The sequence below is a fragment of the Archocentrus centrarchus genome, chromosome 13, assembly GCF_007364275.1.
Source record: "Archocentrus centrarchus isolate MPI-CPG fArcCen1 chromosome 13, fArcCen1, whole genome shotgun sequence".
Lineage (NCBI taxonomy): Eukaryota > Metazoa > Chordata > Actinopteri > Cichliformes > Cichlidae > Archocentrus > Archocentrus centrarchus.
Genome location: NC_044358.1, coordinates 4815007 through 5058799, shown reverse-complemented (window position 1 = coordinate 5058799; position 243793 = coordinate 4815007). Strand labels below are relative to the sequence as shown.

Genomic DNA, 243793 nt, shown 5'->3' with positions numbered 1-243793 from the left:
GGGAGGGAGCCAACAAAACTCATTCTCAATTTGCTGCTGTGACACTGGAAAGATGGAAAAGACATAAACACACAGAGCGACAGAGTGACAACAGAAGTATTTTCCACTTGGCCAAGCTTACAGCCAGTGTCACGTCTGTTCATCTCTCTCATTATAGTGAGGAGATCTGTCACTGATGTCATAGTAGTTTCAGGTCAATGCAAGCTTGAGATCAGGAGTGACATTTTTTCAGTATACAAAGAGTGGTTATGATAATGAATATTTACAGGCCAATCTGAGGGGGTGTTTTCAGGTATTTTCAAGACAGGTGTGTGTACCCTAAGCTTAGAGTATGTGTTTTGCTGAAAATTCAAGACTACTGTATGAGTGTACTGGGCTAAGTATGCATAAAAGACATTAACAATGATATGTGACATGTAAGATACAGTCGCTCACCTCCTTTTGGTGTTCTTTAATGTGTTAGTTCAAGGAAGCCATGTTTGTCTTAAAAATTAAAGCAGCTGTATTTAATGAGACGGGTGTATGCTCTAATGCAACAGGTGAGCCATTCCTTAAAAGTTTAAGTCTACAATCATCAGGACAAACTCCAAGGGGACAACCTCACTAAGAGTTAGATACCTGGACTCTCCATCCATTATTTTAGAACTGAAGAAGGTTCTTTGATGAGAGGGCTTCACAAATGTCTTCACAAACTTAAAAGAAGTCCAATTGTCTTCTTATATTTTATTACACAGGTTAGAGCATGCCATAGGTATTAAAAGTATTGCACTGCTGTGGTTCGAATCATAATCATCTAATAGACTCCAATTTGTTCGTGCAAATGGGGAGTCTTCTTCACACCATCCGTCCATCCATCCATTCTCTTCCGCTTATCCGGGGCCGGGTCGCGGGGGCAGGAGCCTAAGCAGAGAAGCCCAGGCTTCCCTCTCCCCAGCCACCTCCTCCAGCTCATCCGGGGGGACCCCAAGGCGTTCCCAGGCCAGCCGAGAGATATAATCTCTCCAGCGTGTCCTGGATCTACCACGGGGCCTCCTCCCGTTGGGACATGCCCGGAACACCTCACCCAAGAGGCGGCCAGGAGGCATCCTAATTAGATGCCCGAGCCACCTCAACTGGCTCCTTTTGATGTGGAGGAGCAGCAGTTCTACTCTGAGCCCCTCCCAGATGACCGCACTCCTCACCTTATCTCTAAGGGACAGGCCAGCCACCCTTCGAAGGAAACTCATTTTTGCCGCTTGTATTCGCAATCTTATTCTTTCGGTCACTACCCAAAGCTCGTGACCATAGGTGAGGGTAGATCGACCGGTAAATCGAGAGCCTCGCTTTTACACTAAGCTCTCTCTTCACCACGACAGACTGGTGCAGCATCCGCATCACTGCAGAAGCAGCCCCGATCCGTCTGTCGATTTCCCGCTCCCTTCTCCCATCACTCGTGAACAAGACCCTGAGATACTTGAACTCCTCCACTTGGGGCAAGAACTCGTTCCTGAGCCGGAGAGGGCACTCCACCCTTTTCCGGCTGAGGACCATGGTCTTAGAATTAGAGGTGCTGATTCTCATGCTAGCCACTTCTCACTCGGCTGCGAACCATTCCACTGCGAGCTGGAGGCCACCCCCTGATGAAGCCAGCAGGACCGCATCATCTGCAAAGAGCAGAGATGAGACTCTGAGGCCACCAAGGAAGAAGCTTTCCGCCACCTGGCTACACCTAGAAATTCTGTCCATAAAAATTATGAACAGAATCGGTGACAAAGGGCAGCCCTGACGGAGTCCAACACCCACAGGAAACAAATCCGACTTATTACCGGCTATACGGACCAAGCTCTCACTGCGGTTGTACAGAGATTGAATGGCCAGGCCAGACACCCCATACTCCCGCAGGACCTCCCAAAGGATACCCCGAGGGACACAGTCGAATGCCTTCTCCAAGTCCACGAGGCACATGTAGACTGGTTGGGCAAACTCACACTAGTGTTGTAGTACTTGAGATCGGTCTTGGTCTCGAGACCGCTTTTTGATGGTCTCAGTCTTGTCATGGACTCAACCGCATTTGGTCTCGGTCTTGTCATGAACTCGGACCTTGCGGACTCGAGATTTTATTTCAAGACCAGTCAAGACCACAGCTCTGGAAATATTACTAAATTGCCAGAATACTGTCCAATTTATTTGTTAACACCTTTGCTTTTATTGGATGCAAAACGTACTGATTCAAATCCAACAAAGATTGCGCTCCTCTACCTCTCAAAGGAGCGCACCTTGCAGACTCCGCCCCGGCTAGGTTGCTGCTATTATCGCTGCTTACGCCTGTATCATTTCGCCGCAGTTTAAAATTTACCACAGAGCACGGACAGTTTCATTCATACTGTGCACGTTTGATCTCACTATGGTCATGTGTGTGCTGCATAAATCGAAATAACAACTGGCATGAACACGAAGATAAGTAAGAGGGAAAATGAAGATCAAAGGAAAATTTCAGGCTTCCGATTCAACAAAAAAATCCCAGCATGAAAGGTAAATACCAACCTTCATGTATTTTGATACACAAACTAAAAATTTAATGCAAGTTTTAGGGCTGCAACGATTCTTGGAATAACGCAATTCGATTATTAAAAATCCTCAACACAAATTTGTTGCTTTGATGTTTCGTTTCAACTCTGCAGCTCAGGTGTCTCCGTGTAAGTGGAGCATTTCCTCCACATTAGTTCTCCATCGTTGTAACAGATTTCTGTCATTTGGAAAAAAACCAAAAACGACCCTTTAACACGAGTGGATCGCTGAGATGTTTTTCCACGCCCCCATTATTTCTTATCCAATTACTTGATTAATTGACGGAGTAATCAATTGAATACTTGATTACTAAAATAATTGATAGTTGCAGCCCTACTTGTATTCAGAAAGCCATAGTCAAACATCCTGCAGCTTTAATCTGTATAAGATTAAAGGCTTTAGTTCTTACTGTCGATGATTGTTTGCCATTTTTTCAGTTTTACACATTTAGCTATGTGGTTTTGAAAAAGCACCCATTTTTACAAAGATTGTTGGTTTAAAAACAACACAACTTTATGCATTGTTTATGAAAGTCAGAGAAAAGTTAAGACTATTGTGATGAACTATGAATAATTGTTTTACATTCTGTGATAAATGATGGAAGTCACCCAGGAGTATTAAATAAAGATGGTTATATTTATTTGAGCTGTGAGTGTTTAATATCAGGATGATTTTATGGGAATGTGGATCTTTCAGATCAATTTGAGAAGTGATTTTGATCATGTTTCACATTTTATTGGGTCATGTAGCGTCAGGCACTGGTCTTGGTCTTGTCTCGGTCTCGCCCTCCCTCTGTCTTGGCCTCGACTGGTCTTGGGCCCTAAAAGTCTTGGTCTTGTCTCGGTCTCGATACACTCTGGTCTTGGTCTTGTCTCGGTCTCGGGTTAGGTGGTCTTGACTACAACACTAACTCCCACTCACACTCGAATATCCTTGAGAGGATAAAGAGCTGGTCCAGCGTTCCGCGACCAGGACGAAAACCACATTGTTCCTCCTGAATCCAAGGTTCGACTAACAGACGGACCCTCCTTTCCAGCACCCTGGCATAGACCTTACCAGGGAGGCTGAGGAGTGTGAACCACGAAAGTTGGAGCACACCCTCCGGCCTCCCTTCTTAAAGATGGGGACCACCACCCCGGTCTGCGAATCCAATGGCACTGCCCCAGATCTCCATGCGATGTTGCAGAGGCGTGTCAACCAAGACAGCCCTACAACATCCAGAGCCTTCAGGAACTCAGGGCAAATCTCATCCACCCCAGGGGCCCTGCCACCAAGGAGTTGTTTAACTACCTCAGTGACCTCACCCCCAGTGATGTTCAAGTCATCTCCCTCGTCCCAGACTCTGCTTCCACTAAGGTTAATTATGGAGTGCTGCAGGGTTCTGTGCTAGGTCCAATTTTATTTACACATGCTTCCCTTAGGCAGTATTATTAGAAAGCATTGCATATACACTGCCTGGCCCAAAAAAAAGTCGCCACCTGGATTTAACTAAGCAAATAGGTACGAGCCTCCTATTGGATAATTACTGCATGGGCAATTATCTTTCAGCTGGCAACAAGTTATTTAACCCCAACTGGTGCAATGAGTTGCTTCTCATTTCTTAAACAACCATGTCGAAAGGCACATCGCGTGGTCCTGAAAAAGATGTCAGTCTGTTTGAGAAGGGTCAAATCATTGGCATGCATTAAGCAGAGAAAACATCTAAGGAGATTGCAGAAACTACTAAAATTGAGTTAAGAACTGTCCAACGCATTATTAAAAACTGGAAGGATAGTGGGGACCCATCGTCTTCGAGGAAGAAATGTGGCCGGAAAAAAATCCTGAATGATCGTGATCGGCAATCACTTAAACATTTGGTGAAATCAAATAGAAGAAAAACAACAGTAGCACTCAGGGCTATGTTTAATAGTGAAAGTAAGAGAATTTCCACAAGCACAACGCGAAGGGAACTCAAGGGATTGGACTGAACAGCTGTGTAGCCTTAAGAAAACCACTAATCAGTGAGGCTAACCGGAAAAAAAGGCTTCAATTTGCTAGGGAGCATAAAGATTGGACTCTGGAGCAATGGAAGAAGGTCATGTGGTCTAATGAGTTCAGATTTACCCTGTTCCAGAGTGATGGGCGCATCAATGTAAGAAGAGAGGCAGGTGAAGTGATGCACCCATCATGCCTAGTGCCTACTGTACAACCCTGTGGGGGCAGTACTATGATCTGGGGTTGCTGCAGTTGGTCAGGTCTAGGTTCAGCAACATTATGTGCTCAAAGAATGAGGTCAGCTGACTACCTGAATATACTGAATGACCAGATTATTCCAGCAATGGATTTTTTTCTTCTCTGATGGCACGGGCATATTCCAAGATGACAATGCCAGGATTCATCGGGCTCGAATTGTGAAAGAGTGGTTCTGGGAGCATTAGACACCATTTCCACACATGGATTGGCCACCACAGAGTCCAGACCTCAACCCCATTGAGAATCTTTGGGATGTGTTGGAGAAGGCAGTCCAATGAAATATTAGTGTGTGACCTTTAAATTCAATTCTGGATTTAACAGGGAGCCAATGATGAGAAGCCAATATGGGAGAAAAATGCTCTTTCTTTCTAGTCACTGTCAGTACTCTAGTTGCAGCATTTTGGATCAGTTGAAGGGTGCTCCATCCAGTGACTCCATCGTCCAACTGGGAGACTTCAAAGCTCACGTGGGCAATGACAGTGAGACCTGGAGGGGCATGATTGCGAAGAATGGCCTGCCTGATCTGAACCCAGAAGGTATTTTATGTTATTGGACTTCAGTGCAAAGTATCCCCCATCACTGGGGGTGAGGTTTCTGAGGCAGTTAAACAACTCCATGGTAGCAGGGTCCCTGGGGTAGACGAGATTTGCCCTGAGTTCCTGACGGCTCAGGATTTTTTAGGGCTGTCTTGGTTGACACGCATTGCGTGGAGATGTGGGGCAGTGCCACTGGATTGGCAGACTGGGGGGACCGGAGGGTGTGCTCCATCTATCGGGGGATCACACTCCTCAGCCTCCCCGGTTAGGGTTATACTAGAGTGCTGGAAAGAAGGGTCCATCCGTAAGACAAACCACAGATTCAAGAGGAATAATGTAGATTTTGCCTTGTTCACCAAACGTTGGACCAGCTCTCTATCCTCTCGAGGATATTCGAGTGTGTGTGGGAGTTTGCCCATCCAGTCTGCATGTGTTCTGTGGACTTGGAGAATATATATATATCTATATAGATATAGATAGATATATATAGATATAGATATAGATAGATATAAATTTGAAAGAATGAGTGTTATAAAGAGCTCACTGAATTCTAACATTGTACTGTAACATTATGTCACTGTTGCAACAAGTCAGTTTGTGAAATTTCTTCTCTCCTGTCAGTGGTATTAATGCAAAATAGAAGTGTTTAGGAATTGCAGCAACTCAAGTCACGAAGTGGCAGACCATGTAATGTTGCAGAGCATGTTTGCAAAGTGCTGAGGCACATAGTGTGTAAAACTCTCCAGCACTCTGCTGACTCAGTAACTGCAGAGTTCCAAACCTCCTCTGGCATGAAAATTACCACAAAATGTGCACCAGGAGCTTCATGGAATGCGTTGTCAACAGTGCACACACTAAGAACACTGTCATGTAGTTTTTATCCCCTCCGACTAATTAGAAAATGAACTTGGCTGGTCTGTGAGACAAATGGTTGATAGAGATCCCTACTACTTCTAAAGTACTTCCTGTGTGAACAGGACTTTAGCAGTTTAATAACCTTGGGCTATGATTTAACCCACATTAAACCCTGTTCGGTTTTGACACAGTAATCAGGTTTAGTTGAGCATGCAGCTTGATTTTAAACTTGCAAACCCGAGCTACAGCTAAACTAGCTAGATGCTCACAGAGCAATACCACCACTGACAAGCACCCAGTCATCAACTACTACATGTTCTCATTTTCAGTTCTGTAGGTGAACATTTCCAAATACTGATTACATGAACAGCAGAATTTGTTTGTTTAAACTAACAACTACTCCATCTCAACAATCATTTCTGACATATGTTTCAGCTGTCTAAAATGACTACAGACATAGCTCTTATAGGTTTCTAAAGTATCACTTCAGAAATGTCCCATGTAAAAATTTCTGCAAAGATGTGATAAGCTGGAGGTTGGGTAGTTATACCACGTTATAACACTTTTGACCAGGAGTCTGAGCTTCAAGTCTTGAGTGGAAACATTAAGCTAATTTTCACCAGTGTTGAGACTGTTGCTCAAAAACCTAATGTATTACACATTACTGGTTACTTTTTTAAGTAATGCATTACATTACTTCTTGGAGAAAGTAATTCATCACAGTATTCTTTATAATACTTTTCAGTACTCTATAGCATGGCCTTAGATGCAGTTTGCATAATATTTAACAATATACAATACCAGTGAAAAGTGCACAAACTTTTGAATGGTACTGTAAGTCCATACACAAGATCTCTCTTTAGTGTACAGAGGTCACTTAAAATTTGAATGTTACTGTGTATTGTAATAAACTGGCTGCACAAATTACTTATAGAGTCTTTGTTTTTTGTTTATTTTGTTTGGTTTTTTTTTTTTTTTTTTGAAGTGCCATTTTGTTCATAGATTATGAAAAGTATCATCAGAGTTATCTATAAATGTTATAAATGAGTTACTGAGCCAAAAAACATGCTTGGGTTCTACCATCATGTTACTAACAATGTAAATCTTGTCTTCATCTTTAGTAACATGACGAGGTTAGACAAGAAGACAAGAAAATATGAGGCGGGAGAGTCACTGACAGAATCATTCTTAAAGGTCTTTACTGACAGTTCCAGAGATCCAGAGACTGAAAGACTGCTTTGTGTGTGTGTGTGTGTGTGTGTGTGTGTGTGTGTGTGTGTGTGTGTGTGTGTGTGTGTGTGTGTGTGTGTGTGTGTGTGTGTGTGTGTGTGTGTGTGTGTGTGTGTGTGTCATAAACAGAAATGGAAATGCATTGTTATGTTAACAATGGTGCCTCTGTTTTTACAAATGAATTGTTACTGTAGGCTTTGCAGTAGACAGAGGATGTAAGTCCAAATAAGGTAGTGGTTTGTTGGTTTGTTCCAGCTCTGCTGCAGATTTCATGATTTTAAGAAAAGGAGATCTGTATTTGTAATTTGTTAATGAGACTTCACTTAGAGTTGGAAGGCTGTGTTGTGAAGTCCAACAATGCTGGATTGTGGGCACTCTAGGGTTAAAGATAATAAAACTGCTGACAGAATTAAAATTTAGGTCTTTTTCAAAAACTCCTAAACGACCCCAGAGATGAGGCTTGACATGAGGTCAGCCTTCACCAGCCCTCCAGGCTCTGCTTCACCTGTCAACAACCACCACCACTATGCATTACAGAGCTCTGTATGCACGCTGCTGTTACTGAGTCATAGCTGACTGGACCTCTGAACAACAGAGCTCCGGCTGTGCACCAGAGACAATAACTGAATACAGCAGTCCACAGGTGAGCAAACAAAAAACACTTAAGAGTGAAGCCATAGCCATGGAGTCAACATGGGGGCCAAATCTAGGCCTCAAGGGTCCTTGTTTCACTCTTTAAAACTTTTAGTGCGTTTAAAAATCACAGAATATCAAGTAGAGGGTTACAAACTTTAATACTAAGCCACAGCAGTCAAATGGCTGGAATATGAGAACAGCACAGAGCTACAGCAGACTGAAATACTGGACCCTCCAAAGAAGGTCTGAAATCTGACCAGAACTGGTTTAGTTCCACAGATCCTTTTAAATCCTGTGTGTTGTTGTATATCTGTGGGTATGTGGTTGTTAATGAATATTTTGTTCAAAACCTTAACCAAGACTGAAGAGCAGATTTGGATCATCTGGACACTCAGGATTTACTGAACAGAGCTAATGCAGGAGTCTCTCAGCCCCTTTGGGGTCTTAAAGTCACAGTTCACCCACATTTAGACATATTTCTACTACTAATGCTAGAACAGTTCAACTGCTCTGATTAAGTTTGCATTCTATGATTTGTGGGGTTTTTTTATAATATGGATGACCTTTAAAATCAACAAGTGATCCAACTTGTATCATGTTAGTGCCTTAATTAGTACATTAAGTGTATATATATATGCGTACAGGCTCTGAAATGTACTTAAAGTGAGGAAGTAAAAGTAGTAGGTTGTATAAATGTTGAATTCAGGGAATGAATCTCAGCATCAACAGCTTCAAACTCATCTCTACCAGTATGAAGGCCAACTCTACCAGAGACCTTAAGCAAAGAAAATATACACAAGCAGCTCAGAAGCTTCAATAAACAGCATCAGCATATTTTCTTTCTGAATGGCAACCAGATCATTAAAACTATGACAATCACATATGGAAACCACTGAAAGGAAGAAATGAAAATATATAGTAGATAAAAGTCTTATCAGAATTGGATCCCTATGTACATTTGGTAAATGGACTAGTTCTTGGATAGCGCTTTTCTACTCTAATTGAGCACTCAAAGCACCCTTTACAACAGGTTTGCATTCACCCATTCATACAAGCACTTCCATATGTAACTAAGTTAAGTGCTTATTGTCTAACATTCACACTCCAACGCTTGTTCTTAGTGGTGAAGAAGCAGTCTTGTCTTGTAGGAGGAAGTAAGGATTTGCAAATTAACTTAGTCAGCAGATTTGAAACCATGAAGTCATGGTAAAGTTAGTTTGTAATTTAACCTCCTGTGCTCTTATTTGGGATGCATGCATTTTTTCCTCTGGTGATGGAGGATACTCCAGTAGGATTGTCTCTTATGTGCTATTGTTCCTCCGTTTGATGTCTGACGGCGCAATGACCGAAAATAAAAACTCGCAGACACGTTAAACCTAAAGTAACGAGTCTGTTTTGAAAATATAAGGAGTAGAATGTACAGATATTTGTGTAAAAGTAAAAAGTAGTCAGAAAAATAAATACTCAAGTAAAGTACAGATATTCGAAAAATCTACTTAAGTACAGTAACGAAGTATTTGTACTTTGTTACTTCCCACCTTTGATTAAGAACCAGGTGGATGATCGATAACAAATAAAACCAATTTTGGAATTTTCTGATTAGGGTTAACAAGGCAAAAATATATTTTAAAAGCCTAATTAAAAGGCTTAAGCAGTGTGTGACATGGTTAACTGTCAATATCTACATGAGAAATTAAAAACATTAATGGAAAATTAAGGTGGTGTGCTGGCACAACAGCTGGTTAAACTCGACCGTGATACTGAACAAGTTGCATATGTTCAACTGCCTTTGGTTTATTAAACTGCGTTTGAAGTCTCCTGCATGCTCAAACAACCACAAAAGGCTGCTGGTCTCTCAGCCTGATGAGCTCCACCCACTGTTAACGGGAGAAGCACACACCCGTGAAATGGAGACACACTACAGTTTCCAGTGGGATCCACAGCAGGTGTGCTTCCAGAGACAATAGTGTTGGGAATTTTTTATTACTCTGATACTGGTATTCAGAGTTATCATTTCTATATCCTTTATTGACAATTAGAGCGGTCACATATACTGGACTAATGAACACTGTATACTTTAAATTAGTAGGATAGAACTGAGGTCTCACTCTCATTTCTGTTTAGGGCATCAGGCTCATCTGGAAACTTTTTAGTTCATATGTATCACCTTTGCTATATTTTTAGATTATTTTATGAGTGTGGGCCCCCTGAAAATTGAGTTGTGCAGACCCACCTGTGTTTGTGAAATATGAATTAGTTTGGGTATAAACTTTAGCTAAGTGGGAACTGTCCAAAGGTATTTTTATAGCAGAGGTTTTAGTTGGAAGAAGGTTCATCATTATGACATCTGTCAGAGGTGTTGTAAACCACTGGGTACTCTGGTGATGAGAAACTTTATGACAGAACCCTGTTTGAGATGAAAAGAAAGAGATCACTTTAACTTTAGTAAGTTTTTGTAGGTTTTTGGGTAAATTATTAGATTGGACAAGACAAACACAGCTTGTCTTGCTTGTCCTGGTGGGACTCCACTAGTCTATAATGAAAAAAAAAAAGGATGGCTCCTATTCAATTCAATTCAGTTTTATTTCCATAGAGCCAAATCACAACAAACAATTGCCTCAAGGTGTCCTAGTGAACAAAAAATTTCTGACTGCTCAGATACCCCTGATGGTGCATCTGGAACGGCATCAGTCTCAGCAGTTCTTAAATGATCATTTATCATTGAGTGATTCCAAAAAGATTTACAATACTAAGACTGTGTTATCTAAAACCTGATTTTTTCAAAGATGATGATGATGATGATGATGCAATGCTTTAAGAAGTTATAGGCAGACTGTCTACAAAGGTTTTGCTGTAAAGGGGAACTTTGAAACTGGTTTGTAATTGTTTGATGGATTGAGGCCAAGGTTCCAGTTGCTGACTGGCTGCACACAAACTGTCTTCAAGTATTCTGATATACAGAAAGAAGACAAGGAGCTGCTGATTACTGAAAGTTGGACATTTCAGTTGCACCACAGTGCTATCGAGCTGTGGCAAGCCTTCTCCATATTTTTCTTCATTAGTTTTACCTGTCCAAAGGCAGCTTTTATTAAAAAGGTCTGACTTTTTTTTTTTTTTTTTAGAGTTTTTTTTGAATTCATGATTAAGTTTAATCTGCCTGATCACTGGTTTGGACTTTGTGGTGAACGCTCTGTACCAGTTCTATGTAAAAAAGAAAAAGATCTTTATGGTCAACTTGGATAATTTCTTTCAAAAAGTATCAAAAATGTATTTGGCCTGTCTTGATGTTCCTCATACCTCTATGAAGAATTTGCATTTTTTTTCACTTTATTTGCACTCTAATTAACCTGTATATCCTTCCACTTACAAATGCCAAACGTGAAATCCCCCTCAAACCTTTAATAGTTTAGTTTATTAAGAAATGACAAAGGAATAGTCTGCATCTGTCCATTAAACAGCTTTTGACAAAATTGGCCAATTTTGAGCCACTGAAACTAGGAGACTGTAATGAGGGCTGTAATTCCTTGTCAGTTAATGCAATATTTTTCTTCAAACTCCTTAATTAAAGCTACGCATTAAATGGCATATTTATTTCAAATCTACTACAGTAATGCACAGAGGAAAACATTTTTTAAATGTGTATCTGTCTAACTGCACCTTTCTGTCCCATTGCCATTCAACATTTAATCTTTACTTCTGCTCTTTCTTCCTTATCTTTTTTTTTAATTAACATACCTAAATATTTGACATACACACACATCTCTGCAGTTTCTCTTCTCCTGTCATCCCCCAAAAACCCATCCCCATAGAGACTGTGTCTGCTGCCAGACTACCAAAAATCAAGCAAAACAATTTAAGCATCAAACTTAACAAAGAAAGAACACCATAGCATCCTCAACAACACTAAAGAGCAAAACTGTTAAATGTGGATTATTGAATATTAGGTCTCTCTTTTCTAAGTCCCTGTTAGTAAATTATTTAATAATTGATTAATATATACCTACTACTTTCTGCCTGATTTCTCTGGCTTTTTGGAAAATAAGAACAACCCCAGGTATCTTTTCAGCACTGGCAAAGAGTTGGAGCTCTGTTGAACTGAGTATTCCTTTAACTTTAAATAGTAATGACTTCATGAATTTCTTCACAAATAAAATTCTAACCATTAGAAATAAAATTATTCATAACCATCTCAAAGACATATCTTTGTGTTCAGCTACTTTCAATACTAGTGGTATTTAGACTCTTTGTCTTTGACTCCAATAGTTAACAAAGACTCTTTGTCTTTGTTAACTTCAATAGTTACTTCCTCCAAGCCATCAGTATATCTATTAGATCCTATTCCTACTAGACTGCCCAAAGAAGTCCTACCATTAATTAATGGTTCGGTCTTAAATATGATCCATCTGTCTTTATCAGTTGGCTATGTACCACAGGCTTTTGTGGTGGCAGTAATAAGACCATTACTTAAAAAGCCATCACTTGACCCAGCTGTCTTAGCTAATTACAGGCCAATCTCCAACCTTCCTTTTATCTAAAAAAAAAAAAAAAAAAAATCCTTGAAAGAGTAGTTAGTAGCTAATATTTGTGCATGTCTTGCTCAGTCTCAGTGCAGCTGTGATACGGTTGGCCATAACATTTTATTACACAGATTAGAGCATGCCATAGATATTAAGGGTACAGCATTGCAGTGGTTTGACTCATATTTATCTAATAGACTCCAGTTTGTTCATGTAAATGAGGACTCTTCTTCACACACTAAGATTACGGGGGTGGCTGTGGCTCGGTTGGTAGAGCAGGTCACCTACTAATCGGAAGGTTGGTGGTTCAATTCCCAGCTGCTCTGGGCTGCGTGCCAAAGTATCCTTGGGCAGGATACTGAACCCCACGTTGCTCTCCAACAAAAGAGTTGGAGTGTGAATGTTAGACAATAAGCACTTAGCTTAGTTACATATGGAAGTACTTGTATGAATGGGTGAATACAAACATGTTATATGAGCGCTCAATTAGAGTAGAAAAGCGCTATATAAGAACTAGTCCATTTACCATTTTAATTTTGGAGTTCCACAGGGTTTTGTGCTAGGACCAATTCTATTTAAATTATACATGCTTCCCTTAGGCAGTATTATTAGAAAGCATTGTATACGTTTTCATTGTTATGCAGATGATACCCAGCTTTATCCATTCATGAAGACGGATGACACACATCAAGTAGTTAAACTGCAGGAATGTCTTAAAGACATTAAGGCCTGGATGACATCGAATTTCCTGCTTCTAAATTCAGATGAAACTGAAATTCTTGCACTCGGCTCCACAAATCTTAGAAACATGGTGTCTAACCAGATACTTACTCTGGATGGCATTACTTTGGCCTCCAGTAACACTGTGAGAAATCTTGGAGTCATTTTTGACCAGGATATGTCCTTCAATGCACATATATGTAGGACCGCTTTTTTGCGTTTGCGCAGTATTTGTAAATTAGAAACATCCTTTCTCAGACTGATGCTGAAAAGCTAATTCATGCATTTATTACTTCTAGGCTGGATTGTTGTAAATTCAGTATTATCAGTTTGTCCTAAAAGCTCCCTAAAGCCTTCAGCTGATCCAAAATGCAAGACCAAGGCCTTGAATAATCAGGCCCCATCTTATCTTTAATACCTCATAGAAACCCCCATTACCCCAATAGAACACTTCACTCTCAGACTGCTGGCTTACTTGTGGTTCCTAGGAAACTTAAGAGTAGAATGGGAGGCAGAGCCTTCAGCTTTCAGGCCCCTCTTCTGTGGAACCAGCTCCCAGTTTGGATTCAGGAGACAGACACCCTCTCTATTTTTAAGATTAGACTTAAAACTTTCTTTTTCAATCATGTGTATAGTTACAGCTGGATCAGCTGAACCCTCCCTTAGTTATATTGCAATAGGCCTGGGTTGCTATGGGGTTCCCATGATGCACTGAGTGTTTCTTTTTTACCCACCTCTTTTCACTCTGCATCTAATCATTAGTTATTATTAATCTCTGGCTCTCTTCCTGTCTTTTGTCCTGTCTCCCTCCTCTCCCCCAACTGGTCATGGCAGATGACCCCCCCCCCCCCCCCTGAGCCTGGTTCTGCTGGAGGTTTCTTCCTGTTAAAAGGGAGTTTTTCCTTCCCACTGTCACCAAGTGCTGCTCATAGGGGCTCATGTTGATTGTTGTTGGGTTTTTTTTGTAATTATTGTAGCGTCTTTACCTTACAATATAAAGCACCTTGAGGTGACTGTATGTTGTGATTTGGTGCTATATAAATAAAATTGAATTGAACCTTTTCATATTTTTTAAGTTTGATCAGCCGTTACGCTGCCAGTACATTTATCCATGAATTCAGATAACTTAAAAAAAAAACCCTGGGTATGTTAAACTCACTTCATACTATAGAACCCAGGTTTGTCTTCTACACTATGTGTGATGTTACAAATCATGCTCAAACGACATTTTATCTGAATCAGATTTGTAAACACAAATGGAAATTTACAATACTGGTGATGAATTTCACATCTTTACACATTTCACATCTTGGGGTGGCTGTAGCTCAGGAGGCAGAACAGGTCACCTACTGATCGGAAGGTTGACGGTTCAATGCCAGTATATCGTTGGGCAAGATACTTAAACCCAAGTTGCTCTCTGATGCAAGTGTTGGAGTGTGAATGTTAGATAATAAAAGCACTTAGCTTAGTTAATCATGGAAGTGCTTGCATGAATGGGTGTGAATGGGGTAAATGTAAAAAAGTGTTGTATAAGCGCTTTGAGTGCTCAAACAGAGGGTTAGGGTTAGAGTAGAAAAGCGCTATATAAGAACTAGTCCATTTACATAATGAAGTTAAAACATTTCTCTGTGGGAAAACAGAAATCATGAATATGGACTTAAAAATAGGAAATATATCTTCTGGTATTTATATTTTACTATTTTATAAGATTTTGCAAACAATTTGTAGACAGTAATTAAAATTTGTTAAAACCATGGATGGCAGATTTAGACTACTGAAAAAGGGTTTTAGTCAAATGAACAATATGTGTATCAAGCAGGTTTCCTGCAAAGTGAACTTGGGCACCCAAATCAGACTGTTTTTCCATGGCCTTGTCCCCCTTACTTGAAAAAAAAGAAAAGAAAGAAAAACAAAACACACTATCAAGCATCACATCCTCCAGAGCAGATGACAGTTCAGAGGGGCTTCAGCTGTATGGTTGATACAAGGTCATAGGCAACGACTGCAAATCAGCCAGAAACAAGATGGACTGTCAGCCAAGGAGCCCAAGGGGAAAGACAGAAACGGCAGCCACATTTGGAAGGGTAATGAGCTTGGTGCAAGGCATCCAAGAGAAAACACTGAAAGTATTGTATGTTTTTACAACACCTTCTTGTCACTGTCTGTCTCTAGGGAAAAAGGTATGCTTGCCTTTCCAATATTGCTTCCTCTAATATCTCAGTTTGCTTGTCCTCAGCCCCCTCCCCCAAGCCAGCAGAGTTGTGCATCGGTGTCTGTTCCATCATTCAGCTCATGAATACTGAATGCCTTCAAGTACTTCTGATTAAGAAGGTACAAAAGTTGCAGACAGTAATCTGCAATCTTTAACCAGTTGGAGGGGGATTTCTAGGAAAACAATTCACAGGAAGAGGACGACTAAGATGGATTGGAATAATTTATGTTTCATTTTTACACTAATTCAAACAGAGAATGGCTGCAGCTGTTTAAAGGAGAAAAGTTTTCATTTCATTCCACACAGAAGTGAAATACAAGCTATTAAAACCTGAGAGAATTGCCTGAAATTGCTATTTCCTCATCCTGGAAGTGCTGATGCAGCACAGCAACTCTTGACATCCTAAGTTGCTGAGCTGATGCCTTATGAGAGGTGAAGCTGAACAGCTGCCTGCTTGCTGTTCAGGGATGTCCCCCTATAGAAAAGCCACAGTGAGGGAGAACTCACTATCACTTACCATCTCCACAGATGATCTAACTTTGCCTCCAGTTGCTTCCTGCTGGCTTTTGCTTGTCAATGGGACTATGCTGCAGGCGGGGAGCCACAGATGAAGAGCAAAATGTATTTGACCTGTGAAGAGGAAACTGCATGAAGCCACCCTCCTCCCAACCTCTACACATTCTCTCAAATATGAAATATTAGAAGAGAATTCCTCTAATATTGGCTTAATTAATTCCAAATGTCTATATATACTGCTCAAAAAAATTAAAAGAAGCCTTACTCAATAGGCTGGATATCTGTACTGATATGAACTGGGCAGGAACAAAAGGTGGCACATGGTTTGATGGAAATGAAAATGATCAGCCCGACAGAGGGCTGAATTCAAAGACACCCTGAAAATCTAAGTGAAAAAAAACAATGCAGCAGGCTGGTCCATTTTGTTGAAATTTCATTGCAGCAACTCAAAATGGCACTCTGTAGTTTGCATAACTCCCACGTGCTTGTATGCATGTCTGACAATATCGCGGCATGCTCCTAATGAGACGATGGATGGTGTCCTGGGGGAATCTCCTCTGCGGCAAATGTTTCCAGTTGGTGAAAGGTCTGGACTGCAGCAGGCCACTTCAACACCCAGACTCTTCCACTACAAAGCCATGTTAATGTTATAGATGCAGTATGCAGTTTTGCATTGTCTTATTGAAAGATGCAAGATCGTTCTTGAAAAAGACGTCATCTGGATGGGAGGATATGTTGCTCTGAAACCTGTATACACCTTGTCACACTGATGGCTGTAATGTCTTTATAGTAGACAGCATGCAGTTAGAATAAAGGCTGAATTGAGGGAATGAATCTAAGCATCATCACTTTAAATTCAAAATAATCTCTGCTACACTTAACGTACACTAACACTGAGCATAAACACCACAGCCATTATACACCAGTCTAACACAGAGCTTTACTGTAAATTCACGACAATACAGCAAGCTCTTTTTCCTGCCCTAAACTGCTCAGTTTTTTTTGCAGGACGTTAAGTTTAAGTTTGCCTGCAGCTGCGTCCTGCACTTGGGTCCAAACACAGCAGACGAAAGACATCGAGCTGGTATCACTTCAAAATGGAAGCTGTCCAGCAGCACCATCACTTTAAACCTGACAGAAACCAGTTTTAAAGGGCTTGTAGCCATACAGCTATTCTTCTAAAGCTTATCTAGGCACCAAAACATAAGAAATGTGTCTGGAGCAACAGTTCTGCTGAAGGTTCCTCAATTTCTGCAAACAGACTTTAGGTTTCACAGAATCCTCTATTTCATTTGTTTCAGAACAGCACAGTGTGAGTGTGGTGCGAGAACATAAGACTGAATCAGTCATCATTTGACTGATGCAAGAAGAAAAACGCCTGAAATATTCCGATGACAAATATTTAAACCCTTCCATGCTGCTGTTGTGGATGAGACATGGTGTTCAGATGGGTTCAGGTCTTGTTGCTATAAAGACCACAGCATGTTTTTCCAACATTTGCTTGTCAGTTCTTTGACTGACCCCACATAACCTTTTGCCCAGATTGTTCAATGCAATTTCTGGAGATGGGGAAGGGGGGGGTGGGGGGGTGGGGGGGGGGGGGGGTGTCTTTTATTTTATCTGGTTTTCTTAATTTTATTTTTTATTTGCACTTATTGTTCAGCTTTGTGTTTCACTTTGTGTTGGCAGAACAGAAATGTTTCACAGGATAAAGGATGAAGGCAGAACTACTTTAAATCAATAGATCCTTTGAATGAAGTGACCCTTCCCTCTGCAAAGACAAGTGGACCCAAACATTGCCAGCAATATGCCCGCCACACCCTAACAGAGTGGTTAAAGTTTCAGGTTATTCACTTTAATTTGTCACTCATCTAAATATCCAGTCTTGCTTATATTCTTGCCATGAATACATAAATGATTGTGATAAGAGTGAATGTTCTATCTGTAGTGGCAATATTGCAGTTACACAAGTACAATACTTTCATGACATACATATACCTAAAGTCATCACTTTCGTGGCTGCATCTTCCTATGCTTGACACAGAATTAGTTAACATGTGCGTATATGAATGGACAGATTCATTTAATCGCCATTATGAGTACAGACTGAATGTTATGTTTGCCCACGTCATCCTCAGAGGAGGACCATGATATAATTCCTTCATTATTATGCTCTTCAGTGCCATGTTCCAACACAGTGCAGAGCAGCTACCTAAACTCAGCTCCCACAGAGGCAAATTATCTTGTCAATACATTTACATGTTCACTTCACACAACTCTGGATACTGTGGCTGCTCTGACAAAGAAAGCTTCAAATCAGCTATGGCTATGTACCACAGGCTTTTAAGGTGGCAGTAATTAAACCATTGCTTAAAAAGCCATCACTTGACCCAGCTGTCTGAGCTAATTATAGGCCAACCTCCAACCTTCCATTTATCTCTAAAATCCTTGAAGTTGTAAAACAGCTGACTGATCATCTGCAGAGGAACGGTTTATTTAAAGTGTTTCAGTCAGGTTTCAGAATTCATCACAGTACAGAAACAGCATTAGTGAAGGTTACAAATGATCTTCTTACAGCCTCTGACAGTGGACTCATCTCTGTTCTTGTCCTGTTGGACCTCAGTGCAACATTTGATACTATTGACCATAATGTTTTTTTTTTTTCAGAGGTTAGAGGCAGTATAGTACTGTGGTTTGAATCATATTTATCTAATAGACTCAAATTTGTTCATGTAAATGGAGAGTTCAATTCAATTTGATCTATATAGCGCCAACAACAAACAGTCGCCTTAAGGTCCTTGTAGGGTCTTTACCTTACAATAATTACAGAAGAAATCCAACAGTCAAAACGACCCCCTATGAGCAGCACTTGGTGACAGTGGGAAGGAAAAACTCCCTTTAAACAGGAAGAAACCTCCAGCAGAACCAGGCTCAGGGAGGGGCAGTCATCTGCCATGACCGGTAGGGACCCGGACCAGTTCTTCATGCTCTAAGAATAATTATTATTAGATTATTAGAAAGCATTACATTTTCAATGCTATGCAGATGATACTCAGCTTTATCTATCCATGAAGCCAGATGACACACATCAATTAGTTAACCTGCAGGAATGTCTTAAAGACGTAAAGGCCCGGATGACCTCTAATTTCCTGCTTCTAAACTCATGGTGTCAAACCAGGTCCTCACCCTGGATGGCACCTTGGTCTCTATGAATACTGTGAGAAATCTTGGAGTCATTTTTGACCAGGATATGTCCTTCAATGCACATATTAACCAAATATGAAGGACTGCTTTTTTTTTGCATTTGCATTTGCACAATATCTATAATAATAAGCTAATTCATGCATTTATTACTTCTAGGCTGGACTATTGTCATTCATTATTATCAGGCTGTCCTAAAAGTCCCTGTCAGTACTCTAGCTGCAGCTAGAGTACTGACAGGGACTAGAAAGAGAGAGCAGATTTCTCCCATATTGGCTTCTCTTCATTGGTTCCCTGTTAAATCTAGAATAGAATTTAAAATTCTTCTTCTTACCTACAAGGTCTTGAATACCATATCACCCCAACAGCAGACTTTGCTCTCAGACTGCTGGCTTACTTGTGGTTCCTAGGATATTCAAAATTACAATGGGAGGCAGAGCCTTCAGCTTTCAGGTCCCACTTCTGAGGAACCAGCTCCCAGCTTGGATTCGGGAGACAGACACCCTCTCTATTTTTAAGATTAGGCTTAAAACTTTCCTTTTTGATCAAGCTTATAGTTAGGGCTGGATCAGATGACCCTCCCTTAGTTATGCTGCAATAGGTCTAGGCTGCTGGGGGGTTCCCATGATTTCTTTTTACTCAATTTTTTTCACTCTATGTTTATGCAGTACTCTGCATTAGTTAAAAGAAAGATTTTATATATATATATATATATATATATATATATATATATATATATATATATATATATATATATATATATATATATATATATATCACACACACACTATCTGAACTACTGCTTTGGGATTAAATATCTCACAACGTGACATTAATAATATTAAGGGTCAGAATATTTAATTGTTTTTTAAAATTTGTTTTTAAGTATGGGATTGCAATTTGAACCAATTCAGTAGAATGGCCTATATAAGACTATAAGAACAACTATATTCCATCTCTTGCTATATGCAAAACGAGTGGTCCCAACCTCCTAAATTAATTATTTACAGCAGGTTTCACATATCTGTACAGTGTAGCCCTATTTCATACTGCAATGTATTTGAATCTTTAGTGTTCTCAAGTATATTTGAAGTCATTCAGGATTACTGGTAATAATGTTTTTACATAAAATAACAAAATTGCTCTTATCAATCTACAATTTGGTGATTCTTTCAAGATGATACTGAATTGTTAGGCTGCATTTCCAGTTAAAGCTGTATAAATCAATGTGATAATCAGAATCATTTTATTTATATAATAAACATACATATTAGTAATAGCAATAGGAGTAATGCTATCTCAGTATTGGGATCTATGCAGGTAGTGTAAAATCATACAAAAATGATATGCTTTTATATATATATATACACACATACATACATACACACACTACCCCAGAAGTACTAAAGGATCATTACTGAGTTTCTTCATCATGTGACTCATCAGTACCATCCAGAGTTTCAGCATAACTAACATCTTCATCCTCATCTTGCTGATGTAGAAGGCCTGAGGACTGTTTCTGTAGCATGTCTAGCATTTCCGTGGGAAGTTGTTCACAATCATACCATTTTAGCCTGTAACGAGTCTCTTTTTCCCATCCACACTGCTCAGGATTCATTGTGCTAGCAGGGTGTTTTGTGTCAGCCTGCTTCCACATTCTTTCCACAATGGACATAACTTGCTCGCTTGATATTTTCTAGTACAGCTCTACATGGTGGTATCGAGGATGAATTAATGCGATCCAGAGGTGCAGCATTCATTGGGGCATAATGTCAGAGAAAGGATTCAAACTGTGCATTGTTGACAGATTTCTGCTTCTTGTGGATATAGTGTACAGACAAATTGTTCTAGCTTGCAATTGTGAAGTGTTCAACTTCTCCAGCTGACGCAGCTAGGACATCCACAAAGCTAGTTTGACAGCATTATATTGAAAAGCCTTAATTTCCCCTTGTTCATGAATGCAGCTGTATAATCACACCCTGTCAGAGCATGCAGACCTTAAAGAGCATCTAGAGCTGCCTTGTCCAGTCTGTTGACCAAGTGAGACATATTTATGTATATCTGTGTATTGTTGCTATCTAATCCTGCATCCATGTAGATCTTGTGGTTAGTGTCGGCCAAGGAGGCATGGTACAGAAAACCAAGAGGTCAATGCCACTGGCATGCACAGAAATCCCAGATGTGTGATTTTCTTGTCCATCCTGGGAAGTGAACTTCAGAACTTGGCTCTCAACTGCAACATAGATCTGATATCAGTTCTTTATACCATTGGTCTCTCCACTCTGGCAGCAAGAATCTGAAGAATGCAGTCTTGTAGGTTGATTGTAGAGCCCTTTGTAAGTCCTTTGGCCTGGTTTGATCTGGGCCAGCCATCTGGTATGCTGTCTCCATGGAGCCTCTTTTACTTCTTTCCAAGTCCTTGATATCACACACAAGGTTGTACTCTTTCAGGCATTGAGCAGAGATACTTCAGCAGTTGCCAAGCAATACCACCAAAGGTCAGCAGAATACTGAGCATATTAACATGAACATGGCATCCACCAGTGTAATACTGATTTCCTCTGGTGTAGGTTCCTCTAACATTTCCTTTAGTTTGTGCATCAGTTTAGTTCATGCTGCTGTTGTGTTGGTCCAAATACAGAGGAACCGGCATCTCTAACATATAGAAATGGAATCTGGTTTTGCAACTTTGTGGCCATATTTAAATATTTCCTTTCTTAATTAATGACTTAACTTTCTTCTATAAATAACAAACTGTTAATTGTACTTGACAACTTGGTCACAAACTTATGACACCTGTAAATAGGAGATAGTGTTATACTGTGAAGATACGTGAAAACTGCTCTAATCATTAATTCAGGTGGTAGGGGTCGCTCTTTTGCTTCTAACCACAGAAGAAATATAGTTGTTCCTAAAATCTTATTTATTCTGATTACTAGAGTGTCTGAGGAGGATTTTGGTGCAGTTTAGTGCCAGCTGGAGAAATATAGACTGATCAGTGGGTGGAAATGCATGAAGAATTTCAAACTGGGACCCTATTTTTAGACTTTTTGATGGTTTTCATGAATGCCAGCTGTAATTGACTACATCAGTTCAAACTTGGTGCCCTAGAATTAGTTCTAAACATTTTGGAACAAATAAAATTACATCTGAAGCCACATATATGGCCATTTTGTTCAGACCTGGCACAATAATAGTGGTACCTGGGATATTTATCATTGACCTTGAATTCTGAGTTTGTGTCTGAATGAAATGGGTTTTAGAAACCTGGAAGGGATGTTGATTGATGTAATAGTATCAAACCTTTTGGTACTTTTTATACAGACAAACGCGGTCTCTCTCTCGGACTATAAAGGAAACAACCAAAAGAAGAAGCAGCAGAAGAAATGGGCTCTGACTTTTCCTTCAATTACAGGAAGAAAACAAAAATAAAAACATCTGCCACTCTCAGCATCTGTGCTGCTGTTGACAATTCTCACAACAGTTGAATGGATCAGATAATGCCACGACGGCAAAACACTTCAAATCAGGCATTCTCGAAGCCATTCTAAAACAATCACCATCATTTATTTACAATATATTAAACTGTAATGCAAAATTTGTAACAAGTGGTCAATTTGTATAGTAATGAAAATAAACAGGGAATATTTTCAAAGCTAGCATGAATCATACACATATTTATATATAAATACTCTGTGTGTGTGCAGTCGGCATTAGGTCAATCTTTGTTCTTTGTGTGTGTTCAAGCCAGACACTTTATCAGGTCAACAGGTCAAATAACACATTTCCACACTTGTGCAGACTGCAAAGAGAAGAAAATTGAAGAGTTTATAAAAAGCACATGTAGTAGAACCACACCTGAATCCCCTCATGAAGAATATCCACCGATTCTTACAGCTTCTGCTGTGTCAAGCTTTTGTTGGACTTTAAACTGCTTCCAAACATTTCTAATGCCTCCCTGTAAATACAGACACACGACCAAAGGCTGTGAATTAACACTTCAGTTAACAGGTTCCTCCTTTTGTGCTGTTCAGGCATCAATGTGTTAAAAAAAAAAAAAAAAAAAACTGAAAACAAAGCAGGCTGCAAAGACACTGAATATGATTTCACAGTACTGGTTATGCAGTATGTAATGTTTCCAGTTAAAGACATTACAGTTAAAATGAGGCTTTAAAGAAAAACTAGTGATATTTTACATTCTCATAATTAAAACTCATGGAAAGACATGAAGCCAAATCCAGATTGATTTACCTCTGTGGAATTACTGCGCTGCATGAATTCATGCCATTTATGCTCATCCAATTAGCAAAACTGATAAATCTGTGGGAAATCAAAAAGGATGTTTACATGTTCACTGGTAATCAACTATTTGTCTTAATAAGACCACATTCCTAATTTGATAGGAGTCATAAAATGCAAAGTTCATTTGGATATTTTAACCTAGCCTTATTCAAATGAATATGTCCTATTCCAATTAAGAGATCCGGCATTAGTCAATATTCAGTTTGTAGTAGTATTAGGACTGTGCATTCAGAATATGTCCCTGAGGTTTTTACTGCAGTCTGTGAAACAGCCTCTTGCCTGTTTGTGGTCAGCTTTGTGTTAAACACAAACCAACAAAGACGGAGAACTACACCTACTTTTAAATATTATACAAAAAATGTGGATCTCAACGAGTGTTTGGATAGAAGCAAATGTCACACAGCTGACCTTTCAGGGAGGTGGCTAAAGAATAAAATAAAACTACAACAAAATTTGGCTCTAAAAGGAAAAAGATACATTTTAAAGCTTTTTTTTTTTTTTTTTTTAACATTTATGTTTTCAGTAGGAAGTTTCAGAGCTTTGATGCCACCCAACAGACTGTCTATAACGATTGTTATAATGTGTCAATGCTTCATCTCACTGTACAAGAATGAAGCCAAAATAAGTGTTTATACATATTCTACGGATCAGCCGCCATTCAAGCAAAAAAGAAGAGCCTTAAACTTAAGTGGACCTTTACACTTCTGTTGCTCCAAAGGTCAAGAACAAAAAAAAAGAAAACACATTGTCAGTTTTGATCTTTCCATGTGATTTGTTGATCAGAAAAAAGTCATAACACCAGCTTTTTTTTCTTTAACATGCTGGCTGAGGATCGTTTTTAGTGGTTTTTCTGAGAACCCAAATGTTGTCCAAAGTCTGTTTAGAAAAGGAAAACAAATCAAACTCAAAACAGAAACAAACAGCATGTGAGCACGACACACGGGGACGAAGCCACAGTGTCTGCTACTTTGTCAAATCAAATCAAAATCAAAATAACTCAAGGCATTTCACAGAGGTAAGGTGAAACTAAATGAATCTACTTGACAGTAATTCTCTGCAGAACATATCTGTTGTACATCAGAAACAAAAGAGTGAAACTGAGAAAAATGTTTGGCTTTCAAAGTAAAGCAGTTAAGTGACATAGTTCTCCTGGAAGGAAGAACTAATTTGCCAGCAAAAGGCAGAGGAAAAAAAAAATAAAAAAACTTTTCAGGCAAACAAAAAGCAAGCAGATGATAATGAGAGCGTCTTAAGTGTACCATGCAGCAGTTCATGAAGTGCCCCAGCTGCAGGAAGCCAGCTGTAGAGGAGCCCACTTAAATCAAATGGCACTTCTCCCGAACAGGAAGGAAGGAAAAAAGACTCAGAATTTACAATTAACTGGTAACAAGACAAGCAGTATGCACACATACTTGAAACAAAGGCTTTTTGGCAATACACTGTAGTATGGCAATATATATTACTATGGTGCATTAGATGTAAATCCGGAAGAAAGACAAAGAGAGTGAAAGGATCCATTATTATTGCAAGCTCAAGTTCTCCGGCTCAGCTGCAGCCATGATGAGTTTTATATCAGACGGCTGCTCAAGCCAAGCGACTGCTGCTTGCATGCAACCAGCACAGTCAAGACGTTAATAATGGAGCTGCTGTTTGTGCAATGAGGTCAGACTGTTAAGTACATTGTCAAAAAGACCATGCTGTCTGTTGAATTACGGTCAAATCCTGTGAGCGTCTGCCACAGGAAGCACTGACTTTAAGTGTCTGTGTTCAGGGGTGGGAGTGTTTGGGTGTGTGGTTGTGTCCATATCATCACAACTGTGCTCATCTTTGCATGCAAGACAAAATGTCACAGCTCAATGATGGTGTGAGTATGGAGGCTGCAGGGAGGACTATGACGCGGTCTCGTAAGGCTTGTCCTCGGCGTCCTGGTCTTTCATATGTGTGCTGTATCTGTGGTGAGGATGGTATGAGCCCAGGGATGCCCCGCCGCCTTCTTTGTCTTCTTCCTCCTCCTCTTCATCAGATCTATCGAAGAGGTAGCGTCTTTGGCTAGGGGGGCTGAAGCAAGGAAGAACAAATAGAATTATTTGTTATTAAGAAGCTGAACAGAGAATAGTACGATGGCTGAAAGATGAGAAATGTCCTGGAAGGTTACCCCGTCTATGATTATTTAATTAAATGATTTTCCCTTCAGTACTTCAAGGGAAATACTGAAGGGAAAATCATTTTCCTCAATAAACAGATGAGAAAGTATAACATAATTTCATTGTGTTAATTTGGTTCTCGGTCTACTTTTAGTACTTGAATGAAAATCTGATCAAATTTACGTTATATTTATGCAGAAATTACAAACTTTTTTGGAAGCTGTACAATTGTCCATAGCCCACTACCATATGCTGGTCTGACTGAGAAACACTAATAAACTGTAAAGGATACTTTATGCTTTTAATCTGTGGCACTGTTGCTGTTAATCTTTCAGCCACCACTTGCAACACTAAGCACACAGCAGTTGTGCAGTGCTCCAAGTGGTGAGCAAGGCAGAAATCCAGCATTTGCATCATCTATGACATTGAAGTTTTGAGTTTAAAGGATGATACATTTCATCGCCAGAGTAAAAATTCCCTCAAAGTGTTTTTAAGACCAGGAAAGTTAGCTTCCTGCTAAGAAAGATTCCTACCATCAAGTGTGTGTCTGTAGACCAGCAAATGCACAGATGCTTATACATCATATTGCCAAAAGTATTGGCTCGTTTGCCTTCACATGCATATGAACTTGAGATACATCCCATTCTTAGGTCGGTCCACCCTTTCCAGCTATAACAACTTCAATTGTTCTGGGAAGGATTTCCAAAAGGTTTAGGAGTGTTTATGGGAATTTATGACCATTCTGTGAGGTCAGACACTGATGTTGGATGAGAAGGCCTGGCTCGCAGTCTCTGTTCTAATTCATCCCAAAAGTGTTCTTTTGGGTTGAGGTCAGGACTCTGTGCAGGCCAGTCAAGTTCTTCCACACCAAACTGTCTCATCAATGTCTTTATGGAGCTGCTTTGTGTGCAGTCAGGAAGAGGCCATCCCCCAAATGTTCCCTTGGTATACTGAAGCATTAAGAGTTCCTTTCAAGGAAACTAAGGGGCCGATCCCAACTGCTGAAAAACAATTCCACACCATAACCCCCCCTCCACCAAACTTTAAAGTTGTGCTCCTGGCAACACCAAACCCAGACTGGTCCTTGTTGCACAGGTGGCATCCTATCAGGCTGGAACTCACTGAGCTCCTGAGAGTGACTCGTTCTTTCACAGATGTTTGTAGAAGCAGTCTGCATGCCTAGGTGCTTAATTATATGGCCATGGAAGTGATTGGAACACTTGAATTCAATGAACTGGATGGGTGAATCAATACTTTTGGCAATATAGTGTACACAAATGCACAGCTATATTAAAATCCAACAAAACTTTTGAGTGTACACTTGAAACATACCCAAGGAGGCAAAATTTGAATTTGGCAACTTGTTATTTGTTAAAAATGTTATATATTCAAGTGTTTATGCCATATTGTGGCAGTGGCGCAGTGGGTAGGCCCTCGCTTTGCAGCCGGAAGGTTGCAGGTTCGAGCTCCTGTCCCTGCGCTGCGTGGTGTCCTTGGGCAAGACACTTAAACCACATTGCCTAACGGTAGCAGCCAGTCTCTGGCTGCATGACCGCAGATGCTCGTCTCTGGATGAGTGATCTGGAACGATCATTTCGTTGTGTGCCTTGTGTGCACAATGTGTTGAATCTAACATTTATGCTCTGAGTGATTCTGATGTAGCTCTAATTTGACTCTTTTAGTAAGTAAATGTCTAATGCTACACGTGTTAGATGTATTCTAGCACATGTAGACATTTACTATCTACTACTAGCATTTCCAACTGTTTCAAGCATTCAAAAGAATCCTCTAAATGTCTTCTAGAGTTTCTGGAATTGCTGTGTGCCCATTTGGGAATGTTATTCTATTCATTCTTATATATTTCAGTGGCGTTTTGGATATCTACTGTCCATATAGTGACTAGGTTTTATTCATTAGCTGGTATTTTGTCTAGATCTGTGTCTATTCTTGTGTATGTTAAGCTCTTCTAACCAGGGAGTAGCAGTATTTTATCCATGTTTAGATATCAGTCATTGCTCTAGCATCACAGTGGGAACAAAAACTTGCAACCTCAGGCTATCATGCAACAGTACCATGTTAATGTTGTTAATAAAGTTAAGCTATCCAAAGTGACAGGTGTATTTCCAATCTCAAAATGTTACATGAATACTGGTTCATATTGGCCTGTGAGTGGTTTCAGAGTACATGCTGTATGATTTGAAAACCTTTTTCTTTGTGGAGAAAAATGCAGAAAAAGCAGAAGAGGATTCTGGGGTCATAATATAGTCTACCCAGCAAAGTGGCTCCACATTGTCTACACCACATGTAGCAATATGTTACACACTACCGTGTGAAGTCAAGTGGAATGTAGGTCACTATACAGAGATCAGAATTTTTACCCTTAAAGTAGCCTAAAACAAGAAAAAAATAAACTTACAAAAAATAAACAAATAAAAATTATAACATTTTTAATCATGTCAAATATTCCTCATGAACTCTGATGTTTAAAAAAAATAATCAAATCCTATTACTAGTTTACATAAATCCTAATCCAGCATTTTAACCTTATTTACCATTCAAACTTCTTAAATACTGTAAAGGGGGGGGGTGTTAATTACTGTCAAATGTGCATCACACATAAATTTGCTAAACGTTATACTGTAAATCAATACTTAAGGTCCAATTATACCTACGGCTTTGGCACTGGAAGGAAAAAATCTATTATGGCCTCTCCTAATTGACTTACATACTTTTTACCTTTTTGAAGCTATAAATCAAAGCGATATCTCGGGAGTAATGAGAAGCTGAGTTAATATCCACACAATGCACCTTCTCGACTGTTTCCTTTTGTGATAAAAATTCACAGCACCAGGAGGCTGCTCTGCTCTCCGAGTTCTCGATATAGGCAATCAAACCTGATGAAAAAAAGCGCCACACAGACTGTAGTCCTTGCTTGTCCTGAGTGTACAGCAGTAAATAGCAAAAATTTTGAGCATGCCTAATGTCACACATCATCACAAATGCAATCCCCTTATTAGAATTTTAAACTGTCATGTTTTATTTAAGTCAGACTGAGTGAGAAATATTTAATGTGCTGATTGATCAAAGTGGAAGGTCTCTGCTTGGTTAGGTCACAGCATGCTTCAAAACACACTCTTCAAGGTAAGTCTACCTACTGCCTGCATCAGTCACTGTCCGGCCGGTACAAATACTTCATCATCAGGCTGTCCACCTTCTTCTTCCTCTTCTTCTCATCCTTTTTGTTAGGGGGAGGGCTCTTGCTCTGAGCCCCAGTTTCTCCATCCACTTCTGGACTTGAAACCTTTCGAGCTGGAGCCCTTTTCACACTGCTGGAACTTCGATAGGAAATAGTGGAGGCATCAGAGCTGGACTCTGAATCTGAAGATGAAGAAGATGAGGAGGAAGACAAAGATTCATCCTTCCTTTTGGACTTTTTCTTGGACTTTTTGGATCTCCTTTTGGAACTGCTTCTGTGACGATGGCCATCTTCTGAGCTGTCAGACTCAGAGCTGTGGCTTCTCTTCTTTTTCTTACTCTTCCCTTTACTGCGACGATGGCTACTACTGCTACTGGCTGGTCTCATGCAGTCAGCAGCAGATGCAGAACGCCTCAGTCTGCTTGCAGGGTGAGTACCTTCTCCATTTTGGATCTCTTTTCTGTCAACTCCATTATTGCTTGATTTTTCTTCTTCACCCTGAGAGTCTTCCAAGCTCCTGCGCTTGAATTTGATAGGTTTAAAACTCAAAACTTCATTGATGGCTTTCTCCAGGTCAGGGTCAAGGTAGTTACGGTGGCTGACTGGTTTGATATCCAAGTTATCAACTGGGTCATTATCAGAGTTTGGTCTGGCTTGTGGTGGTGGCATGGAGACACTGCGTCCAGTGGATGAGTGAGGACTGTATGCGGACCTCTCAGTGAAGGCCACGCTTCTACTATCATCAATATCAACATCAAATTCACTGAGACGGCAGCTGTGAGCCAATGAACCAGGCCGACTAACACTTCCAGGACTAAAACCCCTATAACGTCTACTAAAGCAAGGGCTACTGGGACTGCTGCCATAGAGTGAACGGCTGCCTCTACCCTTGCCCAAGCTTGAAGTGCTTTGCTGGTATCCAAATGGGCTTGACACATCTAAGCTGATGGTAGACTTGGCTTCATTCTCTGGGTTTAATCCAAGACGTGTGGAGGCCCGAGTTGCCGCAGTGAATGAAATGGTTGATTCTTTGTCAAAGTTGCTCCAGCGGCTGTCCATGCCTTTCCTGGCTTGGCTGTTGGCATCTGAATAGGCTTGAGAGATGACTGACTCTCTGTCATTCATGTCATCCAATACCTGGGACTTCCTCCTTGAGCTGACTGAGTATACATCATCCTGAAAATCTGAGGTTTTGGGTTTCGGTTTATGAAAGGACAGAGTATCCTCTGACTCAGCGTTTTCCTTGAGGGCACTGAAGAGGGCATCTCCTTTGTTACCGACTGAATCAAGGTTGGATCGTTTTCTGTAGCTCAGAGAGCTCATCACTGAAACTGACCTGCTTGATTCTACCTCTCTGCCCTCTTTATTCACCTCTTTCCATTCCTTACCCTGTTTCCATTCTTTTCCTTCCTTTGCGTCTACATTTACAGCACATCTACAAAGAAACATTGGAAGAGACAAAGGAATGAAGACAGTGGGAGAGAAAATGACAAAGATGAGATATTGGGCAAAGCCGAGGTGAGTGAGGGAAGGGATAATAAATAAATGAATGAAACTTGAAAAATCATAAAAACAGAAATGAGACAAGAAATGGAAGTGCTGAAATTTAGCAAAATGAGAGGAAAGCAATGTAACACAATGCCACCCAAGGATCAAGGTTTGAGGTTTTTCCTTTAGTATATCAACCCATCTATACAGAAAAAGATAAAAATTTCTGACTTTTATGCCTTTTTTTATGAGCATAATGTTGAACCAAGATGATGTATTTTGAAATGGATCCTAGAAGTACTCCTGTGTGCATTACATAAACTTTAACTCACATTATTTGGGTAATGTCTCTAGCTCAAACACTCAACAGAGAAATGCACTTAGTAACAGCCTAATGAAACTCTTATCTAAATTATTCCTTTCTCCCTTTTTGTTGGTCCGTTCTTTGTTAAAATGAAGACCCTGACAGGAATTCCAATACACTTGTACATAATGTGACTGTGTAAATGGTAGTCACTGAACTTGAAAGCTGCTAGTACAAGGGGCAGTGGTTCAATCTTGAAGAATCAGTTAGTGTATGTCCATAGGGTGAAGCAGCTGAGAGACATTTAAAAACACCAAAAGTTGTTAAAGTTGGAAATGGCTCAGCTCAGGGAGGGGAGTTAAATCTTCTACTAAGGAGACAACTCTGGCACAAACAGAACTGTCAGCTTGCAGACACATTCATTAAACTCAGCAAGCAGCACAGGTAGACTATGCCAGCTGGCCAATGGACATATCCATAAAATCCAGCATGAAGGTGGTTTTGTTTTCGTAAAGGGGGAAATAAAGCCCCTCTTCACCCAATGGATGACAATGAAGAAAAAACAGTTTGAAAAATATATACCAATCAAACATAACATTATGACCACCTAATATTGTGTTGGTCCCCCTTTTGATGCCAAAACAGTCCTGACCCACTGACGCACTGACTCAACTAGACCCCTGGAGGTGTGCTGTGGTATGTGGCACCAATATAAACAGATCCTTTAAGTCCTGTCCAGCACATCCCACAGATGCTCAACTGGATTGAGATCTGGGGAATTTGGAGGCCAAGTCAACACCTCAAACTCATTGTTGTGCTCCTCAAACCATTCCTGAACCATTTGTGCTTTGTATCCTGCTGAAAGAGGCCGCAGCCATCATGGAATACCATTTTCATGAAAGGGCGTACGTGGTCTGCAACAATGCTTAGATTGGTCGTACAGTACGTGTCAAAGTACCATCCATATGGATGGCTGGCCCCAAGGTTTCCCAGCAGAGCACTGCCCAAAGCATCACACCGTCTCTTCCAGCTTGCCCTCTTCCCATAGCACATCCTGGTGCCAAGTGTTCCCCAGGTAACCGACACGCATGCACCTGTCCATCCGCATGATGCGAAAGAAAACATGATTCATCAGACCAGACCACCTTTTTAAATTGCTCCTTGGTCCAGTTCTGATGCTTGTGTACCCATTGTTGACACTTTCAGCAGGTGATAGGGTCAGCACGGGCACCCTGACTAATGCTGCAGTCAGGGAGATGCTCTGACCCAGTCGTCTAGCCATCACAATTTGGCCCTTGTTATATTGGCTCAAATCCTTACACTTGCCCCTTTTTCCTGCTTCTAACACATCAACTTTGGGGACAAAATGGTCAATTGTTCCCTGATATATCCCACCCAGGTACCATGATGAAGAGATAATCAGTGTTATCCACTTCACTGGTAAGTGGTCATAATGTTATACTTGATCTGTGTATTTAATAGCAGCCCCTTCACTTCAGTCAAATTCTCTGCTCTGATGGTTTTATTTCCTCTGGTCACATCATGTAAATATTTTTTATTCAGAGTCCAGAAAAAGTAAAATGTCTAGGCAGACTGCTTCCTAACTGCTGCTGAAGTGACAGTAATAGCTGTTGCCTTTGTACTGACCTGGAGCTTTTGAGGCTGCCGTCATCCGAGAGATTTTTGGTGGAGCCTTTGCTCTTGGACAACCATGACTTCACCCCATCCACGCGATCCTCCACCTCAGAATCTGTGTTTGAATCCTCTTGACTGGTGCCGGCCAGAGACAGGAAAACAGGTCAGCGGAAGCAAAGAGAGACAAGGTAGCAAAGAACAGAACAAAGAGCAAAGTCAAACATTGCAATTCAGTGAGGAGAATAAGGTGATGAAATGTGAGTGTGAAATGGTGGTCAGCACAGGCAGGAATGTTTCTGTGCTCTGTTAGTGTGACAGCAAATGGTGACGGTAACAGTTATTCTAGATAATAAATAACATGCATATGTCTGCCCAAAGAGCCCCTGTAAATGCGTACGCACATGCCCACAAGAGGCTGCACAGATGTGCATGGTTGCTGCAGTAAGCTGGCAAACATTAAACCTCTGCACTTCCAACACTACTTTAGTGACAAAAAAGCAACATGACAGGACAAAATGCAACACACAAGAGCTTTAATGTGTTCAGTTCAAGGAAATCATCAAAAGCTCAAAATTACTATAACATTCATGCCTATGATGAGTGGTCATAAACTGTCACAACTGTAATTGTGGCATTTGAGAAACTAGAGATCCAGTAGATTACTTTTATTTATTGCACCAATGTCCAGACAACAATTTGTGTTAACACATTTCAAACAAAGGCTGTATAAAACAAGTGAGCATCTCCATCATACATTTGTTCCGGAATGACTGGTTTGAAGGTTTGCATTTTTTGTACAAACATATTTGAAGGAGTTGAAACTAGTAAAGACTGACTGGAGAAATATTCCAGTAAATGAAACCTAATATCTATGCAATGATGGAATCATCTTCTGAAGGACCACCAGCACCTTGATCAGAAGGAGCGAGTTTAGTAGAAGAAATCGTAATGATTGAAGCAATTTTTAGTATGTCACAAGGCAAATCAATTATTCCCAATGAGAGTTTGCTGACACCACAAAGATATTGAAGCCTTCAGTGGTATTGCTTTTTACGGCACTTCTGCACTGGCTTCAGTTTTGGGAAATGTTTCATTGACTTGTATTTATACAGCACTCTTCTAGTCTTACTGACCACTCAAAAACATTTAACATGCAAGTAAGAGAAACAAGGGGTTGAACCACCAACTCTCCATTTAGCATATTACTTGCTCTAAAGTGCTAATGGAAAGATTACCATTAACTTGCCCTACATTATTTTGAAATAGTTTTCATATCTGGGTATTACATCCTCTTTTGTGCTATAGCACAAACTAAATTTATTCATTGTTCTCAGACTAATTCTAGTTCTGGATTGTTAAACTCCAGGATTTGTTACCGGTTTATGGCTCTTTGAGGGTTAGGCTCTACTCCAAAGACATCTATGTTGGATTAACTGGTGATTTAATTGGGCCTTGGATGTGAGATAGACATAAAGCACAAGCAATAAAGTGGCTCGTAGTCTTGTAGTTTTAAAAGAAAAAAGTGACTTGTAGTCCATACTCAAGGAAATCAGGTGTGCAATACGTAATCAATATTTATTTCCATCGTTTTCATGACAAAGGCAAGAAAGGCACAGTACTTGTGTAGCAGCAGCTCACTTAATTTAAAGACACAGACAATAAAGCAGTCTGTTCCACTGGAGCCTATCCCAGCTGCCATAGGGCGAGACGCAGGGTACACCCTGGACAATTTTGGTTCTTGGCAGAGTGATTTGGTAAACAGCTGGGCACTGCGGTGTTTTTCCTCTCAATTATCATTACACTTTTTCAAATCACTGTGAACCATTAAGTAAAATAAAGGGCTTGTCATAAACACAGATGAAATGAGTGCAGCACTCATTAAGTGCCGTCAAAGCCCAGTGCTTGCACGGTGCTGTGAAAGAAAGTTGTTACAGCCTAATAGTCCTACAGAGACATCTGAGGGTGGCTCAACATCTCTGCATCTGTTTCAGAAAGCCTCCCATCTTGTGGAGCACAGAAAGGCCCAGAATCACCTAAAATTAAAAATAATTACCAATCAGAAACAAAAACTGTGGCTTTCAAAGGGGATTTTTGAAAATATGCTTTGCCCTATGAGATCCAAATGCATATTCTGCTAGCTCTAACTGAATACAATAACCTTGGATAGTAATGCTGGGGCTGTATTGATACCAATAATGATGAAAATGGGACGGGTGGAAGGACAGAGGTGACAGACTGTTGTAATGAGCTTTGCAGAACATATCATTAGACAATCTGGGGGATTTGCTGCTACCTACTGTTATGATGACTTCAAGTGTCCTCATTGTTTCCACTGCAGTCTTGCCAGATAAGACTAAACATCACTCTTTTGCTTTGTTGTTATCTCTTATCTCTGTAAGGAATCTTCCAATTGATCTTTGCATGTCCATTTGTGTTTTTTCCATGTGTTGATTACTGTCTGTTACTGCTCTGTTCTAGCTGTTAGAACCAAAATGTATGCAGACAATGATATGACAATAATATTACCCAAATATTGTATTGTATTGAAGTAATGAGAAACTATGGATGTGGACTGGACTTCTGATGGTACTGGGAAAGCCAGAACACAGCTAGGACACAGTGGGAATGCAGCCGGGACACAGTGGGAATACTGACTGCTGCAACCTGTTTGTGAGTGGGTGCAAGGTTTACAGCAGTCCAGTTAACAGCAGGCTGGAGTGAGACTGTCAGAGTAACAATGTTAAGAAGGCACTCACAGCAGAGCATAAAGCACCTGGTGGTGTGGGATAGCCACGGGCTGCTAGAGTCCCTCTCACCATTTCTTCCCCTCTGATGACAGCTGCCTGTGAGGTAGCTGGAGTGTGCTGTTTTGTTACCTGAACCTCATTTGTCGATTGGTGTAACTAATCACCAAGATCAGTCAATATCAACGATCTGCCCGGTGAGTTCAGGTAAAACACACAGCTTTGCACCAGCTGACGATAACTATTAAAAGGGAAAGGTTCTATTGCTTCCCTTTTATGCTGCAACAAGTTATATCATTCGATAACTGTGAACTATGCAAGCCAACTGCTGGGTCCCTGCTCATCTTAAAGACCTTATAGTACCATCTCACCCCAATAGAGCACTTCGCTCTCAGACTGCTGGCTTCCTTGTGGTTCCTAGGATACTTAAGAGCAGAATGGGAGGCAGATCCTTCAGCTTTCAGGCCCCTCTTCTGTGAAACCAGCTCCCAGTTTGGATTCAGGAGACAGACACCCTCTCTATTTTTAAGATTAGGCTTAAAACCTTCCTTTTCAATCAAGCTTGTAGTTAGGGCTGGATCAAATGACCCTCAACCATCCCTTACTTAAGCTGCAATAGGCCTAGGCTGCTGGGGGGGTTCATATGATGCACTGAGTGTTTCTTTTTCACCCACCTCTTTTCACTCTCTGTGTTTTTATTTATACCCCACTCTGCATTTAATCATTAGTTATTATTAATCTCTGGCTCTGTCTGTTGTCCTGTCTCCCTCCTCTCACCCCCAACTGGTTGTGGCAGATGGCTGCTCCTCCCTGAGCCTGGTTCTGCCAGAGGTTTCTTCCTGTTAAAAGGGAGTTTTTCCTTCCCTCTGTTGCCAAGAGCATGAACATTAATTCAGGGGTCAACAATGTCCGCGCCTATCGTTCGCTGGGATGCAGGTGAAAAGTATGCTACTGGCAAGAGAGTCAATGAGTGTTGGCACATGGAATGTCCATACTGCAGCAGCAGCAAGAAGTAAACTGGAAGAAATGGCGCATGAGCTGAAACAATACTCATGGAATGTCCCTGGTTTGTCAGACGCCAGATTGGTGGGACAAGGTGAAATGTATACTGAAGAAGGACACGAAGTTGTCTTCAGTGGTCATGAGACAGCTCGCACAAATGGTGTAGCCATCATAGTTCACAAAGATACCTGTCCAGCAATCCAGGAATACCAGCCCATATCAGATAGGTTTATGTCATTGCACATTAATGCAAAGCCATTTAACCCCAAAGCATGATGTAGTCATGATTAATAGAGATTGGAATGCCAACATTCTCCCTGATGCCTATGAGAGCTGGAAAGGAGTTATAGGTAACCATGGGCTCGGCCTAACCAACAAGGGAGGACTGAAGCTTCTGGAATTTGCCAAGCTCCACACGATTGTGACAACCAACACATTCCAACCCCAAAAAGAAAACCCACATGGCACTCTCCAAGTGGAACCACTCACAATCTTATTAAGACAAGACAAGACAAGACAAGACAAGATAATGATTATGTCCTCATAGCCAAAAAGATTCTGGACAAGCATAAACCTAGCCCAGACAAGAACATACCCTGAGGCTGACATAGGCAGTGACAATGAGCTAGTTCTCACAACCTTGAAGCTAAGCCTTGAAGCTTTACCAAAGACCACTCTTGGAAGAATAAAATTCAATTTGTACAAGTTGAAAGACCCAGATATCCTGGACCCAGATGTTTGTGGTGGGTTTAATGCACTCTTGGGACAAAATCTCGATGCAGATGACCTGCAACAACAAGTTGCTGAAAACATGAGGAAGACAGCAATGGAAGTACTGGGCAAGCACAATGCTGGGTGACTGAGGGTCTCCTACAGAAATGTGACAAACGTACAGCCTTGAAAGGAACCTGCTTCTCCTCACAGAAGCTTACCACAAGGTGAATTGAGAAGTAAAAGCAGAAGTAAAACAAGTCCTGAGGATAGCATGAGAAGTATTGTTTCCAAAAATGCCTACCAAACAATAAAAGAACTCACAAAGATACCTCACCAAAAGTCTCTTGCATTGAGGACAAAGATGGCAATATTCTTACCAGACCAACAGACATCACAAGTCAATGGCAAGCTACTGTCATGAACTATACAACTACCAAATAAGAGCAGACCAAGAGATATTACAGCAGCTAAAAGCTCAAACACCAGACCAGCTGTGATGAAGATCCAGAAATAGGATAGAAAGAAGATGAGGTAGAAGTAGCCACTGGAAGCCTCAAAGCTGGAAAATCTCCAGGAACTGACATCCCGGCAGAGCTGTTACAAGCAGGAGGAGAACTCGTTACCAAGATTTATACCCACATTTGCAACCACATATTTAGAACAGGAGAATAACCTGAAGACTGGACATCAATGGTTATCCCATTACTGAAAAACGGAAACCACAGGAAATGCCAGTCTACCACACCTTTGTCGATTACAAAAAATGCTTTAACAGAGTTTGGTAAGAAGGTCTCTGGGCAATCATGAGAGGACTCAACATCAGCAGAGGCATAATCAATGCTGTAGAGACACTGTACAAGGCAGCAAAGAGGATGGTACTGGGTGGCAAGGACTTCACAAAGTGTTTCCTGACTACAGTTGGTGTGCACCAGGGTTTTCTTCTCTCTCCTACTTTGTGCATATTCAAACATATTCTTGAAACACATCATGTCTTAAGCACTGATAGAAAGCGTTTCCCCTGTTAAACTGGGAGGAAAAGAAATCGGCAATCTCTGCTTTGCAGATTCCCACTGTCGCCAAGTGCTTGCACATAGGGGGTTGTTTTGACTGTTGGGTTTTCTGTACTGTAGGGTCTTTATCTTACAATATAAAGCATCTTGAGGCAACTGTTTGTTGTGATTTGGTGCTATATAAATAAAATTGAATTGAATTGAGAAGTAGAATTGTCACATGAAATGTCACTAGCATTGGACAACATATTAGAGTGCAACTACTAATATATAAGCTGAAAAGTCAAAGAAACTACAAATCAGCTGTATTGATTTGTTTTCTGCTGATCAATATTCCAGTCACCTGTCATAAAATGGAAGCGATTAGAAATGACAGCAACTCAGCCACAAAGTGGTAGGCCATCTAAAATCACAGAGCGGGGTCAGCAGATGCTGAGGTCTATAGTAAACAGTGGTCACCAACCTTTTACAGAGTCAGTGACTACAGATCTTCAAACTTCTTGTAGCCTTAAGATTAGCTCAAGGACAGTGCGTGAAATGGGTTTCCACGGCCAAGCAGCTACATCCAAGCCATACATCACCAAGCGGAACGCAAACCGCCAGATGAAGCGGTGTAAAGCACGCTGCCACTAGACTCTAGAGCAGAAGAGACATGTTCTCTGGTACAGTATGGCAAATCATACTTCTCCGTCTGGCAATCTGATGGACAAGTCTGGGTTTGGCCTTAGTTACAGTGAAAGAAACTCAATGCTTCAGCATACCAGGACTTTGTGGGAACAATGTGGGGATGGCCCTTTCTTGTTCCAACATGTTCCAACCAGTGCATAAAGCAAGGTCCATAAAGACATGGATGAGCAAGTTTGCTGTGGAAGAACTTAACTGGCCTGCACAGAGTCCTGACTTCAACCTGATAGAACACCTTTGGGATGAATTAGAACAAAGATCGTGAGCCTGTGTCTGACCTCACAAATGGGCTTCTGGAAGAATGGTCAAGAGTTTAAGCTGTTCTAGCTACAAAGGGCAGGCCAACATCATATTAAACCCTATGGATTAAAATTGGGATGTCACTCAAGTTCATGTGTGTGTGAACTTGAGTGACATGGACACAGGTGTATAAAATTAAGCACCTAGGCATGCAAACTGCTTCTACAAGCATTTGAGAAAGAGTGGGTCGCTGTCGGATGAGCAAATACTTTTGGTAATATAGTGTATATACTGTATTTATTAACGTTGTTAACAGTAATAAGCGATCCTCTACCAGTTTTTGCAACAGTACAAAGCTAAGGCAAGATTAACAGATACAAAGAATTGTCCTTCTTGTGTTTAATTAGACATAAAACAGAAGAAGCTGCCTTAAAGAAGATCTCACCAACCAAGCCTAGAGTAACATTTATATATAATAAGTAAACATGGCATATGGAAGCTTCTTGCCTATAATATCAGCACTTTACAATATACACTGTCCCCTGGTGAGTAAAATAATAAAAAATAAATAAATAAATAACAAAAAAAACCTTTAAACCATGGCTAACAAAAAAGATAGTGCATGCATGGAAGTAAAAGAATCTGATGAATAAGAATTAAAAAAAAAAAAAAAACAATAAACGTTAAATGTATGTATTTATGTGTGTTTATAAAGGTTTATTTTTCTTTTCTCCTTTCTGGTGGAAAAAAGAGGTAGGTCTCAATAAGTGTTAATCTCCTGTTTGGGTGTAGTATGAACATAATATGCAATATGTAAAATTTTAGATTATTTGATATTGACTTTATCGCGAATGGAGTACAAGGATTTTCACTGATGTACTTTCATTGCTTTCATTAGATTTTGCTTTTGTTCTTGCTTTCTTAATATTAACACATCGTGCTATGTATACTATATGTGGAATAAACTTAACTATATAATACTATATAACTATATAATTATGACTCAGAGTATATATTACTCTCAACCTCCATCTGAAACACCCTGGACTGAATATCCTTATTCTCCCAGATATATATATTTTTTATCTGTTTAGAGTGCCATGATATATTCAAAACACATATAGAGACTTCGCAGATCAATAACTAAAATCAAACGATGGGCTATGTAACTGAGCTCTTCACACATGATGTGAACCACAATTTATGTCCTTGACCAACTTATCATTAGTTTAAGTCGTGCCAAAAGCCAAGGGGAAGAGAACAAACAGTGCTGAGGAGACATTAATTGTCTCTGACATTCTTCCACCACTGGTTGTACATCTCTGTTATACACTATTACATTCATCATTAGCTTCTATGGATCCTCTTGTCCTGCTCAGCTTTGCTCCACTGTGTCCCTGAGTCCACTATTTTTGCCTGCCATAATAAAATATTGGGCGAGTGAAGTCTATGTAGAGAAGTGGGCATGGGCACCATGGGCATGAATGTCATGGTAATTTCGGGCTTTTAAGGATGTTCTTTTAGGGTAGAATGATTGTACAGTATACATCTTTAATGACTTAAAAAAAAGTTTGAATTTTCTCTAATCAACACATACAATCAATACATAGATGCTTAGAAATATACCCCCAATAAGTGGTTAAATATCCCTGAGCAAGTTGCACCTGGATCAGAGGCTTTTGGTAGCCATCAATAAGCAGCTTAGAATGGGAAGAGTTTGCAAATGATGCAAGATGCTACAAACACCACAGTTGGTACAGTGTTCTTAGGTTTGAATACCTCATCTTTACTACTCTGAACATACCTCTTGTCATTGTGATCAAATAGCTCAATCACTGTCTCGTCTGACCATAAAACCTTTTCCAGAGGGTGTTTGGGTTGACAGCTGCAAATTTCAGCCGAGCTTGAAGGTGATTTGGGAGCAGGGGCTTCTTTCTTGTTTAGCACCCTCTCAGTACGTGGCAATGTAAAACTCCCTTCACTGTCCACAGTGACAGTGATGGGTCTTCTTCCAGACCTTGGCAAAGTGACACATCAGAATAACTTGTACTTACATACAATTGTTTGAACAGATGACCGAGGAATTTGCTGTTGTTTAGAAATGGCTCCAAGAAACCTTTCCAACTTGTCTAAATCTACAATGTTCCTTCTCAGATCTTCACTGAGTTCCTTGAACTTTCCCATAGTTCTGAGTACTGGTTAATCCAGTGAGTGCTGCCAAATAAATCTTATTTATGCTGGTAAAGAGAAATTCATCAGTTGTACTCAATCATGATGATTTGTGAGAAGTTAATAGGTCTTGGTCTTGCCAAGTTAAAAGACGTTATAGAACCTTCAGCACAATTTATATTTGAGTCTGTATGCATACTTTTGACCCTGTGTGGATGAGAGAAAATCAAAAATAAATACAACCTTGTACATATATCCAATTCTTGTTTTTTAAAGTCATTATAAGATGTATGCAGTACAATCATTCTACACTGGAAAAAGAACAGTTTTACAAATCATGCACTTGGCTTTTGTGGGTGTTTTTTTAAACTGAGATGATAAATTAAGTGTTAAAAATATTCCCCACAGTAGATGTCAGTTTTTTTCGTCTACAGTGAGTTTGAAATTACTTTGTTTCCCTCAAGTGGTTGAATTAGAACTTTTTTTTAAGTACTGTGCAAAAGTCATTGTTGTATTTTGCTTCTAAGGAGCCAGACTTTCTTTTAATTTTTTCTAAAATGGTCTTGAGCAATAACTCTGCAGGCTTTTGGGGGGAATTTGGACATTATTTGCTTTTTCACTTATTTTCAGTCCAGTCCTTGTACCTTGAACAGCATTTTAAAAGGAATGTTTTCCTTTTGTTTGTTAAGCAATTTAACACTGATCTATGAATTATTCAAGCTTTAAAAAAGGCACCTAACTCAAGGAACAAATGAGTATCTACACTTAATAAACAACCAAAGAGCCAATTCTAAATTGTATTTTTAGCAACTTTGTTACAAGCAACCTCTCCCAAAAATACAGAGTTTCAGAATTTGTTCCCAGTTTAGTTGAATCTGTGAAAAATGCCAAAGATAGAACAGTTTAACATTCATAAAATACAATTTTTTGCAAGGTGAGTCCCAAAGAGCTGAATTAGTTAAAAACTTGGCATATCTACTCATGGTGTGCAGCATGTCCTTAAAACTGATTAAACTGTTTTAAGGACAATAGGTGAATAGGTGTGGGTAGGGAAGTAAATTGGCTGGTAAATCCACAGGTTCACTTTTACGTGTCTCCATCACTGCAGCCAGAGCCCCAATCCATCTGTAAATCTCCCGCTCACCTACTCCCCTCGCTCATGAACAAGACCCCAAGAACAAGTCCGCTTATCGTGGTGGAGGGGTTTGTGTGTCCCAGTGATCCCAGGGGCTATGTTGTCTGGGGACTTTTGCCCCCTGGTAGGATCTACCAAGGAAAATTGGTCCTGGGTGAGGGGCAAGACAAAGAGTGATTCAGATGACCCTGCCTGGGATAGGATTACTGTGGCCCCACCCTGGAGCCAGGCCAGGGGAGGGTGCTCAAGGGAGAGTGCCTGGTGGTCGGGACTTCACCCATGGAGCCCAATCAGGCACAGACAGAAGAGGAGACATGGGCCTGCCCTCCTGTAGGCCCACTACCCCCAAGAGGCATCGTAGGGATCGAGGGCAATGTGTGTCAGGTGGCAATAAAAGGGCAGAGGGCCTGACGGACCAATCCCCGGCTATCAAGGCTGGCTATTGGGAACCATAAAATGTGTTTTCATTATTACTAAGCTGCTTGGTGCCTATTTTATTTATTGCTTTAGGGTCACATTTTATATGTAGTTATGGGCATGCATTCACACTTTTTTTTTTTTTGTACTGCAAATATCCTGCTGTGTGACTGTGAAAAGATGTTAGTAATAATAAACTTGAAAAGAAGATATCCAGATCTACCTGGGCATATGTGAAAAAGCAACTTCCCCCCTTGTTAAATCATAAACTAATTCCAATTAACCACATTTTCTGGAAAGCTCAAAAGTTTAATTTCACCAGCCTGACCCAGACCTGATTAATGCCAGACCTGCTGAGTAAAGAAATCACTTCAATAGAACCAAAACAAACACATCATTTCACAAAAAGATCATCATGCCAACAGTCAAGGTGTTCTCATGGGCGTGTCTGTATCCTGTTAAGAATGGCTTTAGCTTGGCTAGTACTTGCAGCTGGTTGTTTCCACATATGCAATGTGGCTAAACCTCGGATCTTTGACGGTAGATTAGCATACTAGACAACACTGACTCTTTTCTCATTGCTCTGAGATCAGTTTCCATCTGGGCTTTGCAAACAGAGTGAGCATTAGCAATTAAACAAGCACCATCATTTATCATCATAACAGAGGAGTTTTCTCTTGCTAACCAACTTGGCCAACATGTGTGACGTAAGAAAGTTTTAATAATTCATTTAATTTTTAATCCCACTCTAGATATTGTCAGTTAACCACATCACACAGTGTTCAAGCCTTTTAATTCAGCTCTGATGTTTTTATAAAATGGATGGTTAAATGGATGGATATTTAATATACTTTTATAAATCTGAGCTGATTAAAAGCTGCTGTGGTACTCACAGGACATTACTGAAAATTAAACGTGTAAAGCGTTTAAAATTAGATCAACACATCTTCAACAGTAATACTGATACATATAACACTGATGGGGAACATTTTTTCATTTTTCTGCAGAATAAATACTTTTCCTTTTGATACTTTATGTAGAATTTGACAATAATACAGTTTTATGTATAGTGAGGTGTTTTCATAGTATTTTATTGCTATTTGTGTTATAGTTCTAAATAAAACCCTCCCCCACTCATCACTGTCAGGTAATAGTAAATAGCAAGATAACTACGCTGGTAATAAAATTTTACAATTCTACAGCCAGTAAGAAATGCAGAGGGGTGGATACATCCAGGAAGAGTGCAGCAAAAGGCTGTCAGAGCAGTATGTTTTAATTTGGTCCAATCTGTCTTGTTAAAGTCTAAAGGAGGCTTCATTTTTACTTAATTTAATTTAATTTAATTTAATTTTGGATAGGGCAGGAGGGGTATAGTCTCTGCTTGCCTTTCTGTAAAAGTCACCGGACTCCACTGGTTCAGTGTGTTGTAATTTGGAACCAGCAAGTCAAAATCAAATCAATTATAGCCAGCTAGTTAATTAGATATCTACTCTGCAAATTGTCTCAGTTTCCCTGTGGTGGATGTTGGTAACAAATTCAACAACCCACTGTGTGCATGATGTGCATGTTATAGGTCTTTGCAATGGACTAATGACAGTAAAGTTCCTTACAACATTTAAAAAAATGTATCAGTCATCAGTCATACATGAAAGACAGAATTCTTAACTTTCCTGCTTTGATTAGTAATCTGAGCCAGAGGTTAACAGTTCGAGTGTTCTGCTTGCCAGATGAGCAACATTTGAGGTTTCTGCATCATTAAGCAAGTACTAGTCAAAGATTGATAAGGAACACACAATCCTTTTCTTCTGTCAGAAGGACAGTCACTGCTGAGCCACAGTCACATCCAGCCCTAAAAAAAGGGCAATAAAATGTTAAGAGAGCCCATGGAGTAAGAGGCTAAAGCATCACCAACTGCTGTTCAAATACAACACAGAAGTGCTGACACAGTGCCTGTAAACCAGAACATAAACACAGCAGGATTTACCTCTCCTTGACTAAAAGCAGAACTGTACAAATGATCTTCTCAAGAGGAATGACCAGAGAGATCCTTAGAGTTGTGATTTTGCAAAGTAGTCAACCATATTTTTGTTTTTTGGGATATGGTGACACAACTGGTGCTCGCAGTGAGCTCTTCTAGAAACTTAGAAATCTGCGTGGATGAACATACTGGTATGTGTGGTTTAAACTGTGTGATGAGTGAAGCTAAGTGTGTAAGTGCAAGACGCATCTACAATCGGCAGTGCTTATTGAACATCCGCAGCACAAAATGAAGCACTTCAGCCAATCGTTCTCCATCAACTGAACAAGCTAGGTCTGCTAAACCAACCAGACCCTGAGACCCTGTTGCCTATGACAACACCAGGCAGGAGGCATCGGAGGTGTTGCGAACGGACAGCTAACTCACACAAGCTGGCAGTTCCAACAGTCTTCCTGGCTAACGTCTGCTCACTAGAGAGCAAAATGGATTATATCAGGCTGTCTAGAGCCTCCCAACAAAGTATGAGGGATTGCTGTGTCTTCATCTTTTCTGAGACCTGGCTCAGCTGGAAATCGTGGACACTGCAGTGGAGCTAGAGGGCCACACATACCACATTTCCAGAGCCGACAGAGTGGCTGTGCGGCTTACACCTCGATGCCGAGGTGGTTTCAAAGATCTGCAAACCAGACATAGAGCTGCTGTAAGTAAGATGTCATCCCCTCTTCCTGCCACAAGAGTTTGCGGCGGTCATCATTGTGGGGGTGTATGTACCACCGAGGGCAACACAAAGGAGGCTATGGAGGAGCTGTGCAACAACATCACCGAGCAGCAGACAGCTCATCCAGACTACTTCATGGTAAGGGGGAGGATTTTAATCAGGCAAGTCTCAAATCTGTCCTGCCAAAATTCTATCAACATGTGGACATTGCAACAAGGAGGAGCAACACATTAAACCTGGTGTACATGAATATTAGAGACTTATACAAAGCAACCCCCTGTCCCCAACTCTGACCATCTAGCAGTCCTGTTCAGGCCCAGACCCAGGGTGAAACAACAATTCAGGTCAATTTTATTTATATAGCACCAAATTACAACAGTTGCTTCAAGGTGTTTTATATTGTAAGGTAAAGACCATACAATAATTAAGGAGAAACAAGACAACAGAGACCTGCCATTAGGAAAGTCAGTCTGTTCATAGGATGCTATTACCATACTTCAGGACTGTATTGAGACAACACAGTGGGAGGTGGCCACAAATGGCAGAGGACTTGACCTGGAGGAATACACTGAATCAGTCATCAGCCACACTGATAAAAAATATATTGACAACATGCCAACAGTCAAAACCTACAAGTGTCACAACAACGGCAAACCCTGGATGTGTGCCAAAGTGCGTACGCTGCTGAGTCAAAAACACAGCATTTATGTCAGGAGATGCAGTAGCACACAGACTGGCTAGAAGGAACCTGTCGCATGCATTAGGTAGGCAAAGACATGGTAGACACAGACTTCACAGCCACTTCTCTAACACGGTGGACACTTGGCGGCTGTGGCAAGGCGTCCACTCTCTGACTCACTACAAGCCTCGCCCCATACAGATATGCCTCAATGACCCCACCCTGACTGATGAACTCAGCTGTTTCTTTCTTTGTTTTGAGGCAAGCAACACCACCCAGGCATAGAGGCTCCCACCTTCAACCAGGAAATCAGATCCTTGCTAGCGTCAACCCATTGGAAAGCTGCAGGGCCCGACAACATCCCCGGACAGGTCCTGAAGTACTGTGCCAAGCAACTAAAAGATGTGGTCACAAACATCTTCAACGCCTCTCTCAGCCAGGCAGTGGTACCCGCATGCCTCAAAAGAGCTACCATTATCCCCGTCAACCCAGCCGATTTGAATGACTACCGCCCCGAGGCAGTAGGTCAGTGCTGATGAAGTGCTTCAAGTGGATAGTCATGCAGGACTTAAAATCCTGCCCCCCTGCAGTTTGCCTACAAGGTAAACCGTTCCACTGAGGATACCATCTCCATCACACTCCACCTCATGCTGTCCCACCTGGAGGATAAGGATACCTACGCCAGAGTACTTTTCATTGACTTCTGTTTGGTGTTTAATACTATAATTCCACAGCAACTGGTAGAGAAGCTGAGGTTACTGGACATGGACACTGGCATCTGTAACTGGGTCCTCAGCTTCCTGACGCAGCAGCAGACAGTCAGGGTAGGAGAAAGAACATCTAGCTCCATCATGGTGAACACAGGGTCCCCTCAGGTCTCCATCCTGAACCCCCTCCTGTTCAGCCTGCTTACCCATGACTGCACTGGCACCCATGTGACCAACCATATCATTAAGTATGCAGACAAAACAACTGCGGTGGGCCTCATTAATAAAAACGATGAGGCCGCATACAGGATGAAGGTGGAGGAGCTGACGTGTTGCAGGTCCCACAATCTATTATTTAACATTGGAAAAGCAAAGGAAATGGTGATGGATTTCAGAAAACCCAGCAGACAGGCCTACAGTCTTCTGACCATTGATGGGGCTGCTGTGCAGAGGGTCAGCAGTGTCAAGTTTCTTGGAGTCCACCTGGCAGAGGACTTGACCTTCACCACCAATACTACAGCCACAGTCAACAAAGTCCAACAGCAGCTCCACCCTCGTGGAAGACTCAGGAGGCCAGGTCTTCCCACGGGGGCACCATTGTAAGTATTTTGACCTACAGCCTCACCTCCTGGTTTGGCAGCTGTAAGAACTACGAGGAAATTCTTTGAACATTTGCACAATCTTAACCTCACAGTACAGCATATGTACTTCAACACTTACGCTGTATGCTCTCACTACTCAGTACGAATGCTGTTGGCTGCTGGCCTTACTGCTGTTTTTATATCTTAGTATATTTATATTGTAGTTAGATAGTTTTTTACATTATTTGCACTGCTTCTTTCCAGATGAAACACCATTTTGTTTCTGATGTAACTGCAGAAATGACAATAAAGAATCTTAGAATAAATTAAAGTTATGAAGGGATTAGTGTTGTTCTTTTTCAGTTGGTTTACACAGATCCTGGACCACAAAATCTACAAAAGGTAGGTGCACACATTCCAGACACAGACTTTTATGTTGTAGGCTACACAATGCTGATAATTTCTGAAAGCCAGATGAATTGTGTTGATGCCATCACTATGAAGTACCAATGTGAGTAATAAAAATTAAAATATCTTTTAGTCAGCAAGTACCTGGAATCATGAGCAATCAGATGCAAATTCTCAAAGTCAAAGAAGGCACCCTTAATGGCTTCATTTCTGGGAAGCAATGCTATCTAATCCCACCAAAGGACTGTTCCAGTGACTAGGATACTTTAAGATCCATGCTGTTCAGGTACATACGTAGGTTTTTTTAAAAAGTCCATTAGTCATTTCAAAGTAGTGGAAAACCTGGCCTAAAATCTTATGCATCAATCTAGTGGTATAAAGTAACAAGCAATAATCTGCACATACCTGGCTACAAAGCTCGTCACTTCAACTCAAAGCTAAAAGTCCAACTCAAATCTCTGCATCTTGTTTCTGTTTGATTTTATTTTGAAAAATCTCTCCTTAAGTGGTATTTAAATCCCTGCCAATTTTACACTTAGTAGCATGCTGGTCCACTTGGACCTTCTTTGTTGCAATGCTTTCTCCTATTTACCAAATAAGTTACACCTACAAGACGTGCAGTGCTTTCAGGGAGTGTTGTATTAATTGAGTCACAATCACAGTTTTTCTTAGGTCATGTGGAATACTCAAGTTTCAAAAAGTTTCTATTATTTAGTTATTTAAAGTAACAATCTTTACAATTCCTTTGAGAAGATCATCACATGACGACCTGCCCTGCTAGACTCAGAACTAAAGTCAGTTTGTAACATAGATCTAACACTGCAATATTTCCATATGTGGGGCTGACAGAAAACCACTGCAGACTTGACTTAAATCAAATGTGCAAAAATAGAAAACTTCCATGCTGGGGCTTCAGTAAGGTACTGTAAGTGGTATTCATGCATCTTCACATGTGAGGGCATGCGATATAAAGTGGAATAAACTTGGTTATGAGGGACTCTCTGAACACTGTTGATGATGCATTATCCCTGAGTCCTTTCAATATCACCTCTTTTTAACCTTTCCAAAACTGGCTAACTAGAGCTAAACTAATTCCAGAAATGGTTTTTCTCTCATGGCTATCAACTTAAAATTCTGTAGAATGCTGCATCATTTTCAGTGGTGAAAAACAAAACAAAACATATAAATATATATAGAACAGGTTCCTCACGTTCTGTTCTTTCGTTTCTGATACTTTGTCACCATGTCTTGCAAACTGGCCGTGGTGATGATGATGATGATGGTGGTGGTGATGATGTTGATAGAAGGAGGGGAAGACAGAAAAAAAAAAACACAAACATAAACACAAACATAAAGAAAAACATTAAGGCAAGAATCACGAAAAAATAATAGATAAAATGTGAATGGTATTCAAAGTATTTCAATAACTGATGTGATGACCCAGCAAACCAACTGTATCTGAATCTTTTTTAATTTTCTTTTGTTTGTTTTTTTTAAGGGGCAAAGAGCTGCAACTTTATTCTGAAGAAAAAGCCTTTTTATTCTTATTCCAATGACCGACAGTTGTAAACAGAAGAACGGTCACTTTGCATTGCTAAGAGCGTACAGATGTTTTTCAAGGGCCCTGAAAGAGGACAGAATTTGTAAATGGGTGTGAATAATATAAAACTATCTTTGGATTACTTTCAAAAGATATCATTATCCAAGAGATCATTTCAGTGCATCTAACTCACTGTTTTACACCCTCTGCCCATTAACTCTGTACAGAGTACAAATGGCTGCAGCTGGGATAACTACTGTCTTTACAACATGGGTGTAAGTTTGAGTATTCATAATGAAATGTTCAGTATGCACTGTCAAGTTTGGTTTGCCCACTTAGCCAAAGAATTACTCTCAGAAGCCCATTTATATGGACATATTTTCATAAACAAACAAACAAAAAACCCCACAAATTTCTAGAGCACCAGATACTGTTGATCAGCTATAGCATACTAGCAGGGTTAACCTTGAAAGATGGGAAGAGAATATTTTTAAATGTGTTAACTCACACTACACACAGTTTTGTTCACCAGAATCGGTGACTTCTCTGATCATATCGTACAGCTGAATTAACAAGCCACTAGGCTCACACTGACCATAAACACCAAACTCTTTGTTTTTGTTCTGTGACAATTCCAACAAAGTTTTAACAAGATGACTGTGTCCTCAGGGAGAGACAGAGAAATTTTAATGGCTAACTTTAGATCATTAACATGCTGCACATGTCTTAATGGACATTTGTTATTTAATTTATATTTGAGAGTAAACAGATATTTTTATTGACAGCATGCAGCACAGTTACAGTCACAATAATGCTACAGTGAGTCTTTTATATTTTGAAAATAAATATACAAAAATGTCTGTCTGCAGACATGTAAGTGAGTTTACTGTAACTGGTGATCCTAAAATGGCCGCGGATGTGAGGTAGCTAAAGTGCTTAAAGTGTGTTGAACAAAGCACAAATATATGGTTAAATGCAGCTTTAAGTGGTCAGTAAAACTAGAAAAGTGCTACACAAATGCTGATCCATTTCTCCTACAAACACATAACAAATTATTACACCTCTACAATAGAAGGTGTAGTGGACTGATTCTTATATGGCACTTCTGTACTCTACATAAGCACTCAAAGCACTTTATAACGCATGTCTCATTCACCAAAGCACTTTCTATGTCTAAGTGTTTCTAACATTCACACACAATCACATTCCGATGAACACATTGGAAGCAACTTGGGATTCATTTTCTTGGCCAAGCATACTGGGCAGACTGGAGCAGTCAGGGATCGAAGCACCAACCTTCCGATTAGTAGATGACCTGATCTACCTCCTGAGCCACAGCCACACCAAAAAGGACATTACAGTTCATTGTATGATATGCACTCAGTTTTTAGGTCATAGTTTGGCACATTTTTGTTACAGCAAAAAACAAAAGAAATGCCTTGTCTTTAAAGACAAGCATATCATATTCATGCTAATTTTATCGTAATGAAAACCTGCAGTGTGATTAGAGAACTGCAGAAAGTAAGATCGATTTTCACTCTGTCAAAACTAAAGATACAGCTTTTGTATCTTGTTTAATAACCTTCATTGGAATTGTCAGTGGATTACAGTGGAGTTGATGCTCAGTGGTCAGTGAAAGCTCCACATGGTAGCTGTCCTGGCTGATAGACAATGATTGATTCACTGTTGTCATTTTAAGGGTGGAACTTGCCTAGTAGAATTTATCTTCTTGGAGGGCAAGTATGTATACATAGTTAGATTGCTCTGACAGTAACTGTTTGGATAACAGCCTGTAACAATACGCTGATTTTACTCCCATACCAATAAGGTGGATTTTGTTGCTGTTGAGGAAGGGGACGAAAGATAAAGTACCAGGATATTATATGGATATGCAGGACTTTGGCTGGACAGTTTGAAATGTAAATGTCAGGTCAACTATTATAGTATCCTCAACTTCGATATCGGCTGTTTTCCAATGCAGTAACTAGTGGATCATTTTAGAACAGCTTACACCTTTATAAGACCTCCTCAGAGCTCTTTTTAAAGGAGGAAATAAGTCTTAACCTTGAAAAATTGCACGGCTTGCTTCTGATTGATTACACACAAAAAAAAACACGACAAAAAAAAAAAAAAATCTGAATTGCAAAAGTTCTTCTCACAGAACCCAGGGTTACACTGTGATCAACATGAGGCCAGTGGACACTACGCTCCAAAGAAAACAGAAATACAGAAAGGGCTGATTATGGGACCATTCCTGTGAATACATGTGTCTAGCTTATGTTCCTGCATTGAAAAAACATCTTACGCTGAGGCTCAAGGAACTCAGCTTGTCTGCTTCTTCTTCATTAAAGCTCCGTTCTACAAATGCCGCATTTCCATTAGTACCTACTCAGCATGCTATGGTTTTGTTTTGTTCCCATTACAATTGAGGACCACCTCAGTGTGGGTGGAGTTGATATAGCAACGTGGGCAGAAGTCTTGTGACGCAACTTGTATGCGACTCAAAGTTTGTTAGCTTTTGTCTACACTGCTGTGTTGTGCGATGGTACCCGTGAACAGCCATTAGCTTGGTGACCTAATGATAAACTTTCTCATTTCTTGTCTCATCTCCCACCAAGCACAGAAATGTTTGCACCTCCTCATTCAACCATGGTGTTGGTTTGTGTGCCTCCAGTTTCTTGCTGTCGGGTTTTAAAAATGGCGCGGTTGATTCTGGTGAAGGAGTCACTCTCATGACGCCGCTAGTGATGACACTCCCTAGCCAATGAGTGGCATGTTGTTCTTTGACTTCACATTTTCAGCTCGCCTTGGATCACTTGGAACCCTGGCTGAGTGGGTACTAAAAAAAGTACGTGGTACCTGGTACCAGGTACTAATGGAAATGCCTACAAACTGTGCCAAGTCAAGTCGAGCTACGCTGTGTAGGTACTAATGGAAACGCAGAAAAAGAGTCTTTTGAAACTCTGCTCTTAGAAAGACAATCAACCACTTTTCAGAAATTAGCTGACCCATACAACCACTTCACCCCAGAACGTCATTAGTGATGTAACTACATTTACAGTGATGTAGTTACAATGGATGCTAAAGTAAAATGATGACTCCAATGTGGTTACAGTCTACGACAACATTTAAAATCCAGTTTTTTGTGTATTTATAACTGCACTGTAATGTTTTTATTAAACTGGCAGTAATTGCCCAAGGTTTGCATTCATGGTTTTTGAGCTCGAGAAGTATCCTGTCTACTACAGACAACAGTTACCTTCAGGCTCTGCTTAACACTTGGTCACGCATACTGTACAAGTTGCACAATTTTTGTACCTGTTGATGAGGTCTTCGTTGTCATCACTCTCCATCTCATCCTCAATGGCTGCCTGGAGGTCACCAATCCTTTTAAAGGCCAACTTGAGGTCTGCCTGCAGGCTCTGATTTGCAGCCTCCAAGCTCTCAATGTCCATTTCCTATTCATGATTCGAAATAGAAAATTAACTTTTCAGCTAGTCTGGACAGGGTTGACCAGTTCTATGTTGATGATTTACTGCTTGCACATGGGTCTCCTAAAATATGACTGTACTGATTGGCTCATTGATATTGTTAGTAAGCTTTCTCATTGCTGCCTTTCACATCCTTACCAACTCGTGCTTCTTGCGGCTGGCCTCTGCTTCTTTTTTAGCCAGCTCAGCCATTTCTTCTTTGATGTCGCGGATCTGTCTCTGGAGACGTTTGTTCTGTTCCCTCTCTCGAATCTCACTGCTGCTGCGCTGATCTCGTTCCTCTGTCAGCTTCTCCAAATTCTCCTTAAGACGAGCTACAAGGCTCTGTGACAGCAACAAAGACAGATTGATACTATAAATATTTTGAATATGGTATGTAAAATTATGCACAATCCAGAAAAATATGATGCACAGTGGTGAAAGTTACATGATAGTAACTTTTAAGAAAAGCAGCTGTACCCAAACAAGTATCTGTCTGATGTGCACAAAGAAAAAAATGAACATCCATGGAGGCCCAACCTCTCAACTTCCAGCACCTGCCACTAAGGTCTTGATGCATGATACGATAGGATGCTTTCAGAGGTCTTGTAAAGTTTCTGCTTTGACAGGTCAGAGCTGTTTCAGTAGCATGAGGTGGACTTATACATTATTAGATGGATGTTTATTGTGTTGCTGACTGGTGGAAAATCTGTATCAAAGTTTATAGCAAACCATTGTTGAGGTTTCATTTTGGGCCAAAGTGATGTTCTGACTGACCAGCGTCCCTACAACCCTGCTGATGGCATAAGTCATAAATATTTATATACAGTATATTTCAAATCTGCATCAACCAACCCAAGTTCAAATTCCAGTACCTGCAGATGGGAATCAAAAACAAAGAGGAAAAAGCCATATTATATATATATATATATATATATATATATATATATATATATATATATATATATATATATATATATACTACAAAAAAAAACCCAATACATACATACATGTATGTATGTATATATGTATACATATGTATACAAACACACAAAATGTTTATGTTCAGCATGTACAGTAAGAGACATTCAAATCTACAATGAGTCTGTGTCTAGTCTGTGCACCAATGGCAGGAGCACAAGTTATCAGTGAGCTAGCTGCTGCATTACCCACTGGCCCTGACCATATTTCACATAGTGAGTGGGTGCTTTACTCTGTCTCCTCACATTTATATTGACTGCATTCTGCTATCTCCAGCTGTGATGAGTTATACAAATCAGCCAAACTAAAATATTTGCTCACTGCAATTTTCAGAGCTGGCAAGAAGTCTTAAGAAGCCCACCAAAATGCAGAATTTCCACCCTGCATATTTAACCACAAGCTAGAAATCTTTAAAAAAAAAAAAAAAGAAAACCAGGACATTTGATAAATAAATGCATTAGTTTTGACTTTGGAGAGGGGAGGTGCCCGGCTGTGGGGACAGTGCACAGCCAGTAATTACTACAGTGGACCTGCAAAACTGAGCACAGGGTCATTTTATCAGTGGGTGAGAAAAACTATTTCAATTTCTCCCTGGGAATGTGCAGATGGTAACCTTTATCCTTCACTTGTGCTTTTTGTCTCAGGCAATATCTGAGAATAATTTGAAAATCACAGTATAACAAACTGCATTGTCAAGTCAGATACTACAAGCCAGAGGATAAAGCAAAGCAGGGAGGGTTATATAGTCTGAAACTGTGTAGGTGTCTAGGTCTGTGAGTAGGTAGGTTCTTTATTAATCCCCACAGGGAAATTCATGTGTCCTGTAGCTGACACAGTCAAGACATTAAATACATTAAATAAATAAATATACGGTGCTTAAAAATTGTATTACACTACTACCCCAAGGTAATGTTTATGTGACAGCAGCCCTAAATTAATAATATTGGTAATTATCAAAATAATTTATATCTGTAATGGTTAATCCACCATGTATAAGCTCTTTAACTAAAATATATTTTTAATGCTAAAATATAATTATTGTTAGTATCTGTGAGTTTTCAAATGTATCGTTTTTCACAAAAAACCTGGAAAAACTTGTATTCCTGAACAGATAATGTAGTTGTAGTGGTTGAATGTTATGCTTAATTAATTTCTGGCCTCTCAGAGGAGTCCAGTGTGCCAGCTCAAATTTGGATATAAAGACATAAATGTTTTTTGTTTTTAAGACAGGAGGTCTAATAAAATTGCTAAACACTGTATATGAGAATGCATGTTCGTGTGCATATTAGGCGTGGGTGATATAGCCTCAAAATTACATTAAATTTGTTTCAAGAACATTTGCAATAACAATATTTCTCACAATACAGAAAAAAAAGAGATATTTTATTGATGGCTGCAGCTTGTAGGCTACACAAATGTTTTCATAAGGACCGCGAATCCTCATGCATGAAAATGAATAATAAAGTCCTTAAAATTTACCACGCAACAGTTTTGATTACTTGTGAATAAAGTACACACTATGTGGGCTGTTTTCTTTAATCTGCCGTGTCATTTAGCCTAATGCTGCCGTGTTCTCATGCATTTCAACTATTCTAGTCAAACAAAAATATATTTAAAAAATAAACAAAAAGCAAATGAGACATGTTATATGCAGCGCTGCTATACACACAGAGCCATGTAGGTTTGGATAGTGTTCTCCCTTAATAAATTAAATCATCATTTAAAAACTGTATTTTGTATTTGCCTAATATTAGAATCTGTCTGATGATCTGAAACATTTAAGTGTGGGAAATATGCAAAAAATTAAGAAATCAAGAAGTGGGCAAATACTTTTTCATAGTACTGAATGATTATGATGTAAAGTATGATAACGTGATTGTTCAAGTGTATTTTGACATTTTTTCTCTCAGAACTATAACTTGCCTTTATGTACTGAGCCAATGCTCAGATCTCACATCACTATCACTTTCTGACAGTCTTGGAGAAAAATATAGTACCAGCCGAAAGTTTGGACACAACTGCCCATTCAATGTTTTTATTTTTTTCACATTTCATCAAAGTTATAAATCGATTTGCATGTCATTGAGTGAAATAAGAATTCTGGCTGCCACAGATTGGCTGTGTTCCCATGTGGCACACAGATTACAATCAAATCAAATCAATCAATCAATGATACTCCTGATCTCGACTCATTATGTGTATAAAGCACACCTCTCCACAGAATCAGTTTCTTCCACTCTTACGGCTCCAGCACCATGGGCAAGACCAAAGAGATGTTGAAGGACGTTTTAGTTACACTGAACCTGCATGCCTTTCTCCTGTTGTTTGTGAGACTTTTACACCAGAGGCATCAATGGGAATAAAAAATAATAAATAAAAAGAAAACCTAATTTGTCATGAGAATTGTTAAGAAATAGGTCGACTGTAAATAAAGGATGTGCGTTTTCTTTTCTTTCTTTCTTTTTTTATAGAATAAATACTCCTGCTACGCAGTTTGCAGGCAATGGGGTAGCAGCGTTGGCATTAAGACGGGCCTCAGGGGGGTCCAGGCCTGCCCAGTATAGTCACTGTGCCTGGGGTACTTTGGGAAGTACCCCTCATGACTCTTTAAAACTAAAAAGAGGTCATTTGTGCAGCTAGTTTTAAAACTCGAAAACTGCAAATGAAAATGGAAATTCTCTCAATGGAGCTCACTCAGCAGTCTCCTTCTTTCTCTCCTTCTCACATATGCATGACAGTAATCATTTGAATGAGCCAAGATTTATTTTATTACACTTTAAGTGAAAGGATAGCCTATATTGGTCTTCACGATCCACAGCAAAAAATAATAATCAATTATACATGTGCGTGGGTCTGCTTGTAATAAATAGAAGCAGTAGTATCAAAAACATTCATTCAGAAATGGGCCCAGCCTAAATGACAGGTTCATTGAAAAAAGAAAAGAAAAAAAAGGGAATCAGCACGTCAAAACAAACCTAGAAACAGCAGGGGTGAAACGCACCACGTAGCCACGGTCACTTGGGAGCTTAGAAACATCTGCGATTTGCAGCACAACACAGGTCGTTGTCTGCATTTTCATAGCAATATTTCTTGTACGTACTTTTACCGTTTCAGCTTCTGTACTGTTTCCTAATTATTATTTTGCAGAGTTCATCAAATAACCATAACACAAGATGTTTAATGTTGCTAACTAAGCTATTCATGGCCTAATCTAAAGTCATGTGGAGCATGCTAATATTAGTAGGAAATATGAAGGTAAAGGTGTGTTTGAATAAAATAAAATAAAGAATAATAAAAAAATAAAAGGACTGTTAACATATCTTTGGTCCTGGGACAAGCATTACAAAAAGTTCAAGTAGTTTTTGGCATTAGCTTACAGCAGAATGACAGAGATAGCATTTTGTGAGAAAACTGCTAAAAAACTGCTAAATCTACTGTTATCTACTCTTCGTGTTGCTATTTTAACACACTGTTGATCCTGTCCTGTTCTTTACTTTGTGTGTTTGGCAGCCATCATGAAGCTGTACTGAAACTGCCCATCACTTCTATCAGTGTGAGAGCAGCAGCACATCTATCCATTTGTGTCTATGAATTCTGAGCCAAAAAAAAAACGCACTAGAGGGTACACTATTTGTATTATTAAAATTAATTTCTTGTCCCAATTTAATGGGAGTGATACGTCTTCGTTCAGCTGCTCCCTTTAGGGGTCGCCACCGCGAATCACCTGCCTCCATCTCACTCTATCCCCAGCACTTACTTCTGTCACACAAACCCTCAGCAATCCTCCTTCACTGCATCCATGAACCCTCTCTGTGCTCTTTCCTTCTCTCTCACTGCCTCCTAACATGCCTTCCCTCTCTCCTCTTTCTTTTCTTCAATGATATGTGCTCACAGTGCAGAGCAGCTACCTAACCTCTATTCCCACAGAGGTTGATTATCTCGTTGATAGTGTTACATCCTTACAGCATACGGCTCTGTATACTGTGGCTCCTCTGAAGAAGAAAGCTGCAAATCAGAAGTGCTCAACTCCCTGGTATAACTCCGAACATGCACCTTAAAGCAGATAATGCTGGAGGGGAAATGGTGTCTCATTAATTTAGAAGCTTTTCATTTGGCCTGGGAAAAAAGTTTCTTGTTCAATAAAAATAATGCCCTTTGTAAAGCTAGGACATCTTGCTATTCATCACTGATTGAACAAAATAAGAACACCAGGTTTCTTTTCAGCACTGTAGCCAGGCTGACAAAGAGTCAGAGCTCCATTGAGGCAGCTATTCCTTTAACAATAAAAATAGAATTTTATTAAAGTTTTATTTGTGCAGTGGTTTAATATACTCCAAATTGTTCATGTAAATAGGGAGTCTTCTTCACACACTTATGTTATTTATTCCACAGGGTTCTGTGCTAGGACTAATTCTATTTACATTATACATGCTTCTCTTAAGCAGTATTATTAAAAGTATTATTAAAAGGCATTGCATACATTTTCACTGCTATGCAGATGATACCCAGCTTTATCTATCCATGAAGCTAGATGACACACACCAATTAGTCAAACGGGCCAAAATTGAAGATACAGTCCGAGTCACGGGCCGAACAGGATTAAAAATAATAATTTTAATACAACATTTGCCTCAACACATTAAATGAAATATAAAATTATATTTTTCTTCAAAAATAACATCAGGAAAAATTAAAATATTTCAAGCTGATGAAAATTTGCTAATTTTTTCAGGTAAAAACTGTGACATGAATTTCTGCGCTTCACAGTGAGAAAAACGCTGCGTAAACTGTGCGGTGTGTCCAGTTTCTCAGCAAAAAGCGCAGCTGCTAACACAGCGGTGGAGACCTGCTCTGATTTTTATTTATTTTTTGGCAATCACACCCGTAATCACGCGGTTCTGTCCCTGAAGGACGTATGGATGCTTCTCACAGAGCCACCTTTCATCCCGGAGCCCTGCTGAGACTTTTTTTTTTTAACTTTTCATGAAGTTGACAGATTTCCTCAGGTAGCTCATGGCACCTGTGTATAAGGTGTGTCACCAAATTTCCTCCGAAACTGCCGGTGACTTAAACATTTGCCTCTTATTAAGTTCAATGTCTCTGTTACGGTGTTTATGACGCGTTCTGTCTTCAGAGGACTTTGCTGCGCAGCGTTTCCTGCTGTGTGACGCAGTGATGCACTGTCAGCTCACCTGTGCAGGTCTCCCTCTGCATCTTCTCCCGTATCTGTCCCACCAATCCGCTCTTTTTCCCGCACATAGCAGGCGGGGAAAAGAGACAGACTGTTTACCTCCTGTTGCGGTGCATTGTGGGATTTGTAGTATAAGTGGTGGAGTGCTATTTATCCGTGATCTATTAATAATAACTATATGAAATCATATAAAGTCTATAAAATTATATGGCAGGCCGGATGCTCCCTGCGGGCCTTGAGTTTGACACATGCTTTAATCCCTGATGGACCATGGCGGATGCTGGACGTTGCTCGAAGGGTCTCAGACACAAACCAAGAAAAGATCCATGGATTTATTTCCAATATAACACATTTGAAAGGAAAACTGAATGCATTGTCCAGGGAGACGGCAGTAACTGTGGATTAAAACTTGTCAGAAAAAACACCACAAATCTTAATTGGCACCTGAAGGCTCACCACCCTGATATTCTGCACTGGTTAAAGATATCATGGTGTTGTATGGTGTCTGTTTTTATATATAATATGCAACTTAATTGCCCTGGCAGACAAGGTCAGGTTAAGCATGTTTTCCTCATCCATATCTAATATTTTGGGCATATGTATGTTCATTGCAAATTCTGAGAAATAAAGCCCCAATTGTCAAAGTGAGAATGTTTTTTGTTTATTGCATTTTGGAGTAATTGATTCCACTATTACCACTAATTATTCAAATTAATTTGTAAAAACTATTACTTTCTTCTTTTTGTCCCACTAAAGCTGACTAAAACTTGACTAAAACGTTTTGAGTTTTTGTCGACTAAAACCGGATTAAAACTATCACAAAACTGACAAAAACTAAGAAGCATTTTCGTCCAAAAGGCTAAGACTAAAACTAAAACTAAAATGGTTGCCAAAAACAACAGTGGCTCACAGGGGGTCTTCTGACAGTTGGGAGTTTTCCCTGTATTCCTGTAGGGGCTTTACCTTAGAATATAAAGTGCTTTGAGGCAACGGTTGTTGCGAGTTGGCGCTATATAAATAAAATTGAGCTAAACTGAGCTGAACTGAATTGCGTTTGGCCAACAGCAGCACAGTTACCACCGGCACCCTGACCTCGATCCTACATAAACAACACCGGAGGCAGTCATTGCTAGCCCCGCCCCAACAGATACAGTGCGGAAATCACATTCTTGATGATCCACATGTTTGATTTCGCAAAGGTTTTATGATTTCTCGGTCGTATGTACAAAGAAAATTTTCACATCACTCTCACTGTAGCCAAAGTCTGGCTAAGTTATCTATTCATATGTTGAAGTCCTCATATGTCATCATATTATAATAAACAGAACTATCTTCTTATCCTCAGGCCATCAAGAGAATTACTAACTGCAAGACCTGGAACCAGTCAGCTGAAGGTCTTCATCAAAAGTCATGGTGACTTAAACAACAAAAGTAGCAGTATGTGTCAGAATAACTTTTAATATTTCCATTTATTTTACTCTCTGTTGGAAAACAGAAAATAATAGGAATTTATCACCGCAGATATTTTGACTTTTGACTCTGCAAAGATAATGCACGACATCCACAACTAGGCTGGAGCTCAGCTCACTTTTGGGTCACACATCATCAGCTATTAGTATCTCCTCCTTTGCAGCCTGGTACTCAGTGTGTTTTTGACTAAAGTCTTGAAACACGTTTGTTGTTTTGACCTTTAGTGGGACCAGGTTTCTTATATATGTTGCAAAGTACTATGCTTTGTTGGAGGTTGTTGAAGTACTTCCCTTTTTAGGTACTAAATAGTCATTGAAGGCTGACACACGGCTCTTGCTCTCAGATATGCCCAGCCTTGTCTCACTGTTGTATGCATTAGGGAACTTAAGTGGATGGCGTTGATACAGCAATGATATTGTGACATATTATTGCACAATATGATATGGCGCAGCACTGCTGATATGCCTTTGATATGCCTCTGACTTTACTAGGATATTTCATATGCCCACCAGCCTCTCCAACATGTCTACCACTGCCACCAGCACCCCACCCGTTTAGCTCTTACCTCCAGGCGTTTGACTTGGGTCTTCTCAAACTCCAGCTTGGTCTCCAACTCACGGTTCTTAGCTTCCTGCCGGCTGACGAGGGATTTATCCACCATGGACTGCTCCTGAAACTCCAGCTGGCTCTGGAGGGCTTGCATCTAAGACAAGAATATAGACATGTTTATGTTATATTTATTTATTGGTTACTCTGTTTTCCATCACAGTTCAATGCTTCACATCTAAAAATGTGAAAAAGCTATTTTTATCTTAGCTGTTGTAAAGAAAAATTTGAGCTATTATTATAAGCTTAGTGTCGGCGGCATTGGCTTCTTTTCAACAAAAATTTTAATGTTGGCCATAACTCAAGAATGATGTGACTTTGGCATTAAAAGTCTACAAAAATGATTTTTTTTACTGGACACTGTAGTAGCAGAAACGAACAGTTATGTCTATAACTTATGTTCCCCTTTCAGTCAATTGACACGGTACAACACATACAGTATGGAGCATATAGCACCAGTCAAAAGTTTGGACACACTCAGGTGAGTGTAAAAATTGGTAAAAATCTTATTGAGATTATAAAAAAATCTCCTTTTGGAGACTTTCAGATGCAAAGTGGTGTTATGGTATTATAACCAGCTTTATATAGATAGAATAGTGAGGTTTACTGCGTTCAAATGATGCATAGTTTGGGATGATTAAGATTCAACTTGAGCTTTTTCATACAGAAGAATGACTGGATTTCATTCTCCCCATCACTTACATGGAATAAGTATTATCAAGGGATACTTCTGTGGTCGAATGTTGTGAATTTTGAGGTAAACACAAGTTATGCTCTAGCCCTGCAAACAGATCCCCCTAACCTGCCCATATTAGACTTTTAACAACACCCTTATTCAAAATTTCAAAAATTTTATCATCAAATTTCTTTCTTCAACATTACAGCAGTTTTTTTGGTGGTAACACAAACAGATCATTCAAACTGAATAAAAGCATAAACCTAGCTTTACAATTAGTTTTTCAGTATCAGTCGTGAGTCCTATTTGTAATGATGCCAGGAATGAATTCCAGCTCACTTACTCTGTCCTGACATATGTTTTAAATATGAACTATTTCATACTATTACAGCACTCCTTTTCCATTTTCTGTGCTTTTAGATGGAGTAAAAAATGTACCTGGCTGTCTATGTCACTCATCCTTTTTATGCCAAGACCAGAAAAACAGAATCTACCTTCTCCTGAACCTCCTGCTTCTCCTTGAGGGCCTCCTCAAACTGGGCTTGAAGGTCACTGATCTGAGCCAGGTTCTGAGCAGACTGAAACCACAAAAAATATGGAAAAACAAGTTATGAAGCAGCTCTAGGACAGTTGATATAAATATAAAAAACCTTTTTTCAAAAATACATTTAGAAAATGTGACGTGATACAATATAGAGAGTAAACATATATCCAATCCTAAAAAAAAGAGAATCTTTCAAAAGCCAAAAACAACAACAACAAAAAAAAAAATGTATACTGTAATAAGTATGATGCCAACATAGTGGCATTAATTTAAAAAACAAATGTTGAAAGATTTTTTTTTCCCCCAGCAAAAGGACCTCAATCAATCACATTTCAATGTGACCTATGTGAGACGAGTGCTTTTCTTTACAGCAGATGAAGCATCTATTACAGAGAGCCCCTCTGAGAATTCAGGGGCTTCAATTTAGACAGGAAGGATTGATTCAGTTGGAGCCAATGGAGGCAGATCACTCATCATCCCATCAGCAGTGGAAAGGAGGCGCTTTTACTCTGTTTTCAATTCCATTTGCTGCTCATCTGGACATATAGTTACATAAATATTAATGAGGGCCACTCAGAGCTCAACAAAAACCACGGCTCTGCAGAAATAACTGTTGACAGGGACAGATGGTATTGTCAGGAAAAAAATTAAATAAACAATGTAAAGGATTTTGCATTATTCATATCCACTTTGGAATACTTTTTGAAAAAATATGGTGGTAGAAATTATATGGCATTGCAGCAATTAAAAGGCTTTGCAGCCAGTGTTAATTTTTGGAGGGGTACTTTATTAACATTGTCATTATATAGTATAAATCTAACGAAGCAATGTTGGCTCCATTATGTATAATACACCACAACACCGCTAACAGAATACACATTACAAGTAGGCATGTGGTAACATACCATGTATTCATGATATGTTACCACTGTAGCTAGTTCGTTAAAGATCTTGGCTGGCATGTTGACAAACAATGAGCCCATCCATTTCCCTTTTCACTATAACATTTCTTATTTAGAGAAAACAATCAGCTGATACATCCATTTAACTGCTTAAAAATCTGCATTAGCTTCAGGCCCAAATAAATGCTCTAGCATACGTCATACTTAACATGTTATTTGCCCATTTCCAGTTCATGTAAGTACAGTTTACTCAATATAAATACTCTCTTTTGGCTATCTACATCAATGAACAGAAAGTATTCCAAACCACAGTTCAGTACAAGCTCCCTTTAGGGCTCATCACAAGGGGATCATCTGCCTCCATCTCACACTATCCCTAGTATCCTCCTCTGTCACACCAACCCTCTCAATATCCTCCTTCACTACATCCATCAATCTTCTCTGTGGTCTTCAGTTTTTCCTCCTTCCTGGCAGCTCCATATTCAACATCCATTTTCCAGGGCATTCTATCCCGCCAGTGCCCATGTCCAAACCATCTCAACATCTCTCTGATCCTGTACCTCCAGGTCACTCCCAATGAAAACCTTAACATCTTCAGCTCTGCCACCTCTTTTTGTCATTTCCATACCATACATCATAGCAGCTCTCACAACTGGCTTGTAACCCTTCCCTTTCCCTCTTGCTGCTATCCTTCTGTAAGAAATCACACCTAAAAACCTGTCTCCACCCACTCCACACTGCCCACACTCTCTTCTACTGTCCTTTACTTTGAATGGTTGACCCCAGGTATTTAAACTTGGCCACCTTCACTACCTCTACTCCTTGCAGATTCACTGTTACATTGGTCTCCCTCTCATTCCCACATGTATTCTGTCTTTCCTCTACTGACGTTTATTCCTCTTTTCTCCACTGAGTCGTTCCATCTCAAACCACCAAATCTTTAGAATATTTTCTGCTCTACAATCTGAGATTTGGTTCAAAGTTTTAACATATATAATGACTGCTGTGAAATTTTAGCTTCATATATCAAACCTTTTGCAGAATCTCGCAAAAGTGCATTTTTAATTTTTTCTCCAATTTCCCTTGAGAGGCTCCACAACAGTTATGTCACAATAATGCAAAAAAACAAAAAACAAAAACAAAACAAAACAAAAAACAAATAAACAAAAACATGTAGAACACCTTTTAGCATGAAATGCTATTTTCATTCAACTTTTATAATGGATTGAGCAAATATGACACAAAAACAAAAATAGTAGATATCCATCCATTTTATCCTGTTCAGGGTCACGGAGGGTCAGGAGCCTATCCCAGCTGTCATAGGGTGAGAGTTAGGGTACACCCTGGACAGGTCGCCAGCCTGTCGCAGGGCTAAGGCAGAGAGACAGACAACCATTCACACCTATGGGCAATTTAGCCAATTAACCCAACCCCACTAACTGCATGTCTTTGGACTGTGGGAGGTAACTGGAGTACCCGGAGAAACCCCACTCAAACATAGAGAGAACATGCAAACTCCACACAGAAAGGTCCTGGCCAGATGGTGGATTTGAACCCAGACCTTCTTGCTGTGAGATATTACAAACAGGACAAGTTGCGAAAAAACGACGAAATTCCGAATCTTTCGACTGCAAACTTGTCGTGTAACCTGTATACACACCAAGTTTTTGCGAATAATTCGTCCTCATAAAATGCACTGTGAAAAAAATGAGGTCGACATCAAGCGATGATGTAATGAGGTCCTGATGTTTCTAAACAAGAGAAGGAAGAAACAGATTCCGGGTTCATCCATCACATGAGAAAGCAACAGCAAGGAGAATTTAAAGGTTTGATCCAGGAGCTGAAGCTCAATCACGGCTGGTTTCAGGACATCAGTGGGCAACGTGAGCGCTTGTTGGAAGTTGGGGCCGCATCTGAGGACAGAAATCATTTCAGTGACTTGATTGTCCCGGAGCAGCGTCTAGCTGTGTGTCCGAGGAAGAACTGTATTATTTTACTGTTCCCATATCACTGTATTGTGTCAGTGCACATTTTGAGCTATGAGCTTATATTGACAAATGCAGCACTCTGATTGGTCAGATCTGTTTATTCACTTGCGAAAGTCAGAAAAATCAAACTTGATCTGAAAAAAAAAAAAAATGCCACAAATTCATTCTGTGAAATAACGCGGTTGGTGCGAATGGCTGCATTAAGAACAGGCGAGTCCGAAAAATATTTTTAAGGCACGAAACATTTGCACGTATTTTACATGTCCGGTGTGTAAAGGCCTTGAGGCAGAAGTGCAAACCACCACTTTACAGAAAGGCATAAATTTATTTATTTTTTTCCATATTTTAAATAGCCAACACTCAGACATGTATCTGTCCCAAATTACAGATCCTGGTAACAAAGACCAGTGAAAATTTCAGGCTTTTTGTCTTGTGTGAAATAATGGTCTGAAAGTGGGTCAATGGACCATGTTTCAAAAAACATATCTTGAAAAGTATTTGATTTCACAGCAATTTTTGTATATGTCCAAACATTGTACCATAAAATCTTTATGCAAATCGGAGACAGTCAAGCAGAAGCCCCGTGTTGGTTTGAGATGAATGACCCCAGTGCATACCTCCACCTCTCCAGGTTTTCTTCCACCTGTTCCCTACTCTGTGAACGTCTGCGAACATCATATTCCACAGAGACTCCTGTCTGAGCTCATCTGTCAACCTGTCCATCAACACTGCAAACAAGTAGGGGCTCAGAGCAGACCCCTGATGTAATCATACCCCCACCTTAATCCAATCATTCACTCATTTGGCACAGCTCACCACTGTCCCGCTGTCCTCATGTCCTTCACCCTGACACACTTCTCTGTCACTTCTAACACAATATAACAATACCACTTCTCAACACCCTGTCATATGCTTTTCTAGATCCACAAAGACACGGAGCAACGCCTTCTGACCTTTCGTATACTTCATTAATATTCCCAAATCAAACATTGCATCTTTAGTGCTCTTTTTCGGCATGAAGCTGTACTGATCGCCCCCTCTTTTCTGAACCAAGCTTTAACAACTCTTCATGGTATGGCTCATCAGCTTTATCCCTCTGTAATTACTACAGTTCTAAACATCACCCTTGTTCTTGAAAATCATTACAGTATACTATTTCTCCATTCCTCGGGCACTCTCCAAACATTGTGTTAAACAATCTGCTTAAAAAGTTCACTGTCTGCTAAACATTTCCAGTACATCTTCAACTGTCAACAACTCTGATCACCCACTTTATAATATCGTTATGGAACAAAAAAAACCATCATTACTGGAAGACTCCTCGTACCCACAGCCATCAGGCTTTTCAGTTCTCACACAAGTATAGCAGATAAGCTATGTCAGACATACATGAATTTCCCTCTGGGATCAATAGTTATTCTTATATTTAACATATTTAACATCCCTAAAGTACACAGACACAGTTGCAGCTTCAGGCTTTAGACAAATAACCCCACCCCCACCCCAAATGCAGCGTTTTATTCTCAAGAGATTGCAAAATGCAAAGAAATGAGACTGAAAGCAACAGCAGAAGGACTACTAGCAAGCTAATACTTTACAGTTCATCAGTTTTACAATGTTCACTTCACATTTATATCCTCCCTGTGGTCCAGGCCCTGTTCTGAATACCAGCTCAAATCAGTTTTTTAGCATTTCCAGATTGTTGCCAGATTCAGTTTGAATGGGAAAACAATGTGAAATGTAACCACACGGTTAGCACACTGAGCTCTACGTTTCTGCACAGTGTACGGCTGATGAAGGAAGAAATGGTCAAAAATGTCTCCTCGGGTCAGAAAACATCTGATGGAGGCTATTACTGCTAAGTTCACTGCATCCATTTGTTTAGTCAGATTGAGTTTGCCTATAAATGTGACTTAGATGAAAATCAGACATTTTATATGAATTAATGGTCATTTGAAATGAATCACTAACTTTTTCTTATCAGTGTACATTAAACTGGACAGAACTCAGACCTGGGCAACAGCAGCCTTGTGTTTCTTCATCAGCTCATTGAGGTCCTCCTGGTCCTCCTCCATCCTTGACTGCAGGTCATTCTTCTCCCTCTGCAGACGACTCAGCTGCTCCTCCAGCTGAAATAAAGAACGATGATAATAAATAGATATATTAAACATCAAGAGAGAAGGAAGGCAAATGCTTCTCCAAAAATATTAACAGCCTTCACAAGATTCTAGATGAAATTGTATGTCATGTACACAGGCTTCTAGCCAACAGTTTATCGCCCGGTGCTGTGCTTAGCTGAGGGACTGTCACACCAGGCTGACAATTTCACCTGTTCACTAATTAGAAAGCAGTCGTCCAACAGCCAGCCCCCACACTGGGTCGTACAATATCACCGCCCCCTTCCTGATTTCTTAGTTTGTTCAATATTTCTCACATTTAAATGTTTCAGATCCTGAAACTAATTTTAATACTAGACAAAGATAACCCGACTACATACAAAATGCAGTTTTTAAATGTTAATTTCATCTATATAGGCAAAAAAAAAAAACCCTATCCAATCCCACCTGGCCCTGAGTGAAACAGTAACTGCCTGCCCGCGTGGACCTGGATGTCTTACTATAACTGATGGAAACCTGAATTCTGCTCTCTACCAGAAAATCCTGAAGAAGAATGTCCAGCTTTCAGTTCATGTCCTGAAGCTCAAGCACACTTGGGTTATGCAGCATGACAATGATCTGAAACTGGTTTTTGAAGGTTTTGGCGTGGCCTAATCAAAGTCTGGACTTAAATGAGATTGAAATGATTTGGAATGACCTTAAACAGGCCGTGCTCTAAAACCCTACAATGTGGCTGAATTAAAGCAGGACACATTGCCAGTTTCTGCAAACAGTTCTTGTAGCCAAGAGTGGCACCACCAATTATTATATTGAATTTTTCATGTTTGTCACATGCAAGTTGACAAAATGCAAAAAAAGAAGAAAAAAAAAAGGAAAAAACTTTTTGAAGGCCCTGTAGCTCCAATTATGAAAAGTAACATTTATCTATTATTATCAATTACTAAGTTGTAAGTCAAAACTACAGAAAGAGTACTTTAAGATGTTTAAGAGCTTGTAGAATATGCTTCAAAGTAAGATGAGTCAAAATATAAAAGAATCCCAGAAAAGCAGTGAGGATAATTTGGCCTAAAATGACTGCATTAGTCAGTGTGGCATATTGTATTATTGCATCATAGTTAATCCTATTAATAGGGATCTGGAACTGCATAAGTTGCATAAAATGGATAGATGGGCAGATGATCCACTGAATAATTTGTTAATTGTGGCTGTTCTTTCTGGCTACTGTAGACTGGTATAATTTTTTGAAAGACTAATATATAAAATTTAGTGCTTTTTAAACCTTTTGAAACCAGCAGGTAAACTTTTTTTTAAAGCATCTTTACCACAAAATGTACCATCTTTAACATAACATATATGTACACTGCTCAAAAAAATAAAGGGAACACTCAAATAACACATCCTAGATCTGAATGAATGAAATATTCTCATTGAATACTTTGTTCTGTACAAAGTTGAATGTGCTGACAACAAAATCACACAAAAATCATCAATGGAAATCAAATTTATTAACCAATGGAGGCTTGGATTTGGGGTCACACACAAAATTAAAGTGGAAAAACACTACAGGCTGATCCAACTTTGATTTAATGTCCTTAACACAAGTCAAAATGAGCCTCAGTATTGTGTGTGGCCTCCACGTGCCTGTATGACCTCCCTACAACACCTGGGCATGCTCCTGATGAGGTGGCGGATGGTCTCCTGAGGGATCTCCTCCCAGACCTGGACTAAAGCATCCGCCAACTCCTGGACAGTCTGTGGTGCAACGTTGGTGGATGGAGCGAGACATGATGTCCCAGATGTGCTCAATCGGATTCAGGTCTGGGGAACGGGCAGGCCAGTCCATAGCTTCAATGCCTTCATCTTGCAGGAACTGCTGACACACTCCAGCCACATGAGGTCTAGCATTGTCCTGCATTAGGAGGAACCCAGGGCCAACCGCACCAGCATATGGTCTCACAAGGGGTCTGAGGATCTCATCTCGGTACCTAATGGCAGTCATGCTACCTCTGGCGAGCACATGGAGGGCTGTGCGGCCCTCCAAAGAAATGCCACCCCACACCATTACTGACCCACTGCCAAACCGGTCATGCTGAAGGATGTTCCAGGCAGCAGATCGCTCTCCACGGCGTCTCCAGACTCTGTCACGTCTGTCACATGTGCTCAGTGTGAACCTGCTTTCATCTGTGAAGAGCACAGGGCGCCAGTGGCGAATTTGCAAATCCTGGTGTTCTCTGACAAATGGCAAGCGTACTGCACGGTGTTGGGCTGTGAGCACAACCCCCATCTGTGGACGTCGGGCCCTCATACCATCCTCATGGAGTCGTTTCTAACCGTTTCTGCAGACACATGCACATTTGTGGCCTGCTGGAGGTCATTTTGCAGGGCTCTGGCAGTGCTCCTCCTGTTCCTCCTTGCACAAAGGCGGAGGTAGCGGTCCTGCTGCTGGGTTGTTGCCCTCCTACAGCCTCCTCCACGTCTCCTGGTGTACTGGCCTCTCTCCTGGTAGCGCCTCCAGCCTCTGGACACTACACTGACAGACACAGAAAACCTTCTTGCCACAGCTCGCATTGATGTGCCATCCTGGATGAGCTGCACTACCTGAGCCACTTGTGTGGGTTGTAGAGTCTGTCTCTTGCTACCACGAGTGTGAAAGCACCACCTACATTCAAAAGTGACCAAAACATCAGCCAGAAAGCATAGGTACTGAGAAGTGGCCTGTGGTCCCCACCTGCAGAACCACTCCTTTATTGAGTGTGTCTTGCAAATTGCCAATAATTTCCACCTGTTGTCTATTCCATTTGTACAACAACATGTGAAACTGATTGTCAATCAGTTTTCCTAAGTGGACAGTTTGATTTCACAGAAGTTTGATTTACTTGGAGTTATATTGTGTTGCTTAAGTGTTCCCTGTGTTTTTTTGAGCAGTGTATATATGCATTACTAATACTGCAGCACTGGAAGCTGTTTTGGACTAAGGCATGTACAGTCAGCTACAAACAACGCAATTTAACTCACAAATAGTACAGCTCAGGAAAAATGAACACGCTGACAGATGACTCAGCACTTGCAGACTGTGAAGTCAAACCTAATATATGTGTTCATGTACCAGACTAAAAACAAAACTCAATAGCTCATTTTAAAACTTCACTTTTAAATACATATTCACATACTGCAGCTATAGATGTGAAAAAATAAAAAGGGCAGCTATCAAAAAGGATTCTCAGTAGGTTTTCTTCGCTCGCTAAAAATCAGTTCATTTAGGCTCTAATAATCAAAATCAAAAGCAGTAATCATCCTAACTGACAACATCATAATGATCACCACTGTGGTGCTACAGTAAACCCTACAAAGCCCTACAAAAAGAGCTTCAAGGAAACATGTTTATTGATATAACAAGAAGCAGTTTTAATAATATCTTTTTCCCACTGTTACAAGATATCAATGAATGTGAATGAGCAATCCTCTGACTGTGACCCAGGACCATTAACAAATCTTTACTGGAGGAGGATACGACTTGTTCTCTATCAGCTCTTACTGGATTTGCTTTTTCCAACATATATAAATAAGCTACTGTTAAATAAATGTTAGTAAATATTTGCAGCATGGAGCTTGTGGATGTGCCAGTCTGTACACAGTAGAGGTTTTTTTTTCTGAAGAGAGCCTTTATTAGCGCCTACACAGGCTGCTCTGATCGTGGGACTAACTGGGGCTTATTTAAGCTCCCAGACATAACCAAGATATCCAAAGAAAGGCTAAAAGCTGGCAGCCTTTAACCTTCAGCTGAGAGGAAGGACTGTGCTGAAATAATCCTATTTTTGTAATGAATGATATACAAATGACTGACACACAAAACAAGAGGAGAGGTTGTTGGTGCAGGGCAATGGATTAATAAATGACTAATGTGACTATGTGAAAAGGCTAACAAATCAATTTGCACACTGAGATGTGAAGAGCCAGCAAAAGAGAAACAGTCTGAATGGGATGAAGAATGATCCAAACATTCTGAATCAAAAACAGTTTCAATATATGGATTTAGATCATAGGGGTAAGATTTTTTTTTTTTTTTAAACCACCAAGTGCTCAGACTTACCAAGGTGTACTTGATGTACTAAAAATAACTATGTAGAATCTGGGGCAAATTCATTTACATATCACACTTTCCTTTTTTAAATCCACTGCTGAGTGCTTTTATCAGTGCTGAGTGCTGATAAAAGCACTGAATGCATCTCCAGCTCTGCAGCGTGTGGAAAACATTGTGACGGACACTCGAAAAAAAGTGCGAGTACCCAGCATCAAATTGTCATTTAACACATTTAACAATAGGCTGTCAGTGCGATCTCAACCCAATTACATGGCTGGGCTCTTTGTTTTTTACTCTTTTATTTTCCCTCTTAGATTGCCGCGGCTCTCTGTGGAAAAATAAAGCTGTTGAAAACATGTGCAGCAATTTTCTCAAAACACTGCAATTACAGTGGGAGAGCCATGCAAACAGCAGCCATCTAAAAGAAACATTATTTGAATGATTTTATCTCTATTGAACTGCAGTGTATCATATGGCTGGGGCTGCATCAAAAAGTCCTCCATTTATACAATTACCATTTCTGTCATTAGTTCTCACAGCCTTCTATTTTCCCAACTAACATAGGTCATTCTAAAAAATATCATTTCAAAACAAAAAGCAAGACAGTCGTCTTAATTCATTATCGTATCTTATATACCCCGTCTTCACTTTGTACTTAACAGATTACACATTCTATCAAAGTAATTAAGCTGTATTTATGACCCAAGATCAGTATTTTCTGCAGTACAACACTCTTCAAAGTTCTCCAAACAACCTGAAACAAACCAAACTGACAGCTGAGACTGAGTCATCCAGACTAGTGGGACTCAGTATATTTTAAAGCATACAGGGAGTAAGTCTGAAGTGGAAGAATAAAATCTATTAATTTACTAAAAATAAACGACTAAAGTATCCCATTTTTAATTTACAGCCTCTGCATCATGCATCTATCAGTGATCCTTGAGCTAATTCTACAAATTAAATTATGTCCATCCATCCATCCATCCATCCATCCATCCACTTATCTGCGGCTGGGTTGTGGGTTAAGAAACCTAAGCAGAGAAACCTACACCTTCCTCTTCCCAGCCACCTCCCCCAGCTTAACCGGGGGAACACTGAAGCGTTCCCAGGCCAGCCGAGAGATATAATCTCTTTGGCGTGTCCTGGGTCTGCCCTGGGCCTCATCCTGGTAGGACATGCCTGAAACACCTCACCCAAGAGGTGCCCAGGAGGCATCCCAGTCAGATGCCTGAACCATCTCAATTGGCTCCTTTCGATGTGGAGGAGTAGTGGCTCTACCTCTGCTGGATGGCTGCACTTCTCACCCTCTTTACCACAACCGACCAGTGCAGTGTCTGCATCACTGGAGATGCAGCCCCAGTCTGTCAATCTCACGCCCCCTTCTCCCTTCACTTGTGAATAAGATCCCGAGATACTTAAACTCCCACAGACCACAGAGCAGCTCCAAAGACCTCCAACATCATCTTGCTGCAGATTCAACTGCAGATTCAACTATTCAGCGCACTTTGCACAAGGAGAGGCTATATGGGAGAGTAATGCAGAGGAAGCCTTTTCTGCGCACACACCACAAACAGAGTCGCTGAGGTATGCTAACGCACATTTGGACAAGCCAGCTTCCTTTTGGAATAAGGTGCGGTGGACTGATCTTTTCTCTCCCTTTGGTCAGTCAACTGTTCATTTTTTTCTTTCCCCCAAACCACAGATTTTTCAAAGCATCCTATAGAGTGTGTAAATGTGAAAATGTCAGTTGTGTTTCAGTGTGCACAGGACAAACTGACCTTTTCCAAAACTGTGACCTGGGGTTGTGTGCCAACTGACTCAATAAGACAGCCCTTATTTTCATCCAAGTTTCACTGTGTTGGCTCGCACTAAATGCCCATGCAGCTGAATGCTCAGCAGAGCTCTTCATTAACCTGTATTCATGCTGACACTGTAATTAGAAATAATTAGTAACTAGTGAATTTTCAGTGGGCTCTATCATTTTGCCACTTTATACTCACTCATATTCTATACCATATGCTTTCTATTAGGACCAGTGAAATCTAAAATAGACATCAATCAAAACTACCAACTGAAAGCGAACTCACTCCTAACACTCTCAGTGTTCTGTCCAATAAAGGACCTCCTGTTGCCTCTTTGCAGCCATCCTGTAAATTACTGCCATCTGGTGGTTGCGGTTGGCTACTGTCTATGGAGCTAGCTGGACTAATAGCCACCAGAATCTAGTTTCTGCTATTTTCATGGGCACATCCATGTTCTGTTAACAGAGGCTGGAGCACAAAGGAACTGTTACAAAACAGTTGTTTGTGTACACACACACACACACACACACACACACACACTGCAGATAAACCAGAGCTCTCTGATGAGAGTCAACACTAGTTTGTGAAGCAAATGCCCCTGGATCTGCTTTCACTGCTCTGTGACAAGGTACAATCTGCCTACACATGCGCAGACACTTGTGGAAACAGCAAAAAAAAAAAAAAAATACTGTCAGCTGCCAGTGGTACCCTCAGCCTCCTGGCAGCTGACAGTATTTTTGGGTGGCACTCGTACTGCAAATACAAGTTCTAAAACACATAATTATAGGTTTCAGTAGATCTTATGGGGTGCATATGAGCCTCAGTGACTTTATTTACATATCTATTCACAAGCAAATGCTAAGTAAGAACCACAAATATGAAATGATAGTGGTAATGCATAGAAAATTTTGAATCTTTAATAGTTCCAATTTTTCTATGCATTACCACTGTTATAGAAGCTTACAGGCACTTTCACTGTTGTTAACTAATCTATATCTTTAAAGTTTTTTATGATAATGTGATTTTCTATTTGTTCTTTAACTTTATATTTATGTCTTTGATGTTGTATTTCATCTTGTACATCATTTATGAATATGTGCACGTTTGTATATTGGCATTTGTGATCATGATCAGATGTGTGTATGTATAGGGTGTGTCTTGTAATGCTGTCTATGAAGAAGTTGTGCCTGGGTTGTGTCTCCTTTTACAACATAATAAATAAACCCCTGAGAATACGTCACTCTCTGTGACTCCTATTATTATGGTAAGAACTAAGTCGTCTGAGATTTTTAGCAGATGCATCTAATGCACCAATTTGAATATCCCATATCATTCTCAAGTTATCGCATTCACAAGACTTTCAGAAAACATGACCTCTGACTTTTACCTTGAGGTCAAAGTCGCCAACATTCAAACTCGTCTGAGATTTAGTACATCTATGGCATGAATTTGAACATCCTAGGTCACATGGTTCTCAAATTATCACATTCACAAAGTTGAAAATTTAGGCTGAGGGTTAAAAAGTGTGTTAACTGATTGGCCGGCTGCTGACCTGTTCACCAAACCCAGTTATGAGTTCACCTGAGAACTAAAAACACTAAATCAATCATCCTCAAAACTGTTTTGCTGATATAGATGGTTATTATTATAAATAATATATTATTACAGTAATACATAAAAATAAAAAAGCAAAACCTTTTTTCCTAAAGCCAGTAAGCATACAAGGGGGCAGTACAGAAAAGTATAAAGTACAACATTTGCCCCCCACTGGCCTGGGGGACAAGAAATGGTACACTGGACACTGGAAGTAATAATTTATTACACCTCTTCAACCCATGCAGAGTTCAGCATAAATGAAAGAATAAAAGCCAGGCAGCACAAACCTGTGAAATCACACTTTGTTTTAATTTGGTCCAATTTGTCTTATTTGTATGTTAAACAGTGCTGGAAGATTTTTTTCTCTGCTTTATACTGGACTTTAGCTACATTAGAACCACTACTGACCACTCAGTGCTTTTTTACTGGCTTGACACTTGATACTGTAACTGGGTGTGCAGACAGTTTTCTATCACAGTGCCAATAATATAGATTTATATGAACTTTTTTCTTCTTTTTTTTTTGCTCGTGGTCTGTAAAGAGGAAGAATCGCTCTGTGGTGATTACAGGAAAATGCAGATCAACCCACCAGAAGCTCCAACTCTTCAAACCAGGTTTAGTGCAAACAAATGGCTGACCTTCCACCTCACTACATCTTTATGGCTTTAATACAGTCTGCGATGAAATCAATGAAACACTAGAATGATTATATTTGTCATTAAACAATAAATAGATTTTTGAATTCCACAAGAATTCATCTGTAAATCTTTTGACACACCTCAGACTCCACGATGCCATCCATCCATCCATGACTTGACTGTGGACATAACAGCAAAATACAGAGTCGATCTTTTTGAGGAGCCTTGTCTTATTTAAATTGGTTTTAGCAATATGTTAACAACCATTGTGTGACAGACAGTAGTTTCTCTTAGCAGGCAGGTGAGGAAGCAGAAGGAGATTAAGCTCCACTGATAGAGTGTAGGAGTGCGAGTAAATGAATGGCGAGAGAAACGTGGGAGAAAGAAAAGGCACTTTGACCGATGTGTGAAAACCAGATTACCATGGGAACGGGGCTTAAAATAAGATCAGTCGTTTCAAAAAGGACAAAATACATAAAGGTCAAAAAAGATTAGAAGAGTTTCCAAAAGGACAAAAAGAAAACTAAGGAGGCTTAGGGAGATTAAGAAGAGAGGTGTTTTGCAGAGACTAACAAAAATTATCTTCTTGAAAATTGGGAAATATTTAAAAAAAAAAATACAAGTGAAAACCAAAATGAGCAAGAGGACAGGACAAGCTCAGAGGAAACAGGTATGTCGTCAAACCCTCTGACTAATCTGTGGCTAAAAGCAGAGATTCAACATATGTACTGATGCCACACTTCCTCCACAGATGGTGCAGCCTTATGGAAACTTTAAGAACAATCCCTGCGAGACTGCTTTAACTTTTTCTTTCTTAGCACTTTATATGCTGATGTCACTGCTACACCACCTGGTCGACTGCTGTCTGTTTGTCGTCCATCTATTTTGGCTTGTTTCTACCTGCTCTTGTTTGAATAACTTAATAACTTTAACAACAAACACTTAACATGCCAGTTAGTCATTTTTTGCTTTGTGGACTTTGGCTGCTACATACACCGTAAATACAGACAGATTCCACCTCAGGGACCCACCACCATCAGCTATCACCAGTGCCACCACTCACTGTTCTGGCTGTTCTGGGTGGGTTCCACTCAGTCAGAAAATAGCCCACCTGGAAGGTCGGATTTCCAACCTACCCAATCCAGGAGAATTAACTACTGCTGGACTCCCTGGCTGCTGAGGCCTCCTGCAATCTCAGCAAGCACACGTCCAGAGTCAGGCATGTTTGCTGCCACCCACGATGAGTATCCATGGCCCAGGCTTGGAGCCAAACCCAAAGCACGGACCTGTTCCACACCGGCTCCTTCTGAGAGAGAAGAGACCAAGAAGAAACTCCTCCTGCACTCCACCACCAGTATCCATCACCCTGTCTAACAGGTTCAATGTGCTAGGGAGGATGCAACACCAGCAACTGTCCACTGTCAGTCTAACCACAGCCAACCCTGTACCAGAGTCAACCGCCCAGAGAGCCAGCCGAAGACCCAGGATGCTGCTGCATCCAGCAACCAGTGCAAGTCCCTGGTACTCCACCTCGAGGCCAACAAGCTCAGCACCAACGAGTGTTCACAGATGGCAAGTGACAACCCTTAATATTGGCAACTCAATAATCAGAAATGATAAAACAAGCTCAGCTATAACCCAATGTTTTCCAGGAGCCGATGTCAGAGACAGAGGAAAGAATTACAGAAGTTTTTGTGAAGCGGTCGGGCATAAGAAAAGTCGTTGTACAGGTAGGAGCCAACGACATCCGCAAAGAGCACTCCGAAGTAGTCAAAAAAGGCTTTGAATACTTATTTTGCTCACTAAAGAGACGTGTGGTATTTTCCACTCAGCCACTCCTGCAGCAGCAGGTGAAATCAATCTGACCAGTCCCAATACCGCTGATGTCATCTGGGTCCTAATGCCAGCCCTAATCGATCCCCATTTATTCCAACTGACTCTCTTGTGGAGACAGGACCCTGTGGAAACATTATGAATTCCCATATTGGGATCTCTTCATTTTATAACATAAATCCAAGTATGTTTGATCCTTCAGACTCCTCATGATCTACAATTACTAATACTTCACTTTATAACTTTCCCAAACCACTTTCTCATATTAAAGTAATCATTAACAGACGAGTCACCAACAGAAAGCCTGTAAGCAGACCTCAAAGACCCTCTACTCTTGTAAACGTTAAACCCACCCTGTCTCAATCCACTAATACCTTTTATATAAAAACATTTTTATCTTTGTCATTTGACAATTATCAAAGTTTTGAATAATTCAGTAATTAGTTGTCTCTCTCCTGCTGTCTGAGACAAGGCTTCCTGAAAGAAATTGGTGACCTTTTTTCCCACGATTACAACAAAATTTATCCGTGTTATCATCTCAGGTGATTTCAATATTCACACTGACAACAGCAACAACTCTGACACCAAACACTTCATCAGTTTATTAGACTGTTTTGATTTTAAACAGCATGTGACTGGACCCACCCATGCAAAAGGTCACACGCTTGATCAAATTTCTTCCAGAGGCCTCGATGTCACAGTCACAAAGGCTCTAGATGTTGCCGTCTCTGATCATTATTGCAGAAACATTTTTGTTCATGTGTCAAAACAAACACAAACCAACCATTCTTATGCAGATGACACAAACTTGTACTTATTTTCCTCTGATGATCAAACCTCTGTTCACAAAGTAATTGTGTCGTTGCTGGATGTCTCAAAACCTTTTAGAACTGAACAGAGACAAGATAGAAATATTAGTTGTAAATATTTTGCTGTTGGTGCTGAGGGTGCTTTCAGTTATTGTGGTCCTGTTCTTTGGAACAAGCTGCCTGCTGACCTGAGATCAATTATACCTGTGCATACATTCAAAAACAGACTCAAAACCTTTGTATTCACACAGGCTTACACACAGGCTGTTGTTTTCACTGCCTTCGGGCATTGTAAACCTACATGGGTTTTTATGTTTTTACCTCCTGTGTTAAACACATTGAGTTTGCATGTAATGAAATATAAATAAAACTGCCATTCTTATTTAACAAAGACATATAATAAATCATGACTGTCATCTAAACTACCACATGCACTGTAGACATGTAAAGGCTGACGGAGAAATCCAGAGGGCTGTACTGACCGCCTGTTTTGTTTTGGAGATGTCCTCCATCTGGACATGCAGGTCTTCAATCTCCACCTCCATGGACTTTCGAGCTTTAACTGCAGCCGCGCAGGTGAACTCAGACTCCTCCAGCTGAAACAAAGAGACACGGAGGAAAATGTATGAGCTCAGAATGACACCAAATTTACTTTGTCACGTTAGTAGGTCAGTAAATATATTATGTTTCTTCAATGGATTCTGGTCCCAGTCCAGAATGTTGGATGCAGGCAGCTACGCTTTATTTGTAAAAATCTGCTGATTTGGACCAGAGGCGTTCAGACTGTGAGGTCCCCTGAGAAGGCATGTGGGAGTGGACGTGAGGCCACAAAGAAATCTGAGACGTGGGCCACATCTGAAACCAAATTAGTACTCTTGGATTCATAACTTAGTAACATTTAAGACTTAAAGCTTAAAAAAAACTGTCACAAAAATAATCCAGTGAGACTACTTTATGGGTCCAGTGAAGTCTGTGACAATACACAAACAAGGGGACAATTTATTATTCTTCACTCTCATGGAGATGATGCTGCTTACTATAAGTGGAACGTAAAATGAGTTGACTGACCTAAGGATCTTACTTTTGCTCATTTCTTTGGTGTTCTGACCTTCTCTAAGCTCTCCCGTCTACTTAAACAGACTTTCCATCTTTCCAAGCCTACAGATGGAGTCATGTTTTTGCAACTGCTGCAGTCAGTGACTCATGAAGTCGTCTTTTTGTGGCTGTACCTGGTTCTTGAGCTGGGCAATCTCCCTCTTGCTGGGTGCATTATTCTTTATGTGGTCCAACATGATCTGAGCATCCGCCAACAAAGCCTTGGTTCTCTTCAAGTCCTTCCTCAAGCGCTTCTCAGTGTCCATGTCACCACCTCTCACCTGGGAAACAAGACCAGCAAGGTGTGGTGACTCAACTGACTGAGGGGAATAGTTACAGATTAATATAGTTATCTATAAAATATACTATAGCAATCAAGTTTTAATAATTTAAGGAAGGATCCCTACATTTTATATCATACACAGAAGTTATTACCTCCACCAAGGAAGTGGTAGCATTTGTATGTGTGTCATTCTGTCTGTAAACATGATAGCTTTGAATGAATTCTGATAAAACTTTGTAGGGGTATAGAGGGGTCTTCAAGGTCAGCTTAATTTTTACTGGTCAAAAATTGACACAAAACCTTACAACTTAGAATATAGAGAAAGTATTGCATAGATACATTTGATCTGTGACCTCTCCTTCAAGGTTAATCTGAAGGTGAACATGATGTCACACGTCACATTTGACCTCTGATCTCACTTTTACATTTCACATGCCTTTCTTTCAAGTTGACCCCAAAATGTGTTATATTTTTATAGAAAGTATTGTTAAGAGCAAGAGAATGAATCCACATAAATAAAATAATTTGATTCAAAATGATGTCAAGTGCAGTGAATTAGTTTCAACAGGGCAAAAACAAAAAACCCTCCTCAAAAACCTGCACTTTGCACTTGTTTTTACTGCATTACAAACTTCTTAAAGTACATTTAAAAACAAACAAACAAAGAAAACAAAATGAATATAAACAAAACACAATAATATTCCCTCCAAAGTAAATACTGCACAGAGAGTGAGCTGCTTTGGTGGTGATTTGATTAAAATGCGACTACAGTGAAACACTAAATATGAAGAGGATAAAAATGTTACCTTCTAGATATCATCACAAAACGTTCCCTGCAGATTACTGACTAAAAACAATCATTTTTGCATTAAAACTTTTCTGAATGTTTGAATTCACAAATAAGTTATCATCTTAGTAAGAATTTTCTCATTTGCAAAAATGTCTAAAAGTAGTAAAATATAATTTCCAACTTTTTTACGGCCACTAGTCTGAAAAAAGGGGGAAAAAAGACATCATGAAAGGAAAATAACCCCAAAAAACCTCAAAATTAACCAGTGAAGGGAAAAAATAGCTGTTTAATGTAGCATCATGCCTTAGATGCTTACATCTTTGATAGGCAAAGCAAACTAAACTTGTTTACATTTACAGTGCACAATAAGGACCACCACATTCATGAACAAAGAGTGAATTTACAATAGCCTCACCGCTCCTCTATCACCTCACTGTAAAAGCTGGACCTCAGTATGAACGTTATCCATGCCTGTGGCTCTCAGACTACACGCAGCAAAGCCAGATAAATATTTGATTCAGTCAGTATACACGACTCCCTTAAATCACATAAACCTCCACATCTCCACTTGAGCTCAAAAGCAGTAGAGCTCTGTTAGAACAAACTGTGTTACTCTTACTATCTGACCATGCTCATACAAAATGGGATCTGCAATGCTGCGAATAAGCAGAGAAAATTGACAGATGTAAGTCAAAAAGATCAAGTCCTGCTGAAACCTCAGGTTCGGTTTCTATATATAAATATACACACAGTACCAGTCAAACGTTCGGACACTGGTACTGTGTAGATTTTTACCGGCTGTGTCTCAGATGCTGCTCCAGATGCACTGCATTGTATACAGTGTAGTTACCTGATCCTGTGCAGACAGAAGCTTCGACTCCAGCTCTCTCTTCTCTTTAAGCACCTTCTGCTTCTCATCATACTCCTCTTCAAGCTGGACTTCCATTTGCTTTAGCTACACACACACACACACACACACACACACACAGACATGTAAAATCACAAGTTCTTTTTGATCACACGTGTACATAAAGTAGTGCACACATGGTGGCTGACCTATGACAATAATCATTACATAGTGAAGACTTTTAAGGTCATGTTTTAAACCCCATAGAGTCCCATCAGGCTTGGGAGTTGAGTCCCATCCTCCTGGTGATTAAATTCTGCTGTAGTGATGCTTCACTCATAATGCTAATCAGGAAATAACTTTTCAGCAGCCACCATCATAACACATTATTTTTACATGACAACTTTTGTTTTTTAGCACCGGTCAAAGTAAATTACACCTGCGACTGATGGAGATGTTATTATGAAACAGGCAATTTTCCCCACAAGATGATTTGTAATAATATCTGGACCTATGTTAGTGGCAATACTTCCAGTCACTGCATGTTAATCTGTAGGTATTGCTGAGTGACTGCCTTGTTGCCCTGCAGTGGGGGACTTGACCTTGGTATTTCCATCCTGCTAACATGTCTAAAACATCTCATCTGTCAAGGGTGTACACTGCTGGAAGAGACACATTAAAACGTACAGTAAAGGTTGTTATATCCTTTGAAGTGTGACTGTTAGGATAGTTTCATGCCAATATTACTATAAGCTATCTTGTGAGTAGTTATGACAGTGAAAAGGGCACAAACTCTGAGCAGCACTAAAGTGGTCAGGTTATTTTGATCTTCATCTGTACTGGCGTGAAATACTTGCTCGGCTAAAGTTAGGACAACATGAGGATACAGATTTTTCTTTATTTGTCATCAGGATGAGACCCATAAAGTAAAAGATACCAGGGCAACAGCTACTATTGTTTACTTATTGAACAGTAAACCAATCATTTTTATCACACTGGCTGAAAAACAGATCAATTCAAGCCTTAAAGTAAACAAAGGCAACCTCTGAGGACACAGTCAGAGGAACTGCAGGTTCTGTTATGCTGATGCTGTTTGGCTCAACTTGTCAGAGGAAAGGGTCACTGCCAATCAATACAAAGTGAAATGCCCCATCACTGAACAGTTTAAGTATGCCACCAATGTGAATCATGTGCTGCGGACTTCAGTTATTAGATTTCAACTCAACTGAACATTCACTGAGAGATTTTGGACACCATTCTCCACCACCGTCATCGAAACAACAGATGAGGGAATAATTTTTGGAAGAATGGTGAGATTTGAAGAACCCAAACATGCACTGAAGCTGTTCTTGTGGCCTGTCGTAGCCCAGCACCGTACGAACACCTTTATTCATCTTTGTCAGCCCCTGTTCATGGAAGTCAGCAGTCTGTGTCATGGCCAAACAGGCTTTTCAAAAGATTTATACAAAAGAAAAAAAGTATAGGAATGTTTCCTTCATTTAGAACATTAAAGAAAACACCTCATCAAAGTGGTTACATAAATGCAGGACTTCCAAATTTTGTCTGTGTAGAAAAAGCTAAGTGTGTGTTGGCTAATGACAGCTCTACTGGTGGAGGGCAATGCTGCAGAAGTCAGCATCAGCAAAGCAAAATGTGTATAAAAGCAGCATTAACTGTAGATATATGTGGCCAATAAAGTTAAAGATGCACTCAGAATCCAATAGCAAACCGCCCACTCACTCACTCTACTGCAAACACATTCGTTAATCCACTGAAGCTCCACCACACTGATATCATGGAGCAATTATCCTGAATAAACAAAAGCCACTCAGGAAAACATTTAATTAAAATTAACATGCATGTCTGCAGAGTACAGAGACGTGGAAACTCTACAGAGAAAGGTACTCTAGCCCCCTCCCTTACTACAAACGCATACATCTTAGATCAGTCGTTGATTCTACATTGGCGTAAATGAATCATTGTCAACTGCAAACAACCGGCAACTCATTCAGTGTATACTCTGCTTTTTCACCACATCACAGGTGGAATAGACTCCAGCGCTGCCATGACCCTGAACTGGATAAGCAGAAGGAGATGGATGGACTGAAAAAGTCAACTCATTTACATGATCTTACAAATAGTTTGAATCAATACTGTAATATCAGAGATATTTGTAGAGGTTTTTAGTTATTAACATGCACAAATATCAAAAACAAACAAGTCCAAAACTAAAGATGAATCAGATATGAATCAGTGTACTATAAACAATGCAAGCTCATAAATTTCCATAACACTAATAAACACAATCATCAACACAGAACAAGAATTAACGTCTGTAGCAAACCACTCTGAGGATCTGTGTTTTTCTTTTAACATGAATATAGTTATGCTCAGAGTCTAATGTGTAAACTGTGTCAGAGCAGTTTAAATGACAGTTTAAAGGCAATAAAAAAATTATTTGAATGAAACACAGAACGCCACTCTGTGCTGCTAGAGTTCAGCATCATAGACACAATAAACTGTGATGCAAGAAGATGGAGAAAAAGAAAGAACTGAAAAAAATAGAAAAAAATTTAATGTGCCAGTCATTTAATTAGTTAAGACTGCAGACCCAAAAAAGAAAGAACTGTTTTCTCAAACCTGTCAGACTATTATTCACTTATTGAGTAAAGTTCTGATTGGTTGTCGCAGTCAGCACACACTGATCGTAGCTTGTTGTGAAAATCAAGTCAAGTCAGGAATCTCAAATTCAAGCAGCAAGGTGAAACGATTAAAAAAGATGTACAGTAGCTCTACGGCTCCCTGTGGTGCTGTCCAGAGAAATACCATAAACCTAATGTATATGCAACACTGACTTCATGGCAGCAGGATTTGTTTTCATCATATTGTTGCCTTCATTCATTTCTCCTTTGTTGCGTGCCCTTCCTGTTTCATCACTGTCTCTGGATCTGGTCTCTAGCTGTGCCCAACAGCACAAATTTTAGTCCTGCGTCTCTCAGTCAGTAACCGGCAAGCGTTAAAATTAAGAACAAACAAAATAGCTGCAATTAAAAAAAAAATGTGTAGATGCACATTACATTGAAAACACATCCTCACCTTTTTGCTACACGACTGTCTGATTTCCTCCACTTCGTCATCTTTGCTCTCAATCTCCTTGGAATGGGTTTGACGCAAGCGCTCCATCTCCATCTCGAGACGTAGCTTAGCCTGAAAAACACACCAGATGTCAAACAGTGAAAAAGTATTTGCCCCCTTACTGATTTCATAGTTTTTTGCATATTTGTCACAATTACATGTTTCAGATCACCAAACAAATTTTAATATCAGACAAAAATAACACATGTAAATACAAAATGTTTGTTTTTAAATGATGATGTCATTTATTAAGGGGAAAAAGCTATCCAAACCTTCCTGACCAATGGGAAAAAGTAATAACTGGTTGTGCCACACTTGGCTGCAAGAACGGCAATCGAGCATTTGTGATAACTGGTAAAGAGTCTTTCACACCACTGTGGAGGAATTTTGGCCCACAAACAATTTGAAGAATTGTTTTAATTCAACCACACTGGAGGGTTTTTAAACATGTTTAAGGTCATGCCAAAACAACTCGGTCTGATTTAAGCCCAGACTTTGACGGGGCGCTCCAACATCTTCATTTTGTTTCTGAGTCTTTCAGAGGTGGACTTGCTGGTGTGTTTCAGATCATTGACCTGCTGTATAAGTGACCTTCAGTTTCAGGGTCTCTAGCTGTTCTCCATCCAATATTACTGCACATTCTCCATCGGGATTTTTTAGTAGAGAGCAGAATTCATGTTTCCATCAATAACAGCAAGTCATCCAGTCCACCATGTTTGACGGCTGACTGTTTTATGAAATGCTGTGTTAGTTTTACACCAGATGTAACAGGAATCAAACCTCCAAACAAGTGTAACTTTTATCGAGTGAGACCTTGTTTTCTTTTTAGTCAGCAGTGGTTTTTGCCTTGGAACTCCTCCATGGGTGCCATTTTTGCCCAGTCTGCTTCTTATTGTTGAATCATGAACTCTGACCTTAGCTGAGTCAGTGAGGCCAGTAGTTCTTTAGATGCTGTTCTGGGTGCTTTTGTGACCTCCTGGATGAGTTGTTGATGTGCTTTGGAGTAATTTGGTAGGCTGGCCACTCCTGGGAAGTTTCAACACTGTTCTAAGTTTTCTCCATTTGACTTTGAATACAAATACGAATACCTTTATTAGTCCCACAATGGGGAAATTACAGTTAACACAGAGACAAACACAAACAGGGGAGACAGGTGTCTGAGGTCATGCAGCCATTTTACCAGCACTACCTTTACCTTTGTGGATAATGGCTCGCACAATTGTTTGCTAGAGTCCCAAAACCTTAGAGTTGGCTCTGTAACCGTTTCCAGACAGACAGAAGTCAATTTCTTTGTTTCTCAGCTGTTTCTTTAGATCATGGAATGATCTAAAGTGTATTTTGAGAATAAAAACTTAGAAATCAGGAATGAGGCAAATACTTTTTCACGGCATTGTATGCTCTGCACTCACTGACTAAAGGCACACTATGTTGATGTTCAATCTTTGCCTTGGTGGAGGTATGTGCTCAGTGCTCAGTGTTTGACTGTCAACAAGACATACCGGTGTGAAGGAGTGGAAAGTGTACAAAAACAAGAACGCACTAAATTTTGGTGCAAATTTTGATCACTTTCTTTTAAGATGCAGGGTGCTAGAATGACTGTGGATGCAGACCGCTAAAGCCTTTCATGTTCTAAACTGTCATCATTATAATGTAAAAAAAATGTGAATGCAGCTAATAATAGCCTGAAAATGCTTTTAATGCTAAAATTTGAAAAAGTAATTCACGAAAACAAACAAAAAGCTTCTAACTGCTAACCCAGAACTGTTACAGTGGATAATTTTTCAGATTATGGACTGAATTAGTGGCTTAGTCAATTTTACCAACATGGGAGGGAAGAGAGTCCATCAAACTGTTTGAAATGTAGTAGCACAGAGTCGCCTGTCAGTCAGTACAGTTGAAGCAACATAAGCAGATTGACAACAGAATGATGGGATTTTGATTGGCTTTATTTTGGCTGCTCCTGATCCATTAAACCTGCTATTTGATTGGCCCCAAAAACAGAGAGAAAGACAACTGAATGTTGAGTTTAAATGTGAATGAATGTTTATGTCTGTGAGATGTGTATAACACAGCATGGGTTTATCTACCAGAACATTTCTGGCTTCTTCTCCCCTCCCTGATCAAAAAGCAAAATCCAGCTTTGATTGGAACATTGTTTTTTTTTCTGTACCTGCTCCAACATCTGAATGGTGCCAGCCTGCTCATCAAGCTCCTCCTCCTGGTCTTTCACCTTGGCCTCCAGATCACGAAGCTGCTTCTTCACCTGGATAGAAAGATAATAATATTACAAAGTTAGTGCATAATATCCAATCAATATTTATTTAAACCTTTATTTAACCAGGCAAACAGATTAAGAACAGTTTCTGATTTACAACTGTGGCCTGGCAAACGGCAAAGCCTTTTGAGGGGAAGGGAATAGGGAGAATTAATATAGCATATCTATTTTTGTTGGGTGTGCACTGGTATAAATGACAGACTGGATGGCTTGGCTAAAAAAGGAATCAGAAAGACCTTGGCCAGCGATGCCTCATCCTTTGATTCTTGGGAGTTGAGATCCTGCAGCTCAGCCTCCTGCTGCTCCAGCTTCAGGTTGACTGCACAAACTTCCAGGTCCTTGTCCTGCAAGACAGATGATTAGAGCCAGAACACAGAAAAGGGAACTGACACACGTGCACAATGGGGGAAAGCTGAGCTGCTCAGCTCAGCAGGTAGCCACAAAGTGGACATGCACAGCAGGGTATTTCCATAAGTGAAGTTCATAATTACAAGCTTGCAGTCTATGAACAAACACAGCACGACCCTGCAGATCTTATGTATCTTATGTAATATATTACAACTATAATCATGCTCCATCAAGGTAGGAGGAAATGTGTTTAAAGGCATGCAAAAGGTGTGCAGATTTCAAAAACTGTAGAGACAAACAGGTTCACGTGACATGAGGCAGGCATAATTAGAACAAAAAGTTGCAATCTTGGATAATATTATGCCACTATCCTAGTAACTACAAAGAAGTCACTAACAACTCTTTTCATGCAACTATATAGGCCGTTTACACTCAGGCTGATATAAACATAAAGATGGTCTGTACTGCATAGCCTCTTTGGTCACGATACGGGAATTTTGGTGGACACAGACCTCCAGCTGCTGCCGGAGGCCAAAGACCTCTCCAGTCAGCATGTCTTTCTCCCGAGCCAGTTTTTCCCTCAGGCTTCTCTCCCTCTGCACTTCATCCTGGGCTGCACTCAGCTCACTGTCAAACCTTTCCGAAGACACACAGACATCAAAATTGCTATCGCTGCTCTGACACAAACTAAATTCATTGTGTGAAAGCTCATGAAAAATTTAGTCACTTAAAATGAGTCGAGATGGTAACACAGACATTCCTGCATATTATCATAATTTCAACAACAGTATGCATTTTCAGCAAAACATACAGGTACAAAGCATGTCTGTCTCTCTCGCTCTCTCTCTCTCTTAAACACACACACACACACACACACACACACACACACACACACACACACAGTGTGCAGCAGTCCAAATGAGCTGGAGACTTGTTTGCGCTCTTTGCACAGAATGACACTATAAACAATCTGGAACACAATGTTTTTCTTCGCAGCTATTATTGTTATTACAGGACATGTGCACGGACAGATAAACCTGACTGTGTGTGTGTGAGTACTGACTTCCTCTGCTTCTTCTCTAGATCATGATTGCGGCTCTGTTGGCCCTCCAAGTGAAGTTTGGTGTCCTGCAGCTCGGCTGTCAGTCGCTGGGTTTTCTTCTTCAGCTGCTGGATGTTTCGCTGAGACTCCTCATAATCAGCCTCCAGGTCGCTGATCTGCACAAAAAAAATGTTTCAATATTTTGAGACGCCTGTTTGATGAACACATGAAAAATAAAGTCAAGCAATATGCAAGTGTTTTCTTCCTCTTGTTTTTACGACAGCGTATTAAGGCCATTGTAGGTTAAAAACAATGTGAAGCTAGGGGAGCGGGGAATGAGATTAGTTAAAACTCAATTTTCTAGCAAAAAAACAAAATCAAATGTCCTTTGAGTTATATAATCATAAATGTGCTTGTTTTGTGTGCCTGTGTTTGTTTTGTTAAGGAAACATTATTTGATCTTGAAAGGTTGATAAAACTTTATCAAACCACAGTCACCTCCACTTGCTGTGTGGATGGCCAAATCAAATTCTAATTATCAATTAGATAAGTAATTGTGTAATTGTGATTTTAGCCCAGAAGCTCCGTATTATCAGAGGCTCAGAAGAGATACTAGTTAAGCCCAATTAGAAGAAATCAACACACAGATCTGGCTGAGGTGGAACATCCCAGTGTATCAAGAACTACAATACAATAGGCAGATCCAAGGATAGCACTGGTTACCATCTGCCACACTGTTAGACAAATTCACTGTGTTTCCTGTGAATGTATGAAATACATGAATGAATATTTCTCCCTTTCCAGGACTCCTAACAAGGAGTCACAGATGAGCAATAATAAAAGCATCAAAACTAAAAAATAAGACATATGGAAACATGCAGTAAACATATGAAGAAAGTATATATATATATACACACACACACACACACACACACACACACACACACACACACACACACAAACACACACACACACACACACAAATAACTGTTTGGGTTTTTTTGCAATAAAATGAAGAAATCAGCATCAGGTAATTATGGTGAAGTCTGACATTTTACTGTAGACAAGAAATTTCTTATCGTTCCCAAATATGTATCAATGTCCACTCACCCTCCTCTCCAGCTGCCGCTTATTCTGCTGCTCCAGTTCCACTTTGTCATCAAACTCCTGCTGCAGTCTCTTCTTGGTGAATTCAATCTCCCTGATGGCTCGCTCATACTTCAGCCTCCACTCTCCTCCTGTTATATTCAGTACTTTTACAGTCTGCATAATGTGCTGCACACAACCCATACAGTACACATTCTAACAAAACCCATCACTGATGGGGAATCCTCCCACAATTAATGAAAACACAAAATAATTATAGAAGTCAGGAAAACTTTACAGCCCCATAACAGAAAAAAAACTTCAGCAGATATCTTGTTACCTTCTGCAAAACTATTCTGTCCTAATTTAGAGGCCTTGCCCTGAACTTCTATCCTAATCCTTTTAGTCACCCCTGGGTTAGTAAAGATATAATCCATGTTCCATAATCCAAACATTTTTAAGCATGCTGTAAGAGACTGATATTCTGTGATTATCTTTAACATTTCTACCAATACTTTTTGGTAACCACATCATAGAACAGACACAAAAAAGTCAATAGTTAACAAATTTGTTAAAGTACATACCGCACTCTTGCACAAGAGTGTATACTACATAATGCCTTTCTATTTATATAATCTATAACAATACGTCAGATATAATGCGTACTTATAAGGTATTCACATCATATTATACTTGTGTGTACAGGAATATTACTACATGACGCACCCATACGACATAATATGCTGATATTAATGTATTATGTATAATATCACTACAATCATAAAGCAACAGTGTTCTTTAAATTTGAGCAATATTGCTGAGCAGTAGGTATGGCTTTAATGCTCCTCAATGATGACTAATAGTACTATTTATGGCCATGACTCATCTTTGACCAAAATGTTAGACAATGCTCAGCCAATCAGAAGTTGGCATCACAGGCTAATCAATAAGGCTACAGCCTAAAAGTGATCTTACTATAAACAGAATGAGTCTTTGCCTAGAAATTTAGGATTCCCCAGTTTCTCACTATCAGCTACTGTCAGCTGTTCAGTGAACTATGCCAACTGCTAGATATGGGAATCCCCACTTTCTCCATTTCAGTCAATAACAGTCAAGTAGGTATAGCCAGTCACACAGCACAATATGATCACATGATTAGACTAAGCCAATCTGGCATGAGAAAAAGGATGCATATCATTAGTATATATTATCATAGCATTAGCAGCCCAAAGTCCTCCATGTTGTTTATTCTCCACTTCAGATCAATACAGCCAAAGTGTACAAAGGGTACTAAACATCCTGGAATATGAATATTGTGTTACACATCTTTTAAAGAGTAAAGAAAACGTGCCAAATTTCATGACTCAACTCCTTGTGGTTTCAGAGTCTATAGATAAAGTTATAAAGTTGTAACCCCTTAATTTTTGGCAGACTTTTAATAAATACCACCAGTAACCAGTTGTGTGTAGTTTGCACTGATTAAAAATATAAAAGCAGGTGTGACTGGAATTATTGAGTGGATGGGGTGTTTGAGTCCACTGTGACGTTTCCGCAGTATGTGACATTTTGGCAACCAACAGCAACATCATCTGTTGCTGTTGGTTGGTCTGCTGTGCTGTATCAATTCCTAAGTTAACGCAGCTGTCTCCAACAATATTTTAGATCTACTGTACCATACACTGACATGCTTTATGGAGATGCTGATTTCCTTTTCCAGCAGGACTTAGCAAATGCCCACAGGGACCATGTTATTACTGTGCAGGCTTGGCCAACTATTGCCTGACCTAAACCCTGCACAGAATCTATGGGGTATTGCCCAGAGGAAGATGATGAACCCAAAAACACAGACGAGCTAAGGCCGCTATCAAAACAATCGGAGCTTCAAGTGTGTCAAAAGTTTATCGCCGCCATGTCAGGCTTGAAATATTTCACTTTACATGCAATGAATATAGAATATATGAAACTGTACCCTTATGAATAAAAAAAGTTTTTCATGATATATATATATATATATATATATATATATATATATATGTTTGTTTGTTTTTTTATTTTTTGAGATGCACTAAGATATAAATGAATAAAAGTCATTTTATCAAAGTCAGGCTCAACCGAAATGACAGCTCGTTATTCACATCTAACTTGGGACGAACATGTTTGGATTTCGCCACTTTATTACTGTTTGCATTATTTCAAATTCTCTCATTTTATTAACAAACCTCTCCAATACTCTGAACTATACTTTAGTAAGACCTGTACAATTGTGAGTTATATCCACAAGGAGCAGCCTGCACGTCTTGAATGTACATCAAAGTCTAGCATACATACCCCTCCATGAGTGTGGCACACTCTCATTTCACCTTTACTATGGTACAAATGCACAAAGCTGTTGCAAGATCGAGACACTGAGAAATCAATTCTACTTTCACAAAGCCTACAGGCCACACAAAGACAGCTGGCAACCAGCCTGAGTCCATGCTTCATTTCTGGCTTTGAACCGATCCATCTCTAATGTACTTCTTCACATTGGATTTTTCTTGGCTTTTGTCAAAGCATTGATTGGACACCACCCCTGCAGTTCCTGCACCTCCACTGAAGAACACACACTGGGCTTTTCTAACAGTCTGGAATAACTGGTATTGTAATGTCTGAATGGGGGTATGTGAAAGTACAGTTCATTCAGAGAACACAAAAAGTGCGACAAACCACAATAAGGCTTTGATGATATGAGCTTGTGCAGAGACTGTCAGGTATTCATTCAACTCAATGCCCTTTTCAATACCTCAAACAAAAGAGAAAGACAAACTGCAACGCCCTCTGCTGTTTTTGTATTTGAGGGGACTTAATCAATAAAAATGAGAGAATATAATTGTACGCAGTATTTTACAAAGTGTTTTGAACAGACTTAATGTCTAGAAAAAATGCAGGTATAGAATTGTCTAGAGACTATAAATAAGTTTCAGGAGCGTGCCTAACCTGTGTCATCAGCATCCACCTCTCCACTGAGTTCAGACGCCCGGATGAGTCGGGCCTCCATCACCTCCATCTCCATCGACTCCATCTCTTTCTTCATGCTGTCAAACTTAGCCTGGTGGATGAGGGACAACAAGCAGTTTCTATAACAATGTCAACAAAACTAACCAGAGATTGACTAACTGTGTAGAGGTTTACATGGCTCATGGGTCAGGTACACGGTCCCCTAGCATAATTTTGCTCACAGCTCAAGAACTGGCTCTGGGTCAAAAATGTTATTTGGTGAAATTAACGGTGCTTGGACTTTAACTACGTGAAGTGTTGCTCAGTTTCATTTACATGTGCAGCAAATGATTAAAAACAGTGTGCAAACCAAAATATTCTGCAATAACTTACTCAACCAAATATGTACACAGATGGTGTGCCACATTTCTGTAAGACATTTACAGGTCAACACCTCCCCCAGGGTTTTCTGAGCAGTCACTGCAAAAAATTCTATCCCAACAGCTTCCCAATAAAAGACAGAGAGCTGATAGCTGGGAACGGGCAGATCAGCAAAGAGAACAGAAGAAAGCAAAAGAAAAAAGGGGTAAAAAACAAAAACAAAAACAACGACAAACAAACAAAAATTGATGCACAAACAACTTTTTCTAGAATCTCAAAAAACTAAAGTGCAGGCAAGTGCAGGCTCAATCACAAACTGGCAATAATGTTTATCTCACACATGCGCACACTCGCACATACACGCACCCCTCCCTATCTGGTGTCTGATTGTGTGTGAGCAGGCCTCCCTGCTGTTGGGAGGTTCTTCCAGAGGCATGGCTACTCATGGGCTCCAGCTGTGGCTGGCACACCTGTGCTCAATCAACGATTTACTCATCTGCTGCATTTCAGGACCAGCTCATTCATGCGTTCTCTGTTAGATTATTATAGCAGTCAAAGCTGTAATAATAAAGGCTCTCTTGATTTCTTTGCTCAGGATTTAATTTCTTGCATTTTCCTGTCTCTTGCTGTGCTCTGAATTACTATTTTGTGTCAGACAGCACCTTTTGTAGCTCACCTCTCTGGACTTACATCCTTGCCAGTCTTGCCCTTAGTAACTTAGCAGTCTGTTTACTCTCCACTGCTCCACAATACCTCCTTAAATGCCTACACCTAAGTCAGCCTATAAGAAACACCTTAGCCATCTCTCTGTCTTTAAATCAAAACTCTGGATTGACCTTCTATTGTTTGGACTCTGAAATACTGACAGCTCAACCCAATGTCACCTAGTTTCCAGAGCAGTTTCTCATCTTATCAGGGTCTAGGGGAGGTAGAGGAGGTCATCTACTAATCGCAAGGTTGGTGGTTTGATTCCTGGCTGCTCCAGTGTGCATGCCAAAGTATCCTTGGGCAAGATATTGAACCTCCGAGTTGTTCCTGATGTATTCATCAGAGTGCGAGTGTTAGATAGAAAACACTTAGATGTAGAAAAAAGTGTAGAAAAATCTTCCCTCATCTTTTTGAGTCACAGAAAGTAGTGTGCATCACACGATACCAGCTGAACGAGCTAGCCGATAGTAGACCGTTTAAATACAATGCAATCCTTTGAGGTTATCCAAGTTCCACTTTACGTGTGACATTTTAAAAGATTCATATTCATATCAAAACAATACAACAAAGACTAAAACCCCACAGGAGCAAAAGCAAGGCTGCTCTTCAATAATCGAAGCTGATGTGCTAATGTTCAAGTAATATATAAATGAGCATTCTATAAATTACATTTTACAATGCCCCTTAACATCATTCAATGTGAAGTCAGTAAATTTAGCTGTGTTGTTGAAAACTTTATGACACTGCTAAAAGCCTAATTGGGCTATAAACAATTATTCATTTTTATCTGCTGCTACAATTTAGTAGTTCCATTTTCATTTCCATTAAAAGAACTGCCCTTGGAACAAAGCGGCAAGTGAAGAATTTGACATGAATCCAATTAAGGATCTAACCTACAGCCTTAAATGGTGCAGCATGTGCTCTTTTATCGTACAGACATGCTTTTATATTACTTTGTTACTTTAAAAGAGCTCTTCTGTTCTGTGTGTGTGTGTGTGTGTGTGTGTGTGTGTGTGTGTGTGTGTGTGTGTGTGTGTGTGTGTGTGTGTGTGTGTCTTCAAAAACCTCTTGGGATATAATAGGATCATAATATTTGGGTAATGTGGCAGCATGCATGCAGATGTATTTTTCAAAACTGTTACTGACCTGTTCAAAGCTGGGAAGACTGCTTTTGCAACTGTTTGAGTAATTACCTGTTACCTGCTGATGCTCAGGCGCCAATTAATGTAAAGGAATATATCTAAAATGGACTAATGAAAATTATTACTTTGGTACAGACTTTGGTTGCAGGTAGTGACATGAGACTCTGCTGTGTCTTGGCTATTGTAATATTTATATAACATGTTTTCTTCTTTCTGCTGCTCCTTTTAGAGGTTGCTGCAGAAGATCATACGTTTCCATCTCACCCTGTCCCCATCATCTTCTTCTGTCACACCAAGCCTCTGCACTTACCTCCTTCACTACATCCATGAACTTTCTCTGTGATCTTATCTCTTCTCCTCCTGCTGCCAGCACCATCTTCAGCATCCTTTATCCAGTATATCCACTATGCCCCCTCTGTATCCATCCAAACCAGAGCCATGCATCCCTCACTTTTGCTCTCCTACCGCTTAACCCCAAAACTCAACAACTAATTACAACATTCTGACATTGTCCTTTGTTCATTCTTCTTTACTTAGGACCTTTGCTCTTAGGCCATTGACAAGTTTCCTCTAGCACACCTGGCTCTGGGACCTTTTACCAAGTTCAGTCCAGCTTAATTCCATGCACTGAATCTCCCTCTCCAATTCCCAAACTATTCCTCAGACAAGGAATTTTTCTTTTTCCCCTGGAGGTTCCAGTTGAGTGCCTGCCATGTGATGTTGCTTGCAGGCTTCCATAGTGTGTCCTAACCACTTCCATTTCCTCCTGATTATCTGCAGTGCTATCGGCTCTTCCCCTGCAAGCTTCCATAGATCCTCATTATTGACTTTGTCCTTCCAGCAGATCTTAAACATTCCTCTCAAACAACTATTGACAGAGGTCTGAATTTTGTGTTGTGTCTTCTTGTCGTTCTCCTTGATCTTTTCCATAGTTTTCTCTCCATGGAGCAGGACAGGCTTCACACTGGATGTAAATATGCAGAATTTAGTTCTTCTCTCTTTTGATGCCCAGATGTTCTTCAACACAAGATACAGTGTTCTAGCCTTTCCTATCCTTGTTCGCACATCCTTCTCAGTACCTCTGATTACAATACTGCCAAGATACATAATCTCGTTCACGTCCTCCAGGTGTTGTCCTTCAACAATGACAGGTTACTTTAATTGTGGCTTTTATCCTGAGCACCTTCATCTTCACCTTGTTGATGTTCAGCCCGATCTTGGCTGATGTTTCGACTAACTTGTTTTGGTTTTTTTCTTGCATCTGGCAATGACTATGCACAAGCAGGAGTAAATTGCGTAATCAATGTCACCAATGTCAAGGTGTCCATTGGTTCAGAAAACTGACCCTCATGTGCAACCCAGTAAGAGATTCCCTCATAGCTGACTTTAATTAAGGTAATGAATTTCTCTGGAATTCCATAAAAGAGAAGTAGTATCCATAGTGTCTCACAGTCAACACTATCGAATGCATTTTCAAAGTTATTATATAGTGGGGAATATGATTATTCTATGATGATGCGTAAAGCATACATATTTGATATATGCATAAGCGGTTTTGCCATAAACCTGCCTGCTGGTCTCATAGCAGGGCATCAACTGCTGACTTCACTCTCACCAAAAGCATTCTGTTGAAGATCTTCCTTCAAACAGATAATAACTTTATTCCCTTGGGGTTGTTACACTCTCCCAGATCTTCCTTCTTAGGAACATTTATGATAAGCCCCCCCCAACACTCTTCTGGGATGCTTTCCTTCCTCCATATTCTAGCAAAGAGCCTGTTAAGGATATCTATGGATATTATTAGACCTGCCTTTATAGCCTCGGCAGGAACCCCGTCAGGCCCTGCAGCTTTTTCATTCTTCAAGGCTTGGATAGCTGTCTGGATGTCAGACTTACTGGTCTTATCACAGTTCAAGAGAAGGATTGTGTCAGATGCTGGAATATCTGGTGAGTTATCTGGGCCTAGTCGGTTTAATAGTTCTCCAAAGTGTTCTGCCCAGTTGCTCCTCAGTTGGTGTTAAGGGCTTGCCTCGTTTGGCCTTGACTAGCTTGATGCTTTCCTGCCACCCTCCATGTGTGGCTATAAAGATCTTTTATATTCCTTTTGGCAGCTGCCTTTACCAGGTTGTCCATGTATACCCCCTTCTGTCCCGTCAAACACTTTTCTGTACTTCCTTATGAGCCATTCCATACTGTTCCTGGGCCCAAGCTTTAAAAGCTCTCATTCTACAGTTGTTCAAGTCAGCTTTACATTCTTTTAACATCCGGTCCTTGAGGGTTGATTTCCTTGTCCTCACATGTTTCAGTCCAAACCTCCTTCACTCTTCTCCACTCAGTCTCAATATCAGACACTGCCTCTGTTTCATACAAATCTTGTAACACCTGAAACCTGCTTGACACATTTATCTGGAACTGGTCTTTCATCCTTGCCTCTCTGAGCAGGTCTGAATTGTATCGTGCCCTGGAGCCTGTGGGTCGGCCATGTTGTTTAAGACACAATTTCAAGGTTACCAGAACAAGGTGGTGGTCTGACGTTGTCTGTGCCCCTCTTAAACTTGTAATGTTCTCCGCAATTTTTTGCTGATGGAGAAATGATCTATTTGGTTCTCAATAATATGGTCAGGTCTTCATTATTGTCAGATCCTGTCTTAGCATTGAAGTCCCCCCATAATGACAGCAATGTCCTTTGATATTTCCTTGTTCAGGAGATCCTGTAATATTATATATAATAGAACTCCACCTCCTTATTCTTCTCAGCACCATTTGTAGGCGTGTAACACTGTATAATACTAATCTTGATGTTCTTCTGCTTTGTTCATTCACAAGGTCGAAAAGTACCAAAACGAACAGCTGAGAAAACCTGTCCCAGTGGATCCTTGCCTGAGGCTCAAACCCCCACCACCGCCTTTGGGTCGGACACATCCTGCAGGCTCAGCCACATACAGCAAAAGAGCAGCTTTTAAATGTATAATTTGTAATAATTATTCAAACTTGAAAGTCTATTTCAAGCCTAGGTTTATTTCTTACTTGATCAATATTTTATTGCCATCTAAACTGTTTCATTTAATAAAAAGGAACCAAATTTAGCAATTAATATCTGACTGTTTAACATTTCTACTCACTGTCATGTAAGAAAAAGAAGCTGTTCATCCTTCATCTGATTTATTGCTGCATAAATGGTTAAAATACAAATAGCAGTCAAAAACACAGCTACCATCATTCCTGTATTCAGTGCATGTTGTACTGAATGGGCAAAAATGCCAAAATTCATTACACAGTCACAGCCTGTTGTGTACAGCAACAGTAACAGAATAATTAAGGGACAGATACCCTGAATCAGGGTGTCCTCCACGTATAGCAGTTTGGAATTATATATATATATTTTTTTACCAGGCTCAAGGGACCCACACTGCAGGTCCTGTAATATCAGGAGTGTTCCTCTCCTGAATATGAAGGGTATTCACAAGCCAAAATATCAAGTTCTCTGGGCTAGGTGAAGGACACCCCCACCTCAATGTAGAGGTCTACATGAGGTATACCAGAAATATAGTGCTGTGGTGGCCGGTCACAACACTTTTCCTCCAGTGTGCATGCGTGTGTGTCTGTTTCTGCCTTTACCTGCAGGTCCTTCATGTCCTTCTCCAGACGGAGTCTCTCAGACGTTTCTGTCTCCAGCAGCTGGGAGGCCGATTCCCCGGTGTTCCGCTCATCAGCCAGCTCAGCTGACAGCTCTGTGATCTGAAGCAACACACACACACACACACACACACACACACACACACACACACACACACACACACAGTGTGAATATTGATAAATCTTCTATTAACGTATAACTTGGAAGAGTTTCTCTGTCAAAAATTTTGTTTTAGGCCAAGCTTGGAGATCACATCATCAAGTTGTAACATTAGTGTTGAGACAGGGGATCATCTGGGACATGATTAGGAAAACATGAGAACCAGGCTAACTAATGACCAAATTTAATTATATAATGGTTCAGCTGTCATTTGTCTTTATGTCTTAACAGGATGATATGAGAACAACAAGGTCAAATTTCAAGAATTGTAGAGGGGGAGGCACAGGAAGAACTTCAGTATGTATCCATGTTTCCATGCCGGACACTCCAGGTCAAAAGTTTGAGTTACTTATAAATGTGTTTTGCAATAAAAGCACGTATGTTTTTATTTAACATAAATGGATATGTTACAACACAGTTAGTAACAGCTTATCATTATCACTGACATTCATTAGTTAAATCTGTGTCTATGTAGGCGTGCAGATGCCCACTGCTAGGACACAAGTTCATGTAATAATACAAATTAGCAGTCTGCTGAGTGTTGAGAAATACAAGAGCAGAACACCAGCACTGACTGACAAGCAGTCTGATTATTATTTATTGTTGGGCAAGATGAACATGTTTCAGCTATAAGCCATTTAGGGCAAAGAAAAACAATCATTTGGCCATAAAGAAAACAGCAAAAAATACTACATATCATAACATCAGCATACAGTTATGACACCTCTGTAGGTATATTTCTTTATTACAAAGAAATCTTCTTCTGAACACTTTGCTTTTTCTCACCAGAAAAAAAACCTGTAAGCTGGGTTGTAATGTGTGCTACGATGCACAGTAGTGTAGTAATGTGTAATATAACACTGACCAACACTGGAGTGCTTAATTTAGTAAATCTGTTTGTCTCATACGTTGTATCTTGCAAAAAGAATTGTTAGAATTTTGATTGTTTTCAGGAGTCAAATCTCCCAAGTGTGTGTGTGTGTGTGTGTATCTATATACTTACCCGGCTCTCAAGACGGTCACTGTTGAGTCTCAGCTCGTTCCTCTCTTTCTCCACCTTCTCCAGCTTCTGCTTTAGTTGCTGGATCTCTTCCTGAGAGGGAATATGCAGAAGAAGTTTAAGACAGGCACACATTTGTGTTAGAACTACACTTAATTTAATAATAATTCAGGTCTCAATTTTGCTAAACTGTACTGTGTGTTCTTAATAGTAACAATAACCTTTATTTGTATAGCACAGTTATAAAGCACATATATAACAAAGTGCATAATTTGTCTTTCTTTTCAGGTTTTTCAGAAAAGAGAAAAAACTGAATTGAAAAGGCAAAAATAAAACTTTCATTAAAAAATGATTTAGGCCATTATTTTAAGAGTGAAGGTATTAAAAATAAGTGTACATGTCCAAACAAACACACAGTCAAACAGAAGGTCTAACATTCATTCCTGCATACACATTTCTATACACACATTAGAAGAACAAGGGGCAAAAATGATGGGCAAAAAATTCAGGAAAAGTTAAGCGATACCATCCCAGTTCCATAATCTGTCGATACGAATGGCACGATCAAGCGTGCCAAAGGCTGCCGATAAATCAAACAGAACTAAAATCAAATATTGATCTTTATCTGTTTTATCTAAGCGTATAAGAATATCATTGGTAATTTTCAGTAATGTTGTTTTGGTGCCATTTTGCTGAAAACCAGATTGGAATTCATCAAACATATTGTTTCCTTTGACCAGTTCAGTTAATTGTTGTTGTTAATGAGTTCAGTTGTTAATGAGCAACAGCTTTTTTTTTAGAATTTTAGAAATGATTAGAAGTATGGAAATGGGCATGTAACTGACTACAACAGTTTACAACATCTAGGAAGAGTTTTTTAAACAGTGGGATGATGCTGGCTGCTTTAAATAATCTGGTATGCAACCAGATGTTGATCCAGGATCCAGGCTTGAACTGTGACCTGACAGCATTGCTCATACTAGCCAAAAAAAAAAGAAAGACATTTTTCACATTCAGTAGATGGCATGGAAGGAAAACCAGACTGAGTGGGATTAAGGAGTCTGCTGATGATGTTAAACAAGATGGGATTATGCTTATTATTGATAATCAAGCCAGAGAAGTACAGTAGGATGTTCTTGCATCTTTTATGAGCTGGTTGAGTGTAGTTAAAAACTCCATCGTGTGAAGGAGGAGATTTAAATTTTTCCATCTCTGTCCAGCTTCCCTGTATGATCTTCTATGGCAACGAATCATTGATCCAAAAGGAGGGAATGCCAGCTGCAGCTAATCTGGATTTTATAGGGACTATGCTATTGAGAGCTAATGTACACATGACCAAACCAATTAAGTGAATCATTGGTATAAACGCATGTGTTGAGATGGACATGTAAAAGAAAAAGTTAAAGATAGGCTGAGAGTAAAAACAGGGTCCAGGGTGGGACCATTAACATATTGCACTGAATTGCCTTTGTAACATTAAGAAGTTTAGTGGCAGTACAGTGAGAGGAACCATCAATCTGTAAATTAAAGTCACTTAGCAAAATGAGCTTGTCAGATTTAACAACAACAGATAAAAGCAGACTGGAGAGCTCATTCAGGAAGTCAGTAGAGCATTGACGAGGTTGGTAGGTAATTTTGAACATAATAATTTGAATGAAATAAACCAGGAGGAAACAGAACACAAGTTCCCCTTGAAAGCCACTGCTATTCCCTCACCATGAGCTGTAGACCTCAAGGCATTCAAGACTTTATAATTTGGTGGGCAAAGTTCCACAAGGGGGACACAGCCCTCTGGTTTTAGCCGATTCTCAGAAATACAGAAGATGTCTAATTTCTGAGAGGTAACAAAATTGTTAAGAATAAATGATTTATTGGACAAAGACAGGGGAGTAACTTCTGGACTGACAGGCTTAGGAGGCTGAGATTTAGAGGACACAGTCATTAGATTAATTAATTACATTATTCAGCCTGGGTGCTGAAATATGATGAACAGTTTCCTTCTGGGCCTTATAATCACAGGGACTGTAAAACTGTGGTATCAGTAGAACATGAGACAGGGCAGGGAGGAGTGTGACAGTGCTGTTACAAATGAGTAGGTGAAAGGCTGCTTGATACTTGATAATGATGGTGGGAAAGCAACTTCATGCCATGGTCCTGGAGACGAGGCCCTTCCCTCACCTTTCTCTCTCTCTGCCGCTAATGTTCAGCGTTTCTCTCCACCTACTTTACTGCCGCTTTAGTGGCTAATTGGAGGTTTTGAGAGGTGTGCCTCTCAGCAGCTGGGGGTGGGGGGGGTGTTCACACCTGTCTCCCATCCTCTCATCACCACCATAATATTCAGAACCAGCTCTCCACCATTGCCAGATCGTTAAGCTTCCTACAGTCAGGCTCACCTTAGTTATCTTGTTATGGATAACTCAGCTTTCATGTTTCATGTTCAAACGCTTCCCTGGTCTGTTGTCTTCGCTGCTGCTCTGAGTTCAGTCTGCTTCGGACTGAGATCACTAACCTGCCTGCCCACTCAGTTTACAAACTTGCTGCTTGGTGTTTTCTGAGCTCTGTAAATAAACATTTTTACCTGCATCCATCATCAAGCTTGGAGCGCTTAAGGAAAACTATAAAATCGTCCACAAAGGAAATGTCTATTCCTGCTTTAAACAAACATGAAACTGACAAGGACGACTGAACTTCACTTCACCAAATCAGGGGAGGTGGCAGCACACCGGAGACGACACGCTGCTTTATGGTAGACTCTCCATGAGGCGCACACACTCTTTACTGAGAGTCTCTGATTGGTAAGTCATTAGTGCCGACATGGGCAGCTATTACGGAGAACTCGGGATGAGTTTTCAGCAGCTGTGGCACTATGGTAACCACATGTGAAACTTAAGGAGAAAGTATTTCTAAAATTGTTGACAATAAACGAAAAAAATAAACACTTCTAGTCAAAGTCTATATCACCATAAAAAAATTAATCAGTCTTACATTCCACCACAAAAAATGCCTGCTGCTTTGTGTGCACTGGGTGACTGCACTCCTTCAAAGCTTTATTACAGATATGTAACAGGCTTGTACCAATGTGGTGACTCCATATGTGTCTGTGTGTGTAAACTCACGTCCTTGCCGCGGATCTGCTCCTCAGTGAGCTGCATCTCTATCAGAGGTCTGACAGTGGTGAACAGCTTCCACCACGGCCAGTCTTTGACGCCACGATTCTTCTTTATGTTCTTCTGGATGCAGCGGATTGCCAGATCCTGGATCTGTCACACAAGCACAAAGGTATGATTACGAAGAAGAACACAACACTGAATACTGAATGTGCACTAACAACGGCAAAGAGAAGCATAATGCATTTACTACATTTACTACTGTAACTACTATGTGGGGATATGTCTTCAGAAAAAGCAGACAAAAAAAAATAAAAAAATCAGACAACAAAAGAAACATTGTGACAAAGTTTGATTCAAAACTCAGTAAGTAATTCAAACTTAGGAGGTGACACGCGCCTCCATCCATCTTGGTTCTGCTGCTTATCTGAATTTTGGTGACAGCAGGTTAACAAAATATCCCAGAAGTCTTTGTTTCCAGTCTCAGACAGGAATGTATGACTAATGCCCTGATGTGACACAGTGACTATGTTATCACACAGTTAATGAGGATTCAGGCTTGTGAAAGGTAATCAGAGTGATTCAGTGCCCACAGTTGTACAATATGGCATCTGTGGAAGAAAGCAAACTGTGTACTGCAATTCTTACCTCGTTAATGAAAGACACTTTATTCAGTTACATCTCTGCCAAACAGAGAAGCTGAAGTTTACATCCCTGTCTGTCTAGATTTGACCTTTAACCTTTTATAATCAATCATGATGATGATGATGATACTTTATTGATCCCACAATGGGAAAACTACAGCTTGCAGAACGTCCAAGAAGACAAACAAATTTTGTGTGAAACGTCACATCAGTGAATAAATTCTGGAGTTCAAGCCATCATTCAGGGGCTGGAGCCTATCCTGGCTGATATAAGGTCAAATTCATCAGAGTGAAATAAACCTTTGTGAGGCCACAGTGACTGTGACCTTTCATCAGAGGACATTTGGCCTGATGAAATGAAATCGCTGCACAGGTTCAGAAGAATATAATGGACATGAAGTCACAGTGATCTGAACTTTTGACCAATAAAATATTACAAGGTAATCATTTAGTCTTTTACAAACTTCAAGCCTTTCACAGCAAAAACAGTAACTGAGCAAAGGCGTATGACTAACAATACTTATATTAAATCAACTTATTAAGCAGAGGTTGCTGTAGCTTATTAGGAGTTTACTAGAAACAAGTCTGACACATCACTAGTCATTAAATGTTAAACCCACACATTGAAAATTAAAATTGCTTCAATCTGAATTCTTGATAAAAGACATCTATACTACATACATAAGTTGGACTTGTCTGGGTATTTCCTTGCCATTATAATTCTGCTGCTGTGAATTATGCCGACTGTATGTACAGCACATCTAGCCTCAACCACCTATGAGTATCCCATTATTCAGCATGTTTCCCTTAAAACAGGTGACCCTGGCTATGCAGGTAATCAGAGTGTTTGACTCAGTTACTTTGAACTTGCATATACATGCTGTAGGTAATTATTTAATTGGAAAAACTGAATGCACTGATGCATTTTTGAAAAATATATTCTCATTTCCAATTTAATGCGACAACATACTTCATGAAAGTTTGGACGGGGGCATGTTCGGAAACTGGGAGGATCAATTATTGGCACCGTGAAAGCAAAATGTTCCCACCGTTGCCTGATATACAATACTGTGCAAAAGTGTTGAGCAACCCCTCATTTCTTTGTATTTTGCTTCCAAGCAATCAGACTTTTTTAATCTTGAGTCACAGTCTTTGGATTTTGGCTGTTTCTTCACTAATTTTCAGTCCAGTCCTTAAACCGGACCATTTATATTTTTGTTTGTTTGTTACCCCCAATGTGTCCATCAGAGTGTGTGTGAATGTTAGATAAAAGTGCTTAGGCATAAATAAATAGAAGCAAAACTAAATCTCATCATTCTATAATTTATGTAATTCAATGACAGTGTTAGAGGCCAAATATTTCTTTGTGGTTTTAAGTAAGTGAAAGTCTTAAATATTTTTAAGAAAAAATAAAACAATCAAAGTGTGGTCATGCTGTATTACAGTACTAATAATTTATTAACTGTAACTCTTTCAAAGTTCATATCCATTAACGAAGTAATTTTCTATGTGGAATCATATCTGATCCATTTGTACTTGTAATTAATATGTTGTAATTACAATTTTTTTTGGGATCGTTTTAAAAATGTAAATCCATTAACTTAATATGTTGTAGTAACTTTTAAACAACAAAGTTTTGATACAATATTTTCATGTAAAGTTACACATAAAAACCCATATTACAGTTGATATAATCAAAAATGAACAGCTGATTGCTGTAACTATGAATTCAGATTTACAACAGTATCATTTATATCAAATATGGCTTAAATGTACAAGAATCTTTGCATGAAACCTTATAATAAACTCAACTAATAACAGTAATTTTCTGCAATCTTAGGCCTTATTCATTGTGGTACAGCAGTATTTCATCATATTATTAGGTGATTTCATCATTTGTACTTATGTAAATACCTTTTATTTAACAGAAGGAAAATCTGTAAAAATGCACGTAAATATTGCACGTAAACTTGAAGCTACACTGTATTTAATTTACAGTCTCATAAAAACAAACACAGAACTTTTAATTATGGAATTTGTTTGTTGGGGGGGGGGGGGGGGGGGGGGGGTTAAACATGATGGTAAATTTCCATTGTTGTACCATCGGTAATATTTCGGCACCTGGGGCACGGATTTTCTTTAGCAAAGAACCAATTTTAAATTGTATCTTTAAACACTTTGCTTAAAGATTCTTTAGTTGAATCTATGAAAAATGTCAAGGATAAGCGAGCCTGACAAGCATAAATTTGTATTTTTGCATTAACAAGGTGATTTCTGAAGAGCTACTAAGCAATAACTTGGCATTTCTTGGAGTGGTATGCAGTGGTATGCAGTGTGTCCTTAAAGAATAGAAAGAAAAATGTTGTATTCATAAATATATACTGTGGTACCTTGACATACGATTTTAATTTGTTCTGTGACTTAGCTCGTAACTTAATTTGATCGTATGTCAAATCAAATTTTCCCATAGAAATGAATTGAAACATCATTAATCGGTTACCGCCCCCCCAAAACCATGACATTTTTTAAAATTTATTAATAAAAAATGCCTTAATAAAAAAATATATATATAAACAAATAATGTAGAAAAATAATACTGTATGCAGTATAATACAGGAGAATGCAAAGAAACAAACTGGTTTTAAGTGAAAGACGATGTTGGGGGATGTGGAAGTGGAGGAGAAACTTAAATGCTCCTTTTTTTCACTTCACGTAATCTTTTCCTCCTCCTTTTGCCTTTTTTGGCACTCTCTTACCCTCACAAGACAGCAGCATGCACACCTCGCTCATGTTTTTCCATAATTCTGTGCTTTATATCCATAGTCATCATCCTTTTCAGCATCGATCTTGGCATTCGCTTTCTTTGGATCCATGGTTTAAAGAAAGGAAATGTTCCAAAATCGACAAAAACGAGTGCGTGGAACGCGTGGATGGTGTTTTTTCGCTTGCTCGTAACTCAGATATTCGCAAGCAACATAAAGCAAAAAATTCGACCAAGCAACCGATCGTATCTCAAAAAGCTCGTTAGTTGGGACACTGGTAAATCAAGGTACCACTGTACTGATTTGTGTATAATTACAGTTTGCAACAAACTAATGCATTTTCATCTCGCAGGAGTGCATGCCTTGGAGGCAAATATTAAGTTGTGTGTGCACCCTCAGATTCAGGATATGAAGGATCCAACCTATGTACGTATCTCCTGAACTGAAGTCTAACACATGAAAACATGCATTAACATGCTTATTTATTCCCAATATTGTTACAATTACTTATTGTTAACCCCTTAACTGGCAGCAAAAAAATCACCTGACAAAAACTACATAACGCCTTCTGGTCATTATTGGCTCTGAAAAACCCATTTCATAGCCTATTAACTGGCCGTGTCTGGTCCGCCGGCTGAATGAAGTGCATTTTATATGGCAGGCTAGACCCTCCCATTTTGATTGACACCTCATTCGGCCAATCATGTTAAGAAATGGGTTTGCTAGAGCCAGTGATACTCAGAGGGCGTCACGTAGCTTTGTCAGGTGATTTGGTGCAGCCAGTTAGATGATTGGCCGAATGAGGTGTCAGTAAAAATGGGAGGGTCTAGCCTGCCATATAAAAGGGACTACAAACGGCCCGTCAGCGGGCCCTTGCCAGTTAAGGGGCTACAATGGATTGCAGCTGTCAAGAAGCCATTTTTAAAGAAGGGAAACAGGGAGAAAAGGCTGAGGTGTCTGTTTGTTTATACAGTTACAAATTTGAGCCGTTCAGATCTGGCCCAGTCTGTGGCTGAAAGAGTTGCATCTGATGTGCATGTTCTGCGAGGTCTGTAGTGGCAAGTCTGCCCCAGCACAAGTCTGACGCAGATGGTATCAGATTTGCAACAGATTTGAGGTTTAGCACAGTTAATCGTGGTATTATCGCAAATTGCATGGGGTGGCTGCAACTCAGGAGGTAGAGCAGGTCATCTACTAATCAGACGGTGAGTGGACCAATTCCTGGCTGCTCCAGCGTGCACGCCAAAGCATCCTTGGGCAAGATATTGAACATTTACAAAGATATTAAACCCCAAGTTGCTCTAGGTGTAGAAAAAGGTGCTTGTATGACTGGATGTGAATGGGTGAATAAGGCATGTTGTATAAAGCGTTATATAAGAACCAGTCTGTTGCCAATTTGACCGTGTTCAATGGAAAACTGATAGCCAACTCCACTTTATCACCATCTTGACACACCAATGTTGTTTGAAGAGAGCAACTAACTGCGTCTTTGAAGCAACCATTTCAAAGGTAAAGAGATCATCAAGTTGACTGCACACGGTGGCAGTCATTTTGGTCATGCCACAGTCTCCAATCACTGTTTTCCCTAGGTGTGACTGTAGCCTAAAATAATTCAGGCTATGCTGAAGATTAAAGGCACTCATAACAAATAGTGACTTGTACAAACTCTGTGTTGACTTATTTACTGTATGTTTGAACATGTTTCAGTAAATCACTATTTCCCATTTTTGCACTGTACTGTGTGATTTTAGTTTATCAAAAGTTCAGGGTCACCCTGCTTTTATATTTTGTTTCAAATGCTTTCAATAGCTGACAGTGACAGCAGCGCTCAGTGTGCATATAAGCAGCAGCAGCTGCCTCAGCACACCTGTTCCCTGTTGGGGTGGGGAAGATGTGGTGGGGGGTTCTGTCTTTAGGCAACTGTTTAATTAGGCTCAGCGTTGGCTGGCTGGCAGTGGAATCCCCCATGCTCCTCTACTCTCAACTGTTCCTGTGAATGTCAAAGAGATAGAGAGAATGGAGACAGACGGCAGGGCTTCAAAGCAGTCAGCAGATCTCTTCTATTTGTCTGTTCCCCCATGGCGAAGTGTAGTCTTCATCTTTTTTCAGCTTCCCTTTTTCCCTTTTCCTCATCATCCGTCTCCCTCTCACTTATTTCCTGGAGTGCTTTGAATGCGGATCCCTCAGGGAGACAGGGGAATAGGATGTGAGGGACTTGGAAGACAACAAGGAGGTTCCCCAGAGCAGATGAGGCTAGATGAGGAAACAAACTAACTGGTTGTGTGTTGTGGCAAAAATAAGAGGGCCTAAGCAGAAAACTACAACCCAAATAAAAATTTTAAACTAAGTCCATCTGTAAGAATGGCAGAGGGACAGATTTGGACGGATCTGTCATTTTTTGTTTCATTGGATTTTTGGCTAATTTTGAGCACTTAGTAACAGAGAGAGAGCCTACAGGCAGTTTGTGTCTTCAAGCCAAATCTGTATTTGTCTGTCTTATAGACTGAGTCAAATGAAAAAGATGATGGAGTACATCAAAAACATTGTGATCACAAATGGAGATATTTGAGACTGATTCCACTTTGCTTTTAACAATATCCTGAACCATATAGTGGTTTAGTGATAGTACTGGCCAATATTGGCCTATCACAGATGCACTGGTATTTGCAAATATATTATATGGACTATTTGAATTCCGGTCTTTTCAGTCCCATTGCCACAGGTGTATAAAATTAAAGTAGCCATGCAGTCTGCCTTTACAAACATTTGTGAAAGAATGGGTCATTTTAAGGAGCTCGGTGAATTTAGTAGTGTAATAGGCTGCCACTATTGCAACAAGTCACTTTGTGAAATTTCTTCCCTGCTAGATATTTCACAGTCAACTGTAAGTGGTATTATCGCCATGTGGAAGTGTTTAGGAACCACAGCAACTCAGCCACAAAGTGGCACACCATGGAAAGTTTACAGAGTGCTGAGGCCCGTAGAGGCTGAGGCCAACGCTCTGCTGAATCAATAACTGCAGAGCTCCAAACCTCCTCAGGTATCACCACCACTGCAAAAACTGTGTGCCAGGAGCTTCACGGCATGGCTTTCCAAGGCTGAGCAGCTCCTGTACATGTAAGATGTAGGTGGTGCACTACTTTCATCCACACAGTGTAGTCTGTCAAGCAAAGCCGCACCATCTGTGGGGCTATACTGTGAACCCTCTGTATCCCACCTCACTGGGCTGTGATGATGCTGGTCTCAAAAGAGTTCTGGAGTTCTAGGATACATAGATGCTTCTGAGATCAGGACAATGCAGGGGCTTACAGCAGTTACAGCCTTTTCTGGGAAATTCAGCTGCTTCCCCAAGTCGACTTTCAGCTACCAATCTTGTCTGTTGCTAGTAGGCCGAAGGATGATCTTGCTACCTGACAGAAGCAAAATTCTTCACTGGGTTGAGATACTCAATGGGTTGAGATACTCAATCTAAATTTTCAGAGCATTAAACCATGCTTCTTTTTTTTTTAAAGATCCCCTTGGCAATCCATTCAATCTATGTTTAAGGGGTGAGCAGACCAAAAGACTTGAAAGTGTCTTCAAATATCTAAATGTATTCACAGGGCAGTTGCACTGGAAAATCTGTGTTTTGCCTAATTTAACCTTTATGACTGTCTTGGAAGAAGTTACTTCTTTGTATGAAAAGAGTGTGTGTGTGTGCAAAGACGGAAAGAAAGTAATTGCAAGGTGTTTGAGGTCCTGAGATACTGTGAGCGTTATTGTTTCCAGGCAGGTGTCTACATGATGGTGGGAAGAAAACTCCCCACAGCTGGAATATTGTATCCACACACGAGTAGAAATGAGGCATTATTTTTCCTTTTCGGTATCAATTCTGGTGCGAAGACTGTTTGTGCTATATTGACCCCTTTGCAAAGGTTTCTTTCAATAAATCTCAAAAAGTAGTTTGGTTTCAGTGCTCAGTTTGTTTTTTTCCACAACAGCAGTGATACTCGCCTGGTATCTATCACTTTTACTTTTCATTCTTCTTATCACAACTCTAGGGCAAATCCAGCATTTCTTACTGCTGTTTTACGATAAAAGCACTAAACTGGGTAACTTTCATTGAAGATATGTGATATGTGTCATCCTACGAATTTGCAGAGGTATGCTAAGGTGCATTAGAAGAGAAACTACAGCGTGAGTGCTTTCCTCTTAAACTGCTTTGACATCTCAAACCAAGTCTGAAACTCTGCAGGATGCTTACAAACTGCACATTAGCAACTACCTATTTGCAATCATGTAAAAGAAATGAGCCCAATTCCGGTCAATACATCAGTTACATGAGATTACTCTTTACCACAAGAGATGAGGCTCAAACCGAGTCCTTCAGGGGACACAGTGTAGTGGAATGAAAGCCAAACGCCCTTGAAAAGTAATTTTTGTTGGCAGCCCTGAGCCTAGTGCTGCAAGACAGAATAAAGTAAAATGGTAATGAAAGCTTAATCTCCATGCACACATACACACTTACCAGAAATACAAACACTGCGCACCAAATTAACTTTGTGTTCACATGAGAAAACTTTCACAAGCTTCTGTGAAGCCACACATACACACAAAGTCAAAAGATCCCCACTGGCATCTTCAAGAGTCAGCAGCAATAGTTCCTACTTGTCAGGCTCACTCTGGTGGAACGAACACACACACACACACACACACACACACGCACACACACACGCACACACACACACACACACACACAGACTGAAATGGCTAAAACACACTCATCCAAACGGGTAACTTGTGACACATCCAAAAAAGCTTCTTTGGTAACAATGTAAATGCATCTCCTTCATTTCAAACTCCCCTTTGATTTCATGGGACCTGTTTAATCTAATGAAATGTCATGATGAGAACAAATTAAGACAGGGCCAACTGTGGCTCAGCTGATAAAGCACGTTGTCTCCCAATCGGACGGTCAGTGGCTCAAGTATTCTTGGGCAAGACACTGAACCCCAAGTTGCCCCAGATGCATCCACTGGAGTGTGAGGGTGCGAGTGAATGTTAGATGAAGCACTTAGATGTAGATAAAAGTGCCATATGAATGTGTGCAATTGGGTGAATGAGACTTGTAGTGGAAAGCACTTTGAGTGCTCAAGTTGAGTAGCAAGGCACTATATAAGTACCAGTCCATTTACCATTTACAACACAAAGTACTTGCTTTGATTCAACAGTGGTACCAGGGATTACAGCCATGGCTGCACTTATAACTCCTTACTGGTTGATCCCAGTCTCTCTTCAGGTGCTGATGGCACCCACGGAGCATTGCGTAAACAATTTTGGCACTGGTTGGTGGCGTGGAAAGTTGAACAAGAAGCATCTTAAACACAGTGGATAGTGTAAAAAGGCTTGCAGATAAAAATGATGTCAAACCGACTCCAGTAAAACTGGTGATCACATAACTAACGCTGCTCTCTGCTTTTTTCTTTTTTTTTAAAGGGGATTAGCAGGAGGATATTTCCATAAAGATAACATATGGCTGTTAAAGATTAAATAATCTAACCTTTTTGATTATATTATTATATCTCTTATATTGCAACAATTAGCACCACGTACAATGGCAGTAGGTACTAATCTCTCAAAGTGGTTAAGTAGGCCTACCTTCCTTTTCTTGAATGCCTGTCTGGCTAGGTATCCCCTGCAGGCAGCCTGGAACAGAGAGAGGTTCCTCCTAGTCTGGATGTCTCGCTGCTCCTCCAGCCTGGACAGAATTCCCGCTCTGAAGAACACCTGAGGAGGAAAAGTGGAGTTAGAGTGGTGTCACATATACCTCCTTTCTGCTTTATTCTCTCACATTATTAACTTCAGCTACTGACCTCAAGTTCATATTTCAGTTTCAGGTACAGTGCCGTGAAAAAGTATTTGCCTCCTTCCTGATATCTTATTTTTTGCATATTTGTTACACTTAATTATTTCAGATCATGCAACAATTTTATTATTAGACAAAGATAACCTGAGTAATTACAAAATGTAGTTTTTAAATGATGATTTCATTTATTAAAGGAAAAAAACTCACATCTGGCCCTGTGTGAAAAAAGCCACCTGCCACCCAAAACTGCAATGTACATTTTTATGCAGACGACACTATATTAATTAATAAAACTACCTGTATAAATACAGGGTTTATTAATAATAACAACAACAACAACAACAACAACAACAACAATAGCAATAATAAGCAATAAATGTGTGACAAATATGAAAAAAAGGACTCAGGAATTGGGCAGAAGGATAATACTGAATTATTGTGTCACAGATAGTACAGATGTGCTGCTGTGAGTCACCATCATCAGTATTTTGTGTTTGGTACATATGAACACAACCTTACATTCTTCAGCAGGATCTAGCGGGATCAGGCTAATTAAATCCTTGTAAATATGTTAGTTACCAAATTAGAAACTAAAACTTCAAATGAGGATTCATGTTTTAGCAATTAGTATTTCTCACTGCTGGTAATACTGCTGAGTTTCTTTGCTGTCCAGACTGACTGACAGTGGTTTTCCTAGCTGGACCACAGCAGTCTCATTCTGTGTCTTCTGTCTCCCTGGCAGTTGTTTCAGACAATAGCAATGCTACTTCCTGAATGCCAATGAGGGCACATTTTCACTTTAGACTCAGAGAATGATGACAATGCTGACAGTAGGCCTGTTGTAAAAGTCTACATCTGAATGCCTTAAACTCCATCCGGGCTGAAACTTCGCTCTGTTTCTCGACCCTGATTTAGCTGCAAGACCTTTGTGGAAGTAGATTCATTAAGCAAGGTTTGATTGATGCTTTGTCTTCCCGAGGATATTTCTGTTCCCAGCTCTGGCTGTAATTTTTAAAAATGGCTGAACAAGAGAGAAAGTGTGGCCAAGAACTAAGACTGCTGTTTTGATATCTTGTGGATGTTACTTCACTAGGATACAACAGTGTTTTACCAAGCAGGCTTACTGTCACAGTCTATTTAAAAGGTATGAACTAGTAATCAGAGGTTCAAAGCTTAGTCGTACAATCATCACCAGTGTGGCCTCACAGAGAGCCATCTCAATACAGTTTTGACCTCTCTGGGGTATGTCTGTGAATATTCCTCAGGAATAGACACGCAGGTTAGGCTAGCTGGAGGCTCTAAACTGAGAATGTCACTTGGATTGGCCATATAGTCACAGGAAGAAGAAAAAGAGGGTAAACACAAAGTAACATGTAAGCCAGACAACTATTGTTTTTTATTGCTCCTCTTTTATTAGATCATAATTCCAAAGAGGATAACTCCAAGAAGTGACATTCAAACATTCATGGGCCTTAAACACGGCTCGTCATTTGAAAGCTTTAAGTAGCCAAACACTAACTAAGCACGGCTGCTCGCTGTAACTTTAGATAATCTCCTTGGAGGTTTGTCTAAATCAGTGAGCAACATCATCACTTTTGCCGGCGTCTTTAACAGGCGACACATTTTGTGGCTGCACTTGTAAATTGTATATTTTCGAGGCTTGCTGTTACAGTATATTTTTTCAAGATAATGTAGCACAGTATTAATAGTGCTACTTATAAAATACTTTCTCAGCCCCGGAACTAATGACACAAAAAATAAATATTTCAAGAATTAAATTAATATCAAACATTTCAATGACTACTAGATAACCACTTGAGCTAATGACTAAAAGGCCAGCTCTGGTTGGAATAAGCTGAAGCCCAAGCACCAAATAAACTGGTATAAACTAGTGACAAGAAAAACCTGGTGGCACTCTCACTTGCTCACAGTGTTATCGTATCACTTCCTGTTTCAATGCATATTAGTGTTAAAATCAAAGGCCAGCTTATTGTTTCAGAGCTGGTATACCTACAGTTTCTGAAAGCACCTTCCCTTCTAGTAAACACAAAAGGCATTTTGATGGCTTCACATGACAACATCTCCATGACAAAGGAACACATTTCCTCACAGCACTCACGGCTTGTCATCAAGAATATGTTTTAGCTCATTTGTTTGAAAAATGTGGGATACATGTGGTGTATATATTTAGGATTTCTACTATGCATTGTTGATGATGTTTTTATGTCCAAAAATCTAAGTACTATGGGAGTGCAACATAATCTATTGCATCTTTCATGACTTTAAAAAAAAACAAAACAAGAATTAGGTGCACAAGTTTGAATTTATTTAGATTTTCCCAAATCCACAGAGGGTCAAAATTATACTTACAGACTTAAAAATATACACAAACCCACTAACATTTGGTTAAATGTATGTTAGCTCGGGCGCCAGGGTTGCTCAGCAGATGAGCAAGCGAGCACGTTTGCCACATGGCGGTGCAGACGTGTCAACTGACCTGTCACCATTTTCTGTGTGTCTTCCCTCATCTCTCTCCTTCCGATTTCCTGTCTCTCTCTACACTTTCAACTATCAAATAAAGCCATAAAAAGGCCAAAAAAAATAAAAATAAAAATGTGTGTTAACAAGTTGCACCTCGACCAGATGCTATCCACAAGCTTCTGGCACAATTCTATCTGGATATTCAGCCACTCTTCGTATTGGTCCCTTTCCTGGCACGGAGCTGGCTTTTAAGCATAGCCTGCAAATATTCAATAGGGTTGAGGTCGGGCTTTGAAGGCCCAGAAGCTTAATATTAGCCTGTTTTATCATTCTTAAACCACCTTTGATGTGTTGGGGTCATTGTCCTGTTGGAACACCCAACTGTATTTAAGTGAGGGGAAGCTGAAGAATTTAGATGTAGTCCTCCTTCATTAATCCATCCACTCAATGCAGTGTAATGAACTCCACTCCATTGTAGCTCTCAACAGTGTGAGTGGTTCTTTGTTTTTAATAATAGTTGTTTTACTTTTGTAAATACCTCGAGCCAGTTTTCGCTCATCCATTACAACCCACCCATGCTCCGGGAGATTAACAGCCAGACAGAGGTGGACATGAAAAGCGGAGCTGGGTAGGCTAGGCCTATTGAGGACAGTGCTCCATCTTATGGTGACCAGGGAGCAAGCGGAAGCAGTGCAGCCATGAACAGAAGCACAGCATGCGCGGAGGCCTCCTAACTAAGCTAAAGGATTATACTTCATACTGAAAAAATCTTAAAAGCTTAAGAATTCTAAGGCATGTTTTAAAGCACTCATCCAGTCACAGTAGGTGCAATTACATGTGTTTGCTGCAGACTGAGTAACTTTTTGTTGGGAGGTTTAAACACCTGTATTTTGGCCAAAGTTATAATTGCTAGATCCCGATGCATACTTTGTTTCCTGATCCTCGTTTGAGTATATTTGGGGGGGGTTGTTTTTTTTAATCATAAAAAGTATGTGATGCTGTACAACAGATTAATGGGATAAGAGTCCAGAGGCTTCCAAATTTGTATTTGAATCCTTTTAAAGATTTATTCAGCCTTAAAGTAATCCAGTTACAGTTGTCCGTATTTCCACAGCTACACAGGAAACAACTGATAGTTAATTCTGCAAACTTTGTTTTCCAAATTGTAAACAAATATGACTTAAAACAGCACTGATGTTGCTGACACTGTATAACTCAGTTTAATGCAGTAACCCCAACTGTCCATTAAACTGCCCAATCACATTAGGAGCCCTCTTCCTTTGAGCTCCGCCTTCCAAATAGTCAAAATTCCGTTAATTCCAGTGAGCAGGATTCAGCTCCGGGCGCACCTGCCAGAGCGTGAAACTGTAATGCAAAGCTGTAATGCAAAGCAGACACTCTTGCGTGCATGATGGCTTCTTTGTGTGTGTGCGTCTACTGAGTTCTGCATGCGCAGGCTGTTGAATTTACCCGTGCGGAATTTAATTGCGTGAGTGACGATGAATACCTGCGTCTTTGAAATTAAATTATTTGCTAGTGATCATGTTTTTTCTCACATGTGACTTTTGACATAAATATAATTCCATAACCTGACCACAACTGTATATATGGCCTTGAGAGAATATGTGAATATGTACTTGCATTGTAGCTCAGTTAGTGGTTCTAGCGCCAGCCCTACTACGTTTTTGTCATTGGGGTTTAATTAATATTAGGTTGTTCCTCAGCCCTGAGAATACAGCAGTTATCTAAGGGGCCCATTGACTGTAAAAAATAAATTAAAAAAAAAAAAAAAAAAAAATATATATATATATATATATATATACACACACACACATTTTTGTTCAGGTCTTCACAGCAAACCCCAGAGTACCAAAGAGCTACTATTTTGTGGAGTTTTATAAATTTAAGCAATTGAACTTTGGCTCTATTAATATTAACAAAAAAACTGCAATTTGTACAAATACATATATGTTGATTAAATTGAGGTTTCCATCAAAGGCTCAATGACTGTGGGATCAGTGTAGATGGCATTTCCTTGTACAATCTAACAATCTCAAATACTGCCCTCATATGTTTGTGGATATGAATGTTGGTGAAAAGCAAGTGTCTAAGGTATGAACAGTGCATTAATAATTTTTTTCCCTCCCACAGTGTGGGTTTAGGTACCAGAAGTCGATTCTGCACCAGTGGGAAATGCTGTTGTGGGCAGATGATATCTAACTAGCCTACAAGAAGATTACACATGTGGGTAACACGAACAGCCGTGGTCCTCAGAGACCCACTTGTCAGTATGGGAATGGTTTAATAATACGAGACAGAGAGCTACAAAAAGTTGGCATTGAACACCAGAGACAGTTTGGCAGTGAGACATGGGACATTTGCCAGCCTGGAAAGCATGCAGCCACATGCATGGTCCACAATTCATGTGTCACTGCAGATCCCTTGAGGCTGATGGGAGTCCTAACAAAACTAAAGTAAACAATGTTGTGTGATATTTTTTTCAGCTTGAGATGGTGAGGAAATTTCTCATGTTGAAAAAGCCAGAGGAAGACATTTAAAACAATGACCAATAACCAAAACAAGTGACAGGTAAGGTGAATACCTCCTTACCAAGGCCCTTGTAGAATGCTATGATAACTACAGTGCTTAACAATAACTGTCCAAAGATGGACAACATGTGAACCAGCAGCAGTCATGAGTGCACAAGACTTGTTAATGCAGAGGTGTTCTGGTGAATCTCTGAGTGGGGCCTAGACATGTTAGGCAGATGGTACTGGTGTATATTACTATTGTGTTTCATGGGAGCATTTTAAGCACTGTAGCTGGAAAACTTAACCTCATTTATCAACAACAGTTATTGCTTCCTTTGGTGGCATTTTTAAAGTCTTTCATGCTTTTCCATCTGAATATGATTTAAAAAATAGCATAAATAAATATATGATGTAATGTATCGTGTTTAGCTAGCTGAATCCTGCTGCACCTTTTTTTTTTTTCCTATTTCTGGAAGTATAACTGGTTGGTAAAGTGATGCAAAGTGCTACTTCACCAACGTATCTTCTTCATAAAGGAGAAGTAGCAGTCTACTCTTTGAGGACACACCATTTTAGTGAGCATCTTTATGGCAATTATTTCATACTGAATTCAGGAACATGACCTCAACTCAATTAAACATTTATGGAACATTTGAGAAGGCCAACACTCAACAGTACATGAACCTCTATCAGATCACCCTGGGATGACACTGATTACCCCACTTGCTGTATGCTGAATTCAGCTATTAATATATTTGTCAGTTCAATGTAGCTGAGGTGCTGCTGTAATTAAACGAAAGGGGGGGATTCACTCAAACTACATCATATATTGTCATTTGGAATAACAAAATACAGGGTGGGCCATTTATATGGAAACGCCTTAATAAAATGGGAATGGTTGGTGATATTAACTTCCTGTTTGTGGCACATTAGTATATGGGAGGGGGAAAACTTTTCAAGATGGGTGGTGACCATGGCGGCCATTTTGAAGTTGGCCATTGTGGATCCAACGTTTGTTTTTTCAATGGGAAGAGGGTCATGTGACACATCAAACTTATTGGGAATTTCACAAGAAAAACAATGGTGTGCTTGGTTTTAACGTAACTTTATTCTTTCATGAGTTATTTTCAAGTTTCTGACCACTTATAAAATGTGTTTAAAGTGCTGCCCATTGTGTTGGATTGTCAATGCAACCCTCTTCTCCCACTCTTCACACAATGATAGCAACACCGCAGGAGAAATGCTAGCACAGGCTTCCAGTATCCGTAGTTATTTACAAGTTTCTCTTTGTTTACAGCCATTGACATGTCGCAGATTTTAACATGTGAGGAGCGGATAGAAACTGTGTTGATGTCTGGTGAACGCAGTAACAGGGTCATTGCAGCATATTTCAATGCAAGACACCCTACGAGACCACCCATCTCCCATGCTACAGTTAGCAAACTGCTTGCCAAGTTTCGTGAAACTGGTTCAGTGTTGGATTTGCCAAAATGTGGATGCATGAAAACTGTCACTAATGAAGAAACATCAGTGGCTGTCCACTGTCAGCAAGAGCCCACAGCGTAGCACTCGCCGCATGTCACTGGAAAGTGGCATCAGTTGAACATCCCTGGATATTAGCTACTCACAAATGGCACCCTTACAAACTCCAGCTGCTGCAGCATCTCAACGAGGATGACCCAGATCGGCGCAATGAATTTGCAGAATGAGCAAAACAAAAATTGGAACAGGACCCTCAGTTTACACAGAAGATTTTGTTCAGTGATGAGGCAAACTTTTATGTGAATGGTGAAGTTAACAAACAAAACCACTAACCCACTAACCCACACTGGATAGATCCCTCCAAGACTGTTGGAACAAAAAAATTGATGGTATGGTGTGGTATATGGGGTACAAAGATAGTGGGGCCATTCTTCATCAGTGGAAACCTCAAAGCCACTGGATATGCGAAATTGCTACATGATGATGTGTTTCCCTCTTTATGCACTGAAGCTGGCACATTCCCTGAGTTTTTCCAGCAAGATGGTGCACCACCACATTATGGGTGTCAGATCCGAGCATTCCTAGATGAACAGTTTCCTGGAAAGTGGATTGGTCGTCATGGGCCAGTTGACTGGCCCCCAAGGTCTCCCGATCTGACCCCCTTTGGGGGTCTTTGGGGTCATCTGAAGGCAATTGTCTATGCTGTGAAGATACGAGATGTGCAGCACCTGAAACTACGGATACTGGAAGCCTGTGCTAGCATTTCTCCTGCGGTATTGCTATCAGTGTGTGAAGAGTGGGAGAAGAGGGTTGCATTGACAATCCAACAAAATGGGCAGCACTTTGAACACATTTTATAAGTGGTCAGAAACTTGAAAATAACTCATGAAAGAATAAAGTTACGTTAAAACCAAGCACACCATTGTTTTTCTTGTGAAATTCCCAATAAGTTTGATGTGTCACATGACCCTCTTCCCATTGAAAAAACAAACGTTGGATCCACAATGGCCGACTTCAAAATGGCCACCATGGTCACCACCCATCTTGAAAAGTTTCCCCCCTCCCATATACTAATGTGCCACAAACAGGAAGTTAATATCACCAACCATTCCCATTTTATTAAGGTGTTTCCATATAAATGGCCCACCCTGTATATTTACTTATCGTCACTTGTACAGTTGTTAATATGGAAAGACGGGATTGATGCATGAGTAACACAAATTAGTGTATTACTTAGATGGTGTTCTCTGATGAAAATTACTTATTCAAATTATTCCCACACTGCATAAGGTACATAGCATAATTAGCCAGTAGGAGAGTAAGCACCCCAGTGTGTGAGTAGGTGTCACTGTGCCATGCCACATGAGCTGGTTGGACCCCCGTTTTTCTCATCTGCCAGTAAAAATATTGTGAAATAAGAGGAATTAGTAATGTTACTGATATGAGTGCCACAAATAAAAAATTTAAAAATTGTACTGAAAGGTTAACTTGGGGAGTCTACTGGTCCGACGGACACATGCCATCTCTAAGGCAAGGTTAAACTTCCTGCAGTATCTGCCAAGAAACTTCTCTAATTGACAGCTCAAGGCCCAGAATGTTCTTTATTCCACAGATATTCGCAGATCTAATTAGCAAAACTATCAGCCTGCCCTTTTGCTTGTAATTAGCTGAATTTTATCCTCAACAGTCTGCCAGTGTCTGACAGCTGCTTGGCAAGTGTCAGACACAGAGTGCAAAAAATACCCCCCCCCCCCCCCCCCCAAAAAAAAAAAAATAAGCACTGCGACTAGTGAACGTGCTCATGGAAGTGTGGAGACTTTGTCACTGCAGAGGAACAAAGGCACAACAAAGTGACCAGTTAGTGAGTAGAATGGAAAACATGTCCTAATTATCTGCTTAATTGCAAGGGCCAAATCATGAGAAGGTGTTTGGGTTTGATGCTTTTTGACAGCAACTCAAAACAGCAACAGCCAGAGAGAGTGTGATCAGGACAAGCTGCACAACATCTGTGTACAAAGTGTTGATGTAAACCTACAAAAATCTATATTGTAACAACAAATGTAAAGACAGCAAAGCAGACTGCAATTAAAAAGAAGAGCTCAGAGGAGCGCCATGATGAATATGACGTTAATTATTACTGTGAAGGAAATGTTGAGTCTGAAATAGCAGGAAACAGCATCAACAGATAATTAGAAGTGCAACAATACACAAAAGAGGGAAAAGTCTCATCTGCAAAAACAAGCTAAAATACAGGCCTCTCTGCTGACGTAACAAAGAATATGACAATGTTTTTGAGATGTTTCAGCTGTAACAGTCTTTCTATATATATTGAGATGAAAAGTGCATGCACCACTCACCCTGCTCAGCCCCATGTGGTAGCTACTCTTCTCCAGCTCCAAAGCCTCCAGTAACTCATCCACTGCCTGGAAAGCAGCAGAATGTAGACAGACAAATCAGTCCCAGTGTTTTCTGGTGCTTACCTATGTGTGGTCACGTGATCTGACTCCCAAAGGATGCAAGTTTAGTGCCATAGTAACAAATTCCTTCTGACACACACCTCCCTCGATTCTGGCTCGAAGGATTTTAAAGGACAAAACCAGACACACAGAGAAGCTACAGAGGTTCCTTCTCTGTCACATTTCACCTGCCGTGTTAAATAAACCTTTAAAAGACCAACTGCAGACTGTCTGACTGCAGGAGGGTCAACTCTGGGGTTGATATTGAACTGGGGGACTTTCAATACTTGATAATAAGACAATTTTAGTATTTGCTAAAACTGGGCTATAAAGCAGAAAAGAACAGGTCACAAATCTTTACTTCTATTTACTCCACTATGTGTTAAATTTAGCTATTCACAGATGCTGATTAGGACCGAAACATGCAGTGAAAGGGATGCAACAGATTTGGTGCATTTGGTAAACGTGTGTTTAGGGAGCGCACTCTTAGAAGAAGTGAATTTGTTCTCAGTACATTCGCATTTCTGTTTTGTGAAATCCTTGAACAGCTGCAATAAAAAGTTCATGTAATTACCAGGATTTTTATAGTAATTATTCTTAAAAGGTTTGTCTCATCCTTAACATGTCGACAGGACTTCATCATATTTTGTGCAGAGTTGGGATTTTGTTTGAAAAGGTTCATGATCTGGACATCACGGATGTGTTTAGTATATTTAATGACACTGAGTGAAACATCTGTGCTGATGATCCCACTGCAGGAAAGCTGATCATTGGCCTGTTTAAAAAAAATATGGCTTCTACAAGGTGTAACAGAAATATTGTTAATATCATAAGTGCAGCTTTTTTGGACGCATCCATGGATAAAAGTCCAGACTGCTGATTTTCACCAGTGTTTTTTGCTGCCTCTTGTGAGTGAATTGTAAGATAGAAGTCTCCAAGAAAGTGACAGACAGATATACTGAATCTGTCAGATAAGCAGGAGACTGGCATCTCATGGCTTTCTAATTAGTATAAAGCCAAAATGCAGCATGACCTAAAAGGACTTACAAAGCATGCAGCCCACTGACCCTCTGAAAGCAGGATACTAACAGTAAGAAACATCAGATGTCAGTAACAAACTTCAGATCTCAGGTACCGCAGAGGTTTAAGCCTCTCAGGGACAGAAAGCTGAAAGAAATGCTATTTGATGTGATAAATTTTCTTGCTGCTTTTTGCCTGTTTGGTCTGAAAAGCTCTTGGCAGGTGTGCCATATGGCTACTTACAATACTGCCACGTCATGCTGCATTGAGAGGAGCAGACAGAACTGGGCCTCAGCAGGAGAAAAATGGGGCCTTTGTTTGGCAGAATTAAATTCTCCAGCAAACTCAGCAAACCAACACGCTCTTTTCTCTTACTTTCTCCTTCCCTGAAAACCAATTTGTTAATATTATCCTCCAATTAAACACTCAGCTCTATCTCACAACACCTCCCTCTATGCTTTCCCACCACTGTTCATTCCCAACTCCCCAGAGATCTGGGTAGCATTTGTATGTTTTAGTGAGCTATCCTCTCTAAGCTCATCTCCAAGGAACTTTGAGCCTCTTCACTGCCGGTGTGTTGTAGAGTGGTACAGAGAGGAGCCCAAGACTCATCTGCATAACTGATGTTCTTATTCGAGCTTTTTAACAAAACACATCCTGCACCTTCTGAGACAAGACATGAAGGACCTTCGTGTAGAGATGTTTCCCCCCAGCACCATCATAAGACTAATCACACCTTAGTGCTAAGCTGCTATATACTGCCTGAAGAAATGTACAGAAGACATTAATCATATGCTCAAGGATGGTCCTAAACTATTCTGCCTCCTATACAAAAGAAATGGAAAGATAATGAGACAAGAAAAAAGTGGAAAGAGGCAAGGGAATGGATCGAGAGAGGGAGAGAGAGAAGAAAGAAAGAGCTCTTCCCACCGCTGGTAATTAATCAGTACAGTAGCTGAATGCTGCCATCCTGCACAATCATAATTAATTACACACAAGAGCAGGAGAGCAGGGAGAGTATACCGGTGAGAGGAGGAGGAGTGTCAAAGGAAGAATAAAGGAACTATGTACACAGATCCAAGTGTGGAGGGCAAACAGAGAAATACTACCTCCAGGTTTCATCCTTTCTACACTGTAGCTGATTTTGTGGGTAGGATTTTTTTTTTATTCTAAAGGTATCATCATCATTAGGTATTTCACTTACAAGGGCTAAAATGATCAATCTGCAGTTGAGATTTCCTGTTATTTACTCCACAGAATGGATTCAATGGATTTCCCTCAGTTTAACTCATCGCTGTATTTCATGTATTTTTTGAATAATCTTTCACAATGTTGAGCAACGTTTACTAAACAGTTTCCCCTTCTGAATTAACACGCGAATTCTGATTCAATCAAGACCAATGGCAATGTTAAGATTTAAAAAATAAAAGAGATAAATTATGTCTTTATGTAAGGACCTCTAGGAATGTTAGCAAGAGAGCAGTTTCCATTATATCAGCAGTCACTGTCTAACTGCAGAGTATCAGGCCAACCCTGCAAAGCACTCACCCTCTTCTCATCTGTGACAATGTAGTGCCGGCCATGCTTCTTGGTTAGATGAGGTGCCAGAACATCAAAGCGCCTGCGGAACTCAGAAAAAACCATGTGGTCTGGGTATCCTGGACGCAGGGAGGAAGAACAGAGAGGAGAGCATAAAACACAGAACATTAAGGTTAAAGCAGCATCTGTATCTGGAGGAAAAGCCAGCAGTGCATCAGCAGCCAACTTTGATTTTCACTACAGCTAGGAAAAAACAAACCAACTGGAAACATGGTGGAGCTTTGACAGGTAGACATGTATGCAGCTTCAGTTGTTTCTCAAGCCTTTACAGAGACAAAAGTAAGAATGTCTATGGGACAGTTTTACATTGGACGTCTTATGGCCGGGACTCTTTGTGGCCTCTGCTCTAATGAGTTACACGTGGCTTCCTGTGCCCAGTAGGTGAGCACAGGAAATTTAAATCATGTTTCTGGATATCATGTAGAAACCGTAATGAAAATACACAGATCAATCATAAACTTATGACCACCTGCATAATATTGTGCTGGTCCCCCATTTGCTGCCAAACAGCCCTGACCTATGGAGACATGGATCAGACTTGCTCCCTATGCATCCCACCCAGTAACAGGAGCCATGATGAAGAGAAAATCACTTTTACCCACTCCACCAGTCAGTGGTCGTAATCTTATGCTTGATCAATGTATGATATATAATATCATGATGTTTATGAGAAACTGCTGATATCCTGTTGCCACTAGCTGGCAATATGACTGTGAGTGAACATTGTCACATAGGTGTCTCCATTCTTGGATTCTCATCAAGTATTTGAATTTTCTTAACCTTTTGACCAAATCTCTGCACTTTGACCTTAACAGGTTTTTCAGTTAAAGGTCATGTTGATCATATTAAATCTCTGGGACGAGTTCATGACAGTACAAGGCCTGAAAATGGCAAAAATGCAGCAAAAACTGCATTCTAAATTCAAAATAGCCCATTTCACATACTGTAAATGGATATTTATGGATATTTTATAACACATTTTATGAACAAAGTAACTGTACTATATGTATTTTTTTTTTTTTAAATAATAATAATAATCCAACACCCTGAAACAGAACAAGTATTCAAGCAAAAAGTCAGAAAAACTATTAAAATCCTGCAAGGGGTTTAAAAAAATAAATTAAAAAAATCAGAAAACAATTTCTGTGTTTATTTTTGTCAAAAGTCTTGCTTCTGCATGTTGCACCAAATGTGCAACTGCTGCATCATAAGGGAAAAATAAATAATGGTTTGCAAAAATGAAGTCAAGAGAGAAAGGAAGAGCTGGTGCCACTTCAGATTTCTATTAACAAGACTTAACAGGACATAATATCGTCACCTCGTTAAAATAATGTCCTAAGTTGTTGTTTAACAAAAGTTTTATTTTTGCCTATATCATCATATTTTTGATGTTTCATTCAGTTTTTAGTCTTAACAGGGTGACAACATGAAAAAATGTATTTAAGGTAGCCAGTGGACGGACAGATTTACAGCATTTTTCTAGCGTTATTAAAGCAGCATTCACCTATTCATAAACACATTCAAATATGACTTTGTCTACCACACACACTCCCACACACAGATGGACGTATCAGGAGCAACTTGGTTCAGTTTCCTGCCCAATCCAGGACCCACCAGGTCGGACTGGTTTCACTTGTCTTGCTTCTTTTAATGCACATCACTAGCCTAGCACACACTCACACATAATGGGGACACATAATAACTATATATGCATAGAGCACTGCAGGCTCACTACAGGTGCTGGGGGCAGGCTGGAATGGTGGTGGGAGGTCACATCACAGGTCACCTACAGTAATGTATCCCACCTGCCTTCCATTTTAATGCACCTCACTAATCCCTTTACACAGTTAGGTGGAGATCAGGCTGAAAAAAAAACTCAATCAGACAATTGGAAAATATATTTTACTAGTTATAAAAATTTATAGATATTGGGGGACAGACTTGAATAACAAATCTATACACTCCATATATTATATAACCCCCCACCCCCCAAAAAATCGAAGGGGGTTATGGGTGATTTTTATTGTAATAGAGGTTGCGTGACTTGTGGGCTGGTTCAGTTTGGGGGGGTTCCAGGGGACTGGGGCTGTGCCTTCGGCACTCTGCGTCTCTCCTCCCTCGCTCCTGCTGTCTCTCTCATTGCCCAGGTGCCAGTGGGTTCTCAGGGGTGGGGGCTGGCCTGGTGTTTCTGTCCTGGTCTCTCCATGAGGGGTGGCTTCCCTTGGTGGGTGGGGTGTCATGCCAGCTACTGTATGTGGGGGTTCTATTGTTTCCTGGCTGGGTGAGGTGAGGGTGGTGTGAACGTTTGGGGCAGTGCAACCGGAAGATAGGTGGGGGCTGATGGGTCCTGCTGTCTTGGCTTTCCCCTTACGTTTATCTGCTCCCCCCTGCACTGTGTTGGCCCATGTGGTGCGGCCCCGGTGCTCTACCCCTGCGCCTGACTCTCTGGGGAGGTTGGCACCTTTTGCTCTGTTGGGGTTGGGTGCAGGGGGCTCAGGTGGGCATCCTGTGGGTCTGGTTATCCTGTACCACTGGGGCTGTGCCCCGGCATCCTGATTGTGCTGGCTGGTGTCCTTGCTGGGTCTGTTCGCAGTCCCTCGACTCACGCAGTGCTGTGGGCTCTTCTTTCTGGGTGCCCACACTGCCTGGATGAGACTGGGCTGTGCTCTCTGGCCTCTGCTGGGTCTTGGCTAGGGCCCCAGGCACTGGTGGAGACCTTCCTGCATGTTTCTGGCTCAGCACGCAGGTGCCCACTGCTTCTTGGTCTTTGCTGTAGGTTCAGTACACTTGGGGTTTCTGGGCTTATGTGGGTTCTCATCACCGATTTGTGTTATGATGTTTGGACTCTGGGGATTCTGGTGGCTTTGATGAGAGTGGGGTGTCCTAACCCCACTCTGCCTGGTTTGTTTCTGATAGTTTCTTTATCCTTGTTTAAGTGTCTGGTTACTGGGCCTCACTGAAATGCATTTTGCTGCCCTTGAAGGGATTTGGGAAAGATCACATGCATGCACTCACATCTGCGCGCGCGCGCGCACACACACACACACACACACACACACACACACACACACACACACACACACATGTATCCAGAGAATACCAGGTATCTCAGCCTGTAGCTGATGGCGCATATGGTATCTCAGATTCCTACCTGTTGCATCTACAGGATCAGGGCACCTGTCAATATTTTCCTGAGGCCCTTATGGAAAAAAAATTTCTTGCCCAAGGACATTTTGACTCGTGGAGCCCAAAGATCAAACCACCAACCTTCCAATTAGTGGCGTTTACCTCCTGAGCATATTTAAGTTCTCTCAGAATTTAAATGTAAGAACAAAGAGGTACATCCAAATTGGGAGTTTACGCAGTGCCAACTGTTTAGACATTCAGGTTTAAATGGGATGTGCAGCTGGCTAACAGTAACATAACAATGACCAGACAGAGTGCTGAAATTACATACATATAACATTGTGGTTACCTTGCCTGTAGATGCGCAAAGCATCTAGCAGCTTGGATCCTCGGAGCTGAGCTCTCAGGAGGCTCACATCCAAAGTCATAAGTCCTGAGTCAGGGCTCTCCCCATGTGTCATACGGTGATCACCTCCTCCCACTGCCTCTACTTTGGGCAGAAGGCAATGGACGAAGTGAACCTTGGAACGACGCACCATGTCAATCAGAGCATCCTAAAAATAGAGAGTTGACATCAGTTCCCAAGAGTCCATGCTCCTCATGTTCCTCTTTAGAGAACAATCTAACATGCTCTACTCTCTGGGAGTCTACCACTCTGTCTACTGCCGTTTTTTGTTGAAGGTTCTGCACATCCACTCTGTTTTTAGTCACACTGGCTAATTAGACATCATGTAAAGAGTAAGTCAGCATATGATATAAGAAGAGCACTGATGAGAGGGTGCCAACGCACAGCTGTTTTGGATTTGTAACAAGGGAAGGGGGAGGGGGCGGGATAATTTTGTCAAAATGTATGACAGATTTACGGCCCTCAGTCAACATGTAGCCCTTGTGACAGTGAACACGTGTGTGAAGTTTGATGGGTCTAGCTTGAACAGTATGCATCTATGGTGTGAATTTGAACATCCCAGGTCCCATCATTCTTGAGTTACGGCCAAGTTTTTGTGGAACAGACGCCGCTGACACCAAGGCGATCACAATAGCTCGAGTTTTTCTTTGAAACAGCTACGCTGAAAACAGTAAGAGTGTTAAGCTACAGCGCCCAACAAGTACTACAAAAGCAACACAATGTTGAGAGAAATGCCTATAAATACATTTTTAACGGGCCCACGCCTGTGAGATGAGATTATTTATTTAAAATAAATGCAAATAAATGTATGCATGGACTACATGTGTGACCATTTATATACTTACAGAATATATTTTAATATTTTACCAATTTTTTGTGGCTTTTAAGAAACAACACAAACATGTACAAAATGCCCAATTATATTTGGGTGCTGAAAGCAAATTGTGAATTTGACGGAGACTCAAAATATAAACAATAAGCTGAGAAATCTGGGATCTGGTGGAGCTACAGCAAACTGTCACAACATTTGGGGCTCTAATTTATGGCTAAAAAAAAAAAGAGCAATTATTAAAAAAATAAAAACAAAACCAAATCAAAGTTAGTCCCTTTCCTTTATTTAACCTGCTTAAGATTTGGTCCTGGGCTAAGACAGGTTAACTTGCTTTACGAATGGAGAAACCTGTGCATGCATGCAAACGCCACGCTGCCTTGCCCAGGGCTCGAGCACACGACCCTCTTGATCTGAAAAAACAGGACTAATTACTGACCAACACTTTTTAACGACGCTCCCCTCCACTTACCACTTGGAGTTTGACTTGGATACACAGACTCTTCTTCTTGACAGCAGCCACACCTGTAGTGAAGGTTTTCCTCATGCTGGTGGCTCGCCGCAGGGCGAGCTGGGAGCTGCCCTCCAGACCGGCAATGGAGCCTGACAACACTGTGGCCCCGCTGGCCCGGCCCATAAACAGCGCGCTGATGTTCTTCCTGAAGTGACAGAAAGATGGCAGGGATTTGTATAAATGCACATCACTAAGAACATATCATTTCCTTCTGCATCAACCAAGAATTCACAAGACAATATACAACGAACTAATCTGTTTGCAGTCATGGCATATTCTACTGTCTGGAGAGCCATATGTTGGTGAGCTGCTTCCTGCATTATTTGGCTCATTCTGTTGCCTTCTGGTCTCAAACAGTTGTTCTCACTTCTTTTCTTTTTTTTAAGTCCTTTTGGCTGCTGAAGGCCTGACATGGATTCTCAAATCTGCAGTTCTTGCCTTTTAGAACAAATTATTTAGCATTAGCTAGATGGAATGGGATGGAATGAGTAACCAGGGGAGAAGTATGGCAGACGTGGGAGAAATAATTTTACTGTTACTGTTTCTTTTTTCTTTTTTAATTCTTTTATTCCTTTCCCTTCAAAAGGCTTCCCCTTTTGCCAGGCCACAGTTGTAAATAAGAATTTGTTCTTAATCTGTTCACCTGGTTAAATAACGGTTTAAATTAAAAAAAATAAATAAAAATCACAAAGGAATTTCATGAAATGAACTGTCTATGCGTTGCCCTACTTGGGGATTTTGCTGCTGTTACCGGTGAGTGATGTTCAACTGAATCCTGGTCCAGTTTCTTTATGTGGCGAGTTCAGCAAAGAGGTTCGCAATTCCCAAGCAGGTTTGTGCTGTGACAGTTGTGACATATGGTTTCATCGTAAGTGTATGACTATTTTTATTAAGGAATATCATGCTCTTGGTAGGAGTAATGATGGCTGGTATTGTAACTGATGTCTTTTACCATCTCCATTGGACTCATTTTTTGAGGACAAGAAAGGTCGGACAAGAAATGTTGCCAGATTTTAGCACTAAGGACACACCTCAATCAGTAAGAGGAGTGAATCAGTTTGGCTGGAGTTAAGTTTACCAAAGACTAAATCAATTCTGCTTGGTGTGTGCTATAGGCCACCTCACAAAAGTAACTTTTTTGACAAACTTGAATGTTCATGTTTGAACACCGTATCTTTGGATAAGTTTGAATGTGTAATTATGGGGGATTTTAATCGTAAATCCAGTGCTTTGTTTTGCTCAATGTCTAGATTTTTATCAGTTTGATTTGACTCAGATAATAAATGAACCAACACATGTGACCCCTGCTTCAGCTACAATAATAGATTTGATCTTTGTATCAGATCAAGGAAGGATTAAAGATTCTGGTGTTCTTAACTGTTGTATAAGTGATCATTCGTTAATATATTGTATACGGAAACAAACCAAAAAACACGGTGAATAAACATGAAACTATTACAGTCAGATCATCAAAAAAATTATAGCAAGGAAAAATTTGAAAATCTTCTTCTTAGCATTGATTGGTCTGAGATTTACACTTGTGATGATGTGTAACAGGCTTGGTCACTTTTTAAGTGCAAATTTCTTACTGCTGTGGATAAAACATCACTATTTAAGACAGGTTAAGGTTAAAGGTAAGGGTTAAGGGTAATACAGAATCTTGGATGACAGGAGAGATTTTACACCTGATACATGAAAGGGATTAATGTTTATAAGAAATTCAGAAGGACTTCAAACGATGAACTTTACAAATGGTACACTGCATTATGTAACAGTATCCAGTACAAGAAAAAAGCAGAAAAGTTTGAATAAATTAATTCTAAAATTATTGAATATCATAGTGAAACCGAAAAAGTTGTAGAATGTTTTGAAACGTGTTAGTAGAGCAACTAAAAATAAGGCTCAGTCGAGTGTTATCGGTCTTAATATGGGTAATGAAGTTTGCTATGATCTTGTAAAAGTATGTAACAAGTTTAATGAATTTTTGTTGTTTCTTATTTAGTTCGCAAACTGCCTAAGAGCACTGGTAAATATGGCAGAACACCTGTTCAACAATTTTATAATAGTGTGTGTGTGTGTGTGTGTGTGTGGGGGGGGGGGGGGGTATCTTTCTCTGGTATCTAAGGAGGATGCATGCTAGATTTTGTCAAATTTGAATGCAAGTAAGGCTACCAGCTTGGATCAGTTATCACCCAAATTTGTTAAAGATGGTGCTAAGATAATCTCGGAACCCCTTGCCTATATTTTAAACGTTTCTTTTTCTTTAGGTCAAATTCCAGATGATTTAAAGATGGCAAGGGTTATTCCGCTACATAAGAAAAACTGTAAAACAGATCCTGGTAATTACAGACCTGTCAATTCTTTCTACCATATCTATATTATTTGAGAAAGTTGTGTATAAACAACTGTACCGCTACCTCTCTGATCAGAATCTCTTGTATGAGTTTCAATTTGGTTTCCATTCATCTTTTTCGACTGAGGCTTGCTTGGTTCATCTTATGGATTAGATGGATTACATTAGAATGGAACAAGATGAAGGTAATTATATTGGGATGGTTTTGTTAGATCTTCAGAAAGCTTTTGACACAGTGGACCATGGTATTTTACTAATGAAACTTGAAGCTATAGGGTTTCTTAAATCAGCATTAGACTGGTTTGCCTCATATCTGCAGAATAGACAGCAATATGTTGAATATGTTGTACTAGCTTCTCTGTCAGGGAATGGATGTGCAAAAAAAAAAAAAAAAACATGATAGCAGTGATGACTAATCCCTGCATACTCTGTTCTATTAAACTGGATGTTGTGCATGTTTAGACAGAATCCTCATACTTCTGGGAGTCTTGCAGCAGGGTGGCAGCATTCTGGGCAGCAGGGTTGTGCTTGGCATGGTTCAACCAGCCCTGAGTGTTGTACTCCACCCAGTTAGTCCCATGGCTGTGGCCCAGCAGGAAGAGGTGGGGCTTTTCTCCTCGCAGAAGCAGACTAGCTCCTGCAACAGAAAGGAAATATTCCCTCACGGTGTATCAGGATTATGATCTGTGCTTCTCCAGAAAGCCTCAACTGATTGCTTTAAGAGGCAGCTATGTGTTTGAGTACTCACCTTTGTCTTCTCCCTGTGCAGAGCCATAGTAGCTGAAGAGTCTCTCCAGCATGGTTTCCTCTGAACCTCCTGGCTGAACAGCCTCCTCCTCCATGAGCCACAAAAGGCCTCGAGCTTCATCCGTCCTGGCCAGAGTACGAACCTGTGATGAGCAAAAATGGGTGAAAACGCAACATGAGTATGGAGGTTTGTATCTATCACTTTCATCATAGGGCAGTGACAGCAGTAACTTCATCCACTTATTTACCACAGCACTGATTTAAATTAAAGAGCGAAGAAAGACCCTTAAAGTTAATATTCTAGTTTTAAGAAGTTTTTCCATCCTATCCTAACACAATATGACTGCACTCAGAGCTCAGTGAGCTGGCAAACTCACACAGGCTAACATACTCGGCAGCAGCTGAAATCTTTAAAGTACAGTAAGAAGTAATCATTATCAGTGACATCAACAAGGATTTAATACATTTCTATTTCCCAATCCATGTAATAAGAGCAACTATTCTATTGGAATAGACCAAAACTAAGATTCTGCTGTAAGCCATTTTGAATGCCTATCATTTTTCTATGTATAAATCAATGTTCAATTAATGCTGGCAAATTAGCACCAGAAGTCTAACAGTGTAAAGAAGCAAAGGGCTCCCTGCTTCACATTTTTTATTTGCTCCTCAATCTGCATATTGTCCATGGTGCAAAGAATTAAGCTTTCATGGTGGGTAAAAAAGGTGTTTTAACAGGCAGTTTTCTAAGGTGGCTATGGTTCCTCATGTCAGCAGAATGCAACAAATATGATACTTTCCATATTTTTGAAATACAGAATGTGTTATTTAAAAAAAAAAAAATGTTTTGTTTTTTTTTTTGCTTCCGGTAAAAGCAACCAGCTCCTTATCAAAGCACAAAGACTTGGTTGCTGATTGGTTGCTTTGGTTATATGCCTTTATAACCTTAATAGCTGATTATAAAATTACTGTTGTCAGTATAAAGTTGCATTGTAATCAAACTCTTCATAGAATGGCTCGGATTGTTGCATTTGTGGGCTTGGCGGAGATCAGACAGGCAGCCTTTGATGAAAACAGAAAGTTAGCTAACTCTCAAGGCTTGTCTGAATTAAAGAAGAGGCTTGGGATTGTGTTGCTGAACAGTAATTAGCAGCTAAAGAGGTATTTGAATTCTTTACAGAGATTTAAAAAAAGGTTGTTGTTATTTGACCAGAGATAACAAACTAGATTCACATTCAGCACCTCTATTGTTAACATTATTGTTAATAACAAGTTGCAAGTCACAGTGTGTTTCCATTTCTATGGGTCTTCTGGATGTCATTAGTAATGCAGCTATTAATTAACCCAAAAGGTACTGGAAAAACGCATGTTTGTATGATATGACATGGTGATACCTCTAAAATGATTCGATCAACAACATTAGAATTAGATTAATTATAATAATTTGTTGGTCTAGTAATTAGCACTACATGACATCACACACACACACACACACAATTACATTAGATGTCTTTCTGATAGATGTTTTTTTTCTGAAAATGCTGTAATTAAGTTTAAGGAAGTGATTCCTGCACTGTTATCTTCTTTGATGCCAACACAATGCAGAGCAGCTACCTAAACTCTACTCCCACAGAGGTCAATTATCGTGTTAATAGAGTTACATCCTCACTGCGTATGATCCTGGATAATGTGGCTCCTAAAAAAGAAGGCAACAAATCAGAGATGCTTGACTCCCTGGTATAACTCACAAACACGCATCTTAAAGCAGATAACACGTTACAAGTTACAGAGGAAATGTCACTGCACTCATTTAGGAGATCTTTGTTTTGCCTGAAAAAATAGTTTGTTGCTGTGTAAAAAAGAACTCTCCATAAAGCTGGGACATATTGCTTATTTACGCTGAAATAGGCTTCACCCATCTCTTTTCACTCCCTGCTCCATTTATTCATTATTAGACTTTATTTACTATTTATTCGGCTCTGGCTCTTTCTCACTGAGCCTGGTTTTACTGGAGATTTCTTCCTGTTAAAAGGGAGTTTTTCCTTCCTACTGTTGCCAAGTGCTTGCACTCAGGGGGTTGTCCGATTGTTTGGGTTTCTTTCTAATATTCTAGTGTCTTTACCTTACAGTATAAAGTGCCTTAGGGCGACTGTTGTGAATTGGTGCTAAGTAAACAAAATGTGAAAGGGCATGTGAGAGGCAGCGTGATTCTCTGGACAAGGTTCTGCTGGGAAACCTTGGTGTTTCTCTCAGTGTTATTTTGACCTGTGCCACCTACCTTAACATTGCTACAGGCTCTTGGCAACAGTACTCTGTTATTATAGTGGCCCCTTTCAACAGAATGATGCGCCTTTCCTCACTGCACAGATTGCTCAGGATTGGTTTAAAGAACAAGTCAGAACAAAAAGTTTAAGCTGTTGATGTGGCCTCCAATTCCAAGGTGCTGGATTTGAAAGCCACATCCTTCAAGGCCAATTCTTGGCCTCAATCAAACGAAGCACCTGTGAGATGTGCTAGAAAAACAAGTTCAGTCCACAGAGGCCCTGTACTGCTAGCGCTTTCAAGTCTGTAGATTCCCTGCCTTAAAAAGTCAGAGCTGATTGGCAGGATGAGCGGACCCACACAAAATTAGGCAGGTGTTTTTAATTTTGTGGCTGAGCAGTGTATTATCTGTGAATGCGTGTACATAATGTGTCAATCCATCTAGGGGATCATAAAAAGGATTTTCTCTCTTTTATATAAATCAGAAAGTTGAATGTGTGAATATTCCCTGTAAGTCAGTCTGGTCTCAAGGCTTCATCTCAACTGTTGACCCGTTAGATCAAACTGACCTCAGATTCACACATGCCAACAAACAGAAATCCATCCTACAGTCTTGTTGATAAAGCTGCATCTACACGCATTGTGTTAATATTCAGGTACTGGTTACCTAGGTAATCCTCTAATGTATTTATTACCCAGTCATATGTCAGTCTATGTTATCTTGCTCTCTCATTGGTAGTCACTTCAATTGCTTGCCTGGAAATTGAGAAGTTTATCTCAGGTTCCACCCACTTTGAGTTGCCAGCGGTTGTTTCACCCATAATCACCTGAAGTCATTATTCACTTTCTGTGGTCTCTGTCACATTGCTGTGAACTGCTTCAAGTGTGGATGCAGTTTAAGGTTGTTCAGCTAATATCTGGGGGATCTGATAGAGGCCTTAAACATAGATTTAATTTCCTTTGAAACTAGAACAATCAACACAGTTTGGAACAAAAAAAAATGTGTTTATCCTACATAATTACTGTAATTAAGACCATTTTCTAATTTGCCAGCACTCGTTAAAGTTTGAAAAGCACAAACTGTTAATATAATGTTTCACTAAAACTTTAAACTGCATACTCTCATGATTCGATTCCACTTCAAACAGTAATACACACTATCTTATATTTACTCTAACTTTAAGAAAATTGGAATACAGTACATGCTTCAGCTTCATCTGGGCCACAGAATCATCTACAAAGGCCAAGTGCTGCATATATTTGTACAACTGATAACATACAGGCTTTCAGCAAGAAGGCAATCAGTGAGTGGAGAGAAAAGGCAGACCCTTTCAAGCTACAAAGGAGAAACACATCATAAATTAGATTTCAATTAATAATGCTGATCTAGGACAAATTCCAAAAGGAAACGGGACAAATAACAAGAAAATGTGAAACTCTCACAGAAAACCAGCACATGGTCATGAGTTAAAAACAGCTGCAAGAGCTAGCATCTGGCAGAAAAAAACAACAAGAATACCACAACGTAAACATAAACAACAACTCTAATATTGTCACCATCATGTATGTTAATTAAACATTAACATATGACAGAAAAGCAGTCCAGTGTATCAATACCACACACACAATAATGAAGAGAAAGTGGAAATATCACCAAAGGCGTTGGGGCTCTGCTGACTTTAACTGAGGCTACAGTCAGGCGATTGAAGGAATACCTCCAAGGATATTGGAGTGTGCGGGGGGTTTGCCCATCCAGCCTACACATGTTTTGTGGACTTGGCATTCGACCGCATCCTTTGGGGTAACCTGTGGGAGGTGCTGCAGGAGTATGGGGTGTCTGGCCCGTTGATGTAGGCCATTCAGTTCCTGCACAACTACAACAAGAGCTTGGTCCGCATTGCCGGCAATAAGTCTGACTTGTTTCCTGTGGGTGTTGGACTTCGTCAGGGGTGCTGTTTTTTCACCAATTCTGTTCATAATTTTTATGGATAGGATTTCTAGGCATAGCCAAGTGGCAGAAGGCTTCCACCTTGGTGACCTCAGAATCTCATCTCTCCTTTTTGCAGATGATGCAATCCTGTTGGCTTCATCAGGTTGTGGCCTCCAGTTCGCAGTGGAACAGTTCACAGCAGAGTGTGAAGCGGCTGGCATGAGAAATAGCACGTCTAAGTCTGAGACCATGGCCCTTAGTGGGAAAAGATAATGGAGTGCCCACTCCAACTCAGGGACGAGTTGCTGCCCCCAGGAGGAGGAGTTACAGTATCTCGGGGTCTTGTTCACGAGTGATGGGAGAAGGGAGCGGGAGACTGAAAGACGGATCGGGGCTGCTTCTGCAGTGATGTGGACCCTGTACCGGTCTGTCGTGGTAAAGAAGGAGCTGAGCATGAAAGTGAGGCTGTCAATTTACTGGCCAATCTACGTCCCTACACTCACCTATGGTCGCAAGCTTTGGGTAGTGACCAAAAGAACGAGACTGCAGATGCAAACAGTACAAACAAGCTTCCTCCGAAGGGTGGCTGGCCTCTCCCTTAGAGATAGGGTGAGGAGTGCAGCCATTTGGTAGGGGCTCAGAGTAGAACCCCTACTCCTCCACATCAAAAGGAGCCAGTTGAGGTGGTTTGGATGAGGTGATCCGGGCATGTCCTACCAGGAGGAGGCTCCGAGGGATGTTAAAGTCACCCACTATAATTATTTTGAGCACTGAGCACTGAGCACTAAATCAGATAAAAAGTCAGGCAGAAACGCTGAGTAATGGCCAGGTCAACAATAGAGAACAACAAATAAAACAGATTTTTGAATTTTCCAGTTAGGGAGGACAAGGCTGAGAGTCAGGCTTTCTAATTAATTAAAGCTGGAGTGGAAGATTGCTGCTACTCCTCCTCCTCGACCTGTGCTTCTGTTAGTATGACTCAGGGGTGTTGTTTCATTTAAACTCATTTAAACTAACATAAGGCAGAATAAATCAATATGTTGACCAATTATGAAATCATGTCCTAAAGGGGAATTTTATGTTTCATGTTTAATAATGTCTGTGTAGATTCTCAGTCATCCAGGTCATAGTAGTCTCTGGAGCTTGAAAAAGGCGACTGGACTTCTTTTTGTTTCTTGAAGACGTTTCACCTCTCATCCGAAAGGCTTCTTCAGTTCTCAACCAAATGGTGGAGAGACCCAGGTATTTAAACCCCTGTGGGCATAGTCCCCTGGAGGTGGTTATGACCCTCTATTGATCATGTGCGTGAACACATGTGCCCAGGTGTGAAGGGGGCGTGGGTCATATTTAATCAGTGGTTTCAGTTGAAACCAATTTAGGACTCCGCTCCATTGTTTCCTGTGGCCTATTGAGGTCACTGGAACAAAGGTGTGAATGGGGGTTGAGACGTCTGGGAAGGGAGCTCAGGACAGCACTGTAAGCGGGGGAAAGTTGGTGACGTAATCCACCTCCTCTGTTCAATGATGGTTGTTCACAGTGGACATAGATGGCTTCTTTCACTCCTCTTTCAAACCATCTGTTTTCCCTGTCCAAAATGTGAACATTGGCATCCTCAAAAGAGTGCCCTTTTTCCTTCAGATGCAGATGTACTGCTGAATCTTGTCCTGTCGAGGTGGCTCTTCTATGTTGTGCCATTCGTTTGTGAAGAGGCTGTTTGGTTTCACCAATGTAGAAGTCCGAGCACTCTTCACTGCACTGAACAGCATACACTACATCGCTGATCTTGTGTTTGGCGGGTTTGTCCTTGGGATGAACCAGTTTTTGTCTTAGGGTGTGACTTGGTTTGAAGTATACTGAGATGTCATGCTTGGAGAAAATTCTTCTGAGTTTCTCTGACAAGCCCGACACATATGGGATGACAATGTTGTTCCTCTTGTCCTTCCTATTCTCTGTAGTTTGTGTTTGGCCTTCATTCCTGTGCATCTTAGCTGATTTGATGAAGGCCCAGTTGGGGTAACCGCATGTTTTGAGGGCTTTCTTAATGTGTGTGTGTTCCTTATGCTTCCCTTTTGCCTTAGAGGGAACACTTTCCGCACGGTGTTGTAGGGTCCTGATCACCCCAAGTTTGTGTTCCAGAGGGTGGTGGGTGTCAAGCCCACACACTTTCCGCACGGTGTTGTAGGGTCCTGATCACCCCAAGTTTGTGTTCCAGAGGGTGGTGGGAGTCAAGCCCACACACACAGACCAGTATCTCCTCTTTGACTCCCACCACCCTCTGGAACACAAACTTGGGGTGATCAGGACCCTACAACACCGTGCGGAAAGTGTTCCCTCTAAGGCAAAAGGGAAGCATAAGGAACACACACACATTAAGAAAGCCCTCAAAACATGCGGTTACCCCAACTGGGCCTTCATCAAATCAGCTAAGATGCACAGGAATGAAGGCCAAACACAAACTACAGAGAATAGGAAGGACAAGAGGAACAACATTGTCATCCCATATGTGTCGGGCTTGTCAGAGAAACTCAGAAGAATTTTCTCCAAGCATGACATCTCAGTATACTTCAAACCAAGTCACACCCTAAGACAAAAACTGGTTCATCCCAAGGACAAACCCGCCAAACACAAGATCAGCGATGTAGTGTATGCTGTTCAGTGCAGTGAAGAGTGCTCGGACTTCTACATTGGTGAAACCAAACAGCCTCTTCACAAACGAATGGCACAACATAGAAGAGCCACCTCGACAGGACAAGATTCAGCAGTACATCTGCATCTGAAGGAAAAAGGGCACTCTTTTGAGGATGCCAATGTTCACATTTTGGACAGGGAAAACAGATGGTTTGAAAGAGGAGTGAAAGAAGCCATCTATGTCCACTGTGAACAACCATCATTGAACAGAGGAGGTGGATTACGTCACCAACTTTCCCCCGCTTACAGTGCTGTCCTGAGCTCCCTTCCCAGACGTCTCAACCCCCATTCACACCTTTGTTCCAGTGACCTCAATAGGCCACAGGAAACAATGGAGCGGAGTCCTAAATTGGTTTCAACTGAAACCACTGATTAAATATGACCCACGCCCCCTTCACACCTGGGCACATGTGTTCACGCACATGATCAATAGAGGGTCATAACCACCTCCAGGGGACTATGCCCACAGGGGTTTAAATACCTGGGTCTCTCCACCATTTGGTTGAGAACTGAAGAAGCCTTTCGGATGAGAGGTGAAACGTCTTCAAGAAACAAAAAGAAGTCCAGTCGCCTTTTTCAAGCTCCAGAGACATGTTTAATAATCCACATTTAATTGTTTTATTCTTTGGTGCATTTGAGGATGCTAAATAGTTTGGGGGTTTTTTGTGAATTTTTATGCTTAAGTATTTTTTTTTTTGCAGATATCTGGTTTGTTTATATATAATAAAGTGATTCAGCAGAGAGTGTGCTTTGGATAAAGCATGTGAAGATTACACTATTAAATAAGTCGTTCTCTAGAGTAATCAAGCTAAACAAAAAGACCACTGTGGTCAGTAACAGGAACAGGTAGTGAGAGCCAAGGCAATAAAGAACCCGTTACACAGGCTACTGCAATACTTAAAATTGACTCTGCTTTCTGCTGAACCTCATTCGAGTCTGAAGTGCAGAACAGAGTTTTCTGTCCCAGATTTCAGATCATCTGGCTCCAGCACACATTGGTGCCTGCTTTGCTAAATTGGCCATAGAGCTACAACTATTTGCATTTGCCAGCAGTGATGAAAAGAGCGATTTGCTAGCTCAGTGGTACTTTGGAGCACTCATTTGCCTACAGCTTCATTTGCATTAATGTCTCCCTGAATGATGATTGAAATTTAGGCCCAGATAAACCACCCTTGAATCTGGAGCTGAATACCTCAAGGATGACTGAACATAAATACAACTTTAATGTGTGCTGTTATTAATACCACATATTTCTCACGATAGGTTTCAGGTGGGAACAAAACAAAGAGTGTAGTGAGATTTGCTTACCAGAGCTTGGGTTGAGGCTTGATCAATAGCTGCTACAGACAATGAGGTGCTGGACTCTATGTCATCTAAAGCAAGCTCTATGTTTTCCTAGATGCAGGAGGGGACAAAAGCTCAGGTTAGTAACCTAGAGGACATATACCAGCAGAAGACGAGATCATCAAAAAAATCATGTTTGGCTGTTCATTTATATCATGAAATTAGCCATTATTAGATTGTAGATTGGGTTGAGTGCAGGTACATTTGTTTAGAAAAAAATAGTTTGGGAAAATTTTCTACCCTTCAGGTTGTGAGGTAACGGTGCATTCTGCAGTAGGTTAAAATTTCTCACCATCAATTTCTCAACTTTTGAGTTTTTGCATATTTATACAAGTCCTGAAGCTCAATTAATCGTATAAACTCCAGATCTTGATGTTAATCATTTCCATTGGAACTACTTCCAACCATAAAAGCAGTCTGTAAGAAATTTGCTGAACCCCATGTACTGATCTCCCGTGCATCTTAAATCCTGATAAATTAAATCCAGAACTATCTGTACAGGCAGATGCCCGAGGAAAATATAAATGCGATGTAATTTCACTGCATGTGACTATTATTTCAGGCATTAAAATCAATGTATGAAATATGTTTATGCTCTGTCCCTGCTTAGTGTAATGCTCCTCCAGCTGCACCTCCTTGTATCTCTCCAGCTCCTTGACAAAGGTGCGTTCATGAAACAGAGTCTGCAGCCTCTCCTGGGTGTAGTTGTGGCAGAGTTCTTCAAAAGTGGCTCCCCTCTGCTGCTGAGCCAGCCGAGGGTTCTGGAAACCCGGAGTGTCAACGATCAGCAGGGAGCACAGCGAGTGCTGACTAGACTTAAGGGCCCTGAGGGACACAGATAAATCATGAGGCTTTAGTAAAGTCACTCTGACACTATGAAGCTGCAGACTGTTGGATGAGTTAAACAGTACATTAATCATTATAATATTTGAAGACACTCTATGAAATATTTTACAAAAAAAATACATCAAAATATCACATGCTGACAAAAAAAATGCTTTTCTGGGATATTCAGACTTTGCACCTTTGTTTCTCTGTATGTGTATGATTAGGAATTAAATTGCCGGTCAAACTGTTCGATTTTTAGAGATGTGTTTGTATCAAATTGATCAATTTTCAGCCCCTGCTGATCATAATCACACAGTCCAAGTGTTCTTTATCAAAAAGCATGAATTCTCCAAATTACACTGAATCAATGTTCAGTTTATGTCCTTTTGCATTAAATGTATCCTCTTTAAACTGTTTAAAATGCTGCACATACTCTGGGGGGTGCCACAGAAGGCATTTCTACCAAACACAGTCACAGGTCCAGACAGAATGTGCAATTTTCTCAATTAAACTGATATCTGTGAATAACACCATGTGGTCAGTCTTGACAACAGCAGAGCATATTGAGACAAATTTAATCTGCACAATACAAAATAAACTGGAAATATCACAGTGATTTCACAGCTGCCTGTCTGCCAGTGCCAAGAATAAAGACAAAAGTCAAAATAAAAGATTCAAAAATAGACCAATCACAACAGTAAAACCACTGACTAGAGACAGTCAATAACAAAGATCATCTGATTGCAAACCTTGGGTAGTGGGATTCATGTGGATGCTACTTTGACATATATTACCCATCTAAGCAGTGTTACAGACCAAGCACAGCTTTTCACTCCAAGGACCCTCCCCAGCAGAGGCAGTCTGCTGAGTTCTGGGGACCACAGTAAACATATTTGGACCAATGTAGCCAGCAAATATCTGGGCCAGGACTTTCTGTTCCATCTGCTTGTCAATGCTTGTTAATGCAGATACATTTTAAAAAGCTAAAAATGACCAAATATCTGCACATTTATGACGCTCCAGATAGTTTGTACAGGGCAGATGGCTGGACAAACCACCTGTCTATCACCAGCTATTATGGGCCTAAAACATCCCATGACTCCCAAAAGTTCCTGACAGGACACTGACTGGTTTGACAAACCAAGGTCTGGTGACAAGTGCAAAGCTTGTCAGACAAGATGAATTCTTAAATGATTTTGTAAGAATCCCACTGTCTTGCAAGATCAGGAAAAATCCAAATTGGATCTGAATAATGTAGTGACATAATTTGAGGTAAATGCTGACACCAAACCTGTTAATGAGGGAGATGACAAGCGTGAAGAGCTCCGAGTACAGTCCTGAAGCCATGGCCTCCAAACACTCCAAAGCTGTGACTTTAGGGCCTGAGAGATAGAAGGGATACACATGACAGTTTACACATATTTCACAACCTACTTTTTTAGACAGCGTTTGTAAATAGACAAACATCTGCACCCAAGAAACAACAATAACAAAAAAACCCCATCAGGTATCCTCCCATGATTAATGAGAATATAAGATTAATGTAGAAGTCAGGATAACATTACAGCCCCTCATAACAGAAACCCTTCAGCAGACATCTGATTACCTTCTGCAAAACTATTTTGCCCTAATTTGGAGGCCTTGCCTTAAACTTTTATCCAAATACTTTTAGTCACCCCTGGCTTAGTAAAGATATAATACATGTTCCAGCAAAAATATGTTTTCAATATTAACAATAATCATTAAATCAAAACAATTTCAAATATGCTGTAAGAGACCAACATTCTGTGATTATCTTTAACATCTCTACAAATACTTTTTGGTAACCACATCCTAGAACAGACTCAAAAAATGTCCATGGTAAACAAATTAGAGAAAGCACACACTGCACTCTTGTAGAAGGGTGTATACTACATAATGCCTTTTTATTTATATAATCCATAACAATAATCCAGATCTAATGCATACTTACAAGGTATTCACATGATAATATACTCATGTGTGTACAGGAATATGACTACAAAGTGCACCCATACTACATAATCTGCTGATATAAATGTATTACATATAACATCACTATAATCATAAGGCAACCATGCACAAAACATAGTGTAACGATTTTGTTTACATTTGAGCAATATTGCTGAGCAGTAGGTATGGTTTTAACATTGCTCAATGATGAGTGGTAATCTGTACTATTTATTTATGTACTATTTATGGTCACGGGTCATCCCTGACCAACATGTTATACAATGCTCAGCCAATCAGAAGTTAGATTCAATAGGCTCATGAATAAGTTTTCAGCCTAGAACTGATGTTACTATAAATAGACTCGTTGCCTACAAACTTGAGATTCCCCAGTTCCTCACTATCTAGCTACTGCCAGCTGTTCAGCGACCTAGGTCAGCTGCAAGATATGGGAATCCCAACTTTCACTCCCCATACTTTCCCACATTTCACTCAATAATCAAGTCAAGTGCATATAGCCAATCACACAGCACAATATGATCACATGATTAGGCTAAGCCAATCAGGCATAAGAAAGAGGCTGCATATCATTAGTATAATATGATCATAGAATTAGCAGCCTGAAAGTCCATGTTGTTTACTCTCCACTTCAGATACATATACCCAAAGTGTACAAAGCATACTAATAATACGTGTCCTAATACCAGAAATATGAATATTGCATTGCACATTATTGAAGGGTAGAGAATGCATATGCCAAATTTTATGGCTCAGCTCCTTGTGGCTTTTGGAGTCTATAGACTGGAAAGGTAAAACCTCACAGACAGACGCACGGATGCTACGATGACAATATCCTCCTGCTTTATTTTACACGTAACGATAGAAAGACAAAAAAATATTTGATGAAAATATCAAAAATGTTTAGGGCCATTCTATTTTTTAATTTTAGAAAATATCTTGTAGTAGCAAAGAAAATAAACATAATATAAATTTAAACACTTATGAATGGTAGAGTAAATATAATCTTACTTAATTTGCACTTCTCTAAACTGTCCACTATAACAACAGTGGGAACCATTTTAACAAACCATTAGAAATTCCAGAGTTTGCTGTATTTTTACCTAAGCCATCACTTTGGCCAGCCTCATCTGGTCCTCCTCTGAATGAGGTGGAGTGCTGCAGTCCTTTGGCCTGATGCTTAAAAATAGATGAAGACAGTTCCTCCAAGTTGCAGCCCAACAGGTAGGCCGCTTTCTGAGCCCATTCGTGACGAGCAAACTGCCGACGTCCCACTAGAAATAAAGTATAAGTGAGTTCAACTTCTAAAATAAGAGCTAGAAGAAGAAAGACAACAGAAATAACATGTACAGTAAAAATGAAAAGCAAGAGTCATTACATTTGCTCACAAAGAAATGAACAGTTTCTAATTTTTGCGATACTTTTGTTTTAAATGGAGAATAGAAATATCAACCAAAAATCTAGAAACAGAAAAAACACATTACATAAAAGTTATGAATTGATTTGTCAGTGAGTGAAATACATATTTGATCCACAAGCAAAAAATGACTGCATTTGGTGGAGAAACCCTTGTTGACAAGCACAGTGGTAACACACTACTTGTATTTGGTCACCAGGTTTGCAGGTTTTGGCCGACTCCTCTTTACAGAAACTCTAAATCCTTTAGGTTTCTTAGCTGCCACTTGTCAGCTTCAGCTTCAACTTAACAGATTTCGGGTGGCTGTAGCTCAGTAGGTAGAGCAGGTCACCTACTGATCGGAAGGTCAGTGGTTCGATTCCCGGCTACTCCAGGCTACATGCCAATGTATCCTTGGGCAAGATACTAAACCCCAAGTTGCTCTCCGACACAACTGTCGGAGTGTGAATGTTAGCTAATTAAAAAAGCACTTAGCTTAATTAATCATGGAAGTGCTTGTATGAATGGGTGTGCATGGGTAAATGTAAAAATGTGTTGTATAAGCACTTTGAGTGCTCAGACTGAGTAGAAAAGCGCTATATAATAACTAATCCATTTACCATTTTCTATAGGACTGAGGTCTGGAGGCTAAGCCACTCCATGACCTTAATGTGTTTCTTCTTTATTGCCTTGGCATTGTGCTCTATTATATTCTAGGTCACTGTGATGCTGGAAGACCCATCCATGAACCATCTTCCTCCAAACACAGTGGGTCACGTTAATGCCACAGAGCTGGATTTTGGTTTGGTTTCTAACCACAGCACTTTCTTCCAAGTCTTCTCTGAATCATTTAGATGTTCACTAGAAAACTTAAGAAAGGCCTGTACATGTGCCTTCTTGAGCAGGGGGACCTTACAGGTGCTGCAAGATTTTCATCCATTACGGCGTAGTGCGTTACCAATGGCCCTGACAGCTCTTTGGTCTTGCCCATGGCAGTGGAGAGGTTGGAATGGAAGAAATTGATTCTGTGGACAAGTGTGCTTTATGCATAATGAGTTGAAATCAGGAGTATTTGTAATTGACTGATTGATTGTAATCTGTGTACCATATAGGCTCCCTGTAGAAGGCAGAATTCTGGCTGAGTTTTAGGGCATCAAATACTTATTTCACTCAATGACAAGCAAGTCAATTTATAACTTTTATATAATCTGTTTTTTCTGGATTTATGGCTGATTTTCTGTTTCTCTCAGTTAAAATTAAGCTACCATAAAAATTAGAGACCCCACCACCACACCACCACCACCTTCAGATGCAAATTTAGGGAAGATTTCTTTCAGTTTCTTTCACACTCCAATTCCAGCACAACTATCAGCTTTTCTGAGGTTCAGTACAGCTGACAAGAACTTACAACTGTAACTGTTAAAATACAAATTCAGCATCAACCGTAGTCTTGGCCTTCAACCTGGTAAACACTTTTCATGGCAGCTCGATTTACCCAAAAGAGGTGTCATCGTTCCACCACTGACAGGTGCTTTCTTGGATGTGAAAAACAATGTTGAAAATTGCAAAAACTGACAATGAAATGAAATGACAACTGAGTCCGAGAGTCTGCATTAATAGAACATTTAGCTCTTCATTAGCTGTTAAAACAAGCCTGATTTTAATTGTTTGTTCTGCAGTGTTGTGTGCACCTTGAGGCGACTGTTGTTGTGATTTAGAACTATATAAATAAAACTAAAGTGAATTGAATAGGATGCAATCAGATCCACGTCTATGAGTTTCCACACCCCAATTATTGACTACTTGCCTTGAAAAAAAAAATTTCTTTTCATGATTGACTCTGAAAAATGTGTGTTCACCAGAAGGAGAAGATGAATATCTTATCTTAATGAAAGATGCTCCTGTGTAGTGTCATGGGTGTACAGTCCAGCCTTGTCCTGATTTATTGTATAATATCAGTTTACTCCTACAAAACATGACAGCACACGGCATTCTCTCAGGCAACTCACTAATACTAAATGCTCCTTCAGCTGGCAGATTTTACCAGCCTCATAAAGACCTAACTAATCAAATGAGAGTCCGTTAAGTAACAAGTTTATTCTCTCCACAGAAATCCTTTGATTTCCTGATCTCTCACATTTAAATGGTCCCCTACAATTTAGACACATCAAAGTCCATTAACTAGTCATGAGGTTACTATAGAGCCTATAAAACCACAGGACTCTGCAGGAATTTAATAGATATGTCAATAAGTCCATATTACAAGCTAGAGCTTGGAGTTTGATCTACTGTATGTGTACTGCAGTCTGTATGAAACATCTCGATCAGTCTGCCCCGTGAGCCAAACTCTCAGGCGTGCATTTGTGTCAGCGTACTTGCAACCCTAGAATGAAACAGCTGGCAGTGGATCAGTTGTTGAAACAGTGCCGGATTTGGCACTGGAACATTTTCATGCATATTTAATCAGAGTAAATAGAAAAACTACGCTGAGAATTCTTCACAGATCTAGAGAAAAAAGAAGTGGCCCAAATAAAAGCTCTCATATGTTGGGGAACTTGATAAACCTGTATACAGATGATGTTTTTAAATTGTGAGTTTGTGAGTCTTAATTGTAGCATTAATGTTGCTTTGGCAGTTTACAATTTCTGTCAGGTTAGTTTAACAAGCCAGAGATTTTGAAAACTCCCAAAGCAGAAATAAAGGCTCCTTTGTGCAATTTTTAATGCTGAATTACTGCATTAGACTGCTGGCTCTAACAGTCAACTTATGAATATGTTGTAATTGACTTAATGGAAATTATTTTTATTTTACTATTATTTTATTATTTTATTAATATATTTAATAGCTGCGCTCCATATATTTTCACATTGACAGTTTGTCATGTGTGATTGCATACACTGACAGTAAAAAAAAAAAGTATATATATATATATATATATATATATATATATATATATATATATATATACATACACACTTTTTTTTTTTAACTGAATAAAAGCACAATCCAGTGTTTGGAGATTATCCCACAGTAATGCATAAAAGTGGAAATCTGCTACTGTGGGGATTGGAAAGCTATGTAATGTGAATCTGGTGTTTTCTGAGATACGTGATGGAGATGACACTTAATCGTGTTTAATCGTATCTTGACTCTCAGTCTGTTTTTGCACAATTATCTGCAAGAGGAGAGCAGCTCCATTTGGTCTGGAAGCAATTCAAAGCCAGCGTATTAGAATGAACCAAGGAATCATGACAACACCAAATTCATACAGCCAATCAAATCGCTTAGATACAGCGCCAGAGAACCCAGTGGGGTCCCTGCCAAGCATAAATTTCCTGGTTAACCTGGGAAATACAAGGTCTGTGGTGGAAAGTTAAAACACGAGGAAGAAATGTGAAGATGAACAAGCTTTACTCTGCTTGCTTCAGAGTTGTAGAAGCGTGACAGGAGTCGAATACAGGTGACAGGGCAGGCATCAGAGAGAGCAGTTTAAAGGGACGGCAAAGTTTTGATTTTCATCTTACAGAACAGGACAAAGGCGAGACGGGGAGCAGAGAAAGCCGTCGTGAAGGAAATACAAAAACACAAGACAGAACGAGATGAAGAGGAGGAGGAGCAGAAACAATAAAAATGCTAATGACTTAGGGGCTGGAAAGAATGATAAAGGCATTAAGACAGAAAACACAAACAAGGCTCTGAAATAAAGTTGTTTTTTTAAGTGAAAAAGGGTCAACAACTTGTGTGTTGTTTTTTCCATTACCTTCATCTCCGTCTGCATTTGATAGGGCGCAGCATGCAAACATGCAAGTAAAAAGAGGAGGGTTAGCGATAACAGGTTATGGATTCATCACTTCATCACAGATACAGGAAAACAAACAGCGCTGAACAACACTGACAACCCACCATCGTGTTTTGTAGCTGAGAAATCTGACATGTCACTGACAGAACCACACCCCTGTTTTACACCAGTGGACAATAAATGTACTCTGTGGACTAGGCATAAAAAATATCATCTAAATAAAGTCACAGCCAGTGCAGACTATGGACTTTTGTTCAAGCAGCAAAAGACTTTCTGCACTATGGGAGAGGAACTTGCAACTGTAATCAGTTACAGTTATGGAGACAAAATTACAGTCGGCAATTAAAATGTTAGTGACTGCAAAGGGGCAACATCCAAATAGAAAACAGATTTATTCTGTTGCTCTGCATCTTTTTTTCTGTGCAATGCTGCCTTCTTTTTGCAGATTGTAGGTCAAGGAAGCTTCTGCTTAAATAAAGCTTAAAAAAATAAGGTGACTGAAATAAAACTCAGTTTCCCAAAAATGTTTGGATGCTGTGCATATATATATATACACACACACAGATTTAGAGACTTTTTTTGACAATCTATGGACTCTGATGTTTTAGATATTATAGATTTTATTTTTCCTTCCATTACAACAATGTATATTCTCTGTTTACTCAGGCTGCATTTGTTTCACTGTATGAGATCAGCATGCATTAAAAAGTCACGTACATTGCACCATGCTGCATACACGGGTCTGTTGCTTCATCTGTTTTGTGTTGCCATACAGCAAAAAGAATCCTGTTTGTTTTTCTTGTTTTAACGATTAATGGTATATAATAGACCACATACAGACAATAATGTTGAGTCCAGCTATGCAGCACTTTAAAGGCCCTTTATTGCTTCAACATGATGTTGTACTTTGAGTGTGTACAAAACCATCACCTTAAGAAATGCTTTACTCCATGTGAAGAGGAAGACTGACTGACCAGCCTGCACAGAGCATGACCAGAAACACCTCGTAGCCTTAACGTGATGCATAATGAGACTGAGTGAGAAAATGTTCCTTTGTAAACGTGAGTGACCTGTAAACATTTAGGACACCACTAACTGTAAAATCAGCATGACGTTAAACAGAATCTGTAGTCCTTATCGCTGTTGTAGTAAGCACGCAGTGTAGTGAGAAAGCAATACATTCACATGTCAAACCTGACACCTAGTGGCCAGTGGCAGAAAGTAAACTATTTTTTTTTAAACTTCTGCAAGAAGAATTTGCATTTGATGCCTTACAGTTTATGGCAATTTGAGCAGGGACATGTGATTAACATGGAAGTACTAAGGAAAGGGACATGAATAAGTGGTTGGCAGGGCAGTGAAGCTATTTGCTGGGAAAAAAATGAACCAGCTGTTGGGAGACTTAGATATGAAAATATGACCAAAATGCAGGAGATTTTAAAATGCTCAAAGTTGCATTATTTAAAGTCTAAAACAAGTGAAAGTACAAGCTTAACAAGTCAAAATGAGCATGTAGAGTGCCCATTTGGTACAAAATCATTTTAGACTTTTGTCAGTTTGCTGTTAACACATCATCACCGTTGATGGCATTGTATGTTCCTTTACTGGGAGTGGACCAGTGCTCAATCTGGTACTCCAGCCATCATTCTCCCCAGCAAAACCTTCCAGTTCCTCTTAGAAGATCCTAAGGTATTCTGAGGTCAGATGAGATATGTAATATCTCCAGCAGGTTCTGGGTCGACCCCATAGTCTGGGTGTGCCTGCAAAACCTCCAAAGGCAGGTGCCCAGGAGGCTTACTGAGAAGATGCCCAAACGACCTCAATTGGCTGCTTTTGACACAAAGGACCAGCAGCGCTACTCCGATCTCCCTCTGGATGTCCAAGCTCCTCACCCTATCTTTAAGGCTCAGCTCAATCAGCCTACAGAGGAAACTCATTTCGGCTGCCTGTATGCACCCATATCTAATGACCACAGGGGAGGGCTGGAAAGCTTTGCGTTCTGCCTCAGATCTCTCTTCACCATGACAGCCTGGTACAACACCCACATTACAGCTGACACCGCACTAGTTCCCCTGTCCTCCTCATGCTCCAAGATCCTTGAACCACCACCAATTTTTAGCAGAGAACTGGCTCAGACCTGAAGGTGTTGACTCTTATCGTGAGAGTGAGCATTAATGCCTGATATGTTTCAGCTGTTTATTTAATTAAAGGCCTCACAGCAGGAGGCTAAAAGGATTTTATAGTGCTTATCGTTTGTCTTTTCTTTTCTCAAACATTCATGAATTCAAGAATGCGACATAGTGACTAACATCATATTTAATAAGTGGGTGGTAAAGGTTGCCACAGCTGCTGGGATGTATCTTAGAGGCAGACAAATGAGCTGGAATGCCTGTATGTTTTTTAAAAATGTGCAGTTAATTATCAGTGAACTGCTGAAAGTCACTGGGGTACTTTCAATGTTACAAGTAAACACAGATAACATCGTCTCATGTGTAGACCAGGAGCCAGTCCTGCCAAATTCTCCAAATGCACCTCTGGTTATGGCCCATTCCATCAGCAAGCACCATTGGTCAAATGTACTTGGTGGCACAGACTTGGTGAGACTGATAAAAACAAAGATTCGTCTTCTTTGGAGGGAAGTGGAATTTTAACTGGCCTTGAAGCTGATACAGTCTCACTAGTCAAGTTCTGGTGTATTTGCAGTCAACCAGGTTAGAACTTCCTACCTTTAGTGGCCCCTGCAGCCCCCAAGTGGTAAATGGCACCGAGGATAAGCCAAAGGGCCTTCTGCTCTTCACCTGAGATGCCCAGCACCTTCATGGCTGCCTGCAGCTTAGTGAACTGCTGCGAGGCTCGCTGCTTGTCTTCAGGCTGAAGGAGATCAAATCAAACTTTACTGAGCCCTGAGATGAGGGTGTTGCAATAAACAGCTGCTTTTATCCACACATTTTATCAATAGACATCACACTGGGATCAACAAAATGCAACAAAAGCAGACAAAGCCTAAGAACAGACAGACTTTAGTTGAACCATCTACTGTGATTACCTTAGACTGTGGTAGGATCCCAAAAGCACTGTTCTCCGCCAAGTGGTTAAAGTGCAGCTCCGTCCTGGAGGAAAGACACAGGAAACAGCTCCTCAGTGCCAGAGAAATGTTAAAGCCTCTTTTCAATTGTTGCACATAAACTTATATTGCCAAAAGTATTTGCTCATCTGCCTTCACAAACATTTGAACTTAAGCGGCATCCCATTCTTAATCTATAGGGTTTAATATCAATATCATATCGGCCCACCCTTTGCAGCTTCAACTCTTCTGGGAAGGCTTTCCATAAGGTTTAGGAGTGTTTATGGGAATTTTTGACCGTTCTTCCAGAAGCACATTTGTGAGGTCAGACACTGATGTTGGACGAGAAGGCCTGGCTCACAGTCTGTAATTCATCCCAAAGGTGTTCTATCAGGGTGAGATCAGGACTCTGTGCAGGCCAGTCAAGTTCTTCCACACCAAACTCACTCATCCATGTCTTTATGGACCTTGTTTTGTGAACTGGTGTGCAACTGTGTTGGAGCAGGAAGGGGCCATCCCCAAACTGTTCCCACAAAGTTGGGAACATGAAATTGTCCAGAATGTCTTGGCATGCGCTGACCCCACTCTGTCATTTTAAGTGGTGTACCACTTTGTGACTGTCATTCCTGATCGTTCCCACTTTGTTATAATCCCACAGTTGACTGTGGAATATTTAGTATGAATACTTTTGGCAATCTAGTGTATCGTGTCACAGCAGATGAATATCCAACAATCCAAATTCTAAAAAGTTGGCAAACTGTTAAATGTAATTAAAAACAGAATGTGATGATTAGCAAATCTCATAAACCCAAACTGAGAAAATGTACAATTTTGAGAAAAAAAATAAGGTCATTTTGAATTTGATGTTAGCAACACATTTCAAAAAAGCTGGGACGGGGGCAACAAAAGGCCGGAAAAGTAAGTGTTGCTGAAAAGAAACTCATGGAAATGTTCCCCAACATGAGAAAACTTTGAACATGATCATATAAAGTACACAACATCATCAAAACATTCAAAAGATCTGGAAAAATCTCTGTGTGCAAGGGACAAGGCCAAAAATATTGGATGCCCCTGATCTTCAGGCCCTTTAGTGGCACGGCATTAAAAACGGGCATAATTCTGTCACAGAAATCACCACATGGGCTCAGGAACACTTCCAGAAATCACCGTCTGTGAGCACAGTTTGCTGTTTCATCCACAAATGCAGTTCAAGTTCTGTCACACAAAGAAGAAGCCATATCTGAACATGATCCAGAAAAGCAGCTGTCCTCTCTGAGCCATGATCATTTTAAATGGGCTGAAGCAAAGTGGAAAACTATTCTGTGGTCACACAAATAAAAATGTGAAATTCTTTGCTGATGCCACATCTTCTGGACTTAAGATGAGACGGACTATCTCGGAAGGTCAGTGGATCAATTCCTGACTCCTACAGTCAGTCACAACAATGTATTTAAGCATCGTTGTGTAAGATACTAAACCCTGAGTTGCCCTTATGCAACCATGAATAGGAATATTCTGGTTTCATCAGTTGTCAGACATTTACATTGGGAACAGTTGTTAAAGGAAGAGAGGGTGCTCCATTATTGGCTTTTTTGTTTTGTCCCAGCTTTTTTGAGATGTGTTGCTGCAAATTCAAAATGATCTTACTTTATTCTTAGGCCCCATTTACACGATGCCGTTTCCACTGGAAACAGTGTCGTTTTGATGCATTTCAGCCTTCCGTTTACACGATAGCGTTTCAGAAACGGTCTGTGTTTACATGATGACATGTGAAACGATGAAAATGATGTAGTTCCCATGCCAGGCCACAAGTTGGCGTTGGTTTTCTCTTTGCAAAGTTTGTTTAAGCAAGACGTGCATGTGTGGAGTGACACAGTAGGAAGCGCAGCAAATTGTTCATTACTTACAAAACGGCCAATGTGAGAGGTTTTGTGTGGACTGACGATGAGGTTGGATCGCTGGTGCACACAACGCTGAATTACAAAACGGTAAAAACACAAGAAAAGCATAAGAAGCACTCGCGAATCCGCGAGTACTGTTTATCAATTTGCGCATGCGCGGAAAACTGTGGCCGTCGCAACCATAGTGCGCATGTGCGAGTCACCCGTTTTCAAATCACCCCGATTTCAAGCATTTACATGAGAACACAAGCCGGTGCACTTCTGAAACGCTCCACTCTGGACCCCGTTTCCAAAACACATCTTTTTCTCTCCGTTGTCGTGTAAACGCAAGGGCGAAACGCATCAAAACGACACCGTTTTCATTTTGAAACGGTGTCGTGTAAACGGGGCCTTAAAATGATACATTTTCTCAATTTAAATGTTTGACATATTTTTCTATTTTCTACTGTGAATAAAATATGGGATTATGAGATCTGCAAATCATTTCATTCTGTTTTTATTTAGTGTTCAAATTTGGGGGGATTGGATTATACAAAATCTTAAACAGCAATGGTGCAGTTGATTAATCAACAATCGAATGATTACAAAAAGAGAATCTGGGGCAGTTGTAAAGTGTTAACAATACAGCTCATGTGTATAAAAGCCTAGCGGGGCTAGAATACTACTGCTGTAAACCCACCGTGTCCACTAACAACACTGACTCATTACAGCTTAAAAGACCTTTTGTGCTGCTGTATAAACATCATGGATTACAGGTATATCCAAGCTGAGTCACTCCCCATTGGTCTGTTGATGTGCTGTATTAACACTTATTATATTGTTACCAAATATTCTTGTTAAAATTTGGATGTGTGAAAAGTATCCACTTGTGATATCAAACAGCCTGACAAATTCCAAACGCTGAGGTTTGATTTCTCTCCGTATGACAGTAAAAAAAACTCAGATTTTTTTACAGTTAATTCCACAAAATTTTTTGACAGTGATACAATTTGCACTTCAACTGAATCTTTATTGTTTCATATCAAATCTGTGGTGTTGCTGTAAAGAGATAAAATTGTGACGAGTCAGCTTTAATTCAAGGACCTGAACAAAAATATGTCAATAACCAGTAAGAAATTAGAACCATTTTTATACACAGTTCAAATTAAAACTGGCAGTTACCTTCAAACAGAGTGACCTATTGTGCTGGCATACAGTGGTTAAATTGTGAAAATGATGTCACTGTCCAGAAATTGCCACACCTGTCTATACATAGGGCACAGAGCAGGTGGGTCAAATCAATGATCGTCTTAACAAGTTTTCCTGCAACTGAATGGCTACTAAAATAGCTGCACAAAAAAAGCACTCCAGGCATCACCTGAGACTGCTGTCGGCTCCAGCCATCATGTAGTAAAAGACGTTGAACGTGGATTCCCCCTCAGGTCGTCTGCTCACTCTCAGTTTCTCCAGCAACATCGTCTAAGCAGCAGCAAACAACATGAATTTATTTTTCTGGTTGCTTGAAAAGAGGTATGAGTACAGTATGTCTGAAGTAAAAGAGCTTATGTGAAAAAGGTGTAAGACAAATACAGGTCTGTCAGTGTGTGCACATTTGTGTTTGTTACCTGGATGGAGGCAGAGGCCACCTGCCCAGCCTGGTCAAAGTCTAGGGAGACAACATGGGAGAAGCGGCTGGCATTGGTGTTCATGGTGGTCGAGCTGTTCCCAAACGCCTCCAGTATGGTGTAGACCGCCTGCCACTTCTCAGCTGTGGTACCAAAACAATAACAAGTCCCATCATTTGTAGTCATTTGCAAACTAGCCATCAGCATTTTACAGAGAACCCACAATTCTGTTCTACCTCGTGATGATTCACGTTAAACATCTGAGAAATGTGTCCACATCTTTATAGACTGATGAAGTTTGTGTGGACTGGCTACTCTGACAGCGTATACAGCAGTTGTTGTTAGTCTACTATTTAGATTCAATGCAAGTCAATTTTATTTACATAGCACTAAATCACAACAACAGCTGCCTCGAGGAGCTTTATGCTGTAAAGGTAAAAACCCCGCAATAATACAGAGAAAACGACCCCCTATGAGCAAGCACTTGGCAACAGTGCTACATATTACATAATATCAAAAGTTGTACAGAATAAGGATTAATCTCTATATGCAAAACACAAGACTTAAAGCAGCATTGAAATGGCTGAGATCTCCAGGCTCAGACAGTACCATAGCAAAAATCACTGCATGGGCTCAGGGACACTTCTGGTGCCAAGCTCATTTAAGACAGATTGAGGTAAAGTGTAAGTTCAATCACCTCCTCCAGGTTACAAGGAGGAGAGGCACCATCTGACCCATTACCACACATTTGTGCATCAGCCATCAGAATATTAAACCTGAGCAGGCAGGAAAACCCCTGGACCTCTAGCTGAAACTGAAGCACATCTAAGGTCCAGGTACTGTAACATGAACCTGCTATCAAATTCAAACTGAGCGTCATCATCTGATAGGTTGTGTTTCTTCAGTTACATAAAGGCTTTTAATTATTTAATCATTGCATTAGATTCATATTTACCACCATGTCCCAATTTTTATTTACTTTTTTGTAAAACAATGCTGAGAAAACTGAGGAACCGTGTTACATTCTATTAGAAGATATTTGAAGTTTGCAGTTCTCCCTTTCCCTCTCTTCTGTGTGGAGACTCACCAGAGAAGATTTTTCCTGTGCTGCCGGCGATGGAGACGAGGTACTGGACGAGGTGCTGGCAGTTGGTGGTTTTGCCGCTGCCAGACTTGCCCAGTAGCACGATGGACTGATCCTGCCGGGTGGTGAGCAGGTTGCGGTAGGCTGACTGGGCCACAGAGTAGATATGAGGAGCTGAATCCTCACGCCGGCAGCCTTTGAACATGTGCATCACCTTATGACAAAGAGAAGAATATATACGTGAGCACAAACAAGTCCAAACACAAAATAGAGAGACACTAAGAGTCAGCAGTGGGATAAAGCATACCCGAACCCTCAATGTTGAACACGATGCTGCTGCAAATTTACATTTTTTGGGGCAAAGTGATATTTGTGTCAGTCAGCGTTTTGAAAATTTGTAGTTTTATATGTGCAACACCAGAATTTAACTCACTCCTCACACATCCTCTAAAGGCTTTGACATTTCACAGTACGTGAAAGAATTGAATCAAAACACTGAACAACAGTTGTTTTGGTGCAGGATTTCACATGAATAGCTAGTGTTCATCTATTTACAAAACATATAAACATGATCGAAAATATATGCATGTAATATAGCTCATCAGTCTTTAGCTTACCTTCTCTGAGTACATGGAGGGCATGCTGAGAGGGTTGATGACCACCATGTTGGGTCCGGCATAGGTATGGATGAGGTTCCCTCCGTAGCGTTGCCTCAGACAGTGCATCACACTGGATTCATTCAAATAAAGCAGTGAAGCCAGGTCTTCTGATCGGTCGTATGATGGAGGGTTGGCCTACACATGGAGAGAGCGCTCGTAAAATGACAGCAGAGCTGCACTCAGTGGTTGATTAAGAAGAAGAAAACTAAGTCATTAAATAGTTAAAGTAATTCTAAACTAAAATGGACAAAATTTGATGGTTTCATATACTCAAATCAGAGAGTTTAGTGGGCTGCTGGTCAGACTAATTAATGAATTCATCTTGGGCATCTTGGATGTTGCGATGGGAATTTTCCACTGTTCACTTCTTTTACAAGTTAAACAAAAACAAAAAAATGATCTGCAGAGTCGTCAGTTGCAGCCAAGCAGGCAAATAAGATTCAACAGAAAGACGCGTGACCAGATCCAGAATATTAAACCTCAGCAGGCAGGAAAGCCCCTGGACAACTCGCTGAAACCGAAGCTCGTGTAACGTCCAGTGGTACTGCAAGATGAAGCAGGAACTCACCTACGTGTGGGTTCAAGCACTTTACACAAGCCGCCGAGAAAGCATCTATACTATTACTACTGTCAACTGGCACTTAAAGCAGAGTCCCATTTCTTTCTTTTCTCAAAGTATACAGATATTGATGCTGCAGATTTTTAGATGGGCCAACAATCAAATAAATAACCATCTTTGTTTACAGCCCTGCTGTCAGAACTGTGGTACTAATCATGCTGCTGTGTTCCACTGAAACTATCATTAGACACTTCTGAAGAATTCAAAGTGCTGCACGCAAGACAGTAACTTTTGACAGCTGGTAGTGGGCGTCTGCCAAACTTCCCAACTGTCCCATCTGACCTTTCCTACACCTATCCAATCATTCCCAGGGGCTGTCGGTACCCTCTATGGCCATCTGTGACAAACTGACTCTCTGCTTCTGAGCGTCTCAGACAGACTGAGTGACAGGTGGAGAAAACACCTCCTTCATCCTGCACATAGGCTGCTGATGACAGCTGGCTTCAAGGTGGCTTTTTTCCCTTTTTTGAATTAAAATTGTGTACTGAATAGATAAAAATTTACATACTATACTCCATATACCACAATAGGATTACATAGTTAATGTACACATTTATATTCTATGTGATACGGTGTGATTTGCAACAGACATTTTGTACTGTGGATCCTCCACATACATGATGATATCTGCTTCAATGTAACAGAGACACTGTTTATAATAACTAGAATATAAGAAACTGATACCTATATGTTCAGAAAAGTTTTATTTGGATGAACAGTGCTGAAATACACTCCTAATTGTTGACTACCATTAACCATCTGCATCACCCACTCACCTTTTCGATGTCGTCTTCATCCACATCCAGTACAGTCCTGTCGTGCTCCAGTTTGATTCTCACCTTGCCCTCTGGCAGAGCTCCAGCTTCTGTCTTTACCACCGTGGCTGTCCAGAGAAAAGACAGTAAACACGTTTTGATGTTTGCCTGACTGAAGTGCTCAACACTCCTAATCTGTATATCTTAACTGGCTAATAACAAAAGAGACGACGGATGATTTTTATGTTTAAAGTGCAGTCCACCCACAGCACCACCACCTTTCCCTTCCAGAAAAATATCTCATGGCATCTCTTTTTTTCTTTTTTCCTGCTGCTGTGCTGACTGGCAGCCTACTGCAAAAGCTCCCATTGTTTTTCATTTATACATGTATTTGTTTCCATTTTAATCTGATAAAGTTCATTTTTTTGCTCAGTAGGTTTATGCAAAGGTAAACACACTACTTTTTGTTTTGTAAGCCTTGTAAAGTCAAGTCTTAAAAGTGTAATAACAAGAATAACTTTATTGATCCCAGATGGAAATTCATATGTCTGACATAGTTCATCTGCTATTTGTATGAGAATTGAAAAGCCTGATGGCTGTGGTGAATGATTTTCTGTATCTCTCCCTTTTACAACAGAAAGAAAGAAGTCTTCCAGTGTTGATGTTTTTTGTTCCATAAAGATGTTCTAAAGTGGGGATCAGAGTTCTTCAGGATGGCTTCTGTGGTGGTGACTGGTTATGCGCCAAGCGGTGGTAAGACAGTAGTTCTGTAAGCTTCTTTGACACTGGCGTACAGCAGATCAAGGGTTTTATTTTCTCTGGTACGACGGTTGACAAATTGTGTGACTCCAGTCAGGCGGGAGGAGAGAGAACGTCTCCTGAAATTATGACGAGTGCCTCTGGATGTTTAATCTGTGAAGAACTTCACATGGAACCTCAGCTGTTGTGGTATACACTTTGAGTCTTCAACAGTATCTCCAGCTCATCACTTCTGTTGAGCACAGAGTTGACATTTACCATGATGACTGTAGGCAGAAAGGGCTCATAGCCCCACTTCCAAACCTTCACATTTGCACCAGCACAGCAAACACGAAAACATTTTATCTCAGCTGGAATAAGGTGGTACGGTCCAGATTTGCTCCATTTCAATGAAAAAAGTTCTTCTCTTGAGTAAACTCTTCTCCCCACAGAAGTATCCATCAGGACTTGACAAAAACAAAAGAAAATTGATAAAAATACAGCAAAAATAAAGTTTAAGTAAAGATCAGAACTGCCAGAATTTGCTGCTGCCAGTTAAAGTGCACGTTCTAGAATTAATCTGAAGACAGAAAGGTTTTGTCTGCAGATTACACTCTTGGCAATAGAAAATCTTCATCAGTTGATCTCACTGACAGTTCTACTGGATCGCCCAGAGTAATCTCAGAGGTGCTCTATCCACCAGATGGTGGCCATCTCTGATGTCCACCATCAGCCATGACAGGCATCAACCACCTTACAACCACAGCTCTGGACAGCAATGGAGGAATGGTGAAACTCAAGATCTCACTCACTGGGGTCTCTGCCAGATGTTCCCAGTGTAACCTCACTATACGTTTGGGCACGTATTGAGACAAATATTGTTGTGAATTGGCGCTATACGAATCAAACTGAATTGAACCGAATTGAATTGAACCAATATTTATGTTTCAGTACCGAAATGATTTTGTTTTCTTTGGTCTCAGAGTATTCAATCAATATTATAGAAAGAGTTTTGATTTTCTAGTTTGAGTGGTGGACACAGATCAGTCCAGTGGAGAAATATGTTAATTCAGAATACACATTATCCTACTGGTCACAATCGTGAAGAAGCATAAAACATGCTTTTCAGTTATGAATGGGTTAATGGACCCCTTACCAGACATGCAGCTGAACACTTCTCTAACATCAGTTTCAGCTCTGCTGCCACAAGGACAGATAAAGACAGTCGTTTCCACCTCATACAGTACCAAAATACCTACATTCACTTTAGATTTAAGCTGTTTATTGTATTTAGATTTTGTACCTTTTGTTTAATTAAGCTCTTTAGTCTATTTTTTACCTTTCTGAGCAACTTTGCTTTTTGTTACAGTATTTATTTTACTGAGTTATGATTCCCAACTTTTGAGATAAATAACATACTTCTTATCTAATCTCATGACATTCTGAATGAGCTCAAAATAAATAATCCATATACAATGCTGAAGACCTGAAATCATGTAAATATAGTGTAAAAGATAAGTCAGCTATTAGGAGAGTAAGTTGACATATCTGTATCTTGTTTGAATCATTTGTTTCAGGCCCTGCCTGCCACCTGGTAGAAGTTTTAAAGTACAGAGGAAACTGTTCAGCTGCTACAAGCTCTACCAAACATTACAAAGGACCCTAAAAGGACAATGAAAGACCAAAAAGGGTTTTACACTTTTTAAGATGAGGCCTGTCAGTCACACAGAACATCTGTAGCTGCCATTCATTCGATGTGCTCATATTCATTTAGATCTGCTCCCATTTTCTATTTTTTCCTTCTTAGCTTCGCCACCTTCATTTCTTACGTTTTCCCAATTCACACACTGTACAGCGGCACCAACATGTGCAGTTTTTATACTTCAGTACTGCTGTGACCTCTGTTGAAATTAAAGAGTTCACATAACGAATAAAACAAAAAGTAACTCAGACAGTGATTGCAAACATTGAAGCCAGTGACAGGTGACAGTGACCCAGCTAGGCCCAGACCTATCTCTATTAATGCACTGACATCATTAGTGAATGTTTCTATGAAATGTGCTATATACAGTGGCTTGCAAAAGTATTCATACCCCTTGAATTTTCCCATATTTTGTCACATTACAACCACAAACATAAATATATTTCACTGGAATTTAATGTGAAAGACCAACACAAAGTGGTATACAATTGTGAAGTGGAACAAAAATTATACATGACTCAAAACATTTTTTACAAATAAAAAACTGAAAAGTGCGGTGCGCAAAAGTATTCAGCCCCCTTTTCTCTGAGTGCAACCAGTTGCATTCAGAAGTTGCCTGATGACTGCTAATGACTAAAAAGAGTCCACCTGTGTGTAATCTAATCTCAGTACAAATACAGCTGCTCCGTGACGGCCTCAGAGGTTGGTTAAGCGAATATTGGGGAGTAAACAGCATCATGAAGTCCAAAGAACACAGCAGACAGGTCAGGAATAAGGCTGTGGAGAAGTTTAAAGCAGGCTTAGGCTATAAAAAGATTTCCCAAGCTTTGAACATCTCACGGAGCGCTGTTCAATCCATTATCCAGAAATGGAAAGAGTATGGCACAACTGTAAACCTACCAAGACAATACAGATACAGAAATTAGAGCCAGTCTCACCCAGGGAGAAGCCATCTTTGTGGACAAGCCATACTTTCTCTGATCCATACCAGGCCTGCTCAGCTGCAATCTGTTCCTCAGTCTTTACCTAAAAAGGACAAAGGTCAGAATCAGTGGACAGCAAAAGGGAAAAATCATATCTGTGGATCGCTCTTAGCCACACTGTGTTTTTCAGTGTTTTTTCTGAAACCAACAGTATTTTCAGTTAGATACCAATACATGCTGAAAAGATGTCAAGATAATTCACTGAGCACTCATCAGGGTGGTGTGCAAGAATGTGTGTGAACATTTGCATGTATCAAACTTCAAACCAGACACACAAGCCTCAAGGGTGTGTGAGGGGAGTTCAATAGCAACCCTGGTATCTAAAATGCCAGAAAGTAGCTTGGTTGAGCACGATCTTCATAGCAGCACGAAAGAACACAAACACAGAGGGAACCAAGAATAAAAATGTGAAAAATTAAATAAACAAACAAGCCAGAAACAAGCCAAAAAAAACCAAAAAAAAACTGGGTTACACATATTGTGACTGCTTAAATTTCACAGTTTTAATGGGAAACATGAATGGGACACACTGTGCTTTTCAAGCAAGAGCACAACACAACACAACACAACACGTGGGATGAGCTGGTGATTTAATTACACTCGAGCATAGTGCAGGCCACACCTGGGATTGCTTAGCTGCAGCATGAGATGCCTGGAGGAGAGCAATAGGATCCTCTTCTACTGATCCCTGGTGATTTTGCCAGCATGAGGAGGTCAAAGGTCACAGTTATACATGAGCAATGCATGTTCTATAGATATACATATACAGACAAATATATGCACACAGATACAATTAAACATGATCTGCACAGCTGCAGACGGTGTTAGTGCAGCATAGTTTGTGCATATCCAGCACACCTGAGAAAGATAAATTAGTCACTGATGAAAGGAACTGCTTTAATGTTACACTTTAATGTGACAGAAGGTTTGCAGGTCAGCAGAACACAACGACTGTAACAAACAGCCTGTTTGTTTGAAAGTGAAACACCTCTTTTGATGCTATTTTTGCTGGATGGTCATAAAATGAAAACACAAATTAGTAGTATATCAGCTGTGTGATATTTTAAATCAAACATGCAGTATACAGAATACTGATGAAATAGGACTAGTAGTTTTGCTGTACTTGTTAACAAATAGGCAGACAAACACACCAAAAACTATACCCTGCTCTGCCCTTCAGCAGCTAGGTAAAAAGTGTATGGACATCCGTGGTAATGCAAAAGGGAAAATGGTGTTAAAATGAGCAACCATGGGGTGGAAATGATTCCCCAGTGTACTGACAAAATGAGACCATGGTCAGTTCACACAAATACAGTTATGCTATAACTGTGAGAAGGACAGGCTGGTTACACTACTCATGAAAGAGAATGTGCTATAAAATCTATACTGCCAGTGTGAGTGTGAGTGTGAATGGTTGTCTGCCTCTGTGTTAGCCCCGCGACAGGCTGGCGACCTGTCCAAACACAAAGGCAATATAATTTGGATAAAATATGAAAAAAAGCAGATGGACAACACAGCATGGTTATTTACAGGGACACCGAAGATCTCCAAAATACAACAGTGTAAATTAGTAAGCTTTGACAATCAGGCAGCAGACCCGTTAGTGTACTTATCTGTGGCAACACTGTTTTCAGGTTAACAGACACTCAATGAGTTTTTGGTTGCACAAGCTCGGCAAGAATCCAAGAAAAAAAAATGCTTGTTTAACAAAGTCCACCATCTGTAAAGTTCCACAGAGAGTGGTGTTATACAGTATGCCCCTGTTTCACTTAGAGCCCCACTCCCAGAAAGCAACAGTGCAGTGATTGGCTCTGCACAGGTCTCTCGGGAGTGACTAGTCATGCTGGGTTTATGAGCTTCAGCTAACTGGTTCTACTGTCTCTGCTGAGACTTTGCCTTTGTCAACTGCATTCGGCTTTGTGACACATAAAAGGTTAAAAAGCTAAAACTGTCCTCCCTGTTCACTGACAATAGACTCCACCACAAAAATGGGTCAAGACTCATAAACCTTAAATCAGCAAGCTGCTATAAAACCACAAAAGTCTACATAGCCTCTAACAAATAATCAACTTGCTATTCTGAGAGCAAACCTGCTATGTGACTATTCAGTGGAAATGACTATGCTGAGGAGGAAATCAAGGGCTTGTTGCTTAATGGTCACCAGAAGGAGAAATAGTGGTTGGATATTAAACAAAGAATTCCAGCTGTCACATCACCTGTTGCTGAGGTGCTCAGGAGCAGGATATTCATTAACAGAGGGCATGTTCAATGCTCATAAACAAAAGACATAAAGAAGTTGATCGACTGGAAGAGTCCTTCAAGTAATATACATTTTGAGGCAAAAAAGCCCATAGCAGAGCAGGTCAGGGTATGCAAACTACTACTCTACAAGACGGTCTGGTGCAACAGAACAAACAATAAATGTGTTTGTTCTGTTGCTTTTTGTATCAACGTGTGACAACAAACAGCTGAGATAGGAATCCACTGGTCTCGGCTGAGGCGAGTGGGTACCTGGAGGCGAGGATGATCACCAGAACAAAGCTGCTGCTCAGTGCTGAGGTAAGTAAAATATATATATATATATATATATATATATATATATATATATATATATATATATATATATATATATATATATATATATATATATATATATATAGCACATTTCTAGTGTTACTGACCACTCAAAGCTCTTTAGACTACAAGCCACATTTAAATATACATTCATATAGTGCTTTATTCTATAAACTGTAAGTACTTTATCTACCTCACATTAACAGTCAATTTAAAATCCATTTAAAATAGCATGTATGTCTTTGGACCTGCAGGAAACCCAAGAAGGCACAGGGAAAACATGCAAACTCCACACAGAAAGGCCCCAGCCAGGGTTCTGATGTGAAGCAACAGCACAACCCACTGCATCACTGTGCCACTCTCACAAGCCCTGTAAGGGTCCAAGTGGTGGGGCCAAAGACACTGTCACCAGACTATGACCTCAAACCAGCATCCATGCCCCCAGGGTCTACTGGCCATTGAGTAGGAAGTTAAAACAAAACCATAAACATTTTCATCTTCTTAAGTGTTGGACAGTTTAACACATGTACACCAAACCAAATGACTAACTAATAATTCAAAGTGACCTCACCATCTACTGGATGTGCCACCATTCACAGTTAGGTAGCGGCACAGCCATTAGCACTAGCAAGTCTACCCATTGTGAGTCTAGAACACTAATGTTACAAACAAATGTGGTGCAGGTTAGCAAACACTACAGTGCTCCTACTCTCCAAATATGCATTTCAAATGCCCATGCACTCAACACCAACGTCCCAAATGTCAAGAAGACATGCAAAGTGTCACACTGTACCTCTTGTTGACTAACCGTAGTTTGCTGGACAGGAATGCTTCCTGTAGGCAGAGACAGTGGACCAGCACTGTGCTGGGGAGGATCAGAGTCCACTGAAGTTGCAGTTACAGAGGATTTATTTGGTAAGGTGAAATGTGATGGGGAACAGAGGGAAGAGGATTTCAGGGCTCCTGGGCTTGTGGTGGTGAGATTTGAAGTAGGTGGAGGGGAAGCCAGTGGTGTTGGTTTAGGAGCTGGGATGAAGCCCACAACCGATGGGAGAGATAAAGGTCGGGAATGGGGAGATTTGGAAGAATATGGAGCTGAGCTCGCAGTTGCTTTGCTACCAAGATTAACAGAAACTGCAGGAGACGTGCCTTCCTTTGTAACTGGAGAAGAGCTGGTAGATTTGTGATTAATATTCTGTGACTTTGGGTTGGTTTTATCTTCATTCTGCTCCTGTTTTGTCTCCTCCAATTCAAGTTTTTTCTCCGTCTTCTCACTTATCTTGTCTACCTTCACTTTTTCTGGTCGTTCATCCTTACATATTCTTGGACGGGGCTCCCTTGTTCGGCCTCTAACCATAATGCTTGTTAAGCCCCTTGAAAAATCATCTTTGTCTTCTGTTTTGATTACATCATGTTTAAAAGAGAATCCTGGCACCACTTGGGTCTTGGGCACTGAAGCTGGAGCTGCTGCTACTTTGATTGGTTCAGCAGCAGGCTTGCCTGCTTCTGTAACTTTGTCAGATTTTTGTGCTGGGATACTGAACTCATCTTCTTCTGAGGGTAACACCTTCCTGACAACACGACGAATGACCTTTACTACTTTCTTGCGTGCATAACCCTGGTCATCTGTGGCTTCCATTTGGGTGGTACTCGTGCTTGGAAGACCATTAATCCCATTGGCAATACCACTGCGCATGCTTTTTCCCACCATGCCATTTTGTTCTTGGTCACTTTTAAAGCCTGTCTCTGGCTTCAGAGGAGTTTGTGGAGGTTCAGGGCTTTTAAGTTGTGCTGCCATCTTTGATGGTAGCTCAGGACTTTTGAAGCGCTCTTGCACTTTAATGGGTGTCCTGACTTTCGGTGGGGAGGGACTCCTGACCCGGGTTACTGACTCTGCAGCAGGACTTTTTCCCCGGAATAAACCCCTCCCAGGATCTAGAGCTGGTACTGAAATGGCCCGGCTGGAAAGCCCATCACTGTCTGACTACTCATAGAGGAAAGAGAGGAGTTATAAAAATGTGAACAATGAATAAAAATCCAAGCATTATGTATTATTATGTCAACGAATCAAAATGTTGGTGTGTTACACTGAACGTTAATGAATACAATATTAAAGACACAAGTTTAACACTGGCCTTACTGAAACCTGTTACCCTTAATGCAATATTGGATTCTAAACTCTGTTAACGCAACATCCAGTAACTTTCAGTTTAGTCTAGAAATAGGCTACTAACCAAAATATCCCTAAAGAATCAAAGACTTTCGGGACAGGTTCAGTGAACATCACAGTTCCATTTTACTAGACATGGTACTTTTATGTTAGCACTATAAAAGGGTGTAAAAGAGCATGTATTCATCCTGAACCACTGAGATGTTCTGTTCCATATCAAATAGGTCAGCATGTATCAGATGCCCAAGGTCTATCTATGATGACATACTTGACCTCCTGTAGCAATAATTCTAGCCCTCCACCTTTTGGTGAATGTTTTGGGAGAGTGCCAGTTGTTATCAAGCACAATGTGTTGAATGGCAGGCAATGGCAGAGGCCCTGGCGGTCAAACCCCAGCTGTTGAAACTACTTCTTGGAACATGTCAGTCACTAGTCTGAGAGTGAAAGAGCCTAAGCCAATGTATGAGGTTGAGATATAGCCAGGCTTGCCTCAAACCACAGCTTGGGCTCCTGGAGAAAGGGCTGGACTCTAATCTGGAGTCGCCCTTGGTGAGAAGCGGTGAGCAATAGTGGGTAGATTTGTATTCCCCGATTCGCTGCCTGCACGTTCAGGTTGGATCAGTGGCAGGAGAGGATGTTGGACAGGCCTGGCACACCTGAACATAGGCTTCAAACATACCATAAGGAGGCAGAGGCCCTGGTTTGAGATTCACCCTGAGTTCCTGATTGACATGCTTCTGCAACGCTGCGCGGAGATCTGGGATGGTGCCTCTGGATTGACAGACTCCTGAGCTACAGCCACCCCAGGGTGGGTTCTCCCTTAGTGATAGGGTGAGGAGTTCGGGAGGGACTCAGAGTAGAGCCACTACTCCTCCACTTTGAAAGGAACCAATTGAGGTGATTCAGGCATCTGACTAGGATGGCTCCTGGGCACATTCTGGGTAAACCCAAGACATGCTGGACAGTTTACATATCTTAGCTATGGCCTTGGAATGCCTTGATATTCACCTAGACGAGCTGGAGGAGGTGGAGGGGAGAGGGAGGTCTGGGTTTCTCTGCTTAGGCTGGTTCCAAAAATGGATGGACGGAGTTTTCAAGTCTTAGTCTCAATAATAATGATAATAATATTAACTAATTAAAATTTTGGATATGCTGTGCTTATATATATATATATATATATATATATATATATATATATATATATATATATATATATATATATATATATATATATATATATATATATATATAGAGAGAGAGAGAGAGAGAGAGAGAGAGAGAGAGAGAGAGAGAGAGAGAGAGAGAAAATAGAATACAGTAATCGGTTGCAGCCATGTGTGATACTGAGAGTTCTACCTCAAAAGTAAATACAAAGACTGCAGTAAAACACTGGATTTTAAATCTCAAGAACTAATTGTTGGCAAGATGATGAAAATAACATCTAGAAATATGTGTATGCAACTGAAAACTCTAATCAATGACAATATTTACTTACACTTTTGCTGGCTGGCTTGTTCTCTTCTTTGATCTAAATGTATTGAACAGGAAACCAGATCAAAACCTTAAAGCTGTTTTCCATTGCACACCATGCAAATTTCAAAACATGCAAAGATTCTGAGAGCCATCTTTTGCATGAAAATTGCAATATTTTAATTTCAGTACATCTCCATCTTTAGATAACCAAACTGTCTTTCAAAATTTAGTCACTGCATTGAAAACGCTTTTGTTAAGTCTCCAGCAAATGGATAGCTTCTATAACATAATGCCAAGTGAAAGCTATTAAAATTTGAAGCAGGATGCCAACAAAGGCTTCACAAATCCAAAGACACTGATGTTAGTACACAGTGTAAAATTCTATCACACCATGCATTGCAAGTGCAAGTGCTCTACTTAATGTCCAAATGAGACTTCCCTTTTGTTCCCAGAATGAAAAACGAGATGAAAATGCCATGTTGGCTGATCTGCTGTCATGGGTTGTGATGGATGAGATGAAAGCGCAAGAAGGATGTGGAGGGGAGCTAGGAAAGGAAGATAACACAGACAGCTGAGGAGAAACAAAGATCATCACGCAACATGGAACACTGAATTTTTAATGTACGGAAAGTTTTGTGTTTATGGCAAAGCAATGGGTAATATCTGAGAAAAACAGAGAATGAACATAAGAGCAGAGCATGTTCTGCGAAATTAAAACATATTTTTAACACTCCATACAAAATCAAAGCCTGAAACAAAGACAATTGTCCAACTCTCAGCATAAAAATACAAACTTAGTCCTGGCACAATTTCTTTAAGAATTTAGTGGTGACGCCTATTTGTGGCCGGAGCTCCAGACCAACAATATTCTTTATTGCTTACATGTTCATCCCTATGGCATCCCAGATATTTGCATCTACACGTCAGCTCGGCCATGCTGTGTGGCAACCAAGACACACACGTTCAAGCTGACCACCGCCTCCCTTCTCAATCTAAAAGAACAGCGTGATGTGACGACAGCACAAAATCACAGAGAAAATTTGGAATTTACAGATTCACTGGACAACAGAGCACTGCAAAAACTAATAATCACACAACATTCTAAAGTTATCATGTCATAAAATTTCACTATCTACTAAACTTCAAAAAGCAATTACTCTGAGCTGTGAAACAGAGGTGTATATTACAGTAACTTTGGTTATTTCCATGCCCCCAGCAACCCTGCCTCTTCCCCTCTTCTTACACATTACTGGCTGGTGTGAGGTATTCCCCAAGGGGACATGTATCTTCACTGCTATCTCAAGTGTCTATAAAAATTTAAAAAAGTATGATTTCAATGCCAACAAAAACACAGCAAGAATGACTACGGCTTAATTTCGTATGCTGTATAAAGCTACGGTCTGAATGACATCCAGACCTACTGTCATAATATCTACGACAGAAACTTAAAATATTCAATTTAGTTGTGTATAAATGAGTTCAATAACAGCCAGAGAAGAGATATATTTTCAATCAGATTTTTCCATTTCAGATTAAAGCTTTTTCCCTCAAACGCACCGTTATCGATCTCACTGTCCTCACTGCCAGAAGGTTTTTCCCTAACATCCTGATCCTGCTCTTTTCTTCCATAGAACAATACTCTGATCATTTTTTTCCATCAAAATCTGATAAAGGCAGCAAAAAAATCCAAATCAAATCATATTACAGAGCTATTCTGCAGATACATGTGACAATGTGAAAACAGAAGACCTTACTGCACTTTCACACACACATTTTTATTTATGCACAGTTCATGTCATGTCAAATACAACCAATCCTGCCTTCTTCTCACACCATGTGTCAGTCCAGTCAGCTGCTTCAGAGAAGGTCCCACCTTCAAATCATGCTTGACAGTGACTCCCACGGCTTATTTGACTGTTCTTTGATACTTTTATTAACCATAGTGGTTGGTTGTAATCATTAAAAAAAAAAAATCAACTGGACAGGAGGGATGAGAATAGTTTTAACCTGATTACATTTGTTATAATGTGATCAGTCCAATCCTAGCTCACTGACTTTCAATTTTTGCCTCCCAAGAAGTTATGACAAAAGAGTTAAACAGTAAATTTTGTAGCAGTTTGGAAAAACATTAGCCTACGGCCTGAATTTTGCACTGTAAATCCAAGAAGTAAAGGCCAATGGTGACTGTTTTAAATGTATGCTTTTATTTGTACATAACAGGACAAAGTTAATCTCCAAAAATCTGACTCAGACTGGAGGTCTTTGGCTTCATGAGATTCGCTGAGGAGCCCTTAGAACAACTTCTGTTTGCTGAGTATGGAACGGGTCTCACTCAGGGTTAGCAGGTTTTATCAGTGTTTACTGAAATAGCAGTCTGACTAACGGGCTTATTTTTGAATTAGACACCAGGGCTGTGCACCAGATTACTCCCTCAGTCCACCAAGGTGAGTAAAACCAACAAATGGTTACTAAAGTCAAATGAAGAAAACAACTTGTTTTTAATACTCACTTTAGAAAACAGATGATAAAAACACTGAACCTAAGAACACGTCATTTAGCACTGAGGTTTATAAATGTTTATGAACGGGACCTTCAGCCATGGGGGTGGCTGTAGCTCAGTAGGTAGAGCAGGTCGCTGACCTTCTACTGATCAGAAGGTCAGCGGTTCGATTCCTGGCTACTCCAGGCTACATGCCAATGTATCCTTGGGCAAGATACTTAACCCCAAGTTGCTCTCCGACCGTCCCGTCGGAGTATGAATGTGTGTGAATGATAGTTAACTAAAAAGCACTTAGCTTAGCAAACATGGAAGTGCTTGTATGAATGGGAGTGCATGGGTGAATGTAAAACATGTTGTAATAGCGCTTTGAGTGCTCATACTGAGTAGAAAAGCGCTATATAAGAGCTAGTCCATTTACCTTCCTTGGTTTCTCAATTTTGACTCAGTAAAACTAAAAAATTAACTTGCTTAATTCACACTTTACAGACAAGCCTGTATCCAATCAAAACTGACTAACATGACTACAAAGGAGGCAGCAGCGTTGCAGGACTGACAATCGTTTGTTTGGGGCTGTTGCTGTTTGGAAGTGAGCAAACTTTCAAATTCAGCAGGGGATCAACTATTTATTTCCCTGACTTTAAAGCACCTTTTAAGAAGCCTAAGGATGGTAGCTAGCTAGCTAGCATCATGTCTGTCAGTGAAAAAACTTTATAGTGTATGGGGAGGTGAGAGGTGGAGGAGAGACAGTTTAAACATGTTACATATGACCAGAGAATAAATAAGTTAGTCGACTTACAGGCAGGTCTTTCAGAAAGTAAAAAAAAACAAAACAACTGTTATTACTTAAAACCGTTACAGCTGCTCTCTAATTACAATAGGCTTAATCATTCACTGATGTCTCTGAATGATGCTCTCCATCCATGTAGCCTGTATTTGTTTTTTCTCGTCTTCCTGGTATTAGAAAATAAACTCTTGGGTGTTTATCCCTTTAGCTGCTGTGTTCGTTGTGTTTATGCCACACATTAGTCATTATGGAGGCTGGACAGCACTACTGTAACAGGTGCACATTAATGTATTTTAATAACAATCTCACATGGGGATGACAGATAATCAAATCAGGGAGAAGAACACCTAACCCTGAAACCAATTCAATTACATTTGATTTCTACAGCACCAAAGCACAGCAACAGCCACCTCAAGGTACTTCATATTGTAATGTAAAGCCCCTCCAAAAACACACTTCCACACCAAGGTAGAGTTTAAATGACTGATCTAAAGCAGATCCACAGAAAACCACAACCTACACAGAGGTCACTGTTGGTTCGGTTTGGACACACTCTCCCACTGATGGGTGAGCGTATCCAAACTTTTGACTGATAGGGTACATATACAGATAAGGACAAAATTATTAGTCCCCTATGAAATTTAAAGGTTTGTCAACACTTTCCCCAAGCACTTTTTTAACAGAGCATGGGATTTTCAACATAGCATTTCTAAACATACTAGTTTTCTTTAGAAAAAATACATTATTTCTACTCACAATAACAGAATTATATCAGAAAAAACAAAAATTATCAGGGTCAGTATTACTAGCCCCTTGAAAAACGAATCTTTTTATTGAGCCATAGCACAAACCACTGCTGTGCAATGACATGCTTTAACTTTGTAATACTCAAAGCTTGTAAAACTGAGGGTTATCTTCCAATTTATGCACAGTATAAAAATTCCAGCAAGGGTTTGAGCTGTCACTTGAGAAAGCATCATGCCAAAAACAAAAGAGATCAGTTTAGACTTGACATAAAGAATTGTTGCTGCTCACAAAGCATGAGATGGATATACAAAGTTATCACAGCATTTCCGAGTGTCAAAAACTGGAGTGAGAAGTATCATTAGGAAACAGTACAGAAAAAACCTGGCAGAGGAAGGCAGCGAAAAATTCCAAAGACTCTGTAAAGAAAACCAGTGAGAGGTGTCTAAAGACCTCAGAACAACTGCCAAGACACAAGTGAATGACTTAGCCAAGTCAGGAATTGCAGTCTCAGACAGACAAACTAGAACCCTCCACATGAAGGAACTCCGAGGTTGAAGACCAGGAAAAACTCCACTTCTGCAGAAGAGACACCTTGAAGACAGACTGAAGAATAACCTGGAGAAAGATTATGCATCCTGGAAGTGCGTCCTTTGGTCAGGTGAAATGAAAATAGAGCTCTTTGGTCACAGAGATGCTGCTTATCTTTGGATAAAGAAGGGAGAAATAAACAACCCAATGAACACCGTCTCCACTGTGAAATATGGTGGTAGGAGTACTATGTTGTGGGGGTGCTTCAGTGCATCTGGAACTGGGAATCATGAAGAAAGAAGGATATGTGAAGATTTTGAAAGAAAACTTCAAGCAGTCTATAGCAAAACTGGGTCTGGGTTGTTGCTTTGTCGTCCAACACGACAACAACCCAAAACACACATCGCTCCTGGTGAAGAACTACCTCCAGATGACCAAAGTGAACATTACTGACCGGCCTGCACAAAGCCCTGACTATCGAAAGTCTGTACGGTGAACTGAAGATCCACGCTAGAAGATCAAATCTGGAGGTGCTTCAGAGAATCAACAAAAAAAGAACAGGCTGGGATTTCTCAGGAGACGTGTGTGAGACCTGCTGAAAACTACATGAAGCTGTTATCCAGAAAAAAAAAATACACAATAATGAAACTTTCATAGGGGGACTAATAATTCTGTCCTCATCTGTGTTTATACACAGATATAAACACACACATGTCACTAGAATACAAGAGCCTCAGTTTCTCATTATTGAAAAATAACAGAAAATTCTGACATCATCTAGCCCATAAACACTCGAAGTGTTAATGTGATTTATGTGAATGAAAATAAAATTTTATATATCCAAGTCACATATAGTAGATGCAGTAAAAACCTTAACATTATATTCACTTTGTTATGAATGAAACACCAGTGAAACAGTACCAGTACAAACTATTTCCCACAAGCTGATGAGTTCCTGCTCTTTCCAAGAAAACCAACATGTAGAATACTCTAACAGGTACCACTTACTGATTAACATCAGAGCAGGAAGGAGGTTTTATTATATAATTCTAATTGCACTCAAGCTGCCCCCCCGGCCATCTCTGGCCTAAAAATAGTGCTGATGGCTGTAGAGCCTCAAGGCCCCATGTCTGTCACAGATACTCCACAGAAGAAACCACTTGTTGTAAAAAACAGTTATTACAAATTATTCTACCTGTAAATGAAGCAGGTCCACAACTTCTGTATTACAGTAGTCCTTAGAAGGCACAGACCAGCTAAACAACTGGTTGGAGAGGAAGAGACCTAAAAGCGCAGCCTGAGACATGCAGAGTGGAGAGTGAAACGGCAGAGCTGACAAGAGAGGGAGCGCTCTGATAGGCCAGCTATTCCTGATGAAGTACAGACAAGAGTTGATGGGGACAGCTGTTGTGATAGGAGGCTGCTGAAAGGTAAAAATAGAAGCTCCAGCTTTCCAGTCTGCTCTGCCATGAACTCCCCTGACCACTGCCACAATCCAATCAGCTGCCACACCGCTGAACCACACATGCTTCTCTAGTTGCTGTCATCTCAGCTGCTAGTGCACTGTCTGTGTGTGTGTGTGTGTGTGTGTTATGGTCAGACACTCATCATGGGCCTGAATGTGATGGTAATTTTTGGCTTTTAATTATTTCTTTGAACGGTTCCTTTTCTAGGGTGGTGGGATTAAACAGCATACATATTTGATGACTTTAAATGTCAAAAATTGTGTGCAGAAGTTTGAACTGAACAGATACGCACATACACACACACACACACACACACACACACACTACAGTGCAGTGCAGTGCAGTGCAGTGCAGTACAGTACGAGCTTGCTATAATAATGAAAGACAACCTGGCAGAGCGATAGTGAGGAGATCTTAGCCATTGTTTCTAAAGACGTCTGAGCTTTGCAGAATACCTACACAAACCAAAGTTATGATGTCCAATGTAACGATAACATACCTTCACATTTTGTTCAGTCATCTTGTACACCTTGTTCAAGTCCTCATCGAGTACCACAGCCGTCTGATCCTCAAACAACTCCTATTGCATCAGCTCTCTCTGTGCTTTTCGTACCATGACATTTTGCACAATACATAAGACATTGTGTGTGTTGTGTAGTGTTATGAGTGTGTTCTAAGTTGCACTGTCTTCCTTTGTGAAACCACTCTGTACAACAGAGAGGAAGAAGTGTAAAGCAGCTAAAGGAAGGCATTACAAAAAAAGCAGAAGCAGAGTGAAAGCTGTTACAGGAAATGAATGCTTCTCTCTTTGCTGCAAGCAAAGAAAAGAAAACTCAGGTCTGAACGCTATCCTCTGAACACTAGTGGTATTTTTTTTTTCCAGTTGAACAAGTTCCAGTTAAATATGTTTTCTTATGAGCAAACAAAATTCAATCAATCAGTTAACTAGAATTTTTTTTTTTATAGTAACGCTGTGGCTATCAGGCTCATTTCCAGCTCCACCTGTTTGTTTTTGGACTCTTAGAGTAGCTTTGGGTTACATTAACATAATCCTCAGTTATTTTATACTGGCCTTAGTTAAGGTCACCCTCCCTTTAAGCTTACTTTCTTCTGATCCTGCTGTGCTCACAGCCAACCAAAATTGTAACAGTACATATAACAGAATTTTTTTCAACCCTTATTTCACCAAGTAAAATGTTTGAGAACCAGCTCTCATTTACAGAAGCAGTTGATTTTAATCTATGGTGTAAAGGAGCCTTCTTCTTTATGCAAAAGTCTGAATTAATCAAAAGTAAAGTCCCACGTGTGCGCTTCATGTGTCAAGTCATTTTTTTCAGTAAACTCAACTCTGAGTCCGGTTTAAATCTAATTACTGCAGTGCAATGGCTCATATACTTCAGAGATGGACTAAACGCCTCTCAGTGCGGTGACGGGGATTTCTGCTTCTGCGTGCAGTCTCCGAAACTCTCCAAAAGTCTCCAATAACACCAGGAAAAAAATCTAATGACAAAATCTAACGACACACTTGATAAGTTGCCAACACTGGCCTGCTGTTGTCCCATTTGTCCCTCTGTGCTGTCTTGGATGTTCCTGGGGGGCAGGGTTAATTAATGCAACTAGGAGTACCTGACCGCTCTCCATGCAGTACTTTCAGAACTGGCTGTTTGAGTTCTTCTTTCCATTCACTCAGCTGCATGTTAGTTGTTTGGTTGGCTTTGGTCTGGCTTGTGTTAGAATTTACGCCATACTTAAGTATGCATACTTAACATTCAATCACCCATGTAACACTTGACACACTGAAAACACTGCTTAACACACCTAATGGAGTATTATGGTTTTCCACTTTATTTGCTTAATAAATTTCATTGTTCAAGTGTTGTCTCTCCCATTATTTATCGTGGCCCTCAAGCCGGACTGTGAGAAGTTTGGGGGCTCATTGTGTCCTTTACAACTGGTAAGTCGTTAAATTGGTTGTTAAATGGACTTTGACTTGATGTTTGGAAGTTGGTCCTGAAGCAGACGGATAACTGAACTCTGATCCTTATGTTGGGCTGCAGAATTCGTCATTTTGCCCTGTGCCTGAACAGCATTTTAATATTTTGTATAACCTGAAATTATTTCCAAAGTGTAATGAAAACAATGCAGAAACTTTGTTGGAGTGTGTTGCAGTCAGTGCCCTGCCATCAGCCACTAATGTAGGTTGTCTTGTAGACTCCACAGAGATTCTCCACAGAGGTCAAATCAGGCCTGAGTGAGTAATACAGAGTTTGCCAAAGTAAACATCATGAAAACATTCATAACAGCAAGTCTAACAGCTACAGCCACCTCATCCAGCTGAACATGGACATTTTAAAGATTTAACAAAGGTGAAGTGGCTTAAGCTACACTAGCGCTATCCAGAGCTTAGAGTCAGCCACAAGGCAGAAACCTCTGTATGAGCAAAGGAAGGAAAATTATGGAGACGAGTGAAACAGACAAAAGGCACATCGACTGATACTTATATCAGCATACTGTATATTGTTTTTTACTCAACTGAGCACTCACAACACTTTTTACTACAAATCCCATTTACCGAATCACACACACAGTGTTTTCTCCTATGCATGAACACTTTTTATTAACATTCACACACACAGTCACAGTCTTATGGATGCATCGGGGGCAATTCAGTACCTCACACAAGTATACTTTGACATGCAGACAGGAGGAGGCAGGGATAAAACCACTGACCTTCTGATTAGTGGATGACCTGCCCTACCTCCTGAGTGACCACCACCTGAGGTTGATTTCCTATTATCTGGAGAATTTAAAAATATATCAGAAAAAGATGTGACCTGTCATTTGTTTTGTTGCATAAATCTGTTTCACCTGCTTTTGTTTAGTAAGGTAAAAAATGTCAGATAAAGGTGGATGTAGAGCAGGTCACATTCATTTAATTATTTGTACCCATTTCCAGTAGGAGAGCACTTTATTTTCAGTGAAAGAAGATCCTGTAACTTACTGCATTGAAATTGTAAAGTTTAAAATTTTTTTTTGCACTGAATTTTTGTTTGTATATGCTGTCAGTTATGGTTTGTAGAGCACAGGAACTGTCAAAAATCAATATTGGCTGGTCACACTTTAATTTAAAAAAAAAAAAAAATCAGAAAAAGGAACAAGCCAAGAAAATTCCCACTGGTCCATCTCTAATATATTTTATGGTAAAAATAATACTTAATCTTCTAATGGTAACAAAATAGCAAGTCTAGTGTATGTCGCTACTGGAAATGTGTGTAATTTTTTTCTTGTGTCAGGCAACTGTTGCATGAGTTACAAGAAGTTCTGTGGTGCTCTGAATGTTAACTGAGTAACAATGTTAGCATTCAGTTTGCACTGCTGCTGAAGTGTAAGCAAATACTAAAGGTTTATTAGGGCATTAGCAGTCAAACAGGGACCATTTATTCACCCTATCTTAGAGGTGACAGAATAAAAAAATTGAACTTTTGAAATTTTTTTGTTGAACTCGTGGCAAAAACTATAAATTATTCTTTTCACACACTCCTGAACCTGAAGCACAATGAAAAGTTCTGATGGACATTTTGAAGCTGCACAAAACATTAATCTGAGCTCAGAGAGCTCAGTGTTTCATCGACACAACATTTGCCTTGTATGTCCAAAAACACTCGTCCTAAAGCATAACAAGGGAAGAAAGTGTAGTCAAATTAGGTATGAGTGCATACAAACTTGGTGGAAGGGTTTTTTTTTAAGCGCATGTGGTAATAAAGCAATTTTTCTGTTCATGTCGGTGAACATGTATACGTCTGGTCTTTGTCCACAAGATGGAGCCACAGAACCAGGAAAAAAACACTTGCAGATCTACAATCACACAAAGAATCAATTCTTTTGCAGCAGCTTCAACAATAATCTGCAGAGGGAATGACAAAGTGCAAACAGAGTGTGTGACAGCTTCAGACCAGCTGACAGACAGTGAGAGTTGGAGGAATGACAAACTGGACTGTCTTGGAAAGAATACTGCCTGAAGAAGAGGGTGGGGTACGAAAGGCAAAGAGAGAAATGCAGTGACGTCACGCCTCTACAGTGACTCTGTGTAGCATGAATAGCAAAGAGGTGTGTCGTGTATACAAAGGCTTCTGTGATCAGCTGAGGGGAAAACAACAGAACATCTAAATCTGACCTAACTCAGTGTTTTTATTTTAGAAAATCTCTCATTAGCCTCATCTCCAACTTATTTAATAACATATAGAAAGGCTAAGATGGTCAGAGGGTAAACCCTGAGTGTGACAGCATAGCACAGGCTTTTACCATGCAAAGGAAGGAAATCAACAATCAACCATCAAAACTAAGGAGAAATGAGGAAGCAAATATACACGTGTGTTTACATTGCTGGAACTGATGCGGAGAAGGTGAACAGCTTTGTCAATATCACAGAGCTCATCACTCATCTCCGCACTGATGGAGAAAGCTCAGAAACAACACAGAAACTTCAAGCACTTGTTTACTTCCAAAGAGGAACAATAGAAAGCTGCTTAACTGGAAACATCACAATGGGTTGATCACAGCCTAAGCCCGGACAGCTCTGAAGAAGATGATTAAAATTGCTCAGATTATCACTGGCACCCATCAGTGGTAGCAGTTGGGTGTTGGGTGTCTCCCAGCCCAAAGGCCCAGCTACAGCATATTTGCTGCTCACCACCACACTTCACAGCAGATTCTTTCCTCGTGCTGGAAAATTAAGAAACTAATCTTCTGCCCTCCACCAGAGTATCTAATAATCCTGACAGGAAAAACAAACTTTTAAACTGATAAGGAGATACTGTATTTAGGTCATGTATTATAGTGCACTGCAGGAAAATGCCATCAGAGAATCAATCTCCAATGATCTCAACAAGCTCTAAAACACAGAGCCAACAACAAACAAAGCAGAATTAGTCAGCTTGGTTTAGTCCTGTTGGTAAAGGTGACCTGTGTGTATTTGCTTCTGGCATGTCATGGCTAAAGAGGGTAACACAAACTGACAGTCCTGCCATAGATTGTCGCTGTTCTGCCCCCAGAAATGCCAGTGTCTGCTGCAGCAACAGTACTGCGTCCTCTAGCAAAGGCTCAATGGAAGACGGCAGCAGTGTCTGCTTGTTTTCTAAATGACTAAACTGAATTTAAAATATGGACTGAAGACCCTAACATTAAGCACCGTTCACAATGTAGCTAACATCAACAGTGCTAACAGTGCTAACATCAGCAACCTTCTTTGACTGAGGATAACATGGCCCACAATTATTTCTCTACAACATGTGATGTGTTCAGGAACCCAAGTAATTGCTGGTGTTAAATCACATATTACAGTGGGAGTGTCAGCTGCTATTACATTACATTGGTATAAATTTATTATTTTAAATAAAACTATAAAATATTAATAAATACATGATTGTGTTTGTATGAAAATTTCTTAGTTATGGGTTTTTTGTTATTTTTTTTTGGTCATCTGACTGCTGCATATTATAATGTTCACTGTCTCTTAGCATATATATTTGATATTTGGTAGAACACAGCACCTGAACAGGGCAATAAATTAAACCCACTAAAAAATGTATGCAGGAAGATAACAGTGTGTGTGTGTGTGTGTGTGTGTGTGTGTGTGTGTGTGTGTGTGTGTGTGTGTGTGTGTGTGTGTGTGTGTGTGTGTTATGCCTGAGTGCACTCCTCCATGTCTCCCTTCTGGTGGCAGATGTAGGTCAGAGTGGGTGCAAAATGTCTTTGTGTGCACATGTGATGCTAACAAAGAAAACTATACACACGTTTGCATGTCTAACTTTACTTATCATGTTCTTAACATTACAACTAAAAGCAATATCCTTAGCCTAATCTAAACCTAAATCTAAACAAATGCCCTCCCAATGTGTCCTTAGGTCTAAAGCTCCAGTTCATCCTCAGAATAACAGCCATACAAATGCACAGTGCACAAGTGAGACGATGAAGATTCAGTTCAATTTTAATTATACAGCACCAAATCCCAAAAACAGTCACGTCAAGGGGCTTTATATTGTAAGGTAAAAACTCGACAATAATTACAGAGAAAACCCAACAATTAAAACAACCTCCTATGAGCAAGCTCTTTGGACAGTTGGAAGGAAAAATCCCTTTTAACAGGAAGAAACCAGAACCAGGCTCAGGGAGGGGCAGTCATCTGCTGTGACCGGTTGGGAGTGAGGGGAGAGAGACAGGACAAAAGACACACTGTGGGAGAGAAACAGAGATTAATAATGACTTATGATTAAATAGTGCCTCCCATTCTACTCTTAAGTATCCTAGGAACCACAAGGAAGCCAGCAGTCTGAGAGCGAAGTGCTCTATTGGAGTGATACGGTACTATGAGGTCTTTGAGATAAGGTTTTCCAAGACCAGAGTCCAGGCAGGCTGGAGGAGGTGGGGTCAAGTACCAGGGATGATTTGTAACAGAAGGATAGCAGCATAGTAGAGTAAAAGGGAAGGCAGTGATGGCAGTGAGGCCTGCTATGATTTATGGTTTGGAGGCAGCATCACTAACAAAAAGCTGGAGGTGGCAGTGTTGAAGATGCTCAGATTTTTGTTAGGAGTGATCAGGATGAACAGAATTAGAAATGAGTATATCAGAAGGTCATGTTCTTTGGAAACATAGTTAGAGAGGCAAGACTGAGCTGGTTTGGACATGTGCAGAGAAGGCATAGTGGATACACTGGAAGTATGCTGAATATAGAGCTGCCAGGCAGGAGGGGAAGAGGAAGACCACAGAGGAGGTTCATGGACATAGAGAAAGAGGACATGCAGAGGGATGGTATGACAGAGGAGGATGTTAGAGATAGGGTGAGAAGGAGGCAGATAATCTGCTGTGATAAGCCCTAAAGGGAGCCTCCGCCACTGCACATGAACACCACTGCAGAACTGCCACGTTACATGTATGTCAAATGTATGACATTTTCACTACAACACTGGAATCTGTCTAAGCATGTTTGGAGCTGATGGGAAGTGCTACAGCCCTACAATTCCAACCCAGCTCATGTATAAGTTTAGAGGGGTCAATCAATCTTTGGTCAAACTTGTCAGAATCCACAGATCTGTACTGCTCATGCTACTGTGTTGGAATTATACACCAGAAACTTCTCGAAGGCCCTCAAGGCTCTTCAGCTATACACTGAAAAAAAAGATGCAGTTTTGCTATGACGAGCATTTAGAGCCATCAGATATCTCAAATGATCAACACACTTTTGTTTCCCCCAAAACACACTTCTGTCTGGCTGTAGTAATCTCTGAGGAATGCACAGGCAGGACAAAACAGTGGATGATGTCTTTTACACAACTGCTAAGAATCAGCTCCTCTGACTTCATATGTGGGTTCAAAGTGTGAGGGATGTTGTGGGCAGCTCTGTACAGGCCAGTGACTGCTGCACAAAGCAAACACAGATAGCATCATTGACTAAAACCCTCAGCGTCATGAAGGCTGAAAGCATGTGTGGTTCAATGGAATCTATTGATGACCTGTGACATTTATGTCAGAAGAAATCAAGTTGCAGCTTCTGAACACATCAAACTCCATAATGGATTTGGGTTGTTGAAATTTTCCTTGAAAATGTACTCAAATAGTGACGGGGTCCTTTATTTATGTCAACTGCAGGCCTTCATTACTAATTTTCTCTTTATGTGTATTTGCTGATGTTTAAGTGCCAAGCCTCATTCTGAACTCTCAGGGTTTGCTGTGTTAAATTTATTTCATTATCCTATAAATACACATATGACCTGAAAATGACACTTCACAAAGATCAGTGTCAGCAAAACCCATTATCATACCAGTGTGTCTTTTTCCCCACTGAGCTCCTTGCCCTGCCGGATGCCAACCAGTTAGATTCCAGGGATTTAGTGTTCAGTCCCTTTACTCCTTTTCCCATGGGCCAGGACTGGAAAACGCTGGTAAGAAAGCAGACAGAATGTCCTCCAAAACAAATCTCAGCCTAACACTGGCACAATTTATCCTCCACCCTCTAAGCCTACAGGTAGTCTAAACTCACACAGGGACACTCAGCTGGGAGAAGATCAGAGATTCATCCAAGAGATGGGTGGACCACCCAAAATCCCTCTGGTGCAATAAGCCAAACCAATAGTTTGTAAGGTAACAAAGCTGTCAAAGGTAAACTCTTACACGTCAGAAGAGAGATCTGGCTGGGACTCCAAGAGAAAGAACTTACTTAGTTAACGCTGAAATATCAAACCAAACTGTCACATCCTGCATTCTGCATTTACTTGCTTGTGAAAACTACACACCAGCACAGACCAAAACAGACCGAGCTTAACTGCTGACTGTTATTTGAGGAAATGTGGTACCTTACTTTTAATCTGTTAATGACTCCTTATATCAGTCAACATTACTTAGGGGAGAAGCATGACTAGAGAATTCATGAGCCATTAAAGGGAAATCTTTATGAGACGACAGCTGTGTGACTCTGGAATCTGGGACATTACTAAAGGTATAGGCTCCAGCTGTAACACAGCTTAACTCATACTAGGGATAACAAACATATCAGAACAATGAACGAAAGGTAGTCTCCACATGAAGCAGAGTATGAGCCACTGAGACGCATGTGTTTAGAGGCAACTGAAAGTGAGTGATGTGACTGATTCACTCTGCTCACACCTTCAATCGTATTGGACTGGAGCAGCCATATCATGAAAACACCCAGCGTGTTTGACACAGGATGGAGAACAATTCACTGTAATCTGTATGGCACCGCTGGCTTTAGGAAAATAGAGCCCTCTATCTCAAATATGACCACAAGACCAAAAAACTTTAACAATTCTGAAGTTTCTCACTAAGTGACACAAATTCTGGCTGTTTGAGTGAATGAGCTCCCAGAATACATGGAAGTCTTCACTTCTTCCACAGTAAAGCTTCGGGGTGATAATTACTGAAACATGCTGAGATATCAGATAACCCTGATAGCCACTATGGAAGAACATGCTTACATTTGTTGCATTGCATTTATGTCCTCTAGCACATGACGTATTTATTTTTTGCTTTTCAAACAGCAAGTGTAATTTTGTCTGTTGTCAAGAACCAAACACCTAAATGTCTCATTTGTCTCATGTGAATAGTCACAATGATGAATACTTTAGTTGGCTTGACCTGTCAGTTGGTGACCAAGATAAATGTAGAAGACTCATTACACTACTTATTAAGGTGTCTCTGAGTAGCAAACCATAGGCTAATAAGATGAAATGACTTAGTGACTAACTGCTTTATCCCAGTATTTGTGATAACTGTGGGTGGAGAATAGGCCTGTAATTACTGAGGAGGAAAGAGCAACTCCCTATGTCCCAAAGGAATTCCATAGTGATATAGAAAACATCCCATAACTGTAGCATATGGCATCAATCTGAACCTACTCAGCAATATATTGTAACTTCACTTCACCAGGCTTTACTGATGCATTATGTTTTTAACTACACCCCCCTCTAAAAGTATTAGAATAGTGAGGCCAATCTGTTTATTTCTGCTGTATTCTGAAAACATTTGGCTTTGACATTAAACGATGAATATGAGACAAAACAGCAACATTCCATCTTTTATTTCCAGGCGTTTACATCTGGATATGATACGCAGTTAAGAATATAGCACTGTCTGAGGCCACCCATTTTTCTTGTGAGCAAAGGTACTGGAACATGTGACTGACAGGTGTGCTTTGTTGCCCAGGTGTGTCCTGTTACATTAATTATTCAAACAATAAATAGCACTGAATTTCTACGGTCAGTTCCAGATTTGGGGCTTTGTCTGTGCAGACTGTCCATTTATAGTTGGAGGAGTAACCAACATGGAAACCAGAGAGCTGTCTGTGGGTGAAGAACAAGCAATTGTGAAGCTGAGAGAAGATGGAAAATCAATCAGAGCCATTTCAGCAACATTGGCCACAGTCAGTACAACCATTTGTTTGTCACAGGTGTACTAAGTAACAGATGCTGAACAGGTAGACCGAGGAAAACAACCGCAGTTAATGACTGAAACATTTTAAGTGCTGTAAAGAAAGACCTTAAAACAACTGTTAGTGACATCAGCAGCAGCCTCCAAGAGGGCAGGAGTGAAGGTATCACAACCCACTGTTGGCAGAAGACTTCATGAACAAAAAGGACAGAGGCTTCACCAGAAGATCCAAGTCATTATTTATCAAGAAGAACAGGAAGGCCAGGCTGGAATTTGCCAAGAAGTACAGAGACAACCTCAGAAATTCTGGGACAAAGTTTTATGGACGGATGAGACAAAGATGAACCTTTACCAATGTGATGGAAAGGCTAAAGTTTGGAGAAAGAGAGGATCTGCTCATGATCACAAACATATGAGCTCATCTGTGAAACAATGGAAGTAATGTCATGGCTTGGGCTGGCATGGCTTCTTCTGGGACGGGCTCATTGATCTTCATTAACAACGTCATGCATTATGGCAGCAGTACAATAAACTCAGAAGTCTACAGAAACAGTTTGTCTGTCAATTTAAAAAAAAGATGCAACCAAACTGACAGAGATCCTTCATCATTGCAGCAAGATAATGACCCACAAACACACAGGAGCCAAAACTACAAAGGAGTTCATCAGAGGCAGGAAGTGGAAGGTTTTAGACTGGCCTAGTCAATCTCCAAATGTAAACCCTATAGAGCGCACGTGTCAAACTCAAGGCCCGTGGGCCAGATCTAGCCTGCGATATAATTATATTCGGCCCGCGAGATGATTTCATATGGCTATTATTAATGACTTGCCAGCTTCACCAGAAGATGCAAGCCACTAATTAGCAAGAAGAACAGGGAGGCCAGGCTGGAATGGAAAGGCTGAAGTTGAGATAAAGTGGAGATAATGTCATGGCTTGGGTTTGCATGGCTTCTTCTGGGACGGGCTCATTAATCTTCATTGATGATATCACGCATGATGGCAACAGTAGTCTATAGAAACATTTTGTCAGTTTAAAGAAAGATGCAATCAAACTGATTGAGAAATCCTTCATCATGCAGCAAGATAATGACCCACAAACACACAGGAGCCAAAACTACAAAGGAGATGATCGGGGCAGGAAGTGGAACGTTCTCCACACTACTGAGCATGGATTTTACCTGCTAAGAGGAGACTAAAGGGAGAAACCTCTTAAAACAAACAACAACTGAAAGAGGCTGCAGTGAAATCCTGGAAAAGCATCACAAAAGAAGAACGCAAAATTTTTGTACTGTCAATGGGTCACAGGTTTGATGCAGTTATTGCAGGCAAAGTGTTTGCAACTAAATATTAAGTCTTATTCATTTTAATCCATTTTATCTGTTCCAATACTTTTCCTCACAAGAAAAATGGGTGGCCTCAGACAAAAGGTGTTTATCAGATCCTGATGTAAATACCTGGAAATAAAAGCTGAGGTGTTTATCTTTTGTCTCATACTGACTTTTTTGATATAAAAGCCAAATGTTTTCAGTCTACAGCAAAAACAAAGGGATTGGCCTCACTGTTGCAATGCTTTTGGAGGGGTGTGGTGGGGGTTGAGGGGTATCAGTTCCCCAAATCACATGTTTCAGGGGAGAAGAGTCTATAAACATTGAACAGAGCTATTATAGTTTTGTATTTTCTAATTAGTTTTTATTTTTATTTCACTTTGAGTTTTTGTTTTTGTTTAGTTTCAGTTAGCTTCATCAGGTTAAGTTGTGATAACAAATTTGACCAACACATACTAAAACTAAGGATATTTCCTATATAGTTGGCTGTAGTTCAAGAGGTAAAGCAGGTCATCTGCTAATTGGAAGGTTGGTGGTTCAATTTCTGGCCACTCCAGTCTGCATGCCAAAGTATTCTTGGGCAAGATACTGAACGCCAAGTTTCTCTCTGATGTATTCGTTGGAGTGTGAATGTGTGTGAATGGCAGACAGAAAGCACTCAGATCTAGAATAAAGTGCTTGTGTGAATGGGTAAATGAAGACATAAAGCAGTTTGAGTGCTCAGCATAAAAGCGCTATATATGAACCAGTCCATTTACCATACAGTTGTATTTTATTTATTTTATTTTAGTTAGTTTCCAAGTGCCAAAAGTCCTTTCAGATAATTTTAATTGTTTTTAGTCTAGTTTTAAATTTAGATTTTAGTTAACTAAAAAATCTACTCTAATCTACTTTTAGTTAACTACAACAGCCTTGTCATGGAAACATCCATGTCAAGTTTTTCAGCTGGCTTTTTTCATGTGTTTTGACCATGCTGCTGTGTCACTGTGTCAGTGTTGAGAAAAAGGAGAATGCTGACAGTGTGGTTTTCAGGCAGCAGCAGTCAGCACTGTGAGAGGCCAAATAATCTGTGGCATCGGACCAAGACATAGACACTGGCAGTGTGCTAATGCTCCACTTTTCTAGAACTCTCGCAGGTGTGCACACATTGCACACCTGCTAATAGCTGGATAACTGAGTTCGTCAGAAACTTGGTCTTCTTTTTTTAGCACCAAAATTATTAGCATTAACAATGTCTCCAGAGAACATTTGGAGCATTTTTTCAGTCAGGGAATAGATCTGGAGAAAATTGGTTATATAAATACAAATGCATTCCTACCAATTGTCCTCACCTTGGCCTCCAAGTCACCATCACAATAATTGCAATCTCTAAATTGAAAAATCCACCCACAGGGGAACCCAGCTATAGGGGTTCCACAAACCAGTGTACTCCTAGTGCCGGTCCCAATTCCGGATAAATGAGAAGGGCTGCATCAGGATGAGAATCCAGTGTGAAACCTTTGCTAAATCAAACATGCAGATCATAGAGAATGTCATTCCCATACTGGATCGGTCAAGGCCTGAGTTAACAATGGCTGCCACTCTTGCTGCTGGCCAGCAGGGTACCGATGGAAACTGTGTTACTGTTGGCTGAAGACAAACAAAGTGGAAAGGGGGAAGGCATGTTTGGAAGCAGCAAAAGAGAAGGAAAGGCAGCAGGTGAGACTAGAGACTTTAAATGTAGAGAGAGAGCTGGCTGACATGATGGAGAGAAGGAAGATAGATCGATTGTGCGTGCAGGACACCAGGTAGAAGGGTAACAAGACCAGGAGCATTGGAGGTGGATTCAAACTGTTCTACCATGGTGTGTAGATAGGAAAAGAAATGGAGTAGGGGTATGAAAAGTGTCAGACAGGATCATGAGTTTGAAGTTGGAAATTGAAGGTTGTTGTCAGTGCATCTCCCCCACAGAATTCTGGAGTAAGTTAGTTGAAGTGGTACAATGCCCCCAGGAGGAGAGATTGGTAATTGGAGCAGATGTCAATGGACATGTAGGTGAAGGGAACAGAGGTGACAAGGAGGTGTTTGATGTATCTTCTGAACAGCAGAAAGACGACAAGGAGAATTGGTGGTGAAATGAGGAAGTATAGGAAAGTCACTCCAGGGTGAACACTAGCGCATTTGGCTGCCGGTATCCTGGATGTAATTTTCTGTTGTTCTATATTATTTTATTTTTACTCTGTAAGGTGACCTTGAGTGTCTTGAAAGGTGTCCACAAATAAAATGTATTAGTAATAGCAGTAGTCAAAGGAAGAGGTTAGTAAAGGAAAAGTGGGCTAGCCAGGGAGATAAAGAAAGTAGACAGGAGTACTCAGAGGTTAGATGTAGTAAAGGCAGAGGTGGCAAAGGAAATGGAAAAGGCTTGTGGTGAAGTTGTAAGGCTGGATGATAAGGAAGGAGAAGGGACTTGTATCAGAAAGACAGATCAAGCTGAAAAGGATGTGCAGCAGGTTAGGGTAAAGATGGAAATGTACTACTGAGTGAAGAGTATGTGCAAAGAAGGTGGAAGGAGTACTTTAGGAGCTGATGAATGAGAAAACGAAAAAGAGAGGACGGCAGATGGAGGACAGTTAGTGAATCAGGAAATGCAGAAGATTAGTAAAGAAGAAGTGAGGGCAGCTATGAAAACGATAAAGAGTAGAAAGGTGGCTGGTCCAGACGGCATACCTGTAGAGGTACAGAGAGAGGGCAGTGGACTTTTTGACCAGATTGTTTAACACAATCTTGGAGAGCGAGAGGATGGCCGAGGAATGAAGAAAACGTGTGCTGGTACTGATTGTCAAAAACAAGCCATGAAGCTATGGAAAAGAGCTGCTGAAGCTAGGTTAATAAGAGAGTTAACGATCAGTGAGCAGCAGTACGTCTTCATGCCAAGAAAGAGCACTACAGAAGATTCGTGGATGTAGTGAAGGAGAAAATGCAGAGGGCTGGTGTGGCAGAAGAATGCTAGGGTTAGGGAAAGCTGATGATCTGTTGTGGCAACCCCTAAAGGCAGCAGCCTAAAGAAGAAGACAGTGCAGAGCTGTGCCTTTAAAATTTTTTAAAGGATATTTTAAAGACAAAGACAAAGCTCTGCACTACCCTAGTAGCTGTAGTGGTCACTTGCAATTGCCAAGGTGCCAGCCAGACTTACAGTCTGACAAGCTGCATTTTGTTTTTGGTTTTTTTGTTCCAGCACCAGCCACCCTGCACACATACTAGCCCTTAGATCAATCCCTACAAACAGCATAGGATTATTACTTTCTTAACAACATTGGTTTCTGATTTCAGGAACTATACAGTTAGGTTGACCTTTCCGAGGTAGAAAGGCCAGTAACCTGCTAGCATTGTTTCCCATTTCATTTTCAAATTAATATATCTAAGAGCTCATTCTGCCTTGTATATTAGTACCTCATCTAGTGTTTGTCTAGCATCTTTTAGTGTTTTTAAGGCATCTTCTCTTCAGTTTTATTTTTCTAATTTTTTAACTCCAGTTTCCAATTCTTGATATTTTCTAAGTATTTGTTTTATAAGTCTGGATCCTATAGAAATTATCTTTCCTTTCTATGTGGCCTTACAGGTATCCCATACAGTTGCAAGAAAGATAGCATCATCATCATTTATCTCAAAATATTCAGATAAAGCTGTTTGTATTTCCTGTTTGGCCTGAGTATCTGTTAATAATGAGATGTTTAGTCTCCAGTGCTTAAACTGATTCTGTAGTCCCAAATTAACTTTCAGAGTGACTGGACTGTGGTCTGAGATTTTAATCGGTTCAATTTTGGTTCCTGTAATTCGATGAAGGTCCTGCTTTAACTTGCAGAAGAAATCTATCCTTGAATAGCTTCCATATACCTGTGACATGAAGGTAAAGTGTCTCTTTAGAGTGACAGTGTCACCAGATGATCAGATCAGACTGTGACTGAGATTAATTGTACAGAACTACTGTCAGTCTTAACACTGCCTTAGTCACTGATGCTGAGGCTATAATACTGGACTCAAGGTTTTTAGAACATGTTGAATAAGAATGTACAAACAAGTCACATATAAATTATCAACTGTAGGAACACCTCAGAAAACAGTTATCTTTGTGCTTATACATATACACCCATCAAGTTCCTTCCCTCCTCTATCAACCCTCATCCTCAAACTCATTCCTCTTCCTCCACAAGAGAATCTCGGGAGGATAGGGCCAGGAAGTGGCCTATTTGTTCTAAAACAGATTCCACAAATACCAAAGTGAGACCTAAAGGGAAAGACATGCTTCCCGTTGCTTTTAGTCAGCCTGTTAAGACAAGAAAAGACGGCTTCTTGCTACTTTAACCTCTGCTCTCTCTCTCTCTCTCTCTCACGCTCCACCCAGGCTTCTTCTTCCAGACCTCTTCAGTCTTTATTCCTGCTGCTAATGTCATCTCTGCAGAATACTTACTAGTTAGCAGGTTTATTTAAACATTTCCATGCTGCATTTTATCCCAATTAACGGGCTTGTTATGAATGAGGTTGGAAAGATATATGAAATCATTATATAAAAGTATGCCAAACACGAAGGGCGCCAACTTCCTGAGGAACAATCCACACAGAACGCTATCTTTTTATGAGAAGTATGACAATTTCAGGCATTCTTTCTACTGAATATCTGCTTATATCATTAATAACACTAACAGTTTTTAGGGGGAATCTGGATTTGAGAGGAAAAATGAGGAATGGAACATGGAACTAAAGAACTTGTCCACATCCAAAACTCAAACTTGACATTTTACCATCTTCCTAAGTGCTTTTTAACAGAAGACAACTGTCATTTTATACAGTTTAAAGTTCTGACAGGGCCTCAGGTCAGTGACCGCGAGGACCTAAATCTAAAACAATTACATAACTGAAAACTTAAGACCCCACTGGATAAACAGTTAAGAGGAGGATAGAAGAATGGGTGTCTAAGTTGATTATGCTTTAAAGCAACTTATATAAATGCACCACAAATTATTAATACAAAATTACCAGAGAGGAACAGAGCTGTCAACTAATCACCACCTGGTGGTGTGTTGGATCAGGTAGTGAGGGAGGATGCCGGACAGACCCGACACACGTAAACACATAGTGAGGGTGTGCTGGGAACGCCCAACAGAGGCCCCATAATTTCCAGCTACTGGAAATCATTATAGAAGCCCTTCAAAAGGTTGGGCAGGCTGGTCAATGTGTCTCTCTGTGGACCAGTGTTACCAATGCAATATTTATATGTGACAGCAGAGACAGCAGAGTTATTTAGGAACATCAGTGAATGCTTAAAATAACTAGCAGAAAAGTTCATTTTGAAAACAACTACCAGAAACTTTGAATCAGTTGTCCCAGCTACTGCACCTGGCCTTAGTTTACACACATAGCTGTGATTGTGCCGTTTGTTGCTTCTTTTCTTAAGATATCTCAGTGTTTTGTTTTTAATATTCCGTCCATGCTGGTCACAGCTGAAACAATAGGACATCCTGTCTGTCTGCTTACTGTATTCATGTTTGTGTTGAAGACTCCTTGCACCAGCTTTAGGTGGGCTTACATAATGCTGAATGATTTGAAACAGACATGATGGTGCTTTGTAAAATCCAAACTCTGGTTTATCACAACTTAGCTTCAACGATGTTTAAAAATATTTAGAAAAGCCAGCAGCTGCTGTTGGACCTGGGAGTGTGACCTGGCAGATGCAGCTAAAGCTGAACTTTGTCTTGATTTAACCCAGCTGGTGATATCAATTAAAGCGAACAGAGAGACACAGACAGGCCTGCTGGTTAACGCACATACAAATCAGCTGCAGGAATCAGTTGTGCACACTTGACCAAACACTGCCTACACACTTGAAACAAAGTGTGCACTTCCTGTTTGCTCCACGGAAATTATAGCAGCTCCCCACATGACACAAGTCCTTATCCAATCACACTCAGAGCAGCATTTTCCCAGCTAACAGCCACAGTGGAGAAAGACCTCCTCAGTCAATCACTGCCTCTTTCTCCTGTTTGGAGAAGGACAACATGGGCTGCACAGAGTCACTCCCTGCCTCCCAGAGCAGATGAATTCCATTGTGGGAGTAGAGGATCAGAGTCCCTTTCAGCCTGACTGTGTCACAAGGACTCTTGAATCCAAGCCAAACTAAGTCCTCTGATGCTGCCAAGTACGCCCTGATCAGGACACTGAGCCTGCTGGGGTACACTGAGATGCTGTTAATGCCAGGTGTCTGTACAAATGGCACAAACTGAATGTTATACTATCAGTCACAAAGTACTTATTAAAACTGATCGCAGATCCAAATATAGAGCAGAATCACATAAAAGGGGAAAAAAACGGCAAAATGTTGCATCATTTACTTATTTAATCATTTCAGCGCTATTCAACAATTTATTTATTTTTAATTGTTATGCAAATGATGACAGCTAAAAGCAACAGTTGTACCAACAACCTAGGCTGCAGTAGACAACATACAACTCATAAATCATGGATGTCATATATACAAGTTTCATTAACATTATGTTCAGTCACTATTAGCATATGTTGTGGACTTTCAAATTAGCCCACAAGCCCACTAGAAAAGAACACACATATGCCCAATGAACAACTGTAACTCCTTTAAAGTGAAACACTAGTGCAGGAAAATTTAAATGCTAACAGCAGTTTAAATGTCACAGGAAAGAATTAGTGAATGAAAACAGGAATCCTGTGAAGGAAAAAGCAATAAGAAAGACATGAGTCTCTGATGGAATCAGTGCTGTGGAAATATACATGATGCTGAAATTTATCAACACTTGAGGTAAACATCAAAGAAGAGCTGGCAGCAGAAATGAAGGCCCGTGCCTACCTAAGGCTCAACTCAAAGCACATCAGTCACGTCACCATACCCTCATCACTAAGATCAGAGTTTTTGCCTGCTTTTGCCAGCTGATAACAGCCAATGCATGTCACTGGGCATTTAACAGACAGAGGGACAGATGTTATTGCTGTTACTACAAATTGTGTGTTTAGTGCAGATAAATCAAGCAGTAAAGAGACAAATATTTCAGTGAAATTGTTATGTGGATTTACCAGCACCGCTTTAAGTCTGATTTATATCCTTCACAAATCTCTACCCTCAGAGTCTTTGCAGCAGCTTGACAGTCTACCACAGTCACCATAAAAACAAACCCAACCTCTCTTTCTCTTTCTTTACTGAAAATTCAACTCAAATCAATTTTATTTATATAGCACCAAATCACAACAAACAGTCGCCTCGAGGCGCTTTATATTGTAAGGTAGTAAAGACCCTACAATAAAAAACCAACAGTCAAAACAACCCCCTATGAGCAGCACTTGGTGGCAGTAGGAAGGAAAAACTCCCTTTTAACAGGAAGAAACCTCCAGCAGAACCAGGCTCAGGGAGGGGCAGTCATCTGCTGTGACCGGTTGGGCTGAGGGGAGAGAGACAGGACAAAAGACATGCTGTGGAGGAGCGCAAGAAATTAATAAAAACTTATAATTAAATATAGTGGTGTATAAACAATTCAGGATCAGATGGTCAGCTAACCTGCTTCTTAGAGGCTACTGAAGGTACACCCATACAAAAACAGGAAGAACAAACTATAGACAAACAGTTCAGAACCAGGACTTTCTTCCTGTGAAAAAAACTGTACTAACTCTGGGAGGGCTGACATTAAAAATTCTTTTGTCAAGAAAACAAAAAGGATTGAAGCAGTCTGTTTAAATTCTGTTTAAAAACTTTGTAGTGAGACTCAAATCATAAATCAGAGGGAACAACAGTGACATTTTGAAATGTAAAAGGGAAAATATAAGAAGACATCTTTGCTATGTTTTAATCTCCAGCTGAATACACCAACTTATCAATATGAAGTAAATGGTAAATGGACTAGTTCTTATATAGCGCTTTTCTACTCAGTATGAGCACTCAAAGCGCTTATACAACCTGTTTGCATTCACCCATGCACTCCCATTCATACAAGCACTTCCATTTTTATGAAGCTAAGTGCTTTTTTAATTAACTAACATTCACTCACATTCATACTCCGACAGAACGGTCGGAGAGCAACTTGGGGTTAAGTATCTTGCCCAAGGATACATTGGCATGTAGCCCGGAGTAGCCAGGATTCGAACCGCTGACCTTCCGATCAGTAGGTGACCTGCTCTACCTACTGAGCTACAGCCACCCAACATCCTTTTACATCCTTTTACAAGCATTTAACTTATAAGCTATACGAGAGTGAGCGGTGGATTAGGATTTACAGTGTGTCCAAACTGTTGACTGGTACTGTATGTAAGGACAGAAACACACACACACACACACACACACAGTACATCTCACACTCTGTACAATCTTGACAATGGAGACCGTTACTCTGTCATTTTTACATCATGTTTAAAAGAGACTTTTCGAACTCAAAATATGTAGAACTGACTCAAAGCTGTTTGCCACTGTTGATCACCCATAATGCATGCATGCCATAAAATATGGACTCTGAAACAGTGCGGTGCTAGAATGGGATCCATAATTTTTTTAGGATGTTTTAATAGGCTTCGATTTTAGCAGTTTTTGTTTCAAAGATATTTAACCAACATGTGAAAAACAGATGGAACTTTATTTGTATATATAAGTGGAAAAGGTGCTTACAAGTCTGGCCTCCCGGCGCAGCCCCTCGGTATTCCTCAGCCAGAAGCGGCTCAGTTCACTCAGCTCCGGGATTGGCTGCACCTTCAGCCTCACCGTGTCTCCTGACTGACGGATCATCTCAACTATCTCATCCCGACTCTTATTCTCCACATTCCGTCCATTTATCTCCACCAGCCTGTCGCCTGGCACCAGGCCCAGTGCGAGATCCTTGGTGCCAGCACCAGGCTCAGCAAAGTGAACCACACGTCTGTACACTCCACCGTCAGGGCTACGGTCTAGCATTGTAGTGCGACGCAAAGAAAATCCAAAGTCACCAGTGTTACGGCGCTGGAGTTCCAGTTCACGGATTTCGGGAGCATTTGGAGCGACTACAGCTGGCAGCTGCAGTTGTGCAGGGAAGATCTTATCGACGACTTCGGGAATGCAGACTTTTTTGGTGGTTTGTGCTTCCGGCTGCTGCTTGAGGCTGTGCTTCTGGAGCATGCTGAAAACTTTGCTCTCCACCTGCGGGGACGGGGCAGCAGAATTCTGGCCTGAAGGGGTGGATCCCTCTGAAGGGCTCTCCTCTTTGCTTTTCTGGGAAAATGAAAAGCGTTTCATCATCTGTGAGGAGTTCTGCTTGGCAAGTGAACCAAAGTGAGCAACACGATCGCGCACTGAGCTGCGCTGTCCATCCTGTCCTCCTCCACCCTCACCTTTCAGGTCATCAGTAGAGCTGGCAGTGCTCAGCTGGTCATCTAGGATCATGCTGCTTCGGTTACTCAAGCCATCGGATTCAATGTCAGTGAGGGGGAGCTCATTGCTGCTGGCCACTTTGATGGGAATGGGATTGGAGATCTCAAGTTTGTTCCTGGATTCCCGCTTCGCCTCCCTCTTTAGGTTGAAGAAACCACGGCGCATGCTCATCTCCTCCAGACTGCGCAGCTCTGCTGCAGACATCCTCTCCTTTTTATCCTTCTTCTCCTTCTCCTTCTTCTTTAGATTAAACATAGTGACACTAAATTCACTCAGTTTTCCCAACTGTTAGTTGTGTTTGTTGTGACCCAACTTGGAAGAATCCCTTAGGGAAAAGAGAGAGAGGGAGAGTCAAATTCACAAAATGCTAAATATTACAGTCACTGCTCTGCGTGCACAGCTGGACATTGTTGTATCTGTGATACAGTGAATGACGATTAATGTTTTCACACAGCTGAAACAGTCAGGATAAGAAAATTGTCTCTTGTCACTGATTTTAGAAATGAATAACAACAACAACAATTATTATAATAATAATCATAATCATCATCATCATCATCTAATTTGCCTCACACATCCAGAGAGGAGTAACTACAAATGTATAAACAAATAGTATGACATAGTAATAACTCAACCCTATCCAGTCTCAGCTTCTGAAACAAATGGTTTAGCTGCATTTTCTGTATTAGGATGTTTTTGTAGTCAAAAGCACACAATATGAAGACTTAATAAGCTTGTTGCATATTTAATGGGCTTTTTGCTACTGTAACAAAATGTGTAACTAATATATATCTGCAAAACGAGTTTCAAAATACATAATATGATATTACTATTATAAAATGCATAGACCAGCTCTAGTTTGATGACTGTAAAAAAAATGAATGAATGATATAAATGATAATGAATGATTTTTTTTTAAAGCGGGCATCAAACATACACATGGTCATTGGCCTGGGACATATGTGTAGATGGCCTTGTGAAAAACAAAGAAAAAAGATCTACATCACTAAAGACCTCCAGCATTCTTACATTACAGCGGCTTATTGGAGAAGCTCGGCAAGACCAAAAGACATTGTCTCCTTTAACTGGGTCTCTCCAACGCCTCAAAAATAAAGGAGAGACCAGCAACCAGCTGAAACAGGCAGGCAGGCACATCCACATGAGCCAGCCTGGTGCTCATTAGCTGCTGGGTGACACACAGAGACTCCTCTTTACAACAAAAGAAAACACTTCCTACTTTAACTGGGGAATAGGGAAGAGTTGGCAGGGATTTCTCCTGTTAGGATTAATCCGGACTTCCAGGAAGAAATGTCATTCAGCTGTTCTGAAAACCTCATTTGTGAATGACAAGCGCCTAAACTGTCAACTCAGTCCTGAGGTGGTCGTTTACGGAAAGGTGTCACAGATTAGTGCTGCAAGCATCACAACTCTTTATAACCACTCAGTAAAAGTCCTGTGGTCAGATCTGCTGCTTCACACATAGTGTTTGTCAGCAGAGTATCTACAAACCAATTTGCTAGAACATCAAAGGTTTCCTAAACATCCCGTTCCAGTTATTACCTCCTGCTATGTGTCGCTAAAGTAAATGGACAGCTTCTGTACTAACAGTAGGACTGGTTAGAGCACGCTAAAACGCTAAACGTCTCAAGAGTTTTAAGTTATCTTCTGTTTATCCACTTAGCTGCTGAGGTTAAATCGACACTAATACTTGAAGACTAACGCGCACAAAGCTGCATTTGTCAGCCGCACTCTTCATTAAGCGTGAAGTCGGGGACAAAAAGCATGACAGGGCTAAAATAGGTGTAGCTTCTCAGCTACATTAGCTAGCCGAGCTACTATTTGGTACATGGATGGAAGATTACCTAATAATCAATATTTCTGTTTTTATGCCATTCCAAATAAAAACGCAACAAAAGCACAAGGTTACATATTTTCTAGTTTTACTGTTTTATTTTTTACTTTTCATTGAGCCATTCTGCTAGCTAACTAGCATAATTGGCTCAGGTCACAGCCTTAGTTCTCTGCCCTCATTTTGGTGAAGCAAATCCTGGAGCAGCATACTGGGATCCTGTGAAAATCATCCAGTCAGGACCACTGACTGCCTGTCCGGCTCAGCACAGCTGTCTTAACAATAAATATGCCTTCTCACTAGAAGCACATACATAATAAGAACAGATACTCACTGCTTTCCAATACTGCAAACGGAACCCCGTTGGTGCCTTGTTAATGGGTGCAGCTCGGCTTGTAGGGAACAGAAACAGGCTGACTTTCAAGCTTGTGATAGCAGACTGCTCCCAGTCCAGCTCTGGAGCGTCAATACTGTATAACCAAAGCGCGGTCAACCTACTCCCCCTTCTGTTCATACAGAGTAACTACAGCCTGCCTGGTGCACTACTGGGAAGTCATTTTTAATTGTGGGTGGAGGGATCTGAAGCTGGATTTCAGCCTATATGCTGTATGATTACAGAAATACTAGAGTTTGATTAAAAAATGGAAATTATCCCTGCTGACTTAAAATTGTGAGTTAGCTACACTTAGATCAAGGAGATTAAGTTGTTCTCTAAGTCATCAATGACTTGTAAATTTATTTAAAATGCTGATTTGGTAAGTTTAATTAGTTTACAATATGTGGGAAGGTTGCTATTGTGCTAGTTTTCTTTCTTATGTGCTTAATTTTAATTCTGTTTGGTTATTAAAAAAAAAAACAGGATAAAAGAATTAAAACAAGAGAAAAACAAAAATGTGAACAGATAATCAAATTACAGTGGGGGCACAAGCCAAAGTACTCCTTGCGCTGGTCCCAAGCCCAGATAAATGGGGAGAGTTGCATCAGGCCACCCAGCGTAAAATCTTGGTTAAATCAAATATGCAGGTCATAAAGAATGAGAGATCCATATTGGATAGGTCGGGGTCCGGGTTGATAACACCCACCTCCTACAGTGTTGTTTGACAGGAGGGTGCCAGTGTTAGCTGTTAGCCAAAGACAAAGGAAGAGGAGAGGGGGAGGAATGTTAGGAGGCAGCAAGAGAGAAGCAAAGGCAGGAGTGTGGAGGTGAGAGAAGGGACTTTAAACGTAGGGACTATGATTGGGAAAGGGGGAGAGCTGGCTGATATCATGGAGAGAAGGAAGGTAGATACATGTATGTGTGCCGGAGACAGAGGTGGGAAGTAACAAAGTACAAATACTTTGCTACTGTACTTAAGTAGATTTTTCAGGTATCTGTACTTTACTTGAGTATTTATTTTTCTCACTACTTTTTACTTTTACTCCCTACATTTTTACACAAATGTCTGTACTTTCTACTCTTTACATTTTCAAAACAGACTCATTAATTTAGGTTTAACACGTGTGAGAGAAGTTTTTATTTACGGTCACTGTGCCTTCAAACATCAAGACATCTGAGCCTTAATGGAGGAAAAATAACACATAAGAGACAAACCTACTGGAGTATCCTCCATCACTGAGGCTTATCACATACAAACAGATTGAAGAGGTAAAACCATGCACTTTATGTATCATTTATAGTGCTATAATCAGGGGTTACAGTGGGTTGTACTGATGTCTGTAAGTTGTGGTCGTGCTACTGAAAACAGAGTGAAAATAAAGGGAGTAACGCGTGGAAGGTAATTTTAAATTCAACGTTTCTAAATGCTCAACAAATACCAGCAAACATACAAAGTGTGTGCAGTTTGTCACACCGTGTGTCTGCGAGCTAAAAGAAGAGCTGCTGTTTTTCAGGGAGAGAAAAGAAAGAGAGAAGCTCACTCAGAGATGGAGAAAGATGTAAGAAAGAGGACAGGAAAGGAAGAAGAGAGGTTAGATTTAAAGGGAAGGACTGCAAAACAAACTGAAGTATGCTGACTTTGTGTTATTCAAAGATTGTATGAAAATACTGCAGTTTAGTGCATGATATACAGGTCAGCTTGCTGTACTGTATTTATAGTAAAGCTCTGTGTTGGACTGGTGCACAGAGGCTGTGTTCATGGTCATTGTTACAGGTTACATCAGTGTAGTAGAGATGAGTTTGAATCAAAGCTGCTGATGCTGAGATTCATTCAATGAATTTAACATTTATACAGCCTGCTACTTTTACTTTCTTACTTTGAGTATGTTTCAGAGCCTATACTTTCTTTACTTTACTTAAGTAAAGAAGTTGAACCAGTACTTCAACTTTTACTGAAGTATTTTTAACACAAGCGCTTGTCTGTATGTACTTTTGCCACCTCTGGAAGGAGACCAGATGGAAGAGAATCAAGGCCAGGAGCATTGGAGGTGGATTCAAACTGTTCTACTATGGTGTAGGCTAGGAAGAAAAATGGAGTAGGGGTAATCTTGAAGCGACAGCACTGAATAGTACTGTGTAGGTGAAGAGAAAGTCAAGATCATGCATTTGAAGCTGGAAAACAAAGGGGAAGGGTGATGTTGAACGTGAGTGCTTGTGCACCACAGGTTGGATGTCAGAAGAGTACGAGGAATTCTGGACTAAGTTGGCTGAAGTAGTAGAGGATGTCCTGCGGGGTAACTGGAACAGAATTCAATGAACATGTGGGTGAAGGGAACAGAGGTGATGAGGAAATGGTAGTGGATTTTGCAAAAAGAATGGAAATGGCTGTGCTGAATATATACTTCAAGAACAGATAGGAGGAAGGTACATGCAGGTGGACTACATCTTATTGAGAAAGTGCTATTTGAAAGAGACTGCATGGTGGTGGCAGGGGAAAATGTAGCCGGGCAGCACTGGATGATCGCCTGACGGATGACTTTGGAAATCAAGAAGAAGAAGTTAGTGAAGGCAGAGGCAGGTATTAAATGGTGGAAGATGAAGAAGGAAGAATGTTGCAGAGTTCAGGGAGGAGTTGAGACAGGCTCTGGGTGGTAGGGAAGAGTTACCAGATGTCTGGGGAAGTACCAGTAGTCAGGGAAACTGCCAAGAAACTGTTTGATGTATCCACTGAAACGAGCACAAGGAGACTTGATGATGGAATGAGGAAGTATAGGAAAGTATTCAAAGGAAGAGGTTAGCAAAGCAAATGTTGGTGGCTAGGCATACAGGGAAGAGAGAGGTGGCAAAGGCAAAGAAAAAGGCTTGTAGGACTGGTATCAACTGGCTAGAAAGGGAGATTAACCTGGAAGGAATGTACAACACCTTAGGATAGAGAAGGAAGTGTACTAACGAGTAAAGAGAGTGTGCAAAGAAGGAGGAAGGTGCACTTTGAGGAGAATGAAGAAAATAAGAGAGAGATGAAGACAGATGACAGACAGTGAGAGTTAGGAAGTGCAAGGGATTAGTATCAGACCTATTATTTAGGTATACAGTTGTATACCTAAACAGTAGTGCTGATTTTAGATGCTATCACCTACAAGGGATTCACCTATGAAGAGAATGAAGATTGGAAAGGTGACTAGTCCACATGACATACCTGTGGAGGTATGGAGATGTCTGTGAGAAAGGGCAGTGGACTTCTTGACCAGATTGTTTAACACAGTCTTGGAGAGTGAGAGAATGCCTGAGGACTGGAGGTGAAGTGTACTGGTACCAATTTTCAAGAACAAGGGTGATGTGCAGAGCTGTCGTAACTACAGGGGGATAAAGCTGATGAGTCATACCATGAGCCATACCATGAAGATATGGGCAAGAGTTGTTGAAGCTAGGTTAAGAAGAGAGATGATGATCAGTGAGCAGCATGGCTTCATGCAAAGAAAAAGTACAAGGGTTGCACTGTGTCTTTGTGGATCTAGAGACAGCACATGACAGGGTGCCAAGAGAGGAATCATGGTACTGCATGAGGAAGTCAGGAGTGGCAGAGAAGGAATGAAAGTTAGTAGAAGCAGAATATGAATGAATGAGAGGGTGACAAGTGGAAAGGTTACCATGTTATCTTTTTGAGAAATATATGCTCTTTTTAAATGTTTGCTAGCAACAGATTTCAAAACAGTCCAGAAAGGAAATATTTACCTCTGTGTTTTCTTTGGACAATAATCTGTAAGCATTTGGAAAGTGTCTGTGAACTGTTTCCCATTCTTTATTGGTTCTTCCAGCTACTGAACATTTCAAGGTGTTCCTTTTTTGTATTTTTCATTTCACAATGTCCCAATTATCTTTAACTTTATCTTATCTTTAACAGGTCCAGACAGCAGGCAGTTCAAGAAGACAGTTGGTATCATCTTTTCAGAGTGGCTTAAGAAAGGATTTAGCCATGACATTGATATGATCCATGATATTTTTGATCAAGTACAAAGAAAAGAAGAAGCATAATTGAAAGAATCAATCCAGAGAACATGTCTCCACTGCTCCAGAGTCCAGTGGCAGCTACCTGGTGGTGTTAGATGAACCAAAACATACTGTCCCAGAGGTGTTTGTTCTATTGGATTTAGGTCAGACGAGTGTGGGTGGCAGTCAGTGGTATCAATTCCTTCATTCTGCAAGAACTACCTACATATTTTTGCCACATACTGTAAGACCAGGCATTGCTGTGCATCCGAAGGAACCCATGACCCACTGCACCAGCATAGGTTCTAACAATGCATCCAAAGATTTTACCCCAGTACCTAATGGCAGTCAGGGTGCAGTTGCCTAGCTAGGTCTGTGCGTCACTCCATGGATATGCTTCCCCAGACCATCATTGGCCCACCACCCAACCAGTCATGCTGAGCAATGTTACAAGCAGCATAACATTCTTCATGGCTTTTCCACACCCTTTCATGTCTGTCACATGTGCTCAGGGTGAACCTGTTCTCATCAGTGAAAAGCACAGGGTGTCATGGTCCTGGGCCTCGTGCCCAGCATTTTGTGTTTTTCCTTTTAGGTTCTGTTTTCATTGTGTTTCTAAGTGTGTTCATTGTTTGGAGATTTGGTTATGTCACAGTTTCCTTATGGTTTTGGTTCTTAGTTTATGTTAGGTTATAGGTCTTATTTAGTTTTTATATGAATCCCTGCTCCCTGTGTTGTCTTTCCCACGTCTCTGTCTTCCAGTATCTGCTTGTCTCTTTGTATTTATCCCTTCTCTTGTGTATTCTATTCCTCGTGTTCTGTCAAGTCTGCGTTTGTGTTATGGTTGGTCACTTCCTTTTGTTAATTTCATTAACGCTAAAGCGGCTGAAACTGATTAACAAACCCCTCTCCTAATTAACTAACCAGATCAATATCCCAGATTTTTAACTAACGCGTCATGTGCACAGACAACTCATTTCACCCTCAAGAACATGTGTTTCTGTGCAACTCTGATGTTTAAAAACTTTGTTTGATTCAGAATTAAAGTGTTGATATACCAGTGTACCAACCCCTCTAGTGAAAATTCAGCTTTCACTAAAGGGGTTGGAAAAAGATTTTGTATGGCCACATGTTTTCAGTCATCTATTCTAATGACTTTCTGAACTTTTCCTTCAGCACCAGGACTGGCTAATGTTTGAGTTTGGGAATAAAATGCCACAACTACGTTCTACTTACCTTTTGGTTATGGAGGATTAAAATGCCCAAATTTATTGTTCTATTATTGTTCTATATTACAACTGAGTTTGGTGGTGCAGTGATTCGCTTTGTTGCCGTTCAGCAAGATAGTCCCTCATGAAGAGCCTTGATCTTTCTGTGAGTTCACATGTTCTCCCTGTGCCTCCCAAAGCTATCCATCATGGATTCATTTTTTATTCTAAACTGCACATAGATGTGGTTCTCTGTCTGTCTGTGTCAAACCAAGGGTGTCAAACTCAATCATAGGACGGGCCAAAGCTGAAGACACAGTCTAAGTCATGGGTCGAACAGGAGAATAATTTTAATCAGGAATACGATTTTGAATGGCCAGAATACAGCAACCTTTTTCTCAACACATTAAATAAAATATAAAATTTTATTTTTTCTTCAAAAATAACATTTGGGGGGGGGGTCACATGTGATGACGCGGTCCTGAAGCTGCAGGTTTAACGCATTAAGATGCTTCATTATGTCGCAGAGAAAGGCCGACTCACACAGACACCTTTCATCCCGGAGCCCTGCTGAACCTTTTCCTTTACTTTCCATGAACTGACAGATTTCCTCAGAGAGTCCATCACACCTGTGTGATAAGTAATGTCACTAAATTCAATAGCTATTTCCTCCAAAACTGCAGGTGACTTAAACATTTGCCTCTTATAGAGTTCACTGTCTGTGTTATGGTGCTCATGGCACATTTTGTCTTCAGGCCTTTGCTGCGTTTCCTGCTGTGTGATGCAGTGTCAGCTCACCTGTGCAGGTCTCCTTCTGCATCTTCTCCTGTATCCATCCCACCAATCCACTTTTTTCCCCACACATCACAGGCAAGGAAAAGAGACAGTTCTCTGATGACCTCCGATGTCTTTTGCCTTGCCTGTTTGGAAAAATTCATGTTTTCCACTTTTTGGGTCATTTTGGGGGGTCAAACAGCTTAAATGTCACTGTAAAAAGTGCTGACCGATGTTTTTATCCACTGATCAGTGTATCATTGGCAACACGGAAAAGGGTTAGTGCCCAGGTCTTGGCAGGCGCAGCTGTTGCAATGCATTGTGGGATTTGTAGTATAAGTGATGGGAGTGCTATTTACCTGCGAGCCATTAATAACCATATGAAATTATCTGGAGGGCCTTATAAAATTACATCACGGGCTGGATGCTTGAGATTGACACACTAGATCTAAACTAATGACTGCATAAAAACTCTTTTACAGTCATTGGACTGGACTAAGAAAAATGATGGACAGCTGAAGTCCACGTCTTTATACTCACAGTGAAAAAGCTGCAAAAACAGACAAACAGGTACTCTAATTATTAAACTGGGATTCAGGTCAAAACCTCATGATGCACACAACACAATCATGATGTAGGCCATGGAAAATGAAAGTGTAGCTTTAATGCATTATAAGGCACTGCCAGATTATGTTTAAAAGGTTCGTAAAATATAGTTGTCTTCTGTGGTTGTAGTAGTTCATATAGTAGTTTGCGTTCCTGCTTTCGATCTTAAAGAATACTTAAACACTTGTCATTTTTTTTTCCATTTCATTTAATCATTCATTGTTGGTAGGTATTTAAGGGCCATGTTTGCATACTGTTTACTACAGGCATATATATACCACATACAAAACTGGTTGCAATTCCAACTTCCAAGTAGACAGTTTTATTCTGATGTTGAGTGAAATCCAAGTGTTACATCTGGCTGAGATGTTTCCTCTTTTGGTGTATAGTTATTCTTTGTCTGAATTGAACAGAATGGATGTGCAAAGTCTAGGCGAGTGAATTTAGGACTTAATTTATAAACTAAAGCCAATGGTTAATGGATGTTTCCTTTAAGAGTGAATATGTTTAAGAAATGCAAAGCATAAAATATTACAAAATTAAGTGATTATAAAATGAATGCACAGGCGTTGATTATACAATATGCATTACATAACCAAATAAGCAATTAGCACAATTTTATTAAATGCAATGGCTGTGTTGTTTGTTGGCTGTGGTCAGGGAAACATATCTCCAGCAGCCACAGGTCCTCCAGCTCTACACAATCACAGAGGTCAGGGTGATGTCACCATCGATCTCCAGGGCGGTAACAGCATGCAGGGGAGTGAAACGATGCTTGTAGTTATGGGTCTGCATCCCATTGGCCACAATTCGGAAGGAGTGAGCTTCACAACATATGGTCAACTAAAAGAAATTTAAAAAAAAAAATTGTTAATGAGAAACTTTGTTTACAATGAAACCAGCAAACTTGCCAAAGTGACTTTTTGATTCTACCTCTTGGGGGAGCCATGGCGCCATATGTCACGGGTTTAAAGAATGAATTCCAGTTATTTCAACCTGGTCTATTTGCCAAGAGGCCATTATGGCTCTGAGTGTCATGGTTAAGTAAAGTTTTCACTCAGGATTTGAGTAAGAGCTCCTCTAATCTGACCTAAAGTGGTGGCTGACCTAATCACTCGCATATTCATCCACATTGATTGGTTTCCTTGTTCATATGTGTGAGGCTGGCTTTCACTGGGGTCATGCTGCCCAAAGTCCTTCTGATACTGAGGAAACTCAGCAGTTAAATGGTGGATTATTGTGTGGGTCATTATGAGGATGACAGTAGGTCATTTTAGTTTGATACTGTTAGAGGAACAGGCTACAGACACAGAGCAACAAGGTTCAGAAGCAGAAAAACAAATGTGTGATTCAGTATTAAATATCACTGCTGGATCCCTTACGGTAATCTCTTGGCTGCACTATCCCACAGACACTGGAGGATGTGGATGTTTTTCATTAACTGCTGTGAGTTTCTCATCTTGGGCTCACAGATCAGAGCTCCATGTCCTCTACCTGTTTTCTTCTTTTCTTACAGTGTGTTAAGTCTCTTTTTTCCAAAAAAAACCCCAAAAACTTTGATATAAAAGCTTTTCTTTTTTTACTTGAGCCACAGTGAAAATCTTGGGAAATCATTTCAGCTGGAATTTTTTTTTTGTTTGTTTCTTTTTCCTTAAACCATCATCAGTTGTAAGGAAACACTTCCTTGTGGCTTTTCTGGCAGTTGTCTCAGTTTTGTCAGACTTTTTGCTGATTTTTGCTTCTTTCTTACAACATTGTTTCCACTGTCTCCACTTTTGCTCAAGGTAAACATGTTTCCCAGTATGCAGAAATGGGGGCATAGTAGTATGCAGATGGCAGGTAGTAAACACAAGCCTGTAGATTTATAATGATCCTAATTCACTAACATGCACTTGGAAATGATCAGAACAAAATTGGGCAGTACACACGTTACAAAAATCCAATGATTTTTTTTTTCTTTGTGCAGGGTAAAACATTTATACACACATATTAGTGAATGAGGGCCCATGTACCTCAGCAAAACGTGATGTTCCTGCCCTCTGCTAATGAAGCAAGGAGGAAATGTTTAGTTGCACACCATTGCAACTGACCATGTTAGACTGATTTTCCATGTGTGTATGGATAACAGTAATTCCAGCCTGACAACTAAAACCATCTTTTTACAAGTCCAAGAGAAACCACAAAAGCACAGAAATCAACAAAAGATATATACACAGTATGTAATGATCTACATGTGACTGATTTTTATACAGTGCTCTCCATAACGTTTGGGACAACACTGAAGTGCAGACCTACAACTTTAATCAAAATGGTTTTTACAAAAATTTAGCACAAACTGTTTAAGAATTAGAGCCATTTTTATACACACTCCCCTGTTTTCAGAGGTTCAAAATTAATGAGACAATTTAATGACAAGCAGTTTCATGGCTTGGTGAGGACTGCTCCCTCGTTATTTTATAACAAATGAAGCAGACATAATATCTGACATTGACTCAAAGTGTTGAATTTGTATTTTAAAACGTTTTACTGTGATTCTAATGTCATTTTAAATATGAGGCCCAAATAGATGTTACGAATGCGAATATGAATACGAATACCTTTATTAGTCCCGCACCAGGGAAATTACAGTTAACAGTAATTTGAACAGTTAGTGGAAGTCAGGGAGGCCACCATTGGGCTGAAAAGCCCAAATAAACCTATCAGGGAAACAGCAAACACTTGAGAAGCAGCTCAGCAAGACAGAAAGTCCTGAAAGATCACAGAAGACAACAAGTGGTTGATGACAGAATTATTTCTATAGTTAAGAAAGACAACTTCACAACAACTAACAAGGTTAACTTGTACCACAATGATGGGAAGAGAGCATGGAGTATGGAGAGGAAGAGATTTTTATATTATTACATATTGTTTTTAATTTATGGGGTATGTCTGCAATGCAATGTGCAGTTCCTTCATTCAAGAGAGAGAAGTAATTGTGTTGTATGTGTCACATGCAGTGACAATAAAGGTATTGTTTATTCAGTAAACAGTTCAGGATCCAAAGCATATCACATTATTTGACTGTGGAGGCAGTGTTATGGTATAGGTACGTATGGCTACCAGTTTGTCATGGTCCTGGGCTAGTTGCCCTGTGCTTTTGATTTTGTGGTTTTGTTTATGCACTGTAAACCCGGATAAGTTGAATCTACTTAAAAAAACCAAGGTAACTCGTTGCCTTAAATTTTTTAAGTAATGAAAGAGTTTATTTAACTCAGCCTGTTAAGTAAGCACTACTCCATTTCCAATTGAACTAAATTGTTCTAATTGACCAAACTTATCTTTTATAGTTCATGAAAAAATAAAATGTCTTTTGATCAATCAATTCCCCCTATCCTTTTCATGGTTGTGTGGGGGGTGGTGGGGGCTGGAGCCTGTCCCAGCTGACAAGGCAGTAAGATGCAGGATACACCCCGTACAGGTCACCAGCCTGTTGCAGGGCTGACACAGACAACCATTCACACCTGTGGCCAATTTAGATAGACCAATTAACCTAACTCCAGTAACTGCATGTCTTCAGATTGTGGGAGGAAACCCACACAGACACAGGGAGAACATACAAACTCCACACACCAAGAATCCCAGGCTAAGGTGGACTTGAACCCAGACTATCAGATAGCTATTCTACCTGTGAGGCAGCAGTGCTAACCATCATGCCACCATGCAGCTGCACATTAATCCAGTCTGTTAAAACTGGTATAAACTAGATTTTTAGCAGGTGCAAAACTTGATGATATTAAGTTGTTTGAACTCAAACACATGATTACAATAAGATAGACCATCAAAAAGTACAGTCTACTCAGCATTAACAAGTAATGTTCACATTCTAGGCAATTTTAAGTAATATGAACTCAATATTTTTAAGTGGAATCAAAATCTGAGTTTACAGTGTGGTGGCGTGGTGGTTAGCACTGCTGCCTCTATCCTTAGTCTGAGGTTCAATTCCACCTTGGCCGGGGACTTTCTGTGTGTTCTCCCTGTGTCTGTGTGGGTTTCCTCCGTGTACTCTGGTTTCCTCCCACAGTCCAAACACATGCAGTTACTGGGGTTAGGTTAATTGGTGGTTCTAAATTGCCCATAGGTGTGAATGGTTGTCTGTCTCTCTGTGTTGGCCATGCGACAGGCTGGTGACCTATACAGGGTGTAAACTGCCTCTCGCCCTGTGACAGCTGGGATTCAATTTAATTCAATTAATTTTATATTGCGCCAAATCACAACAAACAGTTGCCTCAAGGCTCTTTATATTGTAAGTAAAGACCCTACAATGAGCTCCAGTAATTTTCTTGGCATGCAGGCTGTGATCAGCTGACCTGCTGCTGCTCTGAGGTTTACTGCTCTGTGTGGATGAGCTGAAATTCAAAAAGATGTAACCCAGTATTTCATGAGCTATCTTAGCTGATTTCCATCCAATCTGTACGCCTCAGTGATGGAGGATACGCCAGTACAATTGTCCCTTATGTGTTATTGTTCCTCCATTTAGGCTCAGATCGTCTGATGCTTGATGGTGCAGTGGCCAAAAATAAAAACTTCTCTCACACGTGTTAAACCTAAAGTAACAAGTCTGTTTTGAAAATGTAAAGAGTAGAAAGTACAGACATTTGTATAAAAATGTAGGGAGTAAAAGTAAAAACTAGTCAGAAAAATAAATACTCAAGTAAAGTACAGATACCTGAAAAATCTACTTAAGTACAGTAATGAAGTATTTGTACTTTATTACTTCCTACCTCTGTCTCCTGTTTTACTTCGTCTGCCTTTTGTCCCTCACATCCTGTGTTTAGTTTTACTTCCTGAGCTCGTCTTATGTGATTACATTCAGCTGTGCTCCCCACCTGTTGCCTGTTCCCTTGTTATCCCTCTGTGTATTTATAGTCTCAGTCTCCTCTTGTCTCTTGTCAGCGTCTTGTTGTCTCATATGGCAGCTTATGTCAAGTGTTTGTCTCTGTGTTTTCATTGTTTTCTAGCTCCAGTGTTTCCCTAGCTATAATATCCCAGTTTAAGGTTCCATAGTTTGTTTCCCCGTCCCTGTGAGTTCTGTTTTGCTATCAGCCATTATAAAGGCTCACTTTCTGGTAACCCCTGTGGGCCTGCTTCTGAGATCTGCACTTGGGTCCTCACTCCATACAGTCTGCCTCTGTACTCCTGACATGATGTGACTGCTGATAGAAGTAGCAGCATGAACTGTGAAGTGTACAGAGGTATACTCTCTGCTCAGATTTTGTAGCCAAATGCTGCAAAACCAATCAGACAGGATTTCACAGTGCAAATGGATAATGACCCAAAGCATACTGGAAAAGCAGCTTCTCAAGGTAAATAAATTCTTCTTTATTTGTATTCTTCAATGGCCAAGTCAGTCACCTGATCTGAATACAAAACTGAATGCAGAAAGGCCCACAAACTCAGCAACCAACGGTGGCTGCAGTGAAGAGAGCAGCTCAAAGGAGGAAACACAGTTTTTGGTGATTCCTGGGCTCTAGACTTCAGGCAGAAATTGGCTTCAAATTTTTTCATCCCAGTATTAAAAAGGCCCATCACTGATGGGGATATCCTCCTGCGATTAATGAAAATATAAAATAATTGTAGAAGTCAGGATAACATTACAGCCCCATTCAGCAGATATTTCATTACCTTCTGCAAAACTATGTTTACCTTAATTTGGAGGCATTGCCCTAAACCCTTATCCAAATACTTTTAGTCACCCCTGGGTTAGTAAAGCTATTATGCATATTCCAGCAAAAATATCTTCAATATTAATGATGCTCAGAAAATCAAAACAATTTTAAACATGCTGTGATAGATTGATATTCTGTGATTTTCTCTAACATTCTACAAATACATTTTGGTAATCACATCCTAGAACAGGCAAAACACTTCCCTGGTAAACAAATTAGTGAAAGTACATACTGCACTTTTGTACAAGGGTGTGTACTACATAATGTCTTTCTATTTATATCATCTATAACAATAAGCCAGACATAATGCATACTAACAAGGTATTCACTCATATGTGTACAAGAATATTACTACATAACGCAACTATACTACATCATCTGCTCATATCAATATACTATGTATAACATCACTATGATCATAAGGTGACCACGTTGTTCACATTTGAGCAGTATTGCTGAGCAGTAGGTATGGCTTTAATATTGCTCAATGATGAGTCTCTGACATGTTGGTCAGAGACTCATCAGTTAGTTAGACAACGTTCAGCCAATCAGAAGTTGGCATCACAGGCTAATCAATAAGGTTGCAGCCTAGAACAGTTGTTACTATAAATAAACTGACACTTTGGCTAAAAATTTGGGATTCCCTAGTTTCTCACTATCTTGCTACTGCCAGCTGTTTAGTGCCCTAGGGCAGTTCCTAGAACTGGGGAATCCCAACTTTCTCCATTTTAGTCAATAATTGTTAAGTACATACAGCCAATCACACAGTATGATCACATGATTAGGCTAAGCCAATCAGGCATGAGAAAGAAGCTGCATATCATTAGCATATATTGTCATAGAATTAGCAGCTTAAAGTACTCCATGTTGTTACTCTCCTCTTCAGATAAATACAGCCAAAACGTACAAGAGGTACTAAAAATCCAGGAATATGAATATTGGGTTGCACATCTTTGAAAAGTAGGGAACATGCTTGACAAATTTCATGGCTCAACTCCTTGTGGTTTTAGAGTCTATAGAAAGGAAAGGTAAAAGGTCATGGACAGATGCCTAGACAGATGGACGGTGTGACAACACTATCCTCCTGCTTTATTTTGCATGGGAGGAAAAACATCTTTGTATTTAAATTTATATTCATTTGTCCAATTAATTTTGAAACTCTAAAAGTATCAGTAATTCTTGAACAGTTCATGTAACAATTTTGCAAAAGCCATTGAATTAAATCTGAAAGTCTGCACTTTAATCACATATTAATTGCTTGATTTACAATACTGCGGCGTGTAGAGAGGCAAAACTACATAAATTGTATTTCGGGGGGGGGGGGGGGGGGGGGGGGGGCACTGTAACAAGCCAGTAATAGCTGTGAGTGTAGCTAGTGATTAGGGCTGCACGATATTGGAAATTAGTGCGATATGCGATATGGAGGTCTAGTATTGCGATAACGATATTGTCGCGATATTTTTTCTTTTTACCTAAAAATGCAATATACATGACCAATAAGAAAAAAAATCTATAAAATGTATACCAACAACAAATATGCATTTCAAATGTTGCATTTATTTAACACATAAACAAACATGTTCACATGTTTGTTTTTTTTTCATTTAAATGTTATAGTACATTAGGGCTATATGTCTTGAGAGTAATTTTTTATCTTTAACACTTACCAATTGCCAGATGCAGGCGATGGCCTAAGCCCTGCACTCTGAACCAGTTGTTGACCTCAGCAGCCTTCACCACGTTCGCTCCGTTATCTGTTGTGATGGCCACTTGTTTGTGTTCGGGCAAGTTCCAGTTGTTCAAAACATCCCGCAGGGCAGCAGCAATGTTTTCACCAGTGTGTGTCTCGGGGAAGTATGCTACTTATAGGCAGCATGTAATGAGCTCAAATTTGCATGTCAAAAAGTGCACGGTAAAACTCATGTATGGCTCAGTGGTTCGACTGGACCACAAGTCAGTAGTGCTAGCATAAAAATCCACTTCACTGAGCTCTGCCTTCTCATAAGGAGCGGCAGAAGCGAAACTATCATTTATGTTAGTTTGTGAACTTGCCTTTCGTTTGCTTGACTTTACCGGAGTAGGCTGTGGGTTTTTAGATGTTAAATATACGTTGTAAAGTTCCTTGTGGTTGTATTGAAGGAGGTTTGTCGTGTTTCCTCTTGACATAGCCACGATTTTTCGGCATGACTTGCAAAGAACTTGTGTCTGTGACTCGTCCTGTGTGGAAAAACCGTAGTCATCCCAAATTCCGGAGGTGCAGTGTCTTTTAGGAAAAAGTTGCTCTCTGTTTTCGTCTCGACTCGTCTCTTCAATTCCCGCCATGCTTGTTTTCCTTCTGTGTGTGTACGTGCTCCCTCCGCCGCTGAGAGCATGTGCTTGCTCTGGCCAATAGCGACGCGGCACCTTCACATTTAAGGTCGCGCGGGATTGGTCAAAGTGCGGACATAAAGAAAGACGTGATTTATACATTAAATAATTAGAAATTATCGCGCATTTTTTAGATATGCCTATCGTACGTGCCAATATCGCGATGACGATATTTTTTCGATATATCGTGCAGCCCTACTAGTGATTACAGCAAAAAGGAAACATGCTTTTCTTGCCGACTGCAGACACAACTATACTGTTTATACCTCCCCACTAGGAACACAAGCTAAAATAGAAAGCTTTCCACAGTCACAATCATAATCGCTTGCAAATGAGTCAGCTGCCTGGTTGCCCCAGATTTCCTTCATCTACAATAGCTAAAGAGAGCAAACTTAGCATGACAAACAATAGAAGCATTATAAGCCATATTTTACTCTGGGCTTCATCTTTAGGACACGTGAAGTCATGACTGAAAAGCCATGACTTCCACTGAAACTTGGACAGTGTGTACAATTCAAACACGTACCGTGAAAGGCTGACCCCGGTGGAAAGGCATGCCACCACCACGCTCCTCAGCGCCCCACTGCTCCCACTGCTTAGTATTTCGAACCACAACATTCTCACTAAAACGTGGGTTGTAATGCAGTGCGATGCCAGACTGGTGGCTAAGATTCACATGGAACCTGTGAAGAAACAAAAAATGACACAATACATGAATTCTTCTCTGACTTGTCACTTAACTGGTGAAAAATAGTTTTGTCTTCACAGACTGTAAGTTAGATTTTTCTGGTAAGAAGAGTCAGAGTAATGCTATAATGTGCTTGAAAACCACACAGCAGTTTTGGCAAAAAAATCTACATTTCATATTGGAACGCCTGTTTTAGACCAAACTTTTGAGCAGACATCTTCCTATAATACACAAAATCTCTGTCTCTGTGTCTTTGGCTGCTAACTCCTCCTATACAGTCAGGAATTGAGTAACTAAACACACAGATGCATTTTAGACCTCTGAAGGTTCTTATCTATATCCGATATGATGATGTCATAATATTATCACATCCTCCTGAGAACTGAGGAAAAAAAAATCTTATAATTTTGCTTTTTTTGTGACTACTACAGAGAACATAAGGTCTCAGAAGGATATAATAGCATTTTATAATTTTAATTTCATGACAGTAAGATCTAATTTATATTCACAAAACGTCAGTTATGCATGATGTATTATGATGACCTTGTGACCACATAGCAAACACTTGGCAATGGGCTAAAATGTCCTGTTTGTTCCATGTATGCACATATAGCGCCTTATGAAAGCATCCTATATTTTTAATTTTGTGGCCAGCAGCACAAACAAACCAAACAGTATTAAAATATAAGCATGTACTAGTTCAGCTAAGACACACTGATATTATTAGCCAGTTTTTAAGCTTGAGTCTGAAAATTCTTGTGTTGAATTACTTGTATTTAATACAATATAATTATTGATCATTATTACTGTCAAACTGATGCTTTGTTATGCCTGTTTCCAATGTGTAATATTTGTATTACCTTTAAAATTTGAATTAATCACAAGTGACTGCTTTGACTTTGTCAGTGTGCATACTCTCAGTGGCCTCTGACCAGGGAATTCAGATGTTCAGTTTTACTTTCCCCGGTCTTGTTTTCCCCAGTGTGTTTCAGCTGTGTTCCCCGGGGGGATTTTTCTCCCTAATCACCTCCCTGTGTATATATTGGCTTTGTCAGATCGTCAGTTCACCTCTCCCCTGTGTCTCTCAGTTCCAGCATTTTCTAGCCTGTGTTCTAGTTCTTAGTAAGTTTGGAGTTTTCAGTTTCTCTTGTGTAACTCATGTTCCACTTTTTCATCAGCCAAAAATAAATGACTCGCCTTTCATTATACCTGCCTGAGCACCCTGCATTTTGGGTCTGACTCTGCCTGCCACAGCTGTTCATGACACACTGTTCCTTGTACAAAATTAGTTCTTCAATTATCTGCATAACTGAGGAATTAATTACTTTACGTTGACCTGTTGTTCTGTTCTGTGCAGGACATAGCACAAATATTGCACCAGAAGCTACAACTTTGAGGATTGGCGATCTGTACATTAGTTTTATTGTTAATTAACTATGTAATGCAATACTTTTTCAGAAAGTAAGGTGTAATGTGACTTTTTTACAATAATGATCCCAACACTGTAAACTGTAAACGACACATATAAGAACATACAGTACTACTGTATTATAAACTATTTATTGTATTATAAAGTTTTGAGCCATCTTCATTTCTTTATATTTTGCTTCCAAAGCATTTCTTGTCATTTTTAAGCGGTCTTGAGCAATAGTTCTTCAGGTGTGTCCATCTGTTTTCCTCAGCATGTCTGTCTCCCTGGTGTTGTGTCTAGTCTGCATTTCCCTGCATTTTCCACAGCATGTCTTTTTTTTTTTCTCTCCCCTCACCCCCAACCAGTCACGGCAGATGACTGCCCCTCCCTGAGCCTGGTTCTGCTGGAGGTTTCTTCCTGTTAAAGGGAGTTTTTCCTTCCCACTGTCGCCAAGTGCTGCTCATAGGGGTCATTTTGACTGTTGGGTTTTCTCTGTATTATTGTAGGATCTTTACCCACAATACAAAGCGCCTTGAGGCGACTGTTTGTTGTGATTTGGCGCTAAATAAATAAAATTGAATTGAATTGAATTGAAATTGAATTTCTGTGTCTTCTCACTTCGTGTTTTATTTTGTCATCCCCTGTCCCACGTGCCTTGTATTTTGCTTTACTTCCCTTAGTCTCATTAGTGTCATTCTGCTTACTTGTTCCACCCCAGCTGTCTCCACTTCCCTAATCACCCTCCTGTGTATTTATTGTCTCAGGCTTTCCCTTGTCACCTGTCAGAGCCCTGTTGTCTTTGTGGCTGTGTTTGCTTCTGTGTTCTATGTGTCTCCAGTGCGCCCTAGTTTTCCTTCCCCAGTGGAGGTTTCCTTTAGTTTCATTTCCTGCCTTGGTTCATTTTGTTAACTTAAGGCTCATCTTTTGTTAATTCCTGTCTTTCTGCTTCTGAGTCCTGCATTTCAGTCTTCCCCTTTGTCACATGCCACACAGTCTGGTTTCATTAACCGTGACACCTATGAATCATTCCTAACTCAAAACACCAGCCACATAATCTACACATAACAGACAACGTGGCAAAGAACCAATTTGAAATGATATGTTGTTGCACATACAGACAATTAGTTCAGATTTCTTAATTTGAATCTATTCCTGACAATTTATTTTGCCTAGCATTTGTTCTGCAATGCATACAGCTCTCCCTACAGGCTGCATTAAACCAACCTCAAGGAAAACTTGATTAACTTAGACTTTCACAATTTTCAGAAGTATGCCTGGCTGCTGAGAAAATAAAAGCGCAGTTTTAGAGTACACCCTAAAACCACATTGATGAATCAGGATATGATTTCACATGATATTGTAGAGTTCAGCATCTGAATGGTTATTTCTTGGCTGGAAAAATGGAAATAGCTGCACATGGTTGACTTATATATGGCCTAGGCTGAAATGTATGGTCATACCATGCTTTAATAAAACTATAAAAGTCTTTATACTGTGGCATTAAGACTTTTGTATGGGGGGGGGGGGGGGGTATTATATTGATAGATAGAGTTTAATTCTTCATTTTCTCAAATACTTCACACATACAGTCATCGTTTTTGCACTGTCAATTATTGTGGTTAAATTTATATAATGCTGGTCTTAAAGTAAATCAAGTAAAGAAGTTTATCATGAAGTCTGACCTTGTGGCACTCGGTTGCACAGATCCCTGGATTGTGATTGTCCTGCCAGGTCTGAGTCCACCACTGATGGCAGCCCTGTATGGAACAGCCTGCACATAGGAAATATATAATTAAAAAAATATATAATATATAAATGTGTCACTGGTGAATTGTAAGACAGACTAGTGACAGTTTCCATTTCATGTTCAACTGCTATAAAACCACCACTCTGGAAAGTGGAATGTTTCCTTTGAACAGCAACACTACAACTGAGTAGTTGTTTTGACACTACAAAAAAAATAAATTTAAAAAAAAAAAAAAAAAAAAAATATATATATATATATATATATATATATATATATATATATATATATATATATATATATATATATATATATATATATTACACACACACCACCTTTTTATGTCAGATACCGATACTGATATTTTACATTTGGATATCTGCCGATACCAATACAACTCCCAAAAAAACAATTGTTTTTAAGTGGCTGGATGCATTTTACATAAGTCAACAGTCTCACACAACAATCACTCTATCACCTGAAGCCTGCTGCTCCTATGTAAGAAGGTAATGCATTGGCTTATGGCATGTTGCAAATTTCAGTAGGGCTGCAACTATCGATTATTTCAGTAATCGAGTATTCTATTTCTTATTCCATCGACTACTCGAGTAATCGGATAAGAAATACTTTTTTAGTATTAACAGTTCATCTGCATATTTTAACCAACGTACTGCAGTTTTTCGCTGTGTGAAACAAACAGCTGTGGATGGAACACCTACAAAGTCCTCTTTTCTTCACTTGATTATCAGGTGGTTGATGGAGTTCAAATTGGAACTCCACCCTGGATACTTACTGGTGCTGCAGGAGGAAATCCAGGCTGTGCTGGAAATCCAGGTTGAGGAGCAAATGCTGGATATGAAGGGAATCCAGCCTGGGGGGGGAAGGCTACTTGTGAAGCAAATGCAGGCTGAGAAGGAAAGGCTAGCTGTGTGGAGAATAAAACAAAAAGAAACCACTTTACTATCACCTATTTTTTCATAATGTTCATTGTTTATCAGGTTTAGGATTATTTGGACATGAGGACAAATACACAACCAACTGTACTGTTGTACTATTTATTTATTTATTTCAATGAGTCAATCAATAAATTCTCTAAGCTTCCTCACCACAGGGTTCTGAAAGGCAATGGATGAAATTTCCACTTTTCCACCCACTGAAATGCTGTCAACCGGGTGAATTGGGAGGCGATGTTTGTAGTCCATAAAGTGAGAGCCATTGACGCTCAGCTGGAAATAGTAAATATGGAATTATATTTCTGTCGAATTGTCTAAACAGTAAAAATTATTTTTGTACAACAATATCTTTAAGAGAAATGATAACCAAAAAACATTCTAAGAAATTCTAACCAAGAAAGTCTTTTTAAAATAACTTTCATTAGAATAACTAAGTTTTTATGATATGTGTGACTTATGTCACTTACATACACTTACACAAATTTAAATTCTTACTGGACTGGTAAATGCAGTAAAATTAAATGAACTTATTCATTTATTTATTGACTAAACTGAGTAGATTTTATTCAGATGTTTAGAAAATGACCTGGTAGGAGTCACGGGTGACAGTAATGACTAGGGTGAAAGGGGAGCCAACAGGGAAAGGGGAGGTGTACTTTCTCTCTTCGGAGCCCCAGCTGCCATACTGGAAGCTGTTGGTGACCACATAATGCTGACTTTCATAGCGTGGGTTAATGTGGATAGCGATGTCTGCACCAGCCCTGGAACCACACTGTAGATCCACATGAAACCTGTAAGATAAATGGTTAAGAAAATGGATGTTTGGATGGACTTTTCCTTTTAGAGAATTAAAATGGGATTACTGTTAAATGGGGCCAAACATATTTCATTCTTCCATCCCACAAACAACAGATGATTGTAAGTTGGAGTTTTTAAACAGGGTTTCAAACTGACTGCATTGAGTAAAGAACCGTAAACTGACAAAAACATTCCTTACCTATGATGCACATATGATCTTCTCTTAACCTGTTTGATTTGGTTAAAACAAACCCAAATCCGTAGCCTCGTCAAGCTGAGAGCTGCCATTTGGCATTTTTAGTGGACACACCTTCATTGTTTCACAGCAGAGAACGCTGCTTCTTTTTCATGATTTTATATACTTTGCTTGTTTTTCTTTATTTTATTCAACACATACCAAATCACTGCTAAAAGACCCATCAAATATGCAGAAACTAACATAAACAGAAGAAACTAACTAACAGAAGGAGGGTCTAAATTTTTTAAACAGTGTCAAAATTTTTGTCTTTTTCTGATGAGTGTCAGCAATAAATATAAGTTCTTTTTTTGTTTTGTTTGTTTTTTGCATTTTGGCTGCAAACAACTTAAAACATATTCTGTAAGCATTAACATGGGATCTTAAAACATTAAACCTATTTGAGCTTATATCTATTTTATTTAATGGCATACCCAGTTGTAATCTGTCAGATTCTCTTACTGCTGCAGTAATGAAAAGTCTGTTAACTTACACAGGTGGCGTTTTTACTGGCTTTTATTGCCTTCAGATAGACTGGACACTATTAATACAGTAGCACATTTACAGTATTAGTGACCAAAGCTGTCAAAGTGCACATACCAAGACAATGCTTTACACACCGCTGCAGTTTTGGCTGCAGCTTTCAGTTTGTATTATATATTTACCTTCTTCATATTTTTCTAATATTATAATTTTATCTTTCTTTATAAAATTGGTCACTCTGCTGCCAATAGACCTGCCCATGTTTCTGATTAGTCATATTCTGTCAATGCCATCTTCCACATGAACACACTAACAGATAGATTGGGAAACCCTGGGTTAACTTATTAAGCTGATAACCACCTTCATGTGACTGTGTGGCCTGATTGCCAATGTTGCCAAAGTGAAGTCAGATAAGCAAAAGGCATCACAGGTATGCTGAACTTGCATTGTAGTAGAGGCCCCAGGCCTGTATGACAGATAAATATTATGCATAATATATTTTATTGCATTAAACAGATGCAACTGAATGTTAGTTTAACAAAAAGGGGTTGGTTACTGACAGTGATAGGAATTCTTCACTTGATTTTCTCTGGAGGCTCAAGTTTCTTGCCTCTCATCCGAAAGGCTTCTTCAATTCTCAAACCAAAAACGTGGAGTGACCCAGGTCCAAGTGACCCCTGGAGGTGGTTGAGACTCACTGTTGTTCATGTGCACAATCACATGTGCCAAGTTGTGAAAGAAGGCGTGAGTCATTACAATCAGTGGTTTTGGGTGAAACCAATGAGGAACTTTGCCCCATTCTATCAAGTGGCCTAATGAAGTCACCTGAAGGTTTGAATGGGGGTTGAGGCACCTGGGGAGGGAGCTCAGGACAGCATTGTAAGTGGGGGGAAGTTGGTGATGTCATCCACCTCCTCTGTTCAATGATGGTTGTTCACAGTGGACATAAATGCTTCTTTTACTCTTCTTTCAAACCATCTGTCTTCCTAGTCCAAGAGTGCCCTTTGACCTTTAGGTGCAGATGTACAGCTGAGTCTTGTCCTGTTGAGGTGGCTCTTGTATGTTGTTTGTGAAGAGGCTGATTGGTTTCTCCAGTGTAGAGGTCTGAGCACTCTTCACTGCACTGGACAGCTTATACTATGTTGCTGATCTTGTGTTTGTGGGGCTTGTTCTTGGGATGAACCAGTTTTTGCCCTAGAGTGTGACTTGGTTTGATGTCATGTTTGGAGAAAATTCTTCTGAGTTTCTCTGACAAGCCTGCCACATAAAGGATGACAGTCTTGTTCCACTTGTCTTTCTGCCCGGTGTTGCAGGGTCCTGATCGCCCCAAGTTTGTATTCCAGAGATTGGTGGGAGTCAAAGAGTAGGTACTAGTTTGTGTGTGTGGGCTTACGATAAACTTCAATGTTGAGGCTTCCATCTTCCTCAAACACTGCACAGTCCAGGAACAGCAACCTGTTATCCTTGGTGTCCTCCCTGGTAAAAACTTATGTATTTATCCACTGAGTTGATGTGGTGAGTGAAGGCTTCTATTTCTTGGGTTTTGATTTTGACCCAGGCGTCATCCACATATCTGTATCAGTGGCTAGGTGCCATCCCTTTGAAAGAACCAAGAGCTTTACTTTCCACTTCCTCCATGTAAAGGCTGGCTACATGAGGAGATGAGATGTTGTCGAGGTGCTTGGAAATGTTGTAGGTGACTGAGTTTACACTGTTCATAATGGGTCTGAGTGGGACTCATTCTTGTGGATTGTTGGAAGCCCATAAATGCATGGAGTAGCTTCTCCAGAGTAAAGACCTTGTGGTTTGAGAACGGAAGAACCCTTCTGGATGAGAAGTGAAATATCTTCAAGAAACTTAAAGTCCAGTCGCCTTTTTTCAGCTCCACAGACTACTATGACCTGGATGACTGAGAATCTACACAGAAATATTCACCTGATTTTATTTCAGTAAGTTAGAACACAAGTATGTCAAACAAGTATAAATGTAGATGTAACGTATGTTCAAAAAGCATGTGATTTTTCATATACATGTGCAAGTCGGCCAACACTGTGTGGGGAGGAAGAGTCTGTGATATTGTCAACAGCTGTAATACATGGGAAGTTTATAGTGACAGAACAATAACAAGTCTCTTAATGAAGTAATTGTATCATGTTAAGAAACTGAAAAACAAGCTTAATGAAGTGTTCTGTTTAAAACTCACTAACACTACCTGCTGAGAAATAAAGAAACAAGCAGACAGACCTGTCAGCCCCAGGCAGGACTCGGCCACTGACAGTGATAGACTTCCCCTCTTGCAGACCACCTTGGATTGATCCAGTGAAGGGGATTCTCTAGAAAGAACATGATTCAACATGTTTTACAACATCACTGCTAAACGTGATAGTGTGCTGAAGAAGCTTATCACAAACATGCATCATCATTTGGGAAGAATTTTATAAGAAATTGATTAACTCCATATAAAAGCAAAGAAAAGTGGCAAACATTTTTAAACAGTGTAAACAGGGGTTTATTACTGTTTGTTCTTCATTCTCTTTTATATCGTTAGTCTAATAGCATAATGGCCTAAGTCATATTTTGGCCAAAATTGAGATATCTATCTAAATGAATCTACACTGTTAGCAGAGTAGAATTAGGTAGGTATCTCAAAATATGCGAAAATATGACTTAGGCAATTATGCTATTAGGCTAACGATATGGATATGAATATAGCTGCAGATCATGTAGCTACTTGGTTCATATACCGTATTTTCCGGAGTATAAGTCGCACTTTTTTTCATAGTTTGGCTGGGGGTGCGACCTATACTCCGGAGCGACGTATATGTGACATTTATAACACATGAACCAAAATACTCCAGCCACTTGACATCTCCGTGAACTGCAGCTTTAAGGCAGTCTTGCGTAACCTGTGGGCGCAGTGGATGATGGATGGAGAGCACAGCTTAACGGCAACTGGGAGAATGCGCCACCCAACTTTCCTGGAAGTCATTGGATGGATCAAGAAAACATGGGCTTCAGTGACAAACCATCCTGTTGGGATTCAGAAAGGCTGGAATAATTGGAACTGCAGCTGACGACGAGTCTGACTAACGCGACACAGAAGAGGAAGCGGCGCTTCGTCTACGGAGTGTACGGAATTGTTTAGAAGTGACACAGAGGATGAAGACTTCAATGGATTGATGGTTTGGTTAACTTGTTAGTATGTTCTTTATGCTATGGTTATCTGAATAACTTAATGTTACGTTAACATACCGAACACGTGTTCGTTGTGCGTCATGTAGCTGAATGTGCTACGTTAGCATAACGTAGGCGTAACCGTGTTCGTCCTGTTCTTTAATCCATTATTATTTTAAATTGCCGTTCAAGATGGAATTTCTGCTCTGGGTCTCGGATTCTATCAACCCCCCCCCCAAAAAAAGTGCGACTTATAGTCCAGTGCGACCTATATATGTTTTTTTCTTCCTTATTATGCATTTTTTGGCTGGTGCAACGTATAGTCCAAAAAATACGGTAAGTGCTTTTTGTCACTTTCTCTGCTTGTCAAATATTTGTGTATTTTGTTTCATGAATGTGTGTTTTCATGCAGCAAAAAAGTTTCAGACTGGCAAAATTTACATGAAAATGGTAAATGGTAAATGGACTAGTTCTTATATAGCGCTTTTCTGCTCAGATATGAGCACTCAAAGCGCTTAAATGAAAATGAAACGTCTAGTTTGCCGGCAAGATGTTATACTAATAGAAGTCATTGCAGTCTATTATTGGCCATTAACACATTTAGTCCTATAGGGCACGGGTTACCCCGTGACATTTCCCCCTCCCTCCCCTGAAGACGCCGCCTGCGGCGTTCTGGAAAGGTAGTCAGCTGTGCAGTTGTCCTTCCCCTTCCTGTACAGTATGTCAAAATCACATGGTTGCATGGCCAGGAACCACCTTGTTATCCTGGAGTTGGTGTCCGTCATGTTATGCAGCCATGACAATGCTCTTTGGTCTGTTTCCAAGATGAGCTTCCTTCCCAGGAGGTAATAGCAGAGGGAATCCAGAGCCCACTTTATTGCAAGGCATTCCTTTTCCACAATAGAATACCTGACTTCATGTTCATTGAGCTTCCTGCTAATGCACACTTGTCAGGGTGAATGGTAAGGCCTACATCCTTAATCCTCTGCAGCACCTCCTTCAAGTGGGCCAGATGATCCTCCCTAGCTGGCACCGTAGACCACCACATCATCAAGGTAAGCTGCAGCATAGGATTCTGTGCCCACCAACAGCTTGGAACGTCGCTGGGGCCCCATGAAGGCCAAAAGGAAGGATAGTGAACTGGAAATGTCCAAAAGGCGTCCGGAAGGGCTGTGATTTCTTCGCTCTCCTCTGTCAGCGGAACCTGCCAATACCCTTTGCACAAATCCAGTGTACTCATGTACCTGGCGCTGCCAAGTCTCTAAACAAGGTCATCCACTCTTGGCATGGGATATAAGTTCAGTCTACTGACCCCACTGACCTTTCTGAAGTCTAAACAAAACCTCAGAGCACTATCTTTCTTGGGGACCAAGATGATAGGGCTATTCCATTCACTGAAGGAAGGCTCAATCACCCCCATTTCTCTCATCATATCCAGTTCTTTCTTTAACACAGGCAAGAGGCGCTCCGGGACCCTATACACCGACTGAGGCAAGGGGGTAGGATCCTTCAGAGATATGTGATGTTGTACAATGTTTGTTCTTTGCAGACGTTTGCAGAAAAAGGTTAAGAGGCAAGATCTCAAGAAGCTCTCTCCGCTGATCATCTGCCAAGTGAGACAGGTCCAGCTGCGTCTGTGTTTTTTACACTGGTAGAAACTGTTCTACTGCTTCATCATCCTCCACCACCGCACAAACAAAAAGGGAGAGGTGTGCAGGCCCTTCTGAAGTAGAACGGGGATGCCATTTCTTTAACATGTTGATATGGAAGGTCTGGAGTGGTTGCTTATGCTCTGGCATGACAATCTGGTATGTCACCTCCCCCACCTTCCTCTTCACCAGGTAAGGGCCATACCACTTGGCCAACAGTTTGTTTTCAGATGTGGGCAAAAGTAGCAAGACCTGCTCACCAGATTCAAGCTCTGCTTCCTTGTAGAACGATCATACCATTCTTTTTGTTTGGCTTGTGACTTTAACAGGTTTTCACGAACCATGTCGGTGGTTTTCATCAGCTGGTCCCGCATCTTCATCACATAAGAGATGATGTTGATGCTCTTAGATGTATCGGAGTCCTCCCACATCTCCCGAAAAACATCCAGAGGGCCACGGACCTGATGACAATAAATCAACTCGAATGGTGAAAATTCTGTTGAGCTTTGGGGCACCTCACGATAAGCAAAAAGCAGAAATGGCAAGCACTTGTTCCAGTCCTTTCCTGTGTCTGAGACAAATTTCTTTAACATGGAGATCAAGGTTTTATTAAAACGCTCAACAAGGCCATCAGTCTGAGGGTGGTATGGGGTGGTTCTTACTTTTTTAATCCCTAAGAGCTGATAAACCTGTGTGTGTTCGGCTCATGAAGTTTGTTCCCTGATCTGTCAAAACCTCCCTGGGTATCCCAACTTGACTAAAAAACTTTAGCATAGCTGTAGCTACTTGCTTAGCTGTGACCTCTCTCAGTGGGTAGGCTTCAGGATACCTATTTGCATAGTCGCATATAACCAAAATAAATTTGTTTCCTACCTGACTGCACTCAACTGGTCCCACTATATCCACACCAATACGTTTAAAGGGTGTGGAAATAACAGGGAGAGGAATGAGGTGGACAGGTGCTGTATACTTTCCAGACCTAAGTTGACATTCTGGGCATGATTTACAGCAGGGCTCTTCAACTCCAGGCCTCGAGAGCCCCTGTCCTGCAGGTTTTAGATGTGTGTCTGCTTCAACACACCTGAGTCAAATATATAAGTCATTAGCAGGACTCTGGAGAACTTGACTGCATACTGAGGAGGTAATTCAGCCATTTGATTCAGGTGTGTTGGATCACGGACACATCTAAAACCTGCAGGACAGGGGCTCTCAAGGCCTGGAGTTGAAGAGCCCTGATTTACAGTATTCTTTAACTTGGGTATACATTCCTGGTCAATAAAACCTTTTACTTATTCTGTGCAGTTTTCATAAACCCCAAATGGCTTGCCCACGGGATAGTATGCCCCACCTTCATCACCTCAGCCCTTGAATTTTCAGGGAGCACAAGCTGTTTACCTTCATCTGACTGTCTATATAGGAGCCCCTTTTCCACCACAAACTGCTCAGAAAGCAAGCTAGAATTAGCTGCCACTTTCTTAAAACATTCAGCAAGTGTGGAATCATTTTCCTGCTGGAGTGACATATTGCAAGGGAAAGAGAAATCATCATCACCTAATTCTGGAGCCCCAATCTCTTGCTCTGACTGTTCTGCTGACTGAAGTAACAACTCCTCAACCTGCTCTCTTCGTCTCTCCAACCCTTCTTCCTGCTCACCAGGATTCAAGCTCTGCTTCCTTGTAGAACAATCATACCATTCTTTTTGTTTGGCTTGAGCAAGTATATACTGTTGGCACTTGCAACAGTATCTACTTGCTCATCTTGAAATGGCATCAGCTTGAGTGTATCACCAGTGACAGTATCTGAAGTGATGGACTCAGATGTAACAGTAGCTGGCAAAACAGATTCAGCAATAGCAGGATTTGGCTCTACAGGTTCTGACTGAAGTAACCCTGGGTTTTTGATATTTCCAGTGCCCCCAACTGCCTTGCTCTAGCCCTGGTCACTACCCCACACAACTTATTCATGGATGGGATCTAACAAAATGAGCAAATCAGTCCCCAGCAGTACAGGATATGGCAACTCAGGAGCTACCCCTACTTTCATAAGGTATGGCTGGTTATAAATTTCAATGTAGACCTCAGCAGTTGGCACCTCGAAACTATGCCCATATACACATACAACTGGAACGGTCTCATCTAAATTCCATACGTCTTTGGGAACATGTTTGGTCTGTACCAGAGACTGGGTGCATCCTGTGTCTAACAGAGCAGTGAGCGATATACCATTTATCAGTACATTTGCTAACGGCGACATAGTCAATGCATTTTGAGAAGCACACAGTTCAGGTCTTGGTACATAACACAAATTTGTACTTTTGATTTTTCTAACTGTACAAAGGAGACGTGTATGGCCTGCGTCACCACAATTGTGGCAAACAACATCAGCTTTATTGCCTGCCTGAGCCTTGAAGTTGAGTGAGTTAACATCCAATGATCTTGTGGAGCTAGCCTGACCAGCTACATAACTGGCTGAACCACCCCTTTTACCCAACCCTTCAGACTTACCTCCTTGTGGTCCGAGCTGGCCAGCGTAACAGCAAACCCCATGGCCATTATGAGCAGCTACATAGGCATCAACCAGTTCGGCAGCCTTCTTAGCAGTTCCTGGGTTGTGCTCTTTTACCCAAGTCTTCACCTCTGGGAACAGTACTTTGAGATACTGCTCGAGGATCAGCTTTTCCATGATATCTTCCTTGGTGCAGGTGTTATAAGCCAGTGTTTTTCAACTACTGTGCCGTGGGAGATCATCAGGTGTGCCATGGGAAATTATCCAATTTCACCTAATATGCCATGAGTGTCTGCGCTTTAGTAGTGACTGGGAGCATAATCATGTAATACTCTTCCATATCACTAGACTAGATAGCAGCAGGTAGCAAATTGCATTGTACATAGAGACAAGAGAATTAAGCCGCTTTTCCATACGGAACGACTCGACTCGCCGCGATTTGACGGCATTTCCGTTAGAACCAGGTACACTTTGCCGGTCCTTTTTCCGTACTCACTCACCCGAGGTTCTGAGCGATCCGAGGCGATACAAAAACGTGACGCAAAGGACAGCATGCCACTGATTGGCCAGGGAGTGTCGTCACTAGCGGAGTCATGAGAGCGACTCCTTCACCAGAATCAAGCCTGCCATTTTTAAAACCCGACAGCAAGAAACTGGAGGCACGCAAAGCACCAGTTGAATCCCCAGACCAACAGTTTGGTAGTTTTGCAAAATGAGAGCCATCTGAAACGCTCACACAGCATACATATTTATAACCCTATACTGCCGGGCGATCGCTGCTGAAGCACCGTTACCTGCCCCTACTAGCCAAACAGCTGGTTTATTTGATTCCTATTCAAGACACTTTGATAAGAATGACTATATTGTTAATATAGGCTACTGAGTATAATTTTTTTTTAACATTTTTGGCTGGTGGTGTGCCTCATGATTTTTACCTTGGCTCAAAAAAGGTTGAAAAACACTGTTATAAGCCACCCATTTACAAAACAAGTCCCTGAGGCGTATATATAGCTCTTGAAGGGATTCTCCTGCAGGTGTGTCATCAGAACGAAACCTCTGGCGGTAAGTGTCTCTAGTAGCCCCTTAACTGACCAGGGCCCGGTGACGGGCCGTTTGTGGTCCCTTTTATATGGCAGGCTAGACCCTCCCATTTTTATTGACACGTCATTCGGCCAATCATGTAACTGGCTGCACCAAATCACCTGACAAAGCTACGTGACGCCCTCTGAGTATTATTGGCTCTGGGAAACCCATTTCTTAACATGACTGGCCGAATGAGGTGTCAATCGAAATGGGCGGGTCTAGCCTGCCATATAAATGCACTTCATTCGGCCCGCGGACCAGACGGTGCCGGTTCATAGGCTATGAAATGGGTTGTTCAGAGCCAATAATAACCAGAGGGTGTTATGTAGTTGTTTCAGGTGATTTTTTTGCTGCCAGTTAAGGGGTTAATCTCATATTATTTCAATATAGCACTCTTCAGTAATACATAGTCTTTTTTTATCCACTGGGTCCATGGCCACAAAAGCACTTCTGGCCTTTGCTGTTAACAGTGGAATTAGTCGAACTGCCCACTGTTGCCGTGGCCAGCCATAGACCTCAGCCAGTCTTTCAAAGGTGGTAAGATAATGCTCAGTGTCATCAGTGTCTTCTAATCTTTGCAAATCTTTGCAATCTCTTCAACTGGAACACCACTTCCTGCTGGTGACAGCTGACCAGTCCGGGTGGCTTCCAGATTGAGTTGGAGTTGTGTCACTTGATGTGACAGGATGCTGAATTTCTGCTCCTGCTTATTTGTGTCCTTTTCCTACCTTTTGTCTCTCTCCAGTTGAACTTGCATAAAACTCTCAAACATCTTTGTCAAAGAGACCAGACTAGCCTCTGTGGACATACTGGAACCAACTCCAAACTGGACATCAGCTTCCCCAGAGCCTGCAGTGGCGCCTCACTCCATACCATCATACATTTGCAGTTGTTGATGCTATAGCTTTTTAGGAGGTATCATTGTTTTTTCTTCTGACACCACATGTAGTAATGCCACAGCTGCAGTTGAGGAAACACACTTGGAAGCTGGAATTCTCTTCACCTGATGTGCAATTTATTTATTTACAAGTGCTGTTTACAAGGAGGGTCAGGATGGTGACCAACAAAGGGACCAACAAAGGGAGATATAAAAACTATAGGAAAAACAAACTTAAAACTGTTCAAAGGAATTCAAAAATTAACTAAATCCAAAGAAACCCATGGCTATTGGGCTCTAGCCAACACACTAGGCCTGCTATGCCACCCTCTCTACCTCTCAGTAGGGATGGGAAGCTCGACACTGAAGTTTCAACACTGTGTCGAGCTTCCGAAGCGCGGGTGTTTCGAAACACTGCTCCGAAACCTGGTTCAAAACACTTACATCACATGACCATGGCTAAGTGAGGCTTCGGTGCGTTTCACTCCTGCTGTTTCCAGGCGGCCGAGGCGCCGGTGTTGTGGCACAACAGGTGTTGTGCCAAAAAGTGATCATCTGCCAAAAGGTGATTTCCGGTGTTCCGTCGAGTCGCAGTTCCCCATCAGATACTGTTTCCCCACCGTCTCCTCGCCGCCCACGCAGCAAAAAATGGTATCTGATGGCTGTCATTCTGTTATCAGTTACCGTTCCCCCCAGTTTATTACAGGGGAAACGGTATCTGATGGCTTTATGTCACCCATCAGATACTGTTCCCCCTGTAATAAATTGGTTTGTGTGTTAGTGAATTCATAAAAACTGTAACAGACTCACGGATGTTAACAGAGTGAAAATAGTCACAGCTCGCTGTCTTTAACAGTCTCCTCGTTCCTCCAGGCCACGTGCTGATCATAATTATTGACAGTCAGATATAATCAGTAGCTTTGTTTGGACTTGCCTGTGTCATTGTTTCACTGAACAGCATTATCAAGATGTGGCGATAACAAAATTGTCCAGCAGGTGTCACTGTGCAGATGGGTTTCAGATTGTTTCGAAGCTTCGATACAATTCCGGCACAAATGCTTCGAACGCTTCAGTGTTTCACAAAGCCGCGTTTTGCCCATCACTACCTCTCAGGAGCATTAACTCTGGCTTACAAAGCCTAAGCCCCTCCCCAGAATAAACCACACAAAAATTCACCAATTCAGTCTCCCAATTAGTGATTTTTCTACCTATGAGCAAAACAAAACATTCCAATTACCTCCTTTAAAGCTCTGACACAAATCACCAAAACATTAGTTTGTTCACTGTGTACCAGGGTTATAATAGTTTTGGATTTTACATTATCGTTTAGTTTTAGTTAGTTTTTACTTTTTTTTTCTCTAATTCAGTTAGTTTTAATTCGTTTTCAGAGTGGTTTTGCTCATTTTTATTAGTTTTTATTTTCATTTTATTGTTTAGTTTTAGTTTAGTTTCATTAGTTTCAGTATTAGTTTTAGTTTTTCATACTTTGTCAGGTGCAAGATTCAAGGCACACGAGTGACTATTGTGTAATAAAAACTCAACAAAAGATACCGTTTAAAGAAATATATTCAACAACCAACTGTTCACAAGACAGCAGCACTGCGTGCTAAATGTGTGTAATATTAAGGGCACACATGCACATCAACAGGGAGAAACAAAGAAAAACATGAACTCCCAAACTCAATAAATTCTACAATAAACTCCCAATAAAGTTCAGCGTCAGTGCAGCAGATTAACAACAGCTTCTCTTTTGGAGCTGGCTTAGTTAGATATATGATATGTGGCCGACCTCATGTCGCACATCTGCTTGTGTAGCTGGATTGTGTGTGTTCATTACCTTACTGTCGTGTGCAGGTGTTTTATATGCGGTGCCAGCTGGGACTTCTTTTGGTCCTTGCTCTTTGTGCTCAGTTTTTTTTGGCTGCAAACATATTTGTCCCTGTTATTTCACTTTTTTCATTCCCTCACGTCCATTCCAACAGTTTTAGCAGCTCCCTCCAGGAATTTGCTGACATTTGTGAGTCCTTATATTGATTGTTCCTGATTGTTATTTTCTCACTGGTAAAGGGGCCAGAAACGCACAAGGACGGAACAGGTTCATCACAACGTCGCGGCTACGTGGCGGCGAGTAGTCACATTTCTCCGGAGGTGAACGCCAGACTCAGTCGGTTCAGAGCGGTTTCCGTAGCTGCCTTGTGTGCGCTTCTCAGGTGGACTTTGATGTTGGTGTTTTTTCCTCACTGAGACGTGTTCCATACATTTTTCATCATTCACAACAAGACACTCTTCTATCTGTATTATCGGACTCAAAGAAACTCCAAATGAGACTCTGCCGCTTTCTCAGCAGACCGCTGCCATTACTTTTGGGACCAGTGCGGTGAGCACGCACGCACACAGCTGCCCGACGGCGCTCCCAGCTTAGACTGGGAGAGCAGAAAATGATCAATCCATAAGGCTTTTAAATAAAATGACAAGAAAAGGAAGGTCATTTTATCTATAATTTTAGTTTTAGTTAGTTTTTAAACTCGCAATACAGTTTTAGTTATCTTTTTTCCTTTTAATTTTAGTTTTATTTCAGTTAATGACAATGTTTTTTCAATTTAAGTTTTCATTATTTCGTTCATTTTCGTTAACTATAATAACCCTGCTGTGTACCAAAGACTATTTCACAAGAAAAGAAAAGAAAATTTCCCATCTGCATTCTTACTCACATAGTGAGGTCCCAATCTCCACTTACTATAAAAAGATTTGGAACCTTCCACATCCTGTTTGGCAGTCCCGGATCTCCAAGATGGTGGCAGCATAATTTGTTTAATGGTCCACATACATGTATTGCATAAATTCCAACTGGGAGTAGGTCTCAGGGTAGCAGGACATGCTGGAGAGATCATGTCTCTTGACTGGTTTGGGGTACCTCAGTGGCCCATCTAAGTCTCTGCTTAGACTGCTGCTCCCACAACTCAGACCCAGATAAAATGCATATATTACTAAATAACTTATGGATGGTGAAAACAGGATACCAAAAATAAGTTGCTGGTAAATGGCAGGACTATAGATTATATGTCTACATATATACACACCAGAACTTGACTGAAAAACATGACCAATCAAAAACGTATGAAAAAAAATAAAACAAAGAAGTGAAGTAACTCTCAGAATGAGAGTGGATGTAACACAAGTCATGACACACACAAAGAACAGATTAACAAGATAGCACAGGAGAGGGAAATGAAACAGACACACACATGCTTTTTCTATGCCTAACCACACCCATCCTGAGTAGGGAAAGTGGGGCTCACACCACTGACCTTCTGATTGATGACCTGCTCGCCTCTTGAGCCACAGCGAGCCCAGGAGAGAAGAATAATGTGGGCCAAAGCCAACACAACCCATATGTTCTCTTTAAAGTAAGGTCTTCAAACTAAAATCTTACACGAAAAACATGAGGAAACATGAAAATATCCCCCTAACGTCCAAATGCACAAACCAGTCACTATCACAGGTAACAGGCTTCACACCTTCTTAACTTACAACAGTTTTAACTAAGGTGACACCCAATCCTTTACCTTATCATAGTTTATAAAAAAAGAAATCCCCTAAATTTGAAGAGCAGCTAACCCGAGTTAGAATACTAAAATATTACAGTTCTCATAGTCATATGACAAGTCCAGTGTGAGAGCTGAAAAACTGAAATTTTCAGCCAAATAAAAGTTAAATTAGAAGGCCAATAATTTAAAACAAAAGCCAATAAATGCTACATTAATGATAGTCACTATAACGGGCAGCCTCCTCAACTTAAACATGGCTTGGGACAGGTTACAAACAGAGCAGACGCTGAGTAGTGCTCTATAGTGTTTTACTGACAGGTCTCTCTTTTATAAAGAGATTTTAATCTTAATGAGAGTTTTACCTGGATAAATAAAAGGCTCATCATCATCATAATAAGCATCCTATTTTCAGGTCGCTTTAAAAGTTGTAACACTAACTGAAGTACTGAAAGCCTCTGTGATGTACTAAGCTCAAAAGAAAGAAAGAAAAACTGAAATGGCTGCTTCTGCAGGCCACATCCTGCTAAACTGTCACGCATAAAATCACACTATGATAAGCTGATGTTACACACAGTGATAAATCCTTATCTGAATAAAGTAAATCAAGTTGTTTTCGAGTTTAAAGTAACTGCTCTTCTTCATATTGTCCATATTATTTCATGTTTTCCAGCCAGCCGCTCAGTGGAGCCCAAAGAGGAAACGACCCATGCAAATCATCTGCAGGTTTCCTTCCTTCGTTAGGGCCACAGTTACTGCTGCGTTCACGTTCAGTGTGGGGCCAAGTTTACACGAGCAAAGGCTTCAGCTGAAAACTGTACAGTTCGGTTGTTTTGGGGCCTGTCGGTCACACGAAAACTGGTTTTGAGTCCCTCAAAACGGCACATTTTGAGAACAGCTTCCGTTTTCGAAATGCTCCGTTCTCCGTGTGAACGGCTAAAACGCTGCGTTCTGGATACGGGGTGCCCACGCGGACTATGGGTGCGCCAACCATCCTCACACCAACCCTGGGAATACAACTTTTAAACGGTTCCACGTTAACGGTGATCGCTTTTTAAACGTTCCCGTTACTTTACGGAAACGGAAAAACAACACCGCTTCCACTCGATTCACGCTACACGAACACTTGAAAGTCTTGCAAAAGAAAGAGAAACCGCACTATTAAGCTGTTTTTCTTCTGATAAAAATAAATAAATACAATAGGCATGAGCTCATTTTAATGGCAGACTTATATGACTCAGAAAGACAAAAGATGTTGCTCTCGTGACTATCAGGAGTGGTTGTGTCCACTCGCGGCCCCACGGAACTAACCCGAGAAGATGAACAGATGTTATTCACTTACTGGGTTGTAGAAAGGTGCCTGCTGATTAAAGGCCATTGTCCCAAACGGAATCACGCAAGTTTGTTGAGCTGCAGCGTCTGTGCTCTGAAGCAGTGGAAAAGTGAAAGACTTCTGCAACACAGCCCACCCTTAGGTTTCGTTTCCAAAAAGGAGGCGGTATTTAATTAGGGTCAGTCTTATCCGCGGGGTTAAACAATAACGGACAGAAAAACTGTGTCAAACGGTCAAAAGTCTAAAACTCAAACACGACTCTACAATTTCCTGTGTTTCACTTCATATCCTTAGTCTACTAAACTGTCTTTATGTGTACAATAAGACTTCACATTAAACAGGTAGCAAACTGACATGTGTGCCACCGTCTCCAGGCTGAGACATCTGTCACCTTCTATTCTTCTGATATGTCATTAGCCCTTTAAAAAAAAAAACTTGCAAAGATGTGCGTGGACTCCTCCACAACATCCACGCCTACAACCATCTCCCTTCAAAGAAAGCGAAATGCACCACAATGAAAACCTGAAATAAAACACTAAAATCAAGCACAGGGAATCTATCAGAAACAGCAACAGGCAGCGCGGTGGTCCACGCTTTGAGGACACCCCCACTCATCGTCCCAACACAGAGTGGCGACGAGAACCAAGAAAAACCAAATGCGGTCCAGGACTGAAAGTGTTACAGAGCAGCCAGCGGAGCTGCTGGAGCTCACATTACGAAAAAAAATGTAGAGCCCCGAAAATAATTTCCAGACAAATACTTTGCAATTGTCCCACGATAGACAGGAGGAGCAGGCCGGTGTTTAGGAGCGCAGCTCCAAGAGAGTCACGTACAAGCACTCATCAGGCAGAAAAATAAAACATAAATACATAAAATAGGCATGAGCTCATTTTAATAGCAGACTTTTATGACACGATAAAGACGCAAAAAATGCTGCTCTCATGACTATCTGGGGTGATTTCGTCCACTCGCGGCCCCACGGAACTAACCTGAGAACATGAGCAGATGTTATTCACTTACTGGGTTGTAGAAAGGTGCCTGCTGATTAAAGGCCATTGTCCCAAACGGAATCACGCAAGTTTGTTGAGCTGCAGCGTCTGTGCTCTGAAGCAGTGGAAAAGTGAAAGGCTTTTGCGACACAGCCCACCCTCAGGTTTCGTTTCCCTAAAGTCAAGTCGGCGGTATGTAAATAAGATAAGTCTTATCCAGACACGGCTCTACAATATCCTGTGTTTTACTGTTGTGTCTACAATAAGGTTTCACGCATTCTGTATATATGCATCCCAAATGATCCTGTGTCTTTCAGTCACAGCTGTGACATGATGGCACACAGACAGACCAGTGACTGGGCTCAGAGTGGACACTCACTTTGTGTCCATAAAGTCTGTGTTTAATGTGCTTACCTAACACGTCATTAACAGGATCCATTTGTTTTTAAAGGGTCAAGAGGTCGAGGCTCCCTGATGGAGTTCTAGGCAAAGACGGAGCACCTTCGTCTGTGGCTTGCGGGGAAAAGAAGGACTGAACTGCGGAGGCAGACTTTAAAAGTTTAAAGCGTTTATTTAAACAATCCAACTGAAGTTTCTCTCTTTGGTGGGGGGGGGTTCCGGGGTTAGGCAGGGGGAACTGCACGAGGCTCGTCTCCAGCACTCCGTCAGCCTGACGATGCGTTTACTGACCCTCTGAATCCTCGGCTCTGCAGACAGACAGCGACTAATTCACAGAACAAAAGGTAAGTTAAACAACTTACCTATGCGACTAAGCCGCATAGTTTGGCGACCTGGTAGGGACAACGATCCGGCGAGGACTGGCGATTTCCCTTGGCTTAAATACCCATCAGGAAAACTGGTGAGTAATCAGTGATTGAGATCAGGTGTGCTGCTCACTCCCGGAAGCGGCTGGTGAGAGGGTGGAGTAAACACCGAGCCTGCCCAAAACAACACACCCACACAAACAACACACAGAGGACGGGGACCATGACAATCTGTGTGTCAGCAGCCCAGAGAAAACAGGTACTTCTGCACAGTGTCAGTGGTCATAATGATTTTATTGCAGCACTCTGTTGTTCCTGTTTTATTGTTTTATGATGTATTTGCGTGTATGTGTGCTGTTATGTATATGTTCCTTAACAGACCATCAAACAGCAGAAGATGAGTTTGTGATGAATTTGAGGCAAAAACGAAACGGTCTTCTCTGCTACATGAATTGATGCCATGGTAGAAGCAGCAGACAGAGTGAGCGTCTTCACTGACAGTTACGCTTCACCTGGCAGCTGCCCTGTGTTCTTTGAATCTAAGGCATGGTTGAATTGAAGAACTGAGGAAGAGGGCGTGATACTCCTGAAAGAAACGAGGCAACACTGCACGTCTCTGAGGCAAAGGGAGGGAGAGGATGGTTCTGCCTGTCCTTCAGTATCTCTGAGCTCGAAGAGCTTTTTAAACAAACCAAAATATGCCTCTGGCTCACTGAAGTTTGAAAAAGTTGGAGCCATTTTATGGTCTTTTTTGATTGTGCCATTGTGGTATGTGCAGGCCTGCTGAATAAGGAAAGATTCTCGACTGACCTACTCTGCTGTGTTTAACCAGCCCTTTATTCAGGTTTGTGTGCACACTGAGCTGGAAGAAAAACTGCAGATACAGCTGAAGGTGTCAGAGAGGAATACCTCAGGATCTCCCAGGACTCATGCAGAACCACTGAGGGGGTCTTGATGATGACGATGACAGAAGGATGTATGAGAGCACTTCAGAAAGCAGTTCAGATGATGAGGATGCATAACTGCGTGGCACCTGAAGCGGCGTGGATCTGATTCTCTGAACGTTCTCTTAACTTTGCCCATATTTAATTTCACATTAACTTTGATTTGCATTCTCTGTTAAGGGCCTCGGGGATGATGCCCACCAGCATCTCTACAGCTAAGACCTCTGCTGTGACCCCCACCTGTTGCCTCCTCCCTCCATACCTGAGAATCACAACTGACTGTTGTGTTGAACTTCTTCATTAAATTAGTTAAATGTAGAGTCCTCAGATCAAATCCACTGCACTTTTTGTCAAACACAGCAATACGTTCCTCATAGTCCTCCAGCTCTGCATCCAGAGTGTGCAGTGTTTACTGAGACAAACATGGTCACTCATTGTAAACATTTTGCTTCAGGTGCTCTGAAGACAGGAGTTCACTTTTCACTGGCTGTGGATCTTTCAAGGAGCAAAGCTTTTAAAGTTACACCATCAGCAACAGTTTGCAACTATCTGAGATTTTAGTGGTACTTAGATTTCTAATTCATTGTGATGTGAGATGAGCTGCTTCTTCCTGCTACCATCCTGTTGTGTGTGTGTGTGTGTGTGTGTGCGTGTTAGCGGGTTGGTGGTGTGTGCTCTCTGTCTCATTTCAGGGGTTGGCAGGCTGGTGTCTCTTCACGGACTGGGTGGAGCAGGGGGCGGAGGCACACAGATCCTGCACACCTGCAGCGAGTTCCCAGCTATCAGCCCAGTATTTAGGACTGCGCCAGAGCCTCTTACCTTCGCCAGAGTGTGTGTCCATCCACGGTCGTCACCTGCTGTATGATGAGGGTCTGTTAAGTTGTCCTTTTTCAGGTGTATCTCTCGTTTCAGTTTTTGTGCTTGCTCGTGGCAGATTACGGACGCCTGTCATCGTCGTCTTGGATTATCTGGTCTCTCGCCTGCCTGCTCTCCCAGAACATATCAACACACCACCCCGCTCGCTCTCCCCCCTCCGAGCAGCTCCACCACGCTCTCCCCACACTGGCTCCCCCCACCCATAGAACCTTTGCCCATTACCTGAGTCTGGCTAGAGCAGTAGAAGTTTCCTGAGGACATCTGTTATCTCTTGGTTATGTTTGTTCCCTGCTTTAAGAGAATAAACCTTCTTGTTTATTGCCTTTATTTTGTCTGCGTTTGGGTTCACTTTAGCTTACGGCCTTACCACAACACATCCAGGATATGTACTATTTATATACTTTGTATTCTGGGAAAAAATGTAAAGAAAAAGTTGTGACAGCATGACACTGCCTATGATATCAGCTAAGGACACAAGTTATCGTGTTAGCAGATAAAAATGCTGTTGTGGTGCTTGTAGACTTTTACATGTGGTTGTGGCCTTGCTGCTTAACGGGACCTAATACAGCTTCATTTCCCAACATGATAATGACTGAAATAAATATTGAATCTGTTAATGTTTTCATATACCATATGTTTTACATAATTTTCCTACGATGTGAACAGCTGACAAAAGTTAACTTTATATCATTAACCCTGTACGTCTGAAACTGTGGAGATTATTTTTTTCCTTAATTCTAATGTAAACATGTTAACTGTAGTGCAGCTGCAATAAACCCATTCTACATGTCAATATGTGTGGTGGTTTTATACCTCTGCTAGCAGTCAAGTTAATAATTCACAAAAAGCAAACTCCCTGAATTCTACAGGCACACATGGACCCTACTGTAATAAGCCTGATTTTTATTTGTTTACTTGCTGTGTGGGGTCAGGCTCACCATGCAGTTGGTGAAGACCAACTGACTTAAAAAAATAGTGCCCCACTTTTCTCCTGATCACTGGGGATCTGTTATGTGTAGGCTCTTTTTGAGCCGTTATCACACCATTTATCTTATTATACAAAATAGAGCTATAAATTTCACACAGTAAACTCAACTATTCATTCAAAGTTGTATGGTTAATTTGCTAATTTGATTAAACTATATTTTGATATGAAGGGAAATATACACCAAAAATATTTTTAATGTATTTTGAGTGTGTGTTTGAGTATAAGTGTGTCTATGCAGTCAAATACAAATATAAAGTATAAGTATTTTTAGTGTATACTTTAATAGTTTATTTTGTACTTTTATTTATTTGTATTTGTCTTCCCCTCATTCTTACATTGTGACGAGGACTGTTGTAACGGTGTATTCTTAGATGTTTTCAGGTATGCTACACTGATGTGAGGTTTTAAATGTTCTTTGTCCTATTTTTTTCTCGGACATTGAATGGCACCTGTTACTCAATTTCTTGGTGAGGGGTGGGTATTTAAACAGGTGTGTAGCATTACCTTGTTAAGTCTGAAGAAGGGCATTTCAGCCTGAAACGTTACTTCTTTTATATACTGATGGATTAAAAATTCTCAAGGAGCTTTTTGGTGTGCGGACCTCCTCCTTTTTCATTGAGTTTTGCTTGGATCCAGCACCCTGGTTAATTTTTTGGATGTGCGTGTTTCTCTTTTATTAAGGAAAAAGATTCAGGCCATTAATACATATGCCCTACTGGTCATCAAATACACCACTGGAATAGGCAGCTGAAGACAGACAATGGCTGGACAAGAAGTGGCTTACATCAAGAAATCCTATCAGTGACTTGAAAAGGTCATTGGGCGTAGTTGTTGATTGCCTGGATCTTGTTCTTCCTATTCAGCTGACTCCTGAGGACTTGCCTACTCTTGGCAGATATTTGGCAGTTGCAACTTTTCTAGTGGAGATTTGCCTGTGGGATGCCAAGGTGCTCTCCTCAATGTCTGCAAGGTTGCCTTCTGGTAGTGCAATACTCTCAGTTCTGACTAGCGTCCCTCTCTTTGTCACCATCCAACTACACTGATGTTGTTGCTGTAGACCCTATTGGTGTGGATCAGTGAATGGATGTCTCGTTCACTCCTGGAATATAGTTTGTCGTCCATGTAGAGGAGGTGGCCAATGTTTGCTCCATTCTGTAGCTGGTATCTGTAGCCAATCTTGTTAATGATATGGCTGAGGGGAGTTCAGGCTTACACAGAACAGCAGTGGGGACAGAGCATCTCCTAGGTAAATCCCACACTTGACTTGTGCAGTTGGCTTGAAGTTGGCCTCTAGTGTTAACTGATAAATGGATAGGCACTTTTCTACAAGAACACTCAAAGTGGTTTATACAGCATGTCTCATTCACCCATTCAAGCACTTTCCATGTCTATCACATACAATCACACGCTGATGAATGCTTTGGCATGCAGACTGGACCAGCCAGGGATTGAACCACCAACCTTCTGATTTGTAGATTCCACATCACAGCTACTCCTGTGATGTGGAATTCCTACTATTATCAGGATTCTCCCCCCCTGACTTGATATCCTGGCTCCCCCTTACTGTAGCATCAATCTCTAGTTGTGCTAGCCCTTGATTTTTGCAGATGTTGTTTTGATGTTAGTCTAGATCTAGGGTGGGCAAATCCAGGCGTCGAGGGCCGGTGTCCTGCAGGTTTTAGATGTGTCCCTGATCCAACAGACCTGAATCAAATGGCTGAATTACCTCCTCAGCATGCAGTCAAGTTCTCCAGAGTCCTGCTAATGACTTCTATGTGTGATTCAGGTGTGTTGAATCAGGGACACATCTAAAACCTGCAGGACACCGGCCCTCGAGGCCTGGATTTGCCCACCCCTGGTCTAGATATTGAGTTTTGAAGAATCTATAGGTCCCACATCCTCTTCATGTAACTCTTTTTACTGGGGTTACACGTGTAGTACTTTAGCATTCCAACATTTCCCTATTCTCATCTCTTGTCCACTTATGCCTTATCCTTGTTCCAGTAGCCCAGATATCATCAGATTGTCCTGGTTCCCCAAATGGTAAATGGACTGGCTCTTACATAGCGCATTTCTACTCTACTTGAGAACTCAGAGTGCTCTATGCATGTCTTATTCACCCATTCACACACATTCATACAAGCACTTTTTTCCTAGTGTTTTCTAACATTCACACACATATTCCCTTTGATGAATGCATGGGGAGCAACTTGGGGTTCAGTATCTTACCCAAGGATAGTTTGGCATGCAGGTTGGAGCAGTGTTAGGGATTATTTTTTACTCACTGAATAAAGGACAAATGTTTAAAGGTAAACCCCAGTAAATTAAATAATAAACAGTGGATCAACCAAATAATAAACAATTAAATAATACATTAGACAGAGAGCAACTGATCAGAAGGTAGTAGACTAACGTCTCTGTTTCAGTGCATCTTATCTTGAGGACCAGCCACAAGGATGCATAATTAAAACATCAGGAAGATGATGTACTTCATGACTGCACAGCTGAGGAATCATGAGTCATGAAAACCAGCTTGGACAAGACTGAGTGATGAAGGTCAACTCATAGCACCCAGAGACTGTTTATGTATAGATAAGAGGAGGTTGACAGTATAAAAATGTTGTGGTTAGACAGGAACACAGGCTCAGAGAGAGAGCACACACACACAGGCCTGTCTCTTCTGAGTCCCCACATGCATGTGTATTTTTCCTGATTCTTTAATATATTAAATGCCTTACTTTTTTAATTAAATTGTTTCCAGAGTCTTCCTTCATAAAAAACCTGTTTACCTGTCAGCAGCTAGGGATCAAACCACCAATCTTCTTTTTTATGTATTTATTGTTTATTGCTTAAGCAAACAAAATTATTGTCTGCACGCTCTGTTGCACATTGCTGTGCCAAGACGAGCTGTATTGTAGGCTCCTCTTGCCTGTTAGTAGCTAACAGGCAGGAAGTGGTGGTGGTGAGGTTATCACCAACTACTGCATCTGATAGAAAACAAAATCCAAAAACACACACAAAAAATGAACACATACACAAAAAATCCCCACAACAAGCAGCACCTTGAAAGAAAACACATACTGTGCGTGTGTGTGTGTGTGTGTGTGTGTGCGCGCGCGCGCGCGCGCATTTGTCATGAAACATACTTGTTAAAAAGGGTAAGAAGCCGCAAGAATAGCCCCCGGAACCACAAACAAACAGAACTCAGGAAACGCAGGACACCTGCAGCCCCCCATGAGCACTGAATACCTGAGACCACACATAGTGACAACTGCTTGCCCAACCTCGGAGAAGGAGGAGTGCCCAGCTCCCTTGTGGGCAGCAGCAACAAGTGGGGAGCAAACATGTCCACATGTGGTAAAGCACAGCAAACCCCAAACCCAGGACCAGCCATACATGCACACATGCACACACACACTACATGGATGACATGTAGGAACCACAACCACAAGTAAGCCAGCAGTCTGAGAGCGAAGTGCTCTGTTGGGGTGATACGGTACTATGAGGTCTTTGAGATAAGATGGGGCCTGATTATTCAAGACCTTGTGTGTGAGAATGATTTTAAATTCTGTTCTAGATTTAACAGGGAGCCAATGAAGAGAAGCCAATATGGGAGAAATCTGCTCTCTCTTTCTAGTCCCTGTCAGTACTCTAGCTGCAGCATTTTGGATCAGCTGAAGGCTTTTCAGGGAGCTTTTAGGACAGCCTGATAATAATGAATTACAATAGTCCATCCTAGAAGTAATAAATGCATGAATGAGCTTTTCAGCATCACTCTGAGAAAGGATGTTTCTAATTTTAGAAATATTGCGCAAATGCAAAAAAGCGGTCCTACATATTTGTTTAATATGTGCATTGAAGGACATATCCTGGTCAAAAATGACTCCAAGATTTCTCACAGTGTTACTGGAGGCCAAAGTAATGCCATCCAGAGTAAGTATCTGGTTAGGCACCATGTTTCAAGATTTGTGGGATGTAGTACAAGAATTTCAGTTTTATCTGAATTTAGAAGCAGGAAATTAGAGGTCATCCAGGCCTTTATGTCATTAAGATATTACTGCATTTTAACTAATTGATGTGTGTCATGGAGTGATTTTTTTTCTAATCTTCTGGCGAGTAATTTGCAAATTATTTTAAGGTATACATTTATGAGGGAGATTGGACGGTAGCTGGATGGGAGTCTTTAAAAGATTCATTTATTTGTTGTGGATCATGAGTAATGAACCACCAACCTTCTGATTAGTAGATGAACTGCTCTACCTCATGCTGTACCTCATTCATATCCAAGGTAGGTAGATAGTGTAAAAAGGTCTTACTTAAGAACTCCTACTGTAGGTAGGTCACAACCTACACACACACACACACCACACACTTCAGCCTGTAGAAACCATCCTACAGCTGCTACACAGGAACTGAAACATTTAGTGTCATAAATGTTGCTTTGGTCAGGTGTTTATCATCCTTATTGCTGTTGGGGAATGTTTACAAGCATCTCGGACAGAGGAGATGCCAGAGTCTCAAACCAGCAACTTGCAGGTCACTAATTAGTTACACTCAAAAAAAAGTTTTTTGAGTAGCTGTTGGTTTTACATAATTTAATGCTGGTATGACTCATCTTAATTATGTTTTGCGCCTAAACATAAATGCATAGTGTTTCTTTAACTCAAATAAACAAGCTTGTCATCATACTTGACAATTTCATATACTTCTAACTTAATTCAACTGCTTTATTTCCTTGAAACTACTCAATTTAATTACGTCCGGATATGACGCAACAGAAATGGTGTTTCTTCACACATTTTTCAGCAATGGCGTCTAATGTGAAATATTGCAAAATCAAGTTTTATATGTGCAAATACATGCCAACTGAGCTGTTTTATGTTGAGTTGTTGTATTATTCTCATTCGGTTTTTTTATTAATATTAACGTTAATCTTTTCGTACTTGTGATACGTGTTTGTTTAAAATGAATGTAGCAACTATCGTGCTAATGCTAGCACTAATGCTGCTATAGCTAGGATTAAATATTAACATTTGTATTCAGCTGAAATCTGAAGATAACTCTTTGCTTTTCATTTTGGTGGTTAGTTGTGTAAATTCTAAAAACACCGAAATTTAAAACAAGCAGGCTCAAAGCAATGGGTGAAAAATCTGCTTGCAGTGTTATTTTTGAAAAAAATGTTACGACCAGTACTCATTTCTTATTTTTCTTCTGTTTGCAGGTGTTTGAGAGGCTTTAGGAGCTGTGGGACTGTCACATTTCAGAAGTAAATATCTTTTTACTCTATATTGAACTACATGGGAAAATATAGACCTGTTTTGACTGAATTCACTAAGTTGTAAAGCTCAGAAGAGATGTGGGAATGTAAAGATTGTGGAGTTTCATTGAACTCCAGGTCTCATTTACTGAAACATTACAAATTGCAGCACAGGCATTATGGTCGAAGTCAGCATTACCCTTGCACTTATTTAAACTGTCCATGCAGTTTTAAGACATGGAATGCTCTTCTGATTCATTTAAGTCGAATGCATGCAACACATTCTGGTCCAGATAAAGTTCAGTTGACCACCTTTAGTTGTAATTTGTGTGCATGTGCAGAGCTTTCTTCTGAGAGGGATTAGAAGATACACATTTAGACCCTAACCAAAGTCATGACTTGATTAGTACTATTGTGGAGAATTCAGCTGCAATGTTATTCAAACTGGAGCATTTTGTTCATGTTCCAGCCACAGCAATAGATCAGTTTTTAGAAGAGCTGCACAATCTGTTAACTTCTGCTTCTGCCCCTCTCTCTGAAAATAAGTTACAAGAAGTGTTTGAAAAACACAATATTGTGTCACAGTCTGCTTTCCTGAAGCCTGTGACTCTCTCTCCTTAGTGTGTGTGTGTGTGTGTGTGTGTGTGTGTGTGTGTGGGTGTGGGTGTGGGCTTAACCTTTTGTGTTTTAGTGGGTGGGTCCCTCTGATCTCCGCTTGGCCGCTGCAGCACACCTGTTGGAGATCCGCTCATTAAGCCAGTATTTATGCTGTGCGATGGCCATCAGTCGACGCTGGATTGTCTAGTATGCAGGTTAGTGATCTTGGCTCACCTGTCTTCCCTACTTACCTTCACAGTACAGCGGACTCAGACCCGACCCGGTTGGCTCTCGCTCAACAGGAGGCGCAATTGGGCCGTCATGAGCAAATGCTTCATCAGCTCTCTGGTCGTATGGATGAAATGACCCAAATGATGGCAGCCTGGGGAGCCAGCCTCGACAACCATGATGTCCTCCGGGATTTTATCAATCGCTTTGTCTTTGTCTATCTAGATGACATTCTGATCTTCTCTACCTCCCTGTCGGAACAGGAACATCACGTCCGTTTGGTGCTCCAACGCCTGCTTGAGAATCGATTGTTCGTGAAAGGAGAGAAGTGTGAGTTCCACGTTAATTCTGTGTCATTCTTGGGGTTCATTATTGAAAAGGATCGGATCCGAGCTGACCCAGCAAAGGTGCGAGCCGTGTTGGACTGGCCTGTTCCCTCTTCCCGGAAACATCTCCAATGCTTTCTGGGTTTTGCCAACTTTTACCAACGGTTTATTCAGAACTTCAGTAAGATCTCTCCCATCCTCTCCCAACAGAAAGACGGTAAACTACACCCTTGTGCTTACTTCTCTTGTCGTTTGTCACCCGCAGAGAGGAACTACGACGTGGGCGATCGGGAACTTCTGGCTATCAAAATGGCCTTGGAGGAGTGGAGACACTGGTTGGAGGGGGCGGTGCATCCATTCATTGTTTGGACTGACCACAAAAACCTCACTTACCTCAGTACAGCTAAACGTCTGACTGCACGCCAGGCCCGGTGGGCTCTCTTTTTCTCCCGGTCCAACTTTGTCATTACCTACAGACCTGGCTCCCGAAATATCAAACCAGACGCCCTCTCCCGTCAGTTCTCTTTGTCAGAGTCAGATTCTGAAGATGCCACCATTCTTCCTGCAACCTGTGTCATCGGCGCCCTCACCTGGGAGATTGAGTCCGCCATCCGCGACGCCCTTAGAAATGATCCTCATCCAGGCGGTGGCCCACCTGGTCGCCAGTTCGTCCCGGCAAGTGTTCGCTCAAAAGTTAGCTGAATGGGTCCAATGAATATTGGACCCATTCGGCTAAATTTCCTGTCACCCTGGAGTGTTCCGGACCATCAGGCTGCTTCAGCGCCATTTCTGGTGGCCCACACTGGCCAAAGATGTCCGCGAGTATGTATCAGCTTGCCCTGTCTGTGCCCAGAATAAATCACTAAATTCTCCCCCAGCCGGACTCCTCAGACCCCTACCTATACCTGCACGCCCCTGGTCTCACATAGCCCTGGATTTTGTCACCGGATTACCATTGTCTTCAGGTAACCCTGTCATACTAACTATTGTCGATCGTTTCTCCAAGGCAGCAAACTTCGTGGCATTACTAAAGCTTCCGTCAGCTCTGGAGACGGCCCGGCTTCTGACGGACCACGTGTTCCGCCTGCAGGGGATCCCCCCTGGACATTGTGTCGGACAGAGGCCCGCAATTTACACAAACAACGGACAAACGGCCAGACTGAAAGAACCAACCAAGAACTCGAAGCTGCCCTCCGGTGCATCGTCTCTACTAACCTCCACCATTGGGATTCTCAACTCTCCTGGATAGAATATGCTAACAACTCTCTGACATCAGCAGCAACTGGTCTCTCGCCATTTGAAGCAACCCTGGGCTATCAACCGCCCCTGTTCCCTTCAGAGGAGAGTGAGTTGGCGGTCCCGTCTGTTCAGCACCACCTACGCCGTTGCCACCGGATCTGGAGAACCACCCGGGCAGCATTTCTTCATTCCACAGGGCGGAACAAGTAGCTGGCGGATCGGTGCTGTACTCCAGCACCAAACTACCAGGTCGGTCAGTCTGTTTGGCTCTCCACTAAGCACATTCCTTTGAGAACCGAGTCCAAGAAACTCTCACCCACTTTCATCGGCCCTTTCAAAATTGACGCTATGATTAATCCTGTCTCTGCTTGTCTCCGACTTCCTCGCACTATGCGGATCCATAGGGTGTTCCACGTGTCCCAGCTCAAGCCGGCTAGGACCACTGCGCTTTTTAAGTAGTGGTTTAATTACAGCCACCTTGAAGGCCTGTGGTACATAGCCAACTAATAAAGACAGATCGATCATTTTTAAGATTGAAGCATCAATAATTGGAAAGACTTCTTTGAACAGTCTAGTAGGAATGGGATCTAATAAACATGTTGATGGTTTGGAGGAAGTAACTATTGAAGTTAACTCCGAAAGATCAACTGGAGCCAAAGAGTCTAAACAAATACCAGCAATGCTGGAAGCAGCCGAACATGAAGAATAATCTTTGAGATGGTTATGAATAATTTTTTCTCTAATGTCTAAAATTTTATTTGTAAAGAAATCCATCAAGTCACTACTAGTTAAAGTGAAAGGAATACTCGGCTCTACAGAGCTCTGACTCTTTGTCAGCCTGGCTACAGTGCTGAAAAGAAACCTGGGGTTCTTATTTTCTTCAATTAATGATGAGTAGTAAGATGTCCTAGCTTTACGAATGGCTTTTTTATAGAGCAACAAACTCTTTTTCCAGGCTAAATGAGCATTTTCTAATTTAGTGACACATGTGCATGTGTAGGTAAGTTGAAAATCTTGAAAAGATGTTTTGGAAATTTGACAAATACTGTACACTGTATTTTTAATTTAGAAAAAATGAGAATCAGTAAAAGTATTATTATTTTTATTTTATTTCATTTTTTTACACTTCACGGGTTTATCAAAATGGCAGTGGTTTCTTCAGTCAGATTAAGAGTTATCCTTGGAGAAAACAACTCTCAGCGGGTGATTCTTCAGGATGGCATGCCACATTCAATGAATGATCTTTTGGCTGAAGTCCAGAGGCAGTGCAATTTGCCTGATGCCTGCTCAGTCATCAGATGATGAGAACAATGATACCGCAGCAATTTCCTAATGCTGTGAACCTGTTCACCCATATGGCAATAAAAACCTTCTGATTCTGATTCTGATTCTGATTCTGCCACTAGGCCTAGTAGGCTTACATCTGCTGCATCTACTGCAAACCAGGATCAACCACCACAACCAGAATCACTTGTTGCTGACATGGCTGAGGCTA

General features: G+C 40.5%; 2 protein-coding genes across 4 annotated transcripts; both read right to left on the bottom strand.

Moving 5' to 3' along the window:
• Positions 1–22647: 22647 nt before the first annotated feature.
• On the bottom strand, positions 22648–195046 carry myo18ab (myosin XVIIIA b). Of its 2 annotated transcripts, XM_030743862.1 has the most exons (44): positions 194924–195046; positions 192006–193065; positions 159802–159889; positions 156445–156551; positions 155008–155184; positions 154394–154604; positions 153307–153449; positions 153060–153160; positions 149784–149847; positions 149464–149608; positions 146699–146710; positions 142646–142816; positions 140848–140938; positions 139361–139553; positions 138693–138779; positions 130509–130650; positions 130238–130397; positions 127366–127552; positions 126008–126212; positions 122482–122591; positions 119815–119880; positions 110756–110884; positions 101722–101865; positions 98609–98698; positions 97428–97547; positions 91579–91690; positions 88627–88754; positions 87538–87692; positions 86987–87110; positions 86363–86470; positions 86022–86114; positions 83813–83923; positions 80720–80824; positions 78931–79077; positions 78184–78297; positions 66838–66954; positions 61886–61969; positions 60675–60812; positions 52627–52812; positions 52316–52455; positions 48668–48712; positions 32284–32406; positions 28804–30279; positions 25440–25562 (listed from the first exon to the last, which is right to left on the bottom strand). In XM_030743862.1, the coding sequence occupies exons 2-43, from the start codon at positions 192993–192995 to the stop codon at positions 28812–28814; spliced, it is 7431 nt and encodes a 2476-aa protein (XP_030599722.1). In that variant the 5' UTR covers positions 192996–193065; positions 194924–195046; the 3' UTR covers positions 25440–25562; positions 28804–28811. The 2 variants fall into 2 exon arrangements, with proteins under 2 accessions (XP_030599723.1, XP_030599722.1); XM_030743863.1 differs by lacking the exon at positions 28804–30279 and having other exon boundaries at positions 22648–25562.
• Positions 195047–201724: 6678 nt separating this feature from the next.
• Positions 201725–231161, bottom strand: LOC115790853 (galectin-9C-like). 2 transcript variants are annotated; one of them, XM_030744825.1, is made up of 8 exons: positions 231111–231161; positions 218169–218257; positions 214995–215199; positions 214562–214681; positions 214249–214380; positions 213394–213482; positions 210139–210295; positions 201725–202383 (listed from the first exon to the last, which is right to left on the bottom strand). In XM_030744825.1, the coding sequence occupies exons 1-8, from the start codon at positions 231144–231146 to the stop codon at positions 202237–202239; spliced, it is 975 nt and encodes a 324-aa protein (XP_030600685.1). In that variant the 5' UTR covers positions 231147–231161; the 3' UTR covers positions 201725–202236. The 2 variants fall into 2 exon arrangements, with proteins under 2 accessions (XP_030600685.1, XP_030600684.1); XM_030744824.1 differs by lacking the exon at positions 231111–231161 and adding an exon at positions 230100–230257 and having other exon boundaries at positions 201726–202383.
• Between the last annotated feature and the right edge of the window lie 12632 nt (positions 231162–243793).

Excerpts from the sequence above, each read along its gene's own strand:
- myo18ab (XM_030743862.1), bottom strand. The coding sequence starts at position 192,995 with ATGTTTAATCTAAAGAAGAAGGAGAAGGAGAAGAAGGATAAAAAGGAG. Across the intron at positions 153,161-153,306 it reads TGGCCTCTGCCTCCATCCAG|ACGATGTTGCTGGAGAAACT; the intron begins GTAACAAACACA and ends GCTGCTGCTTAG. Across the intron at positions 60,813-61,885 it reads AGCAGGAGGTTCAGGAGAAG|ATGCAAGCCCTCCAGAGCCA; the intron begins GTAGATTCTGTT and ends TTCTTGTCTTAG.
- LOC115790853 (XM_030744825.1), bottom strand. The coding sequence starts at position 231,146 with ATGGCCTTTAATCAGCAGGCACCTTTCTACAACCCA. Across the intron at positions 213,483-214,248 it reads GATTTCCTCCTGCAGCACCA|GCTGTTCCATACAGGGCTGC; the intron begins GTAAGTATCCAG and ends TCCTATGTGCAG. Across the intron at positions 210,296-213,393 it reads GTGCAACCGAGTGCCACAAG|GTTCCATGTGAATCTTAGCC; the intron begins GTCAGACTTCAT and ends GTTTCTTCACAG.